General features: G+C 50.2%; 4 protein-coding genes and 8 long non-coding RNA genes across 16 annotated transcripts in view; 9 read left to right on the top strand and 3 right to left on the bottom strand.

Moving 5' to 3' along the window:
- Positions 1-6,170: 6,170 nt before the first annotated feature.
- Positions 6,171-13,376, top strand: LOC135329591 (uncharacterized). The gene is made up of 3 exons (XR_010391153.1): positions 6,171-6,316; positions 11,527-11,933; positions 13,130-13,376. It is a non-coding gene; the product is annotated as an uncharacterized LOC135329591 (long non-coding RNA).
- A 44,329-nt stretch (positions 13,377-57,705) lies between these two features.
- LOC135329590 (uncharacterized) lies at positions 57,706-88,965 on the top strand. Its single transcript, XR_010391152.1, has 3 exons — positions 57,706-58,126; positions 78,534-78,600; positions 88,841-88,965. It is a non-coding gene; the product is annotated as an uncharacterized LOC135329590 (long non-coding RNA).
- A 6,583-nt stretch (positions 88,966-95,548) lies between these two features.
- On the bottom strand, positions 95,549-96,214 carry DNAJB8 (DnaJ heat shock protein family (Hsp40) member B8). The gene has a single exon (XM_026093137.2). It carries the CDS (start codon positions 96,212-96,214, stop codon positions 95,549-95,551), a length of 666 nt encoding a protein of 221 aa, XP_025948922.2.
- A 4,862-nt stretch (positions 96,215-101,076) lies between these two features.
- Positions 101,077-107,717, top strand: LOC135329589 (uncharacterized). The gene is made up of 3 exons (XR_010391151.1): positions 101,077-101,357; positions 101,737-101,859; positions 107,403-107,717. It is a non-coding gene; the product is annotated as an uncharacterized LOC135329589 (long non-coding RNA).
- Positions 107,718-117,282: 9,565 nt separating this feature from the next.
- LOC135329588 (uncharacterized) lies at positions 117,283-130,312 on the top strand. The gene is made up of 6 exons (XR_010391150.1): positions 117,283-117,720; positions 118,397-118,536; positions 120,401-120,526; positions 120,968-121,340; positions 124,812-124,973; positions 129,634-130,312. It is a non-coding gene; the product is annotated as an uncharacterized LOC135329588 (long non-coding RNA).
- Positions 130,313-130,648: 336 nt separating this feature from the next.
- LOC112979144 (uncharacterized) lies at positions 130,649-135,724 on the top strand. Of its 2 annotated transcripts, none has more exons than XR_003258118.2 (3): positions 130,649-130,887; positions 134,777-134,887; positions 135,574-135,724. It is a non-coding gene; the product is annotated as an uncharacterized LOC112979144 (long non-coding RNA). The 2 variants fall into 2 exon arrangements; XR_010391149.1 differs by lacking the exon at positions 130,649-130,887 and adding an exon at positions 131,198-131,227.
- A 16,356-nt stretch (positions 135,725-152,080) lies between these two features.
- GATA2 (GATA binding protein 2) lies at positions 152,081-170,627 on the bottom strand. 3 transcript variants are annotated; one of them, XM_064518979.1, is made up of 6 exons: positions 170,524-170,627; positions 162,886-163,375; positions 161,550-162,149; positions 158,642-158,820; positions 155,533-155,658; positions 152,081-154,701 (listed from the first exon to the last, which is right to left on the bottom strand). In XM_064518979.1, the coding sequence occupies exons 2-6, from the start codon at positions 163,112-163,114 to the stop codon at positions 154,402-154,404; spliced, it is 1,434 nt and encodes a 477-aa protein (XP_064375049.1). In that variant the 5' UTR covers positions 163,115-163,375; positions 170,524-170,627; the 3' UTR covers positions 152,081-154,401. The 3 variants fall into 3 exon arrangements, with proteins under 3 accessions (XP_064375049.1, XP_064375048.1, XP_064375050.1); XM_064518978.1 differs by lacking the exon at positions 170,524-170,627 and adding an exon at positions 163,879-164,159; XM_064518980.1 differs by lacking the exon at positions 170,524-170,627 and adding an exon at positions 163,879-164,158 and having other exon boundaries at positions 158,642-158,787.
- LOC135329697 (uncharacterized) lies at positions 166,221-172,779 on the top strand. The gene is made up of 2 exons (XR_010391270.1): positions 166,221-166,573; positions 171,996-172,779. It is a non-coding gene; the product is annotated as an uncharacterized LOC135329697 (long non-coding RNA).
- A 6,292-nt stretch (positions 172,780-179,071) lies between these two features.
- On the top strand, positions 179,072-202,169 carry LOC112995518 (uncharacterized). 2 transcript variants are annotated; one of them, XR_010391148.1, is made up of 4 exons: positions 179,072-179,201; positions 182,903-183,033; positions 197,993-198,169; positions 201,226-202,169. It is a non-coding gene; the product is annotated as an uncharacterized LOC112995518 (long non-coding RNA). The 2 variants fall into 2 exon arrangements; XR_003262201.2 differs by lacking the exon at positions 179,072-179,201 and adding an exon at positions 181,281-181,386.
- Positions 202,170-215,855: 13,686 nt separating this feature from the next.
- LOC135329696 (uncharacterized) lies at positions 215,856-226,973 on the top strand. The gene is made up of 3 exons (XR_010391269.1): positions 215,856-216,317; positions 224,623-224,798; positions 226,704-226,973. It is a non-coding gene; the product is annotated as an uncharacterized LOC135329696 (long non-coding RNA).
- On the bottom strand, positions 220,497-228,943 carry RPN1 (ribophorin I). Its single transcript, XM_026120040.2, has 10 exons — positions 228,631-228,943; positions 227,768-227,832; positions 226,021-226,327; positions 225,243-225,452; positions 224,072-224,264; positions 223,642-223,741; positions 223,233-223,371; positions 222,915-223,034; positions 222,142-222,387; positions 220,497-221,088 (listed from the first exon to the last, which is right to left on the bottom strand). The coding sequence occupies exons 1-10, from the start codon at positions 228,856-228,858 to the stop codon at positions 220,906-220,908; spliced, it is 1,791 nt and encodes a 596-aa protein (XP_025975825.2). The 5' UTR covers positions 228,859-228,943; the 3' UTR covers positions 220,497-220,905.
- Positions 228,944-241,788: 12,845 nt separating this feature from the next.
- The window catches only part of RAB7A (RAB7A, member RAS oncogene family), a 22,610-nt gene continuing 12,228 nt past the window's right edge, over positions 241,789-252,170 (top strand). Inside the window, exon 1 of the mRNA XM_026120039.2 lies at positions 241,789-241,941. The gene's annotated coding sequence lies outside the window, so the exon portion shown is untranslated. The remainder of the gene's footprint in view (positions 241,942-252,170) is intronic.

Raw genomic sequence — 252,170 nt, 5'->3', positions numbered from 1 at the left:
TGAAAAATGAACCTTAAACAGAGTTATCAGGAAGACTAGGACCTTCCCCCTGAGGCAGAAGATAGTTACAAGTAAGTGGTGACAGTGCAGGAATGGAGGGGTGTTACTATCATTGAACTGAGGTTTAGACCAGGTCCCAGATTTGTGCCCTTTAGAGGGGGAGGTTAACACAACCGAAGCATGTATCAGTAAATCCAAAGGGTTATGGTCTTGTCAAATCTATCCAGCTTCACCGGTTTGACAGGAACTGCTTGAAGACCAGAGCCAATTACTGCAGAGAAGAGACAGATTCGGCTATACTGTTGGAAGCAGCTAATTCCCCCCCCCCCCCCCATCCCCTGTCTCCTCCCTCTCACACTCTTCCTTCCTTCCTTCTGCGTGCTCTACTTTCTAGCCTGGCTGCTGACTTTCAGGGCTCTCTCTCACCCCAAGGGAATGGGAAGGATGCTGCACCACAGGCAAATGCTATAAAATTGTGCAGGCTCAGCTAACAAGTGCTGAGAGACATGCTAGGGTGCCCAGGCAGGATGAGCATTATACATAGTAGGAATGGTCTCATCTTGCAGTTGCTTTGGGGTGGGAGGATGTTAGGACCAGCTCTTTTGCCCTGGAAGAGAGAAGAGGAGAGAGGTTGGCTTTCCTCTTGGCTGTTTGTTTGCTGTTGGCTGTTTCTCAGCCCCTGTGCAATATCATTGCTGATGTTGAGCAGCTTTGTCCCACAATCTTGAAGGGCTTTAGAGACTCCTGTGTGTCAGTCTGTCTTCTGCTTCGCAGTGGAAGGGTATAGGTCTTCTCCACTCTCTGAATGGGCAAACCGAGGTCACAAATGTGCCAGGCAACCACCCAGCAGCACACATATGACCTCCATGTTGCTAGGCTTGACCCTAGACATTATTTAATGTAAAAGGCCACAAACCCCTATCCAACAGTACCTGCACCCTTTCCTAAACCATCTAAAAGCCTGTTTATGCAGGACTCCAAGTTTCAAGTTGTTTCTCACTGACTGGGGCAGGGTCCAGCCCCGTGCTGTTGGCCCATCCTGCCCATCCATGGTCCCAGGAAGCTCAATGACTGCTAAAGGCCCTCCCCTTTCAGATTACACCCCCCTCCCACCTCAACATTGCTGCATAACAGTTGGTACATGTGAAAGGTGATTTGCACCCTCCCTGTGCTTTCTTACAAGAAATGAAGCAATGTTATGGGACAAAAATCCTCTTCCAGCTCCAGAAATAAACCTGTGCTTTTCCAGGCTGTGAGTAAGTCATTCCTGGGTCAGTCTGGCTCCCTGGTCCTCAAGGTCTGCATGTGTGAGCCAGATGACCTGGATTCTTTAGGTCTAATGATATTGTTTCATTTCAGGACAGAGCAAGGAGATCTCTCCCCTTAACACTCCTGCCTTCAGCTCCTGGGAGACATCAAGGTCTTAGAGGCTAGAATAGCCTGTTACAGAAAGGGAAGTAATGTTGTAATGCGGTCACAGAAATGACTAGTGCAAAAGTCCTAGTGGCTTCTATGTCACCTGGCCCACACAGTTATTTTACTGTCAGTCCTTCAGCTTCATGGGAAGGAGAGCTGGAATGGATCTAGAGAAATTATCTAGTCCCTCCTGCTGCCCCAACTTGGAGCCATCTTACTTAAAGATTTGTTTTGGTGCAGCATACCTCACACTGCTCTCTGCTTGCATGTCCAGCACTGCCTGTCCCTCTCCCACCAGCCCCTTGGGAAATCCCTCTGCAAGCAAGTGGATGCTACTGAGGTGGGAAGCTGCAGTGCCCTCTTCTCTCTGCACTTCACAGTCTTTTCAAAGAACACTGCCCACCTGCAAAGCCAGTACCCAGTTTATTTGCAGAAGCAATTAAAGGCAACCCATCTTGTTGCTCTGGATCCTTGATGTTTATTCTTCCGTGTTGATATCCTTCTCCTAAAACAATAATTCGTACACACAAATTGTGTATATAATGCTAGAACATTAGTAATGACTCTATTTGTATTGCAATTTACTTTTAAGGATTTATTTTCTATCAGGTTTCCATCCAGGCAGCTCAAATAAGAGTCCATCTTATCACTAGAAAGTGTTTCTCAGTTTTGCTGACGACATGTATGCTTGGGGAATAACGAGCCTCCTTACCTTAATAAGCAGCAGAAAGAGTTTTTCTCTTCTGCTGTCTTCTCCCCTCCCCCAGTCCACTGGTGTGTCAAAACCTTGAGTTTTGTGTAAAGTTGTTAAATAAGCTTCTAGGCAAAATAAAAGATCAAAAGGGGTCTAATTAGCTGCAGTCTGCTTAGGAATTGTGGATGTTCACCTAGTTTTATAAATTGACACTTTTAACATTAAAACTCAAAGCAAAAAACGATGTAATTATTCCCTTTTTTTGAAGCTTAGGTTTAATGTCTTTATTGAAATTTGGGTACTTCTCTGGCATCTCAAGATGCTTTATTCTATCAAATCTAGAGCAAGTCATTTTTCATTTTGGATTGTAATATGGTATAAATGATAAGGGCCTGATTCAGAAAGGTTTTTTTTCCCTTCCCACTGGCAGTCTGATGAGAAAGCCTCACAGTCACATCACAATAACCCTAAAGATAATCTATGGTTTGAATTTTTGTGAAACTGCTCACTTTAATGCGAGGGAAAAGAGCAAGATTTTGAGCTCTTAGGGTGCCCAAACCTAGCTTGTCATCACAAGATTTTTAGCTCTTTTTATTTTTTTTATTTTTTACCAGGCATAATATGCCAAGGCAAAAGCAGATTTCTGCTAGGATGTTTCTGTGCTCCTTTCACCGCTCTGGGAGTACTTTACGTTAAATTTAAATCTCAGAGCAAGCAGCAGGTAGTGGAGTGGAGAACTTCTGATGCTTAAAGCAAAGGAAGAGAGAGAGATGGATGAGTTTTTGCTATAAATTTTTCAGTTTTGTTCTGATAAGACTTGATTGTGTGTCTTGTTTGCCAGTCTCTGATCATTTGAGTGTACCATGTATGATTCATTTTCATGTGTTAAATCTTGCTAAATTTGACCTTATTGATCTAGAGTAGTGTGGACAGATGAGGGGAGGCTCATCCTGAAGTCATGTGTTAGGGCTAGATGGATTATGAATATTATTTATACTGTGGCAGGAGACACAGGCTCCGTTTAGATCTGTGTGATGGTGCTGGCATTTTACTAATACATAGGAAGTTGTGGCGCCTGCCCTAAAGACCTTACCACCCATAGAGACAAATGGCAAATGCAGGTTTCTTGGAGGGGAACTGCTGAAAAGGGTCAGTCCTTCAGTGAACTTCAGACTTTTTTGGATGTTTATCTAAAAGTACATGAAAATGGAGGTGGGTTTCTTTGATCTGGGATTCTCATGGGAACTCTCTCATGTAACTTCAACTGCTCCCTGGCTTGTGTCAGAAATACTGTGAGTGGGGTCTCCCCTGAGATTTGGCACAGCCCAGGTTTTAGCTGGGTTGGAAGGGAAGTGGGGCAAGATTTATGCAGCAGAATATAGCTTGCAGAAAAGAAATTTTTATTGGCATCTCTTATATTGTCCTAATTCAAAAGTTTTGATTCTTAATGATCATGCTGGGCACAGGTTCAAGGTTTCATTTGCACTTGGCTCAGCTCAAATGCTGGAGGAAGCTTCCGTGATGGGAGACGGATCTTTTTCCTTCAAAACCATAATTTCTCATTAGACAGTAGGATTTGGATTAGGGCTTTCTTTAAGAATCCAGTGGGCATTGATTGAATTCTTCTGACACTGCTTCTCTGATCCAGTGTAGTGATTAGAGGAGAGCTTTTCAGGTGTCCCTGGGAGAGAGAGGTCTGGCTACTTGCTTCTGTGGGTTTTTCAGTAATTAGAGCTCACTGAATTAAATGCCTGGTACGTCCATACTGATTCATTATAAAGGTTTTATTGAGAGAATAGGTGTTCATTCTTTATTACTCCTCGATTGTTTTATTACCTTACTAGTAAACAGACATTGCTTTCCACCTCAGTGACAGCAGCTTTGTGGAAAGGATTCAATTGTTCTGTTCTTGTGCATGCTCTATATGGACTTCGCTGCCATACGGAGTGTGTTAGTCTAAGCCTTTTCCCATTTGCAGTGTAGCAAGATGCCCATTAGCTCCAGTGGGAAGAGATGGAGCCCAAAATCAACTCTGAAAGCTGTTGCATTTTGATGCAATGAGTGGGTCAGGCAATTTAGTGGTGGCTACAACATAAGGCTGCTTTTGTTAAGGAATTAGTGAAAGAGAGTTTTGGTCCCTCTGTCCCACCCAGAGCAAGAGGAGACTGGTGTTCTTTTTGGCTGTACGTCAGGTCGAGAACTTGACCTCCGGTGAACAGACTGACGTGAAGCTGCTCTGTGATGTTGACCATACTGCGGAGAGGGTTTATGTCATATGGAGCATCACTCCTGGGAAGCTGAGCTTGGACAGCACAGAGCAGCTTCTATCTGGCTCTCATATTGCTATAATGGTCATTAAATAACACTTTAATGTTTTACAGCTCAATGTTTTCATTTAAATATTAAACAAAGATTTTCCTTTAAGGGAATCTAGCTTAATCATCTGGCTGCATGGCTGACTTGAGTAGGAGAATAAAAGTCTGCAAAGTTCCCAAAACGCACCAGAGGATGAAGTCCTTACGATTTAGTAGACTGTACAAGATGAAGTAACTGGACTAATCAATTTGTGATCTGTAACTGAGGGACACAAATGTGTGCACGTTAGAGGAAAGGAACTGACACTTCCATCAGATACACAGTTGCTATTTAAAGTGAAATTAATACGCTCCTTGGTTTTTGCTTACTCCTTCCTAGGTTTTGCTTGTGCCAACCTGCATGTTCTAAGTACTTAATTTAGAAATATGTGAATTTTGTGTTTGTTCTAGCTCCTCAGGAACATGCAAGTCTTGTAAATTCGGACTATATTTTAACCCTTTAGAAAGTCACCAGTGAATTGGCAGGTGCACCATACAGCTGCCCATCAAATCCAGTAAATTGCCTGTAGCTAATACCTGGTGCTTCAGTGCAAGTCCAAAAATTCCCAGTGTACCTCACCAGTTAGGTAGTAAAGAGAGAAATTCTTATCTGAACACAGTGTCCATAACCCCACACTAAGGAGTTGGATAAAAGAGGTTATAGGTATTATTATTAGATTTCGACTAACTAAAAAATAGTGGATTAATCATGTAAATGTATAATTTATGATTACCTAAAAATGCTCCCTCTTAAAATGCCAGCTGCAGATTTGATTCTTTCCTCTGCAGAAGTGAGTTCTCAGCTGCTCAGTGTGATTTGTTAAGTTTGTTGCAACTGAGCTGTAATCATCACTAATTTTACAGAATGCATCCAGAAACAAGGACAATATTTCTTTTCCACTGAGGCAAGCAGTCAAGTGTGTTCGTGTCTCCTTCTCCTGGAGAAGTCTATGAGGGCTTAGTTCTAAAACTCTCACTTCCAACATTTTTAGTTCTTGAAAGTTTCTTTGGAGTTTTCAAAGATAGGATATCCTCTTGAGAGCCACTCATTAGCATACAGAGAACTGAAATTTGTGAAATAATTAACTTCTGTAATTTTTTGGCATTTATAAACCTCATCCAAATGACCGTTTCAGCCGTTTTGGTTTTAGAAGTGTGTGCTGGAGTACATGCTTTTCATTTCCTTTTGACTGACAAATATTGGAATCGGATAGTATACATCCCTTGGATTACTGCTGGACAAGGCTTATAGGTAGAGGTAATATCTTTTATTAGACAAACTGGTATAGCTGGAAAACTTAAGCAAATTTTGAGACACGTGAGCCCTTTATGTCTGAAACAGAAGCAGCAGCTTCCAACACTAAGCGCATACTGAGTGAACAGTTGCTCAGGGTTTAGTTAGGTATGTGCTAATTAGACCATCTCTGGAAAAGCGGTAGTGGGTACCTGTATCTCCAGGTTGTAACAACTACAACAAAATATTTCTAGATTATTTGTAAGCATCATTTAAGACATAGATGAAGGGTGACAGATTTTTTTGAGGGAAGAGTCTTTGTGTCATAGGAGTGGGAAATCTTTTTTTCCTGAATTGAACTAGTGGCAACATATGAGCATGAAAGCTCCTACTTTATGCATAGGAATATGTTTCCTCTAGAAATGACTCGTGTGCTTCAACTTTTCTTCCTTTTCAATCTCTGCAGGCTCTTGCGGGAAACTCAGAAAGTGGCTTTCACATTGACAGCCTTTCCTGCTCTGAGACGGGCAGAGTAATCTTCAACGTGGAAGCTGAAACCCTGTCCCTGGCGTAGCGAGTCCATGGAGAAGGTCACATGTGACTGACAACGCTGAGCTAGTGAGATCTGCTGTTCTACTTTTGTCAATGATTACCCTGGCCTGACAAAGGTTCTACCATAAGCATTGTGGTAACTTCTTAAAGTTGATTGGGAGCTATTAAAGAGTGATAAAAATCAGATATTTCTGACCATGGTGATCAAAGGAGGAATTCAGTGATACTACAATAGGTGCTCAGAGTTCTCTGGGCATTGCCATCGGTATTGTTTAATGACCCAAGTGCTATAGCTGTGTTGGGTAAATAGCTTTGGCAGGTATATAGAAAAGAAGTTCTTAGGAGACAGGGATTTTGGAACAACAACGTAACTCACTTGCCTACAATCCGCTTTCCTTGAACACTGGCAGTTGTCATATTGTGCCTGTCAGCCAACAGGCTGATCCTACTTCCAGAATCCTGATTTGTTTAGAAACCTGCATATTTCCTCTCTCAGATTTCAAACATGTTACTTGTGGTCTAAAGGCAACAGTTCCACCAGCTGAGCTGCTGAAGGTTTTTTTCTGGCTGAGGTTACAGGACGTGTTAAAAGCTGGTGTCAAGTGAATGCTGCCTAATAGGGTTCTGAAATTTTCCTCCTCCTTTAAGAATAAGGGTAATTGAATGCTCATGCCCAACCTATATGAATATGCTATTTTGGAAAACAAGTTCTCCACTCTACCATGCTGAAAGATTTAGCAGCCTGTGCTAAGAAGCCAGGAGGCTCGGGGCATGGAAAGCGTTATGTCGAGAGCTCAGTGAGCATAGCCACCAAGTCCCCTGGCAACCCAGAATGTTTCTTCCCCCATCGTCTTCCCCCCAGACGTGGATATCCCTCCCTGCAGCTGGCTTGGTGTGTGGAGCAGCGGTTGGGGGAAGTTGGCTCGCTGAATCTTAAGCCTTTCATGCATGAATCCCCAAATTGCCCAAACCCTCCACACTTTGGAACTGTGTGAATCTCCTTCTTGTTCCTGCTGACTGACAGCCAGCAGTGTTTCCCAGGCATCGACTACATATGTGTGTAGTAATGAGTCATTTCTTTGGGGCTATTGTTTAAGTCTTCAAACCATGGAAGGAAACTGGGAGCCCATTTAGATGTCACTAAAGGTCACTGGCTATTTTTATAGATTATATTAAAGAAAACCAAACTACACAAAAAGAATATTCAGGTTATGAAGTCAGGACTTTGAAAAATATTTTAGTGGCCAAACTATCACAAATCTCTACACAACAAACTTTGATTTTTCAGGGGCTCAAAGCTTGGCCAGATATGTGCCGCTCTCCTAAATATTGTAAAATATATATATTCCATGGCACTATTGTGACCCTGCTGCCAAATTTTAAATCAGTGCTCCAAACTATAGCACCGAGGCTTTTCAACCGAACACTTTTAAGAAATATCTGTATGTATTTTTTAATGTGGAAAAAAAAGTTTTCCTGTAATGGATGAGCTCTTTTAGCTGAAATTTCACCCCAAATTCCAACTGGGGTGGATAATCAGCATGGAAAGTTTTAATTCAAAAGATTAAAGTCTGGCAAAATTCTAAGCAACTAGAGTCTTATAATAGCAAGTTCTGTACAACATAGCCTATCAAAAGGAAATAATTCTTCCTGTCTGTTTTGGTTTTGATGTCATTCCATCAAACATTTAATTGGGATACACAGCATTAGGTTCAAACTCATTTTGAAGCAATGAGCATTAGTTAGACATAAACAAATGGGCTGGGGACAAACTACGCAACTGACAAGTGGTGGGAGAGATTTTAACAAGGGGCCTTGCAAACTGTTTCCCTAAGTGAACAAAATTTCTGCAGAGCAGAAAACAGATCTCAGGTTGGGCTCTGATGGAACAAAGGGAGTTTGTACAACAAATGGGAGACATCAAGGTTGCACAATGTTGAGCAAGGTACGTGACTGCTCAGAAAAGGCAGCTCAGGTTGGGAATGCTCTTAGTGTTCAGACCTAGCATTCCAGTGCTCTGAGTAGGAAGGCGGTGGATTTTTGACATTATAGTGCAGCTGAATGAGTGGTTGCTTCTACCAAGAGTCTGCCAGCTTGCTCTCTTGGGGAGAGCAGGGTAATATTCTGGTGTTTCAGGAGCAATTTATGAGGTCAAATGGGAGGCTATAAGATTAAATTGGCCCCCATGCAAATGTGGTCGAAAATGCTAATGTGTACGTACACAAAAACTGCAGATGTCAAGCTTCTGGAAAAATCAAACTTGCAATGACCCAACCTCGGACAGCATATAAAACAAGGAGTAACCTTTGCTTACTCGCAGTCATTCCACTGCAGAGTGTTATAGATAGGGGACCCTAAGCCTGAGAGAGGTGTGACTTATTCAAGGCTGTATCTCAAGTCAGAGTACAGCTGGAGTTTCGTTCCCAGGTTTGTGGTCTCACCACTGGAACAGGATGAATTACTAGGAATGTGTTTACTTTTAATCTTTTCTATTGTTCTAGTTGCTGGGGTGCCTGGAATTTATCTCCAAAATATTTTGGAGGTGAAATGTGTTGATAAAGCTAGAGCTTTGGGTTGTGCATGCTTTGGTTCAGGCTCCTAACATCTTTGAAGGGGCCGAGTTTTACGAACCTGTCTTCTCCTTTGTTTTTTGACAAGGAGAGTAATTTTAAAAAGTCATTTTAATCTCTTATACTGAATTCACATCAGCTTTAGCTTAACTCAACACATGTTTCAGGATCTTCAGAAGGAGTTCTGCTTTGGTGGAAGTAGATTTTGGTTATTTATTGCTTTTATGAGAATACCACTAACTGGGACCAGAGCCTTGTCGTGATTGGCACATACAGTGGGGAGAGAAGTCCTGCCCTCAGTGGCATAAATTACAGAAAGACACACAGACCTCGGGTGAGGTTTGGCAAACACACAGTGTGCCCAGGGTTGTGCAGAAGGGCTGAGTCTTCAGTTCCTGTCCAGTTCCGTAAACAAAAACCTGCGTTTCCTCTCCTATATCTCTGGAGTCTCATAAGACCCTTCCTCTTCCCAGCATATCAAGTTGCAGCTGTATCAAGCTGACTAGCAGTGAATTGCCATTCTTGGTTTCTGGCCTTGTTTTTCCTGAGCAAAAGGAAGAGGGCGAAAGTTCCCGGTTTCTGCGGTCATAGGCTGACTGTGCTAACAAGCTCATATTTGCCCTGTTGAGAGACATCTGCATGTGTCTCAGCAGGGGAGAGCATGAATGTGGCTGAGGAGTGCTGGTGTCAGGCAGGCATCATGCCTTCCTTTACCTGGCTGATGGGAACAGACAGGGACAAAGGTAAAGCCTGTGGCATGAAAAGGCTGCTTGTTGCAGTGTTTCATGGCCAGTGAGCATGACCAGCCTTCAGGGCTAATTACCGAAGGAGAGAGAAGTATGTTGTTGTCAGCAGACCTACAGAGTTACTATTTAATGAAGCAGATATGCAGGTAACTTGTTCAATGGCATAAATGAGTGAGTGACTTGTGTCTGCAGGTTGTAGGTGTGCATGCCAGGGTGCTTCAAATGGCTGTCGGTCCTTTGGGTCTCCTCTCCAAGTGCTGTTGAGCACAACTGTCCTTCCCTTAGCAATGAATAACTGCACCCCTTTTTCTACTTCTCCAGGTTTTCTTCTCTCTGTCTTCTCAGCTCTCCTTTTCGCTTTCTTCCCTTCTCATCTTTTTCCCCTTCTCCTGCCCTGGCATCTCTTGTTTATTCCATCTTGTCCTTCTACAGCTTTTCACTTTTTTTTTCTTGTCTTCAATTAGTTGTTTTTCAGTTATTGATGCTAAATGGCATTGAATAGTGGTGTCATCACTATTTCATAAGGCCTGCCCTGAGTTCCCTGGTATTGGCTTGCGGAGCATGTGTGAGCTGGGAACAGCCAGCACCTCCTGCCTCGCGCTATCCTGAGTGTGCTTGCATTAGGATCCCCCACAGATCACAGTTGCTTGGTACATCTGATAAGTGCTAGTTGTTTCTTTCTTGAGACTGCCTGTGGAGGTGTTCTGGGGATTTGTGAGCTGTGCCAAACCCTGGTGCTGTGCTGCCTGAGTTACTGTGAGTGTGAGGATGCCTCCCATGCTACAGTAATCCCTTTATATTATTGCATAATCACATGCCAAAAAGTTAGTTGTTGGATGATCAACTGCCTACGCTGGTCTCCACGGGAAAGAAGAGACAAAACGGAGAGTAATGAATCAAATGGTGATTCTTTGCCCAGAGTGGTGGGTATGAACAGACCTGATGGCTGTCTCTGACTCCTGAACTCCGTGTTCATATAACTTCATCAAGAACCACCTGTCTGGCTTCTCCTGACTTCTGAGGTGGAGGAGCATCTCTATTATGACTTCTCTCAAAGTTTGTTTCACTACAGTCTATCTTTTGACCTGACAGTAGAAGTACATTTGACAGAGGATCTTTCTAATGAAAAAGTCAATTAATATATGTTTATAAGAAAATGTTACAAATGTACTCTAACAGTGTCTATGTGTATTTACCAGAAATGATCATTTGATTGTCAAAATTTCACCTCTCTGGGCTCATGGAGTTTGCATTGTATTGGGAGAAACATCCCAATTTAAGACTTAATGTGACAGCAGGGGTTTCAAAACAGAACAGCCTAGCTATGTATGGGGATCACAGGACTGCAGCAGCAGTTGCAGGTCAGAAGTGAGATGCATTGGCAGAAATTTTGGGAGAAGATGCACAACGTCTGTTTGACTCAAGCCGGCTATTTCCTGCCTGTGGGGAAGTCCTTTGGATTCTTTTCACAGAAGGTTCACCAGGGTACGATAGTTTGGAAAAAAAAAACATGTTTAAGTTGTATGTTCCCTGGAATTCATGTTCTGTTTTCTCTGGTGGAAAAAACTTTTTTCTGGGATATTAAGCAAACAGGTCTTGGAAAAGAGCCAGTCTTCCCTTTATTCTCCTCTTTGTCTCTAAATGCTTCACAAACTACCTGATAAGAGGCACTGGAGATGTTTTGGTGTACAGTTGTATTCTTGGCCTCAGTTCAGGTCCCAAAAGCGACTGCCACCCACAGGAGAATATGGAACAGGGATGTGAGAGTCAAAGCTGTGCTGCTGAGCAGATGCTCTGAATCCCAGACTCTTGTTCTGTGTCTGTGCAGAAAACATTGTTAAAAAGCAACCTGTGCTGGCTGCCTCACTTCCAAGTCCCCTCACCAAACTGCTTGTAACGATACTAGGAAATGCACTTGTTTGTATTTATACTGCTTACACTTTGCATCTTCTACCAACAGAATCCGGATCAGCTCTCAGACTCCGCAGGCCTATGCTGTCCGCCAAGAAGGGGCATCCGGCTAAATTGGGCATTGGTGACTTTGCAGGGGAAATGGAAGCCCTGGCTGTCACAGCACCGGAGGGAGCAGCAAAGGATGCAACAGCATCACAAGCTGAGGTGGAAGCAGTAGAAAAGGCAGAAGCAACAGGAGAGATGGAAATCCCAGAGGGAGCAGGCCCATGTGGAGAGGCGATCACCCCTGAAAGAGCAGCAGCAGGGCAGGTGGAGGCAGAAGAAGCAGCAGCGATAGTGGTGGAAGTATCAGAAGATCTGGAAGGAGAAAGAGTTGCTGAAGCATTTGCCAGAGCGGCAGAAAGGATAGCAAAATCAGAAGTAGCTAAGGTGTTGCAATCAGCAATAGCTGAGGTAGAGACCCTCACAGCCTCGCATTGCCTCTGGCGGGGGGAACCAGGATGTGGATGCATGCTCCCCTTTGGTTACATTTACAGATACCCGATGATATGGGAGGCTGCAGCTCTAGAGCTGATGCTAAATCTGGCCTTTCAGCCTTGCCCTCTGAATGCCTCAGGTGGATGGGATTATGTTCCTGTTTAGCCTCAAGCTATGGGCGAGATCTTTATTTTGGAAAATTTGAAAGCAATCAGAAAATAACCCTGAAATTCCTGCTGAGATTTTGTGTTCTTTTCCCGTCTGGTTTCCCTCTGTCTTTCAGAGGAGTGTGTGTCCCTTTTTTGTTTTTTTGTTTTGTTTTGTTTTTCCTTCATGATAGCGGGCACTTTATCACGCCTGGTATAGTTAAGGATACAAAGCACTCTCTATTACAGCCCCGCTGGCCACATGCTCATCCTGTTCTAAAGCATTCATATTTGGGGATCAAAAAGGTCTACGCTTGGTGTTTACTCAGACGAGAATTTTTATTTGACATCTGAGCAATTATGCCTTGTGCTGTTTGTGAGTTTACTGAGGGTGATAAATGCACTTTTCCCATTTGAAAAACCTGTCTTTTAACATTGACGATGTGGTGACAGATTTTCAGCAGGGCTGGGAGTCAGATTTGCAGGGCTCAGTGCCCACTCTGAGAGCCAGATTTGCAGATGTGTTCGGCACCCAGCAGCTCCCCATGGGGTGAGAGGCCTTTGGACATATTTGTTCCCATGTGTGGAGCTCATCTGAAAAGCTGGCTGCCTGCAGCACCACTGAGCATCCACCTTCTGCATTCAGGACTGCGCACAGGAAAATGTGGATCTCATCTCCCTAGTCTCTGATTTCATTTTGGGTTTGCAGGGTCAGCTTGCCGCTATCCCTGTTTCCTGGGCCCCAGAGCTGTCCTGAGTACATGTCATTTCTGCAGGGTATCTCCTTTTAATATATTCCCTAATTTGGGCAAATAGCTTCAGTCAGAAAAGGGGCTTCGATCTGTGTTTAAGTGTGTGTGTTTAAGCCTTCTGGAGATCAGCTGGACTTAGGCACATACCAAAACAGGGTTTTCTTTTTTTTTTAAAGTCAGACTGTGAATAGATGCCTTTATTTTTAAATATCAGCAGCTTATTTTCCAGTGATTTCATAAAATTGCTCATGTATTTGTTCTGTTGACTTTTCAGCTAAAAGAGAAGAGGAGGAGCGCATGGCTAAAGCCAAGGAACGGCTCTCAACAGGAGGAGAAGGAATGGGTAAAAGAGGGTGAGGTAAAATGAAATGAAGGAGAGGTGGCATTCAGGATCAAATCTAAAGGGGTGCTTTGTACTGTGACAGTGTGTGCCATTGACTGCTCCTGGAGTGCAACAGGACTGCCAGTTACATCCCTTTCTGTGAATGCCCATACTGCTAAAAATAAACATATGCCATATTCCACACACAATAGTGTCAAAGTCTTTAGAAGGCTGTTGTCTCATGGCTTTATGAAATTACAGCTCCATACCCCCTCCTGTAAGATGAGGGAGAACAAAAGCTGATGAGCAAGAGTTGATATTGGAAAACGTGTTGCTGGCCTGAAGTGATATCAAAAGAAATACTCCAAACATGGATTCAAGCCCATAGTCCATGAGATGGTCGATGGGAGCACAGCTAATGTGAGTTAGTTTCACATCCAGATGGAGCAGGTGTATTTGCTGGCAGTCTATCCATCTTGCTCCAGTTCTGAAATAAGTTTCTCATGTAGATGGAGTGGTAGGTGTTGTCATATTTTCTCTAATTCTGGTTACTCATCTGGAGAAGGGAATGGGAAAAGTCTCCCCCTCCAGATGATAATGATGAGATGTGAGACAGAAAAAATCCACAAGAAAGCTGAGAAATGGGAAACAACATCTTCAAAATGGGGCAGACTTGTGAAAGCAAATGTGTCCCCAAGCAGTGCAGATTGATCCTGAAATCAGGCTTCTGCTATCTGAGAGAAAAACATGAAGTTTGTTGGAAGATTATTTTCTTAGGCTGTAGGAATAGGTGAACCTGTGGTGTAGTAAGAGTTGGATGATGGGGGAGTCACCATAAGAAGCAAGTGGTAGTTAAGTGTTAGAGTATGGGATTAGAACAAAGCCAGTCTTCGTGTGTGTCTCCCAGATTTTCCTGTGAAGGATGATCACAACTCCTGAGCACCTGATGCCTTCACTAAATGACTGCTTCATGGATTCCTTCCAAATACTTCTGGTTTGCAGCTTCAGACTTGCATTTAGCAGCCTGGGGGGAGAGAAGGTGAAATCAGTAGCTGGAGAGAAAACTTTTGAGCCAAACTCAGGTGATACTGTGAGTGCCTCTCTGATTAGTTGCTGCACTCCACGTGGGGTAGCTAGTCAATGTCACCAAGTACTCCGGGTAAAAACTTAGCTTCCTGACTACAGATGGTCATGAAAGAAGCCACAGCACTTTTGCTAAGAGATTGCAGCCCTGGCTTCTGCCCCGAGATCTGTGTGAGTAATGACAACCCAGTTCCCTAAACTCCTGTGTAGCTGCAGCTGGATATGATATTCTCTGTATACCTCACCTCCTACTTACTGCTTGCAGTAGAGTTTCTGTGAGAAACTGAGCAGCTGTTTTGGTGCACCCCTGAAGCGGCTGCATGTTGGTAGCGGATACAGCATCCTATGGAGCTGTTCTGTACACGATGAGTGTGTTGGAGAAGACCCACTGATATAACGGGAAGGCATCCGGGCTCTGCTGCTACCCTGTGCTGAGGTGGCTGGCAGTGAAGATCTGCCTCTCTGTCTCTGTTGAGATTCGTGCCCTTGTATCACCATGAAGCCAAGGGGTCTCAGTGCCAGGCTTGGGCACCTGCATCGCTGCAGTGACCAGCCACTGCTCTGCTGGTGGTTCCGCGCGGCGCTGGGGCACACCTCCACCGGCTCCTCGCTCCGTGTAGTGACAGGCTGGGGTGGAGAGAGGAGGGCAGAACAGCAGCGTCTGATTAAAACTCAGCCCCCCTGGCTCTAGATCTGAGGAGACAGAGCCCGCCTTCCCCTCCCTTACAATAATTTTATTTTATTACAAAAAGAGCCCATATTAAAAAAGCTCATGATTATGTTTTCTGTTCACCAAGACTTTTCCTGTATTCGACCTTTGGATAACCTCCAAGGCTTGCAAACATTTGAAAGGAGTAAAGGAGCTCGTTTTATTGCAGGGCCTCAGCATACATTCTTTCCAGCCTATCTTTAACATCAGTTGACAAGAATTATATAATTGCAGTCTGTGATCCCTTTAAGGCTAAAACGTATTCGTTTTCCCTCAAAGAACACTTCAGGTTTCAGAGTTAAATGTATACATTTTTTTCCATCTGGGTTATTCTGTAAAAAAGCCATTTTCTCTTAAACTGGCAAGTCTCATTCCATAAAGTTGCATGGATTTATTTTTTACTGCGGTTTTAAGCTCACATGTTAACAAGTAGGAGAAATAGCCTCCAAATCCCAACCTGTGTTTCCCATTCCATTGGAAAATTAGTGGGCTACAGAGAACACGCAGCGGGAATTATACTCCTTAGGTGGAATCAAATAAAATTTCAACATACTGATTTAATCAAATTAGTGTCTAATGCTAATTGATAGGCAGTCTTGAGATGGGCAGGTAGCTGGATTGGATTCGATACTGCATTTCAGAGGCATGACGTAATATGCTGGATCAGGAAGGAATTTCTGCTTTCCTATCAGCATGGCATCTGCCACCATGCTTTAGGAAGCCATGGAGATCAGATACTTGGGCAGGAGCTGGGGAAGTATGCCAAAAAAGAGGTCTAAACTTATTACCCGGAATTTAAAAAATGAATTAGCTGGAGCCACAGTGAAGTTTTTTTTGCATATGTTCCCCACAGTTTAGGTTTTCTCTAGCATTTGTGCTCCTGGAGAGTAAAAAGGCACACACACACGCATGTGAGTATTTCTGGAAGCTCTTCGTGACGGTTGTGTCCGCGTGTCTGGGCCGGCAGTGCTTGTGTCCGCTACTGCGGAGAAATGGAAGTGATGCCGCAGCGGTGCTCTGATGAGCACGTTTGCAGTGTTTATGCAGAATGTAGCCTAGGAGTTTAAAGACATTACCAAAAACCCACCGCTCTGAATATTTCTGAACAATTAAAAATGGAGGGAACAGCAATCTGGTCATGGGTATTAACGTGCAGGAAGGGAAGCTAAGTTCGTCTGGTGAATTAGCTGGGTGAAGCTGGAGATGAGACTGGGCTCAATGGGCCAATTGTCTGCTCTGGTACAGTAAAGGGGACTGTGTGGGGTCAAATGTGGGTTGAGCGGGATTGAAGTCGAGAGGTTTTGGTGGTTCTCAGTTTTGCTAGGGACTTACCCCAGACCTTGTTCCTCTTACCTGTCAGAGGAGGACAGTGGCAGCAAAGGTGTCTTACTTCATGTTCTTATATCTGAGCGCTTTAGGAAGTACAAACTTTTATTCCAAATAGCGTTTGCCAGTAAGAATGGTTCCCTTCTTCAAATATTTAGTTAATCTAACACTGATTGCCCCCATTCCCTAAGGGGAGGAGGGGGCAGGGGCAGCATTCCTGGTTTTATAGAGGGGCAGGTTTGAAAGGGCTGTAAATGCATGTCGTGGGGGTTGGTTACAATAACCTACGAGAGAGGAGTTAGTAACAGAATCCTTTTAATGAACTACAAGCCTACAGTTTATAAACTTGGACACAGATTATGGTCCAGCCTACTGTATAAAAATAACCACATTTGGATGCCTTTGTGTCCAAAGGATCTTATAACCTGTTAAGTTTTCCCTGCCTGTTTTTCTAGCATAGACAGGACCGTAGTGTAATACCCTGTGTTGCACTGAAACGAAAATCTCAGGTCTGTTAAGCTGTTCCCTGCTTTGGTAGCCTCTCCGTATCAGAATTCACATTCTTGTTTCCGTTTCAAACAGGAGACTAGTTTACAAGGCAGGTTCCTCCTTGGAGATCACAAGAGGCTTTCTTTCCCCTTTCTTTTTCTGAGAGGAAGGATTAGGTCACCAGTAATACCGTTTGCTTTTTATTTTTTCTCCTTTGGCTAATCTGCTCTCCAAGATGTCCATGTTACAAGAGAAATAAAAGGCTTTAAGCAAGTGCAGGATTTTATTTTTTTCGCCTCACCTCAGCACTACATCAGAGAAGGGTGATTTACAGAAATCACCACATGGAAAAGCCTTAAAACAGAATTTGAGATGCTTATAAGACAAAGCAGAAAGATAGCAGAGTGTTCAGGTGCCATCTCCTTACTTCATGGGGTTGTATTCTGTCTGCTCTTAAGGAATTTGGTAGATGGTGATTACAAATACGTCTGCAGTATATCCAGGTGTATTGTGCTTGAAGTTACAGCTTTGTATAGATAGCTTGTGTAGTCACTCACCTGCAATCAGGAGGCTTATTGTTATTTGAAGACGTTTATTTTCTATTATCTTTGTGCATTTTACATAGTGCAATCATTAATGGTACCATAGCATTTTTTTTTTTTTAAGATGTGCTCTTTGACTCTGGCACCCTTCCCAGTAATGGCATGCAGCACGCTGTACATCGGTTGGCTTCACCCAAGATGAGGATGCATTTTAATGCTGATTCTCATATGCAAAAGTTTTGGGCCTCACTGAGCACAATGATACTGGAACGCTGAATGCAAACAGATTATTGCTTTAGTGAAATCTATATTATTCTTGTTTAAATAGTAAGTACTGGTACCAGTTTGTGGTAAGGCATAAACACTTTGCAGCAATAAATAGGAATCTGCACTGAGTAGTCTGTACCAAGCAGAGGTACAGCTTGTTCGTACTGGCCACGTTACAGTTGGCAAGCTAAATTTAAAGGGCCAGGTCCTACCTGATCGCAATCAGCACAGGTCTGTGCCAGTCCCCACCAAGTAAGGTTCTGGCACTCAAATGTTTTCAGCTATTTTTTCAATCCTTTCTTTCAAAAGTGTTTTAAAAATACAATTAAATGGACAGCAATACTCAGCAGTTATGTATAAAAAGCCTTTTATCAAAGGATATCAAAGTACTTTACAAAGCTGGGTAATTCTCACAGTGCCCTTTTTAGCAGGTTGGGATGCTGGCATGCAGAGACAGTAAGTGGTTTATCTGAGTAACAGAGTCAGTAGCAGAGGTAGTAATTAAAACTCTGGTCTCATGACACCCAACTCTGCACTGTAACCACTAGACAAACTGCCTCCCGGAACTGTATCTCATCTCTATCTCCCTACATATGCACAATAAAGCCTTTGTAGTATATGCTGTACACTTGCTATTGATAGTTGTATCAGCTGAAAGATAATGCTTGCTGTTCTAACTGTCTGCAAGTGTGCTCCATACAACCTCAATTATCTAAACATAATGGGGGAGCATTGGAGAATTTTGGATAATCGAGGTTTCAAATAACTGGGAGAGTTTTCAGTGTAATTAACCGACATAGTGGGACATAGCATGTTTTGGAGAGCAGGCAGGTTTGGATAATTAATGTTGAACTGTGCAGTCAGTAAATAACCAGCATGCTGGAGTTTGGGATATGTGTTTTTGTTTTCGTTTTTTCTTGGAAGAGGTGTGTTTCTTCTTTGCTTTGTTTCAGGGAAAAAAAACGGACAAATCCATTTCAACAACATTTCATGTTGCTGGTGTCTCTAAGATTGGGGAAGACCAATAGCAATCCTCTTGCTTAATGGAAAACCTCTTGTATACGTGGGCAGTTTAAAAATACAGATCAACAAGCATTGCACGGCCTGGCCCGTGGCTGAGTGTAGGCTATGTGGGTGGTTCTGAATGTCTACAGAGAAGTAGGACCAGAGATCGTCTGAAAAATAATTTCCCCTGCATATGCTGTAAACTGTAGGTTTTGAAGTATGACCCAGCTGTTAATGGACTCCATACAGGCAAACAAATGTACAGTTATTGTAGAGATGCATTCATTTATAAAGATAAAACACAATCGACAGGACCTGGCAACTGCTCACAATCCTATTTCTTTACACTGAATGCTGACCACCTTTTGACTGAGATCTTTACTTGTACTGTACAACTTAAAATATATTTCATTGTGCCGTCTAGGCAAGCTTCACTTCACTACCTACTATCTGTACGAGCTAATCTGTCTGTAAAAGCAATGGAGTAAAAAGATGGGATAAAGTTTGCTAAGTGTAGCACAAAGTTACTGATTTTGTTCAGCTTTTGCCACGCAGTACACTCTCCCCGCAACTTGCTTTTTAAAATGAGTGCTGTTTTCTGCCTCACACTAGACACAGAAATTAAGAGCAGCTGTTACTCTTGAAGCTCTTATAAACCAACAGATGGATGCAGGTAAGGCTGAAAGACCTTCAGGAAGGGACTAACTTAGTTTGTTTTTATTAAATGTAGTGTTAAGAGTGAGGATGGCTATTCAGCATTGCCCAGCCTGGGAGTTCATCCCGAGGCATTAATTCGTTCTGAGACCGTGGCAGTTGCATGGCCCCCATCAGAGAAACACACACACACACACACACGTCCTGATTAGAACTAAAAACATAGCTTGTTTTATTTTTCTCGCTATTACCTGAGAGCCAGGATTCATTGAAATCTGGGAGCCAATGTCTGACTTTTTTTTGAAAAGATCGGTCCAATATTAGTTGCTTTATGTTGTAATCTTTAGCTTTCCCTGTAAGTTTACAGTGCCCAGTAGTTATGTTCTCATCACCTACTTTAAATGTCTGAAAAATAAAAAATATTTCCGTGTGTGTTTACCCCAGTATGTATGTTTGTGAGAAAGAGAATGTGTGTATTATCTTTAATGCAGTCTGGATATACACGCACATGTATAATTCTTTCTCTATTTAGACACCAATCTGTATATGTGCATTTATGAGGGCTTGACATAGACTTAGTGGAATTAGGACTGACCCCGACATTTATACATTATTAGGAGGAACAACAGTTCACCCTTTAAAATGACTATATTTGGAAATCTGATTCTAAACTCACGCTGGTTTAACTTAATTTTGTGGCGTTTCTCCAGATTTTCATAACCAGTGGAAGTGAAGACAGGATCAAGAAGAACATTCGTGCTCCTCAAAGGTGAGCGTTCGCGTACAGGCAAACTTGCGTGTTAGCCGCCGTAAGGGAACGGGTAAGCATGCAGCTTGCATCCACAGTGCAGGAAAATTACTGCGACGGGGCCACTTCCATTCAGAAAGCGCAGCAGTTCTGCGCTTTGATTTCGTGCCTTCCCTCCTATTAACCTTTTTTTCCACTGCTTTGGTTGCGGCAAGTCCCGAGTCTTTTTTTATATATGATCAGCTACTCTTGCAGGAATCTTGTGCTCCCTCTTCTTTTCCTGGATAGCCTCGGTCACTTCTTGGGATCATTTTGTAGCATATAAAGTAGTGAGATAAAGCACAAAAGGCCCTTGATAAAGTCCAAGTTTTGTTTAACAGTTCAGAGAGCGAAAGTTTACAAGAGCTGTACGGGGAAAGCTATGTTGTGAATAGAGCTATTATTGCCATTATCACATTGTTTAGACTGGTGGGCCAAAACACAGGCATTTCATATTTGTTTAACAGCTTCATCAAGCTGTATGTTTGTATTGTCCTTTGGGCTGTGTTGTCAGAGGGCTGCAAGTGACATAAGAAGAAGTATCAGTGATTCCGTGGGGAATTTGACAGTCCAAGAAGTCATTAATTATCGAATAGCAGAGACAGACGGAGGGAAGATTTGGCTTTCCCGAACTTGCGGCGGGCTGCCTGGATTTGGGGGGCCAATAGAGGGCAGCAGTATCCTGCTGCTTTCCCTGCTGCTCGGATCGCACCAAGCCCTGGACCCGCACACGCCGCTCCGCGGGGTGCTCCCTGCTGCAGCCGGGGGAAAGGCGCAGGGTTTTCCTGCTAAAATCATTTTCGCGTGCGCATAGAATTGCAGCCCCGCTCCTCTGTCCTCTTTGGGGTAGCAGACCGCCCCAGTGGTGGGTTTTGTCGTTGGTGGTGTGTCCAGCTGTGGATGCACAGTGGGGAGGCTTTTGAGGTGGGTTCCTGGTTAACTTGCCCCAGAATCACTAACAAACTAGAAGCAATACAGTGTTGCTTGTGCAAAAAATGCCCACTGCATCCGAAGACCATCTGAGTAAACGCATATCGTGTGTGTGTATATATATACATGCACGTATATATGCTCCTGTGAAAATAGCTACTTATTTGTGTGTAGATGTGTATGAAACCCAAGATGATATATCATGTTATGCTCAAATCTTTGTTTCAAAATATAGCTATGGGTAGATTACATGATGGATTGCTATTTAGTTGTTATTTCAGCACTTCTTATTCTTCTGTGTTCAGCACGTGCACGTTCAGTATTAAAAGCCAATGGAGGCTACTTTTTCAATTCACTCTTTGCCTGTTAACAAGATTCTTTAAATAGGACCCTTTTGGATCCAATGTGGGACTGTTACCCTCATTTCTGTAGCCTCAATGCCCTGCTCTGAACTTCGCAGGTGAGTATGAAGGAGATACTCGCCCCAGAGTTTTCAATCTGAACAGATGCTGCACAAACGAACAGAAGTGAACAGTCAAAAGCACTGAGCAAATGGTTACAAACGAGCGCTGCTTCTTAGTTCCGTGATTTTCTGTTTCTCTTAAATGCACTTTATTACACCTTTTCTGCAGTTTGTTCTGAGGACAGTGGCACTAATAATTCTTATCTGACATACAGGAATCCCCTCTTGGCTCTCAGCTTGAAGCCGTGGCTGGTATTCTGCTAATTTGTTGACTTTGATTTTTTTTAACTATTATTCCATATTAGATATTGTTCAAGTCGCTTCTGCAGCTTACCTCTTACCACAACGTGAGGCTGAGTACCAGTTGTTATAATCTGATTTCAGTGTTTTCCATCACTATATTTTCAGGGATGGTGATTTCAGCAGAATGTATTGCTTGTCATTTCAGCAGGGCTCTCAAACTGTGCGACAGCAGTGAATTCAAACTGAAGAATCTATGAGACAGTCTCTGTGTGTGTGTGTGTCGGTGTGGGTGTTAGATATGGGCATATTCTTTAATGCACTGAAAACATTATTTTTGATCATTTGCTCTGGAAGCTTTTTATGCTATTTTTTTAACGATGACTTAAACTATTCCCCAAACTGAAAGTAGTTGCTTTTCCTATATTTTGACAGCAGCTTCTAAAACATACAAGCACCTTCTGTTTTTAGAAAATCAGTGTATTGAATATATTCTGAGTAACAACCGTGATTCTTTTTAGAGTTCTTCTGTATTGTGAAGTATCAATGTTTTGTATTTGAAAAACAAGGCATGAGATTCCTCATGACTAGTACGTTCACTTTAAACAATGAAGTCTTCACTCGAGAACGGTCCTGCGTTCGTTAAAGAACAAGTACAACACTGGCCCCAATCAATAAACGAAGTTTGTTTGTGGCAGGACTGATGGAGCCATTGTAGGAGAGGAGAATCCATGTAAGTAAGTGATACTTGTTCTGCTTTTTATTTGCCTACTTTCAGGCAAAATAGTGTCAATTAGAGCAAGTAATTAATCCAAAAAAAAAAAAAAAAGAAAAAAGAAAGAAAAATCGAAAGGATAAATAAAAAAGATAAAAAATAAAAGCTATGTAAACGGTACTGGAAGCTTAGCACTGTACCTTGAACTTACATAAGTAATTCCCATCAACTTCACTGGCTCTATTCACAGGAGTAAGGGCCACAGGAGAAATCTCACACAGGAAAACATATTCTTTGCCCCGGAAACTTCATTATCTTATACAGTCCAGGTAGAAATAGTTGGTTCATTCCTAATGCACAAAGGGTGAAATTCTGCCTTTCCTACTCCAGCAGAATATTGCTAGGACAAATTTTCTCCTGCCTTCTGACTTACGCCTTGCTCAGTGTGAGCAAAATTTAGCCCTTTAACTCTTATGGGAGTCTGTTTGATCTATTCATTTACTGTGAAGTGCTATCAGTAAGGGAGCTGATCACGGAAACATGACTACCACTGAGCTGCTATTTGTTGCACTGCATTATCTGTAGTATCCTTGTTATTCTAGAAACTTTTTTCCTGCCTGGAACATTTTGCTGCAGCAAAATGAAGAAGGGAAAAAAATTGAAGAGACCTTCATTTGGTGGCATAGAAAATTTGCATAAAATATCGCTCTAAGCATTGAAGGATCTTATTACATAGGGTTTTGATGATAATCTTTGTTGAAATAATATTTAACACATGCTGCACTTTTAATTAAGTATCTGAATAATCTCAAATTAATACCAGAGGTTTAAAAATAAGTTTTCATTTTAGTGAACTGTAACATAATAGCAAGCAGCATGGCAACCCCCTCCTTTACCCTTTGATTTAATTAAATGCCCTTCTGTGTGCTTCTTCTCACTTCAGAAATGCACATAAAGAAATCAGACCCAGACATTTTATTTAGGATTTTGCTGCTTTTATTTTCCCTATATCTTTACTTATTTATTTGTTCTGCTTCCTGTAGGGCTTTGATTAAGGTGTTTCTTTGGGGATCGACTAGTCTGGGGCTTCGCAACTGGCCTGTGTGTTTGAAAAGGGCAATTACAACATGTCACATTTGTGTTCATGTTTCGGTGTCTTGGTGCTGACACAAAAGTCACTGTTTGGAAGCAGCAGTCTGTGGCAGCAAAGTGTTCGGTTTTGTACAGTGTGTATGTGTGTGCGGAAAGGAGGACGCAGACTGTTAAATCCTGGGGCAGCTTGCACAGCACAGTTACACTCTGAAGAGTGTTATGCTCCTGGAGTTTGATTATAAGGTAAAAGGGGCTTAACAGCGTAATGGTTTCAGAGAGCCATCAAACCATTGCAAATAAATTCACGTTTATTCTATTTATTTTTTCAAATTAAAAAGGCCTGATCCAGCCAATTTGTTTGCCTTCCAGTTAGGCGTGTTTGACAATCACTGCTTCATTATTCTGTCTTAAGAAATTCCATTAACCAAAGAAGAAAAAAGACCTCGCTTAGATCCATGTCAGTGAAATTGTTTTGCCGAAGCTCCCTTGCTCTGTGAGCGTGTGTGTGCTGAGACAGAGCGTGTGTGTGAGCCGGGAGGAGGCTGTTTACTGTGTTTATGAAAACATACTCACAATTTGGGAGCGAGAGGATGTGAAGCAGGCTGGCTTTGAAGGTTTTCGGTTAGATTTCCCCTTTATCCCTTACCATCTATCATTGTAAAGGAGACATATATAACTGCTGCGCTTTGTATATTAAGGGGAGCTACCTGCTTTTTCCTTTTGCTGAGATAATGACGCTGAGGGTTGTTGACTGCTGTTATCTCTGATGACAGCCTTATCTGCATGGCTCTGATTCTCGCTCCCGGAGTCAGAGATATCCAGTACTTGGGAAAGTGACCACTGCTCCAATTATGGCTGGCCACAAAACTCAGCTCCGGCAGTTTGAAAAGCAAATATTCATGTGCAATGTAGTTTTTTAATCGATTGTCTTGCTTGCTACTTTTTTTCCCCAAAAGTGAAGTGTTGAAGGGAGATGCTGGGGTGAGGAGAAACAAGTACTTCAGAGGAGGTCAGATAACAGGCAAATGCCCCCCCAGCCCTCACCAAACAGCCTCTGATGGAGAGAAAAAGGCGATAACCAATTGTTGAATGGTGTTGGTGCGTGTCTTGACTCCTCCGTGGCATGACTGCCGCTCATTAATGGACCTAGGAATGATAGTTACGCAACGGAGGGACCATTACACCCTCCTGCCTGTGCAGAGTAAGAATGCAGGAGTTTATTTTAATTCCTCTAAGCATAATAATCTGCAGTTAATTGGCTAACATTTCCCTGTGCCTTGGAGGTGTACAGCACTACAGTTGTTTGGCATTCTGAATTCCTGTCCCTCAGAGATCTCAAAGCGAATTTCAAATATTTATGAATTTAGCCTCTTAACACTTTTGTGAAATAGTCTTGCTTTACTGTTACAGAAAGCGAGATACAGAGATAGTGTGTTCACTTGGCTTGGATCGCACAGAGAGCCTGGAGCAAAGTCAGCCAAGAAACCGAAGCCTCCCAACTCCTATCCCAGCACCCTGATCATCGTATCCCTCCAGTCACCCATGTTTTGTTGTTACGATCCCTAATTGTGGGTAGCTGAATCCATTTCCCACAACACAACTTTCTGCAAATTCCACTGTATTAAAAGCGCCTCTCGGTGTGGAAAAACTACTAGATAATTCTACCTTAAAACAATGTTGAGAGCGAGCTTGCAGGGTTAATTGCCTGAAAGACAGGAGATGCAGAAATTAAGGTTGCGCGTGGAGCCTTTGTTTGGTACGCTGCGTGCACAGCATGCGCTTTCCTTGTGAGCTCATCTGCTCTTTCTCAAATATAGGGTGCTATTAGGAGCTTTTCTTCTTCCTGTCATATCTCATAATATATGTTTCAATCCAAACACTTAGACCAATTTTATTGATATATGATCCAGCCTATCTTCACTGAGTTACACCTCCTGTGTAAGTTCTCTTCAATCTGAGCTTGTCTTCATTGCAGTTCAAGGCTAGCAAGGTTAACTACAAAGAAAGCATTACTGGAAATATGCATCATTAAAGTACGCTGATTTTTTTTTCCTCCCTTTTAAAAAATGTGCTTTACTGGAAATTGGGGATGTTGGGGGGGGGGGGAGGAGATGAGTTTTCACTAAAAACTTAGAGATATTATTTTTCCACTGTTTCAGAGGAAGGCAAAAACAGACTTTTTTTCTTGTATTGAAGAACAGTTTTTGATTAGAGGTTTTTGAATCCTGAATTTGTACTGAAAAATCACTCTAAATTTCATTTTCAATTTTTTGGGTTAAAAAGGCAGCAGTCTGTAAATGAAATGTTTCTTAAAAAAAAAAAAGAAAAGCATTTTGATTTGAAACACCATGTTTTGTCATATGAAAAGTTTTTGCCCAGTCCCGTTAGGGTCTTGTGCAGTGTAACATGTGGACACTAAGGGCTCGTTCTGCGCTTTTCTTGTGGCTAACTTGTGAGGCTCTTTGCCTGATACACATAAAACAGTGCTGATCTGCTATGAGTGTTCAATTAAGATAGCAGAAAATCTGTTAAGAATTGAATCATTAGTAAATTCAGTTGAAGTCCACAATATGGAATATTACACACACGATTTGAAGAAGAACTTGGCTATTAATAAATTGTCTGTTTTCTCCTTCGAGCTCTTCCAAAAGTGAATACCTCACCCTGTAGATTCTCTCACTCTTATACATGAGGGCAGAATATGTCATGTGCATAATTCTCGTTTTTGAAAGTTATGAGGGATGAAAAAGGTTAAGCTGGGAAGTATTACCCTGTCCTGCTGGGGCTATAGCACTCTTGTAGCATCCTCCATCCCGGATTCTCAAAGCACAGTACGAATGTTAACGCCTTGTGGTGTCTCCTTGGGCACAGTTATTCTCCAGTCTGGCAGGCAAGGAAGCTTAGGCACAAGAGAAATAGCCAAACTAGTAGCAAGTTGGTGGCAAAAACTGGGATTACAAATTTGGATGTAACATTTCCCTTCGGCTGGGTCTGTCTAAGACTCTGGCTCAAACCCGTTGGCTTGGGGGAGCTACAGAGACTGACCCCAGTGGATGATCTGGCCATGGTTATCTTGGCTGCTGGCTCCTTGCTCATGTCACCAAAGGCGTTTCCTTCCTTAACAGTCTCATCAGTGCTGAAAGGAGGCGGGAGCGTAGCTGCGTGGCAGTACCTGCCTGAGCTGAACTACTCTGTAGGTGCTACAAAACTGTGCTAAAAGCTAGACACCATCTCTGTCAGGTCGTATAATCTCAGCTAACAAACAGAACAACTTGATTGTTTGAGTGCGTTGTTACACAGTCCTGTTGTCGGTGAGGGCTGTTAAATTCCTGCAGCTGCAGGATGGAAACTTCTTCCCTGATGGTTTCGCTGTCACGATCCCCGCTGTCCAGTATATGCCCTCCCTGACCACAAATATGGTTGGTTTTTGGTGTTCTTTTCAAACACCCGTTGCAGCGCTGCTGCGGCATCGAGTGCTCCTCTTCCACGGCGTAGCGACGGGAGGACATACCCTCATGCATGCAGGGCAGCAGTGGGAGCGGGTTGTGTGCTGCGGCGAGACTTATCTCAGGCTGCGGGAGCGTGTTCTGCCAGAAGCCAGCGTCTCCTGAGCATTAATTACACAACCCCATGTGCTCCTCTGTTCCCAGCTGTAAAATGGAGATACACTTCTTAACCCACACCATCGCTTTAGTTCACTGCAGCTCCTAGAGTGCTTCTGGATCCACAGATGGGAGGCAATAGAGAAGTGACAAAGATGATTAAGAAGGAGGTTATTAATAAATACCACAGGTCAAATTCTGCTCTGCTTCCCAAGTTTGTGCTTGACACGGGTGTCAGTGTCATGAATGACTCCAGATTTGCTGCCATGTGGCTTGGAGCTGGACTTGGCACTTGGATGTAAAGCCAGGATAGGCAAAAATTAGATTAAATAGATTCGACCTGCACCTGATAGGAATGTTTCTGAGGGAAAAGGTGTTTTCTGTAGTATTACAGAAGTATAAACTCATCTCCCAGGTAATTTGTGAATGATCCCACAGACTGATGTAGTCGTTTTGCAGACCTGTTTGTGTAAACTTTCTGTTTTGTTACGTGAGGTGCTGTTGCCATACTTAGTCAAAATCTCCAAATCTATAAATGGTCTTGGGCAGGCAGTAAAATGCAAGCTTACTCTGGGAAAAAGCAACCCTCTTCTGAAACATGGTTTCCATTTAAACTTTCGGAGGGCTCCTAGCTCTGGCCTGCCTGTGTTTATCTGTGCTCAGTGTGAATGGGAATTGGAAAAGGGGAAAGAGAGAATGGCTGCTTTTTTAAAAAGCTAATTTAAAAGCAGGCGCAGTCTTCTGTAAAGATGATTCCGATTGTCCAGGGCTCCTTTAAAGGGACAAGGTTAAATGCATTTGTATTGAGAATGTGGGATTAGACACACACACAAAATGAACAACATCATCTTTATTTATTTCATACTTAAATGGCCAAGAGTGTAAGTCAGTCAATTCCTGATGATTTGGGAATGCAAGGGGATTTTCTGCATTGTTTTTTTATTTCGTAAAGCTCTTTATCTCTGACTCTGTATATTAGCTATTTCTACATTCCCACCAACCTTCTTCTGGCCAGTATCCTTGTGTAACTGAAAGGGGGAAATATGCATTGTCTGTAAATGGCACAGTCAGTTTGAAGCTACAGGTAAAATACTTGTGATTCTATTCCCATGTGCCCTGATTTAATAGTATAAAACTGCCTCACATGGGAAACAGTGATATTCATACCATTATTCTGTACAAGATCTGAAATAGCCAAGAGTTTAAAACAACTCTATGAAGCAGGGAATCGCAGTATTATTTACAGAGTGCTGACGCTTTGGCAAAAAACATGAATAGACCCAGTCCAAACTGATTACAGTCTACAGTCTATGCTCTGTCTGGAGCAGAACTGCCTTTTTTTGTATATTTTTACTGTGTGATTTTAATCTTGGCTGGGTCTGTTCATTGCCATTGTAAAAGGAAGAAATTGTAATAATTTGGGGGAGAGGGGGAAGCCCAGGGAGGTTTCTTTTGTGTCAGCCTTGTAGCCAGGGAAACTGAGGCGCAGAGCAGGCCTGGAGGTTTGCAGGTGAAGACAGCTGCCAAAGCAGTGTAAGAGTAGGGGGAGAAAGCCCGAGGCTCCACGCTGCGGCACCAGCAGGGAGACGTTCCTCGTGCATGAATATCGCAAAGCTTGTCACGAGAGAGCAGCCGAAAAGATCTTCTGCTGACGGAGTTTGCCCACGCATCAGCAGCACTTTTGGCCCAGGGAGCTAAAGGCTGGAAAAAGACCGTGTGCCTTGCGAGCTACGATTTGGTAGCTTGGTCTCTGGTGAAGCAGGACGCAGTGAGGCTGGTTGTGTTTATTTCTCAGAAAAACTGGCTGGAAGAAGCTCAGCTTAAAACTCGCTTTGGATGAACACAGCCAAAAGATTTCAAGGGCATTCCACATGGATTCTGTGAAAGGCAGCTCTGGTCTCAAACTGCACACCAGTATCTAGAAAGATATTTCCCATCAGTGGAATCTCTTTCTCTAAAAAATATTAATCCTTGCTTGTCATGCTCTGCCTGCCTTGTCTCAGCTGTCTGGCTTTACCCTCCCAGCCTTACTTTGGTAGTGTCCTCTCTTTAGATATTATCTTACCTTTCTGGAGCGAAAGCAGTCTCCTGCTTATGTAGAATGGGCCAGGATCTCTGCTGCAGGAAAGCAGTGTAGCACTATGTGAGTTTAAATGAGCTATGTTGAGTCACACCAGCTGAGGATCCTGCTGATGGGATTTATTGCTGAGAAAAGACCCAAGAGTGCACAAGGGAGGGTCTGTCATATGCACCTTGTAGACTTAATTACCATATAGATTTTGTTCACTGCTATTTCTTAAAACCTAAAATACCAACAAACAAATAGCGTAAAGGAGAAAAAGGGAAGAAATGTTATGTTAATGACTTTTTACTGGTTGTGTAGCACCAAAGTTGGGTAAGGGACTTTAAAGGCAGTTAACAGGCATGGTGGCATGAAATCTTGGCCCCAAAAAAGCCAGATAGATTTTTGGTGTTGATTTCAGTGGAATCAGGATTGCCATCTTCAAAGAAGTTTGTGTGGGATCTGCTGGGGGAGGACTTGGCCTGGAGGACCCCTGAACAGTGAGGATGCTGAGCCCTAAACACTGCAGAGCTGATGCCACTTGGTGATCTCTGTGCTTAGTAAAAGGATGTCCCAATGGACCTATGACTCTTTAGGCTTGCTGGTTAAGTACTTCTTATTCATATTGATGGAAATACTAAAAAAGTCTACTACTACAAGGATCTAAATTTTCTGTATATTCCTACTCATCTCTTTGTCCCAGGTTTGTTCTTGTCAATGAGTATTCATAGATTCCTGTACAGAGGAGAGGACAGTGCTTTCCCCAAATTTTCAGGCTGAGTCACAAAAAATTGTTATTTCCTTGCTACTGTGTTGTCCAAGATTTCAAGATCATGGTCCAACACATCAGACAAAACCATGACCTTGGCTTGAAAACAAGGAGGTTTTTGAAAGGTTGACTGAATTGTTGGAGGGTTTTTCCTGCTTTCTGTGTTTGAAACCATGAGGATACTTTGAAATTACATTTTCAAGCTTTTTCCCTTGGCTGTGAAGGCCAGAGGCTCACTTTTTTAGATGAGGAACACAGGAATATTCATGCTGTCCTCCTTAAGACACCTGTCTTAGATGCCTAAGTGATGAAGCTCCTCTTCCTAATTTGTTTATACAGCTAGTGGAGAGAAAGGGACTCCTACAAGTAGAATCCAAACACCTTGATTAGGTCCATGCATTGATGAACCTCTGGAAGGAGCATTTAGAGACCAGCTTCCAAAAGTTAGGTACCTAGAGCATAGGTTGTGTGAGCAGCCCTCACCTGCATTTTTATCTCATCACTTGCCTTTGGGAGCTAAAACTAAAGCTGTAGCAAAAACCCTGTGTATTAGAAGCTTCACAATAACATGAGACCTGGCAACACTGCAACCTTGTGCTCTCAAGCCAGCTATTAAAACCTAGGTGTGAGGGAGGGCCTAGCAGAGCTGTTTCCTGGAACATGGAAAATATTGCAACAAATGTTCTAGGACTGGAAATTTGATTTTTACACCAGCACCTTTGGCTGCATTCTTGTCTTTATCTGGTTCCCATGTGTGTTTGTGCCAATACATTTCACGGGCATTTACTGTTTGTGCTCAGTAGATTTGGCATGGGTGAGTGTTCACCCCTTCCCCCAAAACTGAGAGTGAGTTCTTATTATCCAGACGAGAAGCCACTTTGCGTGCCTGTGGTGCCCCCAATCATAGATAAGCGGTACAGTAATAGCCATAGAAAGAGTGAGAATAGGAAATAGCCTTAAATAAATCTGAAGGAATCAGAATTTGCTCGTGGATGCTCCGTAGCCATAAAAGGTGGTGAGAGCTGTTGAATCATTTAGTTCTCCCAAGCTATTTAATCAGTTTTTCCATGTCATGACCAAAACGAACATACCCACTAGTTTTTGAGACTGCAGATTCATTACTGCAGGCTACTGCATTATGTACTCATGTGGTGAGTGCTACGGACTGAACTAACTCTTGCAGTGGGATCCAGATAAATTTTTTCCCAAATACAGAGCAGCCCTAGAACACTAGGGCACAGTTAAGAACATCGCCAAAAAGACCAGCAAGTTGGAAGAGGTATTTTTTCTTTTGCAAAGCTGTTTGTCTAAGACTCTGGTTTGTGTGTCTCACACACTTCAGTCAAGCTATTCTGTTGTGTCATCTTCTGTGTGTATTCTGTCCATTTGCTGGAGTCCCATCTCATACTCAATGAGACCTGTTGGGTGGGACTGGGAAAAGCCTAATGGCTAAGTTTTATAGTGCACAAATACCACCTTAATGTTTTAACATATACGTAACATTTCTGTCTACTCCTTTTCCTTTCTAGAATTGAAAGACCATCTCACGGAGTGCAGTGATCTGCCCTGGAGGTCCCTCCCTAACCTGTGATTTCATGTTCTACAATCTCATCCAAGACAATTGCATTTGGAGTTTCCCTTCCAGCCTTTCTCCCACAGAGTGCTTTGGAGTGGGTATGTTTCTGTAATGCAGGACAGAGCCTGCAGAGGACTGCAGAGCATGTGTTGGAAGATGTCCTGTGTAAAGACTGCCCTTGTGAGCAACTCCCCCACCTGTTCTGGTGGTTCGTGATGTGTTGCATTTGCCTCTTGGACATAAATTGAAAGAGGTCTTGAACAATTATATTTGCATTACTATGTCTTTTTCCTCAAGCAAGCAGTGCAGGCACCATGGATCCTGTTGCGCAGCGTGTCAACGGTTTGAATATGCTCCTGCCAGTATCCTAGGTAAGTCGCTTTTTATCCAGCCGTCCTCAGCACCTTCTGGAGATGCAGTCCTGGAATTCCATCTCGTTTTTTGGTTCACTAGGGAGATCATTACATGCTCTCAGGTACAGCTGACATACTAAGGTGCGACATGTCTCAGAGTCTTTCTGCTCTGATGACGACTCCTGCTTCTTTACAAACGTTGCGTGCTTTTATAGAGTATCTCATAGCAGATGTGGCAATGCATTAGATCTCACTGTGCTGTTCATGGTAAGCCACTGTCTGGGACTGTGGGATCCACTGTGTTTTCTGCAGTGGGTGTGCTTGAGTGTGTCCTGAGATGAACCCTGACAGAGACTACTGATGTCTTTAGTACTAGGTTGCCCAGGCCAGCTCAGAGTGTGGTATTTTTCATCCATGTGGTGTGAATCTTTCAAGCAAGAGAGGTGACTTGCTGAACGCCACAGAACATTTTAGTCCTTTAGTCACTTGGGTTTGAAGAGGTGATATTCCCACAAGGAGGAGTTATGTGGGAGGTAAAGTTGCCAAGTGGAAAGGGCATTGGTGAACCTCTGTTCTGCCTCCAGGGCTTTCACATTTCATTAGGAGAACTTCACCAAATTTCCTTGCCTTTTTGAGCATGAGGGTTTGTAGTTAGCTATACAGCTAAGGTAATTTGGTTGAGGACCTTCCTTACACCATCTTACCCTTGCTTATACTGATTTTCTTCAATCAGTAGGGTACCTGTTTAGCATGAAGAGGGGGGAGTCTACATTTTGACTGCATTCAGAGTGTCTGCACAGGGCTTAGAACACGTTTAACAGAGTCAGTTCCCAAAATACCTTAAAAGAAATCAGCACAATTTTGCATATGTACTAACCCTGGGTTACAGTATGAGATGTATGGCCTGGGAGAAACCCTGGTTGGGTTTAATCTTAACTGCATGCAATCATACTCAAACTTTCTAAGTGCAGTCTTGATGTGCCGTGGTGTGAGGGGAGCCCTAGTTCCTGGCTGAGCCTGTCCCCATGGAAGACACCAGTTCAGTGCATGAGCTTAAATATAACTTTTTGCAAGAATGTCAGTATGAATCAAATGCTTTGCGCAAGTAACAGGGATCCTGCACAGAAGGGAGCAGAAACAGCTAAAATAAGTGCACTTGGAGCTTACAAGTCCTGATGCAGGGCTTAGTCCCATAGCAAATGCTGATGCTATCCTTTCTATGCATCACTAACAGTTGTAAAAATAGCATCTCTTAGGAGTCAAGAAAGGGGCAGTGAGTGCCCTGCCTTGGGATCTTGCTCTCAGTTATATCGTGATACATAGCAGTAGCTGGGTTTGGAGCAGGTTTAGAGAGCATTCAAGTGTGGGTATGAGAGTGTTGTCACCTTCCCAGCTGGTTCGTTAGGTTTCTGCAAGTTTGAGCCTAAATTCTGGGAGCAAACCCGGAGGATATCTGCTTTGGATCTAACCCAGAAACCAAGTAGAAGGGGATGTGTCTTCATGTGAATATTGGGAAATGTAGCCATTTTATTGCATTGGGTGTGCGATCCAGTTTGACCTCATTGTATCTCAAAGGACCAGAGAGCTCTGCCTTTGGTGGCAAGGGTACGAGGTCCATCCCAGCCTGTCTGGACAGAGCTGGGCAGACCAGGAGAGCACAAGTCACAGAAACAAGGGCAGCGAGCCTGTGCACAAAGGCACAAAGCCAGCCTCTGTCTTGGGAATCAGGGTCAGGGCTCTGCTCCTGGCTCTGCTGTTGTCTCACAGCAGTAGCATCCTGGCAGGGCACAGCTGGACACGTCTCTGCTGTCCCCTCCAGCAAGGGGATCAGTGCTGAAATGTGTTGTGGGCATGTGGAAAGGCTTGCAAATTCCATTCGGCCACTTTCAAGGGATTTGGGAGAAGACTTTCTTCACCTCTGTGGGCTTTCACTTCCCGGCAGGGAGAGAACAGGGCAGCTGGGCATTTGCTTAGGAGGTTTAGGAGACTGGGAAGGACCTGAAAGGTGGAGATCTGTGCGGTGGTTCCTCTGAGTGAGGAACGTGGTGTTCAGTGCTCACACACTTCTCATTGTACCAGGAGAATAAAGCAGGGCGACTGCAGGGACTCAGGGCTGGGGATCTGGGTGACACCAGGCCAGAAGGAGTCCTGCCACGGCAAGAGCCCTGCCACCATGAATAGCGAGACCTGGCTGCCTCGCGGGGCTCCAGGGCCCCAAACACACACACACATCCCTCCTCACTTTGAAGCGATGGTGCTGTGAGAGGGGTGCTTTCTGTGGCTCTTGTTTGCTGATGATCCCTAAATTAAGAAATGCAAATCTATTCAGGGACTATTCCTTTTCCAAAGGCAACTTGCCTCAGTTGCTAATTCCCTGCATGGCTTCTATACAGACCCCTCACAAACACCTGCAGCTTTTTTCTTCTCTCTCCCTTTTTCCAGGGAGGGGGTGGCAATGGGGAGTTTATTGAAAATCTTTGTTTTCTCTGGTGCGATGAAACTTGCTTTGCTCTTTTGCCTCCTTTTCTTTCTCCTTTTCACAGAATAAATACAGCTGATCTATCTCCAGCCCCTCTGCACGTGCCAGAAGAATAAATCGTACGCCTCGCCCCCAGCCCCCTCCTTTAATTCTTCCCCCTGCTGCTGTGTTTGCTTATTCTCACTGCAGCTGTAGTGCTGGTCGCAAGCGTGAGTTGACCTATTGGTGGTTTGTTTGGCATTGGCTCCATAGAGCCATCCCCCAGGCTGCCTCTCCTTTACACCCCCCAAAAAAGACTTTGAAATCAACTGTTAGAGCCCTCACTAGGCTTTTCCCCCCGCCCCTTTTTATCAAAGCACTTGCCTTTTGTTGCCAGTGCAAATACAAATACACACACACACACACACACACACACACACACACACACACACACACACACACACACACACGTGCAAGCGCTCAAAGCAAAGCGGAGGGGAGCATAGCCCCTGAAATATTGCACTGTCCAAAGTCCATGGGTTAAAACAAACATCAACACTACGTCAAATAGTTTGCCCATAAGAGTCTTTTGTTATGAAGATAAGCTTGTTATCTCTTTCATTCAGATTTTAATCTGACAGGTCATTTGCATACTGCCAGCCGACTTCAGGGTGTGCATTAGATCCACTTTGCATTTAAATCCTCTGTCACTCAGGAAAATAAAAAAGGGAGGGGAGGTGGTGGGGAGGCAGTAAAGAACCTCTTTCAGATCCTCCCAGTTATTGCTATTAGTTTTTTGTTGATTGTTGGTGCAATTGATGACAGAATGGTTGCCCTGGCTCTTGGGTGTCTGCTTGTTTTCCGGGCAGCCTGGAGACTCCCAAGCAGTGAGCTGCATGTCCAGGGTCATCCCAGAGAGCCCACTGTGACCCCCTGGGCCCCTTCCTCATTCAAATCCCTCTTTGAACCCTACTTGTGCCAGCTCTTGTCCCAAACTGACTCTGTCCTGGGCTAAAGCCTAGACTTGCTCAGTGCTTGCTCCTGCCCTTGTTCTAGTTAAGCCTACTGTGAACTTGCATGAGATGGAACCAAGCCCTTGATATTAATGAGAAGCAAGGAACAATATTCTGGCCACAATGGAGCTAAAAAGTCATCTATTTAGCAACTCCCATGTAAGCATGCCCTATCCCTTAGTTTCTCCACTTGTCTGATGTGCCTGTATATCTCTTCTCTTCTTCTCTCCCTGAAGCCTGATCCTGAACACCGTACTCCTTGAGCTACATCGTACGTGCTGGAGGGATCACAGGACAAGGCTGCTTATGCAGGTAATGGAGATATTTTCATGACTGTGAAAGATGGGAGCTGTGGGCTAAAAGTTGCATGTGGTGCAAATGCAGATTGATTGTGTTGTGTTCCACTAGAGTTTCTGGTGGCTGTGAGGCACTGTGGGCATCAAAATGAATGACTGCTGTGTATTCTTGGTTCTTGTTCCCACCCTGTAGTCTTGCACCTGCCCTTTCCAACCTCTGCTATATGGCGTGGAAAGGTAGCAGACCCTGGTTAGTAATAGTCTGAAACTGGTTGATGGCATCCTCTGGGGTCCTAGCTCCCTGCAGGGTTGTTGTGCTGGTCTGGAGGGAGCAAAATCGGGAATTTCAGTTTGTGGATTTGCTCCCTCACACAACTCCCGTGTTTGGACATATTGCCCATGCTCACTTTTTCTTCCTGAGGCTGGTGTAAATAGTTTCTTGGAGTGCTGGGATTTGCCTCCCAGCTTGCTTGGCCTTTGAAGGAGCTGTTATTTGGCTTTCCCTGCTGGCCTGCCATGGAGTGCTGAGACTTGCTTGTTCCTGCCAGTGCCTCCCTTGAGTAGGAGTATTTCCTGCACCTCCTCTGAGCTGCTGAAACAATGAACCAGGGACAAGATTAAACCTGGTGTAATTCTTCTCCTGTGCACGCAGGTGTAAAACGGCTCCACTGAAGACCACAGGAATTACACTGGGGTAAATGAAAGGTGAAACTGTGAGTCTCCTTTATGAAATACAATGGAGAGCCCAGGAGATAAGGCTGTAGTCCCCCTACAGAGAAAGGAATGGAGTCCCTGGGGACTGTTGTATCCCCAGACACGTAGCAGAGCCACGGAGGGAACGTTTCCTTCAGCCCCAATGGGGTTAAAGATTGGATCTGGTGCAATTAGTGTATCCAAAAGCAGGGCAGTGAATAGTTGCAGGGCATTTATTCAGCTCTAATGTGACAAGTTTAATTCTTCTGTTCAGAGCCAGTAATTTTCTTACATATATTAATTATTTGAAATAATTCTCTGAATAACATCTAGAAATAATTCAAGCAATATATCTTGATAATGAACCCGTTGCTACTGAATGTTTGAAATCTCAGCTGTGCTGGTGACTTTGGCTTGGGTGAATGTTCACACGGCATTGTTTCTTCTCTTAAGTACTAGTACGTGACTTTCAGAACCAGATTCTAGTCTGAATCACTGTGTTTATGAGGTCTCTATTATTTGCCATTTCTGTAAATGTTCCTGACAGTAAATGCCTTTGTTAGAATATTATTGGTAAAGCAAACATAAAAAGCGTGTGAATAAAGGCAGAGTAAATTTGAACCATTTATTTGAATGGATAGTTGAAAAAAAAAAAGTTTCTAAGATATGTACCCACCTCCCAGTCTGAAATGAATCTGCTGGGGAGGAGAAGGGTCTCTTTCAAACTGATATTGGACTCGCTCTTTTCCAATTCCTTGTCAGGATTTCTCAGGGCATTAAAAATTATTATTTTTTGCTTGCAATCCACAGTAGCAAATCTTAATAAGCAAAATCCCACATAATGGCACAGTATTGTAAATGCGGCAGCGTTCCCAGTCCTCTTTCATGCTGTAGCAGCCATCACGATAGACTGCTTTTACTCTGTAGTGTTTTCTGTGGGGCAGTAATGTCCCCAAGCACAGTGTGTGGTTCGGGCAGCAAAAGGCGTAGGCTTCTCTCGCTGGACTTGTCATCTTTGGAGATTATTGGAAGAAGCTGATTGAGACGTCCAGTACGTGCTGGGGTTCTGTGGCTCTTGCAAGCAAGCTGCACTTTCAGTTTTTTATAATCCAGTGGTGCTGCCAGTATTACCAAAAGCACAGAATAATATGGCACAGAGCAGAGTCCAGCAATGGTTGGCAGTAGCAGAAGAATTTGCCTTTATGATGCTCTTCTACAAAGAGGAGCTGCAGTGAAGCAGCTGCCAGCCACAAGCCATAAGAGCTCGCCAGTTGCTGCAGGTATAACTGAGCTCCCAGAGCAGAGCCAGCCAGGACTGCATTCCCTGCTCAAGCCAGCCAGGCCCATGAACGCTCAGAAGTGTGAGGGCACTGGAGTTTTTGAGGGATTTCCTATCCAAATTCCAGATCATTTGGCCAAGGATGAAGTAGAAGGGAAACACAGAGAGGCTTGTATGCAAATAGGGAAGATCTCATTTTGCAATCCAGTTTCTCGCTCATGCCCTAAGACTGACAACACTTAAGACCCCTGGACTAAGGGCAATGAATGCAAAATGAGAGCTATGCAAAATCCCTTGGTTCCAGGCCAGCTCTCTTGCTCCGCTTTGCTGTTCCTTGGCATCAGTCTTTCAGCCAAGTGAGCAAGTCAATGGCTAGCTTCATTGCCAAAAAATCTTCTTAGCTGTTTCTCATACAGCTAATGAGAATGCAAATGTGTTAGTTTTCCATGCTTGTTTACAGCCTCTGCTGCTTCTTCTCTGTGCATGCTACCTAAGTGCCCTACCTCTAACCGTGAGATCTAAGTGGTGTGCTCACTTGCATGGTTGTCCTCACATTGCCAATAAGGAACTGAGTGATTTGCCTGACAGAGGTAGGAAGATTGTAGCAAAGCAAAGAACCAGAGTCTCTTGAACACCTGCTCTGCACTGTCTTTCCATGTATTCTCCCTGGAGTGTTAAAGAAAGACCAGTTTAGAATTAGAAAACCATGCAAGAAGCAGGTCTGTCTCTGCAAGTCAGATACCATGTCAGAGCTGAAGTTAGGCATCTCTCCCTCTGCGTACCGCCCATGAAGTGGCACGTGTGAATGCTGCTGGGCTGGGTAATGCAGGGTTCCTTTGCTGGGCTCTCCTTGGGAGCTTTCTTTCTGCTCAGCAGCACTCTTGGCTCTTCTGTTCCAGACTTGCAGCAATAGTGATGCTTTTCTAAACCCCAGAAAGTTTCCTCACTGGATTTGCAACATGGTATCAGTTCCAACTCTGAGCCCTTCTACAGAAACGTAGCAGTAACATTATTTCCACCTTTCACTGTGCTTGAAGAGCAGAGCCTCTATTGACCAAAGCCTACTGCCGCAGCTCTGCCTGCATTCTTCCTTGGGAATGGTGTCACACACCATTATAAAACCAGTCCTGGGGGCTTTCCAGCTAGCCAAGCCTGGACAGAGTCCAGCCAGCGTCCTCAGCCCTGGCTCTCCGGGATGCGTTTCTTGTCTGGCTCCATTTCTGGGATCTGAGATGAGAGCTTAGTAGCTTATGGGCATTGTTGCCTTGTCTGTCCTGACGGGCACTCTGGACTCTTTGGGGACCATGGGGCAATTCAATAAAGGGATACAGCGTCTGCATAGGAATTTTTTCCACACAGACACACGCAACTCATCCATAGACAATGCACAAGTGTCACAGAGCGAGGCAAAGCAGCTGCGTCCTGAGCATTGCCCTTTTCTCTGGTCTCCCGTCTGGTGTATGTCTCTAGACTTGCCTCGAGTCTTTAAGGGAGTCCAGGTTCCTCTTGCTGAGTCCTCTGACTCGGGCAATGAAAGAGCTTCCTCTGGTCAGAGAACACGTCCCTTTCAAAAGCAGTCTGACATCTTTTCTTTGTTCCTGGCTTTCCACTAGGATTTTCCATGATGCAATCCCATATGGGGTTACTGGCAAAGAGCTGTTAAAAGTCTGTAGCTGTGCCTGGAGCAAGCCCATTGTTCTGCCAGCGCAGAGCCCTTCAATGCTGTTGACTCCTTGATGGCCTCCTTTCTGCTCCCCAGACACCGCCTGCTTTCGGCTGCAAAAGGGAAGTTCTAATCCACACTGAGGGTTACAGTCATAAATGCTATTCACAGAACAAAGAGGAATTCATAATTAGACACAGACGCAGCCCCCAAACTGTCACACCTACCAGTAGCACCAGACTCTGCCATGGTTGTGGACAGGGCTGTGACTCACCAAATTTGTCTCACTTTTTCTTGTGGGCAAAAGCAGTGTTCCTGAGGAAGTTTGCAGGCTGCTGCTCCAACAGAGAAGGGTTATTTTAGAGTGGAAAGTGAGAAGCTGTAGCTTTCATCCTTTTGGAGGAGCAATTTACAAGGAAAACAATGCAGGATTCTCTGGAATAAGGAGCATTAGCTGCATCATCTTTCAAAAATAATTTAATCAAGTGAATGTTGTCCAGGGATTAGCACCCTTGCAGGCACTTGGGTTGCAGTGAGGGCATGTTTAGTGAGATATATTGATGCTGGAGATTGTTTCAAATGCATAGGTAACTGCTAATGCCCGAGCAGCTCTCCAACTCACTAATGAGATAAGTCAAAGGTTCCGCAAAGTTTTCAGCAGCATAGCCATTAACCCTGACATTATGATATCCTTTGTGTTTTTCCAGCATGTTCTGCCAAGTTTTGGTCTTAATCAGAGGAAGGATGAAAAATGTAGGGCCAGAGATTCTCTTATGGCTGAAAACCGCTGTCTGGTGTGTTGTTCCCTGGGATGCAGAAGAGTCCTTGTGTAATCAGCATTGAGCAGAAATACAGCTTTACCATCTGGCACAGTCATCTTTGCCTTCAGTGTGGGACTAGTAGAAAAAGGTGGAGGAGAATCGCAGAGAATGGTCTGATCTGGGGAGATTCAGTCTTACACCTCCCACCCTCCTCTGCTTTTGATGCTTGGATATATAAGACTGATAAACCTCAGACGGACTTTCTAGGTAGTTACATTAGATGTATCTATTTCATCCTGGTGGTATATGGGAATTATTTTTTGTGGTAGTTATGAGGGGTTTTCATCTATGCTGTAAGCATCTGATTGTAGGACAAAGAGTCTTCAGTCTTGCCTTTGGTTTTGTATGGCAACAGCGTGACTGGCTGGTGATTTCAAGATTTGCTGAAGTGTCATTGTGTGTTCTTGTCTCTCAGCTGAAGATTGCACGCTAAACAAAGAGAAAGGCAGCAGGTGAATTCCAGTATTATTTCTCCAGGACTGGAGATGTCAAAAATTCTTCAGCTAAACACTTTGAGCAAATACGCAAATGCAGTTTTAGCGACATCGAAATGTTTTGTGACATCATCTTAATGTTGCTGAACTATTTGCATTGAAAGCACCTTGCCTTACATTTTCAGTCCTTCTCCCACAAAACATGAAACATTTTTTTCCTAGATATTTTCTTTAGTTTTATCTAAATCATTAAAAAAAAGAAAAGTACTCTCCCTCAAAAATAGTTTTGAGTTAAACAAAACCTTTTGTTCTGCCCCAAATTATTGAAAAATACTGACTACCTCAAAATGAAAACCAATATGTTTTAGATTTGTCTGAAGCAAAATTCTGTTGCCATATAGAGTAGTTCCTGGATGAAAAAATCACTTCCATTTGGGACTCTCAGACTATAATTTGCAAATTAAAAACTAAAAAAGAAAAAGAAAACCTGAAGGTTATAGAGGTTACAGTATTACAGCTAGATGCAGTGGAACTACTCTCTGAATTTCACTTGGAGAGTCAAGAGAACCAAGACATCGAATCAGTTGTGAGCTAATGAATTACTTCCAACCTTCAAGGAACAAAACCAAGTAACTGTGATAGCAAGATAACATCCACTATGTTATTGCTAGAAGCATGCTTCAGTCTCATCTATATGCTGAATAAACAGCTTTGGCCTCTTTACAATGATAAAAATATTTTGTGTCAGCTGCTCTCCTAGGAAAAAGACTCCATGGACCATTTGAAAGGTTTCTTGGGGGAGGTTGTTATAGTGTGGACCTGCATGCTATCTCGACAGTTAGTGATGCCTGGCTTCCGTGTGCAGTTGTTCTATATCCCTCTGCAGTGGTAGACACAGGAGCAGCTAACCTGCCCTGCCAGAGCTCTGAAAGAGGCAAAATGGTCAGCAAGACCCTGACTATCTCAGTGTTCCCAGTATTTTGCCCCTTCAGACCATAGCCAACTTTGTCCGTGCCCAGGGGCAACTTTGGGCTTTGTAGGATCGCTGATCTCAACATGCACGTGCTCTGTGGCCCACAGTGAGTCATGGAGACGCTGTTAGCAGTGGTGTGCTGGGTGGTACAAGTTAGTCCTTGTTTGTGGGAGTCCATGAGCAGTTAAAGAAGGAGAATTGTAATTAATGCCAATCAACATGAGTTCATGCAAAATAGAATGTGATGTCTCTGGTTTAGTTGATAAAAGTGATAGTAGTGTAGAAGACTCCTGCAAGACATTTGACTTGGTATCACATGACATTTTGATTAAGGATCTAGAGCAGTATAAAATCAAGAAGGTGTGCATTAAATGGATTAAAACCTGGCTCCCTGACAGGTCTCCAAATGTAACTGTAAATCATCCGCCAGCTGTGTTTGTAGCAAAGTCCCTCCAGTGTTCTTGCATTTAATATCTTTATCAATGACATGGAAGAAAATGTAAAATCACCACTGATGTGGTCTGCTGATGGTGTAACGAGCCAGGAAGCGGTAAATAATGAAGAGGAGAGGTCATTGTTAGAAAGGAATACAGATCGCTTGGGGAGCCAGACTCAAGCAAACAACAAATATGGTGATGCAGTTGAATACCAGGCACAAAGAATAAAGGCCACGTTTATATGACAGAGACTCTAAGAAGCAGGACTCTTAAGAAGCTCTCGGGGTTGTGGGCAAAAGCCAGCTGAGTAGATGGTCCCAGCACTGTGTCATGGCTAAGGGGAATGCTGGGAGGTAGAAAGGACGGAAGAGGGGCTACGGTACATCCTGGTGCCAGTGCTGCCACAGAGTGAAAACGCTGATACGTTGGAGAGGGTTCAGGAAAGAGCCAGGAAAGTTTTGTTAAGCGTGACAAAGCCCTGAGTGACCCAGTGCATTCAGCCATCAGAACAAAGTTAATGGTAGTGTTGGTCAGTTTACAAGCTTGTAGTGAACCAGATGATAGGCCTTCTTGTCTAGCAGACTACGGTGTAGCCACTGGAAGCTGAACTTGCAGACACTCAGATGAGGAGTAAGGCACAGGTTTTAACAGGGGACATACCTGATCAAGGGCTGCCACGGGTTCTCTCCCAACAGCATTTAGAATTCAAGCTCAGTTGGTTCTTCTTTGCTCAGTGGCCACCAGAGGAGTTCACTGTCCCCAGTTGAAACCTGCTGCAGTCTACTTCAACAGGAATTAACTTGGGGAAGGTGGGTGCTTGTGCTGTCTGGGGCTTAGGCCAGGCTCAGTAACACAGGGGGTACCTACTTACAGAGTATCAGCATCTCAGTGGAATGAAAACAGCATCACTACAATGACATAGCTGGATTGGTGACTGACATGTACATGTAAGTAAAAGCTGAAGTCCTGCTCACATGAAGTCAGTATCAAAAATCCCAGTGGTTTGGGGGATGTTGGACTTCCGCTAGAGTTCTTGGGTGCCTGTTAGCTTGGTCTATACACAAGTTTAAAATAACCCAAAAGTGTTTTTTAAACTGTAGTAGTACAACTTCCCTGATAAATGTTTCAAATTTAATTTAAAACTGCTGTAGGGGGTGTTGGTTGCAGCTCTAAGGCTCTAGGCAGACATTCACTCTGCAAGCAGCTGTGCTAGTTGAAATGTTACTTTATCTGTAGCCTTCCCAGCCAAGTGGTTCTTGCCAGGCAAAATGGTCTGTTTTAGCTTGAAAAGACTATATCCATCATTGGGGTTGTGAGGTGGCTGCCTTCCCAAGGAGGTGGTGGTCATAGCATCAACTAGCACAGCAAGAGTGAGAAAAGATGGATGTCCACAACAACCTATATTCCCAGGGTAAATCAGCATTTAGAGCTGTTTTAAGTGTGTTTGCACTTGTGTTTCTATTGGTTTAAGTTGTTTGTTAAGCCAGATTTAAAGAAGTGAAAGTTTTGTTGACAATTACTGGCTGTTTCCAATGATGGCTTTATGTAGCTTGAAGGTAGCTTAGGCTAATGCATCTTATTTTTGCAGGATCAGGCTAGAAGAATGCCTTGATTGACAAGGGGTAGCTCAGTCATTGCCATCTGCTTATATTCTGTGAATAGAGGAACTCCTTGGGCAGGTTCATTTGGATGTTTTTCTACCAGTGAAAGGAGGTACAAGGGAGTCTACAACTGACGTAATTTACACACCAGTCAGAAGACAATGGAGACTGTAACCAAGAGGGACCTATTTTAACTTATATTTTCTTACAAGGCCCTTGGGGGCAATTTCCTGTTTTGTTGACGCTATCTAATAGCGTATCTGCATTGATATCTAATATCTAATCCTATTCTAATCTAATATGAAATCCAATATCTAATAGCTGTGCATTGCATCCAAAAAGGACAGCATTGCCCTTCCCACCCCATCTCATCTCTTGTGTTGGTTCAATGACCATGCAACCAGCTGGGGAGCTGAATTAGCTTGGTGCTGGCACAGAGCCTGTTTTAGTGAGCTGAATTCTTCTTGGATCAGTGAAACAATATGACTTGCCAGGGGGCTGCCCAATGACTACAGTCTAAGAGCAAGCAGGACTTCTCTGGCAGCCTTTGGTTAGAACAGAGCCTTCCATGACATTAGACTCTCAGTTGCTTTTCCTGCCTGGCCTCTCTGAGGCCATTATATTTGAGTCCCTCTACACATCAGCAAAGCAGGTTAAAAGCAGTTTGTTTATGATGTCCTAATGAGCCAAATTATGCAACAAAACTGTGTGTGAGTATAATGGCCAAGTTACACACGAGCAGAGATAGCAGGCTAAGCAAAGAAGGCAATTCTAAGCTGAAATAACATCTCACAGTGCTGTGCAGGGTGGCAAGTCACTGTAAGAGACACAGCTACAGTTCACCTATCAGTCTGGCCTACAGTGACATTAGAAGAGCCATCATTTGCTGCTTCAATAATCTGTCACCCATCACTGCTGTCTGGAGGATGGGAAGTTTAATTTCCTGTGAATCGTGTCGTCATTTGCAGGGTTTAATCCTACATCTTTCCAAGCCTCTGTTGACAAAATAGTTGAGAATAATTCAGTCATGGTATTTCTGCCTGCTTAGCCATTGTTGGAAGTTGTCCTCCAGCCAGCAATGTCTCCACTAGCTTCCAGGGTCACCTGCTGGCTGGCCTACTGCAGCATCTGAGGTTGGTGGATTGAAGATGTTACAAAAAGAATTGCTTGAGTTAAACATGAGCATCTAATGTCAGGGAATTCCTGCCAGTTATTGTTCTGCTGCTTGTGTGGAAACAAGCTGAACTCTGCAGTTTTGCTGTGTAGCATTCTTATGTAGCCGTCCGAGTGGCCAACATGATAAATGCAATTATTTTTTCCAATTGTTATTTTTGCCCGAAGCATGCAACTGACACTAGAGTTTGTTGGGTGGAATGGAAATGTAGCGGCTGCTCACATCCCCTCAATGGCATGATGATGTGAAAGCATGAATTGCTAAAATGGGAGGCAAACACCGCCCTGTAGTGTATGCTGGGGGCGAGCACCAGTCTCTGCCTCATTCTGTCCCACCCTTGGGCACCAGGAGTTGGGGAGGGGGGGACTGTGTTACTTATTTTTGTGGTGTTACTTATTTTTGTGGTGTCACTGAAGTGGGAAGAATGGTGGTTTCTGGGGCAATTGCAGCCCTGATCTTCACTGGCAAATTGGGAGGGAGCTGGCTTCAGCCATGCCTCATGATCTGGAAACCCATGTCACACCTCATGGGAGGGGAGCAACGAAGAGCAAAGCCCTCTTTATAGCTCCATCCTCCGACTGACCCCTGGTAATGGTGCCATGCCTCTCTCACACCCTGTCCCTCCGAATCCACAGACCCTTCAGGATCAGTGCGGGCATGGCTGGGAGCAGAGCTGCCCAACTTGTTGGCCTCCACAAGCACAAATTAATATCTCCTTAAATGGCGATAGTGGCATTTCAGCAGGTTGGTGCCATTGCAGAGTCAACAAACCTCTTGACATTCCTTCCCCATCTTCCTCCCTCTCCCCTACTCCTGTGGGCCGTTTGCAGGCCAGTAGCCTCACCAGCTCCCGAGCAGGAGTGACTCTGAAGGGAAAAAGGGTTTGGGGCTCTTCCCCAGGGAAGGCAAGTTTTAACTGGACCATGAACTCGGGAGGGAGGCATTATTGTCCTGTAAAGATGGGGGCAGGATTGTTTTCGCCTTGGGGAAGGTGAGCCAGGGCAATTTGTGCCATCCAGGGCCTGGGCCCAATAAGCGACCAAGTGAGGGGTGACCAGCGCTGTGGGCATGGCGACCAGCATGACAGAGGCAGCCTCTGGGGTGTGGGTTCCCTTGAACGCCACGGCTTATTTAACTGAGTAGGACAGGCCAGCTGAGCTCCCACCATGGTGGTTAAAGTTTGTTTTAGCCGCCTTATCTAATCTCTCTCCTAACTTTTGCTGGGGGAAAGCGTTTATTGCTTATATCATGTTACTCCATGAGCACTTGTTAGCTGTGGCTGTTTGCGTGTGTATATGTAGATGTGAAGTCAGATAACTTCAGGCCTTGCAGTTTTATGGATCAGTCAATCCAAACTGCTTCCACTGGCAGATGTGGTGATGTGCTGTGTTCGTTACCTGTGGGCCATGTGCTATCAGGGTGTAAATCAGCAAAACAGGACTCTGTTTATATACATAAATTGCCCTGATCTGACAGCTTAATACCCTCTTGACTTTTTACCCTTTGCAGGGGAGAGCCTGAAATGTCTTATGGTACTAGTCACCCCAGCGATGACGGCAGTGCAGGGAAACCAACCCTCCTATAAAAGGATGGAGCATGCTTTCCTCCGGTGCTTCCAGGGAGATCTGCCTCCTCTTCAGGGTTGGCTGCATAGCCACTAGCACCCTGGAGGGGAAAGGCCCTTCAAATAGACCAGTCAAACAGGAAATTATCTGCTCTCCCTCTGCTAAATTACTACCTGGACAGCCAGTCACAGGGTACTGAAACCGAGAGCTCCATCTATTCCCCTACGGACATGACTCCCAGGCACGCAAGACCCTGCACCAACAGCTTGGTCACCAGGAGGCCAAACCCACTGGCCCATTCCTTTCCTTCAGGCTTTTGCGCAATTCTCTATTTCATCTTTTTCATGGGGTGTGTCATCTTGCCTGGCTGAAGGTCACACGGGTGAATTTTTCCTGAGCAATCACAGGGTAAAACCTGACAGCCTGCTGTCAGCTCCAGCTGAGGTGTTTTGTTGCTCTAGGAGATGCTTTATTTTTATTTTTTTTAACAGATGAGAGGGTGTTTCCCATGAGATAGTTGGGGGACTTGACAAGAAGGGAAGGGGAAGTGCCAGGACCTCACAGCAACATGGATCCTTGTGGTGTTTTGAGGGGCTTCACAAACTTAAATGTCGTGGGAGTGGGGGTAAGACTCCTGCACCTGAGACTCTCCTTTTGAAAGGTCCCAAGTGCTTTTTTTCTTCCCTGTCCATTGCCTGTTTCACTGGCTCAGAAAACAGGAGCTCATTGTCATATCCAAACCCTTGGCTTTTTCTTTCTACATTTAGTGCATCTGTACAGAGCTCCTCTTTCTCCTGCACAGTTTGGAGAAAGAGAGGCTCTCTTAATTGGAAACTGTCCATGTGCTTTGCACCGAGCAGCCCTGGCAGTGCTGTTAGTTCACCCGGTTGTGCTGTCCCAACCCTCCTCCCTGCTAGGCCACTGCGCCCGAGCTTGGCAGGAATATGGCAGCTCTCAAGTTGAGGCCAGCGCCGAGCTTTCACCCCAGCTGGGAGCATCTCCACAAGCTTGTACGAAAAAGAAGTGTCTGCAGCAGACCTTTTCCGATCTGTTTTTAAAGTGCAAGTCAAGGCTGAAAATTGATGCTGTAGGAGACTGACCTTGTGGGAGAGTTCTTCCCTCTGGCTGATCCCAGGTCAAACGCTCTCAGTTTACAAGTCGCTGACTCCCACGGTAGCCGGGCTCTTTCTGCCTCCGGTTCTCCTCACCCGAGTGGCAGTAAAGACTCTGCAGCTGGAGCTGGAGTGTTGCTGCAGGTCTCTTTGCTAATGCACAGAGCAGAACATGATCCAACCTGTGCTCCTGGCCTTGCATCTGCTTATTGCTTAAGAGGTGCTATTTGGTGTAGAGAGGGTCGAGTGCTAGCTTGGGTGGCAGGAGAGCTGGATTCTGGTGCCAGTGCTGCTGCTTTCTGACAGCGGACAACTCGTTTTACCTGTCTGGGACTAATTCCCTTCCTGACCTTACTCTGCATTGCATATTTATTGCCACTTCTCAGAAACAGGGGCTGTCGATCACCAGGCATGTGTTAAGTTCTCAGCACAGAGCAGCTCTGATACTGATGTTTCTATACTGTGCTTAGTCTGGGAAATTCAGTGAGGTTTGGCTTCCTGCAGAGAAACATATGAGACAGCTCAAGGTTGGATGCTCTGGCATTTAATATCAAGAGAGCGCATGCTGCAGCCTTTTTCTCAGTGAGCGCTCAGCTTTCTGTTGTCTGCCCAGCGCCGGGCGGTGTAAGTGGATAGTTTCTTTGAGGACTCTGCCCTTCTGGCAAAGTTGGTTGAAATTGGCCAGCAAGTTCGGAAGTTTTATTAGAGACAGAAGGACAGACACACCCACAGTGCGATCACAAAAGATTTGTTTCTCTAGGAAAATGAGCTAAAAAATTGTTGTTTAAGTAAGCAAATACATTTCTTGGAGACACTAGGGCAGGGAAGATGGTAGGGGAAATGTTACCTGTGTATATGCCTATTGAACCAATGTCCTCTTCAGCATTGAAATTTCTTGTTTTAAATCTCTCTTTATCCCTATTTATGCCCATTTTAATCATTTTGGTTATTAGTTATAACAATTTGCTTTCCCGTGTGCTGCAGATTCTGTTTCAGCTGCCTCCCATTTTGCTGCAGGACTCCACGGATCACTTTTGTAAGATCATTCCATCAAAATAAGTTTACATTTTTTACAAAAAATTAATCTGGTTATAGAGACTGAGAGTGGTTGGGTCCAATGAAAGCAAGGCATAGAGCAAAATTAACTGGTGACTGAAGCTCTCCTGTAAAGCTCCCATTTCAGGATTTGCAAACTGGCTTCCCACGTAGGATCCAAAGTATCAGAGCCGCTACTAATCACAGGGCAGTAAGGGCCCTTTTGGTCTGAGCTGTTAGCCAAAAATTCAACTGCTTGTGAGTTGTCCTAGTTTTGCTGAAAATGGGTGCAGCAGTCAGGTGTTCCTTTGATGCACTCCTGTTTATTTACAAAGAGCCTGAAAGGTCCCGTTCCCCCCGAACACGGCAGGAAACAGGCAGTGACAGAATTTGGTACCTTGTTCTTCCTGTTAGGGCTGATTTCACATGTGAGTAAACAGTGGATGCATGGTCAGCTGGAGCAATGGCCTTTCTATCTGAATAGTCACCATTCCTCCTGTTTTCCACCGCTGGATGCCTGTGTGGCGTGTGGGTCTCCATTTCACTTTCCTCCTGGCTGGCTCAGTGCAGGAAATCAGGCTGATTAAAAACCAAAAAAAGAAGAAAAAAAAAAAAGATGAGAAATGATGTTTTTCTTTAAAAACAGAAAAAAAATTAAAGATCATTTTAATTAGGTTTGAAAAATCTGCAGCAGAGTTGACAGGCTGGTTGACAGGGCTCCCTTTCACTGGAACGTCCAGCTCAGGGCTTTTCATCTTGCGTGCAGAATATTTTGACATTCATGCTTTCTTGGCTCCGTTTTCAGAGCCCAGTGGAACCTGCGGCCTAATTAAATGTAACAATTCCTGAAAATGAGGGTTGTTATTTTTTTCCTAAGGATAATAATAGAGGTTTTATTTAAAAAAGAGCTAATCTATTTACTCTAGGCTGCCTGCTTCCTGACCTGGCCTCAGCACCTGAGGGGACAGGAACAGAACAAATTAGGCAGGGACTTAGTCACTGGAAAAGATGAGGGGTGTGTGTGTATATGTGCGCACACGCGCACATGTATCCCTCATGCTGCACTTGAAGAATGGAGAGGTGGAAGGTCAGGAGGCCATGATTTTCCCTGGCAGTTGACTTTTTTTCTTATTTTTGTGGCGCAACACTGTTTTTAGGCCAGTGTTGAACACAGCGGGCTTTAAAAGGAACTGCTTCAGGGCAGCATGGTCCCTTCTTCGGTCAGGCGGCCAGAGGAGAGTAAGCTGGTGGCCTCATGAATCCCGGCATGTGCAATTGGCAGTTACAGAGCCACTGAAATGGGAGCTGTATCAAACAAGGAGGCAAAGGAGAAAGAAAATGTGGGTCATAATTGTCAAAGATTGGACATGCTTGGCTATCCACCAATAATCTGCAGTGCTTCAAGCCCAGAGCTCCTTTCCTTCCAGAGCTTTTACTTGCAGTATTTCATTTTGAGTGTGGTGTAAGTCCTGGTCCTGCAGGCAAGTCCCTTCTCCCCTGTGACTGATGAAGCACAGCTCAACTGCAGGCGAAAATGCACCTGGCTGTGCAGAGCTGGAGTGGCCTGCTTTTGCCTCTGACTCTGGGTTCCCGGTCCCATTGCATCTTGGGTCTGGTGGTTGCCAGTGCTGCACCTGGGACTACGCTGCCCAGGAATCGTGGCTTCCTGTGGGCTGGCCCAGCACTGAGAGCAGAGAGATGAGCTCTGGGGGCAACAGGAAGCGAGCTCCTCTCTCATCTCAGTGTGTACATGATGGTCCAAGAACCAAGGCTGAGGTGTAGGTAATGGAGGGAGATGCTGAGAAATGCTCTGTACCCGTCCTGCACACAGTAGGTGGCTTTCCTGAACCGCTCGGTTTGGGATCACTCACCAAATCTCCTCAAAACTTGCGGTCAGCTGACGTTCCTGTTCATCAGCTAAAGGAGACGTGGTAGGACATGAGCTGCAAACTACTCACAGACTTTCCCTCTCCCCATTTCCTCCTGCAGCTCTGGAGCCCTCTGTTAAGTCAGCAGGACTTCCCCTCTCCCCAGCTCGCTCCCCAGTACCCAGCGGCCAGCTGAGCCTCAGCGCCCTGGGGATACCTGAAGGACACCGGCCTGGCTTGCCCTCGGCTGGCCACAGCACGGCCTGCTAATGGTGCCTGGTGCCTTTTCGAGCCAGCAGCCTGATGGCAGCAATGAATCAGCAGCCAGTGGACTTGTCAAAGGCATTCCTTCACTTTAATCCTATTGACAGGGACTACTGCCTGGAACAGGAACTGCGGGGTGAGCCATGTCAACAGCAGATTCTTATTACAGATAATATTGATGGGGCCTTTACTTGAATAATGAAGGGAAGAGCCCTCTGCTTTGACGTTTGTCTCCAAAACCTAGAATTACTAAGAGTTTAACCATCGGAGGGGAGCTTAAGATAGTTGCATCTTAAAGGATCTGCTTTCTTGTTGCATTCAAGGCTGGGGAAAGGAGTTTAGCCCATACGCTGGGAGCTCCATGCTGACCTTTTCACTGCTCTTAATAAATGTTACAGTTAAATAAAGTCGGATGGATTTTTCTATCTACTATAGTGTGTTATCCACTTTCTGGAAAAAAAAAGGGTAAAACCCCCCAAATCCCTGTTTAATATCACTGTTACTCATTATCTTTGTTAGCTGCAGGGCGAAAGGCAAGTAGGAAGGGCAGGGGCAGGACAATTCAGGCTGCATTATCAGGGTAATTCCTACCATCCCACATGATTATGTGTGTGTCTTTATACATGGGTGAATCAGGGCTGCATAAATTGGTTGTGATCTTATGGCCAAAGCTCCAACCAGAATCAAAAGCTCTGGAAACGTTTGGGGAAACTTCTTTTTCCCCATTCTTTAAAAAGAGAAAAAATAAATCTGCTGGGTCTATATTGCTTGGTTCTCTACAGGAACAGAGATGCCAGATTCCAGGGGAGACGCAGCTTAGGAAGTCAAATGAGGGCAGAAAGCATCAGCCATTCCAGGAAAGAACCTGTCCTCGCAGATTTCCTCATGTTTGGGCTTGGATATCATGGTTACAAGTGCTGTGTTAAGAGAAGGTAAGGAAGGAAGACGGGGCTAAAAAGTGGGTATCCCCATTCTTGGATGCTGAGCATAGGCAGGAGTTTAACAGTATCCTCCTGAAGCCTTGGTTATTTCTAGAGACATCTCTTAAATTGGGTTTGGACCTTCAGCTCACAATTAGCACAGAGGAGGAAGAGAACAGGCAAATTTGGCTTCCAGCCACATTTATACCTCCCAGATCCTAGTGCTGGCCAAGGACTGAACCAGCAGGTGGTTTAAGTTAGAGCAGCCCTGTGGCTGCTCTAACTTAAGCCAGCTGGAATATTTCTGGGACCGGTTCTACCAGCCAACATTTGCTGGATTACAGCAGGGCCCGTGAAAGGCCCCAGCCCACCCCTGCATGGCCTAAACAGGAGGACCAGGGAGCAGATGGTATGAAAAAGTCAGGGCAGTTTCCAGCTGGTGCTTTAGGACAGCTTTAAATCTTTGATGCTGCTGTAGAAAATTAGTATCTGACCCAAGTGAGCCTAATCTCATGATATTTTTAGTCTGATTTTGAAGACCCTAGGAGTTTTGGATTGCCCTTAAGTTTCTGAATTCTGAATTCTGAACAGTTCTGACTTGAACTGTTAAGTATTTTCCATATGTAAACAGCAGCCACAAAATTTCAGGTCGGATCACTTGTGCTTTAGATTAAAGCAAACGCCAAAACATGACAGAAGAACAGTAAAGTCTCCAACTGGTCAAAAGTTACTGTCCTAGTCTGAGTGCATCTCCCTCTGTAACAGGTTCCTGAGACAGGGAACGAAATGGTCTTTCTCGGCATGTTCCTTAACAGAGCAAAGGGGAGACCCACCAAGTGTGAAAAGGCCCCATCCTTGGGGTCAGCGAAAGAGCCTCACCACGTGACTCAAGCGTGGAAGAAGGCAGCTGGTGTTCTCTCCACAGCGTGAGCCATCTGCACCCCACACTTCTGAGCCCCTAGAGTTTGGCTCCTGGTCAGTATTTACACGCTGTGTTTTAACCTCCCCAAATCTCCTTCTGTTTAATACAGCAAGCCACATGGCTCGTGTGGGCACTCATTTTCCTGTATGTGAGTACCAGGGTACTAGGAAAAACCCTTCAGGACTGTCTCTTGGAGCAGCTTCGAAAACCCACTGAACTGCAAGTCGCCTTCCCTTCCAGCCAAGATTTATGCCCCCTCGCTTCCTGATGGCCGAGGTGTGGCGTATAAACTCAGCCGCACTCATAATAACTGGGGACAATTGAACGGGCTGGCCTTGACGTCAGGCACTCCAGTTACACAAGGAGCCTTTCCCGGGAGGAATAGCTAGAGAGGGAATTCCTGAAAACACCCGGCTGCCCCTGCCACCCCAGGCCAGGCAGAAAGCAAAGCAGACACAGGGCTTTGCTGCACAGACCCTTCTGTGAGGCAGGGAGTAAGTGGCCCTGGCAGGGCGGCTTGGAGAAAGCGCCTGATGAAGGTGCATGCCTAGAAAGGACTGTAAAAAGTGCCCTTAGACATGTGGCATGCTTCCAGCCAGCCTGCAGGCTCTCTGTCACTGTGGAGTATATGCAGATCATGGGTAAAAGTGGTAGTGGGGTGTTTAGGGCAGGAAGGAGCCCAAATGGAAGGGGTCCTTAAGGAGAATTGCACTGTGTTGGTGCTCCCAAGAAGGGTTCAGAAATCAGCTTCTTGGGCCTGTTCTTGCTCCATTAGGTTTTCCAGACTGGTAGAGGCTCGCAGCAAGGAGAGGACCAGGGTATTCTCTTGAGGCTCTGATTCAGCAAGTAGGTTGGTCCCAATGGGCTGATTAGCCTGTCCTCTGCTTTTTTGTCTTAAGCAAGCGCTCATGAGGTCCCACATGCCAGGGTCTGTGCTGGGGGTCCCTGCCCAATTGCAGCACTGAGGCTGTGGATCACTCCCAGGCCAGGATCACATGCACCGGGCACTGCTCGGAGCTGGGGAAAAGCCCTGATCTGGGCTGTGGTAGTGGCACGAGAGAGCGAGATCATGGGTGAGGTTCATGTTTACTGTTGTTGAGTCTGAGAAGTTGGGCCAGTGCAGGAAACACAGAGCCAGCTGCCAGACACCTGTGTCGCCAGCCGCTGTACACTGTCTAGCAGCCCATCCAGCCCAAGCCCTAATTAAAGTGTTTCTTTCCCCTGTGACAGTATCCCTTTCTGCTTTGTTGGCCTGTCCCTCAGCCCTGAGCTCAGCTGTACCTGGACCCTGCTGAAGCCACGTAGGCACTCTCTCAGGCTTGACCAATGACTTGCCCATCTTCTGGTCAGAGGAGAGCTGGCAGCAGTGTCTAGGCTAAGAGAACCTGCTCACACCCTAAGCTTTGGGAGAGGGGAGGGATCGACCAGCACCCCCAGCTTCTCCGTCCCAGACAACCCAGGCTCTAGGAGGCAAGCCAGGATCCAGGCAACTTTTGCTAAGCCATGCCCTGGAGGCTCTGTGCATCGTGGATCTCCTTGCTCTGATTTTAAGCTGTGCTTCCAAAGAGCACTTGTGAAGTGAGGGTCTGCAAGGGTCTGAAGGCCTTCAGCTGCTAAAGTCTAGGCTGAGGACCCAGAAAAGAAAATACATGGACACTGGGTCATGTTCACTTTGATGCAGCTATAGTGAGGATGAAGCTCTGGAGACAGAAAGACCAAGCTGCTTTAAGCTGTTCTTGAGCTTCCATGACTGCCGCTGCTGTGGGCACTGGCCCCACCATTCATGGTCCTGCACTAGGGTGGATGAGCAGAGCAGCATGCGGCTTTGAGCTTCCCCTTGCCTGGGGAAATGTCATCCTTTTCTAGTCCTGCATGTCACTATCCTGAGAGCTGAAATCCGGCCAACACGGCAAAGGCGGCACCTATGGAATTAGCTGACCCTTCATTTAACCCACCCTAGGGCTCAAAAAATCAATTGGGTCCTTCAGGTCATGAGAATGGATTAAAACCATGAGAGATTTTTTTAATCATCTCCTTAAAAAAATGATGTGATAAATATTTTTCCCCTGTGCTTGCTTTTTGGGTTTGGGGGGAACTGTAGGGTGCACTGGGGTTACGTTTCTCAGCTTTTCTTTAGAACCTGGAGGGCTGTAAATTGGTTGTTCTTTTCTTCTTTTCTTTTTAAAATGAAATCTGAGATTTCTGCGTAATACGTCGGAGCAAGGAGCTCGGGAGGGAGGCAGAAAAACATCAAGTACTGTGGGACTAAAATTGCAAGAGTTGGCAACACTGATTTTTTTTTGTTTTTCTTTCCTTTTTCCAGAGAAAGAACCCCCCCCCCCCCCATTTTGCTGAGCCCCAGCAGGGTGAACAGAGGGAAAAGGTGCTCCAGGGCAGGAAGAAATTGTGAAGAAATAGGTTTGCAAACTCCATTTATATTGGATTGTTTGAAAATGGTCCTGAGAGCTGCCTTCTGGGGACAGCTGTCCTGCTCTGAAGGAGAGAATGAGCAGAGAGGCACATGCAAGAGAAGCTGCATGTGAGACTCTTTGGGCTGAGACGAGGACTCAGGTTGCAATCACCTCCAATTGCATTCAGGCCTAGCGGCCTCCTTAGCAACTCTGTCTGTCTCGGGAGGGTGAAGAGGCTCTTGGGCACGTAGGAGAAAAGGCTGAACAAAGCCGTTCCTCACCGTAGGAGCAACTTCCCCATCTGCAATGGGAGAGATCCTAGCTGGCCAGAATCAATCCTGGCAGGCTGATAGGAGAAAAAGGACTGGTGATTTTTGCCCTTACCTCAGAGCCCGCTCCCTGCCAGCCGTCTGGAAGTCCTGGCAATGCTGCAATACACTTTTGCTCAGGGAACAAATGCAGAAAGACCTGAGCTGCCCTGGAGGAGATTTGCATGGGACAGCAGTGCCCAACCCAGCTCTGGTGCCTGCGAGACTCCTGCACTGCTGGCATGTGGGGCGTTGATTAACGGAGGCTTGGCAAAGTATGATATTGCCTGTAGTGTATTGCTTGCTAAGGAATATTGCCCATGGGTAGAGGAATGCTGGTACAGGTCTTCACTCTTGTGACTGCAGCGAGTATCTAGTCTAGGCTGCTCAATGGCAGAAATGAATGTGTCTGTCTTGCTGCACGTGGCGTGCACAGGGGGACTGTTCCTTATTAGCTCAAGCAATCATTGGCAAGAGCTGCTGGAACAGAGGTTGAGCTCCAACTGCTGTTCCTGCCTGTCCTCCTTTGGTTGTGCTCATATCTTTCTCAGACTCATTCTTTTTTGAAATTTTCCATGCTCAGTCTTAGCCCCATGACATGTTTTTGCTGAAGGTGTGGAGCGTGCTGGTTGGAGTTGTCTTTGTAGTGCTCATTGCTGATCTCTGCCCTGTGGTGAATGTCCATCTTTCTGCTCTTGTCCAAAGAGATGTCAAGCTGAAGAAAAACTTTACAGGATGGATTCTGATTTATTTACTTGTTTATTTTGAAAAGCGACTTAAAAGTTTACATTTCAGTCAACTGGAACTTAAAAGGAAATCTTTTATTTAGATCTCCCCCAGTGGAAAACTGAACAGTTCTGGCAAAATTGAAGTTTTTCCATGGAACATTCTGATTTTGTGAAAACTGCACTTTCTATTGGGGGGGAAAAATTGATCATTAATTTTTGACCTGCTCTACTTTTAAGGGTGATTCAAAAATATAAAGGCAAGATCTCTATTTCCTATGTGTAATATATCAGCATTTTTTTTTAGCGTGACTTGAACGCTGTTTCCTTAATGAAGAGGCTGGAAAAATTATTCAGCTTAAGGAAAAGTATTTTGTCAGTTTTAAAACTGTGGAAATTTAAAATGGGTATGTTAGTGCACACATTGGATTAGCAGCTTCCCTTTCTTTCTACCTAGATGGAGGATGTTAGACTGAAAATCCTGGTGTTAACTTAGTTATGAACATGTGTGGTAGGAGGCTTTTTTTTTTCTTTTTTTTTCTTTTTTCTTTTTTTTTTTTTTTGAGGACAACTAGAATACAGAAAAATCTGTTAGGACTGAAGTTGCTGAGAGACCTCCATTCGTGATATCTTTGTAACAGTGATTCCAGGGTAGAATTTATTGTTTGCAGGAGTGTTGTGATTTAATGCATTTTTTTGGTTTGATTTTTAAACTTAAAGATTACTTTCTTTTAACAGCCTTCTTTTTCTTAGAAAGTTAGGATAATCAAATGCTAAGTTTAAGTAACTAAATCTTCAAAAATTAATAAGTTTCAATTTAAGATTTGCGGCATTATAAGGTTAATACAAGGCCATTGTACAAATGTGGCATTTTCCTTACTCCTGCCCTCCAGTGTGATTGGGCAGCTTCTCAAATGTTCAGAGTTGCTTCAGGAAGCCCTGTCCCCACAAACATATTAATATAAATACTAACTTGATACTTTCAGACATGTACATACATGTACAAAATTGGTGTAGTCCATGCACCGAACACACATGAAATATTTCCTTGAATGTGGAGTGCATACAAAATGGCTGATTTGCAAAATGCCCAGAATGCAGCATGGTAGATGATTTGAAATGTTCCGGCAGGTGATAAGAAAGATATGCTATAAAATCATTTATATATATTTCAATTATAAAGAGAAGAAAAAAAAAGAAAGCTTGATAATTAACATGGCAGATAAGAGCAACTGTGACACTTTCCATAAATGCGCTGTATTTGATTTTGAAGTAGGGTTTAAGATTCTGGGGATGTGTTTAAAAGAGAAGCAGTATGTGCTCAGAGTTGAAAATGAGGAGATCATCTTTAGATCATCTTAAAAAATCTAACCACCCTACAGAAGTCCCCTACTCCTAATTGCCTTTGACACACAGCCGCCGAGGGAATGGGAACTGGGCTAATTAAAAGACTGCTGATGAACAGGAGGCCCTGCAAGGGAAGTCTGAGCTGGGGCGTCTTCTTCATGCCAATAACTATGCAAGGAGAAGACATCCAAAGATATAGCTGCTGTGGAAGTAACACTGGATGTGTGCTACATGCTTGCAGATTTTGAAATGAAATGCAGGGCCAATGAAGGCATAGATGTTAGCTGTCATGGGTGTTATGTTGGTCATTGGACGGAGACTTGGTAGCCAGTGCAGTGAGTAGTTTTGCTTAGTTTCAGGATGTGTAACCCTAGGTCCTGTGTTGGGCTGAGTTCCTATGGCTGTTCCTAAGGTATGCAGGTAGGAACTGGAGGTGGACAGCTGTGCAGCAGAAGGGGGAATAGGTATTTCCAGACAGCACTTTTATCTGCAGAGCCTATCACTAGGATGAATTAAAAAATACCCTGCTTTCTGTAGCGCTCTCCTCGCTTCTTAGCTGTTGCTCAGGCAAAGCTGTTATTAATTCAGGAGGAGTCTGCCCGAGCAAGAACTCTCGAGAGTCCAAAATATTTTGCAGAGAGTAAATACAAGAATTATTCACCTACCACAGAACAGCATCAGCCTCTGGGTGGAATGTAGGAGCTGTTTAACAGTGCGCAGAAACATTTCCCCACAGGTTTGGACAGGAATTGAAGGATTGTATGCCCAATTGAAACTACAACTGAAAGCAGTAAGTTGGACAGGCCCCCTCCCCTGCCTTGGTACAGGACAGGCTCGGAGGGAAGAGCACCACCTACCACAGTACCACACCGCTTCCTCTAGGATGCTGGGAGTTTTTCTGGAGCTCGCCCATCTGACCCAGTCCTCCACATGAGATCTGGCAAGATAATCGCTCCAAGTGTCTGGGTAAGTACTGTAAAATGCTTCAAATAAATGAATAGAAATCATCTGCTTCATAAATGCCAAGGGCTTTCAACATGTCGTTTCTTGGTAAACAAAGAATTTCAGCGTGACATAGGATGTGATTGGCCATGTTTGTTCCGTCATGCCCATTGGGGCGAATGTGAACAGAGTTGCACGGCTATCGTGTACATCCCACTTCAGGGTGGAGGATTTCTCTCTGCTGTGGTGGAGATGAAGGAGACTGCTCTGGCTACCTTGGACAGCTTGGTCTGCCTCTGGCCTGAAAACTCACATTTCTGTGATGGTAAAAGGCAGGTGGAAGTTCTGCTCGTGCTCAGTTTTGCAGAAAGTGCCATATACTATGATTAGAAAAAAAACAAAAACACTTTTTTTTTTTTTTTTGCGGACATTAGAATGCAATAAAAAAATGTGTCCTCCCCCCCGCCGCCGACTAAATTGATTACATCTGGTGGCATGAAAAAGATAGCCAAAATGTCAGACTGAGTCACACAGCCCCCTTGGGTGGTTATATTTATTTCAGGGTTGGAGCACTCATCAAAACAATTTATCCTTGGCTCTCCCTCTCTGCCTTCCCATCTCCATGCTTACAAACTCTTCTGTTCCCTAAACACTTGTGTTCAGCCTCAAGCGCCCCCATTCCCCAATCCTTCCCTTCTCCCACCTTTGCAGTCAAGCCCTCTCTATCTTTTCTCTCTTTGTCCCCAGTCCTGCCTCCCTTCCCCCTCCTTCCCCTTTGCTAAATCAACCCCAGCAAACTCTGCAGCTGTAATTCCCCACTGGGGATGGCAGAGGAAGCTGGAGCACAGACAAAGCTTGATGTTTCTAGCACTGTGTCACCTATTTAGTGTCTTGTTTCATGTCGCTCGGCGTTAAGTGACATGGTAAAAAATTGCAAGCCTGGTCCCTGCCATGGTTTCCATCATTGCAGCCATTGGCAGGGCAGCCAGGGTCGGAGTGTGACTCCAGCGTGTGCTGGGATAACCACGGCTCCGTCTCCAGCCTTTCCTGCCCAGGAGCACTCATGGCAGCACCCCACTCTTCCTCGCTGACTCTGCTTTCATGATTTGCTGCAGTGGCAGAGATGGCTCTGATGGGTCTTTTTTAGTGGATTATTTTATGGGCTCAGCTCACCTGTGTCCTGTGTTTTCTCTCCTTCAGAAAGCAGCGCTGGATGCAGCTCCCTGCAGCTGTTAGGTGGGGAGAAAGGCCATGCTGCAGTGGGTGGTGAGGACCTTATCTCCAAGAACGTGGAAACTCCTTTTCATCTTTGTTCTCAAACCCTATCCTTCTGTCCGTATTGCAAGGGGGATAACGACCTCCTCCCTGTGTCCTTGGGGACACCCTATACATCTTGGTCTATAAATCCTGTTGCAATCTACTGCCAAGTTACACCTGCTTTCACACCTTTTGCCAGACACGTTTTCAGAAAACTGGATGCTCTAGGATCCTCGTGGATAGAAATGGCTGCAGTAATGCATTTGTGCATTCCCCCCCCCCTCCCCCCCAGAGTGATGCAAGGTCCTGGTCTGGCAGGAGCAGGGGCTGAAGCTCTTGATTCCTTTCCCTGGCACTGGAGGATTGCCCTGCATGCTGCTCTTCCTCCCGCAGAAGGACCCCTTGCTTTCCCTGCCACTCCTGTGGGATTCCATCTCCAGTGAGGGAGATGGGGTTACCTACCACCCTCCTAGCTGGAGAGAAGGACACGAGAAGCTGTTGGCCCCAGCGCCTTTGAGCTAACCCTCTCTGCCCCATCTGTTCTGCGCTGGCTCTGGGACCTGCTTGCCATTCTAGGCCTGGGCAGTGGGTGCCTGTTATACAACACACTGCATTTTTTTTCCTGTGGTAAATCAGAACCCCCTGGGATCTGTTATTGTGCTTTTTTTTTTCCCCCAGGTATTTTTGTCTGTGAACCACAGAAAACTGAATAGCAGGAAATGAAGTGCAGATTGAGAACATGGTTGAGTGCACTTGCTAAAATAAAACACTGGGGGGGAGGAATGGATTCTTTTATAAATAGAAAGTGAAGTGTGTTTATTTTTTATTGATGAAGTATTTAATTGCGCTAAGGGTTTGAGAGATGTTGGTAGCAACATTTCAGACTGTGCATTCACTAGAAATATCAGTCAGTCTTTGGTATAAATACCTTGCTAGGTCTAACTCACCTGTTTTGTGCCTGGGAAGGCAAAGGAATGTCAGGATTTTTTGGTGCTCTCTGACATACCAATTTGGTGATCTTGCCAGCAGAGTCTGAGAAATTTACTGGTATCTTCTTAAACTGGACTAGCCACTAAGAATGTGCTCTTGGGAATCCGCTTCTCCCAGACAAGGGAGAAGTGGATTAAATGAGGACTGTGATGTCTCTGTTGTCTCTGCTGTCTTTGCATGCCCATGTGAGAGCTTGGTGCCAGACTGACAGTCCCATGGACCCAAAAGCTTGTTGAGTGAATGCATTTGGCAGCAGAAGGAGAAATTCTCTGCCTGTTGTCCCCACCCAGTGCATTTCAACTTTGGCCAAGCAGGATAACCCTTGGTTTCAAAAAGTGATTTTGGGCTCTGTGGTCTATTCAGCCTTTGCCCTCGGTACGGAGACTGCCAGCAAGGTGGGCCATGCCATGGGGCATCTGCCCGGGTAGTGCAATGTACGGAGATACCTGAGTTAGCGGTGAAATAGCCCTAGCGGGGAAGGTATGTTAGCTTGGATGCCATCACCATGCTGACATAGCTGTGCTGTTTCTGGTATGCTTGCTAACGCTAATTTGCTGAACTCTGCATGGCATTACATTGTGTCATGGAGCCCTGCCACAGAGTCTTAGAGCCTGCTGTCAGTTATGCCTCTAACTTTTGTTAAGCCAGGCAAGTTACATGAGCAGGCTGAGGGTATGGAGATAAGGACGCGACCTTTTAGATTATTCTGCTTGCTCTACTACAAATGCTAGATGGGTCCAGCCAAGACGTTGGGTTCTTTTGTGAGGTTGAACTGATCTCATTAATTCAGATGTCTAAAAGTAGCAGCCTCTAGTCATCAGTGAGCTGAACTGTGTTCTTTCAGGGGGTAAATCCCTATGTTCCATCTTCCATCTCTAGAGCCATCCTGCTCTCCCTGCATCTCTGAATCACTATCTGAAAGATCCCTTTTTTATTCTGTTTTAATCAAGTGAAAAATTATGAGACTTTAAGGGTAGAGGAGACCAGAACACTTGGAGTCTCCATGACCATGACAGGTCTGTGCATCATTGCAGGAAGCATAGGGTGTAACCAAGAGGCGTGCCAATAATGAATTAAATGGGGCTGCTTTTGTTTGGGATTTGTTTGATCTGAGCTATGTAAAGTGTCCAGGGAAGCTTTTAAGCACATGTTGAAGTCAGTGAGAGTTAATGACCTTTTTCAAAGCTTGCCTGAATCAGATCCTAAATGTACAGAAATCTGACTCATTGTTTGCATAACAGAGGGACCAATTATTGATCGAACCAATGTCTGTGGAGCGAAACTGTAATGAAGGAGCATCAGGCAAGTGTCCCCATCTCAACAGGCTTTCACTGCTTACTAGCTCAGCCTGTGCAGGGAAAGTCATCCTCCCCTTTGACTGTTCAGAGCCTGTGGTGCAGGCTGCACTTCCAGGCCAAATGGGAGCTGGGGAGACTGTCAGGAAAGATGCTTGCACCAGATCTCTCTGCAGGGTCTGTAGCACAGGCTGACGTGTGTTTGGTTCAAGTTCATCCGTCTGTCCCTATGGCCACAGGACAGAGCATGTTGAGTTGGTCTGAGCTTGTTTATGTTACCTATCCTATCTATTTATACCAAGTTACTTCCAAACATCCTGTCTTTACGTCACCTTAGTAGGGGAAAATGTACAGTTACGCAGTCTTCAGGTGAAATGGCTACCAGCTCACTGAGGAGACCTTGCCTGCGAGCGGATTGAGAGTTCATTTGCCTTCCCTGGGGATAAAAACCTCTCTGCAGCTGGTTGTGAGCTCCCACGAGAAGAGCTGGATCCGGTTGGATAGGAAAGGGTAGTTCCTGTGCTGGCCAGTGTGCCAGCGGTGGGTGGAAAGTGGAAGGAGGGGATTCAGACAGAGGAGAAATTCTAGAGGGGAGAGTAGATGCAAGAAATTCCTAGGAATGTTACAGAAATCAACATCCCCCCCTCTGCTCCTTCCAAACCAACCCACCTAAAAAATGCCGTTTTGTGGGCTATTTTGGAAAGGAGTCCATGCCTGGGGAATTTTTGGCTGATGGTTATGGCTTTTAGAAGTTTCTGGGAGATCAGACGAATAGAAACAGGAACCAGATGGGACTTCTAGCTGCTGGAAAGAAAGAAAAGGAAAAAAAAATCCATCCCATGTTTAAAATGTGAAGAGCACTTGTTCACTTTTGGGGAGCTTTCCCTTCACCCTGTATTTTAAAGTGATTTAGTCCACTTCCTTGATGTTCTCACAGGACATTTATCTGTTTTGTTCTTGTTCCTAGGATTTTTTCTTTTTTTTGCAATAAAAAGCAGTGTTCATTCTTAGGAGAATTTTAAGCCTTTGCCTTACTAGATAAAAAGAAAGTCAGTGGTTGGTTTTGTTCTTGCAACAGCCTCTACATGCTCTGGCCGTTCACTCACTGAGTTTATCTCTGTGAGGCTGCAAACCAGGAATTAGCACAGTGGTAGGGAAGAGAAGAGCAGAGTTGGAGGGGGTTCTGTGCTGCCAGCACTGAGCGTGCATAGGTCCTGGTTTAGGTGAGTGACCATAAAAGGGAGAGTTAAGCCCTTCTGGAACCTAAGATAGACCAAGAGATGGACCTCAGATGCATGGTGCCTGTACTGACCCAACTCGTCAAGCAATGTTGTATTTGTGGTATCTTGGCTGTTTGTTGGGTTTTGGGTTTGTGGATCCACAAAACAGTCCTAGTCCAGTCTCAGGTTCCATTTTATCAGATTGCTTGGCCCTGGAGCTGGTTCATTTCTGGAAAACATCCTAGAGACGGAGTAGGGGCCAAGGAGCATTTTCCAACTCCTGGGTCCAAGCTGGACTTCATGTTGTGAGTTGTGTGCTGGGACTGGGCTTGGCTGTGCACCATCCTCGCAGCCTTTTCTTTCTGGAGCAGTGAGCAGTCAGGGGACCAGTGTGGAAGCGTAGGCTACAAAGTGCTCCTGCTCTGCTCAGGAGAGCCATGAAATCTTATTCTGCAGCTGCTAGGAAGGAAGCAAAGGTGTTACCACACAGAGGATAGCTAGGTATTACTACACCTCCAAGCTTTGGCACTTCTTTTAAAGAGTTCTACTGCTAAAGAAATCTTTGAAGAGCTAATGAAGGAGTTTTCCTCCCAGTTTTCCAGATATTTACTCTTTCCTGGAAAAAAATACACTCTTCCTGTGTTCCTATCTTGTTTATAGTCTTCCTCTTCATTAACATCCTTTGATATTATTTCTCATGCTCTCTAATATGCTGCCATTTCCAAGGTAGCATCATCAGCACCAAGCAATGACCCTTGATAAACCCTCACCCATGGTTTGTATGTCAATATGAGTGAAAATAAGCGTATAATCTGTTTTTCTAGGGAACTGATTCGTGGCTTCAGAAGCAACGTAAGGACTATACTATGTGCTGTGATACTTATTAGTGGTGATGCACAAAGTCAACTGTAGATATTTTAAGACAGAATAGTTGATCTTTTGTTCACATTTTCAAATGTGCGTGCTTTTGAACACATGGCTTTAGTTCCATGGTTCTTCACAGATGGACCTAACTAAGCCAGCTCCTAGAACCCTCTGTTATGGTGACCAATTGATTAGATTAGTTTAAATGAAAAAAATGCCCTAAAATGTAGGGGTTTTGGTTTGAATGTCCAATTTGAGTTCTGACTTCTGTGGCTCTCTTTTTTTCCTTTGGCTCTAGATGGTCCGGCAGGATGTCCCATATTAGAATGTTGCTCAGTTGTTGTTGTTCTTTGTGGTTCCAGTGAGTTGTTTTTTTAGAAATGTCTGGAACGAAAGAGACATAGGGGACTTGATTCACAGGGTTTGTACAAAAGCTTTTATTTTCCCTTTTCCCCCTTCTTTTTACTTTTCATGGATCTGATGTACAAATGTTCTCAGGAGTGATGTGCTGAGATTTTAAAGGAAGGTGCTTATCACATGACTCAGGTGACTGCTGTTGTGGTTGAATCAGTATCATCCTAGGAATTTTGTTTGAATTTAGCTTCCAGCTCAAACAAAAGTCATCTGAGTAGGCAAGCTTTTACTGGTTTCACTTTGGCTTCCCACGTCAGTTTAATTTGGCCCATGTTTGCTCAAAATGTCTCCAGCTGTCTAGAAATTTGTTCCTAGCTTGCTGGAACGTTCACAGCCCTTTTGGCCAGTCTGACCTTAGTTGCAAGGGCTGGATGTTGTTTATTTCGGATAATTTTTACTAGCTCTATTTTATATAAAGCAACTCTCATAATTGAAAGACACAAATGTGTTGGTTGCTGTCCTTGTATTCACAGGTTATAAGTTACTGCTGTCCACAATGCTCAGGCATGCGATCTGTCAGTGAACAAGACTTCATTTTGTTCCATGGGAGTTTTTGCTAATATTTTTTTTAATATTATCAGTCTTTTTATTTCTCTGTTGGAAAGATTCCATGTGCTTCACATTAAGGACCAAAGTGTCAGAAGATTAAAGGACTGTCTTTTTGCTCGACTAATATGAATTGGATGCTGAACTGTGCACTACTCAGAAAACGAAATGCCTTCTAAAGAAGTAAGTGGTTGGAAGAAAGCAGTGAAAATCCATCAGATTTGCATGACTAATTAGCTTATCCACTGGTTATTATCCTTGTGTTTACTTGTAATGAGAATCTTCAAAGATTATTCTATATTGGACACGTAGCTAATTTTTGCTTACATAATTGTTTCCATACCCGGCTATTACTATGATGGGTGCAGTACCTTGATGCACACAATTCTATCTTGGACCAGGCACAAGTGCATCCTCTTGAGGGAGGTGATCTTGCACCCAGCAGTAGGGAATGGATCGAGTGCCCACCTAGACTGGACTGTGCATGAGAACTTTTTTTCTTCCCTCTGGAAGTGGGACTGATTTTCACAACTTCTTAGCAACCAGAGCCCGGCCTCGCTTTATGAGATGCAAGTGCCTCTGGGTGTCAAGTCCTAAATTTCAGTAGAGTACCTTGAATTATTCAGCTCCTCAGTTCTTCACAAGTATTCCTTTTGTGGAAGGCACTTCAGGGAGAAATTTTCTGTGTGTGTCTTTTTAATAGTTTTCTCAGTGTACTGTATGATTTCATGAGATAAATATGACCTCTGTGTTTGTTATCTTTAGGTATTCCTTACTCATCAGAGGTTGAAAGGATATGTGTTGTCTTCTTTAAAAAATGAAAGGTTACCTTTAAAAAGCTTCCTAAATTTCCATATATCCTGCAACTCTTTAAACTTATCCACTGTTCTGTGGGCAGGGGAATTAATGTTTGTGCCTAAAGCAGGGTGCAGAAACCATGTTGCCTTGGGCTTTTGAAGCTGTGTGGCTTAAACATAAAATTTGGTGGCTTTTTTTGAAGTCTTTATTATGCCGTTCTTTTAGAATGGTTAGTAGAACTGAAAAAGGGGATTGGTATAATAAAACTGACTTTTGACAAATCTTCCCAAACAGCTGAATTTTGGTACCTTCTCTTCCTGTGGGACAGAACCAAGCAGGTCAGTATCATTTCCTGTTTTCGGGCATTCTCAAACTCCCACAAGATACATAAAATTTTACATTTACTACAAAAGAGTCACCAAATCAAAAAAAAGGTATTAAAAAAATCTTTTGAGCCTGATAAGGCCTTTATTTCTACAAGGAGACAAAATCTGTATTTGTGGCCTAAATTGTCCACTTCCTTCCAAGAAAACTAATGCCTGAACCTAATGTCATTGTGAAAGCTGATTATGTCAGCTCAGTGACATTTGTCTTTTGCATAAAAGTTATCAAAGTTAGAAACAGAACTCTTAGGTGTGCGCTAGGTGCTTTTTGCCCAGAATCGAAGTTCCTAATATGTTTGGGGGTTTCATCATTTCTATTCCTTCTTCAGTCTGAACAAAGGAGACAATTACTGCGTTCTCCAACCATTTCTCTCTCCTTTCCATAAGTTTATTATAGAGTTTATAGGGCTTTTATAAAATATTATCTCCGTGTTTGGTACACATTCAGAGCTTCTGCCTGCCATTGCCTGGACAGTCAAATGAGTGACATTATTTCCTTTGAACTGTGGCTGAATTTATGCAGTGCTCTCCATGCTTCGGGTCTCAAAGGTTCCCCAAACCAGGGTTTAGCAATGAGGAAGTTCCCAGAACAGCTTGGGGTAGACAGGAGCGAGACCACCTTGGCAGGGTGCCCCCTCCCAGGGAGGAGAAGGGAGGACCGGGAGGAGAAGTGCTTAAGATCCAAACAGGCCCAGTTGTATCTCTGCTCTGGGAAAGCCTTAATGGTCCTGATTCAGCAAAGCTGGTAAGCACGCGCTCACCTCTAAGCATATGAATATCCTTGCTGACTTCCCTGGGACTAGACATGTCCCTACAGCCTATGCTTAAGTGCTTTGCTGAACAGGGGCCAAAGTCCAACGTGGAGCCACTCTACTACCACCGACTCCCTGTTTGGCGCCGCACCGTGGAGTTGGCCCTCCTCTGGCGCTGGAGGACCTTACGAAATCCTGGCCCTGACAGAGAGCAGATGCATTATTGGGAAGCCCTCGGGTCATGAGAGGGCTAATAGTCACATTCCTGGCTGGGATGGCGAAAGATTTACGCTGGGCGCTCACTCGCCTCGCCCTGCACTAGGCCGGCTCCCTGCCTCACCAGCCCCCTCGGCTTTAATTGTTGTGTTAATGGCCCTTTTATTTGAAGCAGATCCCCTGGCTTACAGAGGAGAATGTCATTATGTCGTATTTTAGATGTATTTACATTCTCCTTGCCACAGGGATAACATTCTAATTATTTTCTATAGCTGACAGCACCAGCGTCTCTGGTATTAGGGACCCCTTAGACCTGATTACATGGTCTGTTTTTCTTCAAATCACCCACAAATGACAGTGTGGAGCAGGTTTATTATCAATTGACGTACCTTTGCTTAACGCAACTTGCTCCCAAAACAAATGTACTGAAAAGAGAATACATGTTTAGAGCATGTGTCTTTGCTTGCGTGAAGGCAGATGGGCTTAGGAGGTTAAGCCAACGGTTAACCTCTTCTTCAGACTTCACTGCACACCCCTGCCAGGGCTGCACAGTGCCATGCTGCGTCGCGCTCCCCGTGCAAACTGTGTCCAAAGGCTATCGAAAAGGATTGCTGTAAATTACACAGCTACTGTGTCAAATGGGGAATAACAAGAGCACCTGGAGGGAGTGGAGGTGCGCAGCAGAACGAAGGAGAAAAGGAGGATTTTAGTTTAGTTTTGCAGTGCATTATAGAGGCACCGCAGTCTGGTTGAGATGGCGGGAGTCACTACGGCTAAGGGGTCTTGCCTGTGTAAGAAGTGGCTTATAGGGCGGAGAGGAGCCGGGACCCATCACTGGGGAGCTGAGCAGGTAATGGTGCCCTGAGCACAGCGCAGCCAACAGAGAGGGTGGTGAGAGGAGAGACCTGGCAGTGCAGGTCGAGGGTTGCACAGAGGAAAGCCTTGCAAGGGAAGACGAGTCAGGAGAAGCCTGACAACTTCACAAGAGGAGGTGGGACGGGGACTGTAGCAGGGCTAGAGCAGAGGGGTGACTTCAGAGCAGGGATGATGCCTAGGAGCTGCCCGGGGAGCAGTGGGGACACACACAAGTAGGGACAGCAATTGAGATAACGAGAGTGAGAGAGTTATTAGAACAGAATGATTTGATTTATCCTGAGTCATTTATTCACTAAATTTTCCCCCTGAGATTTTAAACAGACTGAAGTGGTTTCAAATGTTGTCATTATTTAGAACAATTCAACGAAATGCTTGTTGCTTTGAAAAAAAAGGGAGGGGTGAAGGACCAGGAAAGAAAGAAAGGAAAAATAAAAGTCTGGATGGTCTGGTTTGCCACATTTGAATTTTATTGCCAAATTGGGATGGGTCAAGAAAATCACTCTTTCTGTTCTCTGAGCGGGAAAGTTTCACTTACAAAGCCCCTTCTGGTGTGAATGCTTACCCAAGCTTAGATGCAGTCTCCATGTGTATTCAAACATGAAACAACAAAAAGCAAGTATTCACGCTAGTGAAACCCTATCATGGAAATGTCTGCACCAGAACACCTGAAGACAGAGACAATTTCATTACAAAATTCAGGCGTGTCTTCATGGAGACTTTTCTCCTTGCAGCTCTAGAGATTATTTTATACTTGGAGCTGTGGGGCATGCAAGGCATTTTAAGAGCAAATAGAAAGGCAAAGATGCTGTCCCAAGGAAGTTACAATTTAAGTCAGACCGAAGCAGAATGAAAATGCTAGCTGGTATTAAAAACCAGAAGGTGGGCACTTTTATTTGGGAAGCAAAGACTTCCATTACGTTGTTTAGTTTTTAGCGTTCTTGTGTGCATGTGTGACTTCTGTAGCCATTTTTAGCCTCAGATCTGAAGGAAATGGGTCACACTCCTTTCCCCAGTAACTTTTGAGCCTATTTGCCAGTTTCAGTCCAAGGTGAAAGAAGTGTACAAGTCTCAAAGGTATTGTGTTTTGTGGGGAAAGAGGAAAAAAAAGGCTGTGGTAAGCAGTATTACTAGACATCTGAAACTGAGAGAGGGAGGGATGGATGTTACATTGCAGCCATTGGAGAAGTTCCCATCCCAGCGTGCACCTCGGAGTTGTGCCCTATAAGAAACAGGATAATTCAATCGTGAGCACACAAATTCCGGCAGAGCAGCACCCACAAGTTCCACTTATCATGAAGTTACGTGTTTGTTTTCAATTTACTTGTATGCATTTGGTAGATTGTAGTTTGGGGACGCTCCTTTTGGATCAAAGAACTATGCATCATCACAGCACCCCCCACCTCCACTGGCAGCATTTTGAGGGGAGGGTGACAGTGGGTCATCTTCCTGTTGGCCATAGTGGGAATGGGAGAAAGAGGATGAATTACAATTTTACTACCACTGTTTTTATGTTGGACTGCCTAATAGAACTGGAGTATCTGCAACCCAGGCTTGCTTTGATCAATCTGTTGGACTCAGTGTGGGCAAAAGAATGACAAAGAGTTGGACTAGTTTTCTACCAACTTCCATTTGTAGAGTTTCACTCTATTTTCCAGTATGTGTTTCCAATCCAGGTTTGCTGCCGTTTGAGTTGTAAGGGATGAGTACTAGTGGAAAGAAAAGGTTTATCTCTGATGTTTCAATACTTCCATAAAGTGCATTTCAAATAATGCGTTTAGTTGTGAAATCAGTCATCGATGCCATATTTGATAGTTACAGAAGTTTGTTGGAAGAGCTCCTGATCAGTTGACTTGATTTTCATAACACCCCAGAAGAGAATAAATTGCAAGCTTTCACTGCAAGTACTCTGCAAAGCTTGAATTGTTAAAGGAAAATATTTATGAATAACTCAGAAGAGGAAATGTGTCCTAGAATTGTGTGTCCTGTTGGCTAATTGTCTGATAACAGAATGAAGAAGAAAGGCCATATCCATTAGTTCAAATTATTTGCTAAAAATAGTCTGCTCATAACTTCTGGGTAGTTGTGCTTGGCAAGCTAAATGTTAGTGTGAAGAGCATCCCAAAGATTTGGGGCTTTGGTTCCTTTTATAAAATAAACAACGATTGGATTACAGCACTGACTTGGTAGAAAAACAGTGTTATATGCTTCTGTAGAGCTTTTTTCTGAAGAGTGATTCACAAGCTATACTGATAGAGCACTCTTCTGAAGCGGTCAATATATAGCACAGCTGAAAGATAAGGAGGAGCCATAGTTTTGCCAGAAGCTCTGAAAGGCTCTGACATGCATGCAGGACATGCTGGAGCCCAGGACAGCAAAACTCTAGAAAAGTTGAGGTTCCATAAATACAAGAGTGAGAGTGCTGGTAGAAACTGTGGTGTAGACAGACTTGGGCATTATGCCTCCACCATCTAACAAATGCCTTTCTATGCTGTAGGCTCCACCATCATTATCTTACCTCCAGTGGGGTCTTGCCGGTAGAGAATCACAGGTGACACTTTTTCATGGAGCTCACTTTATCTTCATCAGAAGGTTGAAGGGCTGAGTCAGCCCTGCCGGGATTTGAACCAGTGGTTCCAGGAAGTCTGGGTATTTCAAACCTAAGGCTTAGACCTCTAATCATCCCCTTATCTAAACTGCCTAACATCTGAGTCTGCAAAATTGGGTTGGAAATCTCACACAAACACGCTTTCCCCAGCGGCATTTCTGCGTTTATTTGCCATTGGAGCCTGGGATTACAGAAGGGCACAAAAGATTCAGCTTTAAAACCAAAGGTTTAACCCAAGTATTGCGTGAAGGCCCAGTCGTTGATTGATGGCTTGCTTACCACTTGCTGACAACCGGAGAGGTTCAACTTCTGGGGTCCAAACCCTGAGTTAACTCTCTGAGATGCAAGTGTTTACCCTCTTGGGCCACAAGCTTGCGGAACCCAGTTCTTTTAAGTTCATTTCTATATCTGCTGGGGGGGGGGGGGGTAGGAAGGGGTCAACTGCTTTCTTGTAACATAAAAAGGAACAGTTTCATCCCAAAACCTCTGCTCCTCAATACGTGCCCAACGGTTTTTTCAACCCAAGAATCCAAAGAGAAATGGTGTGGGGTTCTGCATCTATCAGGCCTGCGTCTCTCTGAATCCCTCCCCTGGTATCTTTAGTGTCTAATGCCTAGTTTCAGCCTTACCTGATCACAAAGTCTAGAGAGTTGGAAGACATGAAATTCTTACAGGCTTTATGAAATGGGCTGGTTGAATGGAGATGACAGACTAAATTAGCACCACTGTGGGGAAAAGGTTGCAGTGTTCATTCATTCCTTACTAAAAAGCAGAGAATTCTCCAAGGAGGCGGGGGAGAGGGGATGCAAGGGGCTTTCTGATTTCGCCTAGCTGTAGAAAAGTTCTCATCAAAACTCTCGCTTTATCAGCCATCTCTTTTTGCAGTGGCACCTTAAAAAACAAACTGGCTTTATTTGTGCCCCATCTCTCAGAGCTGCTTGCTTATATGACGTTTTTATTGATAACATGTCTATATGGAAGTTCTTCTTTATCTCCACTTTAGTCCCATCACTGAAGGAAAGGCACATCCCATGGCTTAGTGCCACCTTGAATGGTGTGATACAACAGAAAGGAGACTTTCCAGTTTTGTACCCTAGTCAAGAAAGGAAACCGGTATAAATAATTTCTCACAGATCAGCGGTTTGATGTGTTTGGCTTCTTTTAGAATAACTGTGAGTAGATGCATGATAAATTTCTCATTTTAACTGATACAGCACATCTCTGGAGAAACAGACTGCTGTTTGCTGCACATCTGTAGTAGTTAAGCCAGATTCCTCTGTTCTGATTTCTCAGATAGGGTGAGTGATGATGTTTGTAAATGTTAATTTTAAGTTTCCTCAAATTCTAGTGTGTACAGCTCCAAAATAGTCATTTTCTGTAAACATTATTGCTTGAAAAAGTCCTGCCACTTCAATATCTGGTGAAAATGAATGCACATTACATACAGAGTTGGCCAAGATGCACCCATCTATAAACATAGAGTTACTATTCATGGAAATTTCTTTTATCCTCTTTCCAGTTGTGCAACCCACCTTACCACCCCAACCCCCAGCAATACTGCATTGTAAATTACCTTCCTTTTAAAAACCCTCTCCCCTCAGTGCTTTTCATTCAGGAGATAGAAGGGAGCTCTGGGCTTCTTGTCTTCAGATCAAATACATGCTCCAGACTCTGGGTATTCACCTGAGTTATATGAACCGCTGTGCTATAGCTTGTTGTGATACGTTTCCTTGTCTTGATTGACTAAGCTCTGAAAGATCGGCATCTGCTTCAGCGTTGCCCCGTCAAGGAAGTCCATTAGCCCTGTGTTTGTATCGTCTTTTCTCCCGACTTTTTCTCGCCTTACCCACTGTGGTCTGCAGCAGCTTTTGTCTTGTGTTCAAGATCTATTTTAGATCCTAAGGTCCTGGGGCAGGGATCTTGTCGTTGTGGTTGCCTGTGAAAAGCCACCTATTGTGCAATGGATATTAGAAATATTTAGGGCGATGGAGGTACTGCAGTTCAGTTCTGGAGCTGAAGCTCTCCAGAATCTCTGGAACGGGAAAAAGTTGGGCTTGTAGCTGTTTCCAATTAGTTACTCAGTGGCTATCCATAACTGTCTATAATGATTAGCTTCACTGGTATTGAGCGTCCTCAGCACCAGGCAGGTCTGGTCCCCAATAACATGATGATCTACCAGCACCCTTTAGCATTTTCGATATATGCACTGAGTGCTGCTTTCAACAGAGTCTGAATAGGACCATGATTTGCAGTTAAAAATTAATACAAAATAATTTATTAGAGTATGCTATTGGAGTCACAGCCTCTACAGGATATTTCCTCTCAGTATACTGTCCAAGTACTGGGGGAGTTTACTGCATGGTTTGCTATGTGGCATCCAAAAATGCTCTATAAATAGCTGTTGATTAGCACCTAGGAACTGTGAGAGGGAGAAAGGAGAGCAGGAGCCGCAGGCTGATCCTTTGATCAGCTGGGCCCTTAGGAACAACAGCGTTTCCCACCACCCGGGCCAGACACAGTGCCATTTTGCAGAAGGCCTGCCCTGAGCGCTCGCCACGGCCTGTGCCCCGCAGCCTTCCAGCAGCCAGAGCAGCCGGGAGGCTCACCCCGGCCGTGCTTGGTGGCGTCTGTCCCTCTATCCTGCTCTCAGGCCTCTCTTGTCCTTTGAAGATTCCCCATTGTTTGGGCTATTAACATACTTTCGGGGTGGATGTTTATCTTTTTTGAAACTTTTACGGCAGGCGCATTGTTAAAGAAAGCCCCGAGAAGCTCTTTGCAAGAAAGCGCCACCAGAGCCCTTTGGTGAGTGTAATGCAGCTCTGAGCCGCTCTTTCCTTTATTTGATCAGCTTCTAATACCTAACAGTTCTGTAAGTAAACATTTATAGATCAAATCAAAAGTGCGCAAAAGGAAGCACTCTCGATAGATTAGAAGCTAAACTGATCTAAATTAGAAGAGATGCAGAGATAACCTTGCCTGGCTAAAAAGCATATACTATCGGTTGCATGCAGATAATTAAATGAATGAGCCCTTTTCTATTGAACAACTGATGTGCAATTGATAAACTTAATTAATAATTAACTTTTTAATTAAATATCAATTTAAAACAAGTGTGGTAATATGCCACTTGCATTTAATTTTGCTGCCTTTTCTTCGTTAAAGAATCGTCATTAGGGTTACAGGTATCTGTTCGAGATGCCTCTGTGCACTGCACAGGGAATAAATGTGTCCGTTGGGCACTTGCCAACAAAGAGATGGTGATGAACAAGAGCAACCAGAGACAAAAGCTGGCGTGAATCTTCAGAGATGCAGGAGAAATTGCAGATAAAGGGCACATCCCTGGCTGATCGCTTCGCTAGCAGCGAAAGGCCTATCCAGGTTTCTGCCCTTCTTCGCTATTCGAGCAAGGCTGCAATGGGAGTAGAAGAGCTGAGCCCGTGCACCAAGCATATGGAAAGAGAGTCCCTTCCCAGGTTTATGACTGAAGAGACTGGATTAAGTCTAGATTGAATATCCAGGCCTTGACCGGTGTGAGGAGTAAAAGATCCATGAATTTTTGCCTTGTTTCAGCAAAAGAATTCCTAATAAATGAGGGAAAGCTGCGATTTTTTGCATGCGTCTTCTCACATGATGCCTCAAGTGTAATTCCTATTAGTGCTAAAGGGGTAATTGGCTCCCCTCGATGCGAACTCCCTATAATGCATCCACGTAACTTGATTTGAGAGTGTAAATCCCATTAGCCTGAATGGCGATCTTCTCTGCCTCTAATTTACCCATTTGATCCTGCGAGCAGTAACAGCCGATCTCGTCTCCCTTTGAAAGCGATAGTCATCTGACTTCTGCTAAATGGCATTTGCAAACGTGCATCACAGTATCACACCTCTGGGCCGCTGCCCCTCTTTGTGTCCCCCCATGAGGCTGGGCTTGCAAACATCTGTGCAAAAGGGATATCGCTGAGGGGCTGCAGCGAACGCCTGCTTTTTGTCTGGCTGCCGGGGGCAGCCACATGTGGCGGCTGCATGGCTGCAACCGTGCGGCAGGGGAAGGGAGTGTGTGCCTTGGGCTCCAAAACGGTCTGGACACTTTCCGGAGGAGCGTGTGAGGTGGTCGTGGTGGCAGTGGATTCATAGCAGCTACCTGGTCCCTGAGCTGCTACTCTAGTTGGACTGCCGGACATCTGGAGACTATGAATAAACACACCACAGCAAGTGAGAATAATAAGGAAGCTGATGGCTTCTTTGCTGTAGGCTTCTGCATCAAAACGCTGGTGAATCCATGCCTGTTCCATACTGCTACTTTTTTTCCCCCGTGTTTAACATATACCTGCAGAGCTCAGCTGTGTGATTTGTGTAACTAAATATGCTAAATCAGGCTCAAAGCTAGCAGCTCCGGCACAGCCTTGGCATTTGGATAGCGTGTTCCCCCTACCCAATGAGCACTTACAGGCAGCAAAGGGATATGCGGAAGGCAGGAAACTGGGTTTGCAAACTGGGAAAAAAGGTGAAAGGCTGCAAGAAATATTTCCACCAACTCTGCACACACTAGCAACGAGGAGAAATATTTGAGCACCTGGCTGAGGATGTAAGAAAATCTTTCTACTGTGGTGGAGGATCTGGGTGACGATTAACAGTTGCATTTTTTTTTCTTTTCTTGAATGTCTTGATTTACTTCCAACTGAAATAAGTAGGGTAGAGCATAAGCCAATGGGCTCTTCAATGTTCTTTCTGCAATGCGGTACTTAAAGCCAGTTGGAAACTTCTCCTCAGAAGGTACCATCTTGGGCACAGCACCAGACTCACCTATCCGGCCGGAATGCACCGCTGATGAAAGGATGATTTCTTTTCCTGCTCTGCCTCATAAGAGGTTATTCTTGCTTCTCCACATGTGAAGGGAAGATGGGTCCCTCCCGTGGGGAATGTTACTGCTGGCCACCACTTCCTTTCTGAAAGCCCCATTTGAAAAGGAGGAAATAGTTGGTGGAGGAAGTTCCTGAAAAGGAATCTTTCAAATCCTTATTTTTGTCAGGTTTTTTTCAGGGGACACCCAATATGATGGAAATAATTGGTGTGTCTGCCTCAAGTGATGGAAAAATTACAGAAAACTGCAAAGGGTGTGACAGCAAGAAAACTGACTTATTCTCCATTTATTGTACAATATTTATCATCAACCCGTTTTGTATATTTTGCTTTCTTTTGTGTAATCTTATCATCACTGGGGTTGAAAACGATGTGATTTTTGCTCCTTTGAGTAGTTGCCAAAAAAGCACTTACGTCGGAGTATTAGTGTATCATTTGGCTAGCACATCACATAATGGTTTTTTTACAGCAAGTATTTAACCGTGTTTTCATCCTGTGGGAAAGAATGATGGGTCTGTTTTGTAAAAATAAGACCTTGTGGCAATGTGGACATGCAAGAGATAGAAACATAATGCAACAAATTAGTTTCAACACACAGAAATGAAGTAGTCCAGGCTCCATATACATTCGGCAGTACTGGTTTCTTTCCCTCTCTCTCTTTTCTCTCTCACTTAGTCTCTTATTTTGAAATGAATTGTTGGATTTTATGGGAAAATTTTGCAAGCACTGTTAATTCCAAGCAGAAACTATTAGAATTCAACCAGCCACCTACTTGATTTGGGCGTGCAAGAAGATGTTTTATATATGCATAGATATTTATATATGTGTGTGTGTGTGCGTGTGCGCATTTGTATGCATACATATATGTAAAAGCAGTATGTATTAGTGCACATGTGAGGGAAAGAATAGATAGTACATACAGCAGGCAGATATGGCCAAATTTATCCATTTTGTATGATTCTGTGCAAGTTCAGTGTTATATGAAGGATTCATTTAGCTTTTTTATAGGCTGAAAAAAACCCATTATATATTAGCAACAGAAGCAGTATTGTGAAGGAGAAAAAATGTGATCATTCTAGTTTCCTCACAGAAAATGAAGACATGGAGCAAAAATTATTTTGTCCTTAAATACTTCAGAAATAATCAAACAGTTAATCATTACAATTGAAGTGGTCCCATCAAATCTCTTCCAAATAGTGGCTAAGTGAATCTCTATAATAATCTGAAACTCACCATTAACTTGAAAAACATTCATACTGTGATCCACATCTGTCCAATCTGTGTGTTTTATAACCTGCACAGAATAACGGTCACCCTTACCTCTGTCAGAAAAGAAGTTAGACTTGCCCTTTTAAAGTTCTCCCATTTCTAAACTTTATTCTTTTTATTAAAATGTCCTGCAGCATTGTGACTAAGATTCCTTTTTCTTTGTACGCAAAATTTCACTGTGATATCTCTTTGCTTTTGCCAAGTGACTGTATAATCTTTTTGATGTCCACCTTCCTTCCTTCCACCAGCTGCTTACCCTTTTGTGCAGTTACATGCACATTTGTATTTTGTCATGTCTGAATTCAGACCCAGAGTCTGGAAATGCCAAGTACGTGCCTAACTTTACTTATGTGAGAATGAGTGGAGTTGAGCATATGGGCTACATGGTTCTTATGTAAAATAAAAAATGCAGTTCAGCAAATTTATTAGGGCTTTTTAGTGAATTATCATCAGTAGTTGCACTAAAATACAACTCAGAAAAAGAATCCATAGCAGAGAGGCTGTGCTGGAATATGCTTCTCATGTGTCTATTATTTGCTTGCGAATTTACAACTTTCCATAATTTTGGCTCTCCCAAGGACATCTACTATTTATGCTCCAAAAGGGCTTTCATCCTGAAAGGTGCTGGATAACTGCACCGTTCGCTGACGTCATTGTGACCAAGGATGCTCGAAACCTGCTCTCTTGGACGTCTAGATTATTCCTTTGAATCGATGGGGTTTTATCATAGCACAAGTGTGTTTTGTTTCTCCACATTGCGTTAGCACTTCGGGGCAGGGACTATCCTGTCTTAAAAGACTGGAAAGCCCCTGTAGCATAATGGCACTACCATAAACAAGTAAGTAGAATAGTGGGCTGGGAGAGGGGGATGAAGACAGTCCTACCACAGCCGCACTGAGGAGGATGTGTGAGTTACGGCTCGTGGAAGGAAGATGCGCCTAGTGGAACATCAGTGTTTTCCTAACCAGTTTGCTTTCCTAAGCAATTCTGCTCTAGTTGTGAGTAGACCTTCACCTTTCCTGTGTTGTAAGAAGAGACATTAAAAGCCAGCTAAGGAAGGTGAGTCAACAGTGACTAAAGACCATGAATTAATTCCTAAGAAATGGCTAATAGGGGGGTAAATAGCTGAAACATGAAGCAGCTTGATTTTGCTTTGACTAACTCTTTATCTTCCTGGAGACGTCACCGCTGTGTTATATCATTTCCTCTCCAGATAGGGTAATGGAAGAACAAGACCTTCCCGTAATGGGACAGCACAAAGTAACTGGGGTATTTTTTCATGGCCGCCTTGGTAGTACAATCAGCCGTAACAGGGCAAAGACTCAGGGGAGGAAGTAACTCAAGGAGAAAAACTAATAAATGACCTTTGCAATAGTGTGATCAAGTCAAGCCCACCAAAAAATGATAGGTGAGGTAAGAGTTTGTTCTGAAGCTGTGTCCTGCCCGCAGGGTATAACCAAGCACTCAGGTAGATAGGAGCAAACTTGCAACACTGGATTTTTTTGGAGGGCTTGTGTTATCCTCGATAAAAATCTCGTTGGAATTTGGGCAGAATGGCGCTGTTGGACTCTCAAGCTCACACTTCCATTTCTGCTCTGCCAAACTTCTGGGCATTTAGTTACTCTTGCTCCAAATAAAATGCTCCAGCCTGGATGTATCTCCCTGAACTTTTAAGGGTTTAACTGCGATACCTATGCTGAAGTGAATCTGCTCTTTGTGGGCTGAGCTCCCCTGTGGTCTCTGGTCCCAGCCTGAGCCCAGCCCAGCTGCTGTCAGCCCTGCACAGTTTGGGGCTAAGCCCCTTTTCCCCACCAAATGCTCACTGTGTGCGCACCCTCCTGTGCAGTGGTGCAGGGCCCTGTGCAATCCCCAAATAGTGTGTGGACCAAACAAAACAGCAAACATCACCCTGAATCTGTGCATATCTCCAGCATTCCTGGTAGAAGTCTCTTAAATAGATGTTTGTATTGAAAGAAGTTTACGCTGAAATGCAAGCCTTTAGAAGAAGATCTATATATTTGATTTTTTCTTGGAGAAACAAATCCCCCAGTTAATTCACACTGATTTTAAAGAAATACATTCTTTTGCAGGGTCTTGTAAGATGGCAGGAGCCAAAGGAATATGCAGAGCCCTGTGCTGAAGTCAGAGTTCAGAAAGGTGAGTTCCCATGAGAGGGAAAGCTTGGTTTTCTTGTTTAACATAGCCTCTTGTTTTAACTTAATGATTCAAACGGCCCATTTCTCATGCCTTTTTTTCTAAATACGTTTATTGTAATGTCTGATGTGTTTTATGAACTTTGTTTTTTTATTCCTGTAAAGGATAGCTTTCAGGTAAGTTCTTGTTTCTTCTGTTTTCCATCTATAGTTGCGGAGATGTAAGGTAAATACTGTCTGTTCCAAGAAAGAAAGAAAGAAAGAATGTTTTTCTAAAATGACTATTTAGTAAAATAGTCATCTGACATGAAGTTATGGTGATGTGCCTGTTCCCTCTTTGACTTTCCATGAATATCTTGGGGTGCGTGTGTACACACACACTCACACACATATATGAATATGCCTGGCAACAGATAAAGTAGACTAATAATAGAAAGTGTTGAAGGGGCAGAGGTTGGTTTTAAACTTTCTGATGTATTTTTCTAAATGTTTTGACCATCAACTAAGTAGGAATAAACAATCATGTGACAGATATGTTCATGTAGAGTCAGATAAAGCATTTAAATTTCAGTTTTCAGACAAATGCTGCAATGATTGATTTAAGTAACAAGAATTAGTTGCAGAAAATTAAAAAAGGGATCCAAAACCTCTGCAGACTTCTTACTTGCTGTTTGCAGGGAGAAAGCAAAATTGATTCAATAATTTGATACAAATGATTTGTCCAGTTGTTCATGCAGCTAGCAGGGTGTCTGGACCTGTGTAATAGTTAAGTCACAGCTACATTGATGAGGAAAGGACTGCAGAAAAGCTCTCTTTTAGCAAGCTGCTCTCTGTTCAGCTGAAACGGAAGAATCTCCCCAGATGCTGCATTCTTTTCTCAATATTTCTGAGCTGGTGTTGCCAAACAGTCGAGCCAATGCACTCACTGCAGAGTGAGCGAGGCTGATGGGCACAAGTCTTCTCCGCAGGTGGGAAATGGTGCAGAGCAGCAGGACCTTCGCTGCTTACCTGGATGCGAGCCTTCAGGGAATATCCTGGGGCCACTGGCACTAATCCTGAGGCCTCTGATGCTCAGCGCGCTCCAGACTCACCACCTGTGCCGGTAAAAAAGGCTTTTCTAGTCTAAAAATAAGCAGCTGGTGTCTGGAATCTGCTTCTGGGAGTGTGTATCGGATGTGTAATTTGAACTTGCTTTTGAGGGCCTTGTAACCTCTCCTGTAGCCAGTGCTGCCTTCCTGGAGCCGGTTCTGTGTTTCCCCTATCCCCACAGATGCCTAGATGGTTTGTAAAGTTAGGCACAAGCCCACCCCGACTCTGTTCAGGTACATTACAGCATCGCATCCCACCCGCAAATTAACCAGGCACAAGTAACTCAGGGCCCATTATCCTATTTTAACTGCTCTCCCACTGTTTTGTATCAAGCTACTTAAACCCATTTGTTTGGCAACAGCTGAAACTAGACACTGATTAGGATGAGCGAGGGAAGGGAGAAACCTGTAGTTTCCAAGGATGAGTCTTAATTGCAAAGGCTTGATGTTTGCTGTAGACCCTTTGGGGAAATTGCTGCTCCTGTCTTGGGATGTTACTGTTGTGAATGGGGCAAAGCTGGAAGTTCCTTTCTGGCTGATGTCTTCCTTGCTTAGAAATACTTGGATTTGGCATGCTTGACCAGACTTGAAGGAAAATTACAAGGACAACTTTTCCTTTGCCTGTTGCTTATGTGTGCCAGATGAGATCTTTTCTGGTCCAGACCTTTAATGCAGTTGTTGTGTTAGAAGATAAGTGGTACTAGCAGGGAGATGGGCCGAAGTGTTTTGGTTTTGATCTGAGCCCCAGTCTGGTTTCATCACCAAAACCCTGCTGCACGAGCCAGGCTGCAACCCTACTTGCAGGACTAGTTGAGGAGAGTTTACATGCTGTTCACGTAAAGTATGTCCATCTTCACCCCATTTTATAACATGGAAATCAGAGTGGGTTTGGGACAGGTAATCAGAAACCAAATTCAATGTCAGTCCAGTTTTCTTTTTTTATCCAAATCATCAAAATGTAGAAAGATAGGGATGAGCAGGAATGGGTTTGGCAGACAACGAGAGGAGTCCCAGTAAAATTTCTCTGGTACCAGCAAACTTCCCTGGCCTTAGATGTAGTTCAGAACCATCTCCCAAACTCCGGGACCCCCTTGGCTATGGGTTTTATGTGTCACAAAGGCTGGCTCTGACAAACATTTTTAGAATCACCGTCTGTCAGCTTTTCCTTCAGGGATCCCCATTTACAATAGCTTGTATCCAGGCCATGTGCAAATCCCACTGGGCTGAAACTTGGCCCTGCACTAGGTTGGCCTGGATGCAATTAACAAACACAAAATTTATTTAATTTAGTTTGGCCAAAAATATAAGATTCTTTTGTTTGCAGATGCTGAAGTTTAGATGCCTTTCCAAACTTATCAAGGACAAGGGAATCACTTTGGAGAAAATAACAGCCAACCCCAAAGTTATCCTAGAATTCAAGTTGAACTAGAAACCTAAGCACCAAGTAGTTTGTGAAGCTCAGAAACAGAGTCCATTTTTTCTTACTACTTTAATTTTTGTTGCTGTCTCTGAACATCATTGTTCTAGCTGGGCTCTAGACACAAATCACTGAAACATCAGAAGAAAACTAGCATTTGCAACATCTGAGGGCCTAGCAGGAAGTATCAGAAATCTCAGGGGAAATTTTTAAGAGAAACGTCTGACCCAGAGTGTGGAGGTTATGACTCTTACAGGAGCACATCTAAATTACTTTAGTCTGGAGATCTGGCTGGAAATCTTGTAAGATCAGGATCTGTCTATCTTGATTGTCCATCCAGGCCCTCCATTTTTTAGGTGTTATCTGCCAGACTCAAACATGATAAACCTCATGGTGCCTGATTTATCTCTCTCAGAAAGATGAAGGGCTGAGTCAATCCTTCTGCATTCACATCTTTGTTTCCTAATTCCCACAAAAGTGCCAGGCCATTTAATTTATTCCCATCCCTGCATCATCCGTGCAGGTACCCTGTGGTTCTAAAACAAAATTCCTATATAGGACACGTGCCTCCCTTGAGCACTTTTAACCCCTCACTGCCTATCCCTCATGTATGGCCCACAGAAGATGCAATGGATATGCCAAGTGCATTGCAGGCTGCCCATAAATAGAGTGGGCTACAAAGGCTCAGCTCCGAGCCTTTGGCAGTACAGCACTGCATGCTGAAGCTGCTGGAAACTTCACAGCAATGGCCGTAGTAGCAAAGTGCTCTCCATACCTAAAATACAGCCCTGCTACCCGACCCGAAGGATGGGGTGAGAAGCCAGAGGAGAAATCCCCTGCAAGTACTTAGCAAACGGGCCTGCGGCAAACAGCTAATGCAGTCCAAGATGGAGAAGCAGTTCGCATAAGCACTGATCAACATGGCATAAAATGTTTGCTTCTATACACCCCCCAAGTCTGCATTACTCTGAGTGGTAACACGGGAGCTTTTTTTTTTTTTTTAAGATCATTTTTATTAATTAGGGGTAAGCTTCATCTCTGATGAAGTAAGCACCCCAGCAGTGCTGGGAAGTTCAGTCCCCCCTTCTCCCTACTTCCCAAACCTCCCTGCAGTTGTGGGAGGGAGAGCAGATCGGGTGTGATAAACCACCCAGCACCCTCGGCAGCAGCTGGGCCCGCCGCTGTCAGATTAGTTAGTATGCTGCGGCTGTGCAGTTCCTCTGCCATCTTCATTCACCTTAGAAATGTGGAGTTTGAATGGTTTATCTCTATTAATCACCAGCTCAAAAAGCTTTGTGCACCGAGGGCCGCAGATAATTAACTTCACTATACTGCTTGTCTTATCAGTATCAACCTCTTGTCCTCCTGTGAAATAGTTAAAACCATCAGCCCCTTTTTACTTTTCCATTTAACTCTAATGCTTTAACACTGATGTTCTAAATGGCCCTGCGATTCATACTTATTAGACAAACCTTTCTTTCTGCATCTCTTATATTTTTTGATAATTGGCCATGTACGTTTCTAAGGGGCTCAACAGCTTTTCATGCCACTATACTAATAATTAAAGGTTTCTCACAGCCTTTCAGATTTCTCTTTACCTTCTTTTCTTTGATAAGTATAATTTGCTGTTTAATTTGGGGGGAAGAAAGTAGTAGTAGTGAGAAGCTGACTGAATAGGAAAAGGTTTTGTTTGACAAAATACTCTAGCTTTAAACAAATATTTGTTGCTCCCCTGTTTTTGTCCCTTCTCTTGCTTGAGCTCCCCTCATTCTGGCCCTGTAAAATGTTGTAAAAATCCAGTAAGAGAAAAGAGGAAGGTGAGAAGGAGAGGTATGCCATGTGAGAGGGAGATAGGCCAAGCTTTCTGGGCAGGTAGGCAGGAGGTGGGGATCCATCCTTAGCTGTGCTGCTTGGTGTAACCCTTTGCTTTGCTCGTGTCTCAGTTCCTGCAGTGGTGGTGGGAGCTTGTGCCCCATCAGAGAGCAGGTTGGGTTGGCTTGGGGCAGAGACCTGGGCAGGGTGGGCGGCTCGGGGTACCGGCAGGCATCACCTGAGCCTGAGTGAGGCAGCGAGAATGACATGGACCTCCAAAAGTACGTGGGATGGGCTTGGGCAGCCTTTTTCTCACCATGTGGCTGGTGTGTCTTCCTGGGCTGGGCTGAAGGGGATGTGGCCCCTCCACCCACCCTCCCTCCCGGTAGCTCTGCACCTTGGGTGGTGACGGACATGGGGATGGGAAAGGGGGGGCCACGATAGGAGGGATGTGTGGCCTAAGAGGAGTAAATCCAAGTCTGTTAAGGGTAAATCCAAGTCTTTAGTGCCCTGCTCACAGGTCGAAACAGTGCACCCTTGACTAGACTGAATGCTAGCCAGCTGTAAGACTCGTTCCCCTGTTCCTCGGGATAGGAAACGGCTGTTGGATCTTTAGTAAAAACTATGCGGAAACATGTCTGGAAAATAAGAAGTAAAGCCCGGTGAATTGTTGGCAGCAACCCTCTATTCCCTCGAGTTCCTTAGAAACGTGTACAACTGGCATCCGTCACGATGCCAAGAGCAACAAGAAGAGCCGGCGCTGTCTATGCTCACACCTAGCGCAGCTGTCGCCAGGGCCCTGCTCCAGGAACCAGCAGAAAAGGAGCCCTTGATTTGTGGGTTTGCAGCCTTGAGTTTTGCCCCACAGTGAATGGGTTGTCCCAGTGGCTAGCGCTGGGGCCCTGCAAGCCACGGCTCCGGGGCCACAACCAGGCATCGAATCACTGCCGTTTCCAAGTGATCAAACTGGAAACTGTAATCAGAACGAAATTCTGGGTGCAGGCCAGTGGCTTCCATGGGAACGTAACAAAACTACATGCAGCTTTGCTCAGGTTGGACTGAAGGCAGCCAAAAGTGGTGGCAATATGTCAGCCTGCCCAGCCTTTAGACATGGGGTGGCTGATGTTGCCGTCCTGTTATTGTTGCCAAGCAGTCGACACAGAGCGACTTGCTCTCCTGGTGTGAAGGAAAAGGAAGTGGAAGCAGAGACAAAGCAAGATGTATGCCGGCTGGCATGGCGGGGCACCGCAGCGTGCCACCCCGCAAGTGCTCTCACGCTGAGTCACCCAAGCCAGGTACTACAAACAGGCCAAGGACAGTCCTGTGGGCTCCAGCCCTTTATGGATTCCCGTGTGCGTGCTAGAAACCCCTTCTAGTCCAGCTCTCGCGCCCTTGGAGGCCATCTCTGTCGAGGCTCCGGACAGCAGAAGTCAGTGCTGTTGTCCATCCTCCTGCTTGAGCCCCTTTGCTCTCCCAGGGGCGATGCGGCAGTCACCTTGTTTGTGCTGTCCACGGGGCATCCTTCTCATGTGCTGGTGGAGTTCCAGCTTTTCAGGTAGTTTTGCCAGGCTGTTTTTAAGGGTCCTTACCCGCACCTCATGGCCTTTGCTCACAGCTCTCTTGGCTCCCTCTGCCTGGCCTCTAATGCCCATGTCCTACCTCTCTGTGCTCGAGGGGCATTAATCTGTGCATTTGTGGACCTCACGCTTTATCTATCCATAAACATTTCCTCATTTCGTCTCATTTTATCCTCTGCCTGTCTTCTCCCAAAATCTTCCCTGTGCTCATTTTCTAGTCAGCTTTCCCTCCCTCTGTCACTTGTGCTGCTTGGGCCTCCTGAGTGTTTCCTTTCTTTTTTCCTTTTTTTTTCCTCAGGTTCTCCAATTCCGACATCTGTGTCTTCTCTCTCCTGATTTTGGGTCCTTTCATTCCCAGCTGATTTCTTCCATTCCCCTTGTGCGTTGCCGCGGAGACCCTGCCTGGTGGCAATGTAGCTGGGGAAGAGCTGGGACCATCTTTGGTCTGAGCACTAGAGCCATCTTCTGTGAAGGATAACCCCAAAGAGCTCCCTTAGGGCACTCTCCTATACCGTGGAAAATGTGAGGATAAAAAGGCTTTTACCCAACCTGATGAACTCATCTCTTACCACCAGCCTGGGGAGAGTACTTCCACAGCCATCTGTGCATACCGTGCTGAAGCTGAACCCTCATCCAGGAGGGATCCAGAGGAGTCCCATCACTGCCATGGTCATCTCTGCTTTCTTAGTTGTTGCCTGGGTCAGGAGAGGGGTTTGGGGGCTCTTTGGTGGTTCGAGTGAGGGATCTGGGGTACAGAAACTCTTTGCTGCTCTAACAGCCTATCCAGCTTGATTCATACAGATGAGGCCATTTGAGCTCAGAGGACCCAGTGCCTTTGGCCTTCACTAAATCTGCTCTGAAAAGAATTACTCAATATCTCCCATTCTAATTCTTAAACTAATTCACTCCAGCTGCCTAGCTCTTTCCATGAGCATAGGTTGAATAAGCATTATTGCTCTTGTGGGACACATGCTAGTTTATACTTCTAAACCCCAGCTCCTGGAGTCATGGGAGACTCTAGCTTTCCTTTTGAAACAAAACCTTTACACAGTTGTGGAGAACAGGTTGGAAGTGTGATGCCCGGGCTCTGAAATGATTACACAGAGAAGAAAAAGCCAATAGTGTGTTTTAAGACTTGTGATTTTTACACTATCTCCTGACACGGGAAGGAGGTAGGAGCAAAGGAAAGAGAGAAGAGCTGATCATAAATTTTTGACTGTTGGGGATGGGCAACACAGTGTTATGTTCATCCAGTCAACACACAGCGACCGTTTCTTATCAGAGCCAGAGTTCTGAATTGCAAAACAAGTTCATGGAAAAGTCATTCAGTCATTTTTTTGAGTGAAGAATTCTCACAACGTGTGGACTGTTCCTGAATCATTCTCAAACAGGGGAGGAAGAAATGAAAAAAAGGCCGGTGGTGCCTCTGTTGTGAATAATTCATCCCATCCTATTAGCGTGGGTGCTGACTCTCTTCACGTAGCTCCCACCTGGGTGGGCAGGAGTGCGGGATGCTTCCCCTATCTCCATTGCTGCTGGGAGTTAATAGGAGCACTCAACACACACATGCACGCTCCAAGCAGGGTCAGAGGGCAGGCAGCACATTGTGACCTAAAATCTTACGGCTTTTATTCCTTTCCGGTTAGGTGACCCTCTCCCCGTTTGGGCAACTGGCTTGCCCAGTGCCCATGCCTGGGATGCAGCATGGTGGTAGGGTCCGGCTGCTCCCGGAAGCCAGGCGTGGGAGTTGCTGCCCTCTAGGTATAGTGACTACCTACGTACCTGCACTATTTGTCTTTATGTTCCACATATGACAATTGGAAATGAAAAGCAACAGCAGTTACTAGGTGACTGGTGGCTGCCCCTATACCATCTTGAGCAGGACAGCTTGAAAATGCTCATTTGCAGACAACTCACCAGGTCCAGTGCTGTGTTGCAGCGTGACAAATTGTCCCACGTCACCATGGGGCTGTCGGCACATCTGGCCTGCTGTAGCACCAGGGATCCGGATCCTCAATGTCCTCATGTGTTACTGTTCATCCCATTCAGGGTTTTATTTTCAGTAACTTTATGATGCAGATAGCAGTAAGAACTCTGACCAACACCTTTGGGAGTTCTCATTGATGCTTCAGTTTTCTCCCCTTCCCCAGAAATCTGTCTTTGAGGGCAGTTCTCTTATCTCTGCTTGTTTTGTTTTTGCATCTTATGTAGCAGAGCATCTAGAGGTCTCTCCTCCTTCCTCCTATTCAGTTGTCTGTCTCCCTCCATCACTTCATCACCCTCAGCTGCTTGTTAGTCTCACTGATTTCCTCCTGCTTCTCCCAGGTTGGTCCATGTGTCATTTTTGCTCAGTAGTCCATGTTTCTTTCTCTCCCACTTCTCTCTGTCTCTTGTTTCTCCCTCCTTTCTCTCTTTCGTTTTTCCCCCCTAGTGTCGGAACTTCTTTCTTTGATTCCCCCCCTCCACCTCCCACCCTTTATAGTGCTGTTATCTGTGATTTTGGCAAAGAGCACATTTATTGGGGAGGAATATCCCCATGGCAACGCAGCAGATGGTGACTTTTGATTAGCCTGGCTTTTTTTTTTTTTTCCCCCGACTGCCAAATCACAATCCGTCTTTGAAATTAAATCAGGCTGTGATAGCATCAGTTGTTCTGGAGAGGGGACGAGAGAGAAACAAGACTGAAGTATTACAGCGGGAGCCAGGATGTAATGCAAATTCATGTTTTTTAACCCCAGCAATAAAAACCCCTGTTCATTCCGGGAGCAGGAGGAACCACAAGAGAGAGAATAATAAAATAAAAAAATAAGATTAAAAAAATGTTATCACTGCACACGGGCTCCTCACTCCAACCATGTTGGTGTGTTTGTCTCTAACACTGATGTCGTCATCCCTTGCCGAGTCACCTGGTGCTGCTGGGCCTAATTCTGCTCCTGTTTAAACACCATCGAAGGTTTTCCTCATGTGGCTCAAAACATGGGCCAGGGAAACTCCCTGGCTGGGTGGCTGTTGGAGGGGTGGCCTGCAGCCCCCAGGTCTGTTGGAGGGCTCCAGTCCAGCCAGAGAGGAGACAGAGTGGGTCTAGATGGCATCTCTTAAGTGGTCAAAGCATTGCAGAAGTTGAACCAGCAATGCCACACATGTGAGGGAAGTGGGCTAGGGAAATACCCCATTCTGCTGCCCCAGCGGGCAGAGGCCAGTTTCTTAGGTGGGTGATTCAAGCAATTTATTTATGTGAGTGAGGCATCCAAAGTAGGAAGGAAAATATTAGCAAGTAGCAGGAGGAAGGAAAGCAGCTTCTGGAAGGCAGTGGAAGGAGGAGAGGGGGAATTCAGGGTAGAGAGAGGAAACAGAGGAACCTGAGAGGGTGGATGGCATCACTGAGCCAAGGCTTTGAGTGACTGAGGGCATGGGAAAGCGAGGAGCCGTCTGTAGTGGCACCAGAGAGGTCTGAGCCTGGGGAAGGAAGGGCACAAATTTGCTGCCAGCCATAAAGAGAGAGTTACAGGGCATAGCCCCATGCAAGATGGGAAAGCAGATACAGAAGTAAAACAGTAAGGAACTTTCTTGAAAGCTTCAGAAGTGGGTGGTATTCAAGTCCCATGAGCTCTTTTTCCTGGTGCTTTTTGGAGGGTGACCAAAGGTGAATGCAATTGAGTGCTAATCATAGCCAAAGATAAAGGAGGGTTTGAAAATGAAAGCTGTGGAGAGGAGATGACTAATGACCCAGAGATTTTGTGGGAACTGACGTGTTGTCTCAGGCTGCAAGTCTGCTGGGCTGCTATCTCCAATTACTAATGTTCCCCATGCAGGAGTTTAGAAAGCAGTTGTCTGGTCTCAGTGCTGGCTTCTTGGATGCAGTGAGTTTAGTGGCCATGGCTAAAGGTAATTAAAGGGTCATATTCAGTCTTGATGAGACTCAGCTGAAGGCAGTGTAGTTTCATCAGAAATAAAATGCCCCAAGGGTTAATGCCCTTTCCTGTTTGGCGTTATATCATACCTGTTTTCAGTTGCAGTGGGGCACGAACACACATGAGAACTTGGTATGCTTCCTATGTGCCCTGAGATACTTGGACTCTGTCATTAGATGCTCTCTGCCCTTGCAAAGAGGCTCTTTAGCTTTCCTGAGACTGTCTGCATGCACAAGATCATAATGTAGCATGCAAAAGATGGTTCTCCTGAAGGAGCTCTGATCCTGATGTAGGATTCAAATCTGCACTCTTCTGACCTGGAAAGTGAACGTAGCTAATCTGTAAGTATGGGACTATCTTGTCCCATATGTTAGAAGAAATATTTGAGAAGCTCTCGTGATATTTTCTGATAAATAGCACATGCTTTCTTTCTTGCTAGGGGCTACGGTCCGCCACTACATCTCTCCCGCTGCTTTTTTAGTCAAACCAATACTGTTTCCTGCTATGCTCTAGCTGATTCTGCAGCTGTCTTAAGTTCTTCCAGTCTAGGATAAGCTCTCTGGCCCACAGGTAAGTTTTTGCTGTGTATGTTATTTTTTTCTTTTGGAGTGCTCAGTTTGGAGTGTTCTGTGTATGTCTTGTGTTAGAGCTGATTTTCTTTGAGGAAAGGTTAAGATCTGAGTGTAGGAGAAAAGTGAGGTCTGGACCCCACTACAGCTTAGTTGCAAAGGGGTGTTTCTGGGGGTGATTCTTCCCTGTGAGAGACAGAGAGAAGGGAGCGCTCCAGTCTGCACGTATTGGTTCACGTGTTGATGGAAAGCATCAGAGAAGTGTTTCATGAGCACAGTGGGATGTAAACTCCTGTTTGAATCTCAGATGACTAGTCAGGGGGGTTTAACCCATGGCTCATTCTCTTTAGCCACTTACCCTGGTTTAGACTAGGGTTTGGCATGGATTTGTACCTACTGGGCACTCTTTTTCTCCCATTTCCATCAGATTGCTACTACTTGCTTTCTTGCCCCTGGTGTCTTGCCAGCGTCTATCTGTCCCCAGATATCTTTTTCCCTTGCTTGCATCTCCCCCAGCCTTGCCCAAGCACCTTCTGACCACTCTATTCTCCTCTTCCTGCGCATGCGGCCACTTGGGGCTGGTTGACGTCCAACGTGCCTTTCCTTCCCTTGTTTATGAGCCTCTGCTCTCAGCCAGCCATGCTGTAGAGACCACACGTTACATGCCTCTGTGTTTGTTCTGCCCTCTGGTACTGTTATACCCTAACTGGTAACCTCTAACAGCTTGTAGGAGCTGCCAGTGGATGGGAGCCAGTCCTGCCCCATGCCATGCCCCTTCAGTTCCTCCTGTTAGCACCACATATGTGTCTTGAGCGATCCCAGCATGACGAGCGTGACATCCACAGGGCTGCAATCCAATCCGTGGAGCTGCACAAAACAAACAGGCTGTGACACCACGGCAGAGGACTCGAGTCTATCTGGGTTGACACCACATCGTTATATACTGGTGCCATGACACTAGTGCTCAAAATAGAATTGGGACAATTTGATTTCCTGCAGATCTCAGGATGGGGTCATAAAAACGGAGACTGTGCTGGAGAAATGGGATAGGGTGGAAAAGTTTGGTGTGACATCACAGCCGCTTCCATGCCAATGGACTCCTACTGCTGCAAACATGTGATTGTGATTTTGTTGCACGCTCCATCGGAAAAGAGCCAGGCTGGCCGGGGAGGGAGGGAGGAGAAGAGATGGAAATATTCAGTTTTTCTATCTTGATTCAAATATCTGACAATAGCCTCGCAGCCCAGGGGTGCTGAGTGATCAGGCGTAGGGACCACAGAGCTGAGTGTGTTGCCAGTGCTGCTTAGATCAGTGGAGCTCAGGGGTCTGCAGCAACGCAAGTGGGGACAGAATAAAAATCCTTGATTTTCTGCTTGTTTGTAATAAGCCTGGCATGGAGAATCCTGGCCTGCATTGGGGTGCCTTTACTGGAGAGTTGGGTGGTCTCATTGTGCTCTTCCCCACTGATCTAATGTCACTTTCCTTGGCAAGAAAAGCCTACAGGCCTGAAGCATGGCTGCAAAAGACACTGCATAGCTGTTGTCTTTTAGGGGTTCCTGTTACAGAGGAACAGGCATCGGTATTAGAGTCCCACCTGTAAAACTGGGAGCAGAGGTAAGGGATTTAAGTAGCTGGGGGTGGAGGGAGAAGGAAAGAAAGAAGAAAAGAGATGAGGAGAGGAAAGAAACAGAGGGCATCCCAGAAAACAGAACTATTTACCATACCTAGACAACTTGTTGCACCCAGTTACCCTCCTGTGCGAACAGCGGTTGTGGTTGGAGGGTGGTGAAGAGGAGTGCAGCTGGGAGCTGGGCCAGCCCAGGGCATGGTGGGCCAGTGGGGTCAGGCAGGAGAAGGCAGGACAGGAGCTGAGCACAGATGGTGGGGGTGGAGGGCAACCCCGCTATCGCGGTGCCAAGGATCTCTGCCTTAGCGGACTGTTGGCATGGCCCAGACAACAACCCTGGAAATGGGCCATGGGTGGAAATCACCTAAGGGTTGTTTCGTGTCTGAGGATATTGCTGTAGGACATCTCACTTCTGTTGCGCAGCATAGGACGCTGACTGCTGCGAAGCCCTGCTTGGCAGCAAGATCCTTCCTGAGCTGGAGCAGCCTGCGGAGACCAGCCCAGCCGGCCTTGTTGCGTTCAGTGCACGCAACGTTGGGGGATAGGGAGCAGAATCTGTGGGGGAAATGGGAGAGTGAAGGGAGCTGGCTAATGCACCCGTCTATCAGATTAGGCTGTCAAAAAATCAAACCGCTTCCATCACTGTCCGAGGAGAGACTCTCGCTTCCTGCTTAATGTGATCGCAGTCCTGTTGTTGCCACTCCAGGGAGAGGGGGCCACTGCCACCTCAGTGTGCGGCAGGCTGTGAGTTTAAAATCCTATTAGGCAGAGACTAACAGTTGCAAAAAGAAAGCAGGTATCCCCTAGTGGGGATTTAAAGATGTTTAGACATAATTGGATTTTCCAAGCAGATGTCATTATTGTTAAACAGTTGCCCACTTGATATGTTCAAGTTGTTGGCTGTAATTGCTAAAATTAGCAGGTCTGCATAGAGCAAAGGTCAGTCGGTTAATATTGTGATTTAGTATTTTATGAAGTAATTCCAAATGCTTTTATGTATGTTTTTGTTTTTGCAGCCTAAGCCCACATTAAAGTAGTTGTGGGCCTGCTAATAAAATAATGACTCAGCCTCCCTGCGCAGGCTGCTGACCGGGCTCGGCTGCCTGTGTTCGAGCCACGCTTGCTCTGCGCTTTTTGCAGTGCCACAAGCGAGCCAGGGCCTCGTGCTTGCGTTTGATGCTGTGTTCAACCTGAGGCTGGAGGTATCAAACTGCGCCCTGAGCTGATGTATTCAGAGAAAGGAGTCACGTGTAAGAAGCACATCACATCCGTCTGTGGCTGGAAGGGTGAGGAGCTGGTTTCCTTTGGTGTCTGAACAAAAGGTTCTGCCTCTAGAGCCTGTGTTCCTTGGGGATGGCCAGAAATGTGTGTGCAAGTGCCTTTAGACATGAACAATTTTGAAAGACACACCACCGCCTAGGCAAGGTCCCAAAATATAGCTTCGAAGAGGGAAGATGCATTTTTGTAAGAGGAGCAGGGAGCTAGAGCTACAAGAGATAAAGGTTCCTGGGTTTTTGGGCTGTGGTTGATCATCTGGTACTGCCTTCTCTGGCTTTACAGCTGCTAAATGGGATTAGAAGAAGCTAGAAAAAAAAAAAATCCTCAAAGTTGTTAGTGTTTTGCTGACGTGCTCAGCATTAGTCTGATCCCATATTCTGGGTTTTCTCCCAGGTCATGTCGGAAAGGGCTGCTGATATTCATTCATCTTTCTCTGCAACACGGGCACAATCCATTTCCTTGGATGGTTTGGACACTACACCTGGAAGATTTCTTGCCCTTGCAGATATGCAGGACTTTGGTAATGCAGTTTTATCTGCTCTCTTACTATGAGACCTTTACAGTTATCTTTTTTTCTCAGTTCTTCTGCTTGCAGGAAGTGCTGAGAGGTGTTTTGTGGCCTAGAGGGCCCAGGGACATGTGGAAGAGGTTCTGTAGGTCCTTCTGGTCGCAATACTTGCTGTGTGATGTTGGTCCCCTCCTGACCCATGTCTCTGTATTCCTAACAGCAAGTTTCCATTGGTGCCATTGGCAGAGCTGCTGCAGGAACACTCTGCTGCTGTGAGCAGCCTGGGAAAGCGGAGTGCTCGCTCTTAGATATTGTCTGCTCTCCAGGCAAAAGATGGAATTGCTGACCCGAGTCAGGTCAGGTCTGAGCTGTGTGCAGATCTGCATATCTTCATCACAGATCAAGAAATCTTGAGGGACATGCATAAAAATAATAGATTAGAGATGAGTCTGAACCAAAATTTTAGCTCTGGCATGCTGAAAAGGTTGAGGAGCTGGGAATTCAACTCTGGTTCAGATTTCAGAACGTAGTCTTTTGAGCAAAGACCATTTCAGTTTCCAGTGCAAAAGGTGCATCTTGAGCATACGTCTCTGTTCATTACAGAGGCTGAGACCAGATCCTGCAGAACCGGGTGTCGGTTTCGGTCACCTCAGGGCTTGGACAGTCTGGTGTGTGCTAGCTGCAAAGACTGCTGTCTGCAGGTTCTGCTCCCTATTTGGTTTCGTTCTGGGAGGTGTGTTTGGAGAGTCAAGTGGAAGAAAAGACCCAAGTAGAGTCACTACTACAGCTGTTAGCAGCTGCATTTTGCATGGGGCAGAGGTGGAAGTGAAGGGGGGGATGTACCATCCCATTATGCTGTGTGGGGTGATGTGTGGAGTATTTGGAGAGTGTCAGAGTAATCTCAAGGATGGAGCGGGTTACAGCATTGGGAGATGCTGAGACATGCGCTTTTGTCACCCCGTTTAGATTTCCTCAGTGATCTTTATGCAACCAAACAATTCACATGATCTAAACCATGTTTCTGTCAAAATGAAGTGAAAATAGATATTCCTTGAACAACAGGCTCCTTCAGCCTTCACTGCTCCTGACGTTAAATCCAACGTATTCCTAGGCCCCTTTGTGTGCACTCAGGCCTTTTTTCTGATCTAAGTCTAACAAGGAAGGCTTTGCCATTTACACTGCTAAGTCAAATAGGTATTTTCATATGAGTACAAACTCTGTGATGACACAAGCGTCTCTTTTACCCTTAATTTCTTTCCAAGTAATGTAAGGTAAATTCGGAAGGCGCTCTCACATGCACATGGTGTCTGCACAGACAGTATCAATACAGGTTCTTATTTGTCTTTGTTTTGACCAAAATAATCTTCTTTCTGCACCAATCCCCCTTGCTTCTCATGAACCCCAGGGTCCCAGTGCTTGCAGGACTACTTACCGCTCCCAAACCATGGAGGAGCAGCAGACGCGGCTCATCGGCGTTGGTCTCGGCTCTGCATAGAGGTGCCAAGATTGTCTCTGCTCCCATCACTGCTGGCTTCCCTCCATGAGCCAGGATCCATTAAGACCTTTGCTTGCCTCCCAGTGATGTGCCTTTTTCTTACTGGGAAGGGGACTCACAGGGACTCAACAGCCCCTAACATGGCAAATACAGTTCTGGTCTGTTTTTCCAAGCTTGGCATGGCATCAGTTGCTAAGGAAGGTGATTAAAGCTACATTTTTCTTTACAAATGTAGAAGGTTTTGATTAGGGGGTGGCAGTATTCTGGTTAATCCAACTCAGTGCTTAATGTTCAGAGTCCTTTATGAGTATCTCTACCTCTCAGCCTCCTTTAAAGCATGGGAGTCTGTTATTCCCATTTTACAGAGGAGGAAACAGATGCGAAGACCTGCCCAAACACAGGCAGCTATTGCAATCTGGATTAGAGTGAAAATGTCCCTGAATGCTAGTTCCAGTCTCCAGGGAGAAATCAGTTGGCAGGGCAAGCTGGGAAACTCATGGGTATGTAACGTGGGACTGAAAATAAGAGACGTGTAAGATTTTAAATGCCTAAGGTAATCTGGCCAGGCAAGAAACGAGGCCCAGCAGTGCATGTGAGCATGGGGGAGGGTAGAATTGTGGGAAGTGTGTTCCTTAGCTCAGTGGAGGATGAAAGCGATGTGCTGCCAGGCTGTGTAAGAAATAAGTTGTGAACTGCTTCTTGCAGCTGGCAGCTAGACAGTAAGGATGGTAAAGCACCATCTAGCTCCTCATATCCAGCTTTGCACCAAGACAGAGCTAAATTCAACCTCCTGGAATCTGTTTGCTTATGGTCTGAATTTAGCTCTTTTTGTTTGAATGACTCCCAGCAAAAAGGCACCATGGGTTGTCCTAGTCCAACAGCTAAATGTACCTTCTACCTGCTCACTTTCAGCCCCTGAGTGATGTAGTGCTTCCCTCTGGGTCTCCCGTCATGATTGTCAGGACATTCTCAAGAAATCCCCCCTGTTCTTTTACAGCCTATGAGGAACAACTTGTTCTTCCTCCTGTTCCTCACTGAAGTCTCCCTTTGGTTATTCCTATGGCAGTCCCCCTCCACTGTGTGCACATGACCCACTGAGCCTCCCCCCACCTTCTTGCCTGTGTGCGAAAGCTGTTTTCAATGAATATTTTTCTTATCATATGTCAATGCCATGCTAGTGTTAAAGCCCAAAGGGACGGATATTCTTCACTCAGCCTCAGGGTTGTGTATGAGAGTCACACAAGTGTCTTTATTCTTCCAGCCAGCAGACCTAAACATTGGCAAAAGGGTCTATTTCAAGAAGTGGGAAGCCTGTCATAAAGCTGTCTTACCTGGGGCCTGTCCATCAATGAAACTGTCTCCTCTTGCTATATTAATTGACTTGGTCTGTCTAGCAAACCAGCAAGGCTGGTATATCCACTGCATCCACTTACTGAACAAGCACTATATATCACTTTACCTAAAGTTAGTACAGTCCCACTCTTTAATTTAGTATAACTTCATATCTTCACCTGCCAAGTACTCCTTGCAAGCCATTGAGAAGTCTGCATCGGTTGTGTCATGAACTCAGTGCAGCCGTTTATTAGTACTGCTTATAGTAGATCCCATCTCTTGAGCAATGAGAGTGCTTCCCAACAGCTTGCAGTTAATGCTTGTGCTGGGGGACATTGTCATTTCAGCTGTTCTCTTCCATTTACTTTTACAGACTTCAACTGGCCGTCTTCCTCCACTTCTGTTCTCTCCTGCCCATTCTCAATGATTTTCCGGGTGGTGATCCTCCTGCCATTGATCACTTCACTAGTGGTGGAGACCGATCTGAAACTGTGTGACCCAGCTGTGTCCCCACCAAAGGAGAAGGTGGTCTGCTCACTGGGGCCGAATGAATTGAATGATATAAATGACCGCACAAAGTCAGGAAGCATGCTGAGGCCGTTTCCCCTTCCACTTGTTCTGTGCCTGTTTTCACCATGGCTCTCGAATGAATTGTCCCAGAAATCATGTGCAAAGGGATCCAGCCCTCCAAAGAATTCCCTAAAGATCTCCTCAGGGTTGCGGAATATGTAACTGGAATCAAATGGGCTGTTACGACCCCCTGCGGCACCTCTTCCTCCTTGGGATCTGCTCTCCTTAACAGGTCTGTCATACAGAGATCGTTTCTGAGGGTCTGACAAAACCTCGTATGCCTCAGCAACTGCTTTGAATTTCTTTTCAGCTTCCTCCTTGTTGTTGGGATTCTTATCAGGATGCCATTTTAGTGCCAGTTTGCGGTAGGATTTCTTAATGTCATCCTGTGAGGCGCTTTTTTGCAGTCCGAGGACTTTGTAATAATCCACCATGTCAAAGGAAAGGCGGAGCAGTCGGGAAGTGGCCCGGTGCCTCTCCTGTCAAGGCTGCGAAACCCTAAGATGTCCAGCATCCAGGGGCTCCTGGATGCCTGCTGGCGCTCCCACTGTGCTCCTCAGGGGTGGGCAGCTGCTCAGTTCATCTCTTCGTCTGCTCTGTCCTTTTGTGTCATGAGGCCAAGTAGGGAGGAAAGTGCTGTTTAACTGTATCCTTCCTTTTTAAGCCTGTTGTTCTCAAATCAGGGGACTGTGACATCAGAGGTGGTTCAGCCAATCGTTGCTGAGTTGATCTGACTTTGTTCTGGGGTGGAGTTCTTGCCGCTGGCCGTATGTTTTTCAACTCAAGTCACACATACGACGTTGTAGTTGCCCGGCGTAGCTGTGACATCACAGCTGTGACATATGACTTCGTTGCATTATTTTTTTGTCTGTGTGCTTCCTACGGTGTGATTCTTAGATAGTCAGTGTGGTTTTGTGTACAGTCCAGGGAGGTACAGTGTAGTCAGGTCATATTACCCCTGCTGGGGACTGGAGCAGAGGTATAGGAATGCTGTACCCAATTTGGCTACCCACAGTTTGGGAAGACTATTGATAAGCTGGAGAAAGCTCAAAGAAGAGCCACAAATGTGATTAAGGGTTTGGAAAGCATGATGTGGAGTGAGAGACTCAAGGAAACCTTCTTGGTATTCAGAGGAAGTTAAAATGATAGCTTGATCATTGTCTACACAAACCTACATGGGAACAGAAATTCAATAGCAGAGGGATCTTTAGGCTCGCTGACAAAGCAGTTGGAAGCTGGCACTAGATATGCGTTGCACATCTTTCATAATGAGGGTAACGAACCATTGGCCTCTCTTCACGTGGCCATTTTTAACCGCAAGCTGGGCCTTATTCCTAAAATCATGATTAGATGATCATCATGATCTCTTCTGAATTTCTAATCAAACCTAACACTTCAAGAAGAGCTTAGCTCCCATGTGGGTACCAAAATAAATGCCCTGACTGAAGCTCATTAATAGCTTTAACAGCCACATTTCTACATACTCTTTTGGACATCTGGCCCCAGGTGTATGCATGTACCTCAGGGACGCCACGTGAACTCAGTACAGACAAGTTCAGCTTGAGGAGCTGAACTTTGCTGATGCAGTCTGAGGTTATCCTGCATCTGTTTCTGTTCCCTGGATTTGTCATTCGCTTGGGAAATGCAATGTCTTCACAGGGAATTTGTTGCATGGAGGAGGTCTCCAAGGAAGTGCCATTAATGAGAATTCAGCTGTCTGTAACATAGTGTCGTAAACACCTACTAATGGCAGCGTGTATTGCAGATCACTGCCCTCATTTCTATTATCCTACACTCTGGGAAGGAATCAAGAGCTGTCCATACCAAAGAGCATACGCTCAGGGTGTGAGCTGGCTGCTCTCCTAACATACACTGTATGTGTGGGGCTGCGAAGCCTAGGGGCAGCCATGTCAGCCTGTACAAAGCAGTGCTATGGGGGAATAGCCAGATGTTAATGGATGTTAGAGCTGATGACCACTGGGGAAGAGCTTTTTTTGGCTGGTTTTCTTGTTGGTCGGTGATGGGCCAATGTTAGGGAGGTACTTGTCGTATTCTGGCCCAGCAGTAAAAGTCACCATGAGCCAGCGTGGTGCCCATCTAGAGGCTGGAGCCGAAGGAAGTGCAAGGCAACAAAGTCCGAGGAGTTCATAGTCATGTGGAGTCACCTCACTGGGGAGCTCTTGGGTTCTGCCTTTGCCCGCATGGAGGAGGTCTTGTTAACCAGAAGGGGGATGGTGCCTTGTGAGTTATAGTTCTGCAGGATGTTATTGGTATGGTAACAAGGGGAAAAGTTAATTTGGGCGCAGCAGCAAGCTGCATCCCAGCACATCCCAGTGCTCTCCTGTGCTGAGGGGAAGGGTAAGTCTTCATGGCTCACTCAGACTGTGGTGCCTTGGTTGAAATCTTCACAAAGTGGACTCAGTTAACTGGTGTGGTGTTTTCTATGGCTGTCTGTTAGACTTGAGGGTGAATCCAGCTTCTCACACTGGGGCCACCAAAAGGCGCCAATGGCTGCTCGTCACTACCAGCGTGGGCCGTTCGCAGCTTCTCAGTAGAAATTTGAGGATCAATTCTATGGCTGTTCCTGCTCTCTGTTATCCAGAGGGGAAAATGGGAAGCCAGAGGCAGGTCTGAGCAGCCCGTTGGAGGGTCCCAGGGAGTTTTTAGAAAGGCCAGTGAGCTATTGCAGAGGGAACAGGGCAGTGCAAGCAAGGCAGGCAGCAATTCTGCCTTGTGCTGTGCTCTCTGAGAAACATCTCCTCCCTTACGCCTCGCTTTTGATGCTGAATGCCCATCTCAGACTGGCTGGCGCAGTGGATTATCTGTCTTGGATTTAGTGCGTCCTACCCATCTGAAAAGTAGGGAGTGTTTTTCTCCTGTCATCCCGGAATGGGGGATGCTCACTGCCTGTCTGTCTGCTGCCTGCAGCAGGCGTCAGAGATTAGCAGCCATTCAACAGAGGCCACTGCTGTGAGCTAAAAGGGTTTGCAAGGAAAAAAGAAAGGGTTGAAGAAAGAGAGAGAGAAAGGGAAGTGAAAGAGACATGCACGCATCAAGTAACTAGACCCAAACTAGCCTGGCAGTCCCATCCCTAGAAACCAAGGCTTTGAAATGAGAAATGTTTTTCGTATCTTAAATCTCAAGTACAAACAATAAAAAGCAGCCCAGACTGTGTTCTTTGAAGAGAAAGTACGAGTGACCTGAACAGTGGTTATCAGCAGCGTCATTAAGATAAAACCTTAACATGATTTAAAGCATCCGAAACTGAAGGCAGCACTTTCAGATACTAACAAAATGGTCTGACATTGGGGATGAAAATCAATAGTAATCTGATGTCACTAAAAATACTCAAAAGTGTCCCATGGCTGATGGAGGTGAGATTAGTGTAAATATTTGTATTCTAATCAGTGGCACGCGAGGGCTGGAGGCGGCCTTTCTGTCTATTTAATTAATGGAGTGGCTTTTTAAAAGGATCCTAATCATATGTGATTGTATCTGCTTATCAACATTTTTGCTAATTAGATGATATGGAGGCAGTCACTCTGCTAATTCCCTCATCCAAACAGCATATCCTGCACAGATAAAGTACAGTCTCTTTTTAATAAGAAACAATCACGAGACAGACTAACCTTAATGGTGCTTATTATCCTAGGATCTTTGGGATTTTCTCTTCTGCCCACCCCCTCCTTCACTCTGCTTTGCTCGCTGTTGCAGAATGCCAGATGGATGCGGGCGCTGCGCTCCTCCGGGCCCCTCTGCAAGGCACCGCCGCCGCTGCAAGGCCAGCGCTTGTCAACCAGGTCCCATCTGAAACAAAGCACAAGGCACCAGAGGCAAAATGTCCCAAGCTTTCGGTCGCCCAAGCCCCTGGTGACCTCACACTTGTGGTCATGATCCCTGTCCCTGCTCCTGCCACCCCGGCCAGCCCTGGACCAAAAAGGAGCGAGTGTCTTTGGGCTGTGAAAAATTCCTTTCTTTCTTGTTTTCTGTTTTCTGATTTGGTTTTTTTTTCTTCTGTTTTAAAAGGGTGTGGGGGAGAAAGGGGTCTTCGGAAGTGGTTTCTTGGCAGCCCCGCTGATCCCGTGACAAGGCTGGGATCCTTTTATCTAAAACAACATGAGCCTGAGACATTTGTTCTAAGTCCTTTGACTATCCAAACAAACAAGAGTCACACTTCACTCCGCCAGTCAAACTGTCATCAGATGCTTCACCCCGCAATGGCCCCGTCGGAGGGGAGATTGCGCTTGCTGCCTTCCTGCCTCTCCGGAGGGGACCTCGCCGCGCGGCTTTCCTTGGGAGTAGAGTTGGAGGCGGCTGTGGCCGAGGGGGTGAGCGGGTTGCTCCTGAGTCATACCGCATGGCGAGCGCATTATGCTGACCTCCTGGTGGGGGAACAAAGGGATCTGCTGGCCTCGGGGAAGAAGATGTAAAAATAAATAGAAATTTTGCCCCAAAGCGCCTTTCCTCACTTCTCAAAATGCAAGGGCAATGTCTCGATAGATAGAACCTGTCCTAAACGGATGTAGCTGCCGCACCAAGAGTGTCTGAGTGGACCAGAGTAGAGGGGGTAGATGCCTGGTATTTAGTTTTAGGAGGTCAGGAGTTTGCCTGCTGTTTTTGCAGCTGTGAATGTTGAGCAGAAAAAGCTTAAATGACATGGATTCCAGCCTCCCACTCCTGCGGCTGGCAAGAGGGAGGTTTTTGTGTGTCCCGTGTGGTGATCTTGTGTGTCAGGCTCAGCACAGTGAAGGGCTGTGGGATGGAGGTGAAATGGCTCTGGGGAGTGCTGGGTGAAAGGAGACCTCGAGGAGGCTGAAAGACAGGGCTGAAGGAGGAATACAGAGAGCTAGGTCTGGATACAGCTTCTTCTGAAGCTCAGACTGGGGCTTGAGGCTAAACCAAGGTTCAAGCAAGAGGACACCCAGGTTCTGGGTGCTGGCAAACGGCAGGTACCTCACAAAACCACCCTTTTTTGAGGTATGAAGCCAAACAGAGGGCCTGGTCCTGCTTAGTGGAGTCAAGGGGACTGGCAGTTTTTTTGTGTTAGATCATGCCCTACATCCAACCCGAACTGTGCTATAAACTGTGTCCACTGACTCTGATCTAGGCGGTCCTGCCAGAATTCAGAGCACTTAAGCTTCGTTGCCTGGGTCATCTCTATGTGTTATCTGCGATACCCTCATCCAGGCATGGCTATGCTGAGGTTGTTCTCAGAAATATGGTTGGCCAGTCTTTCTACTGTTCCTCCTTCTTGGCATGGTCTGTGACTCTCCTTTCTCTCTACGCACAGGAATTCATGCAATATTGACCGCTTTCCCAGAGCGATTTCCTGTTGCCAATTCCATGACTAAGGGCTACAACTTGAAAAGAGGAGGGACTTCTGGGCCAAAGATTGCATTGCAAGCCGTTGAGTCCTGGGGCTTAATGAGGTACTGCTTATCAGCAGAGCATGCTTATCTGGAGCACGCTGATGGAGTACCTGCTCCAGCCCCATCGTGAGCGAACATGTTTTACCACCCAGCTGCAAGGAGCTTGGAGCGTCCGCGCGGTCAAACAGCAAGGCTCAGCTGATGCATGGTAACTTGCGAAGCCACAGCAACTTTATCACTTCACAACATCCATACATAGCCACAGTCTTGAATCTTCTCAGGGGAAGAAAAGATGATGAGTTACTGTCCTGGGATTTTCTCTCTGTCTCCAGTCAGTGGGAAGTGGTATGTGGAGCATTCATTTAATAAACCAGAGGGGAAAAGCTGTAGATCAGCTTCTCATTATTTCAGTGCTGGCTCATGCCATTGCTTGGGTTTGTGCCTGACAGTTCAGTGTGTTATTTGAGGCCACTTAAGCATTCTGCAGAAATGATGCCACTGTTTCTCGAAAACATGGGGTTCTTCCAAGCGAGGAGGGCCTGCCTCCATTAGTAGTTTCATCAGTGCCAATTCCTTCTCAATTTTAGGTGTCGGACTGCAAAAGAAGTGCCCACTTTGGAGACCTGTTTCTATTGAGAGCCATCGCTCCAGCAGGAAACCTTCTGGAGATGATCCTTCTTCTCCGGACCTATGTGATAAAGCAACTCTCTGTGAGTAAAAATACACCATGAGGCTGATTCGCAGGGGATGGCAGGGTCCCAAGTGGAATAAAACTGATGTGAGGATCCTGGTGATATGCACATAGACCTGAAGCCCCTGAGTAAGGGAAGCAGCCCCCTTCTCCAGAGGGCGGGGGGATTGTAGGGTACCACTGCAAGTGTTTGCACCCCAGTAATTGCCGGTGTATTTGCCTACCTCCAAGAAGGGGGACTGGGCAATCAAGGTAGCAGGTGGAGGATTGATCCGTTACTGATGATTTCACTGGGAGTAGAAAACTGGAGAAGAGACCCCTCCCATCCTAGCCATCAGAGAGCACGTTCTGGTCCTGTCTAAGGACTCCTTGTACATGGGGCTGCTGGGAAGGCAGGGAACAGTGAAATTTCCACACGGCCTCAGTGAAAGTTTAGTCCAAGTTTATTGCTGAGATTAAAAGACTGGGGAATATAAATTGTAAATGTGATGACTTAAGAGCTCATAAATTCAGTATACAGCCTGTTCCAGAGAGAGCTTGTGTGCAGTGCAGCCCTGCTGCCTTGAGCTCACGAGTCTGTTCTTGCTCCTGCTGCTCAAACCCACACTTGCCAAAGGGTCCCTCCACCCTGCCCTGGCTCCTGAGCTGGTGCGTGTGCGTGCATATGCACAGAAGCTTGTGAAGGTGTATACACACTGATGAGGGGCGCCATCCTTTCTGTGTGCCCTATGGTTTCATGTGTGTAGCATTGCCTGTGTATAGGCATGCACTCCCTGCTGCTGTTTCAGCCCAGAAACCAGTGTCATGCTGGAGCAGCATTTGCCCCATCTGACTGTTGAAGATGACAGTGCATCACCAGAGAGTAGGGGCAGTCTCTTCTGTCTGGAGCCGTGTTTGCATTTACCTAGGGTCCAAGTGGTCTTGCTTGGTGCTTGCAAAAGAGACCTATGGTCTTATATTTTTGTGTGTGGGCAATGTGAACTGGCTGGATTAATTGCTTACAGTCACAGGGAGTGGTGTGGTGAAGATAGCTTTGCAGAGGAGTGTTCATGTGCCAGGCTGTTTCTGTGGTGAGCTTCAGATGGGGTTTCTACAGGTGGGTCATAGCTGTCACTGAGTGTGCTGATGTGAAGTTCCAGGATAAAGTCTCTCAAATAAATTGCTTAGGTGTGAACACCATTGGGATTATGTGCTTTTCCTCTTCTCCAATAAAGATGGAGAGTTGGAAACCAGCCTGTTTCTGGGGTCAGTCCAGCCTGTGCCAAGGACATGGACTTGGGCTGGCAGCTCTGACTGAAGCTGAGGTGGGGATGGAGCTTCTAGTGTCAACCTGCTGCTGTGCTGGGAACAGAGCTTATGGCCACTGTCCAAGCAAGGAGAGCTGGAGGCAAATCCTGAGGAGAAACCAGAAGACACCTCAGGGCACCTTTTTCTTCTCCCTCATCTTTAGCAGTGTGGGATTTGCAGCATCTCCGTGGATCAAGTACCAGCGGTGCTGGTGGGTTCGGCTTCTGGTCGCTGCAGACTTCACGTCTCCCCATCCTCGTGCAAGCTCTCAGAGGCCACTGTTCAGGTTGTGCTGTGTTTTGGCTGGCCTAGGTTAAACCCCAGCCTGCCTCTCTGAAAGCAGAGGCCTGCGGTCCCCCATGGACGTCGCTAACGTGCACAGGCCCTGACTGCAATGGCATGTGTGAGTCAGCTCTGAATGCTCCTTTGTGCGCGAGGGCCCGCGTTCAGCGCACGACCCGAGGACTGACAGCCGTGCTCACAAAAATGCATGCAGGCCTCTCTCAGCAAAGCCAAGTTCTTGGGCTCCTGCTGCATTTCTCTGAAGAAAGTGGGTCAGGCCTCCCAGGCGGCATTGCTCAAAATTTCCCCTCTCCCAGGATCCAGGCTCGGGGAATGCAGTTTCAGCAGCACTCAGGCCTCCTGGCCCAGAGGCAGCTGCTCAGCACCAGTCCTTTGGGCCAGTATAGGTGCTGAAGAAGAGTGGTTTCTGTTGGATATAACTGGTATTTGTTCATTCTGGAGACCCACTTTTATCTAATGACCAAAGGGGAAGGAAGAGGCTGTATTCTTAAAATCAATTTTAATCTCTGTAAAACCCACTCTCCTACTATATTGCTTTCCAGTATGACCAGGAGACTGTATGTGCTTATGTACAGCCATATGTGTGGGTTTATAGTAGTCTACCTGGCTGCACAGCTGTGTGGACAGGGCTTGAGGTGCACACACGGAGCTGGTGGCGCTGTGTTAGCAGAATCGGGAACATGCTGCATGTATTGGCCAGACCATTCTGCATTTGACTATACTAGTTTAAGTCTGCTTGGCAGGGTTTTGATCTGAAAAGACCCTTTCCTCTTGCTTCCCTCCTTGCAGACCCTTGAAATCTTTGCAAATTTACCTGAAATGTTTGTCATTCCCAGCTGGCTGATTTGTGTGACCCGTAAAAACTGCCCTTTCCTAGGACTCGGTTCTGAACGAGGAGCAGAGATAACATTTAGCAGGCGAGAGCAGATGCAAAGGCGATAAAGGAATAAGGGCCGGGGGGAAGGCGCGAGGGGAGGAGGAATGCAGAGGTATGTGGCTGCGTGTTGCGCTGTGTTTATGCATAAACAGGCATGCTTATCGATAGCCAGATGTAAGCATGTGCGTGCGCTCCACGTGCATGTTAATATCTCCCGAAACAATAGGCACTCCTTGACTCGGGGAGCGTTGCCGGAGCCTCCCCTTCAGATACGGGCTCGTTATCAGGTTGCAGCAGGCATTCCCATCTAATCAGGGATCTGAACCCCCGTGAGCCACCACATGGGGCTTCCAAAGCGCTTCCGTGAGCCCCGCGTCTGCCCTCCCTCTCCGGGGAGGGGGGCAGGAGGGACACGGGCAGTGCGTCTCCGGAGGTGTTATCCCGCGTGCTGGCCCGTCGGCTTCACACCTCGGAGCCGTGAGGGGGATGCCCGGCCAGGCACCAGCCCCGAGCTGCACCGCGGAAGCGGCGCTCGCCCCGCGCCCTCCTGCTGAGGGGTGATCCCTGGGAATGGGCCGCTCACCCCGCGCCCTCCTGCTGAGGGGTGATCCCTGGGAATGGGCCGCTCGCCCCGCGCCCTCCTGCTGAGGGGTGATCCCTGGGAATGGGCCGCTCGCCCCGCGCCCTCCTGCTGAGGGGTGATCCCTGGGAATGGGCCGCTCACCCCGCGCCCTCCTGCTGAGGGGTGATCCCTGGGAATGGGCCAGCCCCTGCCAGGCCAGTCCCTGTGCCGTGAGGCGAGGGCAGGGCCGGAGCCGCCGCAAAGCGCCCGCTGTGTTAGACGTGGGGCGGGCAGGGCCAGGCGGGCAGAAATTGCCATTTCACCCCATGAAATGAGGCTCCAGGCAGGTCCGGGCAGCGATGCGCGTGGGAGAGAGCCCTGCAGCCTCTCTGGATGGGGTGGCCGCCGGGGGCCCTTTTGCTGTTATTGTCTTCTGCTTTTTTAAGGAAGGCTCCAAGAGCGAAAGGCTTTTAAAATCCCGTTTCCACCTCCACTCGCTAGAACTGAAACGCAGTGACCACTAATCTTACGTGGCTCATAACTGCAAATAGCTCTGGAACTAATTAATTTGACAGCGCTGTGGCCGCCTGCCTTTTTCACCAAAATCAATTAAGGAGACGCGTGTTTCCCCTTCCCCCCACCCCGACTCAATTTTGCGGCGAGGCAGAGGGGAGCGGGGCCGGCGCGGCCGCGCGGCGTTCCCAGGGCTCCCCCGGGACCGGGCTGGGGAGCCGAGCCGGGAGCCCCGCGCAGGGCATTAGCGAGGTGGAGGCAGCGACGCGGCTTCTCCGCGGCGGGAGCGATGCCGCTCCCGGGGGGCGGCGGGCGGTGGGAAAGCTTGGCCGCCGCGCGCAGCCACGCAGCGCGGCTCGCCGCCCGCCCGCCCTCCGGCCCCGCTCCCTGAAGACCCCTGCGAATTGTCGGTCAGGCTGTCGGAGCGTCTTTCGTCTGCATGGCTAATGAGCCCCTCCGAAAGGGGCCGCGGGGCGCGGGGGGAGGCAGGTGGGAATTTCGGCTGCGGTGTGGAAACGGTGCCAAGCGAGGGCAGAGCTGCTCGTTCGAAAGGAGCCAGTGAGGGGTTTTGAGGGGGGCGAATTTTGCGTTTAGTTGGAGTGAGCTCTGCAGTGGGTGTGATTTTTCTGAGTCCTGCCTGCGGAGGTTTAAAACCCAGGTGAAGGTTTCAGGCAAGGGACTGTGCCAGCCGGTGGCCACGATGCCGCTCTGCCGCTCGCCCCGGGAGCTGCCGTCCCATATGGGGTCGGGGAGGCTGCTCGGCTCGCGAGCGGGTACCAGGGTCCGAGCCTCGGGGGGCTGCTGGGATCACAGCCCTTCCCAGAAAATGTGCCAGGGAGAACAGGATCCCTGGTGAGATGTCTCCCGGCCGTCCTTGTTGTCTGTCTGGCTCTGGGGCCGGGGGAGAAGGGTCGAGCCATAGCAGGGCTTTGTGAGTCTGCAGCTCCTGAAAAACACTCTTCCTGGGAATGGGGAACAGCCATCCTCAGGACACGACGGTGTCGAGACACCTGGGCAGGCTGGTAGAACCTCCTGAGGATTATTTCTGTAAATACCTCCATTTGGCCCCTATCGTCTCCTCAGATCTCTATTGAAATGCCCTTCTATTAATAAATAACTCCATTCTCCATTACCCCATCTCCACAGCTCACGTTGAAGTAACTGGGAATTTGGGTTTGGTTTTTATAGGCATTAGAAATAGATTTTAATCTTTATTAAGGGTTCTCTCTCCACCTCCCAACCTTTGCTCCATTGCACCGGGCAAGCCGGCAGGCCGGCGAGCGCAGGATGCCGCGGCGGCACTTCCCCGCCGTGTGCACCAGCCAGGGGAGAGGGCTGAGACTCGCCCCCGGCTTTTGGCCGGTGAAGAACGGGCTTAAAAGGGACAGGTTCCTCCCCAAACACTGCTAACCTGTGAGTAAGTCTCCATGCCATGGTATAAAGCACCTGAGAAAACAAGGGGAAAAAATCTGAATGAAGAATATGTAAGACATTGTGTATCTGAAAGTTTTAGTTCTTAGCGATTTGGCCTTTTTCTTTGTGGGGGGAGACATTTGGCTTGGGAAATATCTATAAGGAAACTTCCTTGAATGCAATCATGACACTGAGCCACCGCATGAATTTGGGGGAGATTTTCTTTTTTTAACTGTGGGTTGCAAACATTCCCTGGAAAATATTTGAGTTTTGAAGTACATCAATTGGTTGTGATTGGGCAGAGAAGTCACAGGACAGTGTTTCTATCCACTGGTTGGATGGGAACACAGTTTCTGGCAGGGAAATCAGTGCATGTAAATTAGAATTGCGGTTTCCATGAATACTATCATATATGGATTTGAAGCTGATTTTCCAAGAGCAGTCATGCCAGGAAAACTTGTGCTTTCAAATAGCAACAGGCAGCAAACACAAGTGACACAAACACGGTGAGGGTGAGTTCATTTACAACTGTGACTGTTAAAAAAGCATTTGTAAAATTTGCCTTCCCTGCTGTTCCTCCCCTGCCCCCTCCCTCCTCCCCTTGCAGCTATGCTGGCGTGAGCTGTGAGGGTTGGTATCCAGCGTTACGCAGCGGCTAGCGCCCCGCTCCTCGGAGGATACGCGCCGAGGCCGGCGTGCACCTGGGCCCAGGCAGTCGGGTAAGGCGCTCGCAGGGTGGGGACTGGATTCCTTCCCGACCCCGTCGGCAAACGGCTCCTGCCCCGAAGCGGCGCGTTCCATTAGCCTTATCTCCACGCACAAAGCAAAGCTATAAATGTTATTGGCCATGAAGTTATTCAGCCCCTTCAAAGTTGCACATATGCAAAATATGCTGTACTTCTAAAAATGGGAGCTGCTTTACTACGAGGTGAGTGTTTAAAGATTTTTTTTAAATAAATGAAAATGAAATCTCTAAGAAAATACATGTACGTTTACAAATAGCTAAGTTAATAGCACTCCATCCATATAGACTATATATGTTACTACAAGTAAATAACCACAGTGTTCCTTAAGAGCTGAATATAATCTTGCTCTAGAGGTGGCTAAACCGAGACACAGAGCAATGACCTGGCTGGTCCCTGCACTCAGCAGTGGAGAAAATGAGTGAAAAGGGATACGCAGGACCTTGCATCACAGAGCCTCGTGGGAAGCGGGGCCTGCCGGGGCGCGAGGCAGCCGCAGGAAGGCTGGGGCACAGCTCAGCCCTCCTTTGCCCCGCACTGCCCTTGTCGCAGGGACGCATCATCCACCTTGCCTTGCAGGGAGGTACCCGCCAAGGACGAAAGGGCCCTGGGGCAGATCGTGCCCGCAGGTGGAGGACGCAGCCGTTGGGACCGGCAGACCTGCCAAGCAGTCCGGCTGGCACAGTGCAGACCTGCGCACCTTGGCATGGGTGAGCACGCAGGGCGAAAGCACATCTAGCTCTTTGCGCTACCCAAGTGTTGCAACGTGCCAGCCCAGGATGATGAAAAGCTGCTGAGGCCACCGATCACCCCAAAAGGCACCCGGTGCTGCGGCAGTGCTTGCACCCAAGGGGTCCGTGGCACAGTTGGAGTGAGACCGCTGAGCCTGCGTTGGTGTTTGCTGGGGCAGATCCTCCTCTCCCCATTCCCCCACAGCGCTGGGACGCTGGCCGTCCTGGCACGCTAGCGGCCTTTGGCAACGATCAGATTTTCAAAGCTCGGAAGGTCCCATTGCCACCTTCTGGAAGTTCATAAAATGCCTTCTGGTTCATGACTATTGTCATTTTGAACCATTTCTTTCCTAGGGATGACTCAGCTTAAGAAAGAAAGGTAGTTCTTTTATTTTCCCAGATAGCAAGGCAAATATGATGATATATAAAGGGATGGAAGATCCATTATGTATCTCTGACCTCCAAAGCTGGAGTAAGCAGTTCCTCCATCTGTGGTATATCTCATATTTTATTAGACTTATATGTGGGCTACACTTGCTTGTATCAGACATCCTCTGTTCCCCCCCCCCCCCCCCCCACTGTCTCTTAATGGCTCGGATCAAGACCTTTGCGATGCTTCAAGGCAGCTGGGCCTGTAAATCTCTGGACGCTCCAGGCAGCAGCTTCCAATTTCTCTGTCCTGTCCTCTTCCCCCATTCCCTCCCGAGGCAGGAGGGCAGCGGTGCCAGGGAGATGCGGAGATGCTGGCACGCACGGCGGGGTCGGCCAGGCCAGAGCTGGCAGCGGCGCTTTCTCCAGGAAGCGAATGCAAGACCCTTGGCAGCTTCTGTCCCGCATTTCAACTTCCGCAGCCCGACATCAAACATGTCACTGCAGCCTGAGCCCCCACAGGCCTGACAGAGGAGCAAAAGGAGAGGGCTGGAGGCAGCAGATCCTAATCTTTATTAAATAAGAACAAAGCTTATGCCGGCTAATGAGAAAAACAAACCGATGAAAGATCCGGCGAGCTCCTCAGAAGGACACAAAGAAATTCTCTCTGAACAAGAGCATGCTAAAAATATTCCGGAATATTTATTTTGCTGGCAGTGGCTTCATAGGCTCCAAATTTGATACCAGCTTTTTGGGGATTGGCATGGCCATCCCAGCAAATTCAGAGGAGAGTGCTTTGCTCTCTGCAGAGCTTCCAGAGCCATGGCAGAAATACCTACACAGCCAGAGATGCAAGGGTATAAACCACCGCAGCACTACACGGTGACGGCTTGTCCCTGTATGTCTCCTTGGTGAAAGGGCAACAGGGCATCTTACTGTCGTGTTTCGTCATCCTGTTTGGAGTTTGTGCATAAGAGGCAGAGATGCTACTGGTACTTTCTCAAGTTTCCCTCACTTTCTCTACATGGGCTCTCCAAGACACATCAAAGGCAGCAGGCAGGAAAACTAGGAGCTCTGGTTATCTTATTCATCTTGAGTCATACATGTTCCCTCAAAGTGCTTCTGCAACCGCTCGGCCTTGGCAGCTCCAGGTCTCCTCTCTGCAGTAAGCCGCAGGGTACAGAACTGTGATCAGCGAAGATGCACCCATCTTTTGCAACCAAACCCCAAACCACATTAAGTTGACCAGATCGCATGGACACTGAACTGAAAGCACTGCCCATGCCTGGGGAAACCAGCCAGGGTCAGGAGACTTTGGAAGGCCGCGATGCAGCGTGGTGCAGACCAGCGAGTCGAGGAGGTGGGACGCCCATACGCTGCCGCAGTGGGAGCTTGCAGAGTTTTGCCCAGCTCTGCCGGCTGGGTCCTGCTGTCCTTGCTGCCTCCTGCGGGCCCCAGTGACCTCTTCCCAGCCCCATATCTGCAGGGATCATCAGCGGGAGGTGCTGTCAGCTGCAGCTTTGGATCAGACAACCCGCCGGGTACAGGCGGGTGGCTGCAGGGTTCGCTCGGAAGTCACATCTCAGCTTCACAACTGGCCCATCCTTCCCGAATGGGCTGAGCCCAAACCCCAGCCTTGACCACCACTGAACTTGGCTGAAAATGCTGATTCTAAGGGCAAAAGCAACGCAGTGATGAAGCTTGCAGTTCATCCTCTGTCCCTGTCTTCACTGACCATGAAACCTCAGACTCTGCTCTTTTAATGTACTGTGGCTGAACTTGCTGCCAGCAGGTCAAAGGGAACATAATTTACTCGGGCTTTGATGCATTTGATACAGTTTGGGGTGAGAAGGGGGAGGGGGCAGGAGACAGAGGGGATAAGTGATGGCAAAGGAGGAAAGACTTTGCCTGTTTATATTAGAACTGGATTAGTATGAAGATGACAGAGCCATTTTCTAGCCAAGAGGGACTTAGAGATAACCAAGAGGGTTTTGACTGGAGCAGAGGGTTCTGCTTGCTTAGATCGGCGTGGTGGGTAGGAGGCAGGCTGAGCATTTGTCTGCAGGCCCCTTTTTATCTCTCTCTGATTAGGAGATTGGAAAGAGGAGGGGGAGGGCAGTGTCTGTATGCTGTATTGCCTGGAGAGTCCTTTTAATGCTCAGGCAGGACCATGGGAGAGTCAGAGTTCCCTTCCCGGCAGCCAAATCTCCTAATATTTGCATTTCCTTAACACCCTCATCATCTTAGAGCCCTTTACCAACAACTTAATGAAACCTCCCTGCCCACTTTTCCTGCACGACAGAGCTGCAAGGCACGGAGCAGGTAAGGATCCAGTGCATGTTACACCACGGATGGCTTTTTCAGAGCTAGAGCCAAGAGGTACCAATTCCCTAGCCTGTGCCCAGAGCATGGGGGAGCTTGTAAATGCAGAGACTGGAGGATGGACTGAAGTCAGGGGCATGCAGCTGTTATCTTACATTGGTTCTGGATTGCTTTTTCATGGCAAGCTGGTCCAGATCTTCTTGCCAGCAGCTGGAAGCCCTGTTTCCACTAGTATTGTGCAAACAAGAGGAGGAGTCATCCCAAAATACTGTAAAACTCCTCATCCCCCTGGCCTTCTCACTCCTCTAGTGACCAACATCAGCCCTCGATGGAGTGGGGGGTGTTTGCCTGTTGGTGTAGGGTTTTCTACAGGCATCTGAGCTATTTTCTTGAATATAGGCTTCATTCATGGCAGCGTAGGACTGAATTAAAATGGGACATGGCACCTTTTGCAAACAGCCCCTGCTGATGGCAATGCTTTTGGGCTACATCATGCATCTTGCTGGGCTGTGAGCATTTGAGGCAGGGTCTGATACTTTAAAACACAGGTTATTTTCCCCTTTTTTGGTTGGGGTGCAGGGGAGGAAAGGGGCCACATCTCTTATCAGAGCCAAAATATTTTACTCTCCTGCTTTTGTCTTGACTGACTGATGTTTATGCAGAGGCGAATAAGCTGGGAGGAAGCAAAGCGATGTGGCTGCTGTGGTTTCAGTTCTCACTCCACCTCGCTACTGAGAAACTGGACCCGTGGTTTTGCTTGTGGCTGAGGGAAGAGGAAAGGTCCCTGGATCAGATGCGTGCTGGGGAGATTCTCCCAGCCCAGCGAAGGGGCTAGAAATGCTGGCAAGGGGCTTGAGAAGCAGGAGAGAAAAACAGGTCCCCCAAATCCCCACGTCAGGAGCTTCCAGTGTATTAATATTCACTCCAGAGCCAGGGGTGTAAATTCCCTGCTATCTCCTTGGAGTTTTCCGTTTATGCCATTCATTTCACATAGATGTCACTACTGCCTTATGAGCACTCCTCCCAGCCAGCCGGTTAAATGGACCTAGTGCATTATAGTAATGGAGTAACTGTATAAAAACAATGAAATCCAATCTCTTTAAACTGATTTGATGTCTGCCTGAACCACAACATTTCCTGCTAATGGCTTCCTTCATTTTGTAACCGTGATCTCCACCTGATCAGATTACAGCTGTTTTTAATTACAAAGCTAATAGAGTTTGTAGGCAGTGTCAGGCGGACGGCGCATGCCTGGGGTAAGCGCAGGCTGGAGGGGAGCCGGGGGGAGCGTGAGGGGGCTCTGGGTGACTGTGCTAACACACTCAGCCCATCAAGCTGACTGTCAAAACACCGGGAGCGGGGGGCAGCTAGAAGGGACGGTGATATTTTTAGGCACGCAGCCAGCGCGCTGGTCTCCAGGCAGGTCTGCGCGCGAGCAGACAGCCCTGGGTTTTGTTCCCTCCCGGCGCGCCGGGCGCCTGGTCACCTGGGCGGCTGGCTGGCTGGCGATGCCCGGGGAGCTCGTGGCGTGTGGGGTGCCGATGCCGGGCGCGGGCACAGGGGCAACACTCAGGGAGGCATAAGCGAAGGCAGCTTCGCCCGGGACTGCAGGGTGGGCGCCAGGGCAGCAGGAAGGTGCAAGAGTGGCAGAAGCGGCTGCTTAGTGATGGACTGCAAAAAGACCGAGGGGGAGGAGAAAAAAAATCAGTCCAGTGTAGGGATACTTGATGCCATTTGACTTCTGCAACTGATGGTGCAGGAAAGAGCGCTGTGGATGACAGTGGAAAAAGCCCTCGAGATTGATGTCTTTTTTATGGGACAGCAGAGCCAGCTGCAGGGTCAGCTGCCTCCCCCTCGGCACAGGCAGCAAACCCCCGGGAACCATTGCCGTGGTTTGGCCTGGTCCCCCGGGGCCTGGTTTTGATTGCTCCTTCCCTCGGGGTTAGGGGCACCGACCAGGATAGCTCTGGGGAGAGAAGCTGTCTGCAGGAGCTATTCCCAAACAGTGCTCTCCGTGGGTGCCGGGGTTCGGCAGCGAGCAGAGTGTGTAGGACACGGTGGGCAAGCCGCGGTGTGACTTCCTGACAGTGGCAAAAGCCGACGCTGTGTTACAGGTGGTGCTGGGCAGCTGGTGTTGATGTTTAGGATTCAGCTGAGGTTGGGCTCAGCTGAACTCAGTTGAAAAACGTCAGCAGAGAAACAGGGCTGCGTTGCCACGTGGTAGCACCAGTGCCGCTCTGCTGCGCCGTGCAGACCTCCCTCTCTTCCATGTGTTCGTGGACCTACCCTTGTAGCTGCTAAAGTATAATGTCTGGTAAGCGGGCTGGTTTTGTGACAAATAATTGCACTTTCACCACCTGGGGAAGGGCAGCACCACTTCTGAGGAGGCTTTGTGGTGGGTTGCTGGTGAGAAAAGCTCCAGCTCTGCTGTGCCTCAGGTAAAGCAGGAATGACTTGTCCAGCACTGGTGCAATAACGCATCCAAAGCCAGGTTGCTCCGTTGACCCTTCTCGGTGGGTGTCTTGGTCTGTGCTAAAGCTGCCTCTGACACCCTGCTCGATTCACCCTGCTGTTGGTGGACGCTCGTCCTTTGCTGTCCTAATGCCAGCGCTGCATATGTTTGGTTACACACCAGTCTTGTAAATGATTTAGGGTCCACATCAAGAGCGCATCAATTATTTACCCCAGGCCTTAATTATTCAGCTTGACAGGAGTCCCTCTCCTTAATTTCATTGTGTCATTGTCTTTTCGGTCTCTCCTTTCACAACAGAGCCGTGGACACTGCTGCGAAGGCCTCGTTGTCACGTGCTTCTGCTCCTTCCCAATACTGGCCAAACTCATCTGTTTTCCCCCTTCCCTTAGCAAGGGAGGAGAACCGGCCACAGACGTGACTCCAGGGCAAGGCGAGGGCTCAGGCCTGAGCGCATCGCTGCCCTGCTCCGCGCTGAGGCACGCTGGGACTGGGCTGTAGGTGAGCCAGGTGCTGAGGTGGATCTTGGTGGCTCACAAAGTCCGTCCTGCCGCCGGGTTGCCCACCGGCAGCCAGAGAAGAGGGTTTCTCCACGCAGCTTCCTGGGGTGCTCTTCCCAGGCCCTGGTGCTTTGCTCCTTTCTTCCCCCCTCTTTTCTTCTCGTTCCACCTTTTCCTTTATCTGAACTTTTAAACCCCATGTCTGGTGCAGATTTTTACAGTAACTCAAGCCTTTGAGAATTGTTAATGCCGTGCTGTTTTCACAGTGACATTAATATGCACTGCAAAAATGCCAAGTATCAGAAGTCAGTCATGTGCTGCTCGGAGGCTGCGGCTCGCGCCAACGGAGGGAGCCAGGCCGGAGGCAGAGCAAACAGCGAGGACGCAGCCACGTTAAAGTGGCACAGCCCAGGCAAACACGGCCCCAGGTGGGACAGGATTTCCTCGCCGTGCCATCGCTTTGCAGTGTCTTGGTATGTCTTTAAACATGTTTATTTTACAACCCTTAAAATTACCTTTTCCTAAAATAAATAAATGAAACTAATGCCAGGAGCCTAGGATTTTAGAGCAACCCTACAATAACAAAGCGGTGTGCGCAGATCAGTTGTCACCAGCAACCCTACAATAACAAAATAATACACGCAACCCGGTGCAACTCTAAAATAACCACTACGTGCATGTGAGAGAGGAAATATATTTACCAGCTTTGGGCTTAACAAGACATTGTTCTGCAGTAAACGCAGGGGCTGGAAGGGGGATATAATAACCAAAACACCTTGAGCAATGTAACTTTAATGTCGTGCATGAGGCAGGGTCGTAGAACATGCAACAAACACTGCTTCGTTAGCCCGGGCTTTAATAGTCTGGAAAAGGAAAAGAAAGCGAGGTTTTGAGATGAAACAGGAAGTTCCCTTGAATCCTGGAGCCTTTGAAGAATTGTCAAAGGAATGAGAAGGCTGTATGTTTAAAAAGGCTCCGAGTTGCAGAGACGGAGGGGGCAGGGGTACACGGCGAGGGAGGCACCGCGCGCAGGCGTTCTCGAATCCCACACTCTGCTCTTTGTTCCCCTTTTCTTTTTTTTTATTATTTGAGGCTTTTTCAGTGCTTAATTTTTTCTCCTTTAACATGCACACGTACATTCTCTGCAGTTGGTAGGAGTTTCTCAGGGTAAGAGCAAAGCCCCGGTCGTGGGGCTCGCTGCCAGCCGCCGAGCCGCCCTGCCTGCCCGCGGGAGCCGGCCGCGCACACCTCGCAGCGGAGCGGAGGTGGCTCCGAGATCCAGGCTCTGCTCATGCCTGATGTGCGAAGCCATCCTTTTGAGGAAGTATTTCTGGAGTCTGAAGAGGTTTGGTTAACTTTCTGTATTTCTTCTGCCCCTTCCATTTTTTGTGTCGCAGGAGCGGACGGGCGATGCCTCCCATTCCTGCAGCGCAGCTGGGCCGGCCGACAGTCACCAGAGAGAGCTGCTCTACCATTTCCAACCCCTTCTCTCAGCATCTGAAATACAAATGTGAAGAAAAAGACCCTTTGCAGTTGGGTTTGGTTTGCCTGTCACTAGCAGGAATCTGGTTGCCGCACAGCCGGCTGGCAGGGCTGAGTTTAAAGGCCTGGCGCGTGGCCGTCAAGGGCAGTGGGTTTGAGACTCGCAGCAGGCTTTTGGCCAGCTGCAGGTAGCCGTTTATCCGGCTGCTCAGCTCCAGGGGGACACCTGCAGCCGGTGCCTCCAGTGCATCTCCGGAGGGAATGGGTTTCATTTCCTCCTGCACCAAGGAGGGGAGCACCGGGTCTTCCTACGCACTGGGGGAGCAGGGTCTGCCCTTTCCCAGGGGGAAGAACGACGGTGGTGATCTACGTTTCCCTTAGCAGTGCATGTGTCCCGGTGCCCAGGAACGGCCAGCCACGTGCAGCGCAGGAGCCTCCAGCCCACGGAGGAGAGGGCCGGGCTGCCTCAGCGCGCCCCAAGGAAGAGCCAAGAGGCTGTCATGAAACTGGGCTCTTCTCCACACTAATTGTACGCTGGGGACCAAACTTAGCCTGGTGCAACTCTGCCAAAGCCACCGGGGATTCGTTTGGCCTCTGGTGGCTCCATTGTTTCAGCTGAGTGAGTCAGAAGCAGCAGCCTGTTCTTATCTGCGCGCAGTGGGGCACTGACAGCTACGGCTCTGCGAGGGCCCCCAAAAGCGGCGTGACTCGGCCCCGCGATCGGGGCGGCCGCGGAGCGAGCGGGGCCGCAAGAGGAAACGCTTTGACATTTGCGTTATGGATGGAGGCAGGTTCGGTGTGGGTGCGCTCGCGGCGCTCGCCGCCGCTGCAGGCGGAGGGGAAGGCGATGGCGAGGTTCCCTCAATATTCAGTCGCACCGGCTGGAGTTCCTCAATTTTTCGGCCGCCCGAGAGGGAAGCTGTGGCTCTGGAGCGGGCACGTGGTGTCGAAGGGGACTTCACGCTGCTTCCCAGCCCGGTGAGAAAGGGAGCTTGAGCTGGAAACGGCACCGGCCGCATCCCTGCGCCACCCTCGGCTTCGCCGCCAGCGCGGCCTTGGGAAGGAGGGACGGCAGGCGCGTGGCTCCCCCTGGCCGGGGCACGTCTGCGCTCGCGAAATGCGCTGGGAAATGTGGGGTTAGTTGCAAAGCTGTGATTTTCCACTTGGGGCATGCGAAGGTGGCAGCCCCTCTGCACGGGTGGCTCTTCCCGGGGGCCCTTAAAACTATGCAAGCAAACACAACGTGCCGGTCCAAACCAGGCTAACGGCACGCTGCTTCGCCCCGATGCCGGCTGGGCTAAGCGAGCTGCCCCAGCTCGGGCCGAGCGCAGCTGCCTCGCGCCCCGGCAGCCCGAGCGGCTCGGTGCTGGTGCCGGTGCCGTTCCCGTGGCCCAGGCACGGTAATGAGCAGAGCCCCAGCAGCTATGCGCCAGGCTCTGACCCTGGCCAGGTAACTACATAATGAGGCTGTTTGAATTGCTCCCGTCCCTGCCAAAGGGGTGGGATCCGGGGATGCTTTTGTTTGCCGTAATGAACCTGTAATTATGCTACATTTCTTGGTTTTAGCCGCATTTTTGGTGTGTGTGTTGTTCTCTTTGTATTGACAGATTTATGGCTGGGATACCCTGCTGCACCAGCAGCCGTACGGCACGGCGCGGAGACTGTCTGCCTGTCGTCGGCTCTGGGAGGTGCGGGCCAGGGGGAGCATGGGGGCCTTTGTGCCACCCCAGCCCCTGAAGGGTTAAATAAATACATTAAAATTAATACAAACAGCTGAGGCGCCGCCTTTCCAAAAGTCACTGACTTGAGCAAGGCAAAAGAAAAAAAAGGGGGGGGGGGAGAAGGGGAAAAAATGTTCTTTTGAGCTTCAGGTGAATTTAAAAAAAAAGTAGAGAATGATTAAACTGAATAAATAAATAAATAACACACACCAGATTTCAGCTCTGAGGCGCTCAATAAAATTACGCTTTGAAATGCAAGGATTAAGCAGGGTAGGTGACAAGGTAACTTTGTTAACAGGCTAATCTCTCGCCTTAACAGAGACAGCGGATTTACATGTGACTGCACAAAACTGCTTTATGGTCTCTTTTGCAAGCTGGAGATGGTAGAAAAGGGGCAGGACGAGATGGGACAGGGTTGTATGTTTAAAAGCCATTTGTAAGATGGGCTTAAACTGGGGTTTTCTCATGTGTGTGTGTCTGTATGTGTTTTAAAGCAGGTCTGCACAGAAGTGTGTCACCAATAATCATCTGTTTCCAAACAGTTCAGTTGGGGATGCTGAAGATGTCACGTGATGCTGAGTATATGGGTAAAAGCATTTGTGGTGCCATTTCTCCCAGGATGGTTTTATCTGCCGTCTTGTGAAAAGCCAACCAGCTGCATGGGTTATTTAAAATGTCATTTCAGGACTTCCTTTTCCCTGTGCTTTTCTCCTGAAGTCCTGCACTTCTCCACCTGGAGATGTTTGAAATCTAAATCCAGGTTCCTTTTTTCAAATGGCTCCTGTGCTCTTTGTGAACCAAAAACAAAGCCCCAGAAAGAGCTCCATGTCGTTAAATTCCTGTTTGTTGTTAAAACGTGACAGTGAAGGGAGGATGAATCCGAAATGAGACCCAGATCCACCCATGTGGCTTTGGTCATACAAACTGTGCATGTGCCAGCTTCAATGTGCTACACAGTCCAGGCACCCCTGCCATTGCACAAGGCAGACACGTCCTTGCTTTGCATTTAACTTCCCGAATAGTTAGTGTGGATCTTCAGGGTCTGTTGTTAAACCACATGGGGTGAACCAGAGGGAGACATAGGGGAGCAATCTAAAGTTCAATCCTTTTCCAGACGATTTTGTTTCTGGATAAAAATGACAATGAAAAAGCTATCTCCTCCATAGCGTTCACCTGAAATCCAAGGGGAAACAGCAGATTGAATGTGTTCTCTGATTTTAAATAGATCTGGTGGAAGTATTTATCATTTTGTCTCTGTCGCAGCATTGCCGGGGTGTTGTGCCGCCTGCAGGTAGAAAGACTGATCCTGGAAGAAGATGGAGTGAAAGCCCCAGCCCTGATTTTGCAGGTTCAAATGCTCAGATCATCTGGATCGTTTCCTGATGAGCTTTAAGGTTTCTCGGGTGGGTGAAGGTGATCTCTTCCGTGAGAGCGCGGGGACTGAGGGCCGAGTGAGGGAGGGTGGGATCGGGCCTGGGCTGTCCCATGGCACAGGATGGTCACCATTTCTGCTGAATGGCCATGACATTTCCTAGCGAGGGTTTCACCTCAGACTTGTGCCAGATATGACTCTCAGCTGGACACAGCACTTTCCACAGAAAATGCCCAACTTTGGGCTGTCAAGTGAATCTAAGCCCAGTGGGGACACGGAGCTGCTGGCGCTGCCTTGACACCCCTCTGCACCCCTGTCCCCTCAGTGATAATAACCCAACCAAACCTTCAGCACAGCTTGTGGAGAATGGTAACGTGGGGCCACTTGACTCTGTTGCGGGGACCAAGGTTGCAATGGTGCTGTGGGGCCGCCATGTCCCAGGGCCCCAGCGGGGCTCACCAAAGACATCATCTCTTTGTAAGTGCGGTGAACTGCTGACTGGGAAAACCCCAAGCACTTTCCCAAGCATGAATGAAAGAAAACTATGAATTACCCATTTTAAAAAGCAGATGTAATCCCAACTCTGAAGTTTATCCATCGCTGGGGTGCTAGAGCATATTCAAACTGAACAGCGGCAGCTTATTCTGTGCAGGAATCTGACCAATTGTTTCCCTTCCCTCTCTTGTCCTTATACCTTAAATCATTTTGACCTTTAATTGGCCCTAATTTGCCCACAGACGGCCCTGGGACCCTTCAACACATTTGCTTGTAATTGGGTCCCTTTGTTATTTTTCCAGAGAGCCACTGCTGGTTGTTTCTTTTTGAAAACATTGCAACAAGTCATTGAGAGTGGAGCCGCTTTTAAATTAGCCCTGCTGGGGGCCAGGAGAGTCCTGTGAAAAGCCCAGCAGAGAGAGACAGCGCTATCTAAACGCAATTATCATATCACTGCGAAAATGTGAAACCAGCCTGAGCTTAAGCAAACATCACACGCCCCTCAACCGGAGGGTGGTAAATACTTTGCTCAGAGCTGCTGGGGTTGAATGCCGCAAAAGAGGTTATTCTGCGATCACACGTTTCACTGGGTGAAATGGCGAATGTCTCTCCAGCCTCTTGCTCTGCGCGACTGGGGAGGTAGCGTGGCAGTGTGTTTTCTTTGGTGGTTTTATTTAAATCCACCTCATTTTGGTGCGTTGGTTTGCAGTGACCCTGCGAGCGATTGCTCTGGGACAGCTGCAGGGCACTGGAGCAGCGCAGGGACACGAAAGTACCGAGGGGAAGCAGCAGTATCGGCTTTGCCAGCAAACACATGTATTAGCAAACGATGTTTCCTGAGTAAGGCCCTGTACGCACTGTTCATCTGGCTTTGTCGGGAATATAGTTATGCCACAGTTTGCCCCTAGCCCCATTCATGATGTTATCAAGATCTTAACCGTCCAAAGTTAAGTTATAACAGCAAGGGATAATACCATACCTAGATACCATCTGTACTGCCTCTTGCGTCTAATGGACAGTTGTTTTGTAACCGAGTCTGCCAGCTCAGTTAGCCCTGCAGCCTGGAGACCTCTCTTTAATATTCACTCCATGCAGACCTTAAAATCTAGTTAAGTTACAGTGCTGTCGAAGCTGTGACTGCAGGCTGTCATACCAACGGTCCTCTTGCCACCAGCTGAGATTGAAGCTGGTACCCAAGCAGCTGGGAGCTACAGTGCTTCCTTTGAAATCATTTTAGCATCAGATCCCAAATAAGTTTACCTTCCAGGGCTTACAGCATCCATATAGCACAAACAGATTTCAGGTCCCTTAGAACTGGTTAGCAAATTACATCTTGCGTTGTACAGAAAATTGAGTGATTGGTGGCTGGCAAAAACTGAGGCTGCATTTCTGCCCTGCAGAGAGGAGTTTTATATCAGGTCTCCATGCGCAACCCCAGTGAGGAAAAGATGCTGCTGTCTTCACAGCTGAAACTAGTGGAGGTCAACTGCAACCGAGTGGGACTTGCTATGCCGCAAAGGCAACAGGTACGATGTCTCCTGTCACCCAAGACTGTATGCTGAGAGAGGCGGTGTGGATTAACGGCTGCAATGGAAGAAGCAGGCCTGTTTTGAGGGGAAGGCAAAGCCCCTGTCTTACAAGCACAGCTGCTGAATCATAGCTGTGTGACTGAAGCTGAAGCCAGCAGAGATGGGCCCTTAGAAGCAGGCAAAACTCACAAGTCCTCCATCTCCCATGGATGGATGTCTCTTGATCTGAGGGGGCTGGAGGCTGTGATTTCTAATGGTCCTGGCATCTTAATAGAGTTGAAGGTAGATGACATTTTTTTCAGTAAGGTGAGCCTTAGCAGATAGGCAGCAAGGCTCCTGGTCGTATGATGTTTCTACCGTAATTCAGGGACAGGAGCTGGCTTCCAGAGGTGCTGGAGGGAAGAAAACCATCAAAACGCCTTCCCCTTCCCTCCTCAGGTCAGACCCACTCCTCTCCCGCAGCCATTTGCAATAGACAGCACTCCTCTGCCAACGCTCCCGTGGCCAGGACAGCTCACCCAAACTGGTGCTCCAGCCGCCCGTGGCATGGAGAGGTTCCCAGGGGCAACTGGAGGTCGGCTTTCAGCCAGGGGATATGCCTGCAGTGCTGCTAATGCAACCAAGGGAAGTCCTTTTCCAAACGTAACAAGGAGACAACAGTCCTGAGGGTGAAGTCTGGTACCCAGATGGTATTCCCAAGATGACTGCACAAATCTCTGAAGCAGGAAAGTCCTCCTTTGGAGGACCACTGAGCACAGAGCACTGCCCAGCCAAAGTCGGGCTGAACATTTTGGAGCCTGCAGACTTGAAGGTGGGAAGTAGTCTTCTTCAGCATCTCCATCTCCCTTCTGACTCTTTTTGTTTTTGTTTTTGGTTTTGGTTTTTTTTCTGTCAGGCTGGCTTGAGACCTTTTATTTCTGCTAATAGTCAGGTTCTAGTCAGATCTGGGCTCGTGCTGTGATTCAGAAGTGGATCCCTGCTGCATGAGGAGGCAGAGCATACCCCAGAGAGTTTACAGTGTCAGGCCTGGTCCTGGCAAACGCTGGTCCGCATGAATATGTTTAGACACACAATCCTTCCACTTGAGCTCAGAGTGCCTGGGATTCTTGCATATGTAAATGTTTGCGGAGTCAAGGCTCTGTTTGCATTGCCTGTTTACTAATTTAAGTTTATATTTAAGCTTCTGATGTTCAGTTCATTTTTTTAATCCATCCATAATTTTTAGGTTAGGGTTTGTTTTGTTATGTTTTTTAGGCAGATCTCTGAAATGGTCTTTGTGTGTTCAGTGTCTCACTGGGGGAGAGAGCAGATCCGGGTCCAGCGGGGTGGTTAGGGTCTTGAGTTTTGAGCAGTGGTGAAAAAGCAGAATGAGATCTGTACTGTACACAGGCTTGTCAGCCTCTCCCTATTCCCAACACTTCTTCATCTCAAAACACTGCTAGGACGTGCTGTCTTTATTTCAGCATTGCTTGTGTTGGACCATTAACTATAGGACTGTGCTTGCTGCTGGGTCAGTAAGCAGAGCATCCTGCCTTTGATGAGGGCAAGCACAACAGGGAACACCTGAATTTACCAGCTCCTCCTCCAAGCCCAAAGCCTTCCTGGAGGCTTGGACAAAGTCACAGCGTGGCCCCAGTGTAGCAGTTTCTAGGAAGGAGGTGTGCATGCCATAAAAGCCCTCTGACAGCACTATCTTGGTCTGGTCTGGGTTATGGAGATGAAAAGATGGTGGTGTGGGAGTTTGCTCCTGCCATGGTGACTCCTCTGCATGGAGAAGCAGAGGGCATTGGTCTTTGGGGCTGTCAGTCCAGCACTAGATAATTTCTCTTTCAGTGATTCTCTTTTCTTATTAAAACAAAAAAAAAACCTGAGCAGCCAGGCAGGAAGAAGTCATATTTTTCCAAAATATCTAGTGATGAATTTGGGAAAGCTGGAGGGATGCCAAGGAACTACAACAGAGAACGAAAGTTGGGTGACTTTCACCGGAGTGGCCAGGGTTTTCAAAGCCTTCCCCGCAACTGCGGCGGGAGAGCAGAAGCCTTGGCGGGCAGAGGAGCCGCTGCCGCCGCTGCCTCCTTCCCTTGCTGCCAGATAAAGAGGACAGACTCTCCTTTTTCAGCCCATTCTGCTCGCACAATGGGAGAAGGGGATCAGCGCCAAAATTACAAGTGTGAGCCCTTAATGCATCAGGTTGAACAATGGGCTCTGGAGGCGTCTGTCTTGTCAAGAGAAGCAGTACAGCTAGTTCTGACTACTCGGTGCCACGGGAAAAAAACCTCATTGTCCTGGCGAAATACTCGCCAGAATGAAAACACCCTCCTCCTCCTTTCTTCAGCTTCCTAATGGGAAGCAAAATAACAAACCAGGCCCACAATTAAACAAACATGCCACTAACCGAGCAGAGCTCAAGTGTAACAGATGTTGTTACAGTTGGACGGGGCTGGGGGGGGGGGGGGGGGCAGGGAGCGCTGCGCTGCCTGGCTGTGGTTGCTGAGACGCTGTCACTGTAAAGGGTTTCCTTCACCACTTCATGCTCTTCCCCTTCCATCTCTCCTTCTTCCTTTTTCTCTCATGTCGCTTTTGCTCTATCTCTTTCTTCCCCTCCATGCATCCCTTCCACTTGTCCCGGGCTGGCCACCCTGTTTCCTTCCAGCATCTCATTCATTGCAGATGGAGATTTATGGTTTTTAGCAATCAAAGTGCAGCTATGATTTCAGAAAATCTCAAGAGGAAGGACAATGCTGCTTGAATGGACCTTTTAGTCCATTTAAGTATATGAGAAGATAACTCTTTTTCTCCTTTTCTTTTTTCTTGGTAGGATCCTGTACAAAAAGAACCAGCTCTGTCCCCTCGATAGAAAGCTGTCTCTATTAGGATGCTCACTATCTGCTCTTTGCAACCCCTCTTAAAATACACCAGGCTGTTTTAAAAATGCAGGCCGTATTCTGCACCTGTATGCCGGTAAGGTCCGATGGTGCTGTGCCTCCTCTGTTTCACCTCTCTGAGGGGGAAGATGGCCCAGCCGCCCCTCGCTGTACAGCCCGGCTGGCCCTGCTCTCCCTGACCGGGGCTGGGTGCCCCACGCCATGGGCCGTGCCCGCGTGTGAGGTGTGCGTTCATGTCCCGGCCTCTGCCCACGCATGGGCCTCAGGTACCCGGCCAGCAGGCAGAGGACCGGGTGCTGAAGTCCAGTTTTTCTTGTAACCAACACAAGCGATGGCGAAGTGCGCGGCTGCTGCTGGGTTGCACTAACGCTGCCTTGCCCAGTGAGTGGTCAGAGGGGTCTGGGCTCTGAGGCGCAGAGGGTGCTGGGTGCAAAGGGGAGCTGGGTCTTCACTGGCTCACAGGGAACCTCTGTGGTCTAGGAAAGGACCTGTTAGGGAGACAGAAAAGTCTCCCATTTCTCTGTGAGGACATATGAGAAATGAGCTCTTCAGAAGCTTCATTGCCAGCTTCAGGAGGGACCAGGAATTCACCTGTACCTTCAGACCCGATGTTTTTGCCCCCTTGATTTTCCAGTTATAAACCTGTTCTTCTCTGTTTTGCTGGGCTGAGGAGCTCACCTCCCTAAAATCATTGACATCTTTGCAATGGTGGAGTTATGTGTTAAAGAGGTGAGAGAGACATGGCTGAAGAAGGGCAAGCTAAGGGGAAGGTGCATCGTTCTTTGCATATTAGCTGAATCAGTACTCTCTGAGGCTTCATAGCTCTGATGCAGTCAGTGATGGGGTTCTTGCTACACGTGAGGCTTACGGTCCCTAACTCCCCATCTGGCACTGACCGATGCTTCTGACAGCCCTTGCATTTCTCGGCGTTTCTGGGGCAGCACAGCTGGGAGAGCTGGATTTGGATCCATTCCCTCCTACTCCTTGCCCAGAACAGTTTAGCACGTCATGAAGCTGGATGCTGGTGGGCCTTGCTCACTGCACAAGAAAAGCTGTGTCAGGGCCATATGCTGCTGGAGGAACCAGAGGGATTCAGGCAGTTTAGCCTTCCATTAGGCAGATGTAAGTCTGCCTCTCTCTTTGGGGAGCCTTGGTCACTGGCACCCTAGTTAACATGTTTTTAGGAGGACTGCAGGCCTGTGACTGTGATGTGGGGCATCTGTGTGCATGCATAGACATTTTTGGCTTGTCTTCCGTTCTACTTGCTCTTGCCCTTGCACGGTTCTGTGCATCAGGGTTTCACCTTGCCCCAGACTGCCGTAGCGCAGAGACTTCTGCAATTATTAATAGAAGCTTAAAGATGAAAGAAAAGCTACTTCTCTTTCTCCTTCAAGCAGGGGAGCTGGAAGAAGTGGGCAGAGCCCTGAATTCTTCTTCAAGCTGTCTCGAAACAGGGACGGGACCAAACCTAAGGCCACAGAGACTGCAGCCAACCAGCTCAGTTTGGGATGGGAGCATCCCCCATGTGCTGTGTCTAGCAGTTCTGTGGGGTGGAGCAGGTAAGCAACAGAGAGGCGGCCTTGCTTGGCTCAGGTGTACTCTGTCTATTTGGTGAAACCTGCTTTCTGAGCACATTGTTGTCACTGTGGCACAGCACATATTAAGCCAATGCCACTTTTAAATGTCCTACTTTGGTAAGGAGCCAGCTGACCGTGCAGCTGCTGCAGACCAGGTTTGCTAGTTCAACATTCAGGGGTCAGAGCAACACAGCTACAGCTTGCTCCAACCAGAGCTGGCAGTTGTATGCTAGCAGAGCATTGAGTAATATTTCCACTTGTTCAACAATCTTGCAAACAAACAACAGGAACTCCTTACCGAGTAGTGCCCCTGCCGTCGAAAACCCCATCCAGTTCAAAATGAAAACCAAGTCCACGTGAACGTCCAGGTATTCCAGACCATGCCAGCACTAACTGTAAATCACATCAAGCAAACCAACTATTTATCAGTTTACTTTTCAACTAAGATTTATTTCTCTTCTGCTACTTATAGTGAAGTAAAGCATCTCAGATGGAAAATTTGATCAGGGTATTAGTTTTGACTTCCTTTTTCACAGCTGATGCAGGCAGATGTATGCATATATGAATGCATGTTTGATAAATACAGCAGCAGTTTTACAAGGTTGGCTCCATTAGAACAGTTGATGACATGAGCTAAAGTGACTGGGAATTAACATCTACAAGTGGATGTAAAGCTATCAGACTTCAAGAAACTCCAGAGAAATCATGTCCTGTAAAACACTGGTGCATTGTTCAAAAAATGCATCCCTTTTCTCACCACCCTTCATTCTTCACTCCACCCCCTTGTGTCTCTCATTTGAAACTCAAATTTACCGCTGTTCAATTCCTGCTCTGTTGCTCAAGGCATCTTTTTCACAGCAGCTTGGTGTTGCAGATTTTGAGGCTGAGACCTGGGAAGATGCACCTTGTTGTAGTAACTTATCTAGGCGGTGGGTCCACAGCAGCCTGAGCCGATGTAACTGCTGGTCATCAAGACCTGCATCTCCTCTTGCCTTCAGCCACGTGTCTACACCCTCACGCTGGCTCTAGGGCTCACTGGATCCTACTCTGAGCCTGCTCAGGGTGCTGAGCAACAGAAAAAAAGTCATTTTTGGCTGATTAGTTTTCTGTCAGCTCAACACATTGAGGCAATTCTTTGCAGGGTCAAGTAAGAAACAGAGTGGTAAGGGGGAACCATGGGAGATGGCAGGGCAGTGCTCAGCGGAGAGGTTGGCTTTGGATGCTGTAGAACTGCTGCCTCCATCCCCAGTTTTTTAATGCTTGCATACATATCTTACACTGATATTTGTCCCCATTCTTGCTCAAGGCATTGACCGAAACATGCTGTTTAACAGCAGTCCTCCGCTTAATCTTGTTCCGGAAGAGACCTATGTGGCTTCTGTATTTTTAAGAACTTTTAATGTAGATCTTCCTTAAACAGAATCATTTTGCTGAAGCTGAGGAAGAGAGTGATGACACAAATAATTATGCTGGCAGATCTGAAGAGATGGCAACCTCTGGATGGGAGCCATGAAAAGCAGCTGCGGGCAGGCACCTCTGCACAGGCCTCAGCTGCAGCCGAAACAGGATGCACAACCTACAGCTTCAGTCACTTTCATCAGGTCAAAGGAAGGGGCAGGGCAAATTGATTCAGATCAAATAAGAAGTATTCTGAATGTTTGCCCATAAAACCAAAGAGAACTTTTTTTAGTGAGCTTTGAAAAGATTGGGCTAATCCTCTACCAGTCTGTTATTTTCTATTGTTCATCTAGTTTCTGGTTTAATTCCCATCCCAGACAAAAGCAGAAATGCCAGGATACCACAAAAAGTCATAGGTCTCTGTAGCTTTTCAGGCCAGGTAGAAGCAGAAGTAGTGGGGATTTCTTGCGAATTATCCACCCGGTTGCTAAAAGTGTGCCTATACACTTGCTTAAGTGTTTCAGTCCCTTCTAGAGCAGATATACTCACAATGGAAGGTTTTGTGATTGTGTTTCATTGTCAGTTAGGCTAAATCATGTCAGATGCCTCAGATTTCATAAGCTCTTGAGGGTTTTAGCCTCCTTGAGTTCATAACTTCAGGTCCGACTGAGCATTTAGTAGAAAGTGAACTACAGCGAAGTGGGGATGCTCTATCTGATGAAGAGCCAACAAGGAAGGCAGGACAAAGCAAGGCCTAAAGATGCTGCATTCCAGCAGTTTCCAGCCATTGTAACAGCCTCAGGAGAGCAACTACAAACTGGAACAGTTTGTAACAGCCCTGAGGGACCAGGGCCAGAGCAAAGGAGATATCAGCCAGCTTTGTCCCCTCTTGGGACTCAAGCTCAGTGTGACTTGGAAAGTGAGGGATCTGCCTTTTCTCTCTGCAAAATGGGGATCTAAGGATACCAACTGGGTTAGGACTTCTCAGACAGAAAGTGCAAAATAGGAGCATCACATAACCCTGTTAGAATTTGCTCATACTTAATGAAGTGATTAATTCCTGTTTTAGTTCCTCCTTCTGTCCCTCCTGGACAGAATCCTCACTTCTGCAGAGCACTGGTGAAGTGACACTGTGCTTACTGCCAGGGCTAGGGGAGCCATGCTCTTTCCAGTGCCACCATCTCAAGGCAAATGTGCCTTTGTGCTGCAGCTGGACCAGCCCTTGAGGAGCTTGTAGCCCTTGGGCCACCTGGCGATGGGTGGCTGACATCTCCACCTACGCCTACAGCACGCAGCGAGACCTCTTTGATGCACAGCCCCTTTGGCCCTGTGCTTCTACGTGGGGCAGCCTCCCTGCTCTTTGCATTTCAATTGCATGTATTTAAATGCAATCGTTTTGGAATCTTATCGTAACTCCCGGAAAGTCCCTTCTCCTCTGTAATTACAGAGGCCAAAAGAAGAAGGTCCTTAAACTCTTTGTGAGTCAGCTGATCAGGATTTGGCCTAAGGTATCCAAACTTCCAGCAATAAAGGGGACATCATCATTAGCTAACCTGCTTCAGGGACGGGTATGTGACAAGCACTGGAATGCACCACTTTTCTTAGTCAGGCTTTGACAACGACTTGCTTGATATAATTACTTTCAGTGTTATTTAAGGCTCTGACTAATCACATGGCAATGACCAGGTTTATAATGCAACAGTGTGTAGCCTGGAGCAAATTCTGACATAATTACACTGTATAAATTCCCCCATTAGAAATGACACTGCATTGGCATTGTGTACAAAGCAGCCATGGTCCAGTCAACTGGCTCTGTGAAAATCTGTCTGACAACTGTTTACCCTGTTGGTATCTTATTGACACTTTGTACAATGATGAAACTGTTATATGACAGCAGATAGGAGCCAAAGGCCTAAACGAGTCTCCCGTTGCCTCTCTCACCCTTCAAGCGCAGTCATTTGCTTGCCCGGTTTTCTCCAGATGAAGGCTCGCTCAGTTCTGATCATTCTGAAACAGAAAGAAAAGCATATGGTTATGGTATAAATCACAAAAGCCCATAAAAATCCCTGTTGAGGTTGTCTCATTGGCCACAAAGAGCGATTTCTCCCCTAGGATGCGTCCCTCCACTGTAGTGTGATTATGGGGCAATTTTAGGATTCGTTCCAACCTGGCGTTGCCTTGTGCCGTGTCAGCATACCACGAGCCAAGCTGCTCTCTAGGTGCTTTGTGGCGCGTGCCAGCAGAGTGGCAAGGCATCATGATGGGCTAATCTGTTAGACCCTGGCATATTGCGCTGCAACGTGATTGCATGACATTTTTGTCTTCCACTGCAGTGTCAGGGCTGCGGCACATTTAAATGGCCTGCTAAAAGGGAAGCTGCATCTGTGGAAACCAGGGCAAGCTGGTCAGGACAAGGACTAAACTTCCATGGATGTGACCATTCAGTGCCAATGCTATTTGGGCAAAGGAAGCCAAACTCCTTTCCAGTTCAGAGCACTGATTCAGTGTCAGTCAAGAAAGGATTTTGCCCTTTTCAGTCTTTATCTTATACAAGGATAGGAAATTTCTACAAAATCTGGAAATAGGCACTCAACAACCTGGAGAAATTCAATGAATGCTATGATAATTGATTATGAAAACAAAAATTGAAAGCCATTTCTATCACCTGTCTGATCTAAGGATGCTCGTAGTGTAAACCAGGAGAAAGCCTCTGAAAACATATCTTAAACAACAGGCCTGCTAGTGACAGAATTGTAAAAAAGATGATAAATTTTGGAGGCCAGCAGATAGAAGAGAATGATTCCATCCTTCTTCCAGCCTGGGAGACTTGTGATCATTTGAAGTATTAGGAATAGGGTCTGGAGCTGTTCCAGATCTTTAATTTCAAGATGGCTTAGGAGACCACAAGGCCTGCAACACAGGCAGACTTAAAGAAGCTAAATATAGAGTTTTATTACTTAGAGGTGAAAAAGAGAGAGAAGTTGAGTACTCAGGTCCATATCTGTGGAAGGTTGTTCCTCACAGTATATTGTCTACACCAGTTAATTTAAAAATACTAAAAGACTGTGTTTCTTTATTTTCCCATGGAGTAGGCGATTCTTTAAAGGGTGTATTCTCATGTCCGTTTGGAGTTTGCAATAAAAGTAATGTTGGTAATGTTCGTCCATTTTCACTAGGTATGGGCAAAACCCATTAAACTGCCCCAGACCTGGAACAATAACTCATGTCTTTTTTTTGTTTTCAGTGTCACCAGGAAAGCCATGACCTGAATGTGTTATGCAACCTCCTTCCTGAGCAGTAAGTAATGCCCCTACAGAAAGATCTGTCCACATAGCACCGAGGCTGGAGCTATGCCCTGAGATGCCATCGCGTGAATGGAAACAGTGGCATGGTCCCCTGCTTGCGTTCCCAAACCCCAGCATCCCCGTGCTAAGCTGGGTCCCTATGGGAATCTCGTATTTTTCTCTGGTCCCACTAGCAGTCCTGTGGGACACGAGCAGCCTCTCCCTCTCCGGGACGGATCTCCTTGCCTCAGCGAGGAGCAGTGGGGAAGAAGTTAGCACTGCTGTTCCCTGTGGCAAACCGAGCTGTGGCTAAAGGAATATTCAGATACCCTGGGCTGCCAATTCAGAACTTTTCTAAAACCAGCAGTAAAATTTGACTCCGATTCCTTTTTAGGAAAAGAAAGCCGTAGTATAAAGTCCCATTTTCTAGGCATTAAAAGTTTACAATCCACACCATTAAAAGGAGCGTTTTGTGTCAAACTTAAATTTGGTCTTCAGGAACAGCTAGGAGGAAAAGAGAAGGTTCCCTGTTTGTTCTACAAAACAGGAAAGTGGTTGCTTTCTATACTGTAAATATGCATTAGGGAAGCTCTTATAGGCTCGTGCTGGGGATTTGATGTTTTTAACTGACTACATTCCTTACATTTTTGTATAACTGCCAAGAAAGCTAAATAAAATGGCTTTTTTAGTGTTTTCTCTAAGAATAGCCCTGCTTCTTTGTAAATATAGCAAAGGAATTGTTGATAATAATTCTTTGAGAGAATAACTGGTGTTATTGATGTTAAAAGTAGAAAGATTGCTGTTTCTCTGTCTCAGAAATACAGCTAACCAAGTGGGCTGGGACTTCAGAAAGGCTGAACATTCCTTAGCTAGTTACTGAGATTAGTTGGTTTCATTCTTGTGCCAGAAGGTGTAAAATCTGAGAGTGAACACTGGCACCGGAGTTCAAATAAATAAAAAAATATAATTTTGCATTTTCTTTCAGAATGCAATACTTCTGAATTTTTTCCCCTCCTTGTTTGCATTTCTCAGTTTGCTGCTGGTTCTGCCTTCTGCCAATTTACCCTGAAAATATGAGGGTTAATACTCAATCTGACTCAAACAGTCACAATTAATACTTGGATACCTCTAACCTTTTGCAGTATTAAGTGAAGTCCCATCCTGCTGAGACACCGACAGGTGAAGACTGTCATTCTTATCTAGAATTTGACAAGGTAAGGCTAAATTTTAGAATACAGACCCCTGTCTGTTGCTGGTCTGAAGCTGTTCATATGCCAAGACCTTAGGTGTTTTTTGTATTACCATATAATAAACTAGGGGTAAAACCAGAACTGCTGCATGAGAATTTGCACCAAAGCTCTGACCCCTAGACATTGCTGCCGTCTATAATCACAGGAAGGTGGAGGACTTGCAGCCCTCGCACATGTTACTTCTACAAAATGAAAAGGTCAACATCCATTTTTTAGGGCTGACTAGAAGCACCTGCCTTCCCTCCAGTTGAGGGAACCTCTCACAGAGGTTCCCCAACCGTCATTAACCAGACCTGCATTTCAGGTAAGCCTGCAGAGATTTTGATGCTTGTTCAGCCAGGCCTCGTTAGGATTATTTTCTGAAATGGAGGCTCTGAGGGGCTGGGCTGTGCTGTACACCGCAAGCCGTGCTGCCTTCTGTGCCTTCTGAGGCTGCCTCCTGCGAGTTTCCCTGGCTGCTCCCTACTTCTACTGGAAAAAGTGATAGAGACTTGCTCCTGGTTCACCTTCCCTGGTGCCACTCAGCAATTTATAGACCTCTATTATGTTTTCCGTCAGTTGTTTTCTTCCTAGGTAAATTGTCCTAGTCTATTTAGTTATTCCCCATACAGATATAGTAAGTAAAAATAAGATAATATTGTGGGATGAGGTAACGAGACATCCGTATCTTGACTTTTTTTTTCTCTGTTGTCCATTTGATTATGTGGTCTCCTGGTCAGTGAGATTTACTCTGTGCCAGGTGGAATTTGGGGGTAAGCGTCTTGGCATCTTTGAACCAAAGGAATTGTTCTGTGTTTCACCTTCCTGCCTGTGCCTGTGCTCATAACTGCGATGACATTCTCTGCCCCAAACTCTGATATCTAGAATGACACTGAAATTCATGGAGCCTGTAAGATGTGTTGTCATCTGTATGACTGACTTGTGAATATGAGGTGAAAAAGGTGGGGGGAGCAGATTTCACACCCTCTAAGGCTTTTCAAGATTTTAAAAATCAGAGAGTCCCCCGTGTTCCCCATGTTTTTTAGGATAAAATGAGTTCCTTTTTATGAGGCTTGAGAGACTCCACCCAAGCTGACTCCAGTGTCGGTGTGCTCATCTGTGGCTTAGGAAATCCACACTCAGGTCCCTCACCCACCACCTCCAGTACCTAGCTAGGCTGTTGCCTGTTCAGTGTTTATTCCCAGATCCGATGTTGCCACCGTTGGTTCCAAACCTGGATTGAATCCTAGGCAGGTGGGACCTTGCTCAGGTCCAAATACGAGCCAAATCACTTGAGAATGTCTAGGCTCAGTGCATTTCAACCCTAAATGATGGTGAAATTATGAAAATAGCTTGTCCTATGAGGTTTCTATCACTTAAATCCAAGTCCACATGCTAACCTTGATTTATCTGTTCCTTCTACTGCTATTTGGGAAAGTCTGAGCACTGCAAAAAAGAGTGTGTGCAATACTGTGGCAGAAGAATAGGCATGGTTACAGATATGCTCAAATCAGGGGTTGAGGAGAGAACCCCATGGAAGTAATCTGTGATTCAAACTGCTCTGCGACTTCTGCGTAACTGGAGGATTGAGCCATAATGGGACACAGAGCATCTGTGTGTTTGTCTGAAAGCAGAGCTTCTTTTAAGTTGCCTGGACCACAGGCCCCGAAAGTTCGTGTGCCAGCTATGAGATAAAATATCTGTTGCCTCCCTGAATCCCTTTGAGCACCTAAGTAAGAGGGATGTGAGGGAGGGCTGCTTTCCCAGAGTGGGTGCTGGGAGCACAGTATAAGAGTGTGCAGTGCTGTGCAGAAACACAGCTTAAGGTCAGACTCAGTGCTAAAGCTTCCCCAGAATCCCAAATCCTCTTTTTATATGAGTTTCACTCAAACACAAACAATTAAAGAATTTCATCTTCTCCTACTATGGTGGGAAAGCCTGGATGCTTCTCCAGTCTCTAAACTTTATTAAATAGCTCCACAATCTTGCCTAGATGAGGGTCCTGCTTGGCTTCAAACAACACATATCTTTGTGTTTGGTGGGAATAAACTGGTTACCGATGCCAGTTGGCAATGGGGAAGAGAAATAACACAGCCTGTAGCAAAGACAAAAAAAAAAAAAAAAAAAAAAAAAGGCAGCTATAAGCCTTGTGTCTGCTCCTATGATTGGAGTCACTTGACAAGGACTCGAATCAGTGGCAGCTTTTCAGAGACCTCAGCGTGGGCTATTGCACATCTCTGCTCTCTGCCTCCATTTATGTTTCCTCTCCTAAGGACAACGCCAGTGCCAGATTTCGAACTTAAGAGCCGTATGTTCTGACATCTGACTGGAGCACTGAGAAATGCTTTTTGTAGTTTGAGTTTTGGGATTCACTCCATTAATAGCAACGGTCTGGTAGAATGGGGAGGAACTCTTCCCCCTGTCCCAGATCTCTTCAGGCGCCAGCAGCGCTCTCATCACCGGGGAAGTCTGTCAAAGCCGCCACTATGCTAGCATCCTGCCAACTCACCTTTTGTAAGCTGAGTCAAAGGCATTAGTCCCACCAGTGCAAATAAGGTGTCTGCCACATGTCTGCTGGTTTCTCCCTGGTGCACTGAGGCAAAGCAGCCCTTCCGTGTCAGTCATTGACCAAAACTGTTGATTCTGGAACAAGTGACTATGCTGGTTGCAAAGGATGCCAAAACCTCTTGAAAGCTGGGAGGCAAAGGTGTTTTCTTTTTAAATGAATTAAGCTGTAGAAGGAATTTCCCTGAGAGCTTGTTTGATATGTGGAATAGAAATGGCTTTCCTTCTCCGTCTTCATCTACTCAACACTCAGAATCACTTCCAGAGATCCGTTTAGACACATTTTCCTCTCCTGCCCTATCCTCTCCTGTCCTGTCCTGTCCAAACTCCTCGGATTGCAGTCCCTCTGTATTAATTTCTTGATGGCTGACGAATGTTCCAGGTGAATCCAACTCAAATTTCTTGCTGGGTTATAACAATGAACTTAGTTTAGCTTAGGGGGAACATAGTGATTGTAGAACACATTTTCTGTTGTATCAAGCATTCCTGGCAGGGCTGAACTGGAGGTAGTTTGATCCAATTTGGTTACATTGTCTGTTAAATGACAGCCAGCTCCTGAACTGCTTGTTAAAGCTCAAATCTGGTACATCCTACTTTATACTCCTGCTCTCTGTTTTCCTGGGAGCCACCTGTGCTCAGTTTAGCAGGCATTTCCCCCTCTTCCCCTTCCCAGCAGCAGGCTGAGAGGGGATTTCTGGCCAGCTCCAGGCCCTAGCCTCACCCAAACTCTTCCTGGCCCCACTGTCTCCCTCAAGAAGCACACCCCAAGATCCAGGTATGCCCCAAGCATGGACCTGTTGCCTTGCTAAATGCTGTCACTTATTGCATCCCCCTCCCACCCCCCCACCCCAAGTAAAAGTGGCTTCTAAACACAGGCCACGTGGAGAGGTGTGGTAAATCAGATTTACCTGTGCCTAAAGACACTCATAATGCCTGGTGGTTCTGATAAATCTCTAGAGCTGCGAGCCTGATGCCCCTTGGCTCTCATAGGAAATAGGACCTTTACCAGCATCCGTAAATAAATATCCCCCTGTGTCTGTAGACACTTAAATACCTTTGCAAACCTGGCTCCTTGCCTGTTTCCCGTATTGGGCTGCTGCTTCTTCACTTTTGTACAGCGGCAGGAGCTAGGGGCTCAGCTGTAATTTGGGGCTCTGTTGTGCTAAGTGCTGTACAGGCACCGACAAAAGACCTCTGACCGCTTCCCAGCATCTAGCTGTTGTTGTTTTACTAACAACCCTTACTGGTTCTTTGTTTTGTCTTTTATTCATTGTTTTCTTGCTTCCTTTATACTCCTGGTGCCTCCCAGCTAGAATACCTTTGCTGAGCTCCTGGGTGAGCCAGGCCCGGACGCCTCCTGCGCTTTGGCCAAGTCTGGCACCCACATGGGGTTTGCCAGTGTCCTGCTTCTCTGCAAGTGGTAAGTGTGGCTGGAGTCAATCTGCGAGGCTTGAAATGAGGGTTTTAGGGGTAATACTGCACAACAAACAGTGGTTCAAGGCTCCCACTGGGATTAAGCAACATAAGGACTGTTGAAAAAAATGCACAAGCTTAGAACAGAGCAGATGCAAACATGTGATACAAAACTGAAAAGCTGTACTCCACGAGAGGTGCACACTTACCTTGGCCACATCTGGACTGAGGGAGTCATGCTTTTCCTGTGCCCAGGCTGTTGGACAGCAACTCCCAAGGTGGGATTTCCTCCAGGTTTATGTCCAGCAGCTTCATTTCTTGTGTCTTGAACATTAAGTAGGTAAAAGTTAGTGTATTAACCATCAGCCAGCCTTGAGGTCAAGCTCCAAGTGAAGATTTCCATCTATTCCTATTTAATGTAAACCTATGCCATCATATTTTAGAGAAAAAGCTCTCCTAGAGTTGGTGTTACTTGTGAAATCCCAATGGGAAAAAATGTGTTTTCTGGGTGCTTTATTGCATTTCAGGTTCACTTTGGGGCTCTGCATTTTATGGCAGCTGGTTCTCTGATTATTTTATATTAAGGACCAACTTCCAGTTACATCAGTGGGAGCAGGATTTTAGCTCCAAAGCTATTATTAACTAATACAGCACAACAATGCCTGGCTTTTGTTCTGTTTTGTTTTCTCCCAGGGTCGGAACGTGTGTGTATCCCATTAACTCTATCCTCGCTGCTCTCAAGATGTTCCGCACAGATGATTTTATTTTTTTTGTAAGAAAATATATTTTACTAGGCAGTTTTATGAGAGCTGACAAAATGCCTCGTAAATAACCCAGCAGGAAATATGGGGTAAATAAAATTTTTACAACTTTATCATAAACCTGAGAAGTCTTTGGTTCCTTTTCGAATGGAATGAGCAAGGTATTTCATTAAAGGAAAAGACATGCTCTCTAAAGCCCAACAATTATAGACACAATGCCTTTTTAACCTGTAATTCAGTCAAACAGGTTTGGTGGCAGTGGAAAATGTAAAAGGCCCTGTTTTGACACTTTGGGTCATGCTCCCCGCAGATCAATTTGTGCTGTAGGTTTCCTACACGGCAGGACTGGAGAGCTGGTGTGTGTCAGTGACCTGCTTCGAAGTAACCAGAGCCTCCAGGGAAACGTATTTGGGGGAGCGTGTTTAGGACAGATTGGGGGTTTATGCTGCCTTTGTGCAGCTCTGGGCACAGGGGGCTGGGGCTGGGCTCCTCAGTGCAAAGGGAACGCAAACAAATATGGTCCTCAGGTCTTCAGCACAAGCCTGAAATGTGATGATTTGGTCAAAGACCAAGTGTCTGAAATAGAAATGCTTGGAACAAACCACAGTCGTTGAACTTTGCGTGAAGGAGGAATTCAAATCTCAGCAGGAGGATCTTCGACATGTGATATTTTGGTACTGTGGGAAGGCGGGGGGGGTCACTTTCTAGTCCTTTGCACTTGTAAAAATTCTTATTGACTTCCATGAGTATTTTCTACTTAGAGCGAAAACAGAAATTTGGCAAAATACAACCTGTTCTTGGGTACGTAAGGGGCGTGGAAACCACCTCCCAAAGGAAGTGATAAAATGCTATTGTATGCCTACTTGTTCTGATGAAATACCAGAGAAAATCTGGAGCGAAGGTCTTTACCATTTCTCACTCCTCTGGTTCTCTGATCCACCCTGTTTGTGCCTATGACTTGGCTGAAAGCTGAGCAAGGAACGGTCCTGGGAAGGCTGAGCTTGACAGAAGACCTGGAGACATTCAGACTTGCAAATTGTCTTCCCAGCTTTGGAAGCCTGGGCTCTCGGATTCATCAGAGGGAGGCCAGAGTGGGCATTAGCTGCTTTCCACCATCCAGACCTCACCTTGAGGGCACCTCCAGTTGCATTGCCCAGCTACAGCCCCCACCCTTCCAGGCATTATTGCAAAAAGTCGCCACCCAGGGTGGTGTGGGCCCACCTTCCCTCAGAGGCACTATGGCCGTCCCTCCCCACCGCACAGATAGCCCTTCCCCACCCTCCCATGCCATCGCATGGGTCCCCAGGACATCTGCAGCAACTCCCTACAGGAATGTCATGCTAGGAAAGTTGTCAAAGCCTTTGTAGCTCTAACGCCCGTAAACAAGGGGGCAAACCAACCCCATGCAACTGCTCCAAAGCCCTTTTGATGTTGATTTTTTTTACAGATAGTGGCCACGCTTTGGAGACGGGGCAGCTACAGGAGAGCTGTTCCCTGCACCAACAGCTCTGCAGTCCTGCAGCCTCACCCTGCACGGTGCAGAGTACCCAGAGCCCTAAATGACTTTGGAGCCAAATCAGGGTGTCCCTGGGAGCTTTGCCTGTATAAGGGCTCCAGGCTCTGGCATGTTGTCTGGGAAGCACAATTATTGCAGCACTTTCCCGAGAGGAAATTCTGTATTGGCACCAAACAGCGCGTTAGTGTGGCAGTGCACTGCCCTGCGCAGTGACTGACAGCCTGCCAAGGGAAATTGGCTTTTTGGTGGGGACAGTCTGCTGTAGTGAAAGCCCATATGTTACTGAATTATCTGTTCTGAATCCCCTGGTATTATCCCCATGCCTCTGTCACCGCCCCCCGCCTCTACCCTCCCCTCAGGCCCCCACCCTGATGCAGAGGTTAAATAAAATATCATTTCCTTCTGATTTAGCCTTTGTCTTTGGCAATCAAAATGCCTTTCAGGCCCCTGTGGATTCAACCTTCCAGGTCAGGGTAGGACATGGGAAACCCCTTCCCAGGCACTTCACTGTAGATAATGTCGTGGCTGATTCATGAGACCATTCAAAGCACAGCCTGCTGCCACCGCTGCTGCGTCTTTCAGTGCTGATGCTTCTTGGCTTGGGTTCTACCTCTTCTCCCCAAACCACCTTTCCTTCTAGTGGGCCCTTTCCAACCTATTTCTGGGCTGCTGGGAGACACACAAGGGGTGCTCAGAAGGAAAAGGAGAAAAAAGAGGAGGTTAGCTTTGCTGCAGTAGGCCTCTGCTCAGGGGATCAACAGGCTAGGTGAGTCTCAGAGGAAGCCTAAAGGCTCCTATTGTCATTCTGCTGGGCAGGCATAGCAAGAAGTGGGGGAATATATGAATACCTGTCTATAGAAGGGAATGGCACCACTCAGCATCACTTGTATGTCATTCTTCAACCTGAGGGTGGAAATAAAAATAATCACGTATGGTTTTTTTAATTGTAGCTCCTCTGATCCTCCTGTTCAGCATCACCCTGGAGACTCCCGCTGACAAAACACCCAATACAGGTCATGCTGGTAAAAGCTCCAGTACACCTCAGTGGGGTAAGGGGAAGGTCTGTAAAGGTCAGTACATTCTCTTTCTTTTATTACGAACTCCTGTTATTGTAACCTCTCCTTTCTTGTGCAGTTTTACATGCCTGGGTTGAAAGTGCAGAGAGGCAGCAGGGAGATGGAGAGCACTGACTTCACCCTGTGACGTGGAACGTGGGTGAAAGGGGAGGGAAGAGGGATTGACAGTATTTTTGCTGTTTGTGTGGTCTCTGAGGTAAGTAGGATGAGTGTGGAAGGCAGGAGAGGCTGCAGTGTCAGTGTCCAGCCTGCAGAGTCATATGCTCAGCGCTGGTGTAGTATCACTGCATTTTGCTGGCCAGGTTTGTCCACTGCTACCATGGTTAAATGTGTGGTTGCAGGCAGTGCTGCCATGGGTCATGGATCTGCACCAGGTGTATGCAGGAATGCGCTCCAGGTGAAAGGCTGTGTGTGTTCAGGGCCTTCACTCACCTGTCTGACCAAAACTGTTCAGGTTCAGCCCTGGGCAGGGATAGAGCCTGGTAGAAAATCGTGCAGAGAGCTGAGATGTTCCAGTTACGCTGTTCCAGCAGCAGCATTAGCTAGCACCGTGCCCTAGTGAAAATTGTCAGGGAGTTGTCAGCCCTCATCCTCAGACAAGTGACTACTGGCATGGCTCGATTACTGATGTAAGTGCCAGGTCTGTCCTCAGCCACTGCCCCAATAATCTACTGACGACAAAGCTGGTCTGCTCTCTGTAGAGGATGGGGCAGGGATGCAGGTGGAGGAAAAGTCAGGCAGTGAGTGAAGGATGGAGGCACGTATGTGTGCATGCAGCCATCTTACCATGGGGCAACGCACAGGCAGAAGTGCCATGCGTCTTCAGTGGATGGATTTGTAGGGAATCAGCTCCCTGGAGTTTGGGCTGTGAGGCCCTTCCCTGGATTCCCCTGGAGGAAGAGAGTCTATTTCTTTTTTTTTTTTTTTTTTTTTTTTTTTTCCAAATCAACAGTCTCCTGACTAAATAACTAGCTAAAGCTTTTCAAAACCAAGCTGGCAAGACATGAAAATCAGGAGATGGCAAGGAGTGGCAGAAGGGAGGGGTAGGTGCCTCCAAGCTAGGAATGGAGGACAAATGGCCCCCGCCCCAGCAATGCTCCCAGCCCCCATTATCACCCCAGTAACATCCCTCCCTTTGGTAAACAGAGACAGGCAGGTTGACACCTTGTCTCCCTGCACAAAGGAGCTTGGCCCTTTGTTTTCCTGTGCGACTCCCTCCCAGATGGGGGCCGGAGGGTGCCTGAGGGGTCTGCGTTCAAGGAAAGCCTCCAGTATGCAAAATGGGCCCAGGGGCAGGCAGGACAGCGCTGGATTTCCTCCTGGGAAAGACCTGGCTGAAATGGTTTCTACCCCTTGGCACTTCTTTTTGACTTTCAAAAATACTTTGTAGTTTTCCTAACAGAGTCTCTGTTTTTAAAGCAACTGAGAAGGAAAACCTGAGATTTGCAGCCAAACTTTATTTCTGGAGCAGGAGAAAGCCAAAATCCCGACTGCAGGAATGCTTGCACACCCGAAAGGTAGAAAATCCTTGTGCAGCCTTCCTTAAAAGGTGAGAATTTGTCCCACAAATCAGGGAAATGGCAATTTTTGCAGGGTCCTAATACATGTCAATCCCTGCTTCCAGCCCCAAGGGATTTATTGGATTTCATTACTGTTGCTTTGCAGGGAGATGACTGAGAGAGAGGAAATAACCTGGCCAAGGCCACAGGAGAAGCTGATGAGGTTGGTCTATTGGTCAGCTGGTCTATCACCCACTGATGTGTTGTAAGCAGGTCTTCTAAGGCAATCGTACTGCATATGTAGGCCTCACCTCCATGCACGTGCTTCCCGCAGCCTCTTACGCCACAAATATCCGGGCAGTTTCTCCTCCATCAGCCCCCGCTGTTTTACTGTATGAGCCTGGTTTAGCTGAGGCAATTACATCACTGCAAATACTCATATTGATTTCCGCAGGGCAAGTGTCAGGCACTGCACGGGGGGACTCGTGGCACCCTTCCATACCTAGCTCTGCAGTGATTGCAGCTCAGATTTGTCCTTGTGGATGGGGGAGTCTCTGGGTTAAAACCAGTCTCAGGCGATGGAGACACGTCATGCTGGCTTGGGAGGTCTCCGATCAGCTGGTAACAGGAAGATGCCCACACTGCTGTTGGCATGATCTGTCCCCCTTGTTTCATTATTTTCCTTCCCTCCTCTGACCTATTATTAACAGACCCACCTTCTACCTAGTGCTTCTGTTTCCCCTGATATATTTGTAAAAGGCCTCTTATTCTCCTTAATCCCTTTGGCTATAATTAACTCATTCTGCATTTTTGCTGCCCTTATCTTTTCCCTGCAAGCCTTAACTGACTGAATATTCTTGTTTGGTTGCCTCCCTGTTTTCCATTTCTACTAAAGGTTTTCTTTTTAATCCTTAGATCGCTGAGCAGGCTTTGTACACTCTTATTTCTTGCATTCTTCTTTATTTACTCTTCTTTTTCTATTGCACCCTACTTATTGTGCCATGTAAGGACTCCTGTCTTCCTTACACACGGGTACAATTCAAGACTTCCTCACATCGCACCTTGCTCGCTCCATTTCTTAATTCCTCTCACTGCATTCTCTTTTCTCCTTTGGCACTATGTGATTTTTTGTGTGTGTGCTATGGTGAATTTGTCTTTCCCACTTGGCAGGTTCCCATTTTCTCAGACAGTTCCTTTCTGTCACCCAGTACCTTCTGCTCTACACAAAATGTGCAAGGTAAATAATTATGCCTTTTTTTTTCAAATTGTGTGGGGTTTATTTTTGAACCAAAAGTGCCCCAAGACTAGGGGCTCTGTCCTATTCGGGAAGGTGGATCTGAGTTTTTAGCGGCGAGTGTCTTTGGAGTTTGGGGCTTTATAATGTCTTGGTGCCTCGACAGGGGCCTCAGGACAGCCCTTTCCTTGGCTCCTCCCGGCACCCGGGCTCCTCTCTGTCCTCCAGCGGGTTTGCGCTCAGCGCAATGGCGGGGGGCAAGTTTAATTCGGTTCGGGTGCGTTGTCTCCATAGCGCAGACAGTCACAAGTCTGCGAGGGCCGAGCTCCCGCTGCCGGGAGCTTGCTGGGAGACGTGGCGCTGTTGCAGCACGTGCCTCGGAGGTGGATTATTTCCCCGGGGAGAAGGTGCCGGGCCTGGTAGGGGCTGCGTGGCCGAGGCCGGCCAAGGCCCGTCTGCCATGGCGGGGCTGGGGCAGCTGTCCTGCCTGCTGGGGATGGCCTGGGCCGCCCTCTTGCTCCGTGGCCTGGTGCGAACACCTCCCTCAGGAATGAGCGTGGGGAGAGGAAGCTTTTGCTGCTAACGGAGAAGTGTAAAAAGCAGCGGGTTTTCCAGCCGCAGGGGTCTTCCAGCCATGCCGGCCCTCTCCCTCCCCCGGCCCGGCCGGGCACCCTGGGGAGGCCACCCCTGCAGGGCCGCCAGGTAATTCGGTGGGTGGGGACAGTGATAAATAGCCCATTCTTTTGTCCCCATTATTTTGGAAACAGATGCTAAAAGAGACACACACACACACACACACCCCGAGGTGAATTGCAGGTGAACTTGTCACCGAGGGCCCAGAAGGCTCCTGGCAGGCCCCGGACGAGTCCTGGCCGCCATCTTCCCTGTGTGAGGAAGGGGCCACCCCGGGATCGGGCGGCCAGCTCACCTCCTTCGAAGAGCAAAGAGACCTAAACTGACCGTTTGCCCCCATTTCCCCTTTGCTGGCGGATCCCCCCCAGGCCTGGGCCTCGGTGGAGACGCCGGCGGCTGGCCTAGCCGCCCGGCCAGCGGGACGGCGGCTGTGGGGAGGGAGATTTACGAGCCGCCCGGCGGCCGCTTCCTCCCCCTCCTCGGGGGTCTCGCTGCCACCCGCCCGGGGCACGGTTTTCCTGACGCGGCCAACGCCAGGCGGGCTCCCTCTGGAGCCGGCTGCTTGCCCCGATCCGTGCCGGGGGCCGAGGCGCCGCGCGGGGCAGGTGGCCGCACCGCCGGCTTGTTTTGCCGGCCTCTGCCCCCTGCCATGGCTGTTGGCAGCGCCGGCGCCTCGCGGCTGCACCCCTCGCTCGCCTCCCGCCCCGGCGCTGCGGTTCGTGGGGGCAGCGGGGGGGAGGGAAGGAGGAAGAAGTGTAGTGGGTGTGGGGGGGGACGGGCGCCGTGCAAAAGGCCGTGAAAAAGCAGTCATTTGGGGCCTGGGCACGCTGGCGGTTTCGCAGCTTCCGCTGCCTGATGCACCTTTGCAGACATGCATGAGGAGGCTTCTGAGAAATGGCCCCGGGCGCCTTCGCGCGCGCCCGCACCGCGGCCAGCTCGCGCGCGCGCCCCCCATCCCGCTTCCACAAAGGCGGCTTCTTTCACTCCCCGCCGGAGGAGGCGGCGGGCGGCAGGGAGGGAGCTTCAAGACTGCAAATTCCTCAGCGCAATATCTCGCCTCCATCTCCCTTCCTCCCGCTGCCTGCCAGCTCCACGCGCGGGAGCCGCAGCGCCCGGCTCGCGTACCGCCAGGCAAGGCTGAACAGCTCTCTCGTTCACCCTGGCTCACCTTGAGAGAAAGCTGTGTTGCTTTGTGGGTTTTGTTTTGGTTTTTTTCATGGCATTAGTGCGTTTTGCCAGCGTCAGAGCCACCTCAAGGCTGCTCCAACGCTGCAGGGCCAAGGGGCTGCTTGGCTAGTCAGGCGCGCGGGGACACACTGTGCTGCGGCTGGAGTAAGTTTGCCCCCGTGCAGACCCCTTCTTGCTCCCATCTAATCCGAGCAGGCCTGTCTTCCTGCCAAGCAATGATTTCCCCCATGCTTTTGCAAATGCTGAGCAACACTTGGGCATTTCCAAGGGCTATTGCTGTCAAGCTTGTCAGAAAAACGTGAGCTGGAGCCACCAGTGCAGCAGGTGGTACCCAGGCAAGCTACATTTGGTGCCCTCTGCGCAAGGTTAATCCTCAGCTCACAGAAGCCAGACTTACTTTCTCTTGTGAGTAACTAGGACAAGCACGACAGGGGCAGAACGCACAGCCCTAGTTCTGTTTCACAGTGTATTTGGCATTTGCAGGCTCTCTCTCATTTCTGGAAGGTGGCTAGTATTGCTTCTCCCTTGTCATGGATGGAGGTGTGAAGGTAGTGGGTAAGATCTTACTCTTTTCACAGTGGCTGCCAAGCATCTTACACCAGCCACCCCAGGGCCGTGATGATGTTTTTTTAGCCTATTCTGAGCATCTTGGTGCTGCGTTGTGGAGGTAGCGTTGCTGGTGACATAGGCGAGGGTCCAGCTGACTCTCCTGTTTCTATGCCTGACACTGCAGGCCTGAGTGCGTAGTATCAGTCGGGAACTATGCCTGAAAGGCGAGTAGATGTTGTGTTCTTCTAAAGAGGGGAAATCCTGTGCACGGAGATTTCAGGACCTGGTGGCTGGAGTGCAGAATGCATGGAGAGAAAAGTCCGCTTTTGCAGAACGTTTCCCAAGGCATCCAAGGACTCTCGCAAACCCACAAAGCCAGCCCTAAAACCACAGCTGCAACAAAAGAGGAAGAGTCCACAGCAGAACTCAGAGCATATTAAACCTTGCAAAATAGGTTTCTTTCTGTGGTGAGGGGGTATACGTATAAATACACACAGATACACATATAAAGAGAGAGCTGGGTTTGTTCAGCATTTGGACTAAAAGTGAAAGCAGCCTGCAGGAACGCTGTGCAGGGGTGGTGACTGCAGGCAGGACTAACAAGTGGAGGGGCTGGATCGCACGGGGGAACAGCCTCCAGAGATGGCTTCGCAAAGGGAATGACCAGTCTTCCCAGGCCCTCTACAGACTAATGCAGTACAAGTAAGGCAGTGCGGCTGGCTTGCAAGCCACAGAGGTAAATTCAGCAAGGATATAAATGGGAGAGTGAAACACTGAAAAGCGAGCATTGAGAAAGAAGGGGTAGATAAAAAGATGTCCAACTTATGCAGGGTGCCTGGGCCAAAAGGAGTGCAATTTCTATGGGGCACTTAGGAAGAACACAGGAAAAGGAAGTAAAAGGTGCATGTTAAAATATAGCCAGCGCTCTAACGCGCTGGTACCATCTCCGCCCTTCTCCGTTCCGACACAAGCAAGCGCAGCCGTGTTGAGTGCAGAGTTGTGCAGGCTCCCATGAAGGCGGTGTTCAAGGCTGGCCCCAGTGAGATCCCACCTGAGGTAGCTGCATTCCTGTGGATTGAGTCAGGAGCTCCCAGGGGTTAACTCTTTCAAGGATGCAGGGCCTTTGCCAAGCAGGCCCTGGTCCCTCATGGGCAGCCTTGCTGGAGCTGGAATGGTAATGGCCAAAGGGAACTACCAAGAAAAGGAAACTCAAGGAGCCCGTGCTTGGACGCAGTGTCTGTAAGAGTTGTTCCTTCTTTTGAGACAAGCCCCTAGCCCATGGCGCTGGTGCATACTTGCAAACGTGCCTATAGCATGGTTAGCAATCACAGCTGTGTATTTTGGCTGCTGCATGTGTCCAGCTTCGAGCATTCATTCTTGGGATGTAACCATATCCAAGGCCTGCACTAACATAGACTAATGCATTGTCACAACCTTCTGCAAGGTAGATATATCCTCCCTTTACAGAGCAGACAGAGGCATTGAGCACCTTGGCCAACAGGTACAGAGCTCGTTTTAGTTCTCAGGGTCTTGCAGCTCCTGAGCACAACCGAGTCGCCAACTGGATCACTTTAGAAAGCACAGAAGAATGAAACGTGCCAGAGATCCCTGCTACTAGCTCACTCTTCATGAGCACAAGGTGAATAGAAAAAGAGCTGCTCCATGCTATGTCTGGACTGGAGGCAGACATGCTCTGCTAGGCAAGCCACAGACCTTTTTCCCTGGTCATCCAGGCGAGGGATGTGACTGGAGGTCTCCAAGCTCTTTTAGCCATGCACCTGGTCTTTATTCCCAGGGAGTCAGGACAGAGCTGCTGCAACTGCCCAGATGGAAGGACCAAAGGATGACTGAACCCGGGGTTTCCATCTCCACGATTATCTGTGTCTCACTTTCCACTGGAGCAAAATTTGCTTCCGCACCCTTCAAAGTCAATCTGCTGTGGGAGAGATGGCGGAAGAAAGAAAAGCAAATAATGCAGAGGAGAGCATTTCTTTACATCTTCCCTGGATAGCAGCATCGTTTCCATTCCCACTGCTTGCAGGACCAGCTGTGGTTTCTGGCAGTGCTGGTCACAGCCATCACCCTCCAAGTTCCTTTCCTTTTCATTATCCCTCTGGAGGGCTCTTGTTAAAAACCCTGGATGTACCACTGAGAGCCAGCTCTATTATTCACCAGCCAGTGAAGCAGGACAAGCATACTCTCCCACAACCTAGGGATGCCCCTCTGATCTATTACCAATGGGGCTATCTTTAATGGGATCAGAGCTTGCCCTTTTCCACGTCCCAGTGGGACAACACCTGCCCACCAGAGAACAAAGAGGAAACCTGTTGTGATGGGAAAAAGACAGTGAGTTCTCCCTAGAGAGGCAGTGAGGCTGTTTGATTAAGAGCATCTTTCTCCTAGCCAGCTGGTTTGCTAGCAAAACAACCAGCTAAGCTTTACCTTCGTGCATGAGAAAAATATCTCTGTGAAGCAAATGCCACAAGTCCAATTCTACTCTCTCACATAAACCATGGGAAGTCTGGGGAAATCAGTGCACAAAAAAGATTGCAGAAGCAAAGGGAAAAATCTTTCTGCCTAAAAACAGTATTTAAAATACAATTTTTAAAAGGTAAATTCATAGCATTATTTGAAATGCTGGTATGGATCTGCACCTGCAGAGATGTGACTAGAAGCTTCATCTCTAACTTGCCCTCCTCAAAATACCAAGCAACCACCTCTGGAAGCCCATTTCTGTACGTTTCTCTCAAGGCCGGTGTTTACAGATGTAGCGTCCTGGTCAGATATCTCCATTCCAACTGTGCCGTCTACATGGATATCCTCTGGAGAGCGTCTGCCCTGCTGCGTGCGCATCTGCCCAAGGAACACCCTTCAGCTGTAGCACACTCAGCCCCGGGGCAAGGAACCAGGACTGAACAAACCAACCCAGATCTTCTCTGCAGCGGTGCCAAACTTTAAATCAGAGCCTGCCGTCTTTTTCTCTTTCCATTTTTCAAATTGGAGACCATATGGCCTGGCCGCTGGTGTTTATCCCATGACCTGCCCAGAGCAAAACTGGCGAACGAGCATAGGTGCGGGCTCCAAGGGTGTCAGAAGAAAGTTATCTATGGCCCAGGGGCCACTTTGTGTGTGTGGTTCCTCAGCCCTGTGCAGAGCGGGAGTGGGAGGACTCGGGCACGGCGGGGGTGTCTGCATTTGTGCATCGTGGTTTCTTTGGTGTTTTTGTGATTCTGGCAGAAGTGTAAATCTGAGGAGAGCTTCAATTCCAGTGAATCGGGCAGGTAACAAGAAGTTCAGTTGCAGTTAGAGAGGATCTTAATAGGACCTTCTGTCAAAAGAGGCTTTGTTTTGAGTTGTTAAACAGCTGTTAGGTTCCACCCCAGTAATGGTTGCATTTCAGTAGTGAATAATATAAGCCTTAGATAAACAGCCGGTAAAATAATTTGGGATCTTTCCTGGGGGGGAAAAGCAAGCAAGCCACTCTACAAAAATAAATTACGATTCTCTCTGCCTAGGAAATGAAGCATTCTCCCTTTTATCACCGAGGGGGCTGTTCTTCCCGCCTTTCTGCGCTGGAAACAGCCCGGTGCCGCCTGCAACGCGCTTTTGCCTTCTTAACCTTCGTAGGAAGCAAGGGACGGCTTTAGTTTGGCTTCATGCGTCTTTTTCCCCTCTTCCTCCTCCTCCTCTTGGGTTCCTCTCCATCCCTTCCTCATTCCAGCCTCCCGAAAGATGCCCCCCGGCTGCCCCCGCGTCGCTCTGCACAGGCACAAACACCGTCCCCTTTCCCGGCGCGGCCGCAGCTTGACCACGGGAGAAGCAAGAGTTTCGCTAAACCCCTCCTCCCGCGCAGCGCCGCGCGCCCCGTCGGTACAGCCGCGTCTGCCCGGCGAGGGCAGGACTGGAGAGCGCCGGGCCTTGGGTCCTGGCCTCCATCGGATGAACGATTTCCCGTCGAAGGTTACTCACTTCCTGTTTTCCGTATTTAGACAATCTGGGCCTACAGGGAGGCTTTGATTTGTTGTAAACTTCAGCTGGTTTAAACGTTAAGTCGCGGGAGACCGAGGCGGGGGGAGGAGGGGAAAGGCCTGGAGACACACTAGGGCTATTTAATACCGCGCCTGAGTTCGCTCGCCGTTTTCTAGCAACCATTGGAGCATGTGAAAGGAAGGTCAGGGACTGACAGCATGGGAGACGGAGGAAGGGCTGCTTCACAGCGGGCCGGGTGACGCCGGTGCGTGTGCGTGTGCAGGGGTGCGTGTGTGTGCGCGGAGCAGTTGGGAGCAGCCAGGTGATGCACTCCAATGACTAATTTCTCCAATGTGTCATTTTTGCCACAGCCAGCTGTACGGAGCGGCTCGCAGCAGTGCAACGGCTCTGCGGCGGAGGCGGGGAGGAGCCTCCGAGCCGGAGAGGAGAGCGCTGTGCCCTTTCCCGGTGCCTATCAGTGCAGGCCACACACCGGCGTCTGTCCCAGCTTGCCCAGAAGTCTGCGAGGCTGCAGCAAGTCTGCACTCGCGCGTAGCTGATAGGGCAGGTCGTGCTTTTTTTATGCCTGTTTTGCAAAGGGGAAACTAAGGCACGGAGTGCCGTAACTTTGCTTGCAGTCAGAAAGTGGATGTGCGAGGCATTGGGATGAGTCCTAATGCTAGTGAAGCAGTGGTCTTTCTCCTGAGATGTGTTTCGTCATGAAAAACATCTTGCTTCTGCTGGCGGGATTTATGTTGGAATAGAGGAAAATAGTGCACACCCACAATAGAGCAGAGTGCCTTCGCAGGAGCGAGTGCTGCAAAGTTTACATGAATGGTTTTGGTCTGCTCTTTTCTGTTCATCTAGCTTTTGTCCAGAAGACCGACTTTCAAAACGGGGTGCTTTTACTTTCAATCTTTATGAAGGCCGATGAGAAAAAGATTAGAGGAAGCCTGAAATGCAGTGGGAGATGGTGAACAAATCTGAATTCTACAGCGAAATCCTGTAGGGATTTCCAGGGACACCGTGAAGTCACTCCAGCAGAACAGCCTGCTGGAAAGGGGAGCAAAATGCCAACATGGGCAGGTGGGAGATGAATGAAAGGCCCAGAGATAAAGAGCCACAATGAAAACAGCAATGTAATGCTCTTCTCCAGCTCTTGTATCCCAGGGAAAGGAATCTGCCCTGTCCTCCGCCTGATGCAGAGCAGGCAGGAGCAGAGTCGAACTCCAGAGGGAAATAAAAGCACTGGGGAAGACTTTGAAGTGACTGGGAGAAACAAGAGTCCACGTTTACCCCCAGCATTGATGGGCCCAACTCCAAATGAGTTAAACACGCCCTTGACCCTCCTAAGCCACAGTTAACTTTCCTCCAAGCAGCTCGCTGCAGCCCAGCATGCAGAACCATACAGAGCAACAGGGAGCAGTGTACAGGCAGGTAGCTCTTTTCTCCCTGGCATTGCCACATAGGCTGGGTTAACATTATGCTACCCTGATTCAGCTCTTATAGACCAAACAGTAGCAGTTCCCTCCCTCGGTGGTATGCAGAAGCCTTTCCCTGAAGGAGGGGTTAGTTCTCTATTGTGTTACTACCTGCTGACTGCTTTTCCTGCTGTATCTCCTACCCTGCTGCTGCATTTTGCCCAGCTGAGTTTTTGGTGCTCAGAAATGCAACATAGTCCTTACTGCATATGCAACGTAGTTCTCACTGCAGTGTTTTCCATAAGTTTCTGCTGATGGGCCCTAGACCTCCCCGCTGCGCCTTGGCACAGTCAGAGCACCAGGTTTAGGGCCAGCCCTGGATCTGTCAGGGACACAGCAGACTGTATCAGGATTGACCGCAAAGCTGACGCGGAGGGGAATTGCACCCAAAGCTGTTCAAGCAAATGGTGTTTCTGAATCGGCACCAGCCGGCTGCCCTGATGCTGAGGTTTGATCTGTTAGATCCAGAGCAGCCTGGTTTGCACTCATATCACCATGCTTAAAGAACAGTCACTTAATCTCACTTAGAAATGTTTACTTGCGAGGACCAGATGGCCCAGGGAGTTGGGCTAAACAAAGCGTTTTACTTCTAGGTCATGCCTTCTAATCCCAGCCAGGTTGGTGATGGATGAACATATTCACCTGATAGCCACTTTCAGCTTCATTTTTGGTGGTGTTCAGGCTGGTTTCCAAGGAGAGATGTCACACCACAAAATCTCCCCCTGTGTCCTGCCACACTTGGTACCGATTTGACCGTCTCTGTGGAGAAGGCAAGGATCAAATGCTCCGTGGCACCAGATTGCTTTCTTTTGCAGCCTGCAGGTAAGGGGAAGTTGTCCCGCGTCTGGCGATGTCACGCCTGCTCTGCAGATGGGCAGGATTTCATTTTGCAAGGCTGCCAGCCCAACTCCTTTCCCCAGTGTGAAATCTATTAAAAAAATAGGGAAATGTTTAATTGCAATTGATGTATAGGCTCTCTCCACTATGGACTTTACACACAATCACAGATAACGGCATCAAAATTAATGCCTGCTTCCCACTTGTCCTGCTATAAGCAATAAACGTTTGGCAAGTCAGTAAATAACAAAATTCTCATGTGGCCATCTACAGGTCACCGGGATACTTAAGAAGTTTGCGTTAATTATACCATGTTTGCCATCAAAGAGGGGATATTAACCCTTTTGAGCTGTTGCAGGAAAGCGGTGGAGTCATTTGGAAGTAAGTAAACGAAATGTTGTCACAAAAGGTGCAATCTTTGCAAGTTAAAAAAAAAAGAAAGAACAGGAAAGATGTTTCAGGCAAAAACCCTCGCTAGACATCATGGAAAATAGGCTACCTTTTCAGCTTTCCTTTTATTTATTTTGTATTTTGACATCAAACACTCCCTGTAACCTAATCTACTTGGCTTTTGATGTGGCCGTGGAGACATGACAATTAAGCACGGCTTAAAACAATAATCCCGACAACGGGAACCAAAGGCAAGTAATGTCAGGGTCCCCCCTGGCAGAAAGCCTGTCCCCCAGTGTTTGGTGGTAGTGAAAGGACCGTAAATCCCAATTTGTTGCCTCGATATCTGCTCTGCAGATTCAACACTTTGTGTTGAACTTTACACGCTTGCTCCATTTCCATTCCCTGCTGTTTGTTTTTCTTCCGCTATGCAAAATGTCTGGAGACAAACACGATACACGCGTTGCAGAGAGATGGGCTGATCTTTCACAGATTAGTGCCACCTGACAAATACGGGATTATTTGTGATCCGTGCCGCAGGAACCGCCGAGGACCCCGGCCGGAGCGGCGTGCTCTCGGGCGCTGGTGGGCTGTCGCGGCACCCTCGGCGAGCCTGTGGGTTACGGCCCCGTTCCCGCCAGCGGCGCGGACCAACCCGGCGAAACGCCTGCAGTGAAGCAGTTCCAGGGTAAGCCTGAATCGACGCTGAGAGCCTGTAGGAGCCCGTGTTTTATAATGTGCAACCACAGCAAATAGCTTGATTATTCTAAATTATTGAAAAGCAACGATCCCGCTTCTCTCGCTCCCTCCTCCCGCGGCCCTCTCGGGCGTTCGAAGATGGAGGGAGGGCGGCAGAGTTTAGTTATGAACCTGTTTTAAACCTGTCTGAGGACGAGCATGTTTCTTTTTAAATGAAGCCTGCACCGCAAACGTAACTGGAACCTCAGCCATAAACTGCTTTTTTTTACGGGTGTTTGCACTAAGCCTCGCTGAACAAGTTAAGGGAGATGTTCAGCTCGTCTGAAACACCACGGGAAGGCCTTGTCCCGCTTGCGTGCTCTCTCCAGCCCACGGAGAGCCGCCGCAGCTCTTCCCAGGCCGAGGGCCCGGCTCGCGAGCGGCTGGGGGGGAGGCTCGCCGGCCCGCGGAGAAGCACCGATAGGAAGGGCTGGAATTCGCACACATGCGCTGGAAAAGGAACTCGCGTTATTTTTTTTGCTTACTGAGTAAGGAGTTATCCCCAAGCTGGCTTCCACAGAAGTGAGACGCGGCTCCTCGTGGGGTCAGAGGAGGAAACCCAAAGTCCATGAGCAGTTTTCTTGAAAGCATCGCTTTAGCAGCAGCGGTGCTCACCCCTGCACAGGTCGGGGGCCCGTGCAAGTCTGCTCCTCTTTGCAGGGCCCCCGCGAGCTCCCGGTACGGGGCCGGCTCGGCCGCGCGGCGAAGGCAGCCACAGAGTTTTGGCCATGGGAGAGCTGCCGGGCAAACGCAGCCTTCCCCATCCGTGCGGGACGCGGGTCCCTGTGTGGCACCCAGCGGCCCCCGGCTCCCTGTCCCCCCTCGTCCTCCCTTCGTGCCACGGGCGATGCCAGAGCGTGAGTAGCAGCTTGCGGGACTCGCGGCGGTGGCCCGTCAGCCAGCTGCTTTTGCGCATCTGCGGCACTTTTACAACTTCTTTTTTGTTTTTTTTTAAACTGGAAAAATATTCCCCCAAACACTTTAAAAAAAAAAAAAGAAAAAAAAGAAAAGGACAGTGAAACCTGCAGTTCATCATCCGCAACGGGGCCGCTGCCTTAGGTTTTTAAACCGGTTTAGAAACTTTATCGCGCTTAACTGCGTGACCTCGCTGCCCCAGAACAGCACCGGAGAATGTGCTTTTGTACCTGAGCATTTTCTACTAAATCACTCACCCACTGCTTTTTTGTCCTCCCCTAGTAGGGTTCTGAAATACCAATAGCCCGCTCCACATAAAGTTTAAGCTAATAATTCTACCGGCAACAATGACGACGGTAATTTTTCCTTTCTCCCTGTTCAAAGTGGCCTTTACGACACGAAGCTGGGCACAGGTACTTTCACAAAAAAGGTATTTTATTATTCTTAGCAATATTCACCTTGGAGGAATATGAGGAAAGCATACACTTTTTACAGACAATATATAAACATGTTGTACATAATTAACAATAACTTAGTTCACTAATCCAAAAATAAGCAAAATAAAAAAATTAAAATAAAAACAGAAAATACTGCAGAATTTTTTTATGCTGATACAAGTACAAAATAATTTAAATCTCGACTGCCGTTGTCTATGCTGCAGTGACTGACAATATATTGCACTTTGTCAACTGTATCAGTAATCCCTGTCTTCCACCCACATCCCTTCCCCACCCCTGCCCAAATCCTACAGAAATTTGAGTCAGGTACAAATAATGTACAACTGTACCATTGTAAAGGCAAAAAGTAGAAAGGACCCAATTTTTTACCTCAGTAGATTAAAAATTCTTATGATTTCTCCCAACCAATTTTGTTTCCCGTTTATTTCCACTTCTTTACAAAGTGCACCTATATGCCTACGCAGACCAGAAAAAGAAGGAAAGCAGGGTCTTCCATGGCTGCTTGGTCCTTAGTTCATTATCAAATATTTGAAGTATATATTTAGAAAAAAAATGAATGTACATCCATTGTTATTTGTTTTGTTGAGTTTCTTTTTCTTTAAAGCAGGACTTTTGCAGTAAAGATACAATTGGCTTGATCCAAAAAAAAAAAAAAAAGAGTAACCCCAACAACAAAAAAGTTAAAAAGTTAAAAAAATAAAATAAAAAGCTTGTCACAGAGTTAAGCTTACGTGGTTTACATTATCAAACCCCTCTGCTCATTGGGGCATTTTCATCAGAAGTATAGCTAAATATGTACATTGTATGTTATACTGGAGCTTGTGTTCATGAGAGGCATCAGATCATAACAATCAAGAGAATACACTTCACATTGGCAATAGCTTTGTTTTCGGTCGTTTACGTACAATATGGTTTAATAATGGGAGATTTAATTTTTTTTCTCTTTTGTTTTTTCATATAAAATGCGCTACGGAAAGGGGCCGTTCCCTTAAGAACGGTGCTTTCCCTTGTCTCATCAGCTGTCGCTGAGTCTGGGGTTTGACGGACGTGTGAAGCTCAAACTGATTGTCTCTCCCTTTCCCCTCTCCAGTGATCTCAGCCTCCTTTCTGCCCTTCCTCCCTGCGAAGCCCGCCGGGGCCGGGACGCCTGAGACAGCACGCGCGCTGGCTGGCTGCGTGGGGACGTGGTGGCCACACTGCCGTAAGTTTACCCAAGCAGCTCATCTGCATTTTTAAGCGACAGCTGCCAACGCAACAGAACAAAATGCTTCAACCTCCCAAGTCTGCGAGTCGGATGTTTGTATGCCCTGCGATGGTTTTGCCATGCTAGAAGTAGCTGTGACACAGATTGGTGAATGCCTGTCTCTCACCCCTCGCTAGTGCAGGATTGCCTTCCCAAGAGTCTCTTCCCAACAGTTTGTCCAATCTAGCTGTCTCTTTTGAGGAACAATAGGGTAGCTGGGAGGGGGACTGTTTTTTTTAAATAAACCTTTCATGTTAGGGAAAAGAATGAAGAAATTGTGTCAAAGTAATCACTATCTTGGACACATTAAAATCCCGTATTACAACTACATTTTTGCTTTGTTTTCTTTTTTTCTCTCTACTTTTCCCCTTCCCAGCAGATATCTTGGTATGAAAAATAGATAAAGTTAATCCAGTCCCCCCTCCCTTGTTATGAAGGCAGGTTTTCTTGCAGGGTGGCGATTCCAAACAACAGCACAAAAACATGCAATCAGAGGGGTTGAGGCGTTTTGTGGAAAACAAGAGCAAAATAAATATGACTTTGTGTCTGATTTCATTTTAAAAATTAAGTCTTTATAAAGATGTCCTTTTTTTCCCTCCCCAAACAAAGTCCACAATAGAAATCCAGCATGTGTGGCTTCCAGTGAGCCGATTCCACCTCGGAGGCTGCTAGTATCTCTTTACAATATTCACAGTAATAACAAAGAGAGAAAGGAAAGCCAGTTCCAGCCTCTTCCTTCAGCTTCTGCCACCTTTTGCTTTCTGCTGGACCATTAATTATCGAACAGGTGAGTTGGTTCTTTTTCCTTATACCTGAGGGGGCAAAGTGCATTACAGGCACCACTACACGTTGCTGCAGAAGACCCATCGTTTGCAAGGTTTTAGTCCAGCATTAAGAGTTAAACCACATGGGAGCAAAGATCTCCTTCTGCCATCCCTACGTTCTCCTCTTTGCAGAACCTTCTCTTACTTGGTGTTGTCTTAGGCAAAGCCCCATGGTCTTAATCTCTGGGTGGGTCTCTTGGTCATCGGGTTTTATCCCATGGCTGTAACCATGCTGGATGGGTGTGGATGTCCAAATGAGATGCTGGAAGAGGGGTGGATGGGGGTAGGTGTTGGTAGGATGTGTCCAGAGTGGCTGAAAGGTGGCAAATGCCCCATGGGCGCCATGTGACTAGCGAGGGCAGCAGCGCTGAAGGGAGACGATTTCTCCTGCATGCACTTGGACAGTTCCTCAAAACACTCGGAGCCTTTCTTGCTCTTCTTTGATTTGTTGGACATTTTCCTATTCCTGGTCTGAATTCCTTCCTTTTTCATGGTCAGAGGCCTGTTCACCTGCAAGAAATGAGAAAATCAGGCTCATGCAGACAAAATGACCTTATTGTGCAAAAATGAAAATATTTGGACAGCCCCCATGTGTTTTTCCTGGATGGAGACCTTTTTCTGGCCAAAAAAAATGGTGTTTCGCTCTGCAGAACTTGTTTATATTGATTTGTTTAATAAAACCACACACACAAAAAAACCCTAGACATGAAAAACAAATTGAACTGAATTTGGCAGCTGATGACTCTCTTTCCCGTAGGCTTACCCCCAGTCCTCATTCATTTCCTAACAGAAGAGATCAAACTAGGAGGCACACGTTGACCCAAATTCACTCCTAAGACAAGAGCGATCTTGTACCAGTAACCTCTGTTACTTGCAGTTTAAATAACGTTCCAACATGTCAAGGGATTCCTACTTAGGTTTAATTTCTTTTAAAAAAATAAAACAAAGCTTAGATATAATTGTTTCTAAAAAAAAAAAAATCAACACAAAGATGCCCTATTGGGATTAATTTTTGCACAGAGTGCATTTCAAATGGCCTCTATGTTTCTGGAGGGAAACCGCACACAAAATGTGCTTAGTTAAAAGCAAGTGTTGTAACTCTATTTTGCCTGATTTGCCCAAGCGTTAGAAGCGAAGCTAATACATTGTAATGTCACTGAACTTAGCATCACTATGCCTACAAAGAATGGCTGTCACTTCCCAGGGGAACCTTAGAGACGGGGGAAGGAATAAAACAACAACCCAAACCCTGAAACCAATAAAAGCCTAGTGTACACCATGCAGTTAAGACATCAATCGCAGCTAGGCAAGCAGCGACACATGAGACAAGCAAATACTCACATTGTGCAATTTATAGTAGAGTCCGCAGGCATTACAAACCGGGTCCCCGTTTGCATTACGTCGCCATAAGGTCGTGGTGGTTGTCTGACAGTTGGCACAACAAGTCCCTGCTCTCCTAGCCGCTGACTAACCAAAAGAAAAAGAGAATTAATAACGTACTGGCAGGAGGAGGGAGATCAGAGGAAAGGTCAGGTTGGGCTCAGCACTGAGGTTGGGTAGAACTAATCCCACGATTTTACAGAGCATCAGGGCTGAAGGAAAGCGCCTATCAGTTTTACATTTTTTTGCCACTGGGTTTTTGTTTAAATGCAAGTATTCTCCTATGCAGACTGCAGCTCCAAGCCCCCTGGCACCATGTGTGCTGGGCAAGTAGGGAGGGAAACAATGCAGCTCTTTTTAACTCTCCAAACACAAAAATTTGGGAGGGAAAAGGACATCTGATTTGTGCAAGTCTTCCCTTTGCAGGATTCTAGAAAGCATCATGAGAGTACATTTGCCTTTTTTCTTTTCCTTTAATGCCTATTTAGTTTATGCCAATGTTGGAATTGAGTTTAAAAAGAGGGAATGATCTTAAAGAATGTGATTTTTTACCCCTACTCTGGCCCTTTAAAGATGGCCACAAAAGAAACCCAACTGCATTGCTTAACTGGGTGCAGTATTTATCGGAGCCATCACTGAAAATTCAGTTTCCATTTACAAGTGAAAGGGAGAAAACAAAACCGGCTCCAACTTTCTTTAAATATTTAGCAAACCAAATTTCATGCCTTGGAGCAATGATTCCGCTGACCCGTCTGCCGCCTCTGTCCCTGCTCTGTTCCCACTCTGTTCCTTGGCTGACAAGCCCTCAAACCACCATCTCAAAAAAAAAATTTGGACCTTTCTAATTCATATTGTTCTGCTGAATTGGAGATGGGGGGTGAGGGGGAGGAAAAAAATACCCAAAACGTTCACCCACCCCCCAAAACAAGAATAGGAAAAGCAGAGCAGCGGGCAGCCCCGATGCCTGGATGGGCCTTTGTCCAGCAGACGTAACACATCCCCGTGCAAGGGTGATCTTGTTGAGTGTTAAAGACGGACTAATTACATCCCATATTTTGGGAAGGAATTTCTTATTAGAAAGCGTCAGCCACGGCTCTGGAAGCGGCTGGAACACAGTCTGCTCTGTGCAATTGGATGAGTGCTGAGGGCTAAATATTTTCTTTTCTTAAATTAGCACAATTTACTTTCTAATGCATATCAATTGCCTTAATTTCCCCAGGGCCTTGCTCCCTGGGTATTTTTGCAATTAGCCACAGGAGAGCCATAGGGTGAACCGCCAGCGAGGCTGATGTTAAAGGGGGGCGTCTCGGGGAGCGACCCCCCAGCAGAGCGGGGCTGCAGGCTCCCCGGCGAGCGCTCTGTGCGCTTCCCTGCCCGCCGGCTCCGTCGGGGCGCTGGCGCGGCCTGAAGCACACGCTGACCCCGCACCAGGCTCTGTTCTCACTTGCTCCTGATTTACGCCACTGCCCTGTAACTGTCCCAAAGCTGGTGGACGGCTCAGCAGCCTAAGGCAAGAATCAGGCCCTCGGAGACTCATATACTTCGGTCCCTTTCTCGCCTGTGAGAACAGGCCGAAGGCACGAGGAAGGGGTCCCCACTTCTGCAATACACTCGTGCAACCCAGACACAATTAGTGCCAGACCTCCAAACATGGACAATATTAATCCGATCACTTTGCTATTGCTTGTCAGATGAACAAATTCCCAAAGCTGGCCATCTCCTCTCCTCCACAAACAAGCAAACTCCAGTGGAAAAAAGGGGCAATAAACAAAGCCATAAATCAATTAAAAAACAAAACATTTAAAAACAAAAACTGAAGTAAAAGCAAACCTCCCTAGTCCCCCCAAATCCCTCGCAGCGAGCTAAGTATAACAGTCTCCCAGCACACTGGAAGGTGGAGACCTCTGTTTGCATATTTGAGATGGCTTACTGATATTCAGCTATGCTGCTTAACTCCGTGGCCTGTCCCATTCAGGCTGGAAAGCACTTGAGCCTGAGAGACGATAATGTTACACTGTTGTCTTAACATTTTTCTATATGTCAGTCACTTTAGAAGGCAAGTCATTAAGAAGCTCGCATAGCTGAAATTCTGACTCACGACAGAAATCTTCTGAATCCCATCCCAGCGTCAGAGCGGTAACGCCAAATTTCTGCTCGCTGCTGCGCTCCCAGCCTCACTTCAACGTGCCCACGAATGGCCAAGAGGTTTAGGCACCATAAATCACAAAGCTCCAAAAAATATATTTATTATTCTTAGCATTTTACGCATTATTTGTGGAGTAGAGTGTATTAGAAATTTCAAAACAGCAAGCATGACTGGCAAGGCTTGCCTATAGAAACTCTCTAAAGCTTTTAGAGTCAGGAAACAGATACACAAAGTTTCCTTATCTTTAACGTACAGATATCCGGATAGGAAACTACTACCAGGAGCTTAGAAAGGACATTTTTTTTTAAATCACTCAAATGAAAATACAAAGTATAGGTGACTCCATGGAAAAATAATAGGATTTTTTTTTAAAACAGTAGGGGATTGTCTGGGGAGGGAACCAATATTAATATTGCCAGAGAATATAAGAGTGAAAATTACTTCATGGCTTTTATACAAATAATTATTAAGTAGGGAGCAGTAGCTTTGACTCATCTGATTTGTTTTGCTTTTTAGAGCTGGAACTTTTTTTTAGCCCATGGTAGAGGACATTCTCGCTCCTAACCCTTTCGCTACCAGCATGTTCCCCAACGTCCCAAGAGGCCAAATGAACGAGGAATTAAATTAAAAGCTGTCAGCTGAGGATAAAGGGAGAGCCGGCCACACGATACGGCGCACAGGCTCCCGGCTGCTCGGCTCGGAGCGGCGGTGCGGCCGGCGGGGCCGCGGCGCTGGGGAGTCGCACGGGAGAGCGGCCCCCGGCGCGGCGCTGACCTCCGTGCCGCAGACGGACGGACGGACGGACAGACTCCCCCGGGCAGCGCCGCGCCGGGGCTGAGGGGCTGCGACACGTTATACGCCTGCCTGCGTGTGGTCCCCTTTGCCTCATTCATCCCCAAACCCAGCAGAGGGGGAGACACCTACCAGCCTTCGCTTAGGTTTAATGAGAGGTCGGTTTTGACCGTTCATTTTGTGGTAGAGCCCGCAGGCGTTACACAGGTAATGCCCGGTGCCGTCTCTTCTCCAGAGAGGGGTTGCAGTTGCTCCACAGTTCACACACTCTCTGCCTTCTAAATGGAAACACGAAGAAACCGGATTTCTTTCTTTAAAAACAAATTCACAAAAGCTTTTTGCATTGTCCTTTAGGCATTTTCCAGAAGTCAAAACAGTGCGTTCATTCAAGCGCGCTCAGACAGCAGTGACATCTACAGCACATGCAGCAGGGACCGCGGCGTTGCAGGAACGCCAGGCTCCAGCGAGTGTTTTATGTCACGATCGGCAAAAGGCACCTCTCTCCGCAAGGTGAGAAAGAGTGACACCCTCGTCGCGGCAGATGGAAGTTATCGTTTGGGGAACGAGAACTCCCTCAATCTGCGCCGGGCACCGCTCCCCTCCCGCAGCTCCCGCAGCCCGCTGGCTAGCTGCTGCCTGCTCCTGCCGCAGCCGCACACGTGCAGACAGCCACGCACACGCACACACCTGCAAACGCACCGAACGGGGGGAAAAAGATCCAGAGAAAATGGTTTTCTACAGCTGAAGCTGAGCAAAAAGCCCTCCCGGTCTCTGCTTTCCTTTTTTTTTTGCTAACGCCACCGGATAAGAAAGTAAAGCCGAGCAGACTGGGAGTCGAGACCGAATGCCAAGGCTCGGTTATGATTTTTGTTCTAAAGGCATAAAACTGCTGCAAATGCCGATTTATAAGGACGTTCAGTTTCAGCAAGCACTCTGGGAATTACTGTCAAAACCAGGCTTGGAGTCCTGTTCTCTTTCTGTGATTTTTCAGCAATACAGTTTGGATGTGGAAGGGAGCAGTTTACCTTATCACCGTTTCATTATTAGTTTTAGTAACAGACATGGGAAACACAGCGCTGGGGAATGGTGCTGTTAAAACCCAGCCTGCCACTCCTAGATATCTATTTCTGCCTCAGAAAGCTTTCTGCTAAAAGTTCATTTGCCTCTGATGGTTCGAGGGCAGGTCTGCTTAATATAGAAATCTCTCTTAATATAGTTTATGCAAATCCTACAGTATTTAACTGCAGAGGAAATTCTCTTTTTTGCTAATAACTGAAGCAGGCCATGCCGAGTTCAGTGGGGCTTGTGTCTCCTTTAATCTAGGGAGTGGGTGACTTTTAAACAACACAGTCTGCAGTGAAAAATGAGGGGAGCTCTGCGCGCGGCGTTTGTAGCTTTTGTCCCTGCGAGGGCAGGAAGCTGCAGGAGTCATCGTGTCGTGAGGCTGAGTTTTCCTACAAAAACACGGAGTGGTCACGAACTTTCCCCAGTTCCTTGCGCAGGGGGCTCCCTTACAGAAAAAAAAAACCCATAAAACAAAACAAAACAAAAAAGCCCCTTACTTCCCCGCTCTAGTAAAATCATTGGCAACTACAGGACCGAAATAAAAAAGCCATTCGAGATCCATTTATCTTCAGAGATCCAGGTCTCGAATCTGTTTCCAAAAGCAGTAGGCTCGGGCAACTAATTGCCTTTATGTATTCGCTGCACTATTAAAAAAATACATATACATAATAGCGACTGCATTTAAATAACAGCAAGGGGGAGAGTGTGTTTTTCCCCTCAGAGGAGCCATTTGAAACAGAGCTGATAAGGTTGTAAAATATCTGATATTTTTGTTGCAAAACTCATAAAAGAGATCGCATTTCTAAATTACTGTCTGCTTTAAAAATAAATGTGTGGTGTATCCATAAGCATATATGTGCACCGATATATAAAAAAATATATACACACAAGTATATATAGCCATTTTATTTTTAAAAGGCGCTCTAAACTCAGTCCCTATATGCAGGGTTTAATTTCCTTCCACGGCTGAGGATGTTAAGCCAGGAAGGCTAGCAGAATTACACAAATTGTCCAAATTCATCTGCCTAGTTGTACAGCTGGTGTGATTTCAAAAGGAGATCAAAACTTCAGCCATCACGTAATTTGCTGATTTAGGACTGCATTTTTGGGAAGAAACACAAGGAAGGGTTAGGAACGGGGGGAAATCTGCAGTCAGTTGTTAGCAAGCAGAGCTGTGTCGGGTTCAGGGAAAAAAGGAGTATTTTCTAGTTCATGTTGGGATAAGTTAGCAATGACTGGGCACCTTAGTCTTTCGCATTGGTATGTAAACTATATTTGAACTTTTGCTCCTGTAAAATGTGAAGGAAATAAGGCCCTCTGCGACTTGAAGTGGACCGGCCGGCTAAGTTTCGCTTTCATCCTGGGCTGGGGCCTTCTTCCTTATTAATGAAGAGGCGCTACAATTTTTGAGGGAGAAAAATCTCTGGCTAGAAGCTCCCCACGTGGGATCTGCGGGACTTTTACCCACCCAGGAGGGCGAAATTGGGCCTGAGCAGCTCGGGCGGCTGTAGCCGGCCAGGGACTGCTTTTTCTCCGGATGGAGACTGCTTTTTCTCCGAGCGAAACGTTTTCCTCATATAAACCCCTCTTTGTAGAGCTGAGATCTGGCGGCTCGCTCTGCCCTGGTTCCCGCGTCCCTCGGCCCCGTCCGAGCTGCCTGGGGTCAGCGCCCTGGGGCTCAGCAGCCGCTACGGACATTTTGGCACCCACAGACACTGGGCGCGAGCCCCATTTCCTAGTTTAAAAACCCAGAAAAGCGGGAGCAAGCAGTCACCTGTCCTTCTGTCCCGGACAGAGCTGAAAGCAGCACCCAGCCCCGCGGCTGCCTTCAGCCTCCCCCCCAAAGAGTAAGCAAAGCCAACCGCACCGCACCGCACACGCACACGCACACACATGCAGGGCCCCGACCGCGGCCCGGCCGCCCCAGCGATACACCCGCTACGTGGCGGGGCAGGCCACGGCGCGCAGCACTTACCCGAGCAGGATCTGGCCTTGCTTCGTGGCTTGGGGGTGAAGCTGGACGCGGGGCCCCCCAGGAAGCTGCCGGGGTGGAAGAGGCTGCTGCTGTAGTCGTGGGCGGCCGGCACGTAGGAGGGGTAGGTGGGGATGGGGTGGTGGGTGGAGGGCTGGGCCCCCATGCTGGTGAGGCTGCTGCGGAGCGGGCTGGCGCTCTCCATCTTCATCCCTTCCGACAGCGACACTTGGTACTTGATGCTGTCTTTGTCCTCCTGCCGGGCCCCGGCGGAGGACGACGGGGAGGCCGCGCTGGTGGAGTTGGGATCCGGGGACACCTCCTTGGGAGGGGTGGGGGGGAAGCCGAAGAGGTGGGAGCCCGAGTGCGAGGCCGGGGTGAGCGAAGACACGGAGGCGGTGCTGGACGTGCTGCTGCCCGGGTACACGGAGATGGCCCCGGGCGCGCCGGCCGCCGAGGGGTGCAGGGGGGTCTTGGTGAAGGGGTTGACGGTCCAGGGGTTGTGGTGATGGGCAGACAGTGCCGCCTTGCTGCTGTCCAGCCAAGGGATCCCGGGGCTGTGGATAAGATGAGGCCGGCACATTTGACTCCCGGTCAGGCGGGCTGCAGGAACAGAAGAGCGTTTGGGATCAGCGCAGGGCAGCTCAGCCCGCGGCGGCTCAGCCCGCAGCGGCTCCGGGAAGCCGCCCAGCTCCCAGCCCGGCAGCTCCGTGCTCTGCGGGCGGGCGCAGGGGAGCCGGGCACGGGCAGAGGTTTCACAACCCGGAGCAGAGCGGCCAGGCTGGCGCAACAGCCCCTTCTCCCTGCCCCCTCCGAGGGCGACACCAGCCAACCCGGGGAGGCTCCGAGAGCAAGAGATGGGTAACCCGGGGGTGGCGGGAGCCACCTCGGAGCAGCTGCTAAAGGCACCCCCTTTCCTCCCAGCCCGCTCCCCAAAAGAAGCAGCAGACCCCCTTCTGCTCTGCCTCCCGAGCTGCTGCAGCACTTTCTCTCCTGCTCCTAAAAGCACCCCCAAATCAGCTCCATCGCCGATTTGAATCGGTTTGCATTTTGCATCCGGGAAGTAGCCGCGTCTGAGAAGTTTGAGCCTGTGCACGCACTATTTCCCCTTCCTCCCTCGTCCCCCCGCTCCCTCCGCTCCGCCAGCGCTCGGTTCTCTCTGGGTTAAAATCCACCCGTGCCTCCTTTCCATCCTGTTCTCTCGAGCGCCTTCCCCGCCCCGCGCACCCAGGCGGCCCCAGCGAACCCCTCGGCTCCGCCGCGGCCCCCGCGGCCCGCCCGGAGGGCCCGGCGGCCGGGCGGGGGGCGCCGGGGGGGGCCGAGCGGCGCGGGGCTTTACCGTGGGCCTGGCTGTAGGAGACCCTGGCGCGGGCGTGGGCAGAGTTGGCGTAGTAGGGGTTGCCCTGGGAGTCCAGGTGGTTGAAGAAGACATCGACCTCGTCGGGAGGTAGGAGCTGCGCCGGTTCCATGTAGTTGTGCGGCAGGCCGGGGTGGTGGCCCTCGGGGTGCTGCCCGTTGAGCACGGCGTGGTGGGCCATCCAGCGCGGCTGGTCCGTGGCCACCTCCATCGCGGCCTCGGGGCGCCCCGGCCACCCGCCCCCGCGGCGGGAGCGAGCGGCGCTCGGCGGGGTCCGGCTCGGGGGCTGCTGCGGAGGCGGCGGGGGGGATGATGCGGGGTGGGGGTTGGGGGGGGGAAAAAAAAAAAAGCCGGGTGACTCGGATTTGCCCTCGGACGGGAAGGGGGGGGTGGCCCCGAAGTAAACGTGTCCCCTCTGTCAACAGGAGAGTCGCGGAGGCAGGTCCTGGGGAGCGCCGGGGCCGGCCAGCACCTGTAGGGAGACAAGGCCGGGTTAGCAGCGCGGCGGGCCCGGGGAGATGCACTGCCACCAGGTTGGCTCCTCACCGCCTGCTCCCCAGCGGTAAATGAATGGGGAGGGGGAAGCGGAGCCCCTCCCCCCTTCCAAAAATATCCTCTCCCCCAAAGTCCTCGCCTTGCGCCCTCCCTTCTCATTGCCCCACAAAATAAACAGAGATCCCATTTCAAACTCTTTACCAAAAAAAAAAAAAAAGAGCAAAAAGCTTCCTTTTTTTCCCCCCTCTCTCGCTACAAACGTCAACAGGAGTTTTTCCAGCTGGCTTTAAAAAAAAAGGGGGGGGGGAGAACGGCAGAGCTAATATAACGTAGTTATAGCAAAAAGTCCGGCAGACACAAAAGGAAAAGGAGGGGAGAAAGAGAGGGGGGAGAAAGGAGAAGCGGGGGGGAGAGGGTGTTTCGGCGCAAGCGGCGAGCGCGCCCTGGCAGCGGCGCGGCCCCCCCGCGCCCCACACTTACCGGCGCGGGAGGCAGGCGGCCGCGGCGGGGCGGGCGGAGATGGAGCCGGCTCGGAGGATGCGAGTGCCGCAGAGAGGGGGGAGAAGGGAAAAAAAAGAGAGAGGAGAGAGAGAGGGAAAAAAACCCACAGCGAGCGAGCGAGGGAGGAGGAGAGGAGGGCTGGATGGAGGGTGTTACTCAGATGGCAAAGCCCGCTGCTCTGGCCGGCGCGGTCCCATCCCCGCGCATCCTATATGAGCGCTGGCGCCAGCTGGCCGCGGCGCCGCAGACGGGCCGGGGCGCGCAGGGCCGGCGGCCGGGCCAGCCAATCCCGCCGCCCCACACCGCCCCCGACCGCACCCCCGGCCCCAAACGGAGCCGGCCGGGGGGGCGCGGACCCCCTCCTCCGCCCCCCTTCCCCGCCCGCAGCATCCTCGCCCGGCGGCGCCGCGGGGGCTTTCCCTGCCCGGGCGCTGCCCGCCCCGCCGGGGCGGGGAGAGGCGCTGGGGGGCTGCGGAGCCGGGGGGTGCCCGGGGGGGGCCGGGGCGTGCAGCGAGGCAGGGCTGCGGGAAAGGGCTCGGCGACGGGGAGGTGGCTCCGTCGGGGCGCTCGGCTCCGGCCCGCGCTGCGGCGCTCCCGCCGGCCCCGGCTGCCGGCGCCGCCACCGGGATGCCCTGGGGCCGGGGGGGCCGGGGGCACCGCCAGATCGGCGCGACCTCCTCAAACACATCACCGAAAAAAAAAAGAAAAAAAAAAAGGGATCAGCGAGGGAAAGCACCGCGCCGAGCCGGGAGTGGAACAAATACCAGCGTGCTCGTTCCTGTCACGACAGTTTGAAATAACTGTCGGAATCGGCAAAAATAAATAAATGCGCCGGCCCGGGGGGGCTGCAAGCGGCGCGGCAGCGAGGGGCCGCGGCCCGGGGAGCGGGGCCGGTCTGGGCACGGCCGCATCGCGCCCCGGTTGCTGCGCTCGGGCCGGGCCCGGGTCTGGGCTCCGCCGCCAGCGGCCGCAGCAAGCGGCGAGGCCCGGGGCCCCGGCAGGGCAGGGCAGGGGCGGCCGCCCGCGGCCTCCCCGACGGCGCTGCGGCGCCGCTGCCTTAATTTTTTCCGCCCCCCTGTTTGTGAAAACCCGCTTTAATATTTGCAAATACTGGAAGGGTTTTGGCTGCGCGGCTGCCCGACCGGCGGGTCAGGGAGCGGAGCAGCCCCAACCAGCGGGCTCTTCCTGCGGCGTTTAGGGCACGTTCCGGACGCAGTGAGGAGCGCGGAGTCGGGCTCCCATTCACCCCCCCCCCCCCAAAAGTGCCGATCAACCCGTCCGCATTTGGGGAGGGGGAGGGAAAAAAAAGGAAAGGAACAAGCAGGCACAGGGCGAGCAGGCGCTGCCTGTAGGTCCCGCTCCGCAGGCGCTACCTCCCATTCCTGACCCTCTGGTTTCCCAGGAAAAGGGCAGCGCTGGTTGCAGCTGCTCTGTTTCCAAGCGGGGCGCGGGGGGGGGGGGGGGGGGGGAAGGGGGCGCCCCGGCCCCAGGAGGAGCGGGGGGCGGCAGCGAGCGGCCCCGGCCCGCCGGGCAGGGACCCCCGACGGCAGGGCGGGGGCGGGAGGCGCTGGAGGGCACCGGGGCGGGGAGAGAGGGCTGTGCCCCCCCCCGGGTGCCCCTGCGGGGGGCGCGGTGCAGCGGCGAGGCCGCCGGGGGGGCGCGGGCGGCGGGGCCCCGCGGGCCGGCGGTGGGGGGTGCCGGCAGCGGCCGCCCCCGGCCCGGCGGCCCCAGTCACTACGACGCCGGAGATCTGACGTCACCCGCCGCTGCCAAATTCGCCAGGAAATGAACTTTTTTTTTTTGAAATAATAACAATAATAATAATAATGATGACGGTAATAATAATAAAACTCCCTTTCCTCGCTGCGCAGCTCGTCTGGCCCTGGCGGCACGGGGCTCCCTCCCCAATTGCTGCCCCCTCCCCGCCCGCCTCCCCCCCCAAAAAATCACCCTCCGGGGACCCAGCGCGCAGCCCCCCGGGGGACCCACAGCGCTGCCCCCCGGGGGACCCACAGCGCTGCCCGGCGGGACGGGCGAAGCCGGGGGCCGGCCTGGGGGCGCCGGAGGCTGGGGAAGGGGGAGCTGCCACCGCCCCCCCCCCCCGCATCCCCTCCTCTCGAGGCCTTGTGCGCCCCACAGCCGGGGCGCTGCGGGCTGCGCCGCCCCCCCGCGCCCTCGGGGCTCGGCGGCAGCGGGGGGGCCGGGCCGCCCCTCGCCGCCTCCTGCCGCCGGGGGGGTCGCAAGCTCCGGGCCGGGCGGCAGCTCCTCCGGCGGCTCCCGGGCGCGGAAGGGGCGGTGGAGCCGGCTTCTCCCGGGACGAGGCGGTTGGCCCGGGCGGGCCGGGGCCGGGCTCGGCGGGAGAGGGGCCGCGGCTCAGGCAGGCGAGTGCCCCCCGGCCCGGGGCGCCTGAGCAGGCCGGAGGGGCCACGGAGGAAAGGGAAACAAAGCAAAAAAAAAAAGAAAAAGAAAAAGAAAGAAAGAAAGAAAAGGAAAGGAAAGTTAAATGGTAGAGAGAAAACCGAGCGAGCTGTCTAAAAACCCAGCTTCTCCCTCTACGTCCGAAGCGATTTTCTTTCCACATGCAGCACCTACCCCCGCCAAAAAAAAGCTCTCCCCCCCCAACGGATTTTTGTTTTTAAGCAAGGAGAGAGTAGGATAAAGCCGGGCGTTGAAGGTAGGTCTCTCCGGCGCTCTGCTCCAGCAGCGGCGCGGAGGCTGCCGGCGCAGCGGCGAGCCTTGCCCGGGGCGGCCAGCGGGGCCGGGCAGCGGGGCCGGGGCAGCCCCGCCGTGTCAGCGGGGGCAGCGCTTCCCACGGGATCGCCCCGCTCCGGGAAACGGGAGGACAAGGCCGGCTCCGGCCCGGCGGCCGGCGGGGGACCGGGCGCCTCGCTACGCCGCTATTAATTGATATGGGGGGGTTAATTATTGCCCGGCTGCAATCAGCATGGGCCGCGAGCTTTTTTTTTGGGGGGGGGGGGGTGGCGGTGGGGGGAGGTTGGGTGGGCTGTTTGTTTTAGGCAGGTGATAAAATCGCAGTTAACGAGCTGATAATTCGTTCGTGTTTGTTTTAAAAGACAAATTGTAAAGATTAATCAGGCGGCTTGATTTATGGCGAGGCAGACCCCGCAGCGGCCCGGCCAGGGCTCCCTGCAGCCCCCGTGTCGGGTTACCCCGCGGCCGGGCGACGGCGGCGGCTCCCGCCGCGCTGCCCCGGCCCCAGCCCGCTCCCTCGGCGCCCTCCGCCGCCGCGGCCCGGCCGGGGCTGCCCCGCGCCGCCGCCCCGGCGCCGCGCTGAGGGGCGCCGCGGCACTCGGCAGCGAAAGGCGAAGCGCGTCTGTGGGTCCCCTCCGCGCCCCCACTCCCTGCTAAACCCCGCTGCAAATGACGGAGCCCTCCGCCAGGGAGAAACCGTTTCTGGTGCCGGAGCGGTCTGGTTCCCGCGGCGGAGGTCGGCGGAGCGGGAGGTCTCCTCGCCGGCCGCCTCGGCGGATTTCATTTCTTTTCCCGCCTGGTCCCTTCCCCGCTGCCCGCGCTCGGAGGCGGCTGCGAGCCCGGGGCCCGGCGCGGACACGGCCCGGTGCGGCGGCGCCCGGCTGCGCGTCTGGGGCTTTTAATTGAATTAGCGCAGCCGTCGGGAGCGCCGCAGCCGCGCCAGCGCCGGGAGCCGAGCGGCTCAGCTCCTCCGCGGGGCCGGCGGCTCGGCCCGCTTCACACGGCTGCTTCAACAGCTCTCACCGGCTTCACGGAGGGCCCCCGGGGAGCGGGGACGCCGGCAGCCGGCCGCTCCCCTCCGCGGCGTGGCACAGCGGGCCCGGCCCGCGCAGCCCCGGCCGCCCCGGCCCGCGGGACCTGCGCCGCTTCCGCAGCTCCGCGCAAACCCCCGTTCCCCCTCGTCGCCTTCTTTCTTTTCCCAACAAAAGGGACGCGGTTTTATTAACTTTATTTTGTTATTGTTGTCGCATTCTTTTTTTTAATACGGGAGATTTCCCAGATCTGGAAGCACAACTGGTTATTTTAATTTGATTGACAAGTGATGTCATATCGTTAATGGGGGGGGAGACGACAACATGTTTTAGCAACAGTTAGTAGCGCTGCGTGATGGAGTTGACACCTATGCCCAGGCAGACGCGCAGGCAGAAAACAAATATCCCCAGACGCGCACACAGACTATTTATTTACACGCCTGGAGGGTTTTTTGGTTTTTTTTCTTTTTGACCCCGGGTGCTTGGACTAGGGAAGAAGTGTACCTGAATAAAGGAGTCCCGCGGCAGGGCTGGTGCGGGGCAGCACGCGGGACGGAGCCGAGGGAAACCCGCGTGTGCCCGGGCCGGGGCCGCCGCCCGCTCCGCGCACCGCCCGCGGCTCCCGGCCCTCCCTTCCCTTCCCGGCGCCGGTGCCCGGTGAGCGGAGCCGCGGGGGGACGAGAGCTCCCGGGGAAGCCGCGCAGCAGCCCCCTCCCCGTGCCCTCCGCGGCGGCAACGAGCAGCGAGGGAAGGAAGAGGGGGGAAAAGAAAGAGAGAAAAAGAGGAGGGAGAGAAGGGCTCAGCGCCGGGCCGCGGTGCTCACGGCAGCCTCCGCCGCCGGTGCCGCCGGGGCGGGTCGCGCCGGGCCGCTCCGCTCCCGGCACCGAGGCAGGTAGCGCCGCTGCCGCCGCAGGTAGGAGCCCGGGCCCCCCCGCCGCCTCCTCCCGCCCGGCACCGCGCTGCCCGGCCGGGCCCCCCCCGCCGCCGCCCTTCCCGCCTCGGGTTTATTTCCTCGGGGCTGGTTTTTGGGGAGGGGAAGTTCTTGCTTTCTGCCTCTTTTCGTTTCGGCCTCCCTCCTGTCTCCTCTTTGCTTGTCTTCCCCCCTTCCCCCCCCCCCCCCGATCCTGCATTACTAGCACATATTAATGGCTGCTAATAGGGTTATAAAATGACACAGTTACCTCTTAACCACAAGACCCTATTTAAGCTGCATTTAAAAAAGGACGGCTCGGGGAATAAATCACGGAATACTTAATCTTTCTTTTTTTAAATACTATAAAAGCTTCCTCGAGATCCCCCACCATCCCGCAGGCAATTCCTGCGGGCATTTCCCCCTCCCGCAGCCCGCCCTGGCAGCGGCTCCCGGCCCGCTCTCCCGCACGCCGCTGCGCGCCCGCGCTCCCCTGCGCTCTGTCCGCGCCTGGCCCGGGCTCTGCCCGGCGGCCGGGGCTGCCCCGAGCCGAGCCCCCGGCCCGCACCCGCGCAGCCCCCGCGGCCCCTCGGCGGCAAAGGGGGAGGAAGAGCCTCGGGCCGCCGCCGGCGTCCGCCAGAACAACGCCTTTTGTGCAAGTTACCACGGAAAAACGCGTCCGGGGGCACGGGGTGGGGGTGGGGGGGGGCTGCACACGCACACATTTGTCCGGAGAGACGCATATTTTTTTTTCAGGCGCTGCCACGAAAAATTTCGTTCGCAGGAGGCCGGTTTCATTTCCCCCCGTTTTCCCCCTCCCTTTTTTTTCCTTTGCAAGGTTATTTCGGGCGCAGCTGTTGCAGGAGGGAGGAAAGAAGCCGATTTCGCAGGTTTGATTTGTTTGTCCGCAGGCAAAACTTTGCTGGGGAGGGACCAGCCACGAGCGGGGCCGGGGCTCGTGTCACGCGTGGCCAGACCACTCGCGGCCGCCCCTGGCCCCCGGCGCAGCCCGCGGCGGCGTTTCCCCGCGGCTCCGCTCTGCAGCCCGAGCTGCGAGCCGGGGGGCTTGAACCGGGCCAGGTTTTAGATTTACAACAAAAAATAGATTGCGTTTAATAAAGATGCTCCGTGCTCTCTGGGAGAACAATCCCTGGCCCGCAACCCCCTTATTGAAATCGCTTTTCTTATTGAAATCGCCTCAAATCCAGGCAGGCTCCGTTCCTGGTTGCTTTTATTTTTTTTTTCTTGCCTTCCAGCCTCTGCACCCCAAAGCAAAAGGCGGATAAAGAGGGGAACTTTGCACACACACAAAAGGAGGGGGGGGAAGCCCGCAGAGAGGAGCTGCCCAGTCCCCGATGTGGCTGGGTAATTTTAAATCATGCAAAGCCCCGTAAAGCTGCCGCACGGGACTGGGACGAGGAGGACTCCCCGGCAGGCAGGTGCAGCAGGAGAGGCAGCAGGGCCCTGCCGAGCTGCCGCTCTCCAGGGCAGAACAAACCCCCGCGTCTCTTTATGCCCAAATCTGCCAACAATGGGGCGAGGAGACGGGACGCGGCGGCGGGAGGGGGCGAGGGGAGGGCGGGCAGGGGCTGCGCGCACCCTCCGCCGTCCCCGGGAAGCGCCCGCCCGGCCGCGCCGGGCCAAACGCCACTCTCCAAGATGGAGATTTAAATAATTACGCCGCCACAATGGGCAGCGCAAACCCCGCGGCCGGTGCGCGGCAGCGGCGGCCCCGCCGGGGAGCTCGGGCCCCCCGGTCCCCCCCCTCGGGCGGCCGCCGCCGCCGCCCCTGCGCGGCCGCGGGGCTCTGCCGAGCCCGGGCCCCGCGGTCGGCCGAGCGGGGGGGCGGCGGGGGGGGGTTCGTTGTTTAAAATCCTTGGCGAGCCCTGCCCGGCCGCCCCGAGCCGGGCGCTAAACCGGCCCCCGCGCCGCGGGGGAGGCTCCGCGGGGCCGCGCAGCTGCGCGCCTTACCTTCCTCTGCCGTCCTCGGCCGCCTCCCGGCTTTCCGCCCGACCCTGGGAAGCGCCTCTCGCCGCTCCGCGGGCTGCGGAGGGGGCGCGGGGCCGCCGGCCCCGAGCAGCGGCCGCGCCGCCGGCCGAGGGTGCGCGCAGCGCGGCGGAGGGGCTGCCCGAGGTGCGCTCTGCTTAAAACTGGCAGCAGCAGTTTTCGTGCTGAGCCCTTTTTTTTTTTTGTCTCTCCCTCCTTCCCTCCGTCCCTTCCTCCCTCCCTCCCTCTCTTTCCTCTCTCCCTTCTTTCCCTCCCCTTCTCTCTCAGTCTCCTGCATTCAAGGATGGCACAGCGAGCCACTGTGTATTTATGTACATAATAAGGCAGCTCGTCCCCTCCACTTCATTTGCATCATTACAATATCTGTACAAGCACATCACATTGTCTGTTGCTTGCACCTTTTGTTACGGTTGCTGTCACAGTCTACGCGACTTGACTTTCATATTTTAAATGAATTGATATTATACCAACAACACACACACACGTCGCGGGCGCCGGCAGCCGGGCTCGGCGCGCTGGTCCGCAGCCCCGCCGCTCCCCAGCCGCGCTCCTGTCTCAGTGGAAGATGGGGTGGGGGGAGACGCTTTGTCGTGTTAATTACTAGTAGAAATTGTTCCTATTCGTATGAATTTTATTTCCACTCCCTGGTGACGGGAATATTTTTTTTTCCTTGACCAGCCTGGCTTGTGCATAACCTCGTTTCTCCTCTCCCCCGCCTCTCCCCTCCCAAACTCGACCTTTCGGGCTGTGCACCTGCACCGAAGGGAGGCAGCGGAGAAGCTGGAAGGGGCCAAAGCCGATGTTACGCGACGAGTCGTTGTCGCGGCTCGCAGCGACACGGGGAAACGCACATCGCCGGCAGCCCGCCGGCACCGCAGCCGCAGCCAGAGTCCGCGGCGGTGCCGCCGCCTCCGCTGCCGCCTCAGCCCCGGCCGGGGAAGCCTCGCCCGCGGCGGGCTGCGCGGCCGCGGCCCGGGGCGATGCTGCGCGGGGCGGTGCGAGTGCCGTGCGCGGCCGCGGGACCCGCGCGGAGCGGCGGGACAAAGGCCGGAGCGGCCGGCGGGGCCCCGCGGGAGCCGGCAACGAAACGCGGCGGAGGGAGGGAAGGAGAAAAAGTTTCGCGGGAGCGGAATTATCATGATAATGGAGGTAAAAATGTGAGCGGGGAGGGGGGGAGCCCATTCCGCTGGCATTTTCTGTCTGTCTTTGTGATATGGTTCGGGGGAAAAAGGGTCCTTGATATGCGGCAGATAATTCTTATCAGCCCCACGCAGCCCATTTCCAAAGTAAGTGTTTTAATTACTCCTCCTGTATTACCCTTCATCCTCCGAGAGAAGATACATCGCCAGATTTATGCAGGGAAGAAAATACAAAAGAATGTGGTATTAAAATATATACATATATATGTATCCCCCTCTTTTTTCCCTTGTGCCCAGGAAGAGAGAGAAGCTGTCGCCAGCCGCGTCCTGGGATCGCCCCGGAGCGGAACGACTCTAAAACACGGGACCGTCGCTCCGGCGGAAAAACTACGGGCAAAGCGGGTGCTGGAGCCGGCGGGTTTTTTCCCCGGGCGGGGGCAGGCGGGGGGGGGTCCGGCCGGGGGCTCGGGAGCCTCGCGAAGGAGCCGGGCTGCAGCCCGGGGCTCGCCGCGCTCCCGCCTGCCGCCGGGCTGCCCCGGGGCCGGGACACCCCCAGCGCCGCCGAGGCACTGGGGGCCGGGGGAGGGCGATTTCCCCTCATTCCCGCTGGAAGAGAAGGATGTTTTCCTCTGCTGCTTAGCTTTCGTACTAAAGATGTCATCTGAAAGTCTGGAAGGAAGGGGGGAGCGGGTTCAGTTCTCTTCCACGGTAACAACCATATTCTGCATATTGAAAAATATGATAGACAGTGGGGAAGGCTTTCTTTTTTTTAAAAAAAAAAAAAGCCCAACCTTTTCAATATTGATTCAACAACAACAAAAAATAGAGGGAGATAATTTTAAAAAGAGAAGAAGCAGCACCAGCAGCAGGGAGAATATAGGCTCAGCAACTCTCCAGGTTCGCTTCCTTATTATTACTATCCAGGGGTAATTTTTCATCTCTGCTAGCTAATCTTTGTTCCTTGTGAAGATAATGAATAGCCCAATCCTTATCTCCTGGGCTCCTGGAGGCTGCTGGAGAATGGGGTTGAACAGGGTTGAAAATTGGTTCCAAAGTGCTGCTGAATAAATGGTGTTCCTTATCTCTCGCTTCCAGATTATCGGAACCCTTTCAAAACTCACACAACAAATACAGCCACCGCATCTAATGCATCATTTACCAGAGCAGATCTCCGCGTTTGATCGGCAGATAGGCAAAATCTATGTATTCCTCGCTTTACTTAGTATGCACGGGCGCCGGGTGCGTGTGCGTGCGCTGCGCCCCGCCGCGCCGCGCCGGTCGCGCCGGGGACCCCCCCGGGGCTCTTAGCGCACGGGTCTTCGCTGCGGGATGGGCCGGGGGAGGCCGCGGTCCCCTGCCCGGCCCCGGGCAGCGGCTGCACCGCCACTCGCGCGGCCCCCCCGGCGCAGCCTCCCGCGGCCGCCCGGCTCGCCGCCCCGCGGCTCCGGCGCCGGCCGGGGCTGCGCCGCTGCCCGCGGTGCCCCGCGGCTCCCGCCGCCGCCGCCCCCCGGAGCGCCCGGGGCAGCCCGGGCTGGGGGCTCCTGCTGGCCCCGGGAGGGAAAGCTAACCCCGCGGAAAGAGGGCGCCTTGCTCCCCGCGGGGGGCCAGGGCGAAGTCTTTCCCTTCCTGCTCAGAGCAGCGTCAGGCTTTTTCCCCCCAAGCTTGTCTTGTTTCTTGTTTCTTTCTTTTTTATTTTGGAAAAGAAAAATCCGCATAACAGAAAGTGCCTTCCAGCCCAGCCCAGTGCAGCTGGGGTGCAGCCCCAAAACGAGAGATGCCCCAACCCCAGGACATCTGTCCTCTTGGCTCTTGCCAGCCCCTTTCCCGCTGGGGTCTGAGCCAGTGCACAGCTAAAAAACCATGTGGCATCTTATTCTGCAGTGCTGCAGCCCCCGGTGCCCCCCACGCTGCGAGGTGCTGGGGAAGGGGCAGGAGGGCCGCAGGGTGCCAGCGGCCTCGGCGGCGCGAGAGGGGAGCCCTGCGCCCCGCGGCGTGGGTGACGGGGCTCATCCCGCTCCTGTGCCTGCAACGGGAGGGAGAGAAACTTTCGTGGGAACTTGAGGGAGAGAGCAGCCCTCCCAGCCCCTGCCCGCGCTCCAGAGTTTTGCAAATGTTCAACGTGTACTAATTTTTTTAGGGCTGTATTCACAGTTGTTCCCTGTAAAAAATGGACCTGTGTTAGTTTATTAATAACCTAAACATTACGTATTAAAGACCTATGAGTGACACAAGATGACAAAAAGCTGTATTTTTCCAATATACACAAGCACACATTTAATAACCTTCTATTGCATCTCAGCTAGGCCTTCTCTCTGATGGTTCCCATGGCAACTGAGATAAAAAAGCAGCCATTTTCCATATCTCTATGAAAGTCTATTATATTGCAGGATTAGTTCATCTTCTGCTAAGGTCAAACACAAAGTCATACAACCTGAAATATTTAGAATCCATGTACATTCATTTTTTTATATGCCCTTTCATTTTCCACAAAAGACTGGGCTCCTCTGAGGTTTTATTCCCCAGAAAATGCTAAGCAAAGCAATAAAAAAAATTATGATTAGCAGCTGATGAAAAGTTCAATTGTTTTTTTTTTTTAGTTTTTTTTTTTTTAAAAAAAAAAACCTATTGTTGCCCAGATAGTGCCTTCCCCATTTATCTCTATCAGCAGCCGTGATTGCAGGCGATACCGGCCGCCTAATTGGGCTCGGCGCGATCCGCGGGCGGACGGCGGCACCTTCTGGCTGCGGCGGGCGAGGCAGCGGCGGCGGCGGCGGCGGCGGCGGCGGCCGCGACCCCCCCGCGGCCCCAGCGCGGAGCCCGGGCGGCAGCGGGGGTGCCCGGGGCCGGCTGCAGCCCGGCCGCTCCGGGGCCTCCCGCCGGCCTGGAAACCCTGCGGGAAGCGCGCCGTCGCCGAGCGGTGCCCGGGACCGCGGGGACGGCACACGCGTGTCGTGGCCGTGCCGGGAGGTTTGAAGCAATCTCTGTTCTGCGCCTAGTTAAACACAGCCATTTTATTTACTAGCAAATTGTCTCGCTGAGGTCCTCAAAACCTTTCGACTGCGAGTTTCAGCTGTGGCACACTTGGGGAAAACTGTGGTGAACAACACAAGCGCTACCCAAAGCAGAGAGGCCTGAGGCGCCACCCGGTCCCCAGCCTGGCACGGGGACGTAAAGCAAAGTCGCTTTTTATGAAGGAGTTGCGAAGTAATTCAGATGGGTCTTGGTGACACCTAGAAATGCAATAAAGTAAAACCTGGGCAGGCTTCAGATGGTTTGAATGGTGACAAATGTGCTATCACCCATGACATGAAGAACTATGGCTCTTTCTTCTTCCAAGGTCACTCCTGAAAACCTGGAAAATCAAGCGAGAGGGGGAGAGAGTCTGTGCCCGCCGCCATTCACACTTGCGGTTTTGTTCACAGGTATCTGCCGCAATGTGAGATTATTCCAGCACCTTTTAATGTGGAAAAGTGGAGGCTCCGGAGGAAAGAACAGAAGATAGGGAATAAAGCTTGAGAGTGTCAGAGGGATCAAAGTCAATTTTTTTTCTTTTTTTTCCTTTTTTTCTTTTTTCCTTTTTTCCCCTTTTTTTGTTTTTCCCCGTCCCACCTTCCCCAGGGGCCCCACGGGGCCGTCACGGTGATCTCCGCAGTCCTGTGCCCGGGTGGCTCTGGATGGGCCGAGCAGGAGTTCAGCAGCCCAGGGAGCCCCAGGCTGGTCCTGGGGTGCCATGGGGGTGCCCTGCTGCTGCATGTGGTCTCTGAGGAGACCTGGCTTCTCCTTTCCTTTACCCCCAGGCCAGTTTGGGGTCAGCTACGTCAAAAAAGCAACTCTGGGCTCACGTGGGCTCAGCCTGGCCCGCAGTCACCAACCGAGGAGACGGCCTGCGCCCACTGCGGAGAGGTGGGGTGGGGGCCAGGAGGGGTGCCTAACCTGGGCCACGGGGCACACGCCGGCACAGCAGTGCCGCAGGCTGGCCTGCCTCCAAAGGGGATTTTAATACGGCGTTTACAGGTGGGTGCTGCACAATGGCAGCCAGAGCCGCGCTGGAGCACAGCGCCCAGCTCCCCAGAGCAGGCGGCAGCCTTTGCTCGCGGCAGCCCAGCTGAGAGCGGGCGGCAGGGCCCCGTCCCACCTGCCACCCTCGCACCTGGAAACCCCCTCACCTGGGGCCGCTGCACACCCATAAAAGCCCAGCCCCATCCTCTCCCCTCCCCTTGGCCCTGCTCACAGCTGCCCCTTCCAGCTCAGGGCTGGAAGCTGTTGCTCTCTGCATTTTTAGGGTCAATTCCAAGCTATGTATTTTTAAGCCTGGGGTCCTGGGACTGGGTCTCATCTCTCTTTGAAAGGAGAAGGCAGATGTATTTCTAGCCTGGTTTCAGGGTATTTTTTATTCAAGAGAGGAAGCCTAAAAGTGCAGCCTGAATTGGGAGTTTGGAGAGAAACACAGCCCATCACCAAATGTAGGTGGTTTTCTTTCTAAAGTCTTGTGGTTTCTTTTCTTCCCTACTTTGCTCTCGTCGCCTCAGGCAGCAGCTGATGTGGTGTCTGAACGGCTGCGGGCTGCGCTCCAGGCCCTCAGAGAGCGTCCAGAAACCTGTGAGTAGCTGCATCCGCTGGCCGGAGCGGGGCCGTTCCTGCAGCACCCTCCTCTCACTGCTCACGGAGGTGATGTTGAGCTTCTCTTCTTGAAACTCTCTGACTTTTTTGTGAAACCTGCTGCTTGTGGGGCTTGGGTGAGGCTGAGCTGCCCAGGTGGTTTGCAATGGGGTGCTGCGGTTTGGCTCACCGCGAGCCCCGCTGGGGTGTGTGACCCAGCGAGCTGCCCGAGCGCGTGGCCGGGGCAGGGTGCAAGGACCCCTCAGCCCTGTAGCTTAAGCAAATGGCGATGTTCGTGTGCTGCTGCCGCTGCCTGGGCTGCCAGGAGTGCTGTGGATCTGTGGCAGTTGCTGCCCAAGCCTAGCATGGAGCAAAAGCGGGGAAAGAGCAGGTCAGCTTTGCGATGCAAATATTTAGGCTATTTCCAGTGGGCAGTTACTGGCTGTGTAAAGCCTGCAGGCATGTGGGGCTGCTGTAATATGGCTTTTTGTAGGAGCAAGGCAGGCATATGCAGGAGGAAGGGCTCCCTGCCGAGCTCTGGGGTGCGGGAGGGACCGCTGTGCTGCCAGAGGGACGCTCACAGCTCTAGCAATGCGTGTGGAGGGGACACCGTCTGCTCCCCCTTCCCTGGGCGTGGTTTGGGACTCAGGGCAGTGGCTGATGCCCCACGTTGGCCCCCAGTTGTTTTTCTGTCTCTCCGTGACATCTGGTGTGTTGTTGCGAGTTCCCAGAAAGAGGCCCTCATGGAGGATGTCAGGGTAGGAAGCAAGGAGCTGACCTTGCTATTAAAAAGCAACAGAAATGGAAGTATTTCAGAGGCTTTCTAGAAGTGTCTGGGAAGAAAATCTCCTTGTTCAGCTTTGCTCCATCAGGCTGTCGCGGGCAGCTTTGTCTGCTAATTGTGCACTTTATTCTGCACTGGAGATGCTTAATTTGTCCTTGCTTCCACTGCTGTGTCTGGAAAGATCTTGCGGAGCCTCAGAAGCATTTAGGGCCCATTGATCCTGCGCGACTCCGTACTTCCCCAGTGTCTCAGTGATGCCAACAGCCCCGATGCTCTTGGATCCGAGATACTGATCTCAAGCGGGAAGCTTGAGAGTTTTAGGCCTGATCCTGCCCTGACTCCAGAGCAATCCCACTAAATCCAGCAGAGCATTTCCAGCTGCAGAGCAGACCTTCTTTAAAGGGGGAATCTCTTGCAAATCACCGTGTCTGATCCCTGCTCTGAGCAGGGTCTCATAGAAGGACAAAACCTTCATGTTGCATGGCTCTTCTTTGTGATGGGGGAGGTATAATTATTTGACTGGCAAGAATCAGCTTTGCTTAAAACTTGAGATGAATTAATGTTATAAACTGCCTTGGCTTTTTGGTTGCAATCAAATGTGGCATCAGCTTAGCACCTATATTCTTCAGGGGGTGGGAATCCTGACCTGTCTTGAGGCAGGGTGTGAACTTGATTTAAAAGGCATCTCTTTCTTTTTTTTCTCTGCTCCATGTAACCCTTATTGATGCTGTGGGAAGCACTGGGCTGCTTTGCCTGCCTGGAAGCGTAGGGGCAGAGGAGAGGACGGGGTGTGTGAGGCTGTGCTGGATATTTTGGAGAATGATGAGAAGAGCCCATGTAAAACCTAGCTCAGGGCAGACCCATGTCCTTGAGGTCGGGGTGCTCACAGTGATATTGGCCTCTCTTGGAAGCGATTCCCCTTCTGGCACAAGGTCTGGATGGGAAAGGGCTGCACGGGGCTTGTGTAGGTATCTGCAAGAGGAGGCTGGGCCGGGAGGCCTCAGGCAGTGATGGGGATTGAGATGTACAGATAGTCCCCGGCCGGCTGCAGGGCAATTGGCTCCCTGGTCCAGTCTCTTCCAAGCTGCTGTTCGCTGAGCCAAGGCTGACAATGTATCTCAGGAAACCTGAACAATATATCTGCTGCAAACGCATAAATCATCCCGCGTCCTGTCTACCTGAGCCCCGGCTCTCCTGCCGCCCCGCTGCGCGGCGGGCGCTGCTCCGGCTTTGTCCTGAGCCGTGCGGAGCCGGGGACACGCTGACAGCCCGCATTCAGCGAGCACCAGCGGCAGGGGGGGGTTCGTTAGCAGCCACCGGGAGCTAATGATTCCAATGATTAGTGCACGGAGGACAAGCAGCTGCTATCGACTCCAGCCGGGGCGCTGCCATTGTTTGAGCACGTTGTTTTTCAGCTGCTGCCTGCGGAGACGGTTCTGGCCTGGCCAATGTCAGCCCTGCCGGGGCCGCGGCGAAAGGGCACGTCGATGCAGTGCTTTCCAGAAGCTGTGCATGCAGAGCAGGGGTGGCAAAAGTCTTCCTCAGCTCTTCCTTGAAATTGCCCCCCACCCGCCTTAGGCCTGGCTTTTTTTGGTGAAAGTGCTGGCCCTCCCCTGGGGATGGGAGAGCCTGCCCAGGCTTGTCGAATGTCTCTTCTCGCCTGCCCTGCGCTGCAAGCACGGGTGGCCTCGGGGCTGGCGTCTGCGATGCTGGGGCTGAAGCGGGGTGGCAAGGCTGGTGTGGCTGTGCCTGGTGCGCAAGAGCACAAGATCCCCAAAATGACTTTTTTTCCACCCCCTAAAGTGTGGGGAGGCGATAGCTGATAGTGCCAAGGAGCCTTCCACCCGCTTGGAGGCCAGGCCTACGGACTTGTCTGGAAAAATCAGCCTGCGCTGGCTCTGGCTGCCCTTGTGAAGTGAACTTTGTGCGTGTTGGAAGGAGGTTTTGTTTGCTGGGCCAGGGAAAGTGAAACATAATCTGGAAAGTAGAGCTGGAGCCCAGCTCGCCCGCAATGCTGCGCATGTAACGCGCAGAGGAGCAGAACTGGATCCTAACCCTGGTCCTTGAAGCCTCCGCAGGTTCGAGCAGCTCCCCGGCTTGAGCGGAGCAGCCCTGCACAGGTGTGTTGCTGTAACCCTGCACGTGCCATCGTGGGGCTGGTGGGTGGGCACGATGTGCTGACCTGGAAGGGCTCCGGGAAGGCTCCTCTCCCCAGTAGACTAAGGAGACACTTAATATGGGGAGGCAGCGGGTGCTGTGCTTGACTACTGTGGGCTCTTAACACCTCCTGGAGCATCTGGTCAGGGACACCGCTGGGGACTGGACATTGCGGTGGGGGATGTTGGAGCTGGTCCATCAGTCAATCCCTGCCTTGTGCAGAGGTGTAACAGACACCAGTACGGCATATACTGTGCAGTGTGTGTGTCTGTGGATATAATATTTATTTAGGTGTTGAAGGTGAAATGAATCTGTGCTGTTTCCCTCTGGGTTGGCCTTTACCTGCTTCCCCAGCTGAAAGCTGACACTGTGCTTCTCCAGAGCACGGGAACCTCCTCCTGGCAAGGTGGGCGGATGTTTCGCTTCCTTTAGGGGAGAGGCCCTTACCCATTGCTCCCTTCTACCCATCCTTCTGCTCCGCCGAGGGGGTCTGCTGTGCCAGAGACAACTCCCAGCTCTGGATGCTGCTGGGTGGCTGAGCGTGGCTTGTGTGCAAATTCCCTCGTTCCTGCGCAGCTCCAGGGAGGGAGAGCATCTGGGATCTCTGCCTGTGGCCACCCAGGCTGGAGAGGCTCACGACAGGGATGCTGGCCACATGGCCATCGTGCGGTGACGGGTCCCAACTCGGACTGCTTTTGCCTCGCTTTCCAAAGAGGTGGCCAGCCAGTGCTGCCGAGAGCTGCCTGGCTGGGATGTGGCTGCTCTGCCCCTTTCCCTTGTTTTTCCTGGCTCTGTTTTGGATACCGGTGGGTGGCTTTGGACAGAAACCTGCCCGGCCCACAGCAGCCTTAGAAATGCTTCCTATGTGGCTGATAAAAAAGCAGACTGGAACCTGAATTAGCTGCTTCCAGAATGGCAGGCGCATCACCAGGGAGTCAGCTGGACCTGGCAGCTCCGGGATGCCAGCCTGGCTGTGGGGCTGGCGACGGAGGCGGGCGGCTGCTCGCTCCGCTGGTGCAGGAGAAGCTGGGAGCAAGGCATGAGGTTCAGCAGTGGTCACCAGCAGCATCCTCTGTGGGAAAGCTCTACCTTGACCTCTTAATCTTGACCCTTGCCTGCCTGGCTGCTTGCAAGGCCCCTAAGCAAAGATTATCCCTCATGTGGTAATGCAAGCACACTTGGACGAGTGGACAAATTTCTTCATAAATCACTTTTTTAACCAAAAAAAGGGAAGAGGAGGGGAGGGGGGGGAAAAACCCAACCTTTGTCTTGGTGGCTTGTCATGCTTGCCTTTAATTGACAGACCTTGTTATTAATGTTTTCCAGCCGCCTCTCATCCAGGGCTCAAACCTCCCTTTTAAAGTCCTGTCATGTTAAAAATTGACGTGTGTTGACTTTGGCCTGGGAGAACCTGGGCCCTGGCTGTAGGTAGGAACTGCGTGTGTTTAGTCTGGCTTACATTTTATTTTCCCCTTTCATCAAATTAGTTCAGCTGTATTTTTTTCTGGAGGAAAGAAAAGAAAAGAAAAACTGTTTGACAAACTGAGGCTCTGGGTTAGAATTGCAGCATTGCGTTAAAACAACAAAAAATAGCTTACAAATGCGGTCCGAGGCGGGCTGGGGTGGAGATGGGGCCACCGGCGCAGGGGCAGGAAAAGCCGCTGCGAGTAAACAGGGTCTCTGAGGAGGAGCGCAGCGGTTCCCCTCGCAGCCCCCGCTGTTTGTTTGTTTAATTTATTCCAGTTAGGGTAGTTGCAGTCAGCCTGGCTAAAATTAGTGCTGGATCAGGTTTTTTCCTCCTGCTCTTGCAGCTCGCTCCAGCGCTGCTGTGGGCAGCGGGCACCTGGCACGTCCCGCCCGGGCTGCCTGCGTGGCCGGCTGGCTGCTCGCCGGGCGCAGGGGAGCTGGCGAACTCGCTGTCTCGCAGAGTGACGGGCACCGGGGGGGGAAGGAAACCAGTGTGTTTTATTCTGAGCTGCCCCTCTAAGCGTGTGCGTTAGTAAAGTCTCTTGTCCCTCCTGTTTGCCAGTTCTTCCTCTGTATTTGCACCACCTTAGACACCGCAGTACCTGCCCGCGACTGTGGGCGTGCGTCCTGCGGCATCCGGCAACCCCTGTTCCCGGGCTGTGACCTCTTTGGCTCAGCCAGGTACGTGCTGCAAGCCCAGAAGGGCGGCTGACGGCTGAGCTGGGGCTGGAAAGCGGGGGGAGTCCTGCTTTTTGCTTTTTTCATGGCAAGGGAGCATTTCTGTGTGCTGGGGAAAAAGGTTTGTCCTGGTTCCCGGGGCTCCTTGTGGTGTTTCCCAAGGTGCTTCGGGGGTTAAATGCACCTGGCATTTCAGTGCTGCTGATCTGACCCATAGCAGCTTCGCCCCCTCCCCAAGTCAGTGAAGGCCAGTGAAGTGCCAGCCACTGTTTTGGTGCCAAATAGAAAGAAAATCATGAAACGTCTGGTAGCTAATAACGTGTTCATGTCGTCGTCCTGCCTGCTTGTACTTGAACCCTGTGTGGCTCTGCCTGGGGGAGATGAGAGATCCCATCACAGAGCCCCGAGCTGGAAAGAGCAATGGAAAAACCCTGGTGGCTGGCAACCTCGGGAGGCTGCAGCCCGGGTGCCACCGTCCCTGCGGCCGTGCAGGCAGAGCCACTGGCACAGGGCTGCAGCGTGGGCGAGGAGGGGCCCTGCTCGCGGTGCGGTGGCATGTCCCTGCACCTCCCTCGGGGCTCCCCTGCCCCTGCGGTGCCTGTGCCTGTTTCCGGGGACGGGGCTGGGATTCACCCCTGGAGGAGCAATGTGGGGCTCGGCACTGGCTGCTCCGTCGGGCGCTGGGCGCCCACCCAGTGTCGGCGCGTCTGCAGGGTGACCCGCACGCCTGGACAGCGTGGAAGTGGAAACTGGGGAGTGACAGGGCCTGTTTTGTGCCTTATGGCGGGATGCAAACGGGTCCCCTCAGCCCTATCTGGCACCCACGGGACCGCCGTGCCCTTGGGTGTCACTGCGAGGTGGTGCCAGGGTCCCTGCTGGAGCTGTCATTAAGCATTGCACCGGTCCCTGGGGAAGGGTGGGGCGATCCGGCCCCGAGGCCTCTTCTTCCCGCAGCCTCGGTCCCTTTCCGAACGCCCGGCTGGGTGCTGCACCCGTGCCTGTGAGGACTGAGCCCCTGGCAGAGGGGTGAAATATTTTCTGACAGCTACTTTTGTAACATTAGCGAAATCAAAGCAAAATGTGTCAAAATTCCCATTAAGACACATTTAACTTCCCTTGTTTCAAGACAAAGTGTCTTTGCCTGGAGGCAGGTTTCGCGTTTGCTGCGGAGGCCGTGGGAGACTATTGGATTACAGGGCAGTGCAGAGCCAGATTTTGCTCTCTTCAGGGTAAGGGCTTTTTCTAATCAGAATCAGTTTAATTCTGTCATCTGAATTATTAGTTTGGCTCCATTTCTGGCCTGGGCAGGAAGGAGGCGAGGGAAAGGAGGTGGCGAGACGGCCAGAGCCCCCAAACGGCCCAACGCCTCCATGTCTGGGTCCTCCTCTCTGCGTTAGGAAAATCCCATCTTTGTACTTTTGATGACAAGACTTTGATGAAGGCTTCTAAGGGCTTCACAGCTATGGATAAAGCCTCATAGCGCAGCTCTGCCACACATGAGAACTATCCTAACTTACAGGTGGGGAAACTGAGGCACAGGGCAGTGACCATCTGCCTCTCCTGAAGCCCTGTGGACCCTTCATGGTGAGGAAGAGGAGGCAATGAGGAGCTGAATTTCTGTGAATGCTGGGCTGCCCTCACCTCACTGAGGTAAGATGAATTTCTTGTTAAACAAAGGAAATGGCAAAATCCCTCCTTTCTTCCTGGACAAAACAGTATCTCCGCATCCTGGCTCACGTATCAGGGGATGCTGCTTGGCCCTTACCACATCCTTGCTGTGAAAAGGATATACTTTTCCCTTTTTCCCCCCATCCTTGGGGAAAAAAAATCAAAGGCAATGTTTTCGCTATTATTTCTCCAATATCCTCACTGCTGGTGTTGTGTACTCACTGTCTGATCCCTGTTTCCAAGCGGATGTGGATGCTTGTGCTCAGGACACACAGTCCTGCTGCCTTCAGCCCACAGCCCCCCGCAAAGAGCAGCTTTGCTGTTCCACCTGCTCGAGGGGCACCAGCCTGCACCGGGCGGCAGTAGCAATAAGTAATAACTGATCATTAGTGCACGTTGCTGATGGCCTTGTAGGGTGAGTGCGATGGGGAGGGGACATCAGCGCTTGATCCTGGGGAGAACAGTCAGCTCTTGTGCCTGGATGTTCCCAGGTGGTTTTTCAAAACTAGGAGGAAGCTGGTAATACGATGACCTTATTTTTCTCTTATCTGTGCAGCCCAGGGGAAAGGGGAGCCTCATTGAACCTGCGAGCTTGATATCTGCTTGACCAAAGGTGGCATCATCTTAAAATCAGGATGGATGTAGCTTGTGGGCAATGCAGGATGGGATTAGCCAGGCCACAAAGGTGCAGATGATGAGACTGAGGCTTACAGGAGCAGGTAAAGGCTCCAGCAAGTCCCATTTAGGAAGGGTAAACAAATACCCTGGCAAGGGCTCTGAAGGGGCCACATGCACCTAGAGTGGGGTGAGCCCAGGTCTTGGAGTTGTGTGGGCATGTGTAGGCAGTGCTTACAGCTGGATTTGTCCCTGCAAAATAGTGGGAGGCAGAAATAAGGTGGCAGATGAACTTGGTGCTTGATATGAATGTGTGGGAGTTCAGACCCCACCTGGGAAAGAGAAAAGGGGAGCTCTCCAGATGCCCCTAAGGAAAGGAGTGCCTTGAGGAGAGGGCTGTGCCAGGCAACTGTGGGTTAGGGCTGTTCCTGGTGTCCCCAGCTGAGCTGCCCAGGCCTGTGCACCAGGCTGTGCGGAGCGAGCAGAGCCATGGCTTGCAGGAAGGCAGATAATCTGGTGGCCAGGCAGACTGAGGATTCACTGGCAATGAGTAGACTTAGGAGACCCTGATTTTCTTCAGCAACGAGCTGCTTTGCTGTTCCTGTGCTGCTAACATTCATCTGCTGTTCCTGGGCTGCTAGCATCCATCCTGCTGCCAGAGTACTGACTGCTGCTGAACAGCCCTTTTAGACCAAGGGACTGAAAAATGTGGTGTAATCCTCGACCATGTGGAGACTAGCTCCTCATGCTTGTTTACTTTGGGGTGAGTGGCAATTTCCTATCCCATGGCAACGAGACACCCATGCTTAAACTTTGCCTTCCAGTTGTGCTCAGCCCATGGCAGTTTAGGGAGGTCTGAGCCTGGGTAGGGCTAAGAAGTGTTGGTGGAGCTGGGGAAAAAGGAAGAGTTAGAAAAGACCTGGTGAGTCCTTAGCAGAACTACCACTGAGTTGTGTATTACCAGGTTTTTATAAGGCATCTTAAACTTCCCTGTGTCATGTGGTACCAGAGAGAGACACAGTTAGCATGTGAAGTGTCTTCAGCCTGTTGGATTTGGAGACAGGTGAGCTGCTTGTTCCCTGGTTGAACCTGTCCATGGATGGGAGCAGGGAAATCTGGCGCAGGGCAGCAGAGTGACGGGATCAGCTTTGGGACTGGCTCATTTGTAGCTTGGGACTGGCCTTGCATTAGTCAGTGTGGGGGGGTCCCTTACATGGCAGAGCTGAGGTCCAAGGGGAACAGATGTAATGATTTGGGCTTGGTTCTGTGCTGGCATGATCAATGCAGAGTACTGGGAGCAATGGAGATGCCCTTGCTGGCTTTACGCTGTCTGCCTGGAGCTGGACGTGTCCATTCAGTGCTGATGGCCATGCTTGTGGAGTACCAGTCCTGCACCGCAGGGCAGACAGGCACTGCCCTGGGGTCTTTTGCAAGAGGTGTTCTCTGCTCAGTGTTTCTGACATTATCTGATCCCCATTGTCAAGTGCAGGCTGAAAACATTCCCAATGCTTTCATTTTTAGCCACTTAGGCTCTGAGCAGCTTTGAAGCCTTGGCTTCATGCCTGGCACAGCCTACATGTTGTGTCTGGCCCCTGCAAGGGGAGGCTCTGCAGCAACACCTCCAGGAGCTTTCAAAGCTCTTGTGTCTGTCTGTGAATGGGCGCCCACCTTGGCATGGCAGTTTTGTCTTTCTCTGCATGTTGGTGAGATGGGGTGCTTAGCACAACAGCTTGTGCCAAATGCAACCTCCTAACTCTTCACATGCAAATCACATGCAAGAACCATGGTTTGTACTTTGAATGGGACTGGCCTGTCGTCTTGATCCTTTCCTGGTGGCTAGTTTTAGCCTATAGAGTCCTTTAGGTCCTTTGGACGCTCTAATCAGAGATTATCTCTCTCCTCCTAAGTCAGGAGCTGATAGCTGCATGTCTGAGTCCAGGAATACAGTGAACCTGGAGTCCTCTTCCCTCCATCTGATGGAGTCAACTTGCTGGGTCTTTCATGAGGTCCAAAAATTTGCCAGAGAATTGTTTCTTTAGTAGAGAAACTACTGAGATGTGTTAACAGTATGTCTGTTTGCATTTGGGATTGTGCTGTGTGCTTTAAGACTGTTTGAAGCTGTGAGATGTGATGCTCATGTGTTGATGCTGAGAATTGCTGTTTTATTGAGCCACTGCTGTGGGCTCCTACCGTGGAGCTGCTGGTGCTGGATGTCTGGGACAGGCACAAGATACCAGCCAGGTTGGTGCCTCTTTGCAGACCATCTCCTTCACTGGTGTCTGCCACTCGCCAGCCCAGTCTCTGCATCTTGGACTCACTTTTCCTTTGCTTCTAGAAGGAGGCTGAGGGGATGGAAGGTGGAGTTAGACTCAGGATGTAGAAGCTTGCAGACTGCTTGCATAAGCCACGTGGGCACCAAACCTGCATTCTGGAGATGATGCTTCCCAGGGTTATCAGCTGGGACAGCTGCGGCAGCCACCCTCAACAGCTGGCCAACACTGGTTGCTGTTTAGCAGCGCTCCTTCCCCCAAGGAGGTTGGTGTTACCTCAGGCCCCAACTTGCAGCTATTCCTTGTGAGCTTATGCTCTCTGCAACTCCTGTCCAGGTGTTGAAGTGCTCTGTCGTGCACCCATGGGAGAATAGACCTTATCCCTGCTGGTCTGGTGGAGACCTGTGAGCAAGCCTGCTGTGCTGCTTTGCATCCAAAGCTGACTGGTGCCTGCTCCCCTCACCCCAGGGTGCCTCACCAAAATAGCTGCTATGGAAAGAGGTTTGTTTGACTTTTTTCCCCTTTTCTTTCTTTCTTTTTTTCCTGTGCTCAGACTTCCCCAGACCTCCTCGGAAGGCTCTGGCATATCATCCTACAGATGTGGCATAGAAGCCCTGGTTGCAAAATATATCCGGCATGGCAGTTGGTAGTGTTGTGCAATCTCCATCAACTTACGGAAACCACTGTGAGATACTATTAAAGAGAGACTCCAGCCCCATCCATCACTCCAGCCGCAGTCACGTGTCCAGCTGTCAGGCAGAAGGGCACATGCAGACAGCACAGGGCTGTAGACACCAGGAGAGGTTTCCCTTGCAGTAGGTACTCTTGTGTGTGGGCAGATAGGACGGGAACTCTCCTGATGCCGTTTGCAGCTCAGATTGGCTCTGTTATGTTTCCATTTATGTTCTACCACTAAATATTCCTCTTCAGTTCTCTCAGTGCTGCTGCTTTTATGCCACTGCTCAGAATCTGGGTAATTGTGGATAGCCATGTAAAGCCCAGGAGGGAAGCATGGCACAGAGTGACTAAAGTAGCTGGGATGAACCAGATCTGGGGCTGGGACAGAATAAATGTGAAAGCTGCAATTCAGATCTTAACATATGCTTCCTCATTGCCAAACCCACCAGAGACCTTTCTGCAGGCTCCATGCTCCAGGCTGTTACGAAAGCTGGTGGTTGGTGAGGCAGGAGATGCCAGAGGTGAGGTGTGCTTGGCCAGACCATCCTTGCATGGGATGGTCCCTGCTATGATGTCTGATGCTGGGACATGCATACAAGAAGGAGCTGCAGCAGCCATAGACCCCAGGTATCTCCCTTGCGGGTGAAGGATATGGTGCAAGTCAGATGATGTACGGACTCAAGGCTGGAGGAAGACGGGAGATTGCAGGCCTTGCCTAGGACAAGGGGATCCAGGCTGTTCCTGTGTGCCTAGCTGGCTTTTTTCAACTAAAGGGAAACCTTTGGCTGTCAACACCAAATGGGAAGCAGAGCTCTACAAGTTCAGCTCCATGGTGATTGCCCATGGGGCACATGTGCAGAGAGGCTCCTGAAGGCAACGCTTGGGTTGGTGCTGGGACATTCTCCTTGTGTCCTGCAGGTCTTGCCAGTCATTGTCCCAAATAAGCAGGACCTTGGCTGCAAGGGGGCCACTTGTGCAACAGCTCAGGTGTCTTCTGGGCTGGCAACAACAGTGTAGCCAAAATGGTGGGGCCACAGGGATGGCCTGGGCAAGGGGGGACAGCACAAGGGCCTCGCCATGCCCTCCCTGTGTTTGGGACATGTACCCCCCATCTCAACAGCTGGGCAGGCACCAGGAAGGGACATGGTGCTGGTGCAAGAAGCCATTGCTAACAAACCCTGCTTGGCACTGCAGGCGCTTTCCCGCAGTGACTTGATCACACCTTGTTGTACAGCACCTCCTGGCCCAGCTTGCCCTCTCCTCCTGAGTCACTTCTCGCCTGTCTCGGCCTCTGCAGACATATTAAATCCCTGCACTCTGCCCAGGTGAAATTGCTGCTGCTCCATTACTCTACTGTCAGCATCCGTTACACTTGTGAGAATCAGGCTCCAAATCAGAAAATAATAAAGATGATATGAGCAGAGGGGAGAGAAGATTAAAAAACCTGTTTAAAGAGCTTTTTGGTCCCCGTGCTGTTTATTGCACATCATGGGTTTGGGTTATTTTTGTTGTCACTGAAGTTGGGCTTTTAATTTTCCTCTAACCATGAAGTGACTGGCTTGCAATTTCCCTATAGCTCTGAGGATTAAAAAGGCTTTTTTTTTCTTTTTAAGTACCTGTTGGTCCCCAAGATCAGCTATTGATAAAACCACTGCCTGTTGAAGTGCCAGTTAAATCTTTTATTTGCCCAGACCACAGTCATGACAGGCACTGGGTCAAACCCTGAGGCTGAGCCAAACTCCCAGCAGCAGTGATGGGGCTGGCTGGCGGTGCATTGCTTTGCTGGGTTGTGGTGGGGAAACGCTGGGCAAAGCACTTACGTTATGCCAGGGAGCAGCCGGGGAGGGTTTGGGATCTCAGTCCTGGGCTAGTTCTCCACTCTCCTTGTGATCTTGCTGTAATTCTTGCATTTATCTGGTGCAGTTTTTTAGACCTGATTTATTTTCCAGGGTGCTTTGGTCAATTTTCACCCTTAATGTCTTTGGCTAATGAGCCTGCCGAATTTTGCAGAATGGTTTTCATGCCCTGACACGTTTGTGCTGTGAGCTGGCAGTGCTATAAAGGGAAGGTATTTAAGTCCTCTGGCTAAAAATGCTGTCTTCTCCACACCCCCCGCCAAATATTTTATCTGTTACGTTTTTTTCTTTTTAATTAATGGGTAATTTGTGTCAATGTAAAGTTGCATATGTGAAGCCTGTGAGCCATGGGGTGGGGTGAGCAGTGCCACGTGCCTGTACTGGTGCCACTGGCAGGCAAGACTACCTGGGCTGCCTTGTTTTAATTGTAGGTCTTGGCAGAGTTTTGACCAAGGCGAATATGGGAGCTGTCACCTAACAGCTCTCCCTGCAGTGCTGGGGATGGCCGTCCTCCGGCTGGCACGGCCTTGGGGCTTGGTCTTGGAGGTGCTGGCTGGGATGGACTGCAGGAGGCCCCCAGCCTGGCCTAGAGCAGCTCAGCTCTGGCTTTGACTGGCCATGTCTTGGTGCTGCACCCCCTGCCCCCCCCCCCCCCCAAAAATAAAAGGATGGGGACTCCCTCACTGCCCTGGAGACCCGGCCTCTTGCTGAAGAAGGAGCCAGTTGGGATGAGCACAGCCCTGCGTGCAGCTCCTTTGGCCCTGTCTCCGGGCACAGGACCTCTGGATAAGGTGGTGCAGCAAATGCGTCGGTGTGCAGGCCTGATGGGGGTGGATGGGCACACCGTCCTGGCCTCCCTGCACAGGAGAGCTGCTGGGATGACTGATGCGTGTCTCTGCGGTGGGGTTACTGCCCCAAGCTGCGCGTGCGGCTGTACCTGCCCCCTGCATGCACGCAAAGGGAATCAGAGCGTGCAGACCCGCCTCTGAAGCTGCTGCATTGCTTTGGTTTGCTGTTACTGCTCTCTCCATCCCACTCCCCAGGGGTTAGTGTGGGCAGAGCCCTGCCACCTTCCCCAGGGCAGAGGGGCCGCCTGGGTTTGTGGGAGCTGGAGATGTGCCCCAGTGCATCCCCACTGACCACATGCCGCCGCAATGCAGGGCTGCGCTGGCAGCCCCAGCAGCGCTCGCTGCCACGGGCTGTGGCAGTGGGAGGAGAGCAGAGCCCTGCCTTTCCTCCTGGTCTGTCCACTTCCCTGTCTCCACCTTGGAGGGAGCCTGGTCTGGGACTGCCCCACAGACGGGTTGCACCAGCACAAGAGGTGTAATGGGTTGAAAAAAATTCTTTTAAATCCACATATTTTTAAAGAAAACTCCAAGCTGAGCTTTCCCAGCTGGAGGGTAGGGGACGGTTGCTTTGTAATCACTCCCAGCTTACTGTTGAAAACATCTTGGTCAGATTTTTATCAGCGCCTGAACAGGAACAGCCTTGAAGGACTGTCTCTGGGGAGATTAGGTGGTTGCCTGGTACAGCGTGAGCTGCTCCTGCCTGTCCGGCTGAGATGCGTTTCAAGTGACACTGATTTGGCTTCTGGCTGGGGACCGGCATCCCTGGTGCTTCAGGACCAAGCCTGGCGGCCGCTGTCCAGGGCGGCTGTGCGGGCCCTGAAGGCTGTTAGCTGCCGGGTGATGCCTGCAGCGGGGTATGGGCGTGCGGTTGGTGCCTGCTCGCGGCTGGGTCCCGGGGAGATATTCCAAGTCCAGCTGAGTTTGTGGGCAGTTGGTGCTTGTGTGAGCTGTGGTGCTTCCTGCTCAAGGCAGGGCTGGGGTACCAGCAGGCAGGTGGGATGAGTTTCCTCATCCCCAAGGAGAGGTGTGGAAGGAGAAGGGTGAGGAGACTCAGGGCCACTGTGCAGGGAAAGAACTGATGTTGGGGATGGGGCTTCAGCTGCCAAGGGTGGGATCTGGCAGGCCCGTGCGAGGAGAGGTCCCTGCGGCAGGGACAGGGTCCAGGCAGGACTGGGGGGTGCAAGGCAAACCGAAGCTGGAAGCGGTGAGATTCAACTGATGGTGGTTTTGAATGGTTTTGGGGGCTCAGGTGGGTCCTAAGGAGGTTACAGCATCCCCTGGGGAAGGTGATTGGAGCTGGGAGAGGATCTGCCCGACAAGAGGAGGATGCTGAAGAGTGAGAAGCTGCAGGTCACAGCTCGCGTGGAGGTATGATGGGGAGGCTGGTGGAGCTGTTCCCCAGGAGCAAGCCTGTGTGTGGGGCTGGGTGACAGGAGGGGGAGGGATTTGGGGGCTGGAAGAGGAGGGAAACAAGGAGCCGCGCTCCTGCGATGTGGCGAGCCGCAGGCAGCCCCAGGGCGCTCGGCTCCGGGAGCAGCCTGTGGGGATGGACCCTCCGCTCGGCTGGTGCTGCTGCAGGTGAGGTGGGAACACGCTGAGCCATCGCCGTGCAGAGAAGCCGCTCTGGAAAGCCCAGGCCCTGAGCGCGATGGCCCCAGGTGCCAACGCTGTCTCCCGCCGCCTCGGCTCCGCAGCAGCTCCCGTGCCTCCGCGTCCCCTCTCTGGTGGGGCACAGTGGGGCTGAGGCTCTCCCCCACCCACACGTGCTGCCTCGTACGTCCGTATGGAAAGAAACCAAGCCCTTTCCTACAGCGGGAGCGCGACCCAGCAGGGAAGGGGGAGCAAGGCTTGTGCCGGCTGCATGCCAGCTGGGAACTGCTGGTGGCTGGGCCGGGCACTTTGGGGAGTGCTTGGCGTTTCCAGCAAGCTCCCGGCTTGGCTCGGGGGCGCGCGGGAACCGGGCAGGAAGCGTGCAGCGGGGCCGCAGGAAGCCGGCCGCGGAGCCGCCGGTGCTGGCCAGGCTGCCCGGCATTCCTGCGCCGTGGAAACCCGAGTCCCGCTTCCTGCGGCGTGCCTGGAATACCTCCGCTTGGAGGCAGCGTCCCTCAGCTGACCCGGCCGGCCGCGGGAGCCCTCGCCGGGGGACGGGAGCAGAGCGATGCTCGGCAGCCCTCGGTCCTCGGCATGGGCACGGCGCGGCCACGCGGATGCCCTGGGCGAGCACCCAAGCTGCGTTCCCGCGGGCGGCGATCGCCTCCCTGCCCGGGCAGAGGTTGGTTGCTTGGTGCAAACAGGAAGATGGTTACACAATGGAAGATGGTGAGACGAGCCGCAGCCAAAACCCACTGGCTGGCGGCGGAGGTGGATGGCGTGTGTGTTTAAGGTGATCTCCCCGTGGAAGTGAGCAGTGCTGCAAGGCGGTGGTTCGCAGCACTGGAGAGCCAGAGCTTGGTGCAGTCACGCTGGCTGCGGCGGCATGACCCCCGCGGCAGTGCCCCATCCCACCTCCTGACCGAGTGCTCGTCCCATGGCGCCGCGCTCTCCTTGGCCCTGCCATGCCCCAATGTTGGCGGAGGACCCAGCCAGAAAGGCTGGTGTCGTCTCCTCTCCTCCTCCCACAGCCATCGGAGAGGCTGCGGCCTGTTGCCATGCGCCCTCCAGCTGGGATTTTGCCCTTTCCTCCTGCTTTAGGCTCCTGCTGCAGTCCAGCCCAGCAGATGAGGCCCTGGGGTCTCCTTGCACCCCCTGCCCCAGCTGTGCTTTGGGTGGTTCTCCTGTGCTAAGATGCTTGGGCTTTAGCAGGTGAGATCTCAGCTGGTTTGTTTTTTGCTATTTCTTTGTACTTTCCTCCTAGATCCTTGCAGTGCCCCTCGCTTATGCCCACGGGCTGTTTAATGAATCCAGGTGCTATTCGACCAAACCTGGGCTTGGCACTGACCCAACAGCACATCTCTGGGAGCATTTTCCCCTTTGTTTTCTCGCAGATCATCAGGCAAATTCAGTCCTTTGCAAGTCACTAATGCCCAAGTTTATTGGCTTTAACTCTTCCAGCAGAAAGCCTGTCCCACAGCTGTGTCCCACCAGCTTTGTCGGGAGACCAGCGGGGAAGGCTGGCAGCAGGCTTCAAACCGCGTGGGGCTGCCGATGCCCAGGGTGGCTGTCGCTGGTGGCTCCGGGAACTGGGCTGGAAATGGGGCACCGCAGGAGCCACAGCCTGGTCGGGGGCACAACTGCTGCTGGTTTGAATTGGGTCAGAGATGCTGATGGGCTGGTTAACTTGTATCTTCAGGCGTTTGGATTAGCTGTTTTTTCAGGATGTGTTCACTTTATGCGAAGCTGAGTTTTGTCAGTTGTGTTTCTTGTCAGAAAATGGTCTGGAAAAGACCAGGTAACCTCTGGTCAAACACGCTGGGGAAGACGGCCCGTCGGCTGTGGGACAGTCACAGGCCAAGGCCTCTCGTGCAGACGCAGGTCCCATCCCGGATCCTGGGGGCAGAGACCTGGTAGCCTGGAGCTGGCCTTGGATACATGGGTGTTTGGACTAGAGATTTTGTTTTTGCATTTTTAAAACTCGTATCGATGTGTGTTTGTAAGAGCACCTCCCTGGGCTCACACCACCTTTTCCCTCCGGCTTTGGGAATCAGGCACCTGACACAAGGTGCGATGCTGCCGCGCTGGTGGCAGCAAGCGCTGCTCTGTTGCCTTGTTCGTTTTTCTGCAGTGTGCGAGTAAGCCTCTCTCCTGGGGAGAGGAACAGTCCTGGCAGCAGGTCTGGATTGTGCACAGTTTTGTAAGTGGTAGCAGTAGGGGCAGGACAGCCCCAGGAGCAGCGGCAGCATCTGCTGCCAGCCTCAGCATTAAGCTGTGCTGGCACACTTGGGACTGGCAGGGGCAAACTGGTGAAGAGGAAACCCAGCCTGGTAGAGGTGAGGAAAAAAGTCCCCCTTGGCAATCGATTGGATGGAGAAGGAGCGCTGGTGTTGGTGTTTGGAGCTCTGCCATACGCCGGTACGGCACAGAGGCATAAGCGAGCAAGCGAAGCCCTGCAGGGCACAGCAGGGGAAGAGCTGATACACCCAACTAACGTTGCTAAGCCAGGGCAAAGCATTCTGTGGGCCCAGAATTTTTTTTTCTCTTTTATCCCCTATTCTAGTATGATTCTAGCCACACTGGTATATGTAGCATGTCTCTTTGCTGTAGGGTTTTTCCAGAGTAGCTCTACCATGGAGAGGGTCGCTTCAGTTCAGCTTGCAAACTCCAAATATTTTTCCTTTGGAGATCTTGGTGTCTAAGCGAAAGCCTGCTAGCTTAAACCTGGCCTGTCGGCAATTACTTTGCTTTCTTGGCTGCCTTTTGCAAGGGGGCTGGTCCTAGTTTGAAAGCCCGGCTCTACCTGGGAGCTTCCCCGAGCCCCTTTGGCGGGCTCCAGTTGCTCTCCGTGGCACTGGAAAGCGGCTCGTGGGAACCCCGTGTTAGCGTGACACCAGTGTCCGAGGAGGTCAGCTCTCCGCTGCTGCTGCCGTAGGGAGAGGGCAGGTGGGCGATCGCCACGGATTCCCACGGGCTGCTCTCCCGGCTGGGATCGCAGGGCCAGGCGAGGTGCCATGCCGAGCACAGCCTCCGTGCGCACGTCGTGGCGTGCAGAGCGCAAACAGCAGTAATTAGTTACCCAGGCCGCCTCGGAGAGAATAGCAAAGCGGAGCCAGCGGTGTTTCCAGGGAAGGAAATCCCAGCGCTTCGTGAGCTCCAAATAATCCCGGGCAGCACGGAGCAGGAAGCGCTTGTTAGGAAGGAGCAAGGAAACGCAGCCGCTGCCTCTGCCCAAGCAAACTTTTTAGGACCGGAAAGTGGGAGTAGAAAGGCGTAAAAGTGCTTTGAGCTTTCGGAGAGGCTTGCAAGGGGCGAAGGAACAAACATCGGCGCGGCACTCGAGGCGGGGGGAGTGCGTGTGTGCATGCCGTGGAGGGGGATTCAGGGTAGAGCTGCTAATTAAATAAGAAAGGCTCGTCTCCATGCTTGTTAGGTGAACTCAGCAGGGATATTGCAAAACAAATTCCTCCCAGCGAGTGTAATTAGGGGGCCGGAATTCCTCCGGTTCCTGGTCTGGGCCACGGATGCTGCTAAAGCCATCAGGTGGAGACGGGGTGAGGGGGCTCAGGGGACCACGTATGTCCTGTGGAACAACCACCCCCTCCCACTGGGGCAAGGATTTCAAATCAAGGCTCAACGTTTTTTTCACTGATTATTCCAGGGTGGAAAATATGGGTTTAGCGAAACGGGCTCCCTCTCCCGGCCTGGGTCGCATGGCAGATTCCTCCAAGGGGAAGCCTGGAGAGAACAATAGTATCGGGGGTGGAAACAGGACAGTGAGGGGTTTGGGCACAGGTACGGGGAGCTCTAAGTCAACAGGATTTGGGACGTGTCCACTTGTAGCACAACAGTCCTGGCTGGAAACACTACTGTCCTGTCAGCAATCTACCCCATCTTCCCTGCCAGGGGGACCCGGTTCAAACCGCTCCAGATCAGCACTGCCTTCAAGCAACCTATTGCAGCAGGACATTTTGGGGCTTGCTGGCATGCCATGGCACGTATGTGCCGGTGCTGCGTTTGCAGGCGATGGAAGATGCTCATGGGGGATGGTGCATGGGGACACCTCCCTGCCTGGGACCTGGGGACACCAAGTGCCTCTGCAAACACAGGGCCCAAGGATGTTGTGTGCCACGGGATGGGGAGACCGTGGGGCTGGCCGGAGGGGCCAGAGGGCATGGAGGGAGGGTGGTGGGTTGGGAGAGGAAGTGTGGGGGGAGGAGAAAGGGTGAGCCTGGGACCTTAAAGAGCAATTAGTCAAAGCTGAATTGTTTTTCTAAACTCTTAATGAAAACAAAGAGTGGGGCATGGCCCAGATGGTGCCAGGGGATCAAATAAATGTCGCACTCAGGAAGCAGCTGCTACTGGGAATGTTTCCTGCCAGCCCTGCTGCTGCTCACAGCCACTTTTATTATTTGTTATTTTTCAGGACTGCAGCTGGGGTTTCCCTCCAGCTGTGTGGAAATATGCTTATGACTGGGCTGTGCTGGAGAGGTGAAGGGCTGGTCCATGGCCTGTGGTGGTGGGCAGCCCTGGAGCATGCAGGATCCCCTCTAGGTCAGGGTCCTCCCTGCCTGTGCCTTGCTGGGTGCCCTGTTGGTGTCTCTGGCCAGCTTCCTCCATGGCGAACCCTCTGATGGGGCTGTCCTGTCCTTTGGCCTTGGTCCAGCACCTTCCCTGGCTTGTATGATATGTGTCTTTATCTTGTGTAGGGTTTTGTCCGTGTGTAGTGTCTCATCTCTCCGCTGAACCCAAGCATCTGCATGTGGGGATTCAACCTGTCTCTGCTCCCAACCTGTAACCGGCATAAATGAGAAGTCAAGAAATTTGACAAAAGCAAATGCTTCCGAAATCAGTTTTCATCCTCTTGCTGCTTTTTGGAGCAGGGAGGTTTTCGCTACAATTACAAGGGCTAAAAAACCTTGCTTTTTAAAAATACAAACCACAACAAAAAATACAAACCAGAAGTCCCCTGACTCCAACAGCTGGAGACTTGATAAAAGCACCAGAGAGAGCGCCAGGCTCACTAGCTGCGAGTCGGCAGCACGGGCACCGGTGAGCCCAAGTGCTGCAATGAGTAGTGGAGAAGGGACCCTGAGAAGGGCCCTGGGAGGTGACAGCCCTCTGATGGAGCAGTGGTGGCCAGATGCAGGGAGGACAGTGCTCTGTCCCCAGCACTGCTGGGTCTCACCTGCTCCAGCAGCCCCTCTCCTCCCTCCCCGTGAGCACGGGGGGTGCCAGTGTGCTGCTTTGCACAGACGAAGTGTGAAAGGCGAGGCCGTGCCAGCCCCGAGGATCTGCTGCCTTTTCTGAGGCTGAGCTACTTCTGCCTGCACTAATAGCTCTGTCTGTCCCTGCCTCAAGGCTTTGAAATGTGTTGGCCAGCAAAACTTGGCAGAGGTGCAGGGATGGCAAACCTCTGAAAATGCACGCACAGAGTGTCCTCGTGGTAGAGAAAAGAGCCTGTTAGTGCTCCCACGGGGGGAGAGAGGGCAGCACACGCTCAGCCCCTTATTAGACAGCAGTGACTCCATGTAGGTGCCTCACTTCTGTGGCACAAGTGAGCTGGGGGCTGTGCAGGGCTGCTATCCCAGCCCCCGGTGCCCATAAGACACAGGGACCATGGGGGGGCTGGGGTCAGGGGCTGGGTCTGCCTGGGTGTGTGTACGTATGCACATGTGCGCGCTCTTGTCCAGCTGCAATCCCAGCCCCGCACCCTCAGTGCTGGGGGTCTCTTGGCTCAGGGCATGCCCCCACCAAGGTGAACCTGGGTGGCGGGATCGCTTGGGGGAGGCTGGGGTGGGGAAGGAGGCATGCCAGGCTCTACTGATGTGAGAGCTGGACCCTCCCCACGCTGAGAGGACTCCCCTTGGTCTCCCCTCCCAAGCAGCTAAGGGGTGCTGCTCTCATGCTATGTATTCATTTCCTTCTCCTTGCTTTTTCTATGTGGAAAAAACATTTGCAAAATATGCAACGTTATGGTACAGCCTGATCTCTGGAGGGTCTCATTTTTCACCCAGATACTCCTCTGCATGCCCCAACAGCCTGGAGAAAGAGCGCGAAGGGTTTGCCAAGGCTCGTGCCGAGGTGGTGACCAGGCTGGCTTTAATCCCTGGGCTTTCCTGCTTGTCACCCTGGGGTCAAGCTGGCTCTTACGAGAAAGGCTGTGGGCTGCTTCCTGGGGTGCCCCAGCAAGGATGGGGTTGGAAACCTCGGTGCAGGCTGCTGGGGGCTCGGAGGGGAGATGGGTACCCATGTGGCTGGTACGGGGGGACAACACGAGATGCCATGGCTTTGCCCAGCTCTGGGCGAGAGGAAGCTTGCCGTGGCCCGGCTGGAGCAACGAGGCGGGAAACCCTGCATGCCCGGAGGTTGCCCGGCTGCGATTGCCGGGTTTTCACTAGCTCTGGCTGAAGTCACGGCTTCCCTGCCTGTCACAACATGCCCTGGGATTCGCGCTATGTCCTTAGAGCCGTCTGATCTGCTGAAGTCGTAGCTGATCAAAGAGGCAGCTCGCTAGAACAAAATGCTGGGTGACTTCCTCCGGTGATGCACGGGCTGGCCAGGGCAACCACTTAAGGAGTCAAGATACAGGTGAAGAAATATTTTACCTCCTGAGGTTCTCGACTTTTTAAATAGCTGCTTCTGAGGGATAAACTTACAGAGAAGGCCAGGCAACAGCCAAGTGCTAGAGATTTTTCCAAAAGAAGAAAAAAAGATTCTGAAAGATGATCTTGAACTTCTGCTGCTCCCCACACACACATTTTGAAAACCTGAATTCCTGCATTTCCAGGCTCATGAGCAAGCTTGGCTGCTGCAATAATTCAGAGCACATCAATTGCTCATCTCCTGAATGAGCACAAAGCAGAAGCCCAATGGGCTGGTCCAGTTTGATTTTTGCACATCAGTTGGGAGAGGGAAATGATGCCAAAAGAGGGGGCTCCTGCCAGGCAGCCACAACAGCCTCATTCCCTTTGGTCTTACATTTCTTTCAATGAATGTTTCAGTTGTTAATATAGTTTGGTTTTTTTTTTTATCTTTGCTTGGCCAGGGAAGAAAGAGCCAGCTAACTGTGCTTCTCTTGCAGCCGAGAGCAGACCGTGGCAGCTGCGTGACGCAGAGCTGTCCTCCTGCCCGGGGATAAGGAAGCGCACGAATGTGGGAAGATGTTCATCCCGGGTACGTGCTGCAAGCCTGAATTTCTTCTGCTGGCTCCCTGCTGGTCTCAGTGCCACGTTGCTCTGGGGCAGGAGACCCTCAAAAGGTTTGCAAGTCTCTTTTTAGCCTTCTTAATGACTCCGGAGGTTTGCTGGTGGACAGGGACGATGTTGCCATCTTTCCTGTCAGTTGGACTGTCCTCACGGATGGCTGAACCAACCCTGCTGCGATCCTCTGAGAAGGCAGAGAGCAATGGGGGTAGGACAGCTGGGCTCGGAGGGGCCATGGAGGGGTGACCCGTCACCAGCAGTTGGCTGGGTCCAGAGTGTTTGGGCTCTGTCTCAAGGAGTGACGGTATTTGCGCGGGACAGTGCTTGGCCTCACGCAGCCCCCCAGAAGCTCGGGTGGGGGGTTTGGAGCAGCACTCCCGACTGTGACCTTCCTGTGTTGATCGCATGTTAGAGACGCATCCAACTGCTGCAAACAGCATCACTGCTGGCGCACCAGAGTGGGAGGAGACTGGCAGAGAGTGGAAAGTCACCTGGTGATGGGAAGCATTAAAAAGGGCCAAATGGACGGGTGCTCCCCACCCTCCCGCCTGCTGCCTTCCCTCCCTCTGCTCTCTGGAAAAAAAACAGCTCCCCAGGTAGGGGAGGAAGCTGGCAGTGACGATGCACTCCGGATGTCACCGTGAAATCAAAGAGGCTATTTATAGGCAGCTAATTGATTAGGGCGGCCACGGCAGAAGGAAATGACTTTCAGGAGTGACAGAAAACCTCCGTGCCCAGCCAGCTTTGGAGAGGCTGTGGGGAGAGCAGAAAGTCCCCAAACATTCAAATTGCTTTAGGGCCAAGCACTGCAGATGGAAGGGTGGCGTGAGGGAAGGGCTGATCATCAAAATCCCTGACCATGGGCACTGGATCCTGCTCTCGGGCTGTTTGGGTGAGCAGAGCCAGGGCTGGGGTCTCACTCCGTTGGGACTAGATGGTCCATCGTGCTCTCGACAGCCAGGTCCTTTTATGGACCCTGGCCACAGCAGAGCGGGAAAGGACAATCTTGGAAAGAGGTATTTAGCTGGGATAGTGCCTGGCCGAACATGGGGTACGGCCTGGAGATATGTCACCTGTTGTCTGTGGTGTTGACCCGGGAAAGCCCATGGAAACACTGGAGGGTGTTTTCTGCACTGGGGGCAGGAGGCAGGAGCCCTCCTACCATCTTACCTGTAGCCATCTCCCAAGCATCTTTGTGCCTTTCCTGAGCTCCAGGTGGAGGCTTTGCCCCAGAAGGGGCTCTCAGGATTAATTCATTAAGGGCTGTTAAGTAGAATTGATACCAGCCTCTGAAGCCCAGAAACACTAGGGCAGAAGATGTCTTAGAAGTTACTAAATCTTCTCCTAGGTGGGACACTTCTGTTCCTGGCATCTTGAGCTAGACTTGTTCCTAGCAGCCATGACCTGAACTCACTGTTGCTAGCGGACTATTCAAGTCAGAGTGTGTCAGAGCAAAAAGTCGCAGCTTTTCCCAGGAGCATCTCAGAGGCTGCTGTCAATCTCGAGAGCAAACCAGGCCAACACCATGTTCCTCTGATGGGGAAGAGCCCTTTCTTGGGTGATCCTGATGTGAGATACATGCCCAAGGGGACCCGGCCAGCAGCGAGGCAGTCTCTGCCCATGCCCCAGGCGAGTGCACTGAGCTGGTGTGAGCAGCAGGAATCCACTGTCTCAGAGTTTGCTCGTTTGGAAATGGTGCTCTTTTCAACGGTTCTGTTATCAGATGGAGCATTTCCTTCATCAGTGTTAATATCCATGTAGTGAAACAATGAAAGGGCTTCCTATCAGTTCCAAATAGGACGTGAAAAGCTCTCAGCGTTAAGAGTAGAGGATGCTGGAATAGGGCAATGGGAAACGCCTGAGTCACTGAAATGCCTCTTTGATTCCATTAGTCTGATATGTTCAAAAGGGAAGAAGAAAAAAAAAGAGAGAGAGAGTGGAGCTAGTTAATGATCTGAGGGACAGAGGGCAGGAAGGGCCAATGCTTGCAGCACGGTCTCTGTGGGGAAGGAAAGGCACCGAGGGCCGTGCTGGCGGGGGCTTTGGGAAGTGCAGAGTGCAGCAGGGAACTGCAAACTGTGCATTTTGTTCTCGGAGAGAGGGGAGGTGCGAGGGGCGAGTGGAGATATCCTCCCAGCCCCGGCCCAAACCAGCGCCTCTCCTCCTGTGCGCCCGCCGGGACCTGCTTGGCGGTTGCGGTGCTGCGGGAAGGCAGCAGAAAGCCGTGCCTCGGCGGCAGCGAGGGTGGCAGTGGCCAGCCGTGCGCTGCAGAGCACTTTTCCGAGCAGGACGGCCACCCTTTGAAGCAGGCAGAGATCGGTTGTCAGTGTTCGGCCAGCAGCAGCATGGCAGCAGAGTGCTGCTGCCGTGACCAGCATCCATAGCTCTGGGCGACTGACTCCCAGAGCGGGACTGTGGGTGCAGCAATGGGCACCCTACATCCACCTGGATGAACGGGTCTTTGGGGTGAGATGCCCCTTGTCCGGGAAGCTTGCCTGAAAGCTGCCCCTCTGTCCTTCATCTGCAGCCTGTGCCTTTTAGGCCCATCAGTCCTGCCCAGCGGATTAGCTGCAAAAAAAACACTTTTAAATCACCGTGATTTAGAGGGCCCTCCAAGCACCGCGGGCTCAGATGAGAGGAGGGAAAAACAGCTTTGCAAAGCATCCCAGGTCATGAGCCCGCAGCGTGGAGGAGTGACTCTTTTTATTGCCTATCGTCCCGGCGCGGGGAGGATGCGGTCCAGGCACAGGCGCTGCTTGTGCTGGAGACTCGCTTGCTGCCGGGAGCGAGGGGTTTGCTGAGATTGGGCAGCACCTGCTGTCCTCAGGCAGAACGAGCAGTAGATCCCAAACCCGAGACACCCTGGCTTGGAGCAGGGCAGGAGGCCGGGGCAGAGCGGTTGCAGGCTGCTCTTGTCCTGGGAGCCGAAGGTCTCCCTGCCGGTGCCCGCGGCCAGGTGTAAATCTCAAGGCCCCTCTACAAATACACAGGCTGTGACCATGCAATGGGTCAGGGACTGGGAGCAGATTTTTGTTGTTACAGGAAGAGCCAAACTCTGCAAATACTGTGGACATACCTTATTTTATCTGTCTGTCTTGTGAACTGTCCCTAGTCTCCCGAAGGCAAACACCCCAATGGGTGTAACGACGGATGTCTCGCTGTTCTCCCTGCTGAGCGCCTGGTGAAATGAGGTAGAAACTGCAAAGAAAAGCAATTGGGAGAGTGGTGGGAGTCAGACCTGCTGCTTCGTGGTGGTAAGAGTGCGCTGCCCGCAGCAAGGCTCGACGCAGAGCATCTCCAGCTCCCGCGAGGGACAGGGCCGCCCTTTGTGGTGGGCGAGACGAGAGGCGGCCAGAAGCCTGCTGACAGCCGAAGCCGGCCCCGCACGGTGTTGAAAAGCGGAGGGAGGCCGTGCCAGCGCTGGAGAGAGCCCAGCGCAGGGGGGAGTGTGGCCGGGGCAGGTTTGCGCACAAAGGGCCGGCCTGTCTTCACACCTGCAGGGAGGCCGAGCGCTGACAGGTGAGGCGAGGGATTAATGCCACTGACAGAGGCGCATCGCTGGGAGACAGCACAGCAAGGCGCTGCGGATAGAGGCAAGCAGCACGGTGGCAGGTGACGTGCTTGGTCTCCAGCACACAGCAGGGAAGGCAGCTGGGCGGCAGCAAGAACAGGCATGGCCTGGGCGCAGTGAGGGGGGACGAGGCCAGGGACCCCGCGGAGGAGGATGGAGGGGAGCTCAGGCCATCCCAGCTCAGCTGGGCTGCAGTGTGGACAGGAGCCCAAGCCAGGGCTTGAGTAAAGGCTTGGAGAAGCTCTCAGAAAAGGCTGCTCTGCTATTTCCACCTTCACTGAAAGCACAGCAGCCCTGGCCCATCCATCGTGTCTTTCCCAGAATCTGCTGAAGACCCAAATCAGGGATCTGATCCTCCTTGTCAGCATGACTGTGTTTGAACACATCTTCACTGAGGCAAGGTCCCCTCGGCTGCCTACGTCCTGCCCCGCTTGTGTTTACACCCAGGGTTGGAGGCGATCCCTTGGCAGGACTGGGGTCCTGCTGAGAGCCAGCACAGCAAATCCAGGTGGGCCTTCAGCAACGGTTGCTCCCCCATGTTTTGGTGGGTTGTGGCACGGGTCTCTCCTGGGAGCCCATCGCTAGCGCGAAGGGCTGAGCTGTGGCCGCCCTGCCCTTTGCCTGCAAAGTGCACCCAAACACACCGCTGCCTGCGCCAAAGGTGCTGGGGGTGTGAGGCTTGTCCAGCGCTTGGGGTATCCCTGCCTGTGCCCCTGGCTTCCCGAAATCATTCCTTCCCTGCAGGGGGGCAGAGCACTGCCACCTCACTGCAATGGGGACCGCCAGTCCCACAGCAGGGCACTGGGGATGGAGAAATAGGCACATCCACCAGCTAAGGAGCTTGGAAGGGCCTTTGCTTTGGGTGGAGAGGGGCTCTTGGGGCATCGCCGCTCCCTCCGCAGCCACGCAGCAGCGTCTCCGTTGGGCCCTGCGCCCTCCTTCCCCTGTTGTCTGGGGGGCTGCAGGTGTGGGGACGTGTATCCCCCTCGGGTGCCGGCTCTGAACCTTTCTGACCCACTGCACTGCTGGCTGGCGTGCGGGACCCCCTTCCCGCCTGGTCGGGGGGGGGGGGCAGTGCTGTGGAAATCTGGCCGCGGATTTGAGCAGATTTAAGGTGCATTTTGACAGTTCGACTTGACCAAGTCCAGCTTCGGGGTGTGCGGCTTTGCGCACCGGCTGCGCCGAGGAGCGGGCCGCGGAGCAACGCCGCCGCCGCCGCCATAAATTGGCCGAGGCTGCCCCCGCCCGGCCGCTCCGCTCCGCGCCCGCCTCCGCTCCCCGCTCCCCGCTCCCCGCTCCCCGCTCCCCGCTCCCCGCTCCGCGCCCGGCTGCGCTGCGCTGCGCTGCGCAGGGCCCGAGGCCGCGCGGGTGCTGGAGCTCGGGGCCTGCCGAGCCGGCCCCTGGGGCAGCGCGCGGGGACGCCTTCGGTTCTTCTTGTTTGTTTACCGGGCTGCTTTCCCTCCCTCTGGCCTCTTCTGTCCCCGGCTTCCCGTCTGCTGAGCTCCCTCCTCTGTGCTGCAGCCAACGGACCGGCTGGGACGTGGGGCAAGCGCTCCGGCTGCTCCCGAGCTGCGTGCGGAGCCCGTGCTGCGGGGCGGAGGTGTGTGGTCCCTGCAGCCCTCGGTGCGTCCCCAGGTCTGGGCGAGGCGCGTCTCCCCACGGGCACCAGCCCCTGGAGCCCAGGGGTCACAGCAGACCTTTGTGTTCGGGCCGGGGGGCTGCAGAGCCGCCGGGCCCCGGGGTGGGCGGCCGAGAGGGGCGCAGAGGGGCCGGGTGGCGCCGCGAGGAGCCTGCTGCGGCCGGGCACCCTGAGGTGGGCGACATTCGGCGCTCAGGCGGCCCTGCCGCGGCTGCCAGCGCGGCCCAGCTCGGGACCTGAGCGAGACACAGCGTGTCCCTTTCCTGTCCCAGCTGGGAAGGGCTGGGTCCCTGCCAGCTTTCCTGTTTGTGTTACACCCTGCAGCCTTCCGAGCAGCCTTTCTCTTCCAGGGCAGGAGGGAGAGGGGAGCAGGGATCTCCTAGGGGTGCCCGCGACCTGCGGGGCGCAGCGACCCCGTCTCCCCTCCCCTGGGACTGCCCCGTCCCCCCCCAGACAGCCCCCGGGGTGCAGCTGAAGGTGGGGCTTCAGCCGAGCACCGGGGCAGAAACCCGAAGGGGATGCGGGTGCCTGTGCCATCCTGCCGGGCAGCGGGGCCCTGCAGTGCGCCTTGGTTAGCCGGGCCAGTGCCGCTGGGCCGGTGGTGTCGTCCCCCCGAGGAGCGGGGCCGCCCGGGGCTGCGAGGCAATACAGGGCTCTTCCCTTTCAGGCCGGGGTCTCGTCTGGCCAGTGCCTCAGGAGGGGAGTCCATCAAAGCACGTTCCCAAGTGGTAGCCCCAAAAGCCACTTACTTGCCTGGGTAAGGAAGCCCCTTTGCACCCATGGGTGCTGGCCTGCTCTGTTTAACCCATGGATGTCCCTGTGCAGAGGCTGTTTGGCAGCTTGTCCCACCTGGGGCTCTGCGGGAGCCTTTCCTCCCCGGCTGCAGCAAGGGAGGGGAGAGCGGAGGGGCTCCCAGCGCGCCGCGGAGGGCAGCAGGAGCTCCGGCCGGCTGTGCCTTCCCGTCTGCGCGCTCAGCCCACCACGGGCCACGGTGAGAGATGTCTCCTGGCGCTGTCAGGACATGACGACTGCGGAGAGCGGCTTGCAGCCCTGCCCGCGGACGGGCCGAGACGGGGCTGATTTCAAAGCGAGGTGCTCCTCCTGGCCGCGGGGATTAGGCAGCTGAGGGCTCGTATTGTTTTCCCAGGTTTCAGAGGGGTTGACAGCGGGCAGGATTAGTCTGGCAAAGCTTCCCAGCGTGCTCCGGGAGGCACAATAGGACCTTGCAGAGAAGAAGCTGCGCAGGTGACAGACGAGAGGAGCATCTCTCAGCAGCCGCTGCCTCCGCATGCACGTGGGGTGCGTGCTGGGCCGCCGGGGCAAGTGCTGCTGCTCTGCGGCTCAGTCTCTGCCAGGAAACCCTTCCCTTGACTGTGTGCCCGGGGATTCCTTCCCCCGCGGCTGCCGGCAGCCTCTCTAGGGCGTGCAGAGCGGTGGCAGAGATGTGGTCCCCTCCATGGTGTGGAAAACGTAGCTTGGAGGACAGAAAGAGCACAGGGAGGCATTGAGCATCCCCTGCTGCAGCCAGCGCTCTTCCCTGGGGCACAGCCACATCTCTCTCTCCCCCATCCAAAGCCATCGCTGTCACTTGGGAAATCCAGAGACCCCTGGGTTGCTGGGACAGGGGCACGTGAGCAGGCACCAGCAGAGCCTGGGAGAAGGGGAGGTGCATATAAACAGGTAATATATGCATAGGGGCTGTTTCTTTAAAATTTTAATCATTGATCGGAAACAATCAGAGCTTTAAATCAGTTGCAGTTGGACGCTGAAATGTGGAGGCCCTGCGAGGCAGCGGTGAGGAGCCTCCCTTGCAGGTGCTGCTGCCCTTCAGGGCTCTCCCCTCCTCAGAGCTGCGCCCAGCATCACGGGCTCTCACGGCGGCCGCGGCACGTGCCAGCGCGGCGACAAAAAGCGTGGTAACAAGGGGACTTGGCAAACTGTGCGGGGAGCCGGCTGCTGGGTGGCACTTCCTTCCCAAAGACCTGTCCTCCTTGGCTTTGGGTGGGCGGCCCAGGCCCCCTCAGGGGGACGTGGTGCAGGGGGCTGGATGCGGCTCCAGCAGCAGGGCTGCGGGCCAGCACGGCACCTGGTACAAGTGCCCGTGCCGGGGGGGGGGGGGGGGGTCGCGGAGAGCAGCCGGGGTATCGCCTGGGGTGTGAGGCCTTGCTGAGCAGCCCCTGGCTGGCGGGAAGCCCGTGCCCCTTCCACGGGACCCTTCTCCTTCGTTGCCCTCCTGCCCCCGTCCCTTGGCTCTGTGCCCCAGCTGACCGGCTGCATCCAGCGTCCCAGAGCAGGAGAAAAGTCATTTTCTCTGGAAAGGGGAGAAGCAGACGGCGGGAGGAGAGGCTTGTCTTGCCTGCTCGTTCCCTACAGCAGCCACGCTTGTGCTACCAGATTTTTGCTGAAGCGCCAGGGACCGAGAGCCCGATTGAAGCTCGCAGCAAGGTGTGCCCAGGCAGAGCGGGGCAGCCTGGCGACCCGGCCCCAGCGCGTGCGGCGCGGGGTGCAGAGCCACGCCGCCAGTGAGCCGCAGAGATTGCCCAGGCGCTCGGCTGAAACCACAGCTCCGTCCAGCAGCACGCAGCCCTGCCTGTGCTCGTCCCTGATAACTCACTGCCTCCGATAACTGTTAAGTTGTGGCGAGCTTGAGCGCATGCCATTGCCTGCCTGGCCAACTCCATCCACATGGGTCGCCCACGGACCTGCCGCCTGTGGCAGCCTGGCCTCCCCGGGGGTGCACGCGGCTGGGCCCGGCAGCGGTCGGTCTGCGCTTTGCCGTGGACGCACCTGAGCCACGGGAGGAAGGAAGACAGCCACGGCGGAGCAGGCCCAGCAGAGCCCCGTGGCCTCTGCCTTACCCACGGGCTGCCACGGGTGATCTGCAGTGCTGCCAGCCGGGCTGAGAACCGAAGAGACTCGACGCACCTCAGGCTTTTTTACCCCCTCGGCCCCAGGATGGCTGGGATAGAACGGCGAGGCTAGCCCCAGGCCAGGCTCAGTTTGGGGAGGCGGAGGGGGTCTGCGCTCTCACGGCAGCAGCCCGAGCATCCGTTAGGTGCCGCGGGCCAGGCCCCAGCCGCCCCGGGCTGGCGTGCCCCGTTTGTGAAACACGCCGCGCTTGCGGTTGACCAGAGCGCTGAAATAAGCCCGGCCGGAATTGGTGCACGGCTCTGTATCCTGATGTGGTGAGCTCCGACCGGCGAGGGTGGGGGCAGCCCCACTGGGGGCACCGGTGGCAGCCAGCACGCGAGGCCTGCGGGGCTCGGCGCCACCAGCGCCAGGACCACGTGCAGGGCCCCGGAAAGCTCAGCCGGGCACTAACGGAACTGTGATAAAAATGAACGTGCCCAGGACAGCGGCGCGGGGGAGATTAATGTCTGATTGTCAAAGGGGAGGAAACTCGGGCGGACAGCACTCAGACAGATACTGGAACGCGCTGGGGGGGCCGAGGGGGCAGATGCTGCTTTTCCCGGCATTGCTGCATCTGCAGATCCGCATCCGCCCCTGCAGCCTTCGGAGGGAGAAAGAGGGGACGAAGGGTTTCTCCAAAGCGTGTGTCGTCCTTGCCACTGCCTGTGCCACAAACACCCCCGTCCCTGCAGGTGGGGGACCTGGCCCTTCGGAGCGGCCCCAGCAACGCCGTTAGCAGCGCTTGTTGCCTGATCGCTGCCACGATCTCTGCTGTGGGTCCCTGCCCAGGCCAGGTTTTCTGGGGACTCCCTGGCTGCTGCTTAGCTGTTCCCACCACCTGAGCTCAGGCGTGGTGGGAGAGCTCCTGCCTGCAGCAAGGTGCTTTGCAGTAACAAACTGCCCTTGTTATTGCTATCAGCTGCTCTGGCCTCATGTGCACTTCTAGAGAAGCCTGGTCGTCCAGTGTCTCCTACATCGTCTCTGGTATCCAGCATCCTCTGGTATCACCCCAGCTTCTGCAGGACCTGCAGCTTCCTGCCGTGCAGGTGCAGGATCCTCCCGGAGGCGCCTCTGACTCCATCATCTCCAGTGAGTGCAGCAGCACTTTTCTCTCCAGCTGTCCTTCCTCACCTGCTCTGGTCTCCCTCTCCTGGAGTTTCTCTCCTTCCCTTTAGAGGGGTCTGGGCACCACAGCAGTGACCCTACCCAGGTATCGGGGCTTGCATCCACCTCCAGCGGCCCTGCTTTATGCTCCCTGTCCTCCACAGTTTACAGCACAACTCATCACTGGGACAAGGCTAGACTGAAGCTAAACCAAGGCACCACACAGCCTCTGTGGCTGGCCAGGTGAGACACCAGCTAGCCTGAGGGCAACGTGCACATCTGATGGGTCCCACTGTCTTGACCACCTGGGTGAGGCAAGCCATGCACCTACCTGGCCATCAGTGCACCTCTCCCTTCCTCTCCTTCTGTGTCCCTCTCTGTGCCCAGGGCTCTTTCCCACTCTGCCTGTCTCTCCCAAGGGTGCCTCCAGCTCCTCAAAACCCCTCCAAACCAAAACCACTTTCCAAATAAAAGTCTCACCAGGTTAAGTCAAAGAACAGGAGGCCTTAACCCGGGACTTAACTAGCCCCAGGATCTGGGGTCTGGCTGGGGTCATGTCTGCAGGGTCCTCTGTGCTTAGTCCTGTTCGCACCTTCTCCATGCTTCTGCCCCACATCCCTTTTCCTCGCTGCCCATGGGGAGGACAGGTTTTGGCTCTGTGCTAACCCAGCCCAGCTGGTAAAACAGCTCAAAACCCAGCCAGAACTGACGGAAACTGGGGGGGGTAGGCAAGGACACCCTGGTGCCTGGTGAGGTCTGCAGTCCCCCGGTTTCTGTGCGCCAGCCCCGGTCCCCAGCCCGGTGGCCCTGGCGAAGGACAAGTGTGGGCTTGCAGGGACACCTGGTGGCTGCCAGCCTCACTGCGTCCCCAGGGTCCCGAGCAGGGAACCCCTGCCACAGGGGCAAGGTTGCATCCTGGGGAGCAGCAGGGAGCAGTAACACCCTTGTCGCTATGGGGGAGACGGGTGCCCCCCGCTTGGGAGCATTGGCAGGGAGTAGCCACATTGCCCATTTTGAGATCCTTGGGTATCAGCTGACTGTTGCGTACGTGTGCGATACGGAGGCCTGTTTTACACACGGCATCCCCTGAGCAGCTACAACCCCTTGTCGTCTGCTGCACCAAGGAGAAGGAGGGGGAAAAAATAACACCCTCCCCTCCCTCTCCTCCCTCCCTGGCCTGGGTGAAGTCAGTGGGAGGCATTTTCCATCTCAGCCCCTTTCCAGTTTGGTTTCCTTCTCCCTTCTTTGCTGGTTTGCAGTGGAGTTGATGGATGGGCCGGCTGCACACACATATTCATGTGCTGACCGAGCTCTTGCAAAGGAAATGCTTTCTCCTGTGAAGCTGAAGTTGGCCAGTGCTAGTGTGAGAGCAGGCACAGTCCAAGACACAAAGTCAGTGCAATTCATATTTTATAAGCAATGAAATCTTCTAGGATGCAATTAAGAGAGGAGTGATTGAACAGTGCCTTGCTGGTTCCCTGCCTGGTCTCAGCCTGCATTTGTTCCTATGATGCATTTGTTGAACAAGTAGGGATGCTGAACAGAGGCGTAAAAAATCAAAGTCCACTTGCAAATCATTCGCAGACAGTGAGGACAGCCAGTTTCAGTGCTGCCCTCCAGTAGATCTCCCATCCTGGCAGCATGCAAGAGATCATTCCTCTCCAAGTGGAAGCAGGGACGTCTGGATGGAGCTGAGATTCGGTCGCTGTTCACAAAGCTGCCCTGCAGAGGCACCCCGTGACTGGGATGCCTGAGACCTCAAAGGTGACAGAAGCTCCTGCCTGCTCTGCTCCTCTGGCGCAGGGATCTCCCTTCCCAAGGCTAATCCAGGCCTTTGTGGGCAGAGCTGGTCTGGGACGTCTTGGCAAAGGCAGGGGGCACTGCGGGCCCAGGAACCAGCAGGAGCAGGGTGAGGAGGGAGAGGGGCAGAGTACATCGATATTGCTGCTGAAACGTTACTTGTGAAACTTCACCCAACCTGTGGGATGCCTGTGTCTGACATGGCTTTCGCTAGTATGAATGAGGCCCTAAAACCCATGGTGCCACCTGTATTCATCCTTTCTCATCTGGGCTCCTGGTTCCTGCAGGGCTGAGCCCATGCGGGCTGCTGCAGGATGAGCAGGCTGGTTCTCACACCTTTCACTCACTGTGTCCCGTGGGAATGCTGTGCCCTTCACAGGGACATACTCGGGCTGTTGGCAGGGAGGCAGGTACTTGCTAAAGTAAAGCAAAGAGGCTTTTGCATCCAGCTGCCCGCTGGAGGTCAGTAGCCTGTGTTGTTTATGCCAGCAGGGCTGTCTCCCTCACTCAGGGCCGTGGGAGTACTTCAGTCATGGGGAAAAAGGTGAATACCCTCTCCCATTTCTCAGCTCTGCTCTATGATTTATCTGGAAAATGCTATGTGCTCCAGCTGTGCCCAGCTCTGTCCTGCCAGCTCCTTTTCAAACAAGTCAGGTTTTATATACCCTAACCACTAGCCCCTGATACCAGGGACCATCTTCTCCAGGACGCTCCCGTGAGCTCTGGGAGGGTGCTTTCTCTGATGCTCTGGTTCCGAAATTCCTTCCTTAGTTTTAAGCACCTAAATTGCCTCCCCAAGTGCGGGTACTCACTTGCTCCTTCTCCCTGATACCTGTAGCTCACCCATGACATGTGGCTTTGCTCTTTCAGCACTTTCTTCTCCAAATCATTTTCCTCAGGCCCCTCTGAATGCTTGTGCTATCTCCTTCTGGTACCAAACGTTACAGTAAAAGCGCGTCAGCGTAAACATCAGGCCCCTTAGCAGCAAGAAAGCACAGTCTCGGCTGCCCGCGGTGCCGAGCCGTGCAGGGCAAGGAGCAGAGCGGTGCTCCCAACGGCTAGCCGAGGGCTTGTTCTAGCCCGTACCGGGGTGCAAAGACCAGAGGTAGAGGAGACAGGGATCAGTCCCCTACTGTAGCAGGGAGAGGAAGGTTGTGCGTCTGGTGCCCAGCCCCGGGGCTGCCAGATGAAGTCCCCATCTGCAGCCAGACTTGCCGGGAAGCCTTCGCTCCATGCTCTCACCATGACGGGTGCTGGAGCTGGGCACCAGCTGGGAAACGTGCTTTGGAGGAAAATCCACCCAGGGGTTTTGGTGGCAGGTTTTCTGTGATCCCCACCCCAAGCACAAAATGGGCAGGCTGGCCCTGGCTCAGGACAGCAGCCCTGCTTTTAGGAGCAGCGATGCAGCTGGGGGGGTGGCCCTGAGCTCCTCATCGCTGCTCCCTTCACCCGACCCTTTCAGCAACTGCAGACCAGGTTCACAGGAGAGATGCTGAACGCCACCCTCCCTCTCCCGCTTCACGCGGTGTGTGCCGTGGTGCTGCTCTCGGGGCAGCGAGCCCAGGGACTGCGCCTGGGACGATATGCTGTGAGCCCAGGTTTGGGCTGGGCTCCAGGCCCTGGAAACCCCTGCTTGGGCCCGTCCAAGAGTGGGAGGGCTGGCGGAGCAGGGCAGCGCCTGCGCGCCCAGGCCCACCTCTGCCCTTCCCGCAGAGGGGTCCCGGAGCGGCACGCGGCGCGGCTCCTGCCTTTTCCCCTGGCCACCTCTGCGCTCCAGACGGCCTCGGGAGGGGGGGTCGCTCTCCTTTAAACACCCTGTGCTGCGCTAAACACCTCCCCAGGCCGCTCCTGGTGCCGGTCGGCTTTCGGCGGTTGCGCAGGGGACCCAGCCGCGTCCCTGCTGGCCAGGCGGTGCTCTGCACTCCCGGCCCTGCTCTGCCGCCATGCGCCCACCCGACGGTCGCACGAGGCAGCCGCATCCCGCGGGGGCCGAGCAGACCACGGCGCGACGCCTCGCCTGAGCTTCCCGAGCCGCTCGGCGCGGAGGTGCAGGGGCCGCAGCCGCCCCGTGGAGGAGCAGGCGCTGCACTGGCTCGACGGGGGCCCAGCCTCGAATGGCCCCGGCGGGCCCACGGCTGCCCCAGTGGGGCGGGCAGCGCCGGCAGTGCCCGGGCGCGCGGGGCGGCCCCGGAGCGGCTCCCGGAGCTGCGGGGAAGTTTCCTGTTTGCTGGCCCGGCTGAGGCGTCGGGTCCTCAACCGCTGCCAGGCCGCCGCTTCCGGCAGAGGCTCCAGCCCGGAGCCCCCCTGCACTATCAGCTCGCCAGATGCCTTTTTCAGGATACTGTGGTAAAACCGTGCAGGGCAGGCGCTGTCATTTGGGGTTTTCGCTGGTGTCAGCCTCGAAGACAAATTGGACGAGGGGAGAGAGAGAGAGAGAGGAATGAAAAAACAGGCTGCCCGCCACCGGCCTTCAGCGGGGCCGGCCTGCACGGCGGCGCGGCAATGGGTCCCCCAAGCGGCGGCGGCAGCGGCGGGCCGGGATGGCGGCGGCATGGCAGCAGCAGGCCAGGCGGCCACCATGGCGGCATGGCGGCGGCGGGCCGGTGTCGGCCCCTAGTGGTGGCGGGGGCGGCACGGCGGGGAGGCCGAAGGCCCCGTGTGTGGCCCTGCTCACCCCAGCCCGCTGGAGGAGGCCGGCCAGGCGGCACAGCGACGGCCACCGAGGCCTCAGCGCCCCCGGCCAGGCCTCTATGGGGCCTGCCACCCAGCGGGGCGTCCCCGCTGCCCTCCCTCGGCTCGGGGCTGGCCGAGCGCACATGCCGCACTGGGGACAGCGGCGGTGGCGGCCACGTGGTACCCACCGCTCCCTGGGCACGCGGCGGCCGCCCTCGACGCACCCTGCGATGCCGCCAGCCGGGACAGCACCCCACCACGATCTCCGCCAGGCCCCGAGGCCGCACATGGTTGCCCTGCGCAGGTTCACCCGACAGCCCAGCAGCTCCCAACGCCCAGCCGAGAGCGGCCGGGGACGCCCTGGGCACCCCAAATCAGCCACCGGCCATGGTACCTCCCAGGTGGCTCGTCTGTGGCCACTAGATGGTGCTGGGCAGCTATACTGGGGAGACTGGGGGCCGGCCGCGGCGGGAAATGGTTTAAAAAGAGCAGTAGCCATGCTGGCGGGGAGCGGGGGGGAATTGTCCATCTGCAAGCTGTGGTGGGTATCTGCGGCTGTGAGATGTGTTACGGGGCTGGGGTACCACGCCGGCTCCAGGCAGGGACCGCCAGCACACAGCCTGTGGCAAATCGTGCTCTGGGTACCTGCAGGTGCCGTAGCGCTGCCACGGGCGAGCGACATGCGAGACTTGAAAGCAGACGCAGGGATGGAGTGCTGTGGGGATGTTGGGCGAACAGATGGAGGAAAGCAGGCGATGACCCCTCCACGTGCAGGGGCCCAGAAGAATTTGCTCTGAGTTAAGCCTGGTGATGTTTCTTGCTTGGACAAGTAGGAAAAAAAAAATGGTTGGTCCCTGAGGAGTGAGGGGAAATGTTAATATAAGGGGAGGAGAGAGGGTCCTTAGCTCAGAGGCAGAGCTGAGCAATTGCCACCCATGGGACATAGATGTAGGGGCTGGCTCAGGCTGGTGGTGGGGATGGACAGGAATTATAATGCACCGGACTATAAAACCTGCATCTCTCTCAAGTCTTTGAATTTAAGCATCCAGTGGAGGATGGATTTGACCTCCTGGGCTGGCTTTAGTTCTGCAGTTTCCCTCAGAGGACTGTAACTGAGAAGTTGAAGAGGAAGAAGCTGTTCTTTGGCTTGTGGGACCCCTGGGATGGAGGCCACAGTTAGGGTGTGGGTAGGAAGGAGCCAGGCCCCGGTGCGAAGACACACAGCAACGTGCCCAGCGGGCAGGCGGGAGCAGGGGGGTGCAGCCGTGGCACAGGACCAGCGCTGGCCTAGCAGCCTCCCACCCAGCGCAATGCAGGTCGTGCTGAGCTAGGGACAAGAAACCCTGGCTGCTTGTGCTTGCCAGCCAATCTTGCATGTGTGTAGTTTCCCTTTCCTTCTACTTTTCTCTTTCTTTCTTCATTTTGTTCCCCTTCCCATGGGGGCAGATTTCAACCCTTCCGACCTTTTGGTTCCAGACTCTGCACAGGAGAAACACAAATCACAGAGTCCCAGCGGGGCTCAGCTTTAATTACCCATGAGATGTTAATCTGCTGGAGGGTCTGAAGTGTTCCTTTATCAGAGCCTTCCTTTTCCTTTTCCTTCTGCTGCTCTGCAATTCCCCTGACGGATGCCTCCCAACTACTCACAGCCTCTCCAGGCAATTTTTCTGAACAAGACCACAGGTGAAATTCCTAGCCCAGGAAAGCTTCTGTGCACAGCAGCAGAGACCGAGAAACCTAGCTGCGTTGCAGCTCTGAGCCCTTTCTCGGAGGTCAGTCTGGTTTTGGAGGCAGCAGGAGGATGGAGATTGTCTTCTCCATGTGCCAGAGTCTCTGCCTGGGCTTCTTCCTGCTATTACTGGAGCACACAGGTGTTGGGTTAGACAGCCCCAACTGAAGGAAAGAGGAGTCCTTGTGCTTGGATTTCTTGGTGGCGGTGTCATCTCCACCACCCAAAGCTGGCTGTGGTGCTTTGGGAACCTGCTGGATCCAATCTGCAAAGCTGGATGAGCAGCCAAGCCTGGAAGAAATAAAGAATATCCTTGGAAGGAACAGCTGGAGTTCTGGCTGATCCTGAAGCAAGCCAGAAATGGTCCCAGGAAGGCCAGCCCTTCCCTGGCCAGACCTGCTGGACTGACCCTGGTGGTGGAGGCCAGCACAGTGACACCGGCTGCAAGGGTGCAGCAGCTGCAGGAGGAAGGCAGGTGCAACCTGAGCTGCATGGAGGAGCGACTGAGTTCCCTTATGGCTCTGCTGATGGGGACCCTGCTGGGCTGCATGCTGCCTGCATGGACTCCTTCCTGGGGTGTCCGTCCTCAGTGAGCACCTTGGGACAGGCATCTGGAAAGGGGCAATTTCTTTACTTGTTGCTCAGGACAGAGCAGGGAGACCAACCATTTGGGTCCTTTGAAACCTCCTTGGGTGCGTTCTGGGTTTGTAAAACCCAGCCATAAGAGAGGTTTTGAAGTCAGATCCCCTCGAGTCCCCAGAGACGAGGGGAAGGATGGGGGGAGGTGGATAGCTGCCTTCCTTTCCAGCCCATCTCTGTCCAGCCAGGATCCCTCAGGCAGGCCAACAGGGCAGGGATGTCCCCTCCGGCCTCCTAGTCCAGGTGCTCTGTGGGGAAAGGAGCAGCAGCGACCTTCAGAGGGAGCTGTGGAGGGATGTGGCCGCTCTCCTGCAATGCCCTGACAACTGCTGCCTGTGCCCTTGGAGGAGCTGCCGGCAGCTGCCTGCCCCACACGCTGTCGCTCGGGCACACATCTGAGGATTTTGCTGTCTGCTTTTACAGCTCCCAGGTCTGGCAGCGCTGCTGGGGGAACGATTCTTGCCCTTCAAGGCCGTGACACGATCCTCCTCCTTCCCCAGCACAGCCCTTCAGAGCAGGGCCTTCGCCAGCCACCCTCCTCTTTCACCAGCACTGAGAGGGGGAAGGGTCCCTGGAAAAAGCTGCTGTGACAGGTACAGCAAGTCCTGGGAGAGACGGCTTGTCCCTAGTCTGGGAAGGGAGGAGGTGGGTTGTTCAGGGTGGGACGTGGGCAGGGTGAGTCAGAGACAGCAGAGGGGAAAGGACTCCACACGCTGAGATGCAGCAGCAGCTTCTTCACTGGAGATGTTGCCAGCCAGAAGCCCAGAAGCAGCCCTGCCTCGATCTCTGGGATTTCCTGGGCTTTACTCCGTCTCTCTTAGGAATTATCCTTGACAATTTTCTGTGGGGTTTTTGCCTCTCTCTCCCAGCCAGGAATGTGTGGGGCTGAGCTCTCAGACGGATTTGCTCCCCATCAGCATCCTCTGGCGGGTAAGCAGTGGTCTGAACATGCAAACAAGGCCTGATCCCTTCAAGGCAGCTCTCCTGGGTCGAGGGGAAGCCCTTCCTGCTGGGACTTGTCATCTCATCTCTGCTGATCTACTGCCTGCTTGCCAGTTCCCACGCCATGCTATGCAAGTGCGAGCAATCCCTGGGGCAGAGTTTGGTCACATCTGCTCTGACATTTGGGAAGAAGGGTCTGGGCTCCCACAGCAAGCCCAGGGATGGGGCAGGCAGCCTGTGTCTATGGAGGGGGTAGCATGGGAAGAAATGGTCCCAAATCTGCTGTGGGGGTGGTGGGTGAATCTGGCGATAGGAGGGAACTGAGCAGGGCTGCTCCACTCCGCTTCAAGGGCATGAGAGGCTGGTAGCAGGTTAGGGAGCTTTCAATAGCCACTCAGCTACTTAATTTAAAAGCCTGCATTTCTTTCTGTTCCTAGAGAGAGCTAAGGCATATGGCAAGGGGAGAGACACTGAAATGTTGGTTCCTTGCTCAGCTTAAGCTTGAAGACTGTCAACACATGACTGGAAATGTCCCACACATAGTTTTCTTCGGGGAAATTGTAACGTCTCCCTGTGAGAGCCAAGGCAGAATAAAACATCTTCCCAAGCCATGTGGCAGGGGAACTTTCCAAGCAAACCAAAGGCCCCTCATTTTCCTGTGCTGTCTGCTGAGGTGGCCTCCCGGCAGCGGGGCTCTCTGTCGGAGAGCAGACACCTTGAGACATGGAAGACGAAGGCAGACTCATGCTCGACATGCATGGGCTGACCACAGGCCACCTGCATTTCTAAGGGAGACCTGGAAACAGCCAACTGCTGGGGTGAGGAGCCCACGGGCCAGGGACGTACATGCAGTGGGGACTGTTGTAGCAGTCAGAGAGGCTCCAGAGGCAGGAGCCGCTGGTGCGGGCCTCCCATGGAGGGGGTGTTCACTGCTCTTTGGCAGGGACAGGCATCCTGGAGTACACAGTTCTGCACAGCTTCCCACACTAAGCCCTCAAGCAAACACAGCCCAGGTGTTTGCCATATTAGATAACTCTCCTGAAAAGCAAAGTAACCCCTTCTCTCCCCTCTAGGGTTGGCAGCTGCCCCCCTTTAAATTTGGCAGAGACAGGCAGCTGCAGCCTTAATTGATCCATTTGCTGCCATCAGCTGCTGTTGCTCTGGCTCTTCCCAGCTCCTGCAGACTCTGAGTTCCTGGTAGGTGCTGTATTTGTTTCTTCTTCCTTTTTTAGTTTATTTTCAGGAGTAAATTTGCAGGAATCCAGAAAGTGCTCTGGTTTCTGGGTCACTCTGTTGCTGTGTGTTTGCGGAGGGGGTTCCTCAATGCATCTGTTGCTGTGGGCTGTTGTCACAGGTTAAAAAGACTCAGCAGGGAGGGCTGTGTGCTTTGGGATGGGGGGTGCCTCCTTGCTGTGACTCCCCTGTAGCCCTGGAGACTGTGAGTGCAGGGGAGCAGGCACAAGGCTTAGGGACCCTGCTGGGGACAAAATTCTCCCTGGGGTTGTCACAGCATGTGTGTTTCCAGCCTATTTCATAATTCAATTGAAAAGCATGTTGTATTAATGGCTGCATCAGTGCATCCGTATGGTTCACCTAAGGTTGGGCACAGGGGTGTAGAGCCAGAGCCCACCTGCCCCGAGGGTCTCCTGTCTGTGCCCAGGACCCATGCCAAGCTTCAGAGCAGAGATGCTGCTGGGCCACTTGCCCTGAGTTGCCTTTCCCTGCTTGTGAGCTGGCCCAGCAGCGGATGGGCTAGATTTGCATGGAGCAGGAGGCCGTGGTTACCCTGGGGAGGGTGGCAGAAAGGAGCCTGCGAGGAGAGGAGCAAAGGCTCTCTTCTTGCTGTGGCTGTTTTATCCTCAGCCTCTGGAAATGGGGCAGCTCTCCTTGGAGACCAGAGGCCTTTCTTGCTGGGGCTGTCTGCATTCATCCCTCCTATTTAAAGCTGCTGTCTCTGCAGCCATGGCTTCCATTAATGAGCAGGATCTGAAGCCTGGCAGCTGCGAATGCTGAGCCCCAGCACTAATCAATCCACCCTTTGGGACAAGGAGGGGAAGATATAGCAATGCACCACCCTGCCTGTGGGCTTTGATGTGGAGGGCACTAAGGGCACCACTGTACTGCTACAGCCACCTCTGCAGGGCATGGGGCTGCCAGGGAAGCGGGGCAGAGGGGGAATGCAAAAGTGTGGCGCTGCCTTTCCCCTGTAAGGGGGAGCTGGAAATTAAGGGTGTCTCTGGGATCAGCGGTTTGATCCCTTCTCCTCTCCTGGACATGCCTGCATCACCCCAAATGCAGTAGGAAACCCCCAGCTGGCCTCAGGTGCCCCCAGGACCACCCTGTGTCTCATGTATGTTTTGCTCCCATGGATTAATGACAATTTGTTTGATTTGTTGCTTTTTTTTTTTTTTTTTTTGTCCACCCCCTGTTCAGGCAGGGCTCATTGTTTCAGGGCCCCCAACAGCATCTCAGCAGAGATCAGAGAGGCTGGGGACACCAGTGGGTCTAGGCAAGGCGCCTACTTGCCCACCCCTTTGCAAGGGGCATTATGGGGATGGGAGGGAGCTGGTACTTGCAAGACAACCTAGTCAGATACCTGTCATCAAAACACTCCCAACTAACAAACCCACTTTTGGAAGCTGTGTGGTCAAAGGGTTTTCATACTGTCTGCATTCTCTGCAAAAGAGAAAAGCCTCCCAGAAAAGCCTGAAAAGATTTTGCGCTTCCTTGATACAGCAAAAACAAAAAGTTGAGTTGTTGGGTTGACTGGATCTCCTGCAGTTCCTATAATGCTTGAGACAGGCACCTGATTAAGTTTGAGGTGCTGTGCTTCTTGCCCAGGGCACCCTGCATCCCAGCTGCAGCTGGAACAGGGCCTCTTTTACCTCTTTATCTAGACCACAATGGAATTGCCACCGTGGTGTGGGGAGCAGAGGGGCCTGCAGTGCCTTGGGGGCTCTGCATGATCTGGCTTTCCCTGCCCTGTCTGGGAGGGGACCCCCTAGGTGTCCCCCCCGCCCTTGACCAGGAGCTGTGTGACTGGGGATGGCAGTGAGGCCCCCAGGCTTGGGGACAAGCCTGACTGTGACAGTCATCCCTCTGGGCAGGGGGCCAAGAGGGCTGAGGATGGTGGTCCTAACCCCTCAGCAACAGCCCTACTACAAGCATTTGGCTGCCCAAGAGATATGCAACAGTCTCAGAGGCTTTACAGGCTCTCAGCAATGCCAAGGTCACCTCAGGCAGGTTGAGAGACAGTTGGCCAAATGCGCTTGTACCCCTGTCACTCAGGACCTGTCTTGGGCCAGAGAAGGGCAGTGCCAGGCTGGGCAGGCTGCTTGCCTGGGGCTCTGGGGCCATGGCCCCAGCCTGGGGAAGCCTAGTGGGCAGGGAGAGGCTGCAAGGTTTCCTCGGTGTGGTGTGGGGTGAGGCTCTGGGTAATTAGAGATGAGGAAGCAGGACTTCAAAGTGGTGTAGGGTGCAGTCACCATGCAGGTGGTGAAGCCATGGGGCTCTCCTTCTTCACTGCTTGGCCCCTGCCTGCCCATGGCCTTTTAATGAGGGTGGCAGGTATGTGCTGTTTAATTGACACAGTAAATGCTCCTGACAGCAAACACCTCCTCAGGCACCAGCACGAGGGCCCCATGCAACAGCCACCCTTTGGGAACAGCTGGGAGCTGAGGCTGGATCTATTGATGTTCTTAATGAGTGCCAAAAACTTCCATCCTCCTTGTTCCTGGCCCAGCAGGAAAGGAAGAGCTCCTGGGAGAGGAAAAGAAATGAGTGTTGGTTTAGCAGGAGGGTTGTGGCTCATTGCAGAGAGCAGGGCTCGTAAAGACCACGGACAGCATGTCTGTGACACAGGGCTCAGCTGCGTGGACCTGAGACAGAAGGACTGGCCAGACAGGGGCTAGAAGGTGTTTTGCTGCTTGTGCTGGTCTAAGGGGCTCGCAGGCAGCACCAGGCTGCTGGTGGCTATGTTTGCCCCAAGCCTCACGCAGAGCCAGTGCAGGCACCTCGGCACGCCTCCACTCCCCGGCACATCTGGCTTTGCACTCGCAGGCGTGGAAGTGGCTTGGATCTCTCTGCGGTTAGGTGTGCCCTGGCCCAGTTCATAGGCAATCTCCAAATCTTTTGCCGAGTGCACTTCCCTTGCCATCTGCAGGTGGCTGGGGCTCGCTGTGGAGCCTTACAGAGGGCTGCATTCAACTGAACTGTCCCTGCTCTGGAGGACATGTCCACCACAGGCAGCCTCCTCAACCCACAGCTTGGAAGGGCATCAGCAAGAAAGGTGGAGGGACGAACAACCTATTTAGCTCTTTTCTGTATTGGGATCTCAAACCACTTTGGTAAACAAATAAGCCATGCAATGGCAGCAGGGAAGACATACCCTGCAGCCAGGCCTGGGGTGGAACAGGGGCTGTTTAACAGTCCACTGAAGCAGTGCACAGAAACAAAATCTTATGAGACTGAAATAATCGGGGAACTGTGTGTGGTTGTGAACCCTTCCTCCCACTCAGAGAGGTCTCGGCAGAGTAGAGTTTCAGTGGTGTTTCTCCTGAGGCAGGACCTGTTTGAAATGGGTGCAGGACTAAGAGCACCAGCTGAATCAGCACCTGCTGCTCCTCCAGGGCTCTCCTGAGAAGCCTCTCCTGAGCAGTGACCTGCCTTCTCCTCATTAGCATGAGCATACTTTGCTGCTACAGCAACTAGGGGCAACATCCTCATTGCTGGGAGGATGTAATGTCCCCCTATGGCTCTGAAAGTGTATGTGCCCGGGCAACTCTGGAAGGAGGGCTCAGCTTTCTCCTCTGCCCTGGTCAGGGCCTTCTAGGGTGGCAGAGCTCTGCCCCAGCTCTCTGCTGGTGCCCATGCTGCTGCTGGCAGGATGCACCTAAAGCCGGGGGCCTGGAAGGGCTCCCCGGGGCACAGCAAAGCGCTGGGAGCAGGACGCGAACCCGTGGCCTGTGAGCACCACGTCCCCCCCCCGCACTCCACGGCACCTCCTGCTGCATATGTGCTGTGTGCCACCACGACAGTGCCCACTGGCAGGGCACCTGCGGCCAGGCCCAGCCTGCTGGCGGGGCACCGGCGGCCACAGCAAGCGGCCCTGGCCCCGTGCCCGGTCCCCATGACTCTTTCAGCCTGTGGGAGGCACAGCGGTGGGGGAACTGGTCCGGGACCGAACTTTGCTCCCCGGGGAACAGCGCCAGCCGCGCATTGGTTCCGGGCACCGCTGAGATCAGCGCTCCTGGGCCGCTCTGGCATGCGCACACCCGAGCAGGCTGGCTCTCACCCTCCCTGCTGCGGCATGATCTTTCCTACCCACCCACAGCTTTGTTCAAGTTCAAGGGGCAGCGGCTGTTTTATTCCAAAGCCTTTAGAACAAAATTGTCTTTATTCTTTCTGGACGTGACATTCAGGTTTGCCATGAGCATGTCTGTGCTCAGACTGGCCGTTTGTGAACGTTTAGCAAGAGCACATCTATGCAGGGAAAAACAAAAGCAGGAGACTATTTTATAACCTGGCTGTGTCTCACCTCAAGAAACCCTGTTATCCATCCAAACAGCATTACATCATGGTCCCTTGCACAGCAGATGTTGCTGAGCAGACAGGCTCTACGAAAGAATCTAAAAACAAAACATACTTGCAGACATTTTTCACATCAAATTTTTCCCCAGTTTTGCTGGGAAAGAGCATTACTAGTTTTGGCTCAAAGTGTGTCCACTCCCAAGCCTTTCATCTCCCTTTGCATCTCTCCCCTTCTCCCAGTTACTAATGCACTGAGTTACAATGCATCAAGAATATTGTCAATTTTGGTGACCAGCTCCTGGCGCTTGTTGGCATGCATCTTCTCGTTCTCAATGTATGTGTCCTTCTTGAGCTTGCCTGCTACCAGCCGTTCTGCCTCAACGGAGGACTTCAGAACGAGCTCCTTGACTTGACCATCGAGCTTCTGAATCTCACTCACCTGACAGGAGTGAGAAACAAAGGGAACATTAGAAGAGTCAAAAAACATCCCTACAGTGAAGCTGGAACAGAAGAGACAGTAATGCTGGGCCAAAAAGCACTATCAGTGGTAAGAGGGAACATCTCCTGTCCCTGAATATCACCTCCTGAGCTGCCACCTCTCTCTTTCATGTCATGAGGAACAACTTGTGAATGGATAATTAAGCAGTACAGATAAAGGGGCTCTGATAAACCAGGAGCAGCAGTAGACAGGTGCAATGACTGTTAAATAGTGTTACTGATGGATTTTGAAAGGCTTTCAGCTAAATCACAACTATGATAGCTGGAAGCTGGGTCCTTCTTGCAGTGAATGTAATGGTGTGTGAGAAATAAGAGGGCTGCTGTCCATAATGACAGATCTACTCCTCAAGCTACTAACAGAGTAAGCAAGGTGGCTGTGGGTTGAATGGAACTTGGAGATTAAAATGTCCCCCACTTAGGGTTAGCTGGCTGTTCCAGGTAGGTGTGGAAATATAGTGGAAGGTGGAGAGCACAGTGGGCATGCTCATGTCACAGCTTTCTACATGGTACAGCAAAATCCCCCCTGAGGACCATCACGTTATCAGAATTGTCAGCACCAAATTCATGTGTGCAAGAAAATAAAGGATTAGGCAGAAAATTTTGGTTTGGCTGGTGTCATTGGTAGAGTCAGAACAGATAATGTGCTGATAGTTTCCATTCTTGCCTAAATGTCACTGCCATGAGCTCAAAGACAAGCTTCAGGACTGTTACAAAAGTGTACCTATGCATCTGGTTTAAGGAAAGTTTCAGAAACAGGACAAGCAGCTGTTCACCAACAAGCCCTTAGAGGACTGCATAGCCAAGATTAAAGCAAATAGGAAAAAAAAAAAAAAGAAAGAAAAAACAAATGGATCTTCACACCTTCTGGCAAAAAAAAAAGTAATTTCTGGACTAAAAAGACACAGGCTGCAGAAACTAAACCACAAATTAAAACTGACCTAGAACACTTAATAGAGCTAAGAGAAGCAGAGCTTAAAAAAAAATTGTTTCTTACTTTGTCACATAAGTCAGAGCCTTCTGTCTTCAGTTTAGACTGCAGAGAGCCTATTTCACTTGTCAGGGCCTTGTGCTCTGTCTCCAAAGATTTTTTGCCGCTGTTCAGGGTGGAGATGTCCCGTGACTGCTTGTACTTATTCACTGCTTCATCAAAGTGACGATACAGCCCAAGTCTCTTGTTTACCAAAGTAAGCACTTGCTCTGTGATACAGGCAACCTTCATCCTAGCTTCAGCAGCTGGGTCCTGCAAGAGGAGAGAATGGAAGATCAGGACAAATATCCTTGATCCGCTTCAAGCCATGTTTACAATCTGGCACAGGGCTATCAGGGAAACTACTCCCTTTGCAATTAAGTCAACTGACAGCAATTAAGTGAATGATACAAGCATCTTGTTCAAGGACTGACTAGACAAGTGCCTTTCAGCACTCAGGCTAGCCTAGCAAATAGCTCAAAAACAAAAAAAAACAAACAAAAAAACCCCCCAAAAAAACACTGGAGAGGGAGAATTGCAGACAGGCTCTAGAGGCTCTGCTTCTCAGGGATCGATTTTATCTAGAAGGCAAAACTGAGAGTAGCCTTAGCACACTAATTCAAACCCTGCAGAGGAGTATCAATACTCAGGTATGATAGAAACAGGGCTCCATTTAAGCATCTAGATGGATACCTTAGCAGCAGCAACATTCAGTGAGGAAAACTACCGGCAAAAAAAATTTCCAGATATTGGATGAGTAAGCTACTAATGCTCCCAAAGGGCTCTTCATCATACAGCACCTTAGTGATGGAGAAATCCAGCCTCACATAGACGATCACAGTGAAGAACAAGATGTAAAAGGCTCCAACCACCAACAGAGGCTCCTGCAGCATCAAGATTTTGTTGAAGGTGTAATGAACCTGGAAGAGAAGATTGAGACACTGAGCAGTGACCCATGTTACTATGGCAGAGAATTTCTCCCTCAGACAGCAGTGGAACAGGCCATGTGATCCAGGAGATACTTATCTCAGAAACCTGACACAGACATTTTGACCATGCTGATGAAAACAGCAGGCCCAACTGGTCAGGCAAACCATGCAAACAGAGGCCACACTCACCACAATGTCTTGAATGTGCTGCTCCACCAGATTGCTCTTGTGTGCCACAATAACTGGGCGTCCAAAAGTGTCCAGATACGTGTAGTGAAGCTCATCTGAAGCGCGATTGATTTCATAAGGGCTGTCCACATGGATATTCCTATGGATAAAGCCAGATAGTCCTACATGACTCTCTGCTGTTTGAGATGATGTAATTCGAAACTTGGCTGGTCAACTGTGGCCTCTAGCACAAAGGCAATTATGCAGTTTAAACAACCCTTTAGAAGGAAACGAAGTTGTGTTCCAAGGTTTCCTCTATCTGCACAGCCAGTGGTTTTGTTTCACTGTCCTCAGGCCATTAGAGCAGGCAGGAGAATTGCCATTAACACAGCATCTTCTGCAGTGACAAGCCAGGAGTAATGACACTTACTTGGCACCTTCTGGCAAGATGATCTTGACAGTCAGAGAGTCTGTAACTTGCTCATCAAAAACATGGTCTACAAATCTCATTTTCAGGGCATACTGATCACCTAAGAGAGGGCAAACCAGAGAGAGGTTATGCTTCGTGAAAGAATGAGAGGCAACTCTGAACTTCAGCTCTTAACAGAAACAAGAGCAGAATTAGGGACAGATACATCACACAGCAGGGGGCACCAGCTGACTCAAGTATTTTAATCAGATGTCTACAAAATCCTGAAGTAAGCACAGAAAAGAGATGGATTTGCATATTCTAGAAACGATAGCTAGCAACTGTTGTTGCTACGGTGCAGCATAAGGTGGTTTTGAGTCCTTTACTGTACTACAACCACCCTTAAACACAAAGGAAAAGGTTTCTTATTCCCTTCCCCTGTGCCACCCACCAAGGTTGTACAGGTATTCGTAGCTTGGCAGGTTATAGCCAATGATGTAATGAGTCTTCCAACCCCCAAAGAGGGGGAAGCGGGGCCGGATCTCCATCTCCACGGAGTCGTCCAGGACAAGGAGGTGGCTGGTGGAGATGTTTCCAATTTCGTCTCGGTAATACACGTCCTGAGCAGCAGCTGGGAGAATGGTCTGCATGGAGAGAAGCAATACTCAGTGCATCGGCTAGGAATCATTTCCAGCGGAGCTGGCAAAACCAGTAACAGCTGCTAAGCATCAAGAACAGCATTCCCATGTGAGAGACCACAAAATGGCTAATCACTTGCACTGAGTGGTAAAATTGTGCTATTATAAGCAATCAGCCACAGAAGTGACTGCCAGTGCTCAAGTCACTTGGCCTCTAAGTGAATGGGGGAATCCAGCACTTTTTCCAGCCCAGTTTCAAGTACCCCAGACAGCAAGGGATCTCATCACACCCATCAGGACAGCAATTCCCTATTCATTCCAGCCCACTGCTCCTAACTCCTTGAACTTTCTGCTTTCCACTCAGCAAAACAAGACTTCTGTTTGGCTCTGCCACCTTAGAGAATTACAACAATCAATCCTGGAGGCTTCAAGGAACGAGAAAGGTTTCAGCTGAGATGAAAACACAAAATACCTTTCACATCTGGCTAGGAGAGCTACAGCTTTAACTCTCCAACTGCTTCATGATCAAGGAATGAATGGGTGAGTTTCTAATTAATACTGTTCAACATGATAAGATTATAACAGAGAGGGCAACTGGGAAAATAAGACAGTGGGGACAGAATAAAGGGCCCTTGTACAGTGGAAAGAGGGAAGCAGAGCAGCACAGGGGATTAAGGGTTTTAGAGAGTCCCTGAGATTGGAGGGGTGGGAGTGTGGAGAGATACTACATGACCTCGTCTATGCAGTCTGTTTGGCCAACAGATGCAATGAGGCAGGTAACTTCCTAGAACCTGTACCTTCTCCTGTACCTCCATAAGCTATTCCTATCTGTTATGGGCCTTCTCTGCAAATATTTTAGAGCTTTAATGTTCCCATATTACTTGGGTATGGCCACCAAAGGGAAGGGAAAAGGATAACTGGATTTTTATCTGGGGATACAAGAGGGGGAAACCACAGTAAAGACAAATGACACAAAACGTCAACCTTAAAAGACTTGACAGAAGAGATCCCACTGTCTGGCTGTCTCTGGTAGTCGTATCTGGAGAAGGGCCCTTTCAGCACTGCTCCTGTATGCTTTAAATCAACTGTCTCTTCAACTGCAATGTTTCCCCAGTGAGAAACCTCGATGACTCGGGTCATGCTGGTGATGGTCAGGAATGGGCTGTTATTTTCATAGTGAACCTTCAGGGTGTCCTAACAAGGAGAAAAGATGATCAGCCAGCCACAAACTAAGGAATAACTTCCTTCCCAATTCTCCATGTCCCACAGAGAACCTTCCCTGATAGACTCTGTAGAAGGGTGAAGTTGTCTGCAGAGAAGGCTTTGCTACAGACTCTTAGTTGACAGAAAGAGTCACCCCAGCCCAGTTCCCACAGAGCACCAGGTAACACAGTCACAGGCAAACACCCTGCACCTCTGGCAGAGTTATAGTGGTGAGAGAGCCTAGAGACACAGTCTCTTGACCACTGGGGCTGCACCAGCAGAATCTCCCACTGCAAATATACCTCTGCCCAAACCATGCATGAGTTGGTTTAGTTTATTTTACAGACTCCAGGCTGCAGTCAGTGACTGTGTCTGTACTAGGAGCATCTTCTCGGAGCATGCGCTCCTATTCTGCACGCAGACTAATTCAGACTAGATTTGTGATCATTACACCAAAGCCTCCACTTCCCATTCTCCAGCCTCTTGAGATGCAGGTCCCTTGTTTACAAGATGCTTACGGCAAAGCACCAAGCCACAGCCTCTTTGCACGGGTATTTACCTGGCTGTATGGAGGGATGTCCTTGAAGGGGCCATATTCAATCATGTCTTCTGTGCGAGAAGGGTTGCCCAGCTTGGTGTAGCTCTCCACATTCCTAGAGGCCAATTTGACCCGGGTTGTTTGGGTCTTGGTGAAGTATGGTGAGTAGAAATAGTGATTTCCTTCAAAGACCACAAACTGTTTCTCACTCTGGGTAATGTGGGTGGGGTACGGCTGCAGGACGTGCGTGAAAACCATTTCGACAGATACACGGACCTTGGCTCCTGGTGCCAAAGGAGATGGCAGCTTCACAGAGAAGAATTTTCCACTGGAAGGGAGAAGAGCAGATAAGTCATAAATGTCAGATCTCCCCCGAGAGAGCAACCAAATCCACCCCCTGCGATATCCCCTGTGGATGAGAGCCCTTCTGGGATTCTGTATCACATACATGGTGCATGACTGGGCCCATGCTGTATTTGTCCCTCAGAGGCCTACAGATGTCTTGTCCTAGAGGGTGTGCTTGCTCTGGACTGGGGAAGCAGTACAGGGGGCAACAGAGGGTGAACAGTGTTCAGGCACAATTACACTCTTTGGTTGGCAATGCCACCTGGGTCCCATTTTGGAAGGGAAATGGTGACACATTCCGCTCCCCTGTTCTGCATCTATAATGCATGCTTTGACATGGCCTTTTCATTGTTTTCTAGGTGAAAATAATGATCTGAATTGGAGGAAGCATGTGCAAATGCCAAGAAGGCAAATCACCAACATCTTAAGCAACTGTTTCCACAAAGTTTGTTCCTTCTCAGCTCAACATCACTTTTGCACCCACAGGATCCAAAATCAAGGTATGGTCAGAAAACCAGCAGGGTTTTGGACTGGAGTACTGAAGAAAGGAATGAATTTTCACCACATCCACTTTAAAAGCACCCTTTATTTCTCAGCTCTCATTGCTCAGAAAGCACCTGCCTGCCCGATCTTAAGCACACAATATCCTAAGCTCGGCAGGCAAAGCATCGGGTGAAAAACAGCATCCTCTCTCTGCAGCAGGCAACCGGCCCACGCTGGGCTGCAGCATCCAACGCAGTGGTATTCCCCACATTAGACATAAGAGTGCTGCTCTGGGGATGTGGCCAAAGAGCATTTATAATCTCTGTAATTACCAGTGCAGATTGTTTGAGGCCCCAGAAGGGAGCAATGGGGAATGGCACAACTGTAGCTGTAATGTGTGTCTTACCTGATGTCTTTTAATGAAGGAAAAGGGTGTTATTTAAGGCACTCAGGCAGGAAAGATATGGGGGGAAGCCAGGACCCCGGGAACTGCCCCTGTCAGTAACGGAGACTAAGCACAGCCAAACCCCCTGAAGGGAGCATTTAAGAGAGACTCTGTCTATCACAGGCCTCTCCCCTCTCTAGCAGTCTTGGGTGGATGTGAGAAGCGGTATGTGCTGCTTATGTCTGTCCGGTGTTTGGCTCAGTGCAGAGACCTAAAACCACATGGACGATCTCCTAGGGAATGAGCATCTAAGGGAGAGAAATGACTTCTAGTGAGGCCTCCTGGGCTGTAGGAATTGGGCTCGGTTACCCGGGTGAGCTGTGCTCCTTGGCCCTGCAGCACCCCAGGGTGCAGTCTGAGTACAGTTTGGTCCTTTCAAACACAGAGGACTCCAGGTATGCCAGGCTGCGGTTGTATTTCTGCTCCACTCTAAGGGAGATGGTACAACGCAGATGCACAAGCTCCAGGTACTGACCCTTAGAGGGTGACACTCACCTTTTACCTTTAACTTTAGTCTCTCTCACTTCCAAGGTGTTCTCCTCCTCTTCCTCACCCTTCACCTGTTCCAAAAGAACAGACTGGTCAGTGCGCTGCTGTTTGAAAGCACTAACGTGACTGGGGCAAACTCCACATATCCCCCAACATCCTTTTATGCGGATGCACCCGCAGTAAGTACTAGCTGATGGAGAACTATCTGAATTTTAAATACAACCCTTTTATGATCTTTTTCATTAATGCAAACTGCCATTTGGTCGATGTGCAAGAACTGATGGTAAGGGGACTTCTGATAACCCTTTCGAGTCTTCCTTAGCCTGGTTCCCAAACCAGCAGAGCTACTGTCACTTGTGCAAGTGCGAACCTCGGTCAACTTTCTTGATTTCTGTTGTATGTTTTCTGGGACGTGAGGGGGCCGTGGGAACCGGACCGGCCAGCCAGGAGGACATCAGTGCAAACACCTCTGAGATCAGAGGAAACCCCTTGCGTTTAAGTCTTTTGGGGAGGACGAGGCTGGCAAGCCGGTCCTCCGGGCCCGCTAGCCGAGGGCTGCGGCGCCTGGTTGCCCCAAACGGCAGCCTCCGCCCGGCTGCTCGCAGCCCCCGCTGAAGGACAGCGGGCAGCAGCGCCGTTTGGGCCGCCCCGTCCGCGCCCGGTGCACGGCGCTGCGCCGACGTGTCCCGCGGGCGGGCGGGCGGCGGGACCCGGGGGTGCGCGGCGCGGCGCCGACGTGTCCCTAAGCGCGGCGCACCCGCGGGGCTCTCCGCCGGCCCGGCCCGGCCCGGCGCTGCGCTGACGTGTCCGTAACGGGACGCCGGCGGGCGGCGGGACCCGGGGGCGCCCCGCCGCCCCCCCGCGCTCACCTGCACGCCCAGGTAGGCCAGGTGGGGCTCCAGGCCGGGCTCCAGCGCCAGCAGGAAGGCGGAGGCGGCGGTGCCCCCCGCCGCGTTGGCCAGCCCGATCTCGGCCGACACCTTGGCCAGGTGCGTGCTGAGGTCCACGGTGCGCCGCACCTCCTCGGCCAGCAGGTCGGCGGCGGCGGCCCGCGCGGCCGCCAGGCACAGGAGCAGGCGGCACAGCAGCCCCGCCATGGCCGACACAGCGCGCGGGGAGGGCACAAGATGGCGGCGCCCGCGCTGCACGGGGAGGGCACAAGATGGCGGCGCCCGCCGGGGGAGGCGGCGCATGATGGCGGCGCCCGGCAGCGCCTGAGGCCCCCTGCGGAGTAAGGCGGCCGCGCGAGTGCCTGAGTGGAAAGGCAGTGGCCAAGGGGGCTGAGCGCCGGAGGCGGCAGCTTCCCCCCTGGGGGAGCGAGGGGCCGTGCGGCGGGGCACGATGCCCCAGCCCCGGGGCTGGCTTTGCGCCCCCAAAGCAGGACGCAGTGCCCGTCCCTTCGCTGGGATGCCGGGCTCCCCACATGCGCAGCCTTGCCTGCGCTCCCCGCGGCGCGCAGGCCTTCTTGCCTGGGCAGCGCAGCCCAGCCCTCGCTACGTGTGGCCAGACCCACTTTTAAAAATCACTGCATGGCCCGAAGAGGGGGGAGGGTAACAAATAATTTGGGGTGCTCTGTGTTTGCCCTTGGCTTCTGTGCGCTCAGGGTGTCCATGCGTTTCCTAGTTGTCTTTTCCTGCCATTGCCCAAACCAGAAGCTTTGTTTTTTCATTTTTAGCAAAAGCTGTTTCTTAGGAGCGGGAGTTTCAAAAGGACAAAACTTTAAAGCCTTGTGATAATACTCTGCCGTTTGACGGCCCGGGAGAAGCTGTCCACCACGGGACGACGGCTGCCTGACGGGTGGGATGAGGCCACCGCGTGCCGAGGGCAGACGGGGCTGGGAGCTGCTGGCAGGGGTTTGGCCCCAAGCTAAAAAACACTGATAATAAATATCTAGATGATGCCAGAGCAGAAATGCTGCTGGCAACTGGGGCTGAACTAACTTAGAGAGAGGTGGAGAAAGGAAAATGTTAGTGGTTTAACACATGACAGTGGGGAGAAGGAGATTGACACTTTATTCCCAAACATCTGAAGCAGCTGAAAGCAAGAAACAGATGTTGTCTGCCACGACTGCTGGAGCAGGGCTTTTGCCTGGGAGCCCTGTGGGACAACAGGCTTTTTATGTTTGTGTAACATGATTCAGGGCTGGATCCTTCTTTGGTGACTCACATTAAGATATTAAAGTAGCTCTCTGGATTGGGCTGAGATTGCCAAGTATTGGAAGGGGATTTCCTAAATGTTGTAAAATTTGGATCTGGAGTGGAGCAATCCCTAGGCAATGGCACAATAAAGTAGGATGTATCCTGATGTGTTACATTCAAAACCGCATCACCTCTTAACGAGCCTTCCTGTTTTTCCCCCCTCACTGTTCCCCCAATTCCTATCGTGAAAGTTTTCTTCACAAACGACTTTGCTTTCACTGTGGTTTATGTAGGCGCTGGATGTGTGGCTCTGGCAGCCGGCCCTGCCAGCGGGTCCTAGCGCGAGCGGGCTGTTTTGTCGCTGCGTCTCGGGCGACAGCAGGGCGATCTTCCAGCAGCGCAGCAGGAGACGGGCTCGGGGATGAGCTCCTCGTGCTTCCAGCTGGGGAAACGTTCCCGGTCCCTCTGCTTTCCAGGAAAAGCGTGTTTGTCTTGGCCCTGTTCTCCGAAGAGCCAGGGTTGGGGCCGCAAGAGCTGGGTAGGCAGGTTATGGGGTAAACGACTGCAAAACACGCATGGCTGAACAGGACTGCTGGCTCTAATTTAAGGTTGGCCAGCAGTGCTGCAGCTGGGGACTCCCTCCAGTTTGCTGCCTGGTTGTTTTTACTGTGGAAAGCTCCTCTGCTAAGAGCGGCTGTCACTGTCCTTCCTTCAACCCCAGCCTCTGTGTCACAGGGAGTAAATGAACTCCAGATTGTGGCTGCAATAACATGCACAGCTCCAGCCTTTATTTCCCCTCTAGCCCTCCAGGCAATTTCTGCTGGCAAAGGGAGGAGAAGAAGTAAACGCGCATTCCCCTCGTGCCTGGAGATAATTGGGCTTCGCTCTTTACATGCAGGGTTAAAGGTGGCTCTCTGATGGGTTCAGCCCAGAACCTGGATCTGAGCTCGCTGGGGAATGTGAGGCTCTGACATCTGACCTGTCCCAGGCTCTGGCGAGCTCCGGATCAGGCTGTCAGGCGCTAACCCCTTGTGCAGATCCGTTTCTAATTGCAATAATTGAGTCATTCTGAGCCTGTGCAGTGTCTGCTCCAAGATTTCAGCCCTACCGCATAGTCTGGATTTATCTGTAGGCTGAAAAGCTGTTGCTGTTAGGATTCTTGCTTCAGGGATGAGTTTGGCTCTGCAGGCCCATCTCACTGCTGTCCTGCACATTATATAGATATTTAAGCTTGCACAGAGCAGGTATAAAATGCTATCAGACTGCTGTAACTTTTTGCCTGGGTTTGGTTAATGTATTCACAGAAAGCATCATAAAAACAGGCCCCTGGCTGGGTTTACTGGTTACGTCTGTGCATAGCTCATGCTGCGTTTGAGCAGGAAGGGAGAGGCTGGTTTTAAACATGAGAAGTAATGCGAGGCCCTTTCCAGATGCTGCGATGTAATTGCTCCAGGCTGTGGTGTGTGCGTGGCTCCGGCATCCTCAGCCTCCCTGGGCCTGCCCGGATCCTGCCCTCTCGCCCCAGCCCCGGGGAGCCGCGCTCGGGGCGCCTGCACGCAGCGGGAGGCCGGGGAGCGGGGGGAGCCGGCGACGTGCCGACGAAGCGGTCAGTGGGAGGCCAGCTGCATGTTCCCGCTGCCTGGGGACGGCACTGCCGAGCGGCCGGGCCGGCTGCCGGCTTGCCCTCTGTGCCAGGTTGTTTGCATTGATGGGGTTGGGGCTGCGCATCCACGAGGCTCTGCCGCCCCGGCCTGCTCCCAAAGGGGTTCACGGAAAGCAGGATTAAGCCTTGACGATGCCTGTCCCGCCAAGCGCGTCTGTAATCCAAAGCAGCAGTGCGAGCCAAGAGTCCAGAGCCACTTATTTTTCTTATGTGTTTTTTTTTTCTAATTCCCCCTCTACTGGAAATGATCCTCAACAGCAGTGACACCCTGGGGGAGGGCAGGCTGGGGAGCAGCTTGGGAGAGGCGAGCAGAGCCCCACTGCCGCCTGCACACCAGGCCCTGTCCCTGCTGCAGACAGCGTGCTGTGGGGAGAGCGTGTCACCCGGAGAGTGTGTCACCCAGAGACTGTCACCCATGGAGACACCGTGCACCCGGGAGAGACGCGGCCGGGATGGAGCCGTGCCAGCCCAGCCGTCTGCCAGGGCTGCGGGATGAGAGCAGCCCCGTAAACGCCTCCAGCAGCACGGTCCATGGGCAGAACCATAACGGAGGAAAAACCCCGTGCTTTTCTGCTTTTAGAGGGCTGATGCCAAACTCGGAGCTGTGTGATCTTTAAGAGCAATTTGTTCTCATGAGGAGAGGAGTGGAAGTTGTTTTCCTATGGAGCAGGTTGGCTGTGGCCACAGGAGCACAGTAAAGCCTGTAGCAGCAGGGAACAGGATTGATCTCAGTGTGAGCCTCATAGCAGCAGGCAGGTTACACCGGGAATATATAGAGACTGTGATGTTTTGCTTTCTGAGGAGCCCAGATCAGGGGTGGGGGTTATTAAATAGGTCTGTGCATGGGCTCAGACAGTGCAAGTCATCCTGGCAACACCTTAGCTTGCAGATGTAGCTTTACCACAAATCTAACCGTGATCCTGAAAAACTCCCAGGCATGTGGCTGTCGTGATGACTGAGGAAAAAAAAAATAAGTGCTTTGGGTTAGACTGTTGTTTCACTGTTTAATGCTGTGCATGTAAAACCGAGGCAGCTTTCTGGAGCTGTCAGTGGGAGGCCGAGGGTCGTTCTTCCCGTCATCAGTCCTGGACCATCGAGGCTTTGAAATCCTGAGCCACGAGAGCACAGGTAAGATCTGGCTGACTGACAGCAGAGTTTACTTGGCCGGGAGGATCAGACCCTCAAAAAGCAGCTGGAAAAAAAAAGTCTTCTAGTTTCATTATTTTTACAACCTCATTTTTCAGCTAGTCAGCACAACTTGTGCTGAGCCTCTGCCAAGCAAAACACGCCGTGATTCTTGGTTTGGGCTCGCCTGTGACCGCAGGGGGAGCGGTGGGCCTGGGGGTCTGGTTTGTGCTCAGTTGCTGCGCTTTGTTCGTCCGCCTTGGAAGCGTGTCCTGCCGTCACACGGGGACGGTGCTGGAGGGGCACTGCCAGCTTGAGGACTGCTCCTCTGGGGTGTCCTTAAGCTGCTTTAGGAATCTGCGATAGAGGCTCCCTTACGACGTTCACCTTTCTTTAAAGTCGCTTCTTCCTGGGTTTTAAAAAAAATCTGCTTTTTTTCCCATGTTAGGACATGAGACTCGGAAAAACTACTGGAGAAAACTGGTTGTGCACAGAAAGTGGAGAAACTGATTGTACAAAGCGCTGGGAAGCAGGGGAAAACCTGCTGGAGGAAAATGTCAGAGTGGCCGTTAGTCTTGGAAGGGGGCGAGACCAATGTGTTACAGGTATTGTGGCAATTGTGAGGAAAACATTGCGGAAAGAAGGACAATTCATCACTATAAAAAGTAGTTTTAACTCTGTTTCTGAAGCTTACTAGAAATGTGATTGGAAATAGCTACAGACAGGCATTGGGTGACCGCAAATGGAAGAAATCTGTTAGGCCGGTACGGTTTTAACACAGAGCCTGAGGCCAACACAAAGTGTGGGTGCATTGCCCACAGGAGGAGCCCTGCTTTGGTTTGGGTGGGTTTGGATTTTATTACAGGATCAGAGCAGTTTTGAACAGAGGGAACTGAGCTGGTTTAACTGTGTCAGAAAATTATGGTTGGTTGGGGCTGCTAGTCGAATACTTCCAAGTGTAGACAGGACCCGGGTGCAGTGTCCCTGTCAAACCACTTATAAAATGTAACCTGGCCCTTCCACGTTACATCCTGGCTTGAAAATGCCTTTGGCGGATGGGTGTCTGCAAAGCTGGAGGAGGCATAAGGACAGGATGCAAATCTCGGTTCGAAAAGACAAACGCTGCCTGGTACAGAGCACCGGCCGGCAGGGAGGTCACGGTCCTTCCAGCTCTGCAGGAGGAGGCTGAGGATGCAAAGAGGATGTCCTGGCTGGGCTCACGTTTGGCACCAAAACTCTGGGACAAATGCAGTGAAAGCGCAGCCGAGAGAAACCCGCGTGCTCCCCCTACCCTACTCACCCCCACCCTGCAGTGTCCCCTACCCGGCTCAGCCCCACCGTGCAGGGTACCCCCTGTACCCTATGCTGCAGTGCCCCTGCGCCGCCGCGCGCAGCCGCCAGGGGCCGCCCAGGCGCCCTCCCCGCCAGGGAGCGGCGCGGCAGCGTTGCGCGGCCCGTTGGCGAATAGCGCGCGCTGCGCTGTTGGCGCAAGGCGCTGCCGCCGCCGGCGGGGCCCGGCCGGGCCGCGGCTTCCCCTGCGGCTCTGCAACGTCTTGGAAAGAAGAGCACTTGCGGGTGTATTTACCATGGGAGCCCATTGTGCACGGGGTGTGTGTTGAACCGGAGCTTTAAGGCCCCAGTTTTGCAGGATCTGCCACGGACAGAGTGGGAAGTTAAGGATCCTGCTAATGACGGGGTCGTTTGCAGATTGGCAGCTCCTGCTGTGTCTTGTTCCCTTCAGGGGCCTTATGACTGCATGGTGCTTGCTGTGAAATAATGCAGAGTTCTCGCCAGGTTACTAAACAGCTTTGGTCAGTTTTTGAATCCACAGATGGGGATTTCATTGGACAGTGCTCTGCAAAGTACCAGCCATGACTGACTTCTCTGGCAAAGGCAGCCCCCGTTCTCCTGCCAGGGTGGATGAAAGCCTCTGACTAAGCCTAGCTGCTCATGGACCTAGGAGTGTGTGTGTACGTGTCAGTCTACAGTGGCCCCGCACCAGAGACGATCTGGTTGTGCCTTGCCAGATGGTTGGTGGTGACTCCCTGGGGGCCAGCAGGCTGTTTGATGTGTGACCCAAAGCGGGGAGCATTAACCCCATGTGAGCAGCAGCAGTCTGTACCAATGAATGCAATCGCTCTTTCCTGATAAGAAAAGCACTGATGGTCAGGGAAAAAAGAAACATGAGGATAAAAGATCATTTCTTCTTTCTCCTTTCTCTCCTGGCAGGTAATAGGATCTTCATGTGCAACTCTCCGACCTGCTTGCCAAGAAATGCCTGATGTGGTGTTTGTATTGCTTTTCTCTGAGACACAGGTATCACTTAGTGAATGGATCCAGTCTAACAGAAAGGGTGCCTGGCAGTGGAGCATGTAACCTGGCACAGGTCACCCAGAAAGCAGGCTGGAAGAGAGAAGGGCCGTGCCTTAGCTGGTGCCCTGTGCCCCAGCAGGCCACCCCAGCTCTGATGTTGGGGTGACCTTAGTGCCTGTAGCAGTTTGGCAGAGGCAGGAGAGCAGATCAGGCAGAGTGCGTGTTCCTCAGTCTGGTGTTGCTCTGATGTAGATGGGATATTGCATCTTTCATAGCCTGATGGCTCTCAGATTTGCTGACTTCACTGAGGCAAACAAATCCAGAGATCCTGTACATCTAAACAAAGTAAGAGGTGCTGTTTTCTATTTGCCAGAAATTCAGACAGGGACCTGGAACCAGTCCTGAGCACTAAAACAGAGTAATTGAATCTTTAACACCCACCTATAACCATTTCAGATTTAGGCAATTGGCCTTTGTGGGGCATACCTTCAGTTTGGTGGCTCAGGGATTTGCAAACACTGAGTCATAACTCCCTGGGGTCAAAAATGCAGCTGCTGAGACAGCAGGCATTGAAAAGTGTTGTCCAAGATAAAGCAAAGCAAACCTCACTGCCCACACACTCTTATCCTTCAAGGCTGAGTATCTTCACCACCCTCTTCAAAAACACTCGCACAAAATTATACATGCTTCTCATGGTTGCCATTGATACAGAATTTACTTCTCCTCTTAGAGCAGACAAGAGGAGATTGTGAAAATCTGTGACTTGAAGCAGTTGAGGCAGATAGATCTGAAGCCAATATGCAGCGCCCCACGGCAACAGCGCAGCTTCCCTCTGCTTGCACAGAGATGGCTGGAATTTGAGGAGTGAATCACACTGCTTGATGTGTCTGTGTCCTTTCCAGGGAGGGTCCCAGGAGAGCTGCCTGGGCCTCTCCACAGATAGCCCCTGGCCCTTCCCATACAGGATCAACCTGCAGGTCCTGGAGAGTGTGCATGTGGCCGGTTTCGTTCCCACCCATGGAGAGCTACCTCTCTCCAACCTGCTCCTGAAACACCTTTTGGCATTGACTCACTGCTGAGAAAGAAGCAACATGCGAGTCACCTGTCCCATAAAGCATCCCACTGGCAGTGGTCACGTGGCACCAGGCTCCTGTCCCACGACACTTTCTGGCTATAACAACAGTGTGACATGTCCACTTATCCCACAAAACTGTCTGTTTGCCATGCTCACGTGGCCAAGCCACCCCATCGCACAACGCCCTGTACAGGCAGATGGCACGGCACAACCCATGTGTCTCGCAGAGGATTCCAGGCACCACTGGACATCAGCCTGTCCCTGGCCCCATGACTTCAAACCCACTAGTGTCATAACCTGGGAGGTCTCAGGCATCAGCCATCCACTGTTAAGGCTTCCGAGCCTGGTAGGTAACAAACCACTTGCAGAACCCACTGCTTTGGTAACATGCTGCTCTAACAAAAACTTCGTTCCAGAAGAAGGCCCAGTTCTGCAAAAGGCCTCTGTGCTGCCTAGGTACATTTCTCTCTGTATCTATTTTTGTAGAATTCCTATGGTTAAAAACCTTTCAGAAATGTCCATATTTAAAGGGACCTAGATGTGACAAAGTAACTGACTCACTGTGGCCTCAGGGAAGTTACTTCATCCCCTGGATCATCTTCTCCACTTGTGTACTGAGAGCAAACATAGAAATTATCCGGCATACCTCCAACGCAGCTGTAAAAATTAATTAGCTGGTATTTAGCACTGGCTGTAAAAGTGGGAAGTTGTTGCTGTTGCTGGAGAACCTCCGGTGCTGGGGAAGCCAGCTGCGAGTCCTGCAGGGGACTCAGGTGTGATGGTCACACTTTTGTGTGACAGCCTCTTGCGATTAGAGTTAAAAATAGGATGTAGGCATATCTCTGCCCCGAGTCCAAAATCCTGACCATTAAAGCACCTCTACACCATGTAACACGTGAATTTTCTAAGGGCTTTGGCTTTCACCAATGCAGGTTCCAGGTAACTATGATGATGCCAAATAGAGAAGCGCAAAGCTGTGTGGTGGCCATCTGAGACCATGCCCCAGCAAGATGTGGTTGTTTCTGTGGCCTGTCTTGCCAGCACTTGTCTAAGGGGAAGTCCCCTCTGAGCAGCATATTGTCCTGTGACCAGAATCCCTCCACGTAGGAGGCCATGATTCAAAGGCAGACCAAGGGAGGGACTTGGACCCTCACGTTTCGGGGAGTGAGCTGGCCAGCTAAGGGAAAGTGCCAGTATTATCTCCTCCTGGTAACAAAGGGATCAAAACTCTGCAGCGTTTTGTGACTCTTGCTTTTGAGCAAGGGGAAGCTCTGAAACCTTTTGGAGTCCTAAACCATTTCCTTTCAGTGCCCACATCTCCTTTGTCTGGTAAGATGGGATGTATTTGAGTCAGGCTTTGCAACACTGCAGGTAGGCCCCCAACCATTGTGTGGATCTCAGACTTCAATGTCTGTACTTACATATTTTATCAGTGGTTTGTTTTTAAGGTGTTCAACCTCCAGCAGCTGTTTTTTATCAATGAATACAGATGCTGGTGATCCATTGCAATCTGTGCCATGTTCTCTACCCATCAGCAGAAGCACGGATCAGAGACCTGCCATGAGATAAAGGGATTGCAACTGCTTCCTATGGTTGGCATCTGGTGATCAAGTCTTGTCCAGAGCCAGCTTTTTATTTTCATGTATTGCTGCTACCGTAACGCTTAGAAATCAGCTGAGGATTGCAAAGGTGAAAGCATTAATAGATTAATGGAGTGGTATTTGTACTGCAAGCAGGGATTAGAAAAGAGGGCAGGCAAAAGACTACAGTTTTACTCTTGTCAGTGGAAATGCATAGGTGGTCATGCAATAGCAGAAGATTTTTAATGAACAAAATCCCAGCAGAGGCAGAGTGAACCTGCTTTAGACAAGAGTAAATCAAAGGGTGACAAAACTTGGAGTACAAAAGCAAGATATTGTATGCTTGCTGCATCTTAGTTCCTCTTTTTTGTTTTAGTAAGTTAGATCATTATAATGATAATTTGAGGAAGCTGGTCTGGAAAGCCAGAGGTGGTAGAGGAAAGGATTTCAAAGCTATTTGTGAGAGGACAGCAAGGATCACAGGACAGACGATTTTCATTGAGCAGTTACTGTCAGGATGGGCTGGTGCTAAATTTCCCAGGCTCCACAGGCAAGTAAAGATCCTGGGGGTGTGCCCAGCAAGGAGCGGGAGGGACTGCAGGCCTCTGAGGAGCTGAAATTTGCTGGATAAGTGTCAGAGGAATGAGCAGGCTCACTCCAACTTTTAATGTCACAGATGGTCAGAGGTGGAGTAGCTGTGTGTCCATGGGAAGGTGGTGAGTGCGTTAGGAATGCAGGCACCGTTGGGAACATCAGATGTTCACAGCTAATGTCTAGGGTTTGCAGCTACTACAGCTAAGCTTCTGTGCAGGTTATCTCTGCAGACCTCTCTGCAGGCCCTTCCATTAGCAACCAGCAGGTGTTTTTGTGTCCATGCTATTTCTGCTCACAGTGTCTTTTTATGGAATAGAAAGGGAGGGTCCACTTCTGTCAAAGGACATGGAAAGAGATGGTATAAGGCGTATCATGTTTTATTGTCTCTAACTGGATCAGGCAGATTAGTAAATGGAGATTATTTGTCAGAAAGGGAACAAGATCAAAGCTGGAGATATTCTTACTTCCTGGTTTAGAGGGATGGGTGTGTGTGAAGTATTTTGGGGTTTCTACACTGGTAAATGTCTGAGGACTGTTAAGTATAAAATTATGGACCTACTCACTTGTGTCCCTCAAAGGGAGAGAATTAATTTCTTCAGAGTGATGTTAATGATTGGGGACAATGGGCATTGGGTTTTAAATTGATCCATTTTTAAGGAGTTTCATTGGGTTTTGCTATTATGAAGAAAGTGGTCAGATGAGAAACACTGTTTTCTTCACAGGCTACTGACACTAGTTGTGCTGGCTGGCTGGGCTGGGCTGCTCACTGCACAGCACTGGTTTCTCCCAGGCCGTGTTTATTCTGCTGGGAAGGTGTGCACATGCATGTCAATACAGTCAGGCAGAAGCACAGCAGCCACCACTCAGTATGTCTGTTTACCACTTTCTTACCATTGTCTTTTCCCTTTCAGTCTGCCACTGTGAATGTAGCTGTGATCTGTGCCAAAAGACGGGAGACCTACATGGATAGCAAGGACCTCTCTGCTGACATTGGTCCTCCTGAGTGCCAAGATTCCTATGTACTTCAAGGCAGGCAGGATCTTGCCTCATCAGTCTGAGGAAATGCAGCATTCCCAGAGAGGAATCATGAGCAATTATTCCATGACACAGCTGTTGGTCATGTTAGCAAGTGACACAGGAGCTTGGCACAAGGTTATTCTCAGGATAATAAAAATATGTAATAGATGTAGGTTTTACACTGGTGCCAGGATCACTCTGTATTAGAGAAGAAGGAAGAAATTTCACCCATGGTTTTTAATTGGCTTTCATATCATGTAAAAAGAAAGGAAAAAGGAAGCTTTTAGGAAAGACAGCAGAGGAACACTGTAACTCACACTAATGTCTGCTCATAACAGCGCAGCATGTAGGGGTCTTCTGCTAAGGGAAATACGCAGACTGGGGCAACTAAGTGCTCTGCCCCACCTGCTGCTAGCACGTCAATGGGCAGTGTAGAGGATATTTTCCTTTTCATCCAAAGAAGTCATGCACCTCTGCGAGGGTTTTCTCTATCACTTCACCAAGCAAAGCTCTTCCTCTTTTGTTAAGTCCTTGTTTTAACTGATAACAGGTTCTTTTGCAGCTCTCTGCATCTAATGGAGCACCTAAAAAGCATTAATAAACCAGATGTCATGGGCTCCCCTCTCTTGTGAGGGGAGTGACACAGTCCTGCAGATACAGAAATTAGGGTACAAAAGCAGTAACGAACTTGCCAGCTTCACAAGAGAAGAACCCAGCAGCCCTGGCTCCCAATTGCCTTCCCTTAGTCTGCATTTCCACCACAACTTAAACCAGTCTAAGGACCAGCGGCTGTGTCCTGCCTCACCTACACATTCCCTTGCTTCAGTTGCAGCCTGCATGGAGGCAGTTCAGTGCACTAAGCTGGCAGAAAAATTATCCATGCTCCTTTTGGTGTTAGTTATCTGCGGATTTAGTGCCGAAGTGACTCAGCACAGGGTCAGATGAGTATCAGTGCTGGCATAAGGAAGGGAGAGCGTGAACACGTGTGCTTGAATTTAGATTGGGCTGGGCTGCCCTTTGGAGCTGAGGTGGTTTCCACAGCAGTCAGTGTGGAGGCTTCCCTTGACAACAGAGACTCCAAATCGGGCTCAGTCCCTATGTCACCGTTGTTGGACTTTTCTAAGGTAGGACGCTGTAAATAACATGCCCCGTGTTCTCTGCTACAGATAGTAAAGGGATTCAATCCAGGCCCAACAGATTATAAGGATTTTAATAGAAAATTTGCTGTGCTGTGCCATCATAATTCTGTTGATCTCAAACTGCTTTGCAAGCATTAATGAATCAAACCTTGCAGCATCTTTCTGGGGGTAAGCATTACTGTTTCCAGGTTACACACAGGGAATCTGTGTTACCAATGCAGAGAAGGCAAGCAATTTGCCTGATGTTATGTGGCAGATTGTCTCAGAACAGAATAAAGAGGAAAGAGAAAGAGCTCTCTCACAGAGCTAAAAGTACTGTCTGGTGTATACTGTTCAGAAGCGATTTCCTTTTTTAATGAAGCTATAAGTGGCTTCATTACTTTTACCTCTTTAATTAGCTCTAAAAATACTTTTTTCCTTGGTTGCTTTAGTCTCTGCGTTCCCAAGTTCATGGGCTAACTAAAGCTACAATAATCACGTGACTTGGATGAATGCAATAGAATATTCAGTAAGTGCTGAATAATAAAATGAACTTGCTGCCAACACGCCAAGTAGAAAATACGGAGTGCTCTTGTACCACCAGGATGCTGCTTCTCTCGTACTCTGAGGTGCTACGGAGTTACTTTATGTAGCCTCATTGCATCTTGCCTTCATTGCTCATCTTGGCACTGGTTATTGCCTGATTAATGCACCTGAATGCATCTTAAATTGTTGTATTTTATTTTACAGGGTTTTTTTTGTGCCGTTGCTACTAACTCACTCCACAGAATAGTTGGTGTTGGCAGGGACCTCTGGAGACACCAGGTCCAACCACTCTGCTCAAGCAGGGTCACCTAGAGCAGGTTGCCCAGGACCATGTCCAGTCAGGTTTTGAGCATCTCCAAGGATGGAGCCTCCACACCCTCTGGGCAACCTGTTCCAGCGCTCAGTCACCTTCGCAGCGAAGGAGCGCTTTCTTATGTTCGGGTGGGTTTCCCCGTGTTTCAGTTTGTGCCCGCTGCCTCCCGTCCTGCCACCAGGCCCCACTGGATCGGGCCTGGCCCCGTCCTCTTGACGCCCTCCCATCCAGTACTGATACGCATTGAGTTGTCTCCTCCCCAGGCTGAACGGCCCTAGCTCTCGCAGCCGCTCCTCGTGTGTCAGATGCCCCAGCGCCCACCCCGCCACCACGGCACCGCCACGGCACCGCCACGGAACGGACGCATCCCCCTGCGCCCCGCCGGCTCTGGTGGCGCCATTTGGCGGGAGCCGTTACGCAGCCGGGGACACCCGCCGGCCTCGGCCGCCCAACATGGCGGCCAGCCGCCAGCCTGCCGTCACGTGACGCGCTGGGCCGCCGCCGTTGCCCTTCCCCCTTCCCGTTGGCTCCGCGGCGGCGCGTTGACGTCACGGGCGCCGGGTGGGCCCCGTGACCGGAAGTTGTCGGGGGAGGCGGAAGTGAAAGCGGGGAGGTGGTTGGGTCCCATTAAAGCCGAGCTGAGGCGATCGGGGGGAGGCAGCGAGTCTCGGGCGGGCGCCGCGGCCACACGCAGCACGGTGAGTCCGGCCGCGATGGGGCTGGGGGCCGCGACCGGGCGGGGGGGCTTCCCTGCGCACCGCCTGCCTGGGGCCTAGTTGGGGGGGGGGGGGGGGAGGCGGCTCCGCCCCGGTGCCGGGGGCCGCGCGGGGCCCCTCCCCGCCGGCGCCGGGCCGGGCCCGGCCCGGCCCTGCCCTGCCGGGCGCCGCGCTGCCTCGGCCGCCCCGGGCGGGCTGCCCCTGGGGCGACTGACGTCGCCGTGCCGCGCGGGGGGACAAAGCCGCCCCGGGCTGGGCCCAGCCGCCCTTCCCCGAACAATGGAGCCGGGGCGCGCCGCCGCCCCCGCGCCGCGCCGCCGGGAGTCCCGCGGGAGCCCGCCCTGGGGCGAAGTCTCAGTCGGCTGTGGGGCCTCTCGGAGGGAGAGGAGCGCGTGGCGCGTGGCTCTGCTGGCGCTTCCCCTCGAAACGCCCAGAGGGCTGGGGGCAGCTGGTGGCTAGAGGCGTCCTGAGCCCTGCTCGTCGGGCAAGCGCTGCGCGCAGCTGGTGGCAGTGCTGCCCTGGGTGGTCGGTGGACAGCGCTTCTACGATGAGCAGGTTGCCCTTGGAGCAACAGAGAAGAGCAGGCGGCTGAAAGGACTGGCAGTTATTGCGAAAGTAGCTCTCCGTGTGTGTAAAGCCTGAGTCAGTTTTGAGAAGTATTAGACTGGATGTCAAAAGTGCTTTTGGCTGTGAATGTGTAATAAAGTGAATGATAAGTTATTAATCTCTGGGTCATATGGGCTGATGAATATGGAAATATCTAATAACTGTACTTAGGACAACTGTGCTGTCTCCTCTGTAAGTAGAGGAATTCTTCCTAGTAGTAGAATAGCTATAAAAAGGCCCTTGTAATCTGAAGAGAGGTAACATCAGCATTTAAATGAGTAAGTCTTATCAAATACTCTCAAATCCTTTGACTCAAATCTGGAATCCTTAGTATTGCCTTCTTCAAAAATAAAAATACCAGCTGACAAGTAAAGCTGCTGTGATATGTTTGTATAGCGTTTTTTTTATATGTAAACTGAGAACATATGACAGAACAAAGTCTTCCCCACTGTAAGCAAACTGATCTTTATTTGACAATTGCTAAGTTGGAGGCTTTAAAGCTTCCTGTACTTGTCACTGTCCAGCCAACTCTGTTCTTTGTCTGTCACTCTGCATTTAGTACTACTGTATCAAGTAGAAAATGGGGTTGGGGAGTGAAGAGTTCTCTCTTGGGGGAGAATGGTATATAACTGGTTGTGCTACAGTACTAGGTTGGTTCAGACTTAAGCTTGGCACCTTTACATTTTAAAGTACAATGTTCACAAGCCATGGTGATACTAGCAGTGTCTGACAGAAATGGCAGCTGGGCTGTGCTTCCTCTAGGGCCGGGCTACCTGAGTGAATGTACCCTGCTCTAGTAGCTGTATTTGAGGTTAAAGTGGGTGGAGTCACTTGAATATTCCCTGTTTAAATAATCAGGGCCTCCTTGCTGTACTACTTCAGGAAGAACAAGTATACTTGTCTCTTTCCCCTTGTGACTTCCAACAGCTGACTAAACACATGACTTGTGCTAAGTGAACTAATGAGTAGACCCACCATGCCTGGCCTGAGTCTTTAGCATGCAAAGTAGCTCTAATACTGTTACTTTCAAGTGTGCTACCCTTTATCTTCTGTGTGCTGTTATGCTAATATTCTACTTATGATGTAGAGAAGCTGTAAGATGGGGCTAATCTGCCTCCTCAGTAAGGAAAACTGTCTTAAAATTCTGTATTAGTCCCTTGTTCTCTTAACCTGCAAGATGAAATATAATTGATAAGGTTCAAATTAGTTTATTAAACTTGCCTCTTGCCTGTGGTGTCACTTGGTCTGTGTCCTCAAATGTCATACTAATAGTTCAATATGGCTCTCTAGGAGTTGCACTTTAAAATGTAAAGGTGCCAAGCTTAAGGGCTTAAATAGCTGTGTTGCAGTGGCTGTACTGCAGGCATCCTTGTCCCTGCTTCCCCAAAGCCAACAGATCAAACTCTTTGCGAAGTACCATAGACATATTCCAACATGGATGAAGTCTTGGCCTACAGCAGAGCTGTATTTTTACTTTCAGCTCTCTTCAGAGCTCACCTAGGGAAGGTACCACTCTGCCTGGTTTACTACCCAAGCTAGATATCTGGGGACAAAAGGGCCACCAGGGGTGCAGTTTCTGCAGCATTTTCTTAAAGCTCTGTCTCAAAACTCTTGTGTTGGAAGGTCATGTGAACTACCTGCCAGAGCAAATTTCTGGCAAAGCTTGTCCTTGAGGAAGCATGACAATTGCAATCAAACCATCTGTGCAAAACTATAAATAGCATTGCCTCTAACATGTATTGGATTTTATTCTGACTTCTCTGTGAAAATGAGACTAGTTTATGCAGAACTTAGCATTTGGCTGTAAACAAAATTGCTTGTGCTTGATTAAGATGCATTTTCCTCCAGTGCTGCATCTTGAGATGGGTGCCTGGCAAGCCATGGTTTAGGAGTAAAGGCTGCAGCATAGGACAACTGGATGTTTGCTTTCTCTAAACAAGTTGCTGGGTCTCTGGGCTCACAGATGTATGCTGGTAGTCCTCCCTCATGTTATAACAGACCAGTTTCTTCTGTAACTCAAGTAGCCTGGGTGTTTGATAGGCAAGCACAGAACTGTCTTGCCTTTCCTGCTGCCAGTGTTCCCTAAAGACATCTTCTGAGCTTCTCCTCAACTGTCACATGAACTGCTTTTAAGTCCTGATTTCTAGGGACCAGCTGGTACTAACAAACTCCCTACAGTACTGTAGGGAGTTTAAAGCTTTTTGTCTTGGCGGAAGGGGTTGAGATAAGAACTTACTGAAATGCTGAATTTGGCTTTAATGTCAAGCTGTGCACTAGCACACTTGTGCCTCATGTGCTGATTGTCTGAAAGCTGTCCTGCATCCTGTAGACACTAAAGTATTTCATTCTTGCACAGCATTGTCTTGCTAATTGCTGTTTAATTGCTTGTTGAGTTGGAGTTTGCTTGGCGTTCACCCTGCAGCCTTCTAAAACAATCTCTTGTAGCTGCTGTATAACAGTCTGCCTCCAGATGTAGTTAAGTTGTGACATTAGGCTGAGGATGAAAGGGTTGCTTTCTGTAGTAACAATCCAAACATGGGCTGTACAACTCAGAACTGGATGAGATATGGATAACAAATCAAATGACAGTACTTAAAGTACCATTTTGCAGTTAGCTTCTTTACTAAAAAGCATATTTCTCTTTAAATGCAGCTTAAATAAGACTTCCTAACCAGTGCCGAAGGTCGGTGTCTCCCCGTGCTGTTCAGAAATAGTAGGCAGTGAAGGGATACCCCTCTATCACATGGCTCTTCTCTGGCTTCTGACATGCTAGTTGCTTTTGCACTCTGTTCTGAGGGATGCAGCTCTCAAACTCGGTGTGCTGCTGCGTTTTTGTGCTCGGTCGAGATCTGCCGTGGTGATGTCATTGTTGCTGTTAGCGCTGTTCCTGCGAGACTGCTCCCTCCTTTCTAGTGCCAGCAATGTGTGCTCCATGCATGAGGGAAGCTGTGTCAACACTGCCGTTGCTAACTCATGGTCAGTGACGGGGAGGAAAGCAAGCCTGTCAAGGCCACAGAAATGTGTTGATTTGCAGCGGCTCTCAGATAATCTTGACTTTTCTTGCTAGTGAACCTACTTGGGAAGCAGTGGCTGTTTTCAGAGCAGTGAAACTTCAGGAAGGGTGCGTTGCCTTTGAGATGATATTGAAGCGTAAACTTATAGCATGGATTCCTGTTCATACAACTTAAAGGCACTTAATATATTGAGCACTTAGCTCTCTTGCTTGTCCATAATGACTTAAAATGCCCACTTAAGGTGGCTAATCGTATCTCTAACTGCACTTGCAGGAGTTCTGAGCAGAAACAGCTTAAAACTGAGTAGATCTTTATGTTGTCACTAAAGAACAACAGTATTTTTCTGGAGTCTGTCATCGCTCACTGTATACTCCAACTTTGATCCACTACTGGAGTGGGTACACACTGGACTAGCTAAGTAGTTCATGAAAGTGAAGGTAGGCAGCTGGAGCCTTAAACAAAGGCTACCTGGCTTGGAGTATGTAAACCTTGATTGCTGGGGCTACTGGTTTTCCTTGGTGAGTCTGCACTGAACTGTTGATCTCTGTTCTGTTGGGAAACAGCATCCTCTTGAAGAGTAACTTGCTGGGTGCTTGTGTTCCTAGGTTGGTTGAGTCACTTGCCTGCACAGGTATCTGCTTCCCTTCAGCTTGCAGACACTGGTTATGGTATCTGACTTCCAAACTGGCACAGCGATAACATTGTTTCAAGCATGGGACAGAGCTGTAACTAAGGTATCTGCTAGATCTGATTCTCCCTCCTCCCCCCCCCCCCCCCAATAAAATGCAAAGTACCAGCACTGTCTTCTGGATCATACTGCAAAAGTCACTTTAGTGAGTCTTTAAGTCCTCTGTGGAGCTTCATCAAGAGACTAGCTGAGCTGGTAAAGTGCTGATGCAGGAGCTGTGCAAGAGGTACTGGGATATGAAGTATGAGTCTGGAAACAAGTCTCTGCAGTAGGAATTCCTTGTTAAGCACTGACTCAGCTGTCACTGTAAGCTACCTGTTACAATCCCATCCTGGGACCTGGGTACTAAAATACTTGTCTTTCCTGCTTTGCAAACTTCATTAGCATAGTAACAGGTATTGAGTTTGTGTAGGATCACTGGTTCTGCTCGCGGATCAGGGTTTAATTCTTAGACTGCAGTGTGTCCCTAGAGGAAGCCTCCTCTCTAGGAGGAGACTGGTTCCTGAGAACAAGACCTCCTGGGAATGGACTCTCCAGAAGTAAGGCTTTCCTCCCTAGTGTCAGGAGCTAGTATTTCTCTGCTTCTGTTTGCCTGAGGATAAGATTTCCCATATCTTCCACCACTCTCCTTGTGCTGAAATAGACAAAATACCAAGCAATCTGAATGTGGATGTTCCCCACCTTGTCTGTAATAACTGCTCATACGGACTTTGAGCCCAAAGGCTTAGTTCTGATACTAATACTGATAGTGGGGATGGGTAGGCTGAGGTGGTCTTCTGGCCTGTAAATGTATCCTTGGAAGCCCATCTTATATCTTAACTTCAAGTTGCAAGTTCCAGGGTCTGGCAGACCTTCTGAGTGCTATCATTTGTGACTTGAAGGCCTGAGCCTTTGCTGACAGCTCTTTTCAGTCACTTTGGTTTCTTATCTGCCTCTAGGAACTGGGGGAAACTAGCAGTTGGGAGCAGGTTAAATAAAGGCTTGTTTACCACTGACAAGGTCTAAGATCCCTGCTCCTGCTTACCACTGGAGAGGTTATCTAACACCTCCTGTTTGTGTTGCTAAAACCGAAAGCATGACTGGAATGTCTGAAACCTTAGGAAGCTGAAGACAAAACTAGAAATTAATCCAAGTGCTTGAAAAAATATTGTTAAATATGTTGAAGATCTAATAACTTTACTGTCTCTTAATGGCCTGACTAACTTGATGTTTTGAATTGGCCAGCCTTATCTTCTGGACAGAAAGATTAAAACCCAGCTGCCTCTTGCACTGTGCTTTCTCTATGGAAAGTAGTGAGGGAATCATGTTCAGTGGATTGACCTGATGTGAGAACCATTCTGGACTATCTTTATTCATATAGGAGTTGCTCAAATTGCAGATTGGCAATACTAGCTAGATGGCCATGTGCCAAAATAGGCTGGCAGACAGCTGTATAAACTAGGCTGTATGGGCACTATAGCTGTGTTTCAGTTAATAGTATAAGACTTGTTTTTCTTGCTTTGGCATTTCTCCACCAAGGAGACTGTTCTGATAGATACAGGGCAACATGGAAGCTATACTGGTATAGCTAAAATGCTTTGCGTAGGCAAGGCCTTTAGTCAAGACACATGGCTTGTTGCCTAGTGTCTCCCAGCAGCCAGCAATGTGCTCAACTCTCCTCCCACATCCTGAGATTGTCTCCCCCAGGGCAGAATAGGGGAAGTTAAGCTTGCTCTGATAAAGGGGGAGGGGTGTTAAAGTAACCATGCCTGCTCTTGTGGCTTGATGCTTGGGGAAAATCAGAGTTGACTGGGTACTGCCTGAAGTCCTTGGAGGTTTGCAGAGGGACTGCTTCTCCCTAATATGTACAGGCAGAGCTATACTGATACTTAAATGACAGTGTAAGCTTCCAAACAGAAGGCAGCTGAAGAACTTCAGATCTTCATCAGCCTTGTGGGGCTCTACAGCTGTCTGTTACTGGGAGAAATGTATCCTGTGGTACAATGGACCTTCACCTTCTGGCAGAACTCTAAATGAGGTAGACTAAGACTTCCTGACTGAAGACATCCCACTTCCAGCTTTTGAGTATGGCTTAAGGATCTGGTTTTGTATACTGTGGAGACTGACTTCAGCAGTCTGTTTTTTCCCTCCCTGGGGATCCCGGACTTGCTGCTGTGCAGAGTTAATTCTAAAGAGCCTTCCTGCATTACTGCCTTGGGCACACCTGTGGTCTCCAAATACCCACTGTGGATCATGGATGGTGATCGGCTGCAGGCTGCTGAGGAGCAAACTGATCCATCCAGACTAAGGATGGATGTCCAGCATAGCTGGCTGTATTGCTGGAGACTGTCTGCACTGCCTTCCTTCGGCCCGGGGTGCTTATTGCCTGGAAGAGCCTATGCATGCTGCTGTAATCCTAGGCTAAGCAGCAGTCTAGGTGAAGTAGTGTTCCTGTAGATACCAAGACGTGACCTTCAGACCTTTTCTACTGCTCCTAAATATATTGCCAGTCTGACTGAACATGCAGAAACATCTCCTTACTACTGCAAACAGATGAACTTCTGCGCTTGTTCTGATCCCACTTTCAAACTGTCTAATCAGATCAAAATGATCTCTGCTCTTAGAGATGACTGCAATGATACTTAAACTGTTAACTTGAACCAGTTTGTAAGCTGTGGTCCTGGACATAGAAGGTTTAGCCCAACCTACTCTGGACTTTTCTAGGGTAGAGTCACAATTCATTAATGGCAGCTTTAGAGCAAGAAACTTGTTCAGCTTCTCCATCTAGTACTTAAACATTATGCAAGCAAAACAACTCTAATTTGGAGAAATGCTGCGAGGTGTAAACAGGCCTGTGAATCAATGAGGTTTGGACTGGAGAAGTTGGCTTTAAGAGCTCAGGCTTTGAGCCTGGCTAATCACGTGCACCAGTGCCTCTCAGGAATGCCATGCTTTCCAAATCTGGATAGTCACTGCTGTAGCAGAGCTGCAGCTGGCTGAGACCTCGCAGGGCAGACCCCTTCTCATGTGGGACTCATGTGACTTGGTTGCAGTCATGGCTCCTACCAGGCACCAGTGGCAGTTCTTTGATCCCTTGTCCGCAGCTGGGGTGAGTGAGTCCTGCAGCCTCCAGCTGGAGCTGGGAAGTGAGGGTGTGACTGAGGCAAGGTGCAGCTTTATTGCCCCTGAAAGGAGAGTCTTCCCCTGCACTGGTCTGGCACTTGTTTGATTGCACCATGAGCCTGTTCTGCTCACAGCTGATCCAGAGCTCTTGCCATCCAGCTGTGTTTGTTTCCCTTGGCTGCACATTCTCTCCCTTTAGCACAGAGGTGTTACCCTAGGGGAAAAAGAGAGCATGAGGTTGCTGATCTGTCTTGAGAGCACCTTATCCAGGAACAAGGGCAGAGTATGTGTATAGGCCTGACAGTTGTCTAGTAGTTAGCTCACAGACCAGGTTGGTTGGCTACTAGCAGCATGTCACCCTGTTCTAGTGTTAGCACTTAAGCAGCTGATCAACTGAACACCAAGCCATATGTCTGGGCTGTGGCTGCTGCTTGCTGATTCTTGAGCTTGGCTCGGTACTAGAGTAACTCCTCCTGCACTGGAGGTGGCAACTCTAACCTCAAAATGAGGTTGAAATTTACTGCAGACAGCTGTAGTCTAAAAAGCCAGTTCCTCCAGGATACTGAAACATGTTTTAAGATTCTGTTTTGATCTGAGCAATGTCAGTGTGCTAACAAGCATCTAAAACTTTAGGCTGTTCTTCAGAGAAGTGAAGCATTTGGCTTCTGGCTGCCAGCTGGGGGTGGGAGACAGTGGACAGCATACCTACATCTGACAACTCAAAATACAGAAACTTGCACAAGATATCAAATTAATTGGGAGATGAGGCTTCCAGCTCCCTGAACAGAGGTAATTCCACCTCACAGGACTGGGAAAGGCACTGACTGGACAGAAGCCTGCTCTTGATGAAACTACAGTAAGTAGCAGACAGCCTAGCTGTTCCTCCTGAGGAAGGAATGATGAGCTGTGCTTGAGCTCTTGGCTGGGTCCCAGCAGGAGGGAATATCTTGGTTAGAACAGCAATGCAAATGTGTGGGGAGGAGGGAGGTGGAAAGCAGTTTTGAGATGCTACTGATAAAGTAGCAACTGCAGTGTACCCTTCTGTGAAGCTGTCACAGGAATATTTTGCCAGCTGCTTTTTGGTGTGGGCTTCACTTCAACTGACTCTTCTGTGGTAGATCAAGGAGGCCCCAAAGGACCTCTAGAGCCCACTGACAGTATGGGCTGTGGTAGCCCTCTGATCCTGATCCATAGGAGCTTGTTACCCTAACAGGCAACCCATATAAAAAGAGCAGTTCCTGCAAGTTGTCTACCTGAATGGCAAGATGTTTCTAAGTGGTTTCAGAGTGGAGGCAAGTCCTGGCTTGGTGCTTAAATGTAAGGGTTTTTCTGAAGGTATTCTGTGGTTAGCTGGAGAAGCTAAACTACTAGTAAATGTTTCATGGGAGCAGGAAGGGGCTCTATCCTGCTTGTGCAGCCTGTTGATGTAAGGCTCGAACTGCTGTTAAAATGTTTAGGAGCTGCCATAGCAGTCCTCAGTCTGAGGATGCTAGTTAGACACTTGCTCTGCTCTTAGAGCATTCCAGTTTGGTAAGGAAGATATGCAGGCTCTATGGCAGCCGCAGAAATCAAAGGCAAGCTTATTACTAGCTTGTTTCTTAACTAAAAGGTGTGAAGTTGCCTTTAAGCCATGTTCCTACAAAAGCAATAGCACCTTGTCCTCTGACTAGCTCTCAGCTTTTTCCCACTGAGAGGGCTGGGTTTCTGCTCTGCTCGCTTGCTGTTGTGGCATTCTCTGGAGAGTGCAGTGAGAGATGTGGTAGAGGCTGATAAGCACAGGTCTGAGGCAGGAAGTCATGCTGAGCTGACTGTACTGGCACCTGTAGTGCTCTGCATTAGCACATGACTTGTTAGGTCTAAGTACCTGGTCATGCAGATGTTGCTAAGCTGTTAGTGTTAAAACTAGAAATGAAGAAACTTAGTTGAGCTCCTGTTGCAAGTTGAGATTGCTGAGAGCTTCAATAAAAAGGGTGTCTGGACCATTTGATCTCTCCACAAACTGTGATCCTGGTCAACTAACTACAGTTAGTAGGCTGTCTGCCTTTCCTCAGGATGAAGCCTTGCCTGTTCAGTGCAGCTGAACTTGTTCAAGTTCATGTGTCTGCACATAGCCTCAGCTAAACTTGGCTTTGTAAATCACTGCAGGGGCCAACATGAGCACTGTCAGCTGACATGTGCTGGTTTGACAGTGTGTTTGATCCTGTAAGAACAGGGTAAACAACCGATGAGCCTCTTATTTTAGTGGCTAGTGGTCTAAGCAAACATCACCTCCTGAGATGCCAAACATGCTAGGGGACTTCCTACTTCTGGGAAGGAACTAGGTCAGTCTGGCTGAGATGGTCTTGAATCATTCTTCCAGCTTCAGCCTCTATGAAGACATGCAGAACTACTGGGAGGGGGAATAAAAATAGATCTTCAGTGTAGTACAGAGACTTAATGCATTGCAGCCTCCCCCATGCTAGAGATAACAGTGAGCAAAGGTAGCATTTGTCTGAAATGCACTTAGCTGCATTTCAGGACAAAGTTTTACATAATGCTTGAGTGTAGCTGTTCCTCTGTTCAGTCTGGTCACTGGTGAGCCCACAGCAGTGCATGGTATGCCCCAATGGAATATTGTTATATTAAGATTGGCTTTATCTTGGCTGCTTTTTGCTGAAGACCCTGTGATATTCTGCAGAAATGAATGGTCTGCTTATTGGATACAGCACCCAAAACAGATCTGTGGTGCCTCAAACTAAAATGTGCCTTTTTGTGGCACACCTATTCACTCTTGTGCTATCTGCTGGAATAGAGGAGCAGAA

This window comes from Dromaius novaehollandiae, chromosome 12 (genome assembly GCF_036370855.1).
Source record: "Dromaius novaehollandiae isolate bDroNov1 chromosome 12, bDroNov1.hap1, whole genome shotgun sequence".
Lineage (NCBI taxonomy): Eukaryota > Metazoa > Chordata > Aves > Casuariiformes > Dromaiidae > Dromaius > Dromaius novaehollandiae.
The sequence above is the reverse complement of the archived record's forward strand: the minus strand, read 5'-3'. Positions and strand labels throughout refer to the sequence as shown.

What these genes read in the sequence shown, in the direction of transcription:
- DNAJB8 (XM_026093137.2), bottom strand. Translation starts at nt 96,214, where the DNA reads ATGGTGGATTATTACAAAGTCCTCGGACTGCAAAAAAGCGCCTCACAG.
- GATA2 (XM_064518979.1), bottom strand. Translation starts at nt 163,114, where the DNA reads ATGGAGGTGGCCACGGACCAGCCGCGCTGGATGGCCCACCACGCCGTG. An exon ending in CAAGGCCAGATCCTGCTCGG is followed by an intron (nt 158,821 to 161,549) that starts GTAAGTGCTGCG and finishes TTGTTTTTAAAG; the next exon opens with AAAGAAATCCGGTTTCTTCG. An exon ending in TTAAACCTAAGCGAAGGCTG is followed by an intron (nt 155,659 to 158,641) that starts GTAGGTGTCTCC and finishes TCTTTTGGTTAG; the next exon opens with TCAGCGGCTAGGAGAGCAGG.
- RPN1 (XM_026120040.2), bottom strand. Translation starts at nt 228,858, where the DNA reads ATGGCGGGGCTGCTGTGCCGCCTGCTCCTGTGCCTGGCGGCCGCGCGG. An exon ending in CGAATACCTGTACAACCTTG is followed by an intron (nt 223,742 to 224,071) that starts GTGGGTGGCACA and finishes GCCCTCTCTTAG; the next exon opens with GTGATCAGTATGCCCTGAAA. An exon ending in ATCTTGCCAGAAGGTGCCAA is followed by an intron (nt 223,372 to 223,641) that starts GTAAGTGTCATT and finishes CTTTATCCATAG; the next exon opens with GAATATCCATGTGGACAGCC.